This window comes from Ursus arctos, unplaced genomic scaffold, assembly GCF_023065955.2.
Source record: "Ursus arctos isolate Adak ecotype North America unplaced genomic scaffold, UrsArc2.0 scaffold_14, whole genome shotgun sequence".
NCBI lineage: Eukaryota > Metazoa > Chordata > Mammalia > Carnivora > Ursidae > Ursus > Ursus arctos.
Window position 1 is genome coordinate 7,920,891 of NW_026622808.1, and position 282,044 is coordinate 8,202,934.

Below are 282,044 nucleotides of genomic sequence, written 5' to 3' on the forward strand. Positions count from 1 at the left end.
GGGATATAGCCCCTCTTCTCCACCCCCCACCCCGCCCCATTGGCACACTTGAACTTGCTGAATTACATGAGTTCAGCTGATAAACCCTCCTTGCAGAAAGGCTCCCAAGAGAAAGCGCTTGCTGTGAATGCACTCATCAGATTGAGCGAGAAGTTGTGAAGGCACCTTTCCCTGAAATGCGATAATCCCGTTTCCAATTTACTGATTACGCAATAAGAAAACGTCTTCGTTAATTTCATAAGGAAAGCACATTAGCCTACTTACAGATCTCAGGCTTCCCTGTGAAATCATGAATAATATCCATTCCCTTCGATAAATGGAACCCATATGAAAATCAAGAATAATTACTTTGTTTATTAACATTCAGTGATTATCATTTCAAAAGCAATTAAAAAAAATACAGCGCAAATCTGAGATGGGGCCCCAAGGTAGTGATTTGCATGAAGTAAAACAACGCTCATTTGAACCTGGGCAATTTAAATTCCGTGTTTTCTAAGGAGGCTACCTGTCGCCAGTTTATGTACCAGTGAATCAAATCGTAACCGAGAGTCCCAGGTTTTGGTGGATGAATGGATCCAGGGTCACTCCCAAGTATGTCTTCCCCAAAGGCCCAGAGGACGATTGTCCTTTCCCCTGTTTCCCACTTCTCTGGTATATCTTTGGTGAGGGGAAGGTGGGAGCAGAGGGCAAAATCCATCCCACAACAGGGGCTGGTGGCCTCAGGTGTGTGAATTCGACCAGTATGAATCTGACTTCCTAACCTGCTCTGTGCTCTCCAAACTTCCCGTGCCCACCGTGATAGGCTGAATAAATTGTCCCCTTCTCCAAAGACAGCCGCATCCTAATCATCCCTGGGACTTATGAAGATGTTACTTTGTTTGGCCAAAAACAGACAGACAAACAAACAAAAAATTGCAGATGTGGGCCCCTGGGTGGCTCAGTCGGTGAAGCGTCTGCCTTCGGCTCAGGGCATGATCCCAGGGTCCTGGAATCGAGTCCCGCATCGGGCTCCCTGCTCAGCGAGGACTCTGCTTCTCCCTCTCCCTCTCCCCCCTCTCCCCTGCTCATGCTCTGTCTGTCTCTCAAATAAATAAATAGAATCTTTTTAAAAATTGCAGGTGTGATTCAGTTAAGGATTTTGAGATGGCGAGATTACTCTGGAATGATCTGGGTGGCCCCTAAATGCTATCACATGCAGCCTCATAAAAGGGAGGTGGAGGGAGATTTTACTCTACACAGAGGAGGAGGAAGAAGCCACGTGACCAGAGGTGCAAGGATTGGAATGATGTGCCCACGAGCCAAGGGTATACCAACAGCCACCAGAGAGGCAGGAAAAGGCAAGAAACACACTCTCCCCTGTAGCCTTTGAAGGAAGCACGGTCCTGCCAAGACTTGAATTCCAGTCCCGTAAAGCTGATTTTGAACTTCTGGCCTCCACCGCTGTTAAGAGAAAAATGTGCATGGCTGAAAGTGGAGCTTGTCATAATTTGTCAACAGCAGCCATAGGACATTGTCAGAGTCCCCCCCGGTTTGTGACCCTTGCCAGGTCTGCAGACCAATACCGTAACTGTTTGCTGACATTTTTGTTTAAATCAATTCTGAGCTAACCGAGCTATTTACCTTCACCTGTGCCAGCAGCGATATTTGTGAAATCCCAAGTTGGATACCCATCGACACATGCAACTTCGCATCGCTGTTAAATGCTCATGCCTGCGTCCTCTACAATTATCTAATGAACCAACAGACCACCGGCGGGAGTGACCCCCCCTTTGTGAAACACTGACCCAGCTCCGCACAGCTCGGGAGGCATCCAGCGTGCAGCTGGGCTTTCAAAACTGCTTTGTTAAGTTCGAATTTCACTTGAAAACGATCAGGGGGAAAAAAAAAGGAAAGAATCAGCCCCTTTAAAAATAGAAGCCATTTCTCCTGCAAATTTTCACAGAGCCAGATTTTAAAATGCAGAATTTAGCAGAATCTGAAGTCGTTGTGGTGGAGTTACTGACATATAGATAAGGACCCTTAAAGGGGAAGGAGGGAGCCATGGAGTGTGCTAGCAAGAAGCTGGATCTGGTGACGGAATCCAGCTAAGAGCCTGAACCAGGATATTGGTGCTGTCTGCGTTTTGCTCTCTTTCTGCCTCAGGACCGAGGGCCACGTAGGTAAAGCAGGGTTTGCTGGACAAGGGAGGGTGCAAGGATTTTTGAGGCTGAGAGATGGGGAGGGGGTAGAATTGATAAATCCCCCACCTGGAGCAAAATATGCCTCAAGCAGGGGAATGGGCAAAGCAGCAGACTTTTATCTCGAAAGTCGAACCTCGAAAAATGGGCACAGCCCGGGGAGATCTCCAGCTCCCAGAGGAGAGTCAGGCTTGTCCTGCTTAAGCCTGGGAGTAGATAGCGCCAAGCAGAGGGTAACGACGTTAAACTCTGAAAGGGGCCAGTCCTGGATCTGGACTTCTTTACCCATTTGTTTAAACATTGTTTGGTCCCGAGGCGTTGTGCATGGGGGCAGGGCTTCCCACACATCTGATGGGAGAAAACCTCGATAAATGAATAGATTCTCTTTTATTTTTTCTAATATTTTATTTATTTATTTGAGAGAGAGAGCAGAGACAGTGACAGAGAGAAAGAGGGGGGAGGAGAGGGAGAAGCAGGCTCCCCGTGGAGCAGGGAGCCCGATGAGGGACTCAATCCCAGGACCCTGGGATCATGACCTGAGCCAAAGGCAGATGCTTCACTGACTGAGCCATCCAGGCGCCCCTAGATTCTCTCTTTTAATATATATGTTGTTTTTGCTGTTGAGAAAAGTATTCTGAAAACAAAATACCGAAAGGTCTATAGCTTGGATCCCGAGCCTATGGTCGGAGGGTCCACCAGCCAAACCTGGGGAAAACCAAGCCTCTGACCTCACCCAAGTCAGCGGCCACATGGACCCCCTGTACCTCTATACCTCGGCGCTGATCTGTCTGGGCAGTGTCACCCCAAGGCCCCAGGAGGACCTCTCTCCCTGCAGTCAGTGCCGTGCTGGCCTGAGGCTGGTGGAATGCTGTGATTTGAACCTGCCCAGCATCATCCTTCTTTTTCTGGGTCCAGTATCCAAGAACCTCCCTTTGGTAAAATTTACTTGGTATTGTTGCATGGAGCTGAGCCAGCCCCCTTAGTTTCTAGGGGTGGCCATACATCACAGGTTAAGCCAATCAGCATATCCCATCTCGTTGTCCGCGGTAAACATTTGAGGGACGGGTCAGAGAGAGAGAGAAAATCAGGCTCCCAAATTTACTTCAAATGCTGGAAGAAAGGCTATCCATCCTGGTGTTGCTGGGGGCCAGGGTAGTGAGAGAGCTTTATAAGAGTAAATCTGACACAGAGTTACATCAAATCAGAAGATAGCAGAGTTAAAGTAGAGAGATCACAATGTTGTTTGAGACCCTGGATCCAGCCGTGCCTGAAGCTTCATATCGCTGCACCCTTCATTTACATGAATCAATGTCTTATTCTTGTTTCCTTTTTTCTCCCTTTTTTAAAGTTGGATTTTCTGTTACTTCATTTGAAAGTATTCTGATAAATTAAGGCCGAGGCACAAGCCGCACCTTTGGGGGAATATTTCTTCTAGAGAGGTGTATTACAATAAGGTGTGTCTGCCGGCTTTGGCTAGGGCATGGCCAGACTCTCCAAGTTCAGCCTGGATTGTAGTCCCCACTTGCCCCATCTGCTGGGTTTCCTCGAGCAGGGATTCATCTGCATCACCATATGAGGCAGTGGCATGACTCAGAAAGGGTTTTCTCCTCGTCGTAGCCAGCCTCCAACACGGCCTCCCACGATCTTCACCTCCTTCTACTTGCACCCTCGTAAAGGCCTTCGCAGCCCCATGCAGGGCGGACTGTGTAACCAAGATGTTGTGGATAGGAGACGGGTAACTTCCAAAGCTAGGTCATTGTAGATACTGCAGCTCTGCCTTATTGGCTCGTGGACCCCTCTGTCTGGGGGGAACCCAGCTGCCATGTCTGGGGGACACCCAAGAACCCCGTGTTGAAGAACGGAGGCGTCTGCCGACAGCCTCCACAGGCCTCACGAGCCATGTGAAGGAGCCACTTTGGAAGCAGGTCCCCCAGGGAGAGTCAAGCCTTTGGATGAATCAGGTCCGGCAACCTCCGGAGAGACCCCAAGCCAGGAGCATCCCTGCACCTGGTCCTGAATCCTGTTGGTTTAAGCCACTGTGTTTTGCAGCCGTTGGTTTCCACGACAATGGGTCACTAACACACTCTTCTCCATCAGTCTCCTCTCCACCTCCCCCCACCACCCCTTCCCCCTCTCCTTCCATTTCTTCCTCCTGGCTACCTTTCCTGACGTCTTGACCAGGCTACCCACCCTGCTAGCTGCAGCCCTTCATCTCATCCTCTTTCTTCAATTGCTATTTTCTCTCTTGAAGAATCACCCTTTGGTGCAGTCCCCACAATTCCTCTCCTGTCTCCTGGTCCGGGCCCCCCTCCCCCACCTGGAGAAATGGCTTCTTCTCCTTCCTATGTCCCCAACCCCTTTCCTCTCGACAAACATCGCGACAACAATGACAGTTGATCGTCCTCGCTCTAAGGGAGTCGATTTCTTTATGTCTCCCAGTAGATGGGGAAATTGGGGGTTTTGTTTTGAGGCTGTCGTCCTTGCCTTCACCCCATCTCCCCCGAAGCACAGAGGGGGAAAATCTCCCACGTCCCCCTCCTGTGGAGAAGTCCAGGCAGCCTGGGAAGCCCGGGGAATGCTGATTTTTCACAGGGCTCTTGCCATGGCAGAAGGGGGGCTGGGGAGCAGTATGCCACGATCGTCATGGCAACACGCTCCCTGGTGGGTCCTGGGCTGCACTCCCAGGCAGGGAAAGCGGCTCCCAAGTGTGTGTCCCTCATGCAGAGGGCCTCGGAAGGCAAGGCTGCCTGGGAAACAGACAGGGCTGAGGCAGCAGGCCTTGCAGGTGTCCCACCCCCAGAGGCGCACAGCGGGGTGGGCAAAGCCAGCGAGTCTGGACTGGGAATGTGGTGAACTTGACCCCGGACCTACCGAGACCCACCTGCCTGGGCGGCTCTTTGCCCTCCCCTGCACTATTTTTGCTCCCTTTGGAGGTAGTCAGCTTAGGGCTACAGGTGACTCCTGCCTTTGGAAAGGAAGGTGGGCAAACTCTATCATGCGTGGTTCACTGTGTCAGGGGTTCCCAAACTTGGCTGTACCCGGAGATTTTTAAAAGAAGCTTGTCGCCTGGTTCCCACCAGGTATGGACTACAATCTGGCCATCAGGATTTTTATTTTTTTTTTTCATTTCTAGCTGATCGTAATGGGTAGCAGAGGGTGGGAAGCACTATACTCAGCTGGGTTTGTGCATGAGAACTGTCCAGAACTCCTCAGCCCAAATCTTTCCGAGTTGGTCCCAAGCCTCTGACGTTGTCACAAGCTCCCCGTGATCCCGGTGAGCCACTAATTCAGGATAACATGACGCAAGGCGTTTAGACTGGACGGTCGGTAAGGAATGTGGGAGGCTCGGGGTTAAAGCGGAGACATCCATACACCTTGATTTACCTGTGGCAGGTGGGTCTGGATGGGGAGGGTGCTACCTTGAACCTATGGAGTTAAAACTGGTATGTGTAGTGGGGCGCCTGGGTGGCTCAGTCGTTAAGGGTTCTGGGATCGAGCCCCGCATCAGGCTCCCTGCTCCGCTGGGAGCCTGGTTCTTCCTCTCCCACTCCCCCTGTGTTCCCTCTCTCGCTGGCTGTCTCTCTGTCCAATAAATAAATAAAAAATCTTAAAAAAAAAACAACTGGTATGTGCAGAGACTGAAAGCGATCTGGCGTAATCTTTGCATGGCTCAGTCTGATACCAACTCGCTAGGAGACAATTGGCTCTGGACTAAGATACTTTTTACTTTCTGGAGTCTTTTTTCGTGATTCTTCCGGATCTCTCTCTCGCCATTGTCAAGCTGTCGTTTCCTCCTGCTGTCAAGATACCTTGTTCCACATACGGTAAACTGAAAGACTAGATTAGAAAAGCTTGTTTGATGAGAGACTATGGACTATGAGAAACAAACTGAGGGCTACAGAGGGGAGGGGGGTGGGGGAATGGGATAGGCCGGTGATGGGTAGTAAGGAGGGCACGTATTGCATGGTGCACTGGGTGTTATACACAACTAATGAATCATCGAGCCTTACATCGGAAACCGGGGATGTACTGTATGGTGACTAACATAATATAATAAAAAATCATTATAAAAAAAAAAAGAAAAGCTTGTTTGTTAGGATTATTCGAAGACGTGAGTTCGTCTCAGGCTCTACGGAGGTTCTGAAGGACTTTCGTTGAGACTCAGGTGCACTGAGAAGGCGTGGGTGCCGATGCTTCCTGTTTTATTCTGGAAAATGTCAAGCCTATAAAAAGGAGGGAAAATAGAATAATGAACCCGCATTGTCAAAGTAGTCCCACTCGGAGGATTAACAACATCGAGCGCATTTCTTGCCTTGCTTGTTCAAAGTCCCTTTTGCCTAGTCCTCGCTGAATTCTGGATTCCTGGAGGAGCTGGATCTGGGGCTCTGGGAGAGCAGAGAGTGCTACATCATCACCCTCAACCTCGAATAACCACCGATGACCCTTGCCCCCTGCCCTTTTGCTTCCCTGAGGTCACTCAGGGTGTTTGCCGGCAAGGGCAGCTGTGAAGGGCAGTTTGCTGGAAGGTTCTCTCGAGGCGCACGTTCTGCCCAGGCTCCAGGCTGCCCTACGGGTCCGCGCGGAGTTCTTCATGCTTCTCAGGCTCTGACCTTCAGGTGACCATGAGAAGGGCTTGGACAAGCCTCCTTTGCTTGACTGGGAGGTCCTGCTGGGGAAGGCAAGGGGAATGCAAGCCTGCGTTTTTACCAGTCTGGAGTCTAAATAGGCATTCTTTCCATCTCCTTTTGAGACGAGGCCTGGAACTTTCCAGAGACCACTCTCTGGCTTCAGAAGTGGAGTCTCTTCCGGTCTGCACCCAGCCCCGTGCACGTTGGTGGAGCTGGACCCTTGAGCAGGAACATTCCCCAGATGGCCTCCGTGACCGCTCGTTCCCACGGTCTCATGAAACAGGTATCACCACCTCTCCCGTGCAGACGAGAAGATTCTACAGATGGAGTTTTCAAGAGGTGAAGCCACTTGTCCTAGGCGTGTAATTAGTCAGCAAAAATTTGGGACTCGGGCGAGCCTCATAATTGGAGCCTTCATTAATAAACGGAGAGCTAATTATAGTCATCGAAGAGACTGTTCCTTTTCTGTTGTGATTAATGCCGAATTTATTTTTAGTCTTCAGAAGAATAGAGAGGCTCGTGGTGGGGTTTTGTTCTGAGGAAGAAACGTGCGACTCCTGACAGTCTCCCTCGGCCAGGCACTTGTGTGCGTTTTGGAAAGCTGAAGAGTCTCCAGGGACTGGGGTCAACCAGAACGCCTTTGAAGGAACACTCTAGAACTACTTTCGCACCTTGTTAAGAGGGGCACTGCTTATGGATGAAAACCCCAGCTTCAGCCACGCTGTTGGGAAAGTAATTGAGGTCGGGCTTGCCTTTGGGGTAAGAAAAGCAGGGGAGGATACTCTTCAAAAGGCAGTCCAAACTTTAGATATGTTAATGAGGCCATCGAGTTGGAGGTGGGTCCTGGCCCTTCAGGCTTTCAGAGTTTCTCTTCACTGTGGCTTTGCACATCTCTGCAGGGCTCCTTGGTGGGTATTTTGTTGTTACTTACTCCCAAAGGGCAAGCTCTTTTCCACACTTCCCTGCTGCCTCGGGGCGGGGGGGGGGGGGGGGGGGATGGGGCAGAAAGTTCTTTGGCCGCCCACCCGCCAAGACCAGTAAAAAGAAGGACTTCTGTTTCTGAATGTGATTTTGGGTCCCACGCAGTGTCCCTAATTCCTTCTCTCTTTCTCTTTCCTTCCCTCCAGGCTTCTTTTTGCAAACGAAGCCCCCAGCTTTCTGGGGGAAGCACGGGGGAGGGGTTCGCTAGGGGAAAGGTGGGCCTGCTTGTTTTTCCCCTCCTCCTTCTCTCTTCCAGCCCCGTCCCTTTTTCTTACTCCGTGTTCTCTGTCTCTCCTCTTCCCCACAAATTGTTTCCTCTCCGTGTTTATCTATTTACGTGCTCTGCCTCCCACATTCCGCTGGCCCCTGGCCCTGTCCTGCTTCCCTGCCATCCTTTCAAATGGCTGGATAGGACACAACTGTGAACCCTTCTTACTGCTAAACGACGAGGTTCTCTGATGGTACAGGTGACGCCTGGAAATGGATGACCACCTTGATGTTTAAGGGCGGTCTGCCCTAGCACGGTGTTTCTCCGAGTACAGGCGGAGGACTCCAGCAGGATAATCTGAAAGTTTGTTAAAAACCCTGGGTTTCCTGGGTCCCATCCCTGACCCACCGGATCAGAATCTCTGGGAGTGAGGCTCAGGAATAGACATCGTTTTTTGACAATGTCCTTGAGTGATTTTTTTTTTTAAGATTTTATTTATTTATTTGAGAGAAAGTGAGAGAGAGAGAGAGCGAGCACACATGTGGACGTGGGGAGGGGCAGAGGGAGAAGCAGACTCCACAGAGCAGAGACCCCCATGTGGGACTCGATCCCAGGACCCCGGGATCAAGACCTGAGCTGAAGGCAGACGCTTAACCAACTGAGCCACCCAGGCACCCCTGTCCTCGAGTGAGTCTTAGACACTCTGTCAAAAACCAAAGTCTGCATACTGAATACAACAAAATAGAAGACGAGTGTATAGCAGTGCTTTCAACTGCAAACTAGGGAGCTCAGGGCCAGAGGAGCAATGAGCTCAGAGTTGCTCACGGACTAAGGGGTTTTTAAGGGTAAATGTACAAGTTGTTTGGCCTTTTCCAGCCGATTGGTTATCTGGTGGCCTTCTTTCTTGTTTGGCGGAGGGTAGCAGAGTCAGGGGAGCGAGGAAGTCTGGAGATGGCATGAGCAGACTTGGCATTAGGGGATTGGCTGCTGTTCTCGAAAGGCGGTACAATCCTGTAAGGTCAGGTTGAGTTCTCCTTTCCGTGCCTGCACGGACCGTTTCTATTTCGTCCCTGACAGAAGTGACTCCATTTTAGTTTGGTTCAACAACCCTGAAGTTTCCGAATCTCTGGCTGGACCTGTCTCCGATTCCAGATGGAAGAACCCGGGAGGAGACAAACAGATCTTGCTGGCCCAACGCTGGGTTCCTCCCAGACTCCAGGAGGAGAACTGGACCCAGTTATTTTCTCCAAAGTCATGATTCCACAAAAGCTTATTTCCAGTACGCTGAATTTCTTTTCCGGCCCACTGTCTTCTTGAAGCTGACTCTCACGATCCCTGAATCCCAGGACGTACACAGAACATCTACGACGGTACAGGGAGACAATATGTAAAATCCTCCGCTTGTAAATAATATCGATCTTAACGTAACCCTTCTAATATTTGCATTTTGTGTATCATAATACACCTATTTGTTTCGTGGTTCATGTATTTACTTCATAAGTAATAGAAATACACATATTTGGGAGTTTTACTGATGGAGCTCTATACCCAGAGAAGTTTGGAGAGTAGCACTCTAGAATCTAGATTATATGTTCTTTGAGGTCAGGGACTATAATATTTTCTTTTCTTGATTTTTTTAAAGTAACTTTTTAAGTAAATTTTTTTTAAAGTAAATTAAAAAAATTTTTTTCTTTAAAGATTTTATTTATTTATTTGACAGAGAGAGAGACAGCCAGCGAGAGAGGGAACACAGCAGGGGGAGTGGGAGAGGAAGAAGCAGGCTCACAGCAGAGGAGCCTGAGGTGGGGCTCGATCCCATAATGCCAGGATCACGCCCTGAGCCGAAGGCAGACGCTTAACCGCTGTGCCACCCAGGCGCCCCCTTTTTTTTTAATTAAAAAAAAAAAATCTTTTCTTGAATTTTTTTAAATTCAAGCCCAGCGTGGGGCTTGAGTTCAGGACCCCAAGGTCAAGAGTCACATGCTTTACCCGACTGAGCCAGCCAGGCGCCCCATACCCACTCTGCTGTTGATGGACTTTGGGCTGTTTTCAGCTTTGGGCTGTTATGCGTGTTGCTGCTATGAACACGGTACGTGTCTCTCGGTGAACATACGCGCACATCTCAGTTGGGCGTATACCTACAAGGGGTATCGATGAGTCATAGAGGATGCTATGAACCAACTTTGCCGAACATCTCATTTTCCAGGGGGCTCCGGCCAGCAGTGTGGGAGAGCTCGTGCCACGTTGGGTTCTCCTCAGTGCGCGGCATTTCCTCTTTTGGGTTGATGTTTACCATACATCTTGTAAATTTCTATTTTTATTTATAAATACATCCCTACTTGTTCCATTTTCTTTTCTCTTTTTTTTTTTAATTTTCATGGCTGTATATTGCGACCTCCTTAGGATTTTGATTCGTTTTTCTAGATGATTAATGAGGTCGAGCACTTTTGAGGTGCTGTTATTATTGGCCATTTGGGTATCTTTTCGTGAATTGTCTGTTCAAGTCTTTTGCCTTTTTCTCTAAGGAGACACCCATATTTTTCCTTCTGACCTACAGGAATTTGCTATTTGTACGGCTGTGTTTGTCTCGCTAGCCCCAAGCCCAGCACCCCGTCCATATCCTAGTCTGTGCCTAACCGTTCTGTTCTTCAGTTTGCTGTTGATGAAGGAGCACGAAAGGGAGGCGGGGACCCTGGACGAATGAATGAGGCCTTTATAGATTCTTGTCTACGTTTTGGTTTATGTAACAGCTTTATTGAGGTATAATTTACATACCAAAACCTTTTCCGTGTTTCAAGTGTGCAATTCAATGATTTCCTGAGTTGTGCAACCGTTACCACAATTAAATTTTAGAGCATTGTCGTCACCCCAAAAAGAAACCTCGTGACCCTTTACTTATTCCCTATTACCCCCAGCCCCGGGGCAACTACTCACCTGTTTACCGTCTCTTATAGATTTGACTTTTCTGGACTTTTCTTATAAATGCAATGGTAGAGTATGTAGCCTTTTTCTTTTTCTTTTTTTTTTTTTTAGTTTATTTATTTACTTTTGGTAATCTCTATGCCCAACATGGGGCTCGAACTCATGACCCTGAGATCACGCGCTGTATGCTCTTCTGACTGGGCCCGCCGGGTGCCCCACCCTACGTAGCCTTTTGTATCTGGCTTTTTTCACTTTGTGTAGTGTCTTTGTGGTTCCTCCATATTGTAGCTTGTGTCATTATTCCAGTCCTTTCTTGGCTGAGTGAATATTCCACTCATTGGGGCGTCTGGGTGGCTCAGTCGGTGAAGCGTCTGCCTTCGGCTCAGGTCATGATCTCAGGGTCCTGGGATCGAGTCCCGCATCGGGTTCCCTGCTCAGCGGGGAGTCTGCTTCTCCCTCTCCCTCTGCCTGCCGCTCCCCACTCCTCCCCGCTTGGCTTTCTCTCTCTCTGTCAAATAAACAAATACAATCTAAAAAAAAAAAAGGAATATTCCACTGTATGGGTACACCACATCTTGTCGATCCATCCATCAATTGTTGGGTAGTTGTGTGATTTCCGCTTTTTGGCTATTCTAAATAGTGCTGCTATGAACACTGCAAGTTTTTGTGTGGCCGTTTGTTTTCATTTCTCTTAGGTCGATACCTAAGAGAAGGGAATTGCGGGGTCACATGGCAAATTTATGTTTAACTTTTTTAAGAACCCGAAACCCTGATATTTCTCTGCCGTCCATAGGCTAATGATGGAAAGGCATCGAAGACTGTCTGGGGTAGAAAAGAAATCCCCACCAGCTCACGGTTATCATATAAATGCACAGTGTCGAGAGAAAGCGAAGAGAGACTAAAGCCTGCTTTTAGGAGTTTATAGTCTAATCCAGATGTTCTAACACATGTGTTTATGGAGTAACTTGGCAATATGGAAAATCTGAAAATGAGCAGGGGCTCAGACCTGCTCCTATTGCAAAATGAATTCAGGAAGTGCCAAATGCCTACCTTTTTTTTTTTTTTTTTGCAAGACTTAGTGTTAGCCTTTAAAAGGGGAAGATAGAAATTAAAACAAACGTGTTTTCCCTCCCTTGTCTTACCGAGTGAGAGACTACGCAGTAAAATAAGTTAGTTTCAAAGAAGTTAAATAAGTAAAGATTTCAAATAGAATTTTAAGATAGTAATAGAAGATCAGGGGAGGGGCGCCTGGGTGGCTCAGTCGGTGAAGCGTCTGCCTTCAGCTCAGGTCATGATCTCAGGGTCCTGGGATCGAGTCCTGCATCGGGTTCCCTGCTCAGTGGGGAGCCTGCTTCTCCCTCTCCCTCTGCCTGCTGCTCCCCTTGCTTGTGCTCTGTGTGTGTGTGTCAAATAAATAAAATCTTAAAAAAAAAAAAGAAAAAATGAAGATTAGGGGAGGAGGAAGGCAAGGGGGAGATAGATGAGAGAAAAACTCATCTTTCTTTCAAGATCTTGTGAGAAAACCCAGAAACCCAGAGTGTGTTTCTTTAACATTTTTGGCATCCCGAAGATATATTGGCCTTATTATGGCCTTGGAAATCTTAGTTCAAAAAACGTGTTAGATAATAAACCACTAAGACCATTGGACTAGATCGATAAGAATTGCTAATATTTGAGTACTTAATATGACAGGTATTGGCATAGTTTACATTTGTACTTATTTAATCCTCTTAATAACGATGATGTACACACTACTACCATCTTCTAATGATGAGGAAAATGAAGCTCAGAGAGGTTAAGTCAGTAGCCCAAGGGCACACAGCTAGAGAGTGGCAGAACTGAGGTTTGAAGACAGGGAGGCCAGAGTCTACACTGAGCCATTAACTACGTTTAACCATCTCAAGTCCCATGTTCCAGTTACTGGATTCAGACGCCAATCCCAGATGGGGAAATAGACCCGAAGGTATTGGGGTGTTAGGTGCCAGTGACTTCATAAATAAGAAATCAGGGACAGAAGTTCTCCTGACTGCTAGGCCAGTCCATTCTGTCCAGACTGACCCTGGGTATCGACCAGAGAGCCAATATCAATCTTGGTGCTGCAGAATCATCCGGGTTAGGTCACTGGGAGCTGGAGTGTTTGGGATGCGCTGTAAACTGAGATTTCTCAAAGTCAACATTGGATCACAGGTCACTCACAGGCACCATAGAAGTTTCGGAGCCGCAGAAGGCTCTGGACTGGCTGTCCTAAATTAAATTGGGCCTTATTATCAGATATGAAACCTGGGGTCAGTCTGCTAACAGTCGCATACCCCCCCTCCCCCACCAACCCCATTCAAGAAATTTGAGGCCCTTGTAACCGATCAGGTCAGTTACTTTTCGTGACTGTTTCCTACACCAAATTTTGCAGCTCTGCTTTAAGCAACGCCCTGTGGTGACTGCGGCCCAGAGTTTGTTTCCCCGTTCTAGCCAAGCAAGGGTTCGTGCATTTGCAATCGATGGGCTATTATAAGCAATCTGCATTTGTCAGCTTGCCCGTGGCCAGAGGCCAGGCTGAGGCAGTTCAAGGTAAGACGGGCTTGAATGCAGACTATGGCTCAAGGTGGATTTTCCAAAGCTAGGGTGGGCCTAGGCACGAGCATCTAAAAAAGTTACTCAGGTGATTGTAATGTGCAGTCAGGATTGAAAACCACTGAAAGATCTTAAGGCCACAATAGCCCAGCCTGACTGGTGTTGTAAGGGGGTATCCAGGCAAACACAAGAGATGAGGCGAGGGGAGGTATTGTGGATAGTCTGAAGGGCACAGGCTGAGAAGAAGTCTGTACTGAATTTAATAGGCAACAGGAGCCAGGGAAGATTACTGAGCAGGATCTAAGGGAAGGCCATTTGAAGCAGGCAGACAGATTAAAGGGTCCACTTATTTACGGTTTAGGAAACAGACTTTAAGTTTCCCTTTAGAGTAGGCTAGCGAAGACATCCACTTTCTTTTACTTCTAAACCCTCGGTTCAAGGCCCTTTCTTTAGCAGCCAGGTCCTCTGGTCCCTGGAGAGCAGGCACTTGTCCAGATGATCTTCGTAGGTACCTGGCTCATTGCATGGCAGGTGTGGCAGCCTCCCACGGTTTGTTGACTGAGTAAATGAGTGTAGACCTCTAGAGCCCGCATTGCAGGAGGACTGGTACCCTGGGGCCGGCCTCCCCTTTGCATGCAAAGGGGTGGGGGCTGTTCCTCTCACCTTTCCCCCTTCCTCCATTTATCCTCAACGGCCTGCTCCCAATCCCACCAGCTCCCAACTCCGTCGCCAGCCCGCTCCGTTCCTCCAGGGTGACACACTGCCACCCGGCCTCCCGGCTCTGGCGCCAGGCTTCAAACCTGTCCTTCACCCATTGTTCAGTTTCCGGTGAGTCAAGTTCAACCCCAGGTTCAACCCCGACAGTGGCGGCCACAGACACATTCCCTCGCAGGCACCCCGGAGGAGGCGCCCGCCGCCCGCCGGCCGCCACCAGACCTACAAAGGCGGCACAGAAGGGCGTTTCTGTTCCAGAGGCTTTCGGAGGCGGGGGTGTGAGCGCCGAGACCCCTCCCCAGCGACCTGCCCCCTCGGCGAAGGAGCGCCCAGCCCTCGGCGGGCGTGGCCGCCCTGGTCCAGCCCCCGCCCCGCCCACTCGCCTCCGCGCGAGCCCCAGCTCGGCCACCCCGCCGCCAGCCCCTCTCGGCGGACGCCCGGTCGCTCCCTCTCCGCGGAGCCGGGCCCCCGGCGATGCTCCGGATCCCACCTCCCCCAGGAGCTGCGCATTTCCGCGCGCCCGGGCGGCCCCGGCTCCGGCCGGCCCTCGCGGCCGCAGCCCGCGCTCCTCGTCCCCGGGAAGTTGTCTCCGGAGCCCGCGGCGCCTGGGTCTCCTCCCCCTGAGCCCCGCCCCCCCGCCCAGAGCTGGATCTGCGAGCTGCCCGGCCCGGGGGCGTCGCCGCTTGCTCCGCGAAGCCTGCGAGTCTCCGCTGCCCTGCGCGGAGCGCGCGTCCCCCGCTTGGCCGGGGACCTCCCGCGCACCCCCGAGACGGCGCGCGCCCAGAGCGCGGGAGCCCGGAGCGCCGGGCGCCTGGGACCCCGCGGAGCCACTGCCCAGCCCGCGGGGCTCGGCAGGGATGCAGGCTGCGCTGTGAGCCCGGGCGCCAAGGCCATGTCCGGCGCCCGCTGCCGGACCCTGTACCCCTTCTCCGGGGAGCGCCACGGCCAGGGGCTGCGCTTCGCCGCGGGCGAGCTGATCACGCTGCTGCAGGTCCCGGACGGCGGCTGGTGGGAAGGCGAGAAGGAGGACGGGCTCCGCGGCTGGTTCCCGGCAAGCTACGTGCAGTTGCTGGAGGTAAGGGGCGAGGGCCGGGGGCCGGAAGACCCGGGGCTGCGGTGCTCGGCGCGCCCGCGTACCTGTTGCCCGCACCGGGGATGCCGGAGCCGCCCCTGTCCGAGGGGCGCCGCGGGGCTGGCCGGGGGCAGCCGCTGCGCGCCCGATCCTGCGGACGGCGGAGGCAGCGGGCGCCCCTCCGGGCTGGGCAGCGCAGCGAGCGCCCCCGGAGCGCCCCCCGTGCGGGGCCTCCCGAGCACATCGTGGCCGCCCTGAGGAAGGAGAACTTGTTGCCTGTGTGAGTTCGGGAGCGGGCGAGCGGACGGGCGGACGGGCGCGCTCCCGACGGTGGCAGGGGCCGGCGGAGGGCTGCGGAGCCCGGCGGTCTAGGGAAGACGCGCAGCGGATCGGGATCGGAAAAGTGGCATCACTCCGGTCCCGGAGCCTGCCGACCCGTGGACGGTCGTGCTGCCCCGGGTCAGGCTGCCCGGCCGCCTCGGAGCCGCCCACTTGCTGGTCAGCTGAGCCTGGCTGGCCACCAGCCCGAGCCGCCCGCCAGATCCAGGGGTGCCGCAGCGCCCCTCCCCTGGTCCAGCGTCCCCAGGCTAAGGTCCAGAGCCTGAGAGTGGCCTGTTCCTGGGGTTCTGGCCTGCCCCCAGGACTGCACAGGACCTGCTGAGCCAAGTCGGCTGGCTGTTTATTGTCTGGGTGACAGTTGGGAGGCCTCCCTGTCCTCTAATCGCTGAGCTCATGGTCACAGCCGGAGTGGGCTCCGAAGTTTCCAAAGTCCTTTGGTGGGGGCGGGGAGGGGGGAGGGAGGAGTGACCTGGCCTTTCGTAAAAAGCTGCCTAACCCCAGGCTTGTTGTACAGACTTCAGTGGGCAGTGACCCCCAACTGTGTAAGTAAGTATATGTCAAAGGTTCTGCAGAAACACCTCCCCAATCAGGGAGTCTGATTTTATTTATAATTTGACCCCGACCTACTTCACAAAGAACAGAGTAACAAGTTTGGAGAGAAATTGCTGGGTGGGACTCAAAGAAAAAAAAAAAAAGGACAGAAAGAAAGAATGATAGATGGATGGGGCTAAATGATTATGGGTGAGTTTGGTGAGAAATATCCCGTGGAAATATTACCAGAATGAGAGCCTGGCCTCCTGGAGGTACAAAATCCCTCCCCAAATGGGTTGGTAGCATTCGAGCCAAATTTAGGCTGAAAGATTTCCTGGCCTGGCAGAAGAGTAGGTTCCAGAACCCTCGTGGTTCTGTGTTTTGAGAAACCTGTGTGCCTGGGACAGGCTCAGGTGTGCCCCTCAGCTTACCCGGTTCCTTTCCCGGGATTCAGATGGGAAAGAAAGCAAGTGTGTCCCTTCTTGGGAAGACCTGAAGCCTCCTGGTTCCTGGCTCAGAAGCCCTGGGACAGACTCCTGTTTCAGAGTTCCTCTGGTGGCCACACTTTTTCCAGGAAATCCTGATGTGGAAATCTGGCTGTTGGATGTCTGTCCGGTGAGGAGCGTCCCTGGCTGGTTGCAGCCAGCTGTGTTTTGGGTGGGGGCGAGGCTGGGGGTGGGGGTGTTGGTAGGCTGCGCTGGCAAGCAAGGACCGGCTCTGTTTTTTTCTTCGGGAAAGGGAGGGTGAACCAGACCCAGGAGACATGCAGAGTGATCTCCTGGGACAGTCTTGGGTAGATCAGTCCCGGCCCGTGTTGCCTACAAGCTTTGGAAATCTCTGGTGCTTGGTGAGGGGCTTTTAGACCAACCCCCCATGGTGACGTGCCCAGAAGTGCCCGTCTGTGGGAGCACCACTGCTGGGAGGGGCTTCCATTTCTTGAGCACCTACTAGGCGCCGGTCCCCCTGACAGCTGTGTGAAGGGGGAGGCCCCATCCCCATTTCTCAGGCAAGCACGAGAGGTGAAGGCACTTGCCCTGGGGGTGATCTTGCATATTGGCCCAGAGGCTCCGATGGCTGAATTACCCCGTGACTGCGTCTGTTTTAAATAGGGCAGTGTGGGCTCAAGTGCTGAAAAGCAGGAGGGAAGGATCTGGATCCTTGAGGGAAAGGGGAAGGCAGGCCTCCAGGTCAGCGAGCTGGTGACAGCACCCCTAAGGGGAGGCTGCGCACGGGGCTACGGTGAGGGCAGCTGCTCCTTCCCGCCCGGAGCATCCCTCCTGCTAACCCTTAAGTTTGCTGCTGTCACAGGGAGGCTGCTGGCTTTCCCGCAAGTGGAGGCATGGGTGCACCTGAGCCCTGGGACTTTACAGGTCAAGGCAGGTGCAGTTTCCCGAGGAAGGATTGCAGATCAGGCCGTCTGTGTCTGGGAACCTGGTTGCTGAGCAGGCTGGACCCCCAGGCTGAGGGCTTGGAGGCTGGTGGGTAGAGTCCCTTGGGATGAGGTGAGTCCTCGAAGCCAGACTTGGTTAGGCGACAGTGCAGAGCTCCCAAGGGAGTCTCTGTCGGCAGATTGGCCCCTGTATGAAGTCATGAGTCTGGAGAAGCCCTGGCCAGGTGTTCATCAAGGCCGGAAGTTGGTGCCGCAGCTGGGAGGCTGGGCAAGGGGCCCGGAGTTGGACAAGCTCATGGGATGTTGGCCAGCAGGTGCCTGGCCCTGAGCCTGCTGGGGGCGTGGAGATCAGAAGGCCAGGGGAGGGGCGCCTGGGTGGCGCAGTCGTTAAGCGTCTGCCTTTGGCTCAGGGCGTGATCCCGGCGTTCTGGGATCGAGCCCCACATCAGGCTCCTCCGCTAAGAGCCTGCTTCTTCCTCTCCCACTCCCCCTGCTTGTGTTCCCTCTCTCGCTGGCTGTCTCTCTCTGTAAAATAAATAAATAAAATCTTAAAAAAAAAAAAAAAAAAAAAAAAAGGCCAGGGGAGCTGTTGGGGAGACAGGTCCAGGCAGAAGGGATGGCACCAGCCTCCTGGGGGAAGAGTGTGATGCTGGGGACACAGCTGGGCGCGGGGGACCTTTGGCTCTCTGGTGGAAAGAGGGATCCCCATATTGGCGGAAGGGTATTACGGGTCGAGAGCAGCGTATGCAAAATGGGCGCTCCCCGAGGATTTCTTTCTTGTTCCTCCGAAGAAAGGGGAACTGAGAGGCCCTGGCTTTGCAAAAAGTGTACCCCACGGAGGCAGCTGGGAGCTAACTCGAACAGGGCTCAGAGATCTGCCTGGGAGGCCAGCCAGCCCTGGGGGAGGGGCCAGCTCGGGGTCCTGGCTCCCCGGGGGAGTGTCTTGGGTCAGGCCGCCAAGGAAATGGTAGAAGGGTGCAGCATAGCCTTGGCTTCCAGAAAGCGGCCTCCAGGAAACCGTCAGCCCAAGTGGAGAAGGGGGGCGGGTGTGGGGGGACCCTGGTGGGGCCAAGGGCTGGCCGCAAGGATCTGGGCTCCTCAGAGGAGGGAACCCAATGGCTGGGCATGTCCGGTGGGCAGAAGGCCAGGAATTCCCGTGACCTGCTCTTAACCTTGAATGGAGAAAATAAATTCGGGACGTGGAAGATACTGGAAGGCATCTGCAGAAACCCCTCAGAGCTTTTGGGAAATACTAATTCTGGGGCTAAATAAGATGCGAATGCAAACACAGCATAGCTTTCTTCGACTGAGGTGCTGTTCTTAGAAGTCACCATCTGGCTGTGGGGTGTAGACCTCGGAAGCGCTAACAATGGGACCCTGTTTGCCAGCAGAATTAGGTGGCTGCAGGGGGTCACCCTTGAACCCCATCTCCTTCTCTTCACCTTCTGTCCTCCCATTTTGGGTTCACGTGGTATCCAGCCGGAACCTTCAAGGTGTGGGTGTGAGAAAGAGAAATGAGGAGATGCGGTGATGGGGAGCTGGGGAGCTGGGCTGGGTTGTGGGTAATTGAGGAACGATGGTTTATCCATTGCTGTGGAACCCCAAGACTTGGGCCACCCCAAGACTTCGTGTTGCAAAACACCCGTTTACTCTTCCCTCGCACGTCACTCTGAGTCGACGGGGCTCCACTGGGTGGTTCTTCTGCTGGTCTGTCTTGGCGTCTGTCGTGTATTTGCAGTCAGATGGTGGGGGGGTGGGGGGGCTGGGAACTCCAAAATGGCGTCTTCACTCCCATGTCTGGTGCCTTGGTGTTCTTCCAAGGGGGCCTTTCTCTCCGCATGGTGTCTTATCCTCCAGGGCCCTTCCACATGGCCTTTGTCTTTCGCGGGGAGTTGGAGTCTTTCCACGGTGGCTGGCTTCCAAGAATGCAAACTGCAAATTGCCAGGCCTTCTCAGGGCTCGGGCTCACAACAGGCACATCCCTTCTGGACCATGTTATTGGTAAAGTGAGTCACAGGACCAGTTGGGATTCTGTGTGGGAGGGAGGTGCCTACAGGTGTGGATACAGGTGTGGAAGCAGGTGCATTGAGGGCCCTTTTGCACACCGGCAGCTCTGGAAGGGTAAGGAGAACACATCTGGGACAGTGATCCATTAAAGAGGGACAGTGCCAGCCCAGACTGATGAGAGAGAGAGAGAGAGAGAGACAGAGCCCCCAGAAGGAGGTAAAGGGCAGGAGACTTGGCTGTGGTTCTGCTAGAAAATTCTCCATTGCCATCCCCAGAGGAGATTCTCTCTCTCTCTCTTTTTTTTAAAGACGCCAGGGATTTCTTCATAAAGGCCACCTGATACATGTTGCAGCCGCATTGGAAACCAGATTTTCCTGTCCCTAAAGCCTGGGTCTGTCCACTGGGCCATTGGTATGGCGGTCCAGGCTTCTCGGGTGTGGGGGTGCTCTTTGGAGCTGGTGATTAATAGACACAGTGTATCCGAGCTGTCTGATATCTAGTAGCTGCTTGCTATGTTACACAGATTGAGCCTTGGATTCTGGACCGTGAGAATTACAGAAAGGTGGGTGTGACCGTGTCCCTCACTGCAGGATTTTTTCTTAAGGTAGTTTTCAGCTCTGTTCTTAAAGCTGTAATGAGGGCTGGGGCTCCCAGAGGATGTGACCATGACCGAAGAGACCCAACGGGCTTGCTGCTGTCGTCACTCAGTCATCCCGCCCTTTGATTTGGGGGCCGCGCCCCGCATTTGCAGCTCCTGCTGTTTGAAAATCTACCTTCAGCTCACCCCTCTGCCCGCCTCCGCGTGGGAGGGCGTCGCGTCTCTGGTCAAGTGGCCACCCCACAGGACTTCAAAGCAGTGGGCAGGGCTTACGGATTCTGTGGATTCAGGGCATCCTCACAAAAGTTCCCTTAGCAACAAGTCGGCAGGAATCCCTGACATGTGTTCACCACCACGTGAATCTCTGCCCATCGCCACCTAGAAACATGAATGAGATGCTGACCATCTTGGGCTCTCTCAGCCTGGAAAAAAAAAACCCCAGCTTTCATCCGACGGGCTGATTGACCTCATCTGCGAGCACGGGTGCCGGTCCCCACTTGCCCGGAGAAAGGAGAGGTTTGGTAGACCAGGAAGCCCTGTATCTGTGGGAGGCATGGGGGATTTTTGTGCGGCCGCTTCGGGGGACATGGTTCTCGCAGTCGGCTCCCTGATTACTCACAGCGGCAAGGCAGCCCACGGCAGGCTTTCTAACACAATTCCAGGACCGATCCCCCCCCCTTGTGCTTAATTGCAAAATTAGTATATTCCTCTCTCCCTGCAATGGTGAGACTTGTGGGGTGGTGTTTACACCTGGAGAGAAGTGGAAATGGTGGCCGGCGGGGGGTGGGGTGGGGTGGGTGTCTGGCTTGTCCTTTGGTGACATCACGGAGGGGTAAGTGCAACAGGTGTATGGACTTGTGAGGGGTTTTGGGGGGTTCCTGGGGACTCATTGCCTCCTCCCTGCACACTTCGCGTCTCCCCTGTCTACTGTCTGATAAAGATGTGTTTTATTAGGTGACCCTTCCTGGTTGACTGTATTTGCTTTACTTCTTGAGCTGGTAGCTAGACTCAGTCCCCAGGGACTTTTGTCTTTTGTCCAGACTAAGCTCATAATCTCTCTGTCCCCTTGGATGCCTTCTACCCCCACCTGCCAAACCACAGTGAAACCACTATCTCTCTATCCCCCACCTGGCCTGCCACTCTCCCCCTTAACCTTTTCTTCTCTCTCTCTGTCTTTTTTAAAGATTTTATTTATTTATTTGAGAACGAGAGCAGGAGAGAGAGAGAGCATGAGCAGGGTGGAGGGCTGTAGAGGGAGAGGGAGAAGCAGGCTCCCCGCTGAGCAGGGAGCCCGATGCGGGACTCGATCCCAGGACCCTGGGATCATGACCTGAGCCGAAGGCAGATGCTTCACCGACTGAACCCCCAGGCATCCCTGACCTCCTCTTCTCCTGTTCATTGGGTTAGCAAGCCTTGTCTGCTCTCCCTTCGAAACATTTCTCAGAGCCTTCCCTTTCTGCACTTGTGCTGGCATCCTTTATCTGTAAAGGGCTAGGAAACATTTTCGGTTTTGCGGGCCAAGAGGCAAAGTGGAGTTACAGCCGCGTCGCTGGGATTTGCGGAGCGCCAGAGGCGGTGAGAAGCCAGGAAAGTGCCCCATATGGGCTCTGTCACAACTACTCAGCTCTGTCGTCGGAGTGTGAAGCCGCCATAGATGATCTGAGAACCGATGGGTGTGGTTGAGTTCCAATAAAACTTTATTTATAGATACCGAGATCTGACTTCGTTACAGTTTTCCTGGGCCCTTGCGGTGTTCTTCATCTTTGGCTTCGTCTTCAATCGTTTAAAGATGTAAAAGGCATTCTTAGCTATGGGCTGGATGTAGTTTAGAAGTTCAGAAGTCGATCACTCATTCATTCAACAAACCCTGAGTGTCTGGGAGGGGATGTGCGTTCTTTGGTAAGTGCGGGAGGGGAAGTAGTGACAGACACAGCAAAGAAGCTTACACTTCGTTGGGGAGAGGGTACACACACACACAAAAGAGATAATTTTCAAGTACCGTGAGGCCAATAAAACAGGGTACTGTGCTGGAGTGGGGTGTGGGGTGCAGGAGGGGGTTCGATAAGACCCTCGGGGAAGCTTCTCGGAGTCGGTGATACCTGAGCAGAGATCTTATGATACAGAGCCATGTATCTGGGGAGAAGTGATTTGAAGCAGAGGGCATCACGAATGCAAATACCCTGAAGAGCGGTGTTTGTGTGATATATTTGCGAGAACCAGAATGTTTTAGAATGGTTGGAAAGCAGGGAACGGGGCAGGAGAGGTGGGATGGGACAGAGAGAGAGGCAGGATATTTGCATATTTGTTGTTGTGCTTCCCTCACCCCCGACTGTATACATGCATACCTATAACTTGATTTTTCTCTAAGAGTCCCTGTTCTGCCCCGTAGAAGAAATGTACTATGAAATAATTTGGAATTTCTTGCCCTTTCCCCCAGGTTTGCATTTCTGGCGTATTGACACTCCCACCACGGCTTGATTTCAAGCTTCTAAAGACTTTTAAAAATAGAACACATTTGACATATGACATTGTGTAAAGTTAAGGCATTCAGCATGCTAATGGGATTCGTTTCTATATTGCAATAGGATTGCCATCGTAGTGATACGTTGCGGCCCCTTGCATAATTATCCGTTCTTTTTCCTGGTTGGTAGCTAGTTCTCCAAGTGCCGCAGGAACCCTGTGGTCTGATGGCAGGGGAGGGCGCGCTCTGATTTGTCTTGGAAAGCTCATCTGGGCTGTGGTGTGGAGACTGGCCGTGAAGAGGGTGGGAAGGGAAGCTAGGTGGTGGCAGTGGAGTGTATTGTACAGGTCGAGTCAAAAGCACTGGCAGGGGACGCCTGGGTGGCACAGCGGTTAAGCATCTGCCTTCGGCTCAGGGCGTGATCCCGGCGATCTGGGATCGAGCCCCACATCAGGCTCCTCCGCTATGAGCCTGCTTCTTCCTCTCCCACTCCCCCTGCTTGTGTTCCCTCTCTCGCTGTCTGTCTCTATCTCTGTCGAATAAATAAATAAAATCTTAAAAAAAAACAAAAAACAAAAAACAAAACAAAACATAAAACAGAAAAGCACTGGCTGGTGACTTGACTCGGTGGGGGGGGGCGGTGGGCCTCATATCTTGCAGGTTGGTGGTGATACCCTTTTCCTACTGGCTTCTCCTTATCTGTGAATCGTCTGTCCGTTCTGCCACCAGAGACTTCCTTGAAAACATGAGGCAAAGGCAAATACAAATCGGGAAAAAGTTAATATCCTTAATGCAGAAAGTGCTCTTATAAATTATTAAAACAAAAACAAAGGATCACATCCATATGAGAATGGGCAAAGACCTTGGGTGGTCACTTGATAATAAAAGATAGGCAAAGTCATCAGCGTATTCAGTCTCCCTAGTAATCAGAGTGGCAAATTTTTAATTATTATTTAAAAAATTTTTTTGGAAAGTTTTTTTATTTTTTTTAAGCCATGTCCATACCCAACATGGGGCTCGAACTCATGACCCTGAGATCAAGAGTCGCGTGCTCTTCCGACTGAGCCAGCCAGGTGCCCCGAAGAGTGGCACATTTTTAAGAAGATACTTGCTTTAATGCAAACTGTTGAAATTGAAAAAGAATGAGCATTGGCAAGGAATGGTGTGGGAAAATTGTGCTCGGCTCCCTGGGGGGTATTTTTTTTTTTTTAAAGATTTTATTTATTTATTTGTCAGAGAGAAAGAGAGCACAAGCAGGGGAGCGGCGGGCAGAGCAGGCAGAAGCAGAGGGAGAAGCAGGGTCCCCACTGAACAAGGAGCCTGATGTGGGACTGTATCCCAGGACCCGGGATCATGACCTGAGCCAAGAGCAGACGCCCAAACGCCCGAGCCACCCAAGCGTCCCTCCCTGGAGGGTAATTGGGCAATATACTTTAAAAGCCTTCACAATATACATGCCCTCTGATCTAGCAATTCCATTTCTAGAAATTGGGGCTCAGGAAGCATCTGATAGGCAAGGTGTGGGCGTCAGGAATCCCGTGGTAGCACTGTTTCTAATACTTGAGCTTAAATTGGCCACAACCTGTCCAACCAGAATGAACTGGTTAAAATAATGCTCACTTGTGCTGAGCATGAGGTCAGGCGGGCAGGAGGGACTCAATACGTATATTGAGGCTGAATTTAACGGAAGAAAGAATTTGGTCAATGATGCTAAATGTTTTGTGGAGTTAGCATACTTCAGATCTCGCCTTATGACAAGGCAAAAAGAGATGGTGTGTCCAGGAATGAATTGCTTTTTAAAAGCAGGGACTGTGTGTACCATGCCTTCTGTAAGTATCCTTTCGTGGAGAGAACAGGTTGAAGGAGTACTTGCTGGCCCAGGGCCATGTTCTTTTACATATTCTCAGTGACAGCAAATCTTTGTCTTTTGGGGGAGGAGGGGTGGTTTTGATTTCTTTCTTTCTTTTTTCTTTTCTTTTTTTTCTTTTTTTTTTTTTGGTAACAGCCAAAATTCATTTGGAGCCAAGTCTGGTCTATCTGCACGTGTGACTATCTGTCTATCACCTTGGTGCAAAAAGGATTTAGAGCAGTTTACGGAAAGGCTTGCAGCACAATGAGATAAAAGCGTAAATAACACGAGGTAATCTGGAAAGGAGAAGAGGAGGGGATTGTCGGAGTGAAGTCTGAAGAGCGAAGAGGGTCGGTGAATTAAGCAACGCTGTTCGGGGTTTTCGAGAAGTCCTACCCACGGGTCATCATGCGATTGAGCAGTTCTCCATGGGGAGTCGAGGAAGGGTTCTGAGAAAGTGCTGGTTTTGCGGGCGATGTGCTGTATCAGTCAGGACGGCATAGGATGTGCTGCCATAATGAACAACCCCCAGATCTCAGTGAGTGAAACAGCCTAAGTCTGCTTCTTCCTCAGGCTGCACGTCTGTCGCAAGTTGGTTTGGGGCCACGAGACCCTCCAGGGCCCAGGATGAAGGAGTGAGCACCGTCTGGAATCTTGCTGGTCCCTCACGCTTCTGCCCAGAAGTGACATCTGATACTTGTGCTTATATTTAATTGACCAAAGCACGCCTAACGTGGTAGCTGGCCGTCCCACCATGTGCTCACGAGGAGAGGAGCAACCTGCATCGATGTGGACGTGCTCTCACTCGGGGAGGGTGCCCCGGTTCTGCACTGTTTCAGGCTCAGTATTTTCTGCTTCTACCTTCCGCTGTGCTTCCCAGGACGGAATCCCATGCTTCTGGAACAAGGTTCTCAAAATGCATTCCCTGGGTCTTGTTGGTTGCAGACCCTGCCTCTGTAGGCCTGGGAGGGGGCCTGAGGTGCTGCGTGTCTGACAGGCTCCCACGGCTGCAGGGTCTTCATCACATTGCAGACCTTATCAGGTCCCCCTAGCTCCTTAGAGCCAGGATGAGCTCTTAATCGTTCTTGCAAAGCTGCTGTCCCCTTCTCCAAGCTGTCCTGCCGTGTAGCACTCTGCTGGGCACAGGAATAGATACTCTGCATTTTGAACACATGCGACCGTTTCCTGACCCCTGGACTTCCTATGATTTTTTTTTTCTTTCTTTGTGGTCAATACATCTGTCATGATTTCTGGTTCACCAAAACCCAAACATTTATATTTGAGCACCTACTATGTGCCAGCTCTCCACAGGGCTCCGTGAGCTACAGCCAAGAAAGGGAACGGAGGTTAGCGGCTCGTCTTTGGGGAGCCCTTAAGGATGTGCTGTCCCGCGGCGCCTGGGTGGCGTAGTCGTTAAAGCGTCTGCCTTCGGCTCAGGGCGTGATCCCGGCGTGCCGGGATCGAGTCCCACATCGGGCTCCTCCGCTGGGAGCCTGCTTCTTCCTCTCTCACTCGTCTGCTGTGTTCCCTCTCTCGCTGGCTGTCTCTATGTCACATAAATAAAAATAAAATCTTTAAAAAAAAAAAAAAAAAAAAGGATGTGCTGTCCCCTCCAGGGTGACGCTGGCAGGTGACCTCACACTTGTGCTGTTGGAATGAAAACCCTTCCGGGTGTTTTGCATCCGTGGGTCTGTCTCTGATGCCTTAATCCCTCCTCCCTTCTCATTTGCTTGTCAAATGCACAGAGAACTCCAGGATTAGTCAACAACAACAACAACAAAACCTAATTAGGTTGTAAAAACTCTTTAGAGATGATATTTTAAAAATTCTACAGCGAGGAGCCCTTGTCCTAATTTAATCATGACAGAGGATCCTTATTTTAGTAGGGCTCAGGGAGGAGTGTCACCGAGCCCATTTGTTTTTGATTCGTAATGTAATTTAGAAATAGAAAGAGGAAGTTTGAGTCTACTGTTCTCATTTAGCTGCAAGCCTTTGTTGTGCTCGGAGTGAAAAATAAAACTTAAGTTGCATTGTTGATCGACAAGGACCCACTCAACACGGGATCCGCTCATCTGATACTCCAGTCTAATACTTTCACGTATTTATTTATTTTTAGAGATTTTATTTTTTTTCAAGGATTTTATTTATTTATTTGACAGAGATAGACAGCGAGAGAGGGAACACAAGCTGGGGGAGAGGGAGAGGAAGAAGCAGGGTCATAGCAGGGGAGCCTGATGTGGGGCTCGATCCCACAACGCCGGGATCACGCCCTGAGCCGAAGGCAGACGCTTAACCGCTGTGCCACCCAGGCGCCCCGAGATTTTATTTTTTTTTAAGCAGTCTTGACACGCTGCGTGGTGGGGCTCGAAGTCACAGCCCCGAGATCAAGAGTCATGCACGTTCCATTGACCGAGCCGGCCAGGAACCCCTCGTGTTTTCATATTACAAGGGAGGGTCTGAGTACCTGGGGCTTGTCTTCTGCTGTCAGCACACGCTGAGAACCTACCTGTACCGTGTCATTTCTGATCCAGTAGGCCTGGGGTTGGGCCCCAGACTCTAGCATTTTCTAACTAGCTCCCATGTGATGATGCCATTGGTGGTGGTATTGGTGTCGCGGGCGACAATTTGAGTAGCAAAGCGTTTTTTTTGTTAAAGATTTCATTTATTTTATTTGAGAGAGAGAGAGAGAGAGAGAAAGCACAAGTGGGGGTGGGAAGGGCAGAGGGAGAGGGAGAAGTAGGTTCCCCGCTGAGCAGGGAGCCTGACCCGGGGCTCGATCCCAGGACCTGAGCCAAAGGCAGATTCTCAACCACCTGAGCCACCCAGGCGACCCGAGTAACAAAGCATTTGAATCACCTAAGGGGTGTTTACATTTGCCTGTAGGCCACGATGACATCCTGGGATTAGATTGGATTTTTTTACCTTTTTAAAAATTTTCTTATTTTAGTGGATTATAGGAGGCTACCCAGGGTGATAGAGAGAGCACAGGCTTTGGAATGAGACCCCCTCTTTGAATCTGTTTAATCTGAGGACAGAAAGAAGGAGGTGGTAAGCAGGTGGGATGGGGAGGGTGGTGGCCGGCCTTCCTGTTTGCCCGGGGTGTGTGTGGGGCGGTCCCTCCAGCACGCGGTGGTGGTCGCAGTGGCGGTGCTCAGGAACGCTTTGCGGGGGCCTTTGCTGCGACCAGGGCTGGGAGCTGGCTACAGAGAAGGAAAGGCTGGGGAGCACGGCGGTCAGTGACACGAGAGTGGCAGGCCAGGGTCTTGACTGCCGGGTGGGGGGGAGGGGTTGAGAGTCGGCTTGGTCTTGCCAGCTACCAGCAGTGTTAGGAAAAACATCCCGCGGGGGTGTGACCCCCTATCTTGAGGAGTTTATCAGTTCCCAGGGGATGCTGCATGCCTGGTGTGATTTGGTTGGTGGGCTGGAATGTGAGCCCTGCAGCGACCCCCCCGGGTGGACCGCCCAGACCACGTTCAAGGGCCCCTTGAGTGCCAGGCAAGAGCATGGGAGCTCTGGGTTCAAGTCCAGACTCAGCCCTTGCTGCCTGTGAGACCCCGGGCAATCCGCAGGATCTTGTCCAGTCTTAGGGGGGGCTCCCGTGAGGGGCCGGGAGAGCCTGGGGGAAGCCTGGCACCTCGTACACATGCCGTAAATGGAGTTTACACCCCGTGAGCTCTGGGCATCGTTCCTAGTTGAATGCCGCCTGTTAACTGGGGCTTCTACTTGGGCCGTAGTGGGGTGGGAGACACCTTTTCCCATGCGCCCCTCGGAGGTCATCGTGCAAGACTGGTTGCCGTACTGTGGTCAAGGCCTGGGGCCTGTGGGCACACAGCGCCCGCCCTAGCATCTTATTAAATGCACATTCGCTTTCAGAAGGTCTAGGGTGGCCCCTGGGATTCTGCATTCGTCACTGGCTCCCAGGGGACGCTGTGGCTGCTGGCCTCGGGCACACGTGCTTTTTTGGGGGGGTGGGGCTGGGGGGTTTCAGGATACGGGTCCTAGGTAAGCCTGCAGCCGTGGGCCATGGGAGCTGATTTGAAACCCCCTCCTGATGGTTGATGCTGGTGAGGCTGGGCTGATTAGTGGGGATTGCTTCTTACTTGGGTCTGATGGGTCTCTGACCCCGACGCCCCTGGAAGAGGCCGTTCTGGTAATGAGGCGAAGGCGGAATGCAAGACGCAAGACCTTTTGTAGGTTTCTCATTGTCTTTACGATATAATAGGCCTTAGCTTTTGTTTGCAAGGCCATTCAGGACTGGCCTCTGCCTGCCTCCCCAGCGGTGTTTTTAACCTTGTCTTCCCAAGGGGGAATGCTACCACTTAATTCTGGGATGCAACCTTGCTTCCTTTTTGCTGGGTCCTCGTGCGGCCCGGCTCTTCTCCCCGAGGTCACCTTCCTCCCCACCCTCTCTCCTGCTCCGCTCCCCTCTCTTTCTGTTTTATTTTATTTTATTTAGTGTTTTAAAGGTTTTATTTTTAAGTAATCTCCACCCCCAGTGTGGGGCTCGAACTCACGACCCTGAGATTGAGTCACATGATCTTCCGACTGAGCCCACTAGGCACCCCTGTATTTTAACGTCTCTATTGAGTTATAATTCATATACCATTGAAAGTGTATGATTCAGTGACTTTTTTTTTATAATTAATATACCATTGAAAGTGTACAATTCAGTGATTTTTTAAAAAAATATTTATTTGAGAGAGAGGGAGAGAGAGGCAGAGAGAGAGGGACAGGCGGACTCCCCCGCTGAGCAGGGAGCCTGACCTGGGGCTCAATCCAGGGATTCCAAGATCATGACCTGAGCTGAAGGTAGACGCTTAGCCTACTGAGCCACCTAGGCACCCGTTAGGGATATATATATAGGGATATGTATATTTCTTTTTTTTTATAATTTCTTTTTTATAATTTCTTTCTTTTTTTTTTTTTTAGCATATTCATTGCAGGGTACAACCATTACCATGATCAGTTTCAGGTCATTGCATCACTGTCCTTACCCATCAGCAGCCACACCCCATCTCCCCCTAGGCAGTTTACTTAAAGATAAAAATCTTAGGGGTGCCTGGGTGGCTCAGTTGTTAAGCGTCTGCCTTGGGCTCAGGGCATGATCCCAGAGTCCTGGGATCGAGCCCCGCATCAGGCTCCTCCGCTATGAGCCTGCTTCTTCCTCTCCCACTCCCCCTGCTTGTGTTCCCTCTCTTGCTGGCTGTCTCTCTCTCTGTCAAATAAAGAAATAAAATCTTAAAAAAAAAAGATAAAAATCTTAAAATTATAAACGAAGGATCATGGTTCAGTCATTTCCACTAATGTAGACAAGATGCTGGGTTTGCTACCCATGAGATTTAGTTGGCTTCACACGGGGGAAAAATAATAAGAGTTTGGAGAGTGACATTCTTAGGGAATCTCTCTCTTCACCCACGCATCTCACGCCTGTGGAGTGTGGGTAACGACATTGGGGGAGAGCGTGTTCACGACTCAGGCAGCCTCCCCGCTGTGGGAGCAGGAAACTGAGTCCATGAAGTAGGACTGTCACCTTTACTGTTTCCTGCTGGAGAGAGGAAACAGGTGTTGAGGAAATGAACCTCCCTCCAGGCCGATGGGATTCCTGGGGCGCTCCTAGAGTCCCAGACTGGGAGCTCCCCTGAGTTCGTAGTATGTCGGGAGGCAGTCAGGGGTCACGCTGTTCAGGGCTGATCAGATCTGGGTTTGGTTGCATTGATTACCTGACCTTGGACCTCAGTTTCCTTATCTTTGAAATGGGGACACTGAGGCCCGCATCAGAGCATCATTGCAAGTTAGAACTGTCTCCTTTGGGCGTAAATGCTCTGCGGACGGTGTGGTGTCCAGACAAGGTCTGTGTTGGTGGCCGCTGCTGATTCCGGCTTCTCATCCGTCACCCAGAGTGCTGGCTATTAATGTTTGGTTTTTCTTAGTGAAAGAAACCTCTTGGTCGCCCTTTCTGGTGGTGACTGTGTCTTTCTGGCTTTTGGTCACTGTCACCTTAACTCGTTTCATTAAAAAAAACTTCTAAAAAAATTTATTTATTTGAGAGAGGGAGAAGGAGAAGCAGACTCCCCGCTGAGCAGGGATCCCGCCGCGGGGCTTGATCCCAGGACGCTGAGATCGAGCCCCGCTGAGCAGGGATCCCGCCGCGGGGCTCGATCCCAGGACGCTGAGATCATGACCTGAGCAGAAGATAGACGCTTCACCGACCGAGCCCGCGGGTGCCCCTAACTCATTTTATAGTTTAGCCCCTCCAAGTCCCTTTTCGCCAGGCTTCGCATCACGAAGTTGTACTTCCCCGAGGAATCGTGGCCCTTGTAGGGAAGAATCTTTGGCTTTGTCATGATATATTTAGATCGCAGACTTAAACAGAAATTCTCATTTTGAAAGGTCTTCTGAATCTCCTCCCGTGAGGACCCTCCCTGGGTACCATAAACCTTCCTGGGTGTGACCAAGATTGGAATCTTACCTGCAGGTTGGTAATTAAGGGGGATCTTATCCTGGAGCACGTGGCAGATAAACCAGCCTGTAAACGCCGAGGATGCACTAACAGCCCCCCCCCCCCCCCCCCGACTGGGCGGGTTCCTTGCCAGAGTGAGGGTAAATGCCCTGCTTTGGATATTTTAAAGTTGATGTGTTTTGTGACCTGGCGGAGGGGACATGGAGTCCTTCCTTGGCTAGCCAGCTGCAACGTTTGAGCTCCGTTGTGGGTTCTTTGAAGAGGACAGAAGGCCACCGTCATGGGGGAAGCCCAACTGCGCCTCAGTTCCTGTCTCCCCTGCGCCTATAATCTGATCCTTCAAGGTAGCCCTTTGGGGGCTTTCTGCTCGTCCTTGGTCTCGGGAGAACAGAGGAAAAGTCTTCCCTCTGGGCTCACGGCAGCCCAGCCAAGGGAGAAGGCAGAGTCTTCCTGGATCTGACTCCCTGCTTTGAACAGAGGAGACAATCTTTGGTCTTTAGAACCAAAAAAAATAGAGTGGTGTCCGCTTGCCACTCTGGCCTGGTGATGAATGCATGCTGATGGAGAGTTTGGGATCAGGGAGACGGTGAGCTGGGGTTTTGGGTGCTCAGGCGGAGAGGAGGCTGGGAGACCTGGTCTGTGTGTGCCCTCGAGGAACCCAGTGGTGGGGGTAGCGTCAGAGATCCTGATAAAGTTTGGAATTGCAGACGGACCTGCTTAGCCTCGCCCAGGAGAAAGTAGCCAGGATGAAAATAGAGCCAGGCTGCTTCCTCATTCCGCGTGTATTTGGTGGGGGGGAGACCCAGCCCGCGGGGAGATGTCAGATATAGGGCTTAACCAAAGCATTGCCAGGCACTCCGGCGGGCCTGGAGAGGCTGCTGGCCCGAGTCCTTTGCTCTTGACCAGGACCGTGGCCCCACAAGACAGCTATGCTCCAGCATGAATGGGAGGCAGGGGAGCCAGAGCTTGTCTGAAAGTCTGTTTCCCAGACCTGCCGTTCGCTGGTGCTGGCTCTTGGAAGTCTGTATGCCAGGGCTGCTGCCCTCAGTGGCTCCATCACTCCCTTTCCTCTTTGGGCGACTCCTCCAGGAAGCCCCCCGGGGTTCTGTGGGACTCCACTGGAGAAGCCCAGTGTTTTGTGCCACCAAATGCTCACGTTCCTCTCTGCCCAGCCGCGTTGCTCTAGGGGGTGCTAGACTCAAGTGCAGCTCTGGTTTGATTCCCAGGGGCTTACGGGGGGCTAGTTGGGGTGCTTCGTTGCTCAGGGTGGCTGGTCCGCTTTATTCTTAGTCTCGGGGAAATGGTTTCTCTGCGAAGCAGGAGAAGGTGTAAATTATGCTTCACTGCAAATCATCGAGACTATATATATATTCGGCTACAGCTGCAAGTCTTGCAAATGAGGACCGATGTGAGATGCGGGGAAGCTGGAGAGGGTTGCCGTGTGGACGCGCGCCGCGGGTGTGATTGATAATCACAGAGTCACCTGTCTTTGCGTTTCTCCTGGTTTCTGCGGGAGGGAGGAAGGGAAGTCGTTCTGGGAGGTGGGAAGGTCGGGGGGAAGCGGTCTGAGGATGCTGGACCTCCCCCTGGGACTGAGCAAGGTTTCCGAGGACCCGATCCTTAGGAAGGATTTCTGAGCCAGGAAACCCCAGGCGTGGGGCTCGTGTTTGCATGCTCGCACGGCCATCTGTGATGTCCTCGAAAGCGCGAGCGCTGTAGAATCCCCTCCATCAGATCTCCGTTGCCCCGAGCGCCAAGGTGGCCCAGAGACGGCACCTGACCTGCCTCCCCAGCCTCTTCGCTTGCTCTCTGGACACACAGCCCTTTGCACCTGCGCCTTCGCAGAGCTGCCGCCTCTGGCTGGAGTCCCTTCGCTGTCAGGGCTGCCTGGGGCTTGAGGATCTTCATCCAGACGCAGGACAGGTTGGTCATTCTTCCTTTGGCTTCCATGGGCACCCCGCCCCGCCCTTCAATTACCGCATCGGGTCGCAGTGACTTGCCCTCTTTGCACTCTGAGCTCCTCTGGGGCAGGACAGTTGCTGGAGAAATCTCTGTAACCGCTCCAGCCCGGCACAGTGCTTGGCCTAGCCGAGGTCTGGCTCAGTGAGGGTTTGATGGCTGGATGCACGGACAGGTGTACGAAGAGGATAAAGAGAGAGCTTATCTTAGAGAATTGGGTGCGTCTTGCTCTGATTTTGGCTCGTGGCTTAAGCAGTCTCCCGCCAAATAGGTGTGAATGGCCTTGTCACCAGGTGAGGTTTGGGGTGATGGAAGGCCAAGGTTGGGGGGGGAGGGTAGCCAGGTGGGCTCCGAATGCTGAACATCAAAGTAAGGCCTCTGGGTCCTGGCGAACAAGGCATTTTGTTTTGCAAGAGTGAAGGACAGAAGATGAGAGGATGTCCCATGGACTGGTCTTCTCCCTGCCGCCCCGTCCTGCTTCTCAGCTGCGGGGACAGCTGGGTGTAGCCGAGGGGTCCGTGGACAGCCGTCAGGAGTCTAGTTGGAGGACCCCCCCCCACACACACCTCTTGGCCCTTTGACCTTGCACAATTCAACCAAAATCTCTGACCAGCGTCTTCATCGGTCTGAGAGTGGTGACACTCGTCCCGCTGGCTCTTGGGTTGAGGGGCTTTTCAAGGTGACCGTGGACGTGACCGTGGTTTGAAATTCCGGGTAAGCTGATACCGATGCGTGGCCTGCTCAGAGAGTCTGTGCAGGAAATGGGCAGGGGCCTGGTGCCCGTGGACCCCGCTGTCCCCACCCTTCCTGGTGGCCTTGCCCCACCCACTCAGTCCTCTGCTGGGTGGTCTGTCCCCCTCGGGCCCCCTGGAACTTGCTTCTGAGGCTGTCTTCTGAGACCTCCTTGTCCCCTGCTCAGGCAATTAGAAAAGCCGTTGAGGGCCCTGGGGAGGCCGTCGACAGGACTCAGGTCCCTGGGATCGGAGGGCTCTTTGTCCGTGGGGAAGCAGGTGAGTGGCTGGGGGTGGGGGGGGTTGGGGGTTATGTCCGGTGCAGCCAGAGACAGTACAAGGCAGTGGGGGCACTCGGGCCCTGGGATGGGCTGAATTACCCAGGCCCCCACTCTGCCCCCAAATTCATGAGCTGAGGCCTAACCCCCAGCACCCCAGAAGGTAACTATTCGGAGGCAGAGTCCTTAAAGAGGTAGTAATTAGGTTAAAACGAGGTCCTGGAAGAAGAGGAGATCAGGACTCAGACACACACAGAGGGAAGACCAGGTGAAGACACGGGGGGAAGGCGGCCAAGGAGGGAGCCCTCAGGAGAACCCAGCCCTGCCCACATCTGGATTGCCCACTTCTGGACTCAGAACTGGGAGACCATAGATTTCTCTTGCTTGCGCCTCTCGTCCCGTGGCACTTTGTTCTGGCGGCCCGATCCGAGTCCTGCAGGACCTTGAACCTGGATTTGGATAGGAGACTTCTTTTTTTTAAAGATTTTATTTTATTTATTTGAGAGATTGAGAGAGAGAGAGAGAGAACAAGCAGGAGTGGGGGGGGCAGAGGGAGAGGGAGAAGCAGACTCCCCACTGAGCAGGGAGCCTGATGCGGGGCTCGATCCCAGGACCCTGGGATCATGTCAAAGGCAGATGCTTAACCGACGGAGCCACCCAGGCGCCCCTGGGCAGGAGACTTCTTTATATGGTTCTCTGTGGGATCAAAACCTTGCAGTGACCAGGGATGCTGTGCTTGTCCCGTTCTGCTCCTTACACGTGTCCCTAGCGGGCATTCTGTATGTGCTGTGATCACGTGTATCTTCTTCATTAACATGTGAGCCCCACCGGGGTGGAGCTGTGTGTCTGGTTTCTCCACGCAGGGTCCCCACCAGCGAGCACGAGTCAAGGGGTCGTGTCCTCTGGAAGAACCCTGGCAGAAACGGTGGCCTGAAGTTACATTCCATACTCTGGCCCTACATCCAGAATTTTTCATTAAAATAGCTGGTTTTCTGCAGGCGGGTCTCGGCTTAGAGCTCATGCCCCGTGGGGACGAGCTGGTGTTTCTACAGACCGTGTCCCATCTACTCTGTAACCTCTACTCAGCCACCCCATGCGATAAACACACGGGAAAGTCCGAGAAGAAAGCTTCATTTATTAGTTTCCGATTGCTCTCGTGGACTGAGCCTCAGACCACATTCGTCTGCCCACGAGGTCGTACCAGCCGGTGAGTCTGCACGTGGCCAGCGTCCGGAGGGTTAACTCAGAGAGGCCAGGGGTTTGATCTCTGCAGTGACAGGGGCTGGCCCAGACTTGGGGACTCAGTCCTGTCTGGGGAATGAACGATTCCGTCATTACAAAGCGCGGAGAAGTGAATGCAACGATTCCGTTATTACAAAGCGCGGAGAAGTGAATGCAACGATTCCGTCATTACAAAGCGCGCAGAAGTGAATGCTGAGCATTTGCTGGCCCCTGCGTCGCTGTCCTGTCCCTCTGCTTGCTGCTCTGTTGACCTCCCTGGGCTGCTGCCGGTTCTGTCTCTCTCTGCAGCCCCTGCTGAAGGCATCCTGTTAGCGGTTCCCTGTGAGAGGAGGGGCCTCCTTTATCCAGCAGGCCCCCCACTGGCCTGACACGCAGAGGGTCCCCGATTTGGGGAAACTCTTTTCTTGCCTAAGGATCTTTGGCTCCTTCCCATTTCTCTTCCTCTGTATCCAATTTTCTCTTGGGTTTTCTCCCTGTCCCCTCCCTTCTTAAGATTTGTGGTAAAACTCACATAACAGAACTTAGCAGGGTGACACGCTCAAGTACACAACTCGGGAATGTTTAGTACACGCGCGATGTTCTGTGATCTGGTTACAGAGCAGTTTCAACCCCCCCCCCCCCCCGAGAAGGGAACCACAGCCCCAGGAAGCAGTCCCACCCCATTCCACTTTCTCCACCCCGCTCCCCAGCCCCTGCCAGCCACCGATCTGTTCTCTGTGCCTGTGGATTTGACTCCTGGGCATTTCATGTCCACTGGAGTCCCACGGTATGTGGCCTTTCGTGTCTGGTATCTTCCACTCGGCGTGATGTCTTCACACGCCATTCGTGCTGTGGTACGTGTCCGGCCTTTGCGCCTTGTCGGGGCCGAGGCCCCTCGTGTTGGAGGCACACGTCGCGTCTGCGGGTGCCGTCCTCAGCCGGTGGACATCGGGTTGGCACCCCGCCCTTCTCCCTCTTCTCTCGTGCTGCCTCCAAATGCAGACTCGAGTCCGGGGCCGGGCCGCGCGTATTGCCAGCTGTGTTTGGAGACATGAGAAAGCGGGTTCACGGTCTGTTTCTTCCTCCACGTGTGCTTGGTTTCCGTCCAGCCTCTGTTTGCTCATCCACGAAATGGGCATAAAAGGCTCTGCCCTCCTGACTCAGCCCTGCCGGCTGTTCTGGGACACCCCACCCTACTGTGTGAGTGTGAGTCGTTCGCCAGCCGGAAAGGCAGATGTCAGGCCGTGGTTTTCCCCGTTCCTCATTTTTCCTTTGATTTTTCTCACTTTCTCCTCTGCTTCCCTTTTTCCATCTGTTGCTGAGTGGCTGCCTTTGAACCCCCTTTCCCTGGCTTCTGCCGTCCTGTCTCTTTAGCTGGCCTGGGGGATGCCGCGCGAACGGGGTGAGCGAGCGGGCGTCCTTGCGGAGGGTCTGCGTCCACCTGCCTTAGAGACTTTGTTGGCACACAGCTTTGAGGCCTTTTGCAGGCCAGGAAGTAGCCAGATTGGTGGATACCTGGGCAGATAGTAGAATCCAAAGAAACAGACCCAAGGGACACTTGGAGGAAAGTGGCAGAAGGAGGCATGCGCTTTTCTCGGTAGCTTGCCTCGCGAGGGCTAAATCGTCGGTGGTCTGGTGCGTGTTGTCCCAGCTGAAGTTGCAACTTCTCGAAGGCGAGAGAGCAGCGGCTGACTTCTCTGTCTTCCTCTTCGTGCTTGCTCGTGGCGCCCTTGCTAGGGTTCCGGACATAGGAGATCCCAACTCTGCTCGCTTAGTCTGCTAGTGGTTACGGAGAGCTTTTGGGCAAGATGTCCCATTTGTCTTCTCAACAGCCTGGCCAGGTGGGGTCCCGCTTCTCAGATACACAACCTGAAGGCTCAGAGAGGTTAAGCAACTGGCTTAGGTTGCACAGCCAGCCGGCGTTGCGTTGAGCTCTCTGCTTGGAAACCAGCGTTTCCCACCGCCTCCCCCCTCCCTCGCGGGGGGTTCACAGCAGATAAAAACCATGTGGCGGCACTTCTTTGGGGAGATGAGAAATGCATGCTTGTGCGCTTGGACCTGCTTCATTCTGGTGATTTTTGTTTTTCGACATCTTAGAATCGTCAAGTCCAGGTTGTGTCGAAGTTGCAGGTGGCTTTTGCGATGACTCATTTGGTACGGATTCCTCCTTTCACAATCTACTTCAGAGAAGCTGTAAGGGACACCGATTTCCTGCAAAATTGGTGCGTTCCTCATTTGCTACCAGAGGGTCTGACTTAAGGAACTCTTGTCATTTCGTGGTGACAGGCGCGGAGCCAGCTCAGAACGTTGTTGCTGCTTGGGCTCAGGGTCTGGGTTCGCTGCCGCAGCTCCGCGTTGGACGGAGTCACTGAAAAGTCTGGCTCCGACTGGGTCTGGCGGGAGGGGTGGGGGTGTCGGAGGGAGCGAGCCCGGGGAAAGCTTGCCCAGAGGAAATTCGGTCAAGATGTTCAGTTTTAGCACCTCTGGTTTTCTTCCAGATCAGAAGAGGAAAAGATTCTGACTCAAGTCTCAGGGTTTTCCATGAATGGAGCTCAGAGATGGATGGAGCCTGGGCGCTTTGTGGCTCGCGTGGAGCTCCAGAGAGAAAAGCGGGTGCCTGGCTGTCAGGAGGGGCTTTTGCCCTTGGCTGGGCCCTCAGCAAATCGCTGAGCTTCAAAAACCTGGGACACAAGTGGTATTTGCTGGCTCAGCCACAGAAAGTGCCCACTAGCCTTTGAGCTGTTCAGGGACCTGTGGTGGCATTTTGTGTGTATGTGTTGGGGCGGGGGGACGGGGCAGGGAAGTGGTATTTTGAAGCCTAGAGACTTCTCTGAGGTGAGAGAATTGCTGGCTATAAGCTAGAAGGTTAAAAGGGCACCTTCCTCACAGCGCAACCCTTTGGCACGTTAACAAGATGAGGAGTTCATTCACGGAAAGAAAGCTGAGCCCCTACAGCGTGCATCCCGCAAAGCCAGAGATCCCATAGCAGATAGAGTTGACGTTCTACAGTGAGGGCTACAGACAGTAAACAAGACTAAGTAAGCTGGGTGACGATTAAGGAGATTGGTCATTTTAAATGGGATGGGGGGGGAGGATATCTGAGCCAAGCCTGGGAAGATACGAGGGAACAAGTGTGTGTGGATTTCTGGGACAAGAGCATTCCAGCCAGAAGGTAGAAGGCAGAGCAAGTGCAAAGGCCCTGTGGCCTGGGCAGACCTGGAGTCCAGGAACAATAGTGAGGTCAGGGTGGGTGAGGAAGAGGGAGTGTGTGGGGGGTGGGGAATGTTGGGGATGGTGGGAGGGGCCCAGGGCAGGAGGACTTTGGAGACGCTCAAGAGGACCTGACTTTTCCTCCACATGCCAGGAGCGTCATTGGAGGGGCCATTGAACAGAGGATCCGTGTGACCTGACTCAGCATTTACAAGGATCACTCTGCTTTGCTAAGAGGGGATCTGGGTGGGGGCGCCTGGGTGGCTCAGTCGGTTGAGCATCTGACTCTTGGTCTAGCTCGGGTCTTGGTCTCAGGGTTGTGAGTTCAAGCCCCATGGATCTGGGGGATGCAGGAGAGGGGAGCAGGGATCAAAAGAGGATGAGGGATGAGTACAGAGATTGTCACAGTAACATGAATGAGAGGTGATGGTGGCTTGACCAGGGCAGTAGCTGTTGACGTGGTTGGTGCAATTGGGTTTTGGATGCATTTTGAGGGTGAAACCAATGGAATCTGGTGATGCATTGGACGTGTATAGCTTGAGAGATAAACTGAAGATAATTCCAAGGGTTTTGGCTTGAGCAATTGGAAAGAAGGAGCTGATATTAAATGAGAAAGCGAGGGGCGCCTGGGTGTCTCAGTTGATGAAGCGTCTCCCTTTGGCTCAGATCACGATCCTGGGGTCCTGGGATCGAAGCCCGTGTCTGGCTCCCCGCTCAGTGGGGCGTCTGCTTCTCCCTCTCCCTCTCCCCCTTGCCCCAGCTCCTGTTCTCTTGCTCTCAAGCTTGCTCTCTCTCAAATAAATAAAATCTTTAAAACAGTTAAAAACAATAAATGGGAAAGTGAGGATTGGAAGGTGTGGGTTTTGGGAAGGATATCAAGAGTTTGTTTTGGCACGAAAGCTTGAGATTCTTCTATCTATTCAAGTAATGATACTGAGTGGGTATTTGGAAAGGTGAGGCTTGAGTCCAGGGAAGTGGGCTGCAGGTATAACTTTGAACTCGTCATGGCGACTTGGTGTTGGTCTTCAGGCTGCCATATTGGATGAGATCACCTAGGAAGTGGGGTGGACAGAGAAGAGAAGGGGGCCAGGGATGGGGCCCAGAGGCACCCCAAAAGCGGGTGAGGGGAAAACCTGCTACAACAGAGAAGGTTCAGCCACGAGGTGGGAGGGAAACCAGGAGACCAGAACGTTCCACTGGGCTCTGAGAAGGGGGCTCACAGTCACGGGGACATGGGGGCTCTGGAGGCTTAGAAACTAGGCACACCCCCAACAAGATAAGGTTTGCAGCCTCAGACGGATTCGAATTTTCTTCTGCTGTCTGCCTCCTTTCAGTACAGATGTAGACATATGTGCATGTTTACATATGTGCATGTTTACATTACTGCATAACCACCGTGGAGGTCCCCTCCACGGACATTTGGGGCAGGAAATACGGTCTCACTGTCTCATGTGGTGCCGAGGGGGAGAATCTTTTAAATTATTAACTTTTAATCACATTAATAACATATGAATTAAACAACACATCTGCCATGGGGAGAAGCTTGTTCTTGGACAAAATACCCTAGCTCTGACCAGTGATTGCCGGTGGCCCACCAGAGGGTCACGATACGCAAATGGATCAGCGATTTATCTGTGGTATTAAAATTTCATGGTGGTCAGGGAGTGATGAGGGATGATGTGTCTTCAGAGGCTTCTGAGAGAATGTTGTCTTAAGAAAAAGCGTTGAGAAGCCAGAATTAGACTAACCCCCATTGCCCACCTCCCAAGCCCCTTGTGAAAATAGATCCTAATGATTTGTGGGTTTGGTTCTTCATTGAAATAAATAACAAGAATGTGTTATTTTAAAAAGATTTATTTATTTCAGAGAGAGAGAGAGAGAGAGAGAGAGAGTGAGCACGAGCCGGGGGTGGGGCGGAGGGAGAGGGAGAGAGAGAATCTCAAGCAGGTTCCCTGCTAAGTGTGGAGCCCCACGCGGAGCTTGATCTCATGACCCTGAGATCACAACCTGAGCCGAAATCAAGAGTCTGACGCTTCACCAACTGAGCCACCCAGGCGCCCATACAATGTATTTTTTTTTAAAGATTTTTATTTTTAAGTAATCTCTACATGCAACATGGGGCTCGAACCCACAACCCTGAGATCGAGAGTCAGACGCTCTTCTGACTGAGCCAGCCAGGCATCCCCACAAGAATGTATCCTTTCTCCATTTCTTTTTTTTTTTTTCACTCGGTAACATATCTTGAAGATAATTTCTTGTTAGCACATGTCCATCCGTGGCTGTCTGTAAAACCCACGTACTCTTCTGTTCTATGGATTCAACAGTGTGTATTTTGTATTGACCGATTGAGGATTTCTCAGGTTTTCTTTTGCTCCCCTGCCCCCGCCCTTTGTTGCAATTAAAGATGCCATCTTAGTAGTCGTTTTGCGTGTGTGTGTGTGTGTGGGGGGGTGACTGTTTCTCGAGGGTCACGGTGGGAGCAGGCGCTCTGGGTGATGGGGCCAGAGGTCCTCGGAATGGGCTGCAGTCTTAGAAGTGGGAGGTGGGGAGAGGGACGGCTGGGCACCCAGCCTGCTTCAGGCTCTGTGACAGGGCCTTGGGCACCTTGTCTCCTTAATCTTTATGACAGCCACGGAAGACAGGACCGTTTTTCACGCATTATTTTAGCTATGCAAAAGTTGGAGGTTTAGGAGTGGTGGAATGACGCGTGGAAGTCACACTGCAGGTAGTGAAAGAGGGAGGACACGGACCCGGGTCTCTGTCCACGGTGCTCAGGGTGGCAGGTGGGAATAACCGTGGGGGTCTTTCTTGGCCGACCAAGCCCCAGGGCGACTGCCAGACGGAGCTCGTGGTGGGCCAGCTCCTGGCTTTATCCATAGGCTGGTCTTCTTTTATTCAGGGAAGGGTTCCATATTTTCCAGATATGAGAGTGCACGAATTTGCTTTTATGATCCCGTGCTTTCACTCACGAGGCAGAATAGGCAATAATTTCCTTTAAAAAAAAAAAATCAGTTCATTGTGTATTACGTAAAAAAGCAAGCTAGGAAACACGCACAATAAAATTTCGAATTTGTGTAAAAACAGGTGTGTGCACATGCGTGTGCATGGGTGTGCGTGTGCGTGCGTGTGTGCATATAAAGGAAGATGTGGGGGAGCATGCATTGGAATGCGGGTGGTATCTTGCTGAGTGAAGAGACGATGAGTGCGCATGGTTGCTTTTCTGGGCTTTCTGCAGTTAGCCCCTCTCCTCGCTTTCCTTCAGATAATATGTATGAATATTGTAACTGGGGAAACGAAATACATTGTGACAGAGAAGCATCAATATTTATTTCAGTAGTAAAAGGAAACACCCTTGTGTTCATTGCAGAGTTATTCACAGTAGCCAAGATGTGGGAACAACCTGAGTGCTTGCTGGAGGCTAAAGCAGTTGTGATTTATATATGTTATAAATGTATACATTTAGGCATGTATCTAAATATATACATATTTTATATATATAAACATGCAATGGAATACTATTCAACCGTGAGAAAGAAGGAAATCCTGCCATTTGCAACAACATGGATGATCCTTTTTTTTTTTTTTAAGGATTTTATTTATTTATTTGAGAGAGAGCATGAGCTGAGGGAGAAGCAGACTCCACGCTGAGCGGGGAGCCTGATGCTGGACTCGATCCCAGGAGCCTGGGATCATGACCTGAGCCGAAGGCAGACGCCCAACCCGCTGAGCCACCCAGGCACCCCTCCTTCTCTATTGTAGAAGCAAGAGGAAGTCGCTCAGCCTGTCGGAGGGCAGCTTCCTCCCAACAGAGAGAGCCAGGCTTGTGATCCTGGCTGCACCTTGGGACACATAGCTTGACATGGGTGCCCAGCCGCACCCAGGCCGGTGATGGACGTCAGACCAGGTGAAGCTCCCCACGGCTTCCAGGGAGCACCCGAGAGTGAGAAGCTGAGCAATTAAGGGGTGGGGAGGGGCCGATGGGTGGCAGTGCTGCGGCGTTGTTAGTGACCTCTGTTATGTCCCAGAACTTTCTTTGCCCCAGACAAGGGGCTGTGAGAACGCTTTACCCTCATTCTGTAATTTAGCCCATACACGCTGTGAGGTGAGTGCTTTTCATGTGCTCCCTGGGCAGGTGAGGCATGAGTGGAGCATGGTGTCTGCGGGCACCTGGCTGGCAGGCGGGGTCCCAGGTCTGTGCAATTGAACCGGAGCTCGAAGTCTCAGTGTAAAGCAGCAGGGACAAGGGGGAGATGGCGGGGTGGGGAGCGGTTTGCTGAGAGGGTTCTGGGAATGCCGAGGATGTCAGGGGGCCGGGGGCTTGTCCGGGCTCAGAGCACCGCCCTCGTGGCTGATGTGGACTGGACGGATTGAGGTGTGAGACGTGGAATGAAAAGAACAGTAGTTAGCAGGTGCTGACTGAAATGTGTGAGGAAGCTCTTCTTTCTTGCAGCTTCGTGCTAGTCCGTGTCTTCCTCTCTAAAGCATTCTGTTAAAAAGATTTTACTTATTTATTTGAGAGGGAGAGAGCACAAGCAGGGGGGCAGCAGGCAGAGGGAGAGGGAAAAGCGACTCCCCGCTGAGCAAGGAGCCCGATGCAGGACTCGATCCCAGGACGCTGGGACCATGACCTGAGCCGAAGGCAGACGCTTCTCTGACCGAGCCACCCAGGCGTCCCTCTAAAGCATTTTTATATCTAGATACTATTTCTTTACACCTTGTTCGTATATTTTCCTCTCTAAAACGTTTTTACTAGGTGAAAAATATAGGCTCTTTTCTTATAACAAATCAGGGATTCATAGAAAAATACAGACTGATGGGCGTGGCTCTGTTTTCTCTCATGTTAAACCCACCTGCGAAAGCATCGTGACAAATGGTCAGCGATATAAAAAAATTCGAATTAAAAAAAAAATGACCCATGAAGCAAACTGGGCCTTTTATTTTTCTTCTTCTTCTTATTTTCGCTTAAAATATCAGGCGATACGAGTTCCCCCGGAGAGCTTGTCAAGAGTGAGCATGATGGGGACCCCAGGGTGCTCGCAGGATAAATGAAGTTCTTCAAATATATTCAGGAAGTGACAGCCAGGAGTGGTTCACACCATTCATAAAATATGCAGCTCCCTACGAGAGAGAGAGAGAGAGAGAGAGAGAGAGAGGGGATTCATGTGATTTCCCCCCCCCCGAAACAAATCCACCAGCCCTCCGAACACAGGCTGTGTGATTCTAACACTGGGCAGCTCCCACATGCCCAGGCCTGGCTGCCAGAGCAGGGATGGTCGCAAGCCAAGTCACTGCTCTCAGTTGCACCCCCAGAGGGGCCCAGCCTGTGCCTGGGGATGTTCGCGCCTTCAGAGCGAGAGCCCCTGGAAGCATTCCGCGAGGATGCTGGGAAGACGTTTTAGGAGGCAGATTGGCAAATCTGACATTTTGTCTTCCGCGTCTGCGTTTCTCGCTGGATGTTTCTGGCGGGGACTGGAGGGCGCATTTGACTTACGTATGATACTTAATCATGGAGTGGAACGAGGGTGGTCTGTCCAGATTCACTGTTGGCCGGTCAGCTGAAATGTGGGAATGTGAGCCTGTGGGAAGCTCAAGGTCAAAGTCTGTGACCTTCCTTCCCGGTGACGTGGTGGCATTCTGTTGTAATGCAGAAGTTAGGGGACGAGGAAGAAATCTGCTGTGGTAGGTGTCTGTTGTATGTTGTCTCTTATTCTCTTTGTTCGGGTAATAACGCCTCAGTTTTCCTACGGAAGACCGAAGGTGCAGTGGATTCATGGATCGTGAACGGTTGGTTGGACCTGGTGCTACCCCGAACTCGTGCACACATGCCGCAGGCTTGACCTGACTCCCCCCTACCTCGCCCTGGCCATCGTGATGCAGGAACGGGCACATGACTGCTGCTGGTCCCCCTCCCTGGGACCTTTTGCTGTACACTGGGGAAAGACATGCTGCTCTCCCCCTCCGCCCCGACATTGTTAAACTAGCAGGGTTATAAACTTGGAGCTGCCATGACCGCCCATGCTAATGCTTGGGGAGCATCTGAGAATGAAGGTAACATAAAAGAAAGCAGAACTCAGATCACATTGTTTGAGCACCTAGATCCATCAGTACCTGAAGGCACTCCTGTGCTCCCGAGTTATGTAGGCCAGTAAATACTGCCGTTCCTCCATTGTGTGTGTGTGTGTGTGTGTGTGTGTGTGTGTGTGTGTCTAAAACAGTTTGGTTCTGGGGCGCCTGGGTGGCTCAGTCAGTGAAGCATCTGCCTTTGGCTCAGATCATGATCCCGGGGTCCTGGGATGGAACCCACTCTGCAGAGGAGTCTGCTTCTCCCTCTCTCTCTGCTCCTCCCCCTGCTCATTCTCTCTCTCTCTCAAATAAATAAATAAAATCTTAAAAAAAAAAATAAACAATCTGGTTCAGGTTCTGTGGCTTATGACCCTTTGTGTTGGGTCTAAAACAACTACGTCATGCACTTTCCACATCGTAGGGGAGAGTACCATATTGTGAACACTGACGGGCTTTGCCCGGTGGCAAGGATGGAGAGACCGCCAAAGGAGTTGGGGTTCCCAGGTCCTGGGGAGCCTTTGTCCTCACTGGCTGGGTAACTTGGGTGAGTATCTCTTAATCTTTCTGAGCCACAGCTCCCAGCACCTGAAAAATGGGACAGTAAGGGAGTTGTTCTTGGGGGTGTCTTTCAGCTCTATACGATCCTGTAACAGTTTTACTTGATGTCCTTTTTATTTTATTTTATTTTATTTTTTATTTTATTTTATTATTTTATTTTATTTTATTTTATTTTATTTTATTTTATTTTATTTTATTTTATTGAGAGAGCGTGTGCATGAGTGGGGGTGGGGCGCACAGGGAAATAATCTCAAGCAGGCTCGAGGCTCAGTGTGGAGCCTGATGCGGGGCTTGATCTCACGACCCTGAGATGATGACCTGAGCTGAAATCAAGAGCCCAACGCTTAACTGACTGAGCCACCCGGGCGCCCCTCACCCTGTGATTTTAATTTGGTAACTAAGGATGCTGAGTGTCCTCTAAATAGTCTTCTTGGCCCTTTGGGTTTCCTGTCTTTGTAACCTGCCTAAGGACGACTTTTAAAATTTTGCGGTGAGGGTGGGATGAGGGAAGGAGTTGACTGGTGGGAGGGCCCAAGAGTGTATTCCTGTGACAGTATTAATCTGGGGTGCCTGCCATGAACTGGGGACGTGCGCTCACAGCCTGAAAGGGCTTCCCAGCAAGGAAGTGCTGATTTGTCTAAAAACTCATCCCCAAACTGGGTAAAGCAAGGGAGCTTTTGAAGCCTGTGGCTTGCCGCCTTATCTTTTCATCATTCCATCCGTTCTGTGACTTTCTTTGCAATGAGTGTTAGTCTAGCGGGAGGACTCAGAATCATCAGCAGATTTATCGGATCTGGCCAGCCAGCTGACAGAGGAAGTGTGACTCTGAGCTCCCCGTGGTCCCATCAGACCTGTCCTCTTATTGAGGAGTGAGGGGGCCAGAGCAAGGGTGGAGGTTCTCAGGGCGGGTGACAAATGGATCTTTGACACATGATTTCCCTGGTCAGTTACAGGGTTGGCGGGTCTTGAATTCCAGGGCTTTAGGCCCCGTCCTCAGCATCCCCAGCATCCCCAGCCCCGTTGGAGGTCTAGCACTGCGGGGTTGCAAGCAGAGAGGATTTCCTCCTGGTCCTCCTCCCTGGGGCCCTGTCTGTCTCCTCCTATGACCAGGCACGTGTGGCCTTGTCATGAAGAATGGGCTTGAGGGGGGATGGAGGGAGATGGGGGACGAGGTCGCCCATGACTTCGTTGAGTTTTCTGTTTCTTATCAGTTGTCATTTTGGGAGGGAGCTACTGGGTAGGGGGAAGTGGTCCCCACGATGCGATGCCCCCGGGCCTCCCAAAGAGCCTGTGGGCCAGTGGTGGTTGTGTCTGATTTCTGCCATTGGAGGAGGGTCCAGAGGGAAAGAAGCCATTGTGGCGGTAGTGGGGAATTTAAAGAGGGACTGTTGGCACAGGTGGGGAAGGGGGTGGGGGATGGGGAGGCAGGCCTTTGGGGACAAGAGCGGGGAGCAACCACAGGAAACTGGAGAGAGAGATCGGGGGTGGGGTAATGGCAGCCTGGTGGGGACAAGTCACAGCCACGCCACAGCCTGCAGACAGATTCCTGGAGAAATGACCCGGCCTCGTTCCCCTGTCCTCGTCTCCTACCTGCCTGCCCATTGGCTGAGCCGACCTGGAAGCTGGTGGACAAGGGGGTCCTCACACGCAATCCATACAGGTCAGCCTCTCGGTGCACAGAGCGGGCAGGAGAAGGGCCAAGGGTAGATCCCAGATATTCACTCTGGAGGAATATATTTTAAAACTCATTGTCAGTTTGGAAGGGACCTTTGACCTAGGAGCTGAAGTCAAATCAAGTGCATGGGGGGGCGTATGGATCTCAGACATAGAGACCCTTCCTCTGCTGGGCCTAAGTCAGGAAGCTGGGAGGGGGGCACTCCTGGGTCTTGCCACCTGGGGGCTGGGAGCAACAGAAGCCCCTTGGAGGAATCGTGGGGCCGGGAGGTGGGGGAAGCCAGAATGAGCTCCCCAGGATGGGGGTACCCGAGAAGTCTGCTCGTGAGGGAGATGTTATCAGAGATGGAAAGAGAGAGAGGGAGGGAGATGGTGGCAGAGCCAAGAATGAGCTGAACAAGGAGCGTCTGCGCAGAGTTGGAGAAGAAGCCAGCCCACAGAGGCTGGCTCGTGGGGCGAGAAAGTTCCACAGGCACAAGGCTGTGTGTACAGGGGGCTGAGGGTAAGCCAGGTGCCCGAGCCAGGAGACGTTCTGCCCTTGGAACTTGACCTCTGGCGATCGTGTGCTCACCCCTGACTCTGGGACGGAGTGGTTCCAAGTGTAGAGGCTGGAGCCAGAGTGCTGGAGACCTTGGGCAGGTGACTTAACCTCTCTGTGCCTTGGATTTCTCATCTGGAAACAGTACCATAATCGGATCTATCTCGTAGGGCGTTGTATTTAATTCCAATGAATAGACAAACGGAAGCTTTAGAATAACGCTCAGCACAGAGGAACCGGCAACCATTGTTATCTATCAACAGGATTGTTATTTAAAAAATACCCATTGCTGGGGCCCGGGTTAACCCAGCATGCCTTGGAGGCAGGGCGTAGACATTAGCATATTTTTAAAGCTCTGGATGTTTCTGGTGTGTAGTTAAGAGTGGAGAGCCATTGCTTTAGGGCTAACCTCAGGCTCTCTGATACTGGAAAGGGCTTAATGGAATAGTTTCGGGGTGGGAGCGGGAGGGAGAGAAGAGGGTACCACCAGGACAGAGAAAATGGGAGGGAAGCCATGCTCCAAATTGATCCTTGAGATAGCTGTGGGAAACGAGCCAAGGAGGTTGGCTTGAGTTCGCTTCTGGTTGGAGGCTGGCCATTTGTCACAGAGACCGCTGTTTGAAACTTACCATTTACACATTAGTATGAATAAGTTTATTAGGACCTGTGCATTCTCAATAGGGCAGAGCTGGACGAGAGCCTGAGGACATGGGTATCGGGAAGGAAGGGTGTTGGGGGGATCAGGGGAAGAGAGAAGAAGCCTTTTTATTTCAGGTTTTGTTTGTCGTCTGGACAAGTCAGACGCGCAGTAGGACTTTGGGAGTGGACGGTCCCATGAAGCGTCGTGTGGGTTCTAGGTGTCTGTTTGGTGGGCAGCCCGGGTTGAGTTGATGGTGGCTTCACTTTTTACGAGATGTTTCTCCGGGGCGGGTAGGGAGGGTTTTCCTAGAACTCAGTGCACTGAGCACCTCTGTCCAACTGTAACGAAGACGTTTTCTGGCCGGCTCGGAGCATCCCTGAGAGGCCGCATAGTATGGTCCTTAAGAACACAGGGAACCCGACGGGCTCCAACTGTTTTGAATCCCTGCCTGGTCCCTCTCCCCTGCAGCAATCTGCTCACACCTCTCAGTGCATCAGTTGCCTCATCTGTGAAATGGGCACAATAATGGGGCTTACCTCGTAGCATTGTTGGAAGATTCGAAGGAGTTAATACGTGTAAGTAATTTAGAACCGTGGTTCATGGGGTTTCTTTGTCTTCTTTATAAAACATTATGTATTACTTATTTTTAAAAAATTTTTATGTATGTATGTAAATTGTATGTGTGGCGTGGGGCTTGAACGCTCGACCCTGAGATCAAGGGTCCCATGTTGAAGACAGAGATCAAATCTCTCTCTTCTGTGATTCCGGCATAGTCTTTAAGCTGGTCCCGTGTACCCTGTGGAGTGAAGTATGAAGCACCAGGAGATGGGGAATGGACCCCAGTTCAGATCTTGGCTGCGGGCCCTTGAATGAGTCACTCCCGTCTGGGTGGGCCTTATTTCAGCCTGTGTAAAATTAAGCTGGTAATACTGGGAGCAATAAGGGTTAAGAGATAAGTGTCTATGGAATCAATTCTTCACGTGGAAGTGCTGTTCTAGAAACTGGGCACTATTATTAATCCTACCATAGTCCACCAGAATGCTGTAGCCAGTGCCGACCGCATAATAATGAGAGATCATCGCTGCCTTCCAGGAGGGAAGGGAAAAAGGGCCAGGACTTGAAGTTGCAAGTGGCAGAAATCCAGTCCACACGTTTCAGCCAAAAGAAGAGGGGGAGGAGAGGTTAATTTATGAGCTCGTGTTTTAGGGTGGAGTTCAGGGATGACTGGCTCCAGGGGCTCACATAATGTCCACAGGGCACCGTCTCTCACCTCTAATTGGCTCTCCTCTGCGAGTGTATCAACTATGAGACAACTCGTAACTTCCTCCCAGATTGGTAACCTACCTTGGGGGAAATCCCCCCAAAAATGAGAGGGTATCTTACTTAGTAGGCGGATCAAAATAAAAGCTACAGCAATTCACTTTAGAAAGCAGTCAGCTCCCCCCAAAGGAACCCCATACCCATGAATAGTCACCCCCATTCTCCCTCCCTTCCCCCCAGGCACCACGAAGCTTCTGCTGTCCATCTCTGCGGATTTAACTGTTCTGGGCTTTTTATATAAATGGAATCCTGCGCTCTGGGTCCTTTTGTGCTTGGCTGCTTTCTCTTATCTTGGTGTCTCCAAGGTGCATCCTGAGATCGTGACCTGAGCCGAGATCTGGAGTCGGACGCTTCACCGACTGGGCCACTTGGGCTTCCCTAATCCGTAATTCTGAAATGTTATTTATGAAAGCTGCAAAACTATACCTTCGTGTTTTCATCCTTTGGCTGTGGAATTCTAAAATGCTACCAGATGGGATATGGTACCCCCTTAAAAATAGACCCTCTTCTGTCGAACGTCTGGAGCAGGAAGTTGGCTTGAGGGTTCGTCCAGGCGCCTGAGGGATGCGGTGCCCTGAGGGAGACTCCTGCCCCCCTCCACGGTGATGCTTGACCAGCAGTAAAGGGTCATCAGAGGGATAGGGGTGAAGAGCCCAGGGTACCTAAAACCAGCAAAGCCACCCTTACCCCCAGCGCCAAAACGCAATCAAGAAATTAGAAGACACAAAAACCAGATGATTCTGACTCTCTTTCCCAAGCTCCCTGGTCAAAAATGCCTGTTGTAGGTAATAATTGAGGTTTTGTGAGCTCCAGGGCCACGAGTGATGGGCTCTCACAGCACCTCTGTGAGCTTGGACGGGCCCTTTACTCCTTCCACCATCCTGATGTTATGGCCGAGGACACGGGAGCCCTGGGATTTGGGATTTGCCCCAGGTTAAGAAGTGGCCGTTAGCTTAGGACAGATGGAGCGAGCATTCGGATGTCTTAACTCGGAGTTCTGTCCTGTTTTGTTATGAGCTCTTGGCCCTGTTTGTACTCATTTTAAAATCTAGATAAGAGTATCCTGATTTTTTTCTTTTTTTTTCTAAGAATCACATTAGAGAGTTGGAGCTTGGGTTTGGGATGCTTTGATAAAATCACAGTTGGATCTTTGGCAAGAGAGAGAAGAATGGCCGTGTGAACCCCCCTCCCCCACCCCCTCCTGTGTGTACAAGTGCAGTTATCCAATATATTTTCAGAAGTCTCTTCTTCTGTGTTTGTGTAGACCCCGCTCGGCTGGTCTTAGAGTCTCCCTTTGGGCCGTACGAGGAAATACAGGGATGTTCCGGTGACTCTTAAATCGCTAGTGGATTCCAAACTGGTAAATAGTCCAGCTGGGTGACGGAAAACCATTCACAGAAACTTCTGGGATGTTTCCTTCTGTGGGAGTGTTTTTAAAAAGCAACTTATTTGAGGTTCTCTGAGAGTTTCTGCAAGTTCAGGGAAGCAGCTGTGTATTTATATTTCACTAGGATTAGACACCATGGACACCTACATCCCTCCTCCACCAAAAAAAATACACCCAAACCCCAGTACTGTGGCTTTGCCTGAAGTATGAAAACAACGATTTATTCATAAGCCAAAACCCAGACACATCCACCCAGTGCATCTTGGGCAAGTCTGATGAAGTGTCCTGATGAAAACACTGTAAGATGTTTTCAAGTGAATTGGGTAGGTATGGATACAGGTTTTGGCTTCCTCCGTGCTTATGGAAATTCTTGACTTAATAGGTAAATCTCAATTTAGCACACTCAAAGGAGCATGGATTCTGGAAGAGCTGAAGTCCTAAAATAAGGAAATTTTATTATCTCGCTGCAGGAAAACGAGAGCTCTTTTGAGCTGTTGCCCCTCGGCAGTGATGTGTCCGGACTGTTCTATACTGAGATGGTCAGTTTCCCAGCACCTGGAAGGCCTGGGAATCTGCATTTCTGGCAAGTTCCCAGTGATGCTGGTCTGTGGCCCCCTCTCTGAGGGGCAAGGCTCTGGAGAATTCCCTCCCCATCTCTTGAGAGGGTTTTGCTTTGTAAAGAAAGATAGGAAGATCCGTCCCGGTTCTGAAGACGACCCTGAGGTCCCTTCCATGATGAATGCCTGCTGGTTCAAAGGCCCTGGGGCTCATGCTCTGGACCCTTCCCAGGAAGACCCTGGCTTTGGACCAGCAGGGGCAAGTTCTCATCATTGAGGTGTTCTTCTTGCTGTCCCACAGAGATAGAATAATGTGCCTCTTCCCTTCACCGAGCCCTAGGGCTTTGCTCTGGGATTTACACCCCTTTGAAGGCGAGGAGATGGCCCTCGTTTCTGGGGGGTGGGGGGTCTCAGAAGCCATAGTCACACGCTGCCTCTGGCTGCCCGTCCTGACCCAGCCCCTCCATCTGCTCAGCAGAGGTGGGGGTGGTGTCCCTGGCAGGAGCAGAGGACCCACGGTTGCCCCTCTCCCCCAAGCCAGAATCAGGCCACCGATTGGGTTGACATGCCCAGGTAGGAACTCAGAACGTGGTCCTGGGGGTCTCAGCCTCAGTTCTGACAACAACACCAGGCAGGGCGGGCTTCAAGGTCAAGTTCCTCCAAGCCTCTGCCTCCTTCCTTAACTCACTGTATTAGCAAAGGCTCTTGCATGCTGCCTGGGCTCCCCTGGGCACCTTTCACTTAGACTAACCTGAGTATGACTTACTGCAAAGGAGTATGGGGGTTCTCTTGTTCTTCGCACACGTCCTTCCCAGTGCTTCCCGTGCACAGAGATGGTTTCTTTCCATCGGAGCATTCCTTACCACTTCCTGTCCCCGTGCCCCCGGCAGACAGCCCCAGACGGCAGCGTGTGTGGAGCTCTGAGCTGAACAAGGCGCAGTGCCAGCGATGGGCTGTGGGTTTCCTTTTGGTCTTCCACTCTCTGCCTGGGGGAGCCGGCCTTTCTCGCACTGTCTCGGTGGAATGGCCCGACCATATTCCTTTTCAGGAACTGCCATATGTGTTTCTAGTAAACGCCCATGATCTTTGGTACCAAGGGGCTTCTGTTGTGTGCTTCCCCCCCTTCCTCGCCTAGATGGTGGTGTCTGTTGGGGGGTTTGGTTTCTAGAAGGTTCTGGTCAGGAGGCAGGCAGGAGTGATCAATCTGGCCGCTCGTATCTGCCATATAATTTTCTTCTTGCTTCAAGAAAGACTGTATTTTTTCTTAGAAATTTAACATCCATTGCTGTGCGTGAACACATTCATTTCCAGATCCTTTCTTATCTGATATCAGGGGTTCTGCAGAGATGGGCTGGCTGCTTTGGACCCATCTCCCAACTTGGCATGCAAATCACTCTGATAGACCCAGGCTCCCAGATGCCTATCCCGAGGCCTCCTGGTCATGCTGTGATCGGAGTCTGGGGCTGGTTCCCTGGGCCCGGCACTGCCCCTAAGAGGCGGGGTCCGTCTGTCCTCCTGGGCACTTTTCACTGAGCTCCTCGGCCGCTGTGGGCAGGACACACTCCTGGCTCTGTTTTAGAAACAGTGAGGAGTGCAAGTGGGCACAGCGGCAGATTTCTCAGCTTCGAACAGGATGCCGAAACGGGACCAGTCCCCCGCGTCCCCCGTCCCTTGGTGTCATTGGCCCTACGAGAGTCTCCTGTGATCACATTTCAGGAGGGTGCTGGTCTGTTTCCTCCATGCTGCTGTGGTGTGAAGCTTGCTGTCTGGTGGGGGCCCCTGACCCTCCTCAGCCCCGGGCCAAGTCAGGGTTAGGGATGGGGCTGGCTCTGCCTGAGCCCCTGCTCCCTGGGCTGCTTTCCCCTCCAGACTCATCAGCTTGAACTGGGACAGTGTCCTTGGAGCCCAGCAGACAAGAGCCCCTGTCCTTGTTTGTTCTGGCTGCCAGAACAACGTAGCACAGACTGGGCAGGATGAAGGGGGGCTTCCACAAGACCTTTATTTCTTCTCCCTTCTGCAGGTTGGAAGTTCAAGGTCAAAGTGTCGGCAGGGCTGATGTCCTCTGAGGCTTCTCTCCTTGGCCTGTGAGAAGTGGCTGGCCTCTCCCTGTGACTTCCCCTCCGTGCCTGGGGGGCCTAATCTCCTCTTCTCGTGAGGACCCCAGTCCTATTGAATGAGAGCCCACTCTGATGACTTCATTTTGACTTAATCACCTCTTGGCACTTTTTAAATTTATCTATATCTGTTTGAGAGAGAGCAAGAGAGCGGGGTGGGAAGGGGCAGAAGGAAAGGCAGAGAGAGAGAGCTTCTCAAGCAGACTCCATGCTGAGCGCGGAGCCCGATGCGGGGCTCGATCCCATGACCCTGAGATCATGACTTGAGCTGAAATCAAGAGTCAGACGCTTAACCGACTGAGCCACCTGGGCGCCCCGACTTAATCACCTTTTTGAAGGCCTGCCTCCAAATAGGGTCATGTGCCTGAGGCTAGGGGGTTCGGACTTCAACATACACAAACATCGTGGGGTTCACAACTCAGCTCCTATCACACACTCTTTTGTGCTCATCGGCACCCCTGTGAGTTCAGCCTGTGCCGACATCCAGAACCGTAGGGCTTGATCGAGGTTGCCTGGGATTTTAGAAAATAGTAAAATTTATGCACGTTTGGAATGCACAGGGGACCTCCGAAAACCGTTTTCTGTAAGAATTACGATGGCTTCAGTGTTCTTGTTTTATGTTAGGTTTTCTCGTTTAAACCTTTAAAAATACGTAGTTAACTTGCTGTGTACTTACTATATAGTGTGTTTTATTGACTTTATTGTGTGTGTGTGTTTCTTCTGATAATGGGAAAGGTTTACAGCCTGCTTTTAGTTCTAGTAGTTGTCTTGGTGACTAACTGTACGACTTTATAATATCCTCCGTCCCTGGCTCGTTAGGTATACTTACTCACCCACCACTGCGAGCGGTGAGAAAATGATTCCGAAGAGTGATAATCCGAACAGAAATAACGAATGCGTACTATACTTTATTTAAAACAGTTTTTTAAAATTTAACCATCTCTGCAGCCCTGTGTTGGAAGGAATTTATTGTATCCGTTTTAAAGGGGAGGGACTCACAGAGCGCCTGCCCAGGGCCACTTGGGTTAGTACCTTTTTTTTTTGTTTGTTTTTTTAAGATTTTATTTATTTATTTGAGAGTGCATGAGAACAGGAGTTGGGGGGAGGGGCAGAGGGAGAGGGAGAAGCAAACTCCCGGCTGAGCAGGGAGCCCGATGTGGGACTCCATCCCAGGACCCCGGGATCATGACTTGAGCCGAAGGTCTTAATTGACTGAGCCACCCAGGGGTCCCAACTTGGGTTAGTATTTAGCAGAAGTGGGATTTGACCTGGAGTCCGCGTGATTACAAAGTTCTGCCTCTAATTCTGTCTTGTTAGGCCTGCACATTTGGGGTGATGCCCCCCACTGCCCCCCTCACTCCCTTTGATTTCTTTGGAGCTGGGCTCTTTGGAGGAGAGAATTCAGAGCTTAAGGGTGTGGACCCTCCCTCGAGCAGTGCTTCGGCTGTCCCCTGGTTGTGGCCTGTGGGCAGCCTCCCAAATCAGGGAATTCCAAAAGTAGGTCAGGGTCCGTGGGAGACACATAGACGTAGCTGTATGTTGGTACACGCAGACATACACACGTAGACAGACAGACGTATAGACAGACACACATACACACACACAAGTACATACATTTTTAAGGAGGGTTTTTACGGGGAATTGGTCTTAGGCTGTTGTCTCCACAGCTAGAGTTGGAAGCCCACAGGACAGGCAGAGTCAGGAAGGGGGGTCATGAGCGGGAGACCCGTGGGAATGGATTGAAGTTGCCTCTGATCTTGGTGGTACGGAGACCCTACAGAAGCCGGGCCCCTTGGCCTTGGAGTGAGCCCCACGCACTTGGCCCCTGAGTCAGAGAAGCTGAAGGAGGGTCTGGGACATGTCAGCCACAGCCTGCATGAGCTGCGGGGTGGCTGCCATTTGCTTTTTGCCGTCCAGAACTCCCCAGAATCTTCCTATGGTGTGCCCTAACCCAGAACATTCCAGAAAATGAGCTCTGGCAAATGACGTTCAGCGTGGCCAGGCTCACACCTTAGAAGTCCATCACACAGCCAGGTGGTGGGAAGACAGCAGCTTGGGGTATCAGAATGACCTAAATTTAGGGAAACTGATCTATGCCTTTTCCATGGAGGACGGGGATAATGATGCCATTACCTTCTCTGTGGAGCGTTATTCACGGATGTCGAGGGCCCCGCTTTGCTCCTGGATGGAAGGTAAGACATCTGTAGTTCTTGACACTATCCAGGAGCATAACATCTCCCCATAATTAAGTCTCACTTTATCTCCTCAATAAATGGCTTCTTGTGTATTCCCTGCGTCAAGTTCATTCCCAGGAAGTTGATCTGCCTTCTTGTTATTGTGAATAAAACTAAATTGTGTTTTAAAATTGGTTATTGATTATCTGTGTTTCCAGAAGGATGTTAGTAAATAGTCATGTTCCGTCTTTAATGGGAATTCCCCTGGGGTTTCCTCGTAACTCGGATACTGGCTGTTGGTTTTAGATAGCATGCGTATTTCCGATTTAGCATTTTAATCTCCTTTTTATGTGTGTTATTCTGTGTCCTTATGGTGAGTCTAAGACGAAGCTGGTCTTAATACCAAGGAGAGGTATTTTTGAAGCTACAAATAGATGTGGAATTTTATCAAAGGGTGCATGGCCAGCATCTCTCAAGATGATTGTGTACAGTTTTATTTAAAAATAATACGATTACCAATATTCCTAGTTTTCCTAGCAGGACTGAATGTCGACATCAGAGGCAACTCGGTAGAAAGAGCATAGGATTGAGTGTCTGGGAACGTGGATTCTAGTGCTAGCTTGTTTTTGTTTTTTTTTTTTTCTTTTTTTTAAAGATTTTATTTATTTATTTGACAGGGACAGAGACAGCCAGCGAGAGAGGGAACACAAGCAGGGGGAGTGGGAGAGGAAGAAGCAGGCTCCCAGCGGAGGAGCCTGATGTGGGGCTCGATCCCATAACGCCAGGATCACGCCCTGAGCCGAAGGCAGACGCTTAACCGCTGTGCCACCCAGGCGCCCCTAGCTTGGTTTTTTTATTATGAATTTGACCTCGGACAAGGCAGTATGTTTCATTTTCCCCCTGAACAGTGCCCCACACCTGCGTTCTCTGATCTGTAAAATGGGTGTAGTTATGCTTTCCTTTCCTAACATAGAGTTGGAAGGATAAGGACGAATCCATAGTCTCTTCCCCACGTTGATTTCAATGCTTTCCCATCTGCAAAAGAACCTTGAAAAAAGGAAGTCTGGGGGCATCGTGATCCCGTGACCTGGGATCCTGTGATCATTGAGACCGTCAACCAGCAGTTCGTTTTTCATTCACTCATTTGTCCAACAAATATTGATTGAGCAACTGTAGCGTGCTAGGAATTGTTCCAGACGCTGGGAACACAGCAGTAAACAAAGTAGACCAATCCCTGCACCCTGGAGCTTACATCCCAAACAACGAACAGAGAAACACTGGGAAAATCGATAAAGGAGGGTGAGGGGTGGAGTGTGAGGCAGGGTCCAGGCAGGCTTAACTTTTAAGTGGGGTGGTCAGAGAAGACCTCACTGAGGTGACATTTGAGCAGAGGAGGGAATGAGCCGGGTGCAGGTCTGGGGGAAAACTGTTCTGTGCAGAGGGACGGCATGTGCAAAGGCCCTGAGGTACAACAGCAATGCCAATGCAGCTCGAGCTGGGCGAGTGGGCCGGAGGCGAGGGAAAGGGTTTGAGGTCTGAGAGGTCGAGGAGGGTCAGGTCACGCAAGACCTTGCTTCCTGTCCTAAATCAATCACTCTGGCTGCCTGTGGAGAGTGGTTAGAAGCTGGTGGTGGGTGGAGACAGGCAGACCTGAAGAGATGGTGGTCCAGTCCGGGATGACAGCTGCAGATGGGGTGGGAGGTATCGGATTTGGGGTCCAGTTTGAAGAAGGCACTCGCGGGGTGTGCTGGCGAGTTGCACGTTTCCTGTAGGGACAGCTAGTTGGCTCTTCCTGCGAGAAGAAAATGTGTCTGCCACTCTCATTACAGTCTGGGGCGATGGGGCCTGTGTTGTGCTGAGTCGGGGGAAACTGAGGCCCCCCCCAGCACGTCTCCACACCTCTGGTTGGGTTTGGATATCTGCGGGAGAAATTCCGCTCTGGGGCCCGGCCCAGAAGTGCAGGCCGTGGTGTGGCCTGCCCCACAGAGGGGCAGCTCCCCACAAGCCCTGTGTCCCCGAGGGTCATCGAGCCCTACACCACCCCTGTAAGAGTCGGCATTAGTCACGGAATACTTGGCCACGGGTGACACCGTGATTCAGTAATAAAAGACAGACAACATTTGGGAAGCATTTGCCTTAATTTTCATTTCAGGGCGTCTTGTCCTCCCTCAGACAGCCCTTTGTGTTCTTATGAGGCGCGGGACCCACCCACGTGCTCCAGGGGGGGCCAAGTTGCTCATTTATACCCTCGTGCTCTCAACTACCCCAACTCAGAACTGGAAAAAGTCTCTTCTCTCCCCCTGCGGGCTTCAGGTCTTCCCCGCTCTTTCCTGCCACTCTTCTCCCCTTTGGATCAAATGCTGAAAATTTCGTTCCCAGAGCTGCTTTCAGGCTGGAGCTCAGAGCAGTGCAAAACCCCCCACTGGGGCTGGCGGGAGGGGGGGCTTCCCACCCTGCTCCCCCCTTACCCCCCCAGCTCTGAGGCCTGCCTGCTCGCCGGGCACAGAGCTCAGAAGATAGTAGCAGAGCTTATTGGTGCAAAGGAGAGAAAAGGACGAGATAGTTTCCTCCACGCGAAGACAGGAAAGCACACGTTAAAAATAACACCAACAGGCGAAATCGGGAACACAAACAAACGTAAGCCAGCAGGGCGTGATGGGGCGTTCGTAACCGCCGCCTGGCCTGCCTCTAGTAGTTCCGGAGAAATCTCCGGCCAGCGCCGTGTCCCGGGAGCCTTCCTCTGGGGGGCCAGTCTGAGTAATGGGCAGAGGCTTAAAGTCGGAGCCATCTGGAAGGCTAGTTTTGTTTTTTTATGTATTTTTATTTATTTTTTATTTTTTAAGATTTTATTTATTTGAGAGAGAGAGAGAATGAGCATGAGCGGGGGGAGGGGCAGAGGGAGAAGCAGGCTCCCCGTGGAGCAGGGAGCCCGATGGGAACTTGATCCCAGGACCCTGAGATCATGACCTGAGCCGAAGGCAGACGCTTCACTGACCGAGCCCCCCAGGTGTCCCAGGAAGGCTAGTTTGAGGAAGAGAGAAAGGACTCATCTTGAGGATGTATGTGGGAGGGTCTATCTGTCTGTCTTTTGGAGGAGGATGCCTTCAGGGGAGAAAGGCTCAAGCTTTGGGGGTGTGAGAGGAATTGAAACCCTATGGAGAAAGGGAGGAAGGAGTCCTGTTTTGGCCACTGCCTGTGATTTGTATGAAAGAGTGAATAAGACTTTTTTTTTTTTTTAATGATTTTTTATTATATTATGTTAGTCACCATACAGTACATCCCCGGTTTCCGATGTAAGGCTCGATGATTCATTAGTTGTGTATAACACCCAGTGCACCATGCAATACGTGCCCTCCTTACTACCCATCACCGGTCTATCCCATTCCCCCACCCCGCTCCCCTCTGAGGCCCTCAGTTTGTTTCTCAGAGTCCATAGTCTCTCATGTTTCATTCCCCCTTCTGATTACCCCCCCTTTCTTTATCCCTTTCTTCCCCTACCGATCATCCTAGTTCTTATGTTCCATAGATGAGAGAAATCATATGATAACTGTCTTTCTCTGCTTGACTTATTTCACTTAGCAGTATCTCCTCCAGTGCCGTCCATGTTGTAGCAAATGTTGAGAACTCGTTCTTTCTGATAGCTGAGTCATATTCCATCGTATATATGGACCACAACTTCTTAATCCAGTCATCTGTTGAAGGGCATCTCGGCTCCTGAAAGAGTGAATAAGACTTTTAAGTTTTGCTGTGAGTTGGGAGTGAAGTCCTCTCTCCCCCGCGCTGCCACCCCCTTTTAAAGAGACTTTAAAGATCCAGTCCCCTTTGGGACATCTGACTGGCTCCGTTGGCGAGACATGCAACTCTTGATCTCAGGGTTGTGGGTTCGAGCCCCACGTTGGGTCTATGTAGAGATGACTTAAAAATAAAAAAAATCTTGAAAAAAAAAAGACTAAAAAATCAAATTGCTTTTAAATAATTTTTGGTCGCCTGAGTGAGGTTCCTTCGGATGCAATGCTGGGTGGAGACCAGACCACGGCTGCGTGGACGGCCTTTGATGACAGGTGGCCATCTGCGTGTGTCCCTGTACATACGTATCTATGCAGGGTGGGGCGGGGTTGAAGGTCACGGATTCGGTGGCTGGTGGCTGGGTTATATGGTAACTATGGTTAACCTTTCGAGGAACTGCCAGAAGATTTTCCAACGCCGCTGACCGCTTTACGGCCCCACCTGTACGAGGGTCTAATTCCTCCGCATCCTTCCAGCGCTCGCTAATATCTGTCTTCTCCATCAGGGCTCTTCTCGCGGGTGAGACGTGCGTTTTCATTGTGGTTTTGATTTGCATTTTCCCAGAGGCTAGTGGTATTGAACATGTCTTCACGTGCTTACTGGCTTCCTGTGTCTGGGGAGAAAGGTCTTGTCAGAATCTCTGCCCATTTTTCTGTAACCGAGTTAAATTACCGATGTCGTTTTATTTTACTGAGTTGTAAGTGTTCCTGATGTCTTCCAGATAAAAGTCCCTTATCAGATAGACGTTTGGCAGAAATTTCTTTCTGTTCTCTGTGGGTTGTCTTTTCACTTTCTTTTTTTTATTAAAGATTTTATTTATTTATTCGACAGAGAGAGAGACAGCCAGCGAGAGAGGGAACACAAGCAGGGGGAGTGGGAGAGGAAGAAGCAGGCTCATAGCAGAGGAGCCTGACGTGGGGCTCGATCCCACAACGCTGGGATCACGCCCTGAGCCGAGGGCAGACGCTTAACCGCTGTGCCACCCAGGCGCCCCTGTCTTTTCACTTTCTTGATGGTTTCCTTTGAAGCACGAGTTTTTAATTTGGATGATGTCGACTTTATTATTATTATTTTTTCCCTTCTCTTGCGTGTGGCTTTCGTTCTACCTAAGAAACTGTGGCCAAGTTGAGGTCGTGAACATTGACACCTGTTTTCTTCTAGAGTTTTACAGGTTGGGCTCTTATATTGGGGATTTAGATCTGCCTCGAGGTACTGTTTGTAAACGGTGTGAGAAAGGGGTCCGGCTTCATCTTCTGGCTGGCGGCTCTCTTGTCCCAGCACCCCTTAGTTGAAAAGGCCGTCTTCTCTCCGTGTTATGGTCTTGGCCCTTTTGCCCTCAGGGTTTAGCTATGTTATTTGTTTGAAGTCTCTGGGTGGGGAAGCATCTACAGACCCACAGGGAGAAAGCAAGTCAATCAAGGATCCCTTATGTTTGGGGAAAAAAAATGCTTTTGTTTGGAATTCTAGACAAGATTTCGATGGAAACCGTCACTGAAAATGAAAATCACCAGCAAACGATGTGGTTGAATAGATAGATGTGAGGAAACGTGGAGTTCTACGAATCTGGCCCAGTTGGCAGGGGGAGCGGGGGTGAGGGGAGGCGCTTGGCCTCCGCCAGCTCTGGAATTCGATGGGGTGTGGATCGAAAATCAGAGCTGACTGCATCAAGTGTGGGAACCCAGGCTGCGGGGCCGGGAGCACGGGGAGCCCCGTGTCCCACCCCAGCCCACGCTCCCCCAATTGGCTCCTTAGCAGCAGGAGGTCAGCACCGGGACAGCCGGGCACGGGGAGCAGCCGGCTGTGAGACTCTGTGCCAGTTCTTCCTTGGCCTTGATGCAGGAGGGGGATTAGAGAATTATTTCTTCTAGAAGCCTCCGCCGCAGAACGGAATCCTGGATTGCCGAGGCCTCTGCCTCCCATGCGTGGGGGGTTGGGCGGCTCCACCGCCCCAGAACTGTGGGTGTGGGCCGGGAGGATGCAAGCACGGCCTCCTGTGTGACTCAGGGCCCCGGCCCTGGGCAAGGTCATGTGCTGGGGTCCCCAGGCCTGGCCCGGCTCCCGGGGACACTGGACGCGCCCCCCCACACCCGCACTGCTGCTCCCGGGATTCCACCCCAGCTGAACCCCCAAGAGCAAAGGATTAGCTAAGTCCCAGATGTTTAGATCCCTAACTCAGTGTTTGCTTGTGTTCTGTCGCTCCCCGAGGTGGTCCAGGAGCTGGCTCAGATCTTGGTGTGGTTCTCGTGTTGAATCAGCATTTTCCGGGACAGGCTTGGGGGTTCCAGGATTTACTCGGAGCTTTCTGCCCTGGGTTCCCCTCAGCCCCGGTTGGAACCTGCCCAGTCTTGGGGGCTCAGGGCGGTGGAGACGGCGGCCCTCCTCTTGGACGGGAATCCAATCAGGACTTGGGGGAATTCTCTGCCCTGGTTCAGGTGAGTGTTTTTCAAAATCAAGTTCCCCAGTTGTAGCCTCCAGCCCTGAGTCGTTCCCTCTGTGAGTGCACGGTTGAAATGCTTTCAGGGGAGCTGAGTGGGGCTGGTGGTGGTGAGGGTTCTGGAACCCAGGAAAAGAGAGCATTCCCTGCAGTATTGCAGACCCAGGTTTCTTCCAGAGCCTGGAGTCAGCTAGCGAAAGCTCCAGCCCCTGGCTGGCCACCCCCAGCTGGCCTGTCTTCACACTACAGACTGTGCAACAGGGGGAGGGCCATGCGGTGACCTCTGGAACCCAGGAGTCCCCCTGATGGAAGCTGGAGCCTTTCATCAATGTGGTGATGGGTTCAGATGTCAGGGGCCACGTAGGCCACTGAGATCCCAGGATTACATGCCACTGGAAACAGGCAGCGTCAGCCAATCGTAGGGAGCGCAGGCCCAGCTGGAAATCCCAAATCTCCCCATCTTAGAATGTCAGTATTGATTCAGATGGAAAACAACAGCAGACAAGACAGTGAGTTGGCCAAAACCTACCAACAGCCTCTTTGTAACACTTCTCTCTGCATAAGAAATGGGGTGCTAGGGACAGGTGGTGACTCACCAGGTTGCCAGTCCAATAAGCAGCCTGCACTCACACTCTGGTTTCTAGACTCCCAGGCTCTGGAGCAGTGTCCGGTCAACCTTACCAGTACCCTCCAGTCAAGCAAACGGAGACCCCCATGAGGTCAAGGAAGACCATTCAGCTTAGTAAGGGGCTGAGCTGGGATTTGACCCCAGCACTGGCTGGCTCTGTCCGTCCTGCTGTCCCTGGGATGAGCATTGGCGTCTGCTCCATTCGGGAGCATTTTTTCTTCCCACAGTTCCACCCTGGGATTGGTTCCCAATCCTTGAAAAACAGAGCTGTCGCTTGACCAGTGAGTGGCTTCTCCGAATTCTGGGGACTTTTCGGGAGCAGGAGGAGATCCCGAGGGCATGCATGTGTGAGTGTGCACGTGAATTCTGTCCTGCTTCTTCACGCCCATTCATCGTTCCCGGTTTCTCCGAGAGGTCTGCGGATTTCCCCAGAAGGAGTCGCAGCCGGCGCTTTTCCCGGTCTCAGAAGCAACCCCCCTTAGCAAGAAAGACGCACTTAACCCGTGTCCTTCCTGAGCCACCGGCTCGGTCGCCGGTGACATGGGGTCTCCAGGCTCAGCCCCTACGGTGGGTCCCCTGCAGATTTGAGGGGCACCCTGGGAGGGTGAGCCAGGACCACAGACTGGCAGCACCCTCGGCCAGACCCGGGGAGCCCCCCTTGGATGCATGATGGGGAGTCTGGTGGAGGGTCGTGTGTGTGTGTGTGTGTGTGTGTGTGTGTGTGTGTGTGTGTGTGAGGGTTGGGGGCAGGGGCCAGGAAGTGGTCATAAGTAAAGCAGGGCGGAGGGGCTTCTCAGAGATTTACTAGCTAAATATTTTCCGGATGTTTTCATCGTCCTTTAAGGCTGATCCAGAGGCGGACTTAACAGGACTTAGCCTGACTTCTCCAGTGGCTCCCACCCTCCACCACCCCCTGACCCCTCGCACTCTGGCCTCCTTCCCAGCACCACCCGGACGCCGCCCCATTGCCCTCGTACCATTCCCTCCTCGTTTCATCGTACCGTCTCCTCTCCCTGTTTTTAGTCATATTACACGCAGAGTCGTACGACCTGATTTCTTTCTTGATGCTTAACATTTATTGAATATCTTTCTTTGTTAGTATGCGTGTCTAAAGCATTCTTTTTGGTGTCTGCTATTAGTTCATGGTTTGGGTGAACTATTTATTATTTATAATCCCCTAGTGATGGACACTGAGGTTGCTTCCTTTTTTTTTGTTTTTGGCTGTTGAAATCCCTGGCGCTGACCGTCCTCGTGATGACATCTCCTCACACTGTGATTGGTTTGCTCTTCGGAAAGGTTGTACCAATTCACAGCCCTTGGAATGACTAATGCTCCACTCATTGGCCAAGGCTGGGATTGGTGGTCCTGCAGAGAGCTTTTTTTCCCCCTCTCACCCCCCCTTTTTTCTTCTTTGTTTTAAGAGAGAAAAACATAAAAACAGAACTCGTAGTGACAAATGCTACCGGCGCCCTTATGGGTCATGTTCATTCCAGTGCCTCGCTCCTGCCTGTCCGTCCACAGTCCGTGAGCAACGAGCAGGGGGCCGCTGTCATGGAAAGAGTGTGCTGGCTCAAAGGTCCATGTGCCAACCTTGGCTCTGTTATTCAGCAACCTGCGGAAAAGCTCTTGTCTTCTCGGTGCTTCTGTTTTCTAATCTTTACCATGGGAATAATCATACTTGCTCCACATCCTTGGCACGTCGCGGGTGACGAGTCAATATTTATTTTAAGACCTCCCCCAGCGACTCTGGCTTCCGTAGCTTCTCTTCCGTCCCTCTGACGCCCCCAGAATGTCCTGCCACCCCCACTTGTCACTGAACCCACCACAGACGGCTGTCATATTGCAGACTCAAGAGATGCGTGACTTTGGCTCTTTGGGTACCATCGTGGCAATCCAGGCTCTCATACGGGTCCTTCCTCTGCCCTTGGACATCTGGAAGTGTTGGGTGGATGAATATCGGGGTCCTGTGCGCCCCTTGTGGGGAGGTATTCCCAGTGCAGGTGGTACTGGGGTGGGCAGGTGGTGATGGGGGGCTATGTCTCCCGCCAGGCCCCGTGCCCGTGTGTGGGGTGCAGAGCATATCTGGGCTCCTTCCTTCGGGACCGATAAGGAGCCGTGTCATGCAAGCTGCATTTCCTCGAGGACCCTGTCCTGTGGGTCTCCCCTGGGAGCGGGGGTGCAGCCCGCGGTGCGAGAGAGGGCCAGTGTGCATGGGGCGGTCCAGTTCTCGTCTGCTGCCCGCCTGGCCTCTCCCTGTTGGAAGCTGTGCAAGGCCCCGCCACGAGGGGCTGGTCGGAGCCGGGAGCCGTGTGGGGAGCCCTCTTGGGCACAGGGACGGCTCTGTTTCCTCCTCCGCCTCGCCAGGGGCCCCCATTCACGGCAAGGAGAGTCACGCATTCCCCCTTGAGATAAGAATAGAGCCCAACTGTGCCGCGGGACAGAGTCCGGCTTCTTCTGCCGGCCCTGCGAGGCCTGGCAAGGGCTCCCAGATGGTACTGGCATGAGTGGGCCCTGGCGGCCTGCCCCGCCAGCCCCTTGTGCATTGTGCGGCTGGGACACTGGGTGCAGTGTGCATGCGTGCCCGCCCGGCCCCCCCGGAGACCAGTGTCTCCAGGCTCTGCTCAGGATGGAGGGGTTTGGCCTGCGGTCAGCTGCCCCGGGGCTCTGCTGTGCGCCTTCCCTTCCCTGGGGTCCCGGTCTCCACCCTCCCGGCCTCCATACCTCTCTGAGTAGCCACTGCTGTTTATTCCTGGAAGGGAGGCAGAGAGCCCTGGCTGGGAGCGTGGGGAGGAGAGTGGGCTGGGTGTTAAAGGCGGCATCCTGGCGACTCCATGGCCTCCTTCTGCAAGCCTAAGGTGCAGGAGACACGAACAAGCAGGGGCCACTGATGGTGTGTGACGGATGGGGTGCTGGGGCTTCCGTCCTCAGCCCCGCCTGTGTCCGAGGTGGCAGAGGGAACAGCCTCGTGTCACTGCAGCGGCGGGACTGGACCAGGGGCTCTTAACCCGGCGTGGGGCCCGGAGTGTTCCTGGGTTCTCCTGTGACCGGGTTGGGGGGATCCTTAGTGTTGTTTCCAGCCTTCAGATGCGGGGGGCAGGGCTTCTCAAAGTTGGTCCCCGGACCAGCTGCAGGAACAGTGGAGATGCACATTCCCAGGCCCCACCCCGGGCCTGCTCTGGCAGAACCTGGCCACAGGGCCCGGAAATTGTGTTTGACACCCTCCCCAGGGGGGTTCTGATGCACACAGCTGCCCCAGGACCACTGGTCTAATAAGTGAGCTGTTTGCAAACAGGTTTCAGCGCTCTCCCCGGTGGGTCAGGTGACTCAGCTGAGTGCCCAGGGCCACGACTGTGTCCTGCTGGGCACACAGTCCACCGACAGGCGTTCAGATCAAGAGAGCTGAAACTATCTGTTTGAACACGGAGACTCCCATTCAACCTAAAAAAAACCACAAAAACTCAAAAAACTTACAACTTGCGCGTTTTCACACATTCCAGTTGATTCTACAACTGGATGAGGTCGCGTTTTGGGTTTCTGGGTGAAAACACTGAGCCGTGTGTCCGGCAGTGGCTGGTCGGTGCCACGGAGGTGTGACGGGAAGCCAGGGTTTTCCGCCTTGAGCCGGGGGCTTTCCAGTAAGTGTGCAGGCGGCCGTGAGGCCAGTGCGGCGAGGCTGTCCCTTCTGGTGGGGGGCGCCTGGCCTGATCTAAAAAGCGCGTTAACGAGTATTTGAATAGGGCCGCACGCAGGCATGCAAGTGTTTGGGGGAAGGGCTTCAGTATCTGAGTCTCTGTCTCAACCTGTGAGGGTTCCTGAAAGTCGCTGGCTTGGGCACCAGCCGCTCTTGCAGGAAGAAAGTGCTAGAAGGGAAGTCTCCCGGGGCAGGGCAGGATGCACAGACACGCGGCTGGACCGTTTCTGAGGCTTTCGGGGTTTCCGCGGCACGGTCCCCTGGGTGGGCGGGGAGAGCGGTGCCACCTTTGTTTGCAGGCGAGAGAACGCCTCCTCTTGGGGGATTCCGATCACACCTCCCGCCCCCCGCCTTGTGTCAAGGGTCCCCCACCTCCCCGGTCCTCCCCGTGAGACCCAGTCTCAGTGGCTGCCGAGACTTGGTTGGAAGGAACGGGCGGGAGGAGCATAGGGCAGAGGCCGATGACCGAGAGCAGTCTTGGGAGCACCCGATTAGATCTCCAGGATCTAGGTACCCGTGGCCTCTCGGGTGGGTAGAACGTTTCCAGAGGGATCTGCCGATGCAGAAATATGTAGTAATAATAGACAGCATTTATATAGCGTGCACTGTCTTGTAGGCACCGTGCTAAGCAGTGTGCCTGCATTCGTTACCTCAGTTAATAATCACAAGACACACAAGGTGTGACCAGGCCCATTTTACAGATGGGGAAGTTCTAGGATTTGTACCCGAACCATCTCTAGCCGGAGCCTGCGATTGAAGCCGCTGGTTGCTCTGTACTCCTTTTCTGCATCCCTGTCCCGGAGAGGGGAGTGGGGACCCCTCATCGCCTCCACTTACCCCCCCAACATACCTGCACACCCAGTTGAGCAGCTAGGTGTCCCCAGTTTGGGGTCCCAGCAGGCCCTTGCTTTCATGGAGCAGCTGTGAAGGGGAGCAAATGGTGAGGAGGGATGGGAGGGGCGGTGAGGTGGGGTGGGGAGAGGAGGTACCCGGGGATGCCTTTTCTTCACACCTCCTTCCCCGGCCCCCAGCTGCTGACTCGGATCCATGTGCTTTTGGGATCTTCTGCTGGCCATCTGGGGATCGAGTCCTGGTCTAGCTGAACCATTTGGGGGAGACTCAGTCGTGGGACAGGAAGGAAAAGCTGTGATGTTCCAGCTTTTCAAGTCCTCGCAACTCTGCAGGGGGGTGGGGGGGAGAGGCGACCGGAAGAGTTTAGGGCAAGGCGGAGGGAGGCGGACGGCGGCTGGACCAGCTCCTGGTGGCTGTCTCTTCCACTAGAGCCTGGGGCCAGCCCCAGGCCAGCTGGCTTACAGCTGGATGCGTGGTGGGAGGAGACGGGAGGGTCCACAGGCCAAGACGCTGTCAGGGAAGTGTACCCAAAGTCAGCCTTGACTTTCCTCCAAACAGGAAAAGCCTGGGTGCTCCGCTCCCTTGCATTTCCCCGGGGGTTAGCGGTGCTGGTAAGAGTTCCGTGTTGGGGTCAGAGGCGTGAGGACCCTGGGTGTGACCCCCTCTCCTGCCCATCCTTTGCCATCAGGCTGCCATGGGCCCTGGAGTGAGCACAGCCCGGTGAGAGCAGTCACCCCGCCTAGCAGAGATGCTCAGATCAGAGGAGATGGGAGCCTGTAGGGCCCCCTCAGTCCTGGGGTGGGCATTGCCCCTGGAGATGTCGCGAGTGAAACGTGGAGCGGACCAGTTAGCTGAGAAGGCCCTGAAACCAGTGGGTGCTTTGGGCCGGCAGCTGGACCGGCTATAAGGACAGTCCGTGGGTGGCTTCCAGAGTTGTGGTTTCTGGTGCTGAGAAGAGCACAGTTTCAGTGAACCCGGGTCATAGTGGTCGTGGTGGTGATGGCGATGATGGTGGAAGGGGCGGGCAGTGGGAGGAAGGAAGCCGACCAGGGACCTTGACCAAGTACCAGACCCTCTCGGGAGGGTCCCCCGGTGCCGTCCTCCACCCCGCAGGCTTCATGTTCCGTGATGCTGGGCACGCTCGCAGGAATCCCACAAGACGAGTGTCTGCTCCTTTGCACCCTTCTCGAATGAGTTGTCTTTTTTTTTTTTTTTAAAGATTTTATTTATTTATGTGACAGAGAGACAGCCAGCTAGAGAGGGAACACAAGCAGGGGGAGTGGGAGAGGAAGAAGCAGGCTCATAGCGGAGGAGCCTGATGTGGGACTCGATCCCGGAACGCCAGGATCACGCCCTGAGCCGAAGGCAGACGCTTTAACGACTGTGCTACCCAGGCGCCCCCTCGAATGAGTTGTCTTAACGTCTACCCCCTGAATAAAATGTGTGCTTTGTGGGAGCAGCGTGCCTGGGGGCAGGCTTGTGGTGAGCTCCAGGAACTGCTGGGTGAACTCGTGAATGGCAGAAGGAAGGAAGGGGGGCAGAAGAGCTAGAAAGATCTTCCACTGCGGACATCTCGCACTGTTGAAAATTTTCACCCACCCTTCAGTCCACCCCAAACTCCTGGCTCCCCTTACTTTGTTCTGTCTGTCTCCTTGTCACCTTCTCATATTCTTATAGTTTACTTATCTCTGTTTTGATTCTCTGCCCCGCCCCCCATGCCCATGCTGGGAGAACACTAGGTTTTTCCCCTCTGTTTTGTTCACCGATGTGCCCAAGTGTCCAGGAACAGCTCCGGGCAGTCCTCCCTCCGGGCACTCAAATGCTCGCTATGCATTTGTCAGATGAATGAATGGGTGGAAAGGCCCCGGAAAGCACTTGCTAGTGTCCAGTGGGAGGGATAGACCCGCGTGCCCTGGGAGGTGCCCGCACAGTCTGGCCACCTGCCCTCGGCCCTGCTCCATCCTCGTGCTGTGCGGGTTCCTGGAGGAGGACCACGCCGCCAGCTCCGGGATGCGACATCCTTCCTGAATCCCCCTGTGGACGGTCAGAGCCTCAAGGGCTGACCAGGTAGAGAGTGAGCAGAGCTGGGAACTGTTTGCAGCTCAGGATTTTGGAGCCTGTTAGGACCGCATTCCTGAATCCCGCCCGCCCCCTCCCTGCCCTGCTACTCCGTTCCCGCCCTGTGGGCCGTGGGAAGTGGAAAATGCCTGGTTGAGCAATTGAGGGCGAAGGCGAGATCCCTGTTTACTCAGCCTCTGTCATCTGGCCTTGCAGCTAGTGCCCGGCTTACCAGCTTAATCCAGGGTAGTCTCGGCGGCCCCCACACCCTGGGTGCTTCCCATTCCTCTCGGGGTCATGTCCAGACCCAGAATCCCAGCCCAGATCTCCAACAGCGTCCCCTGGCGGGAACCTGCAACCCTGAGGGCAGCAAGCCTGCTTCCAGGCTCTGCTCAGGGGTTTGCTCTCGGCCTCCTGACTCCGCCGCGGCCGCTGTGTCTCCAGACATCACACCTGCTCCTTCCTCCAGGTCCAGGCCCCCTGCAGCCTTCCAGTAAAAAGGCAGGTGTGTCCTTCTAGCTGCTTGGGTCACAGCCCCCACCCTCTTCCCACGTTCAGTTTGCCAGGTAAGCGTGTAGGCTCCTCCTTCCAAATAGATTTTTAGAAAACGCAGCCACTCTGGCCACCCCCACTGCCATCCTCTTGGTGAGCCGAAGCCTCTGTCCTTGGGCCTCTGGAGTCTTGTGGTTACTGCCTGGCTGCTCGGCCAGGGTCCCGTCTGTTCTTAACTAACAAGTTGGATTGTGTCCCACGTCTCCTCGGGACATGGCGGCGGGTCCCTACGATGCGGTGGGAGTAGAGCTGAGCAAGCCCTCACGATGGCTGGCAGGACACCACGTGACCTCTGTGTCTGTCTCCTGCCCCCATCTCACTCCTCCCTCCCCTGCCAACCAGACTCCACGGTGTCCCTGCAAACGTTCCAGGCATGCTTTCTTGCGAGGGCCTTTGCAGCCCACGTGGGTCCCCCAGAGATGTCCGGCCCGGAGCCCAGGTCGGGTAGTCTGGTTTTGCAGGTGCGGTGAAGTTAAGGCTGTCGGGATGAGGAGGGGGTCCTGGGCTATCTGGGGGGGGGCAGCGTGATGTCAGGGGTCCTTTATATAAGAGGCAGGCTGGACAGCTGGGTCAGGAGTAGATGTGACATCAGAAGTGGGAGCTGAGCAATGCTAGGAAGGGGCCACCCGCCAGGACGACGCGGTAGCATCTGGAAGCTCAGCCAGGCAAAGGCGAGGGAGCCGTTCTCTCCCGGGGCCTCTGGAAGGGGCCAGCCCTGCTAATATCTTGGCTTCAGACCTGCGGGACCCCTTCGGGCTTCTGACCTCCAGAACCCTCAGACCATAGATCTGTGCTGGTTTGAGCCCCTTGGTTTGGGGTAATTTGGGACCGTAGTCCCCTCCAGGAAAGGAACCCACCAGTTGCTCTCAGCATCTTCTCACTCTGCCGTGCCCACTTGTGTTTCCTGTTCTCCTTGCTTTTTTCCATCACTTCCCGCCTTCCGGCAGAACCGGGCCTCCTGCCCGTGTGCGACGCTTCTCGTGGCCTGGGCGTCTGCCCTCATGAGGACGCGGGTCCCACTCTGACGTGGATCTTTGTTCTGGGACCAGTGCGTCCATCAGAAAGTTCTTTGTCGGGTGGATGAGTGGATGAGCGTTCCCTGGCCTGGAATGCCCTCTTTTTCTACCCTGTCCTCTAATAAGGCCATTCCCGGGGTCCCTTCTCACGAGGCTTCTCCCCAGTCAGGGCTTTCTGTTGGTTTTTCTTGCTGAACACGCAGTGGCTACAGGTGGCCCGGCCGTTTGCCCTGCTGTCTGTGGGAGACCACGAGGTAGTCAGGCACGGCAAGGCATTGGTTTTATCTGTGTGTTTCTTTTTTTAATTTAAGAGACAGAGAGAGCATGAGTAGGGGTGGGGAGGGGGAGAGGGAGAGGGAGAAGCAGACTCCCCGCGGAGCAGGGAGCCCGAGGCGGGACTCGATCCCAGGACCCTGAGCCGAACGCAGACGCTTCACCGACGGGGCTACCCAGGTGCCCCGTGTCTGGGGAGCGTCGTCAGAGTCTGAGGGCTCCACGGGTCCCTAGCCCTCTCCTCTCCTCTCACCAGAGCAAGATGGAGATGCTTGGTTCTGCTCAAGCCCGAGGTCCAGCTGGGCTCATTTCCAGAGCCTCCTGGGCTCAGACATCCTGCTGCTTCCTTGCCTCTGCTTAGTCGCCTGTCTGGGGGCTCCTGTCTCCACTGCCGCCCCCCAGGACAACCGGTGCCTTGCTCACAGCCGGCATGCGGGACCTGCAGAGTTGGGGCGTGAGGCAAGGTCTTAAGAGAAGTTAGGAGGTTCCCCCCCAGGGACCAACGACCCAGGACCAGGGTCCAGGGAGGGGGGAAGCTGAGGGGTTTGGCTGGTCAACAGCAGCTTGCTTGGAGGCTGGTGTGTTTGGAAGAAGGAAAGGAAGAAAAGATACGAAACAACAGTTAGGAGGGGTAAGCAGGTGGGGCAAGGACTGCGTGCCTACGATGGGCGCTTCAGGCTGGGGGGCCCCCAAAGGGTATAGTGCACGGTTGGGAGGAGCCCCGAAGGACGGGGGGACGCGCGCTCTGGGGCGAGGGTTGCTTCCCCAGGAAGCAGCTGCAGGCCGTAGCGGGGGACCAGTTGGCTGCTCGGGAAGACTCCTTCCCGCTGTCTTCTCTGGGGAAGACACGTTTTTGAAACACTTCCTGCGTTGGGGAGGAAGGTGATATTTTGCCCCCCTCCCCCCAGACTGCTGATGAAGTGTGCGAAGCTAGAAACCCACAGCTGTGTTTTTGCACCGCTCCCCCCGCACCCCCGCCCGCCCTGGACACCCGCCCCGTCCCACGGGGGGCTCCCCTCCCTCCTGCCTCCTCCTTCCCCGGTCCTCCCCCTGCCGGCTGGTGACTCACTCCGCTCTTGTGCAACAGTGGCAAGCTCCTGCTTTCTGAGAAGGGCTGTTTTCCTCCATGCCACGAGCTCCCCTCCTGATTTATGGCTTTGCATTTGGGCTAATGCTTTCCACATTTAGGTCTGAAGAGGAGTGCGTGGCTCGTTCGTGCAACCACCGAAACCCCAGTGCCCAGCTTGGGTCTGGCACCGGAGAGGACAGGCAGCCGGCCAGACGGAGGGACAGGGGGTGGGCAGCGTGGAGCGTCCTGCGTCCAGCCGGCCAGGGCTCCCCCCACCTCCGCCAGCCTCCCTGCCTCCAAGGGGGAGGCAGAGGGAGGAGTGCAGCCTCCGCTCCAGCCTTGCCTGGTCCGCGTTCTCGCGCCTGTGGTTCCCGCGAAGGGCACACATCTGGGGTCGTGTAGAGACATGATCGCTCCGAGCCTGGTGGCTTCACACTAAAGAAGCCACAGCGTTTGGAAGGGAGAGGCCCGAGTCTCAGGGTGTGGAAAAACGTTATCTTTGTGGTTTTAAAAGCCATCGCCCAACACTGTGTGTGTGTGTGTGTGGTTTCTTCTTTTTCTTTGTAGAACAATAATATTACCTTTGTTGCTATGGCGTTGTTGTGGGGGTGGCTCATTGGACTCAGACCCGATGCAGGCTGGTGTCTGGGTGCATAGCGATGATTAGACAGCAGCCGCAGGACTCCTTTTATTTTCTTGCATGGACCGAGGGGGCTGGCCGGGGAGCGTGGAGCGGTGGCTGATGGAGACGGGGGGAGGACACCCTTGGTCATTTCCAAGGCTGGAGCGCAGATCTGCCCAGGGCCCGTAGTTGAGGCAATCGTCCTCGGAGGCCCTGGCCCCTGGGGGAGGGGGTGCCCACGACAGGGAGAGAGGGAATGCAGGTGACCGTGTGGCACCTTGGGCCCACTCCCCTGGCAGGTGCTGTCTGCCCACTGAGATTGTAGCATCAGTGCAGGGGAGGGTGTGTCTGGGGCGCGTTTTAAACTTTCTGTGGCATCTACACTCCAGAAGCCTATCTTCCTCTGTTAATCTGAGGCTTCTCGAATATAGATCGGGTCTGCTCTTTGAAAGGTCCTGAAGAATCTAAAGTCAAAACCTGGCCTCCTTCCCACAGCTGACCTCTCCCTGTCGTTTCTCTTCCCCAGACGCAAACACGTTACCAGTTTCCCGCAGGTCCTTCCAGAAACTGTGCAGGTGTCTACAAACACCGTCCCGTTTCCCTCGCGCAGGTGCCAGCCCCCCCTTGCTCTGCGCCTTGCTGCTGCTGCTGTGGGTTTTAAAACCGAAATCTCTTTCTCTTGGAGTTTAGTCAATAGAAAGGATCCTCATTCTCTCATGCCTTCCCGAACTGGTTTCACTGAGGGGAATATGCATTGCTTTCTAGTCTTTTCCTGTTACCTTTACTGGCTGTAGATGTGTGTCCGTTGTGCTGTGCATGGGTGAGTATCTCTGAAGGATGAATTCCTGAGGTTGAAAGGCTGGAGCAAAGAGGATAAGCATCTATAATTTTTTGGTAAGATTTATTTATTAGAGAGAGAGAGCGAGAGCAGGGGGAGGGGCAGAGGGAGAAGGGAGAGAGAGAATCCTAAGCAGACTCCCTGCAGAGTTTGGAGTCTGATGTGGGGCTCGATCCCACGACCCTGAGATCATGACCTGAGCCGAAATCAAGAGTCGGACGCTTCACTGACTGAGCCACAGAGGCACCCCAGTGTCTGTAATTTTGATGGAAAGTGCCGGATTGCCTCCAAGGGGGCAGCCCTGGCTTACCCCCCTACCAGCAATGTCTAGGAGTACCCACGTCCCACAGCCTTGCCAGCCCAGGTGTTTTCAAATTTTAAAGATTTCTGTGCGGAGGAATTCTGTGTCTTTGCTTTCGGTCGATTTCCTCTCCCCGTCTGTCCCCACACTGCCGCTCTGGGGGGCATGTGAGTGCGTGGGGTTCTCTAGCCCCCCAAGGGGCCCCACAGGGAGCGGACCCTCTGCCCCGCAGAGCCTTCTGAGTGGTGGTCTAGCGCCTCTGCAGGCTGACGGCTTGCTTTACACGGGTCTCGAGGGAGGCCTGCCTTCCACATCTGAATTTTCTGCTCTTGATAGCATCACGAGAATCCGTTTCTGAGCTGCTCCCCTTGTCTTCCCCTGCTTCTTCCTCTCTGATCTCCACCTCCCCCCACCTCCCCCCTGCACGAGGCAGTTGCCTCACCCTGCTACTTCTGCTTCTGACTTTCCAAAGATAGAGTCTTTGCACTGGGCAGGCAGGCCTGGCTGGGCCAGAAATCTGTAGACACCACGTCTGGTGGTACGTCTTAAGACACATGCTCAAGAGGGAATTCCAGGGTAGAATGGGGTGCGCTGGCTGCAGTTTTCTCCCTCTGAGTTTCTCTAGGCAGGGGCCTGGAGGTGGAGCTGGAGCCAGGCATGCTCGGAGAGATAGTCCAAGCCAGCACAGTCCAGTAGAACTTTCTAGAATGACGGAAATGCTCTGTGTTTGTGCCACAAAGGACGGTGGCCACTAACACGTGGCACTTGAGATGAGGCGAGGGTGACTGAGGACCTGGGTCTTCAGTTTTACTTTTAATTAATTCTATTGCAATAGTTCTATGGACAGCTCGCCCCTGTGCTGCGTACTTTTCCGGACGAGAAGGGACGTCTCAGAAGCAGAGCGTGTTTGGTCTGTATTGCCTAAAGGCAAAATAGGTGGGCTTAGGGAGGGTCCCACATTCCCACCTGGAATACTGGCCTTCCTTGAAGAACGTGGATATCCACGGATAATCAGCGGGCACTCAGCGCTGTGGACACAGACGTGAGCAGAGCAGGCCAGTCCTGTCCAAATGGAGCATCTCGTGCTGCTTTCCAATCCACAAGTTAAACACACATGCATGCGTTTAGAAAAATCGTGGGCCTTGGACACTTGGAACTTGACCTTGTGGTGTTCACGAGGACGGGTGTGTTTGTTTCCTATAGCTGCTGTTTTGAATTGCCAAGGATTGAGTAGCTGAAAACTGCACACTTTCTCATAGTTCTGAAGGCCCAAAGCCTGAAATGAGCCTTTTTTTTTTTTTTTTAAGATTTATTTATTTGATAGAGAGGGACGGGGAGGAACGGAGAAGGAGAGAGAGAGAGAATCTCAAGCAGACTCCGTGCTAGCCCGACAAGGGGCTCGATCTCACGATGCTGAGATCGTGACCTGTGCCGAAACCAAGAGTCGGACGCTTAACCGACTGTACCCCCTGGGCGCCCCTGGAAATGAGTCTTTTAAAGCTAAAATTAAGGTGTCAGGCTGGTTCCTTCTGGAGGCTCTGGGGGCAGGTGGTGTCCGTGTCTTTGCTTTGCCGTGTTCTAGAGGCTCTTTCCTTGGCTCACATCATACTGCCTTTTCTCCTTGACTCTGACCTCCCATGGCGTCTTCCCTCTTTGCTCTTCCTGTCTCCCTCTTAGAAAGATCCTTGTGTTTGTGTTTTGGGGCCCACCCAGACAACCCAGCATGACCTCCCCTCCTCCGAATCCTTGACTTCATCACACCCACCAAGTCCCTTTGGTCTCCCAGTAAGTATCCGGCTGCACCTGTGTTTGGGGGATCATCTTCGGTCTGTCACAGGTACTCGCTTTCAAGACTCAAAAGAGCAGTTTGTGTGAGAGGAGGGGTATTCCCTGAGTCGCTCACATCTCAGATGTTCTGAACTGGGGTGAAAGGGCAGGGTTTAAGCAGCCGTGTTGTAGGTCTGAGGTGCTGAAAAGCAGTGGGTCTCAAATTTGGTGGGTCCCCGAGTCACCTAGGACACGTGGGAAAAGGACAGAGGCCCAAACCCTGTCCCACTCCGATCCTCAGCGAGGTCTGGAAAGCATCGCTCTTAGGAGTAATTCCAGGGATTAGCTGTGTGCATGCCGGGGGGAGGTGGAACCTCTCTTGTCTTCTGTAAGCAGCCTGAGCAAGGCTCAAGACCAGAGCAAGGAGACCAGAGGAGGGGCTGCTGACTGAATGAGGAGCTGTTGCCTGTGTCTCACCTGAGAGGCAAGAGAAAGTGTGGCTTCCAGAAGCAGAGATGGTGCTCCGAGTGGAGGGAAGGGCCTTAGGAGCGGTGCAATGGTAGGAACAAGAAGGCCACGTTTGGGGACATGGAGGCCATTTGGGGCCAGAAGGGGCAGGGACGGGGAATTGATTGGACAAGGGGAATTCTCACAAGTTGAGCCTGCTGGCGATCGCGGGGTTGCCGGGAGGGCAGAGGCAGGTCTCTGTCTGTGACGCCGTCAGGGGCGGAGTAGACAAAGGCCTGGCCTGGGTGGTGGCGGGAGAGAGAGACGGGATGATCGCGAGAGGTTTAAGAGGATATGTGAATATGACGTCAGTCTGACAACCCATTTATAATAAGTGAGCAGAGCGTGTCGGGCGCTCTACTCCGTGGGCACAGGGCGAGGGCTGTCACAGGATGGAGAGCAGGCCCCATGAGGGCCTTGGTGTCATACGTCTCCTTTGGGGCGAGGTGGCCTGGTGGGAGTTAGATGGTAAGCAGACAAACACGAATCGGCAAGAGACACAACACCAGTGGGACTGGCTGTGGAGAGTTCAGTCGGTTCCCGTGATCGGGAATCAGTCCCTCCTGGCTTCTTTAGACGGAGTGTTCACGGAGGGCCTCTCTGAGGAGGTGACATTTCAGCCGATGTCTATACCCGCCATGCGAAGAGCTGGGGGGGAAGACGGGGGGAGGGCCAGGGTCACGGCCACAAGGAAGGGCCAAACCCACCCCATCCGAGGAGCTGCTAAGTCAGCACGGTCCGCAGAGCTTTCTGCAGAGAAGGAAATGGAATTGGACATTTTATTTTAGTTTTAGCCGGTTTAAACTTAGCTTTCAGTAGCCACGTGAGGCTGGTGTTCTCTGCGTTGAACAACCCAGAGCTAAAGGTCTGTGTGGCCGATGTCAATCAGGTAAGGTGAGCTAGAGAGAAGGCAGGTGCTCTCGCTTCTCTTTTCTAACACAGTGCAAAGCCTTTGGATGGTTTTACTGAAAGGTTGACATGAGGTGATTAATGTTGTGTAAGTTCACTCTGGCTGCCACGTTGTGGAGTGAATTGGAGGGGGTAAGGGTGGGACAGGAGACCAGGGAGGTCCTTGTAATGAGACCAGGAGCGCTGTGCTGCGGGTGCCTTGGGAACAGGGTGTCTGCCGTGGAGACAGAGCCACGGAGAATTTTGGATGGCCTTTGGAGGTAGATCCGACAGGAGTGGACAGGGAGGGGATGGGGGAGATGGGAGAATTAAAAAAAATTTTTTTTATTTTAAAGATTATTTATTTATTTATCTATTAGAGAGGGAGAGAGAGAGAACGAGCAGGGGGAGAGGGAGACGCAGACTCCCCGCTGAGCAGGGAGCCCCATGCGGGGCTCGATCCCAATGACCTGAGCCGAAGGCAGACGCTTTACCGACTGAGCCACCCAAGTGCCCCAAGATGGGAGAATTTGACGCTCCTAGATTTTGGGGTTAAGGAGCAGGATGGATCGTGCTGCCTTTTGCCAAAAGGAGGCATGGAGAGCAGGTTTTGTTTTGATTTGATTTGTCTTCGGAAGTGAGGAATTGGCTTCTTTTGGAGGGTTTGGTAGAGATTTCTCCTGAAGGTCCCTGTAGAGACGGCAAGTAGCCAGGTGGGCATGGGGAAAAGTCGGGGCGGGAGATGAGAATTTCAGGTCATCAGGGGATGGAGGGTATATAATGCTTTGGGACAGGGTCACGCCGCTAAAGAGAGTGAGTATTTAGGGAAGAGAGGGAAGGGCTGGAGCTTGCTGCCTCATTTAAGATTGAGCATAGGAGGAAGATCCAGAAAGACGACTCGAGATTTGTGAAATGCCATGGAAGCCAAGCCAAGTCATGGTTTCCAGAAGGAGGAAATGATGGGGTAGCTGCTGATTGGCCAAAGACTCGAGAAGAATCCAGGATAAGCAGCATGGCGGTCCTGGGTGGCATTGGGAGAGCAGGCTCAGTGGAGGGGGTCGGAGAGAGGAGGAGCTGAGAAAGCAGAGCTCACGACCATCTGTAACTCTTCTGGTGAAAATATTTGCTGTGACGGGAAGCAGAGGAATGGGTCGGGCTTTGGAGGAGTGCGGTCAAAGGATAGATTTCTCTCTCTCTCTCTCTCTTTTTAAAGTGAGGTAGGAAGCAGGTAGTTTGCCTTTGCCAGGAGGAGGGCCTTTCCGCCACCGTGATGGGAGGGAGGGCTGTGAACGTGGGCAGTGCTGTGGGGAGGGTGGGATTTGGGCCATGAGTTAATGAGCAGTTACTGTCAGATCGCGCCCGTCGTTCTCAGCGACGTGTGAGGCAGGACCCTTACGTGAGTCGTTCTGAAGACGGAAAACAGTCCACGGGGTAACTTGAGCCGAGCTGCTACATGGCTTGAGCTCTGCTTCTCAAAACGTGAGCGTGCGAATGGATCACCCCGGGATTTGTTACCATGCCGATTCGGGTTTCTGATGAGCTCCCAGGTCATGTGGCTGCTGCTGTCCTCGGAGCCCACTTTGAGTAGCAAGACCCCACAGGGCTAATGTGGCCAGAGACGCCTGATTATTAGCCCACGGGACTTACGCTTAGGGCAGAGGGGCAAGCGTTGAATCCCTGGCTGAGATTCGTGGCCATGCATTTAAAGCAGGTCCTCTCAAGGTTAGAATGATCTGGGGAATTTAAGAAAACAAAACCAAACCCCCCAAGACAGGATCTGGGCATTTTGATTTTGGTTGAGCTTCTGAATTAAGTGGTATCGTGTGGATTCCCAGGGCACCTTGTTTTTTAAAAGCTCCCCTGGTGATTCTAGTGTTGATCTCGGCTCGAGCAACACTGATCTAAAATAGGTCAAGGGGATGACCGTGGGAGCAGGTGGCCATGGGGGGTGGAGGCAGGGATGCCTCTAGCATGTGTGGGCTCCTGTCCATATAAACAATTTGAGTCACCCCAAGTCAACACACTAAGGCTATTTGAGCTGTCTGATCTTCCATAGCCCTACAGAAGAATGACCATGTCAGCCAGCAGGAGCAATGGGCTCCCCAGGCTCGCCTTCTGGAATCTTCATGGGATCCTGGGATGCCTCTCAGGGCATCTGGTCTACCTTATGTATGGGCTTCATGGGTTGGGGGACCCATTTGGGCCTGGGGAGGGAGTTTCTCAGATGTTTTTGGCAGTCCCTACTGGTCCTGGGCCCCTCAGATAGTTTCAGCGAAGGCACTCAAGCTGAGGGGCCCCCTTGATCCATGCAGCCCGGTCAAGAGCAAAGCTGGTTGAAAAACTGAGAGCCCAACTTGTACGATGAATCGTCTCATTGCAATGACAAGAATCGCGATAGAAGCCAGGGACCAGAGCATCTCTTCGTGTGGCAAGGAACTAATGCCTCCACAGCCAGCAAGGGCCCGAGGTCTGCCAACAGCCACGTGATCAACCTTGGAAGCGGACTGTCTGCCAGTTGAGCCTTGGGGTGACTATAGTCGCGGTGGGCACCATGATTGTGGCCTCGCGAGAAACCCCGAGTGAGGCTCAGGGTTTGGGCCAACTGGATGGACCCAGATCTGAGCCCCAGAAACCAAGATGATAAATGTTTGTTGTTTGAAGCTGTTTAAGTTTTGGGTGAGTTTGTTACGCAGCTGGAAATAACTAACAGAAGGGGCCAAGGCCGCGTCTCCAGAAGATTCCATCTCTTGGCTTTACTTTCCTCTCTGTTGGCTCCATCTTCCACCTTAGCAGCCCCCTCAGAAGGATTCTACACTCTTGGTGATTCTTAAAAAGAATAGAAATAAGAAAAAAAAAGAAGGAAATTCAGCGGGTGGGCAGCTTTCAAATGGAGCGTGGGATGACATGGTGGGGAGGTCATGTCAACCCCATGCCCACCATGTGGCTGACAAAGGAACGAGTGGGGCCCAGAGGAAAGCCAGAGCCAGTTGCTTTGTCAGGGAAGAGAAGGGAAATCTACCCCAGATGATCACCGGTGGGACATGGAAGTCACGGGGTCCTTGGTGTAAGCCTGGGCGGGATTTGGGAACCTGCCTGCACCTTCGAGGCAGGGAGGGAATCCAAATGGTTAGCATCGTGGACATCAATGGAAAGGCCTCAATGCATGAAGGCCAAGGCTTTGAGGAGACCAGGGGGCATGAGGGCTGCGTAGAGGCCTGTGGGGTGGGGCGTTCCAGGCTTTTCCTGTGTGCGCCCGCATCTGAGCAGAGACGGTAAGGCAGGAACACGCAGGAAGAGGGAGACCATTCTTTTGATCACTCCGGTGGCGAGATTTCGATCGTGTGTGCTCATAGGAGACAGGGTTGCAGGCTGGGCTAGATGGACAATGAAGACCTCGATTCAACTTTCTGCCAAACGTGCATAATTCCAGCGAATCTTTTTTTTTTTTTTAAGATTTTATTTATTTATTTGACAGAGAGACAGCCAGCGAGAGAGGGAACACAAACAGGGGGAATGGGAGAGGAAGAAGCAGGCTCCCAGTGGAGGACCCCGATGTGGGGCTCGATCCCAGAACGCCGGGATCACGCCCTGAGCCGAAGGCTGACGCTTAATGACTGTGCTACCCAGGCGCCCCCAGCGAATCTTTCAACCAGAAATTTCCGTAGCCTCCTTCTGGGTCTTTAGAACTCTCACCAAGGAGGTGAAGAGATGGATCTCAGGCCCCTTCTTTCTTCTCTCCCTTTTCCTTCTTGGTCTCCTATGCAGGTCTCACTGCAGGCGAGCGTGGAAGAGGGGACAAGCGCAAAGGGCAACCCTACCCGCCTGGGGTGGATGGGGCGTTGTGGTTTTTGCGTCCGCTATGGAAGCCCCTCCTGCTTTCCTGGCCAGGGTGAGGGTGGGGGGGGTCCCCGTGCGTCTCTCTCCTCCGGGTCCCTTCTCCTTCCAGCAACTCTGGCTGCCCGGCCCCCCAGAGGAGCTCCCCGGGGAGGAGAGGGGGGCACTGGGAGCATCCTGATACAGGAGATGGGGGACACCCCTGGGTCTCCCAGGCAGAAGGAAGTGGCTTCCAATGCACATCTTTACCCGGCCTTCCTTCCTGACCCGAGTGAGGCCTGACGTTGCCAGATGTGGGCCTGCTGGGTCCACCTGCAGATTCGACCGAAGGCATGGAGCCCGCGTTGAGTTTTTACAGTCCCGAGGTCGCGGGTTTATAAAAACCTGCAAAACAGAGCAGCCTGGAAGGGAGCCCACGGAGCTCGCGGAGGCCACGGCTTGGCATTTGCACCTGTGCCCCTTGAGACCTTCGCACCAGCTTCGCCCACCTTACACGCCCTGCGAGTTCTGGGTGTCCCAGGGAACGCGGCCTGTGGAAGGTCGAGACCCGGCAGAGACCCTTCCGAGTGTGTGAGCACCCTGAGATGGGAGAGTGTCCTCTCTGCTCTGCTCTCTTCCTCCTGTTCTGTGCTAGAAATATTTATTGACCCCCTCCTGAGCAAGATGTAGAGATGGCAGTGGGTGGCCCTCCGCATCAGCTTCCAGTCCTTGGGGTGGGGGATGGGGGGGACAGCTGTAAGCAGTAAAAATATGCAGAATGTCACAGGGGCTCAGAACAGGGCGAGGAGGACCTCCCTGTGAAAGGAGGCACAGGCTTCCCAGAGGCCCGGGAGGGAAGGACAGCTCAGGCTCAGGGACCAGCATAAGCAAAGGCACAGAGGTTCCACAGGGGTGCTCGGGAACGCAACCAGGGAACTTGCTTTAGTACGGTCTGTTGTGTTTTGGTTTAGAAAATGTTTGGTCTGGCCTGGCGGAGGGATGGGAGGTCGGGTCCCCTAGAGTCAGGTGGCCTTTCAGGGCCAGAGGCTGTGGCCAGGGGATGGAGTGTACTAAGTGGCTGGTTCGTGGGCCCTCGTCCCGGGTCTGGGGGTGGGACGTGTTGCCCACCCCTGAGAATGGAGAGGTGTGGCTCCCCACGGGAAAAAGGGGGTGATAGCACCAGAAGAAGGAAACTGGGGCGGGGATATGCAGGCAGAGTCAACACACGTTCACCACTGGCCTCCCTGAATGTTAAAGAGCCTGGAAGGATTTGTGGGTTTTATTCTGTGTGCCATGCAGGGCCTGCCAGAGGTGGTTTTGGGTAGATGGACGCTGTCCCGGCAAACGGAAGAGGGACGGCGGGGGCAGAAAGTTCGGAGAGATTTTAGTGGTGGGATGGACAGGACTTGGGAAGTCCCTTCCTTACCCTTTTCCCAAATGTGATAGTTAACTTCTTCTTTTTACTTCCTCTACTGCCGGCCCTTCACGGTCACCTGGGGGGTGGGAACGGAGTTGGAAACGAATCCACAGGGACTGCTTTTAAGAAGTTCAAAGCGAGGGTTAAAATAAAGAAGGTGTATGAAACTCATGGTCTTTAAAGGCCACTTCAGAAGTGAAGGAGTGTGGGGAATTTTGTCGATGGAAACATTGACGAGGCCTGATTTGGGGTTTGGGCTTCTGGGGGGGCTAGGAATCCATTCATCCATCCATCCATCCATCCATCCATCCATCCATCCATCCATCCTGTGTCTACATAGATGGGAGGGGGTGGTTTGGGAATGGAATTTGGTTTTGGACACGTTGCATTTGAGACATCAGCGGCCTCTGTCGTGGAGGACGAATACAGTTTATCCCGTGAATTGGGGCCTGGGACAGGATTGGGGAGTGAGCCATAAGGACGCAGACGAGGGACTGCCAGAGGCTGATCTCAGAGTCCCTGCGTTAGGCTGGTGCTTAGCTGCCCGTGGAGCAGGTGCCATGTTCTCCTTGGTGTCATGGCTACCGTTGCGGACCGTCTTCTAAACCTGGGAAGAGAGAATGCCAACAAAAAGTGGCCCCGCATTTGCAGGCTGCTGTGATGAGCCCACGTGCCCATCACTTTGCGGGTTAAGGATGTGTTCCCGTTCTCTCAAGCCAGTGGATGCCGTAGCCACTAGGAGATCTGGAAGAGGCAGGGAACGATTCTCCCGTAGGACCTGCAGAGTGAGCGCAGCCCTTTGACTCTGTGATTTCTGATTTCTGGTTTCCGGCTTCCAGAATTGTCAGAGAAAGAGAAAACAGCGTGTGTAGGTGGAAGCCACCGAGACTGTGATCATCTGTTACCGCAGCTGAAGGAGACTAATACGTGAGCGTTTGTCGAGGGCAGCCTGCCCACCCTTGGATGTCGTCATGGCCCTGGGGAAAAGTCCCTGGTCAAATAACGTTGAACCTCGAACACACGGACATTGATTCGTTCTTGCAACACGTTTTTGTTGAGCCTGTGTTGCATGGATATTGATAACAAAGGCCCCGCCCTCACTGCTTCGATTCTCCTGGGGAGGGGCGCCTGGGGGTCTCAGTCGGTGAAGCGTCTGCCTTCAGCTCGGGTCATGATCCTGGCGTCCTGGGATCGAGCCCCACGTCGGCTCCCTGCTCAGCGGGGTGTCTGCTTCTCCCTCTGCCTCTGCCCCTCCCCTCGCTCCTGCTCTCACTCACTCTCTCTCTCTCTCTCTCTTCAAATAAATAAATAAAGTCTTAAAAAAACAGAACAGAACAAGGTTCTCCCAGGGAAAGTAGACAGTAAACTAACTATATATTGTGATATCGGGCTAGTGAGGTACTGTTTCCTTCTTGGGGGTGCTATTTTCGATGGGTTTGGTGAAGAGGGTCTGTGGTCACTAATATTTAACAGACCGGGATAAAATGAAGACACAAGCCTGTGGGTATATCTGAGGAATGAATGTTCCAGGGGGAGGGAACGTCAGTGCGCACGGGCCAAGAAGTGGGCACGTGCTTGGCCCCTCCACTGTGTCTGGAATCGAGGGAGGGAGAGACGTGGAGGCCAGTGTGGACACGGGCTTTTACTCTGCGGAAGAGGGGAATCCACTGGAGAGATTTGAAGGAGGGTGTGATTTTTTTTTTTTCTAATTGAGATGAAATTCACCCAACATCAAATTAGCCATTTTAAAGCATATAATTCACTGGTATTTAGCACATCTGCGATCAACATTTTCATCGCCCCCAACGGAGACCTCCTTGTACCCATGAAACAGCCCCTGCCCACCGCCCGGCGATCGCCAATCTGCTCTCGGTCTCTGCGGATGATCTGTTGTGACATGATTATGGAGAGTTGCTCTGGCTGCTGGGTGGGGAGGGTGGCGGCCGCAGGTGGAGGTGACGGAGAAAGATGGCAAGTAATGTTGGATTCAGGATGCCATCGTTCCATCACAGCATTAAGGCATCCGAGAAGACGTGACTTCATCCCCGTTTGATGGTGGAGCCCCCCCTTTTTAAGGAGTATTCCAGAATACACAACAATGATGGAGCAGGAAGAGTACTGGTTCTAGAATTCTGGAGAACCAAGTTCTGAGGTCCCCACCTCCGACTTCTGACCTTAGTCCAGTCCCTTCACCTCTGGGCATTCCTCATTCTCATCCAGACGCTGGGGATGTCCATTAGCTTCGAGATTCCACGATTCCGTGACCTTGTGCCTGAGGAGAAATCACGGTCACTTGTGGAGATGCTCCTGCATCTGGGGAAAGCGGGCACCCTCTTCATGGCAGCCCACCTGGATTTCTCCTCACCCCCCAGGCTCCGAAAGCCAGGAGGAGGCTGTATACAGGGCTCGCATGATCTCGTTGGGAGGTGGACTTAGCTTTCAGGCAAACTGAATTTCCACACAAGTTAGGTGGCTTGAGAGAGCCGGTATCGGAAGCCTGCATCATTGGCCCCCTCCGAGACTTCCAGCATCTCGGTCGGTCGGGAGGTGTGCTGCCAGAGAGCGGTTCTTAATAATCCGGAAGTTTGCGAGATTAACTTTTCGTGTGTGAAGGGCAGCGAAGTCAAGGTTATCGCCATCCCAACACGCCCCTCCTTGCATTGCACTGTGTGTGTGTCTCCCTTGTTTTTCCATGCTTTAAACTCAGAAGAATTTGTTTTAATCTTAGGCGAAAGCAGTAACACGCACGGGGTTGAAAACGAAATCAAATAGGTACCCAAGGGCTAAGCATGCCGGGCAGCCCTCAGGGGGACAAAACTGATACCCAGTGGTGGCTTCTTAAGGACTTGGTTCAAACCAGGGGTTAAAATGAACGCCCTATGAAAGTCACGGTCTTGGGGGTGCCTGGGTGACTCAGTCGCTGAAGCGTCTGCCTTCAGCTTAGGGCGTGATCTCGGGGTCCTGGGACTGAGCCCCACGTGGGGCTCCCTGCTCAGCGGAGAGTCTGCTTCTCCCTCTCCCCCTGCTTGTGCTCTCTCTCTCAAATAAATAAATAAAATCTAAAAAAAAAAAAAAAAAGTCATGGTCTTTAAAAACTTTTTTTCCCCCCTCTTCTCCTTCCATAAGCCTATGGGAGCACTTTGTCTTGGTCTTTAGGCAGGAACGGCTGTACTTCCCCCGAGCTGGTGGCTTCTTTGGAGGGACACCGAGGACCATTTAGCCAAACGCATCCCCCTCCTCGCACTGGCTGCAAAGTTCTGTGCCAGATTTGGGGCCCACCTCGTGTGCTGGAAGATTGGACTAAAGAAGCCCCTGACTTCTCCCAGACTTACTGTATATATTTTTTAAGATTTATGTCTTTTTTCCCCCTTTCATTGAAGTATAATTGACATGCAATGTGACAACAGTTTCGGTTATACAGCGTAGTGATTCGACAACTCTGTATGTTACGTCGTGCTCACCCCAAGCACGGCTACCCGCCGTCAGTGCTGTTAGAACACATCGACTGTATTCCCCATGCTGTTCCTTTCATCCCCGGGACTTATTCACTCCGTAACTGGAAGGCTGGACCTCCCACTCCCCTTCATCTTTCTTTCTTTTTTTTTTTTTTTTAAGATTTTATTTATTTATTTATTTGACAGAGAGAGACATAGCCAGCGAGAGAGGGAACACAGGCAGGGGGAGTGGGAGAGGAAGAAGCAGGCTCCTAGCGGAGGAGCCTGATGTGGGGCTCGAACCCAGAACGCTGGGATCACGCCCTGAGCCGAAGGCAGACGCTTAACCGCTGTGCCACCCAGGCGCCCCCCCCCCTTCATCTTTCTTTTTCTACCCTGTTTTCACTTAATTTGCCAGCGTGGGTGTCTGATCCGGGAAGATGTAGCTTGGGGACTGTGACTGATTGTCTTCTCCAGTCCTGATGGTGCCAGAGAAGCTTTGTTTGGGGTTCCCCTGCATCCTGCCAGCCTGTCTCTGCTCCGGCATGGGATGTCCCTTTTCTGGGTTTGGTGCCTCCCTGTACCCCCTCCCCCAGCATGGGAAGCAGCCGCTGCACAAGGGGACGATGGCATGGCCGTTTGCCCTGTGTCGTTAAGGATGATTTATTTCTCCGGCGGCGACCGTGGTGCCTGAGGGTTTACCATGAGTCCGTTCAGATTACAGGCTGAACTTGTAAAATGGTGCCCTGCAAATTAGTGCCGCGTGGAGTGTCCCTCTTGCTGGGCACTCGCGTGTCCCAGGAGGCAGCGAAGGGCCGAGGCACCTGCTTCCTTCTTCCTTCCTTCCTAATTCAGCGAAGCTTTGTTGAATTTCTTCAGTGTGCAGAGCGGGTCTGCGGGGGCTGTGGGCAGTGTAGACACCCAGCGTGGATGCTTGGCTCTCTGTGTCCCAGGAGCTTACAAGCTGGCTGCCCAGCTGGGACAGACACAGGCCATGTCCCAGCATCATCCGACGGGGTGGTGGTGATGAGGGCCCCTGAAATAGCATCCTGATCCCCGTCCTCGGGCAGAGGGCAGCCTGCTCAGCAGACATGGGGCCAGTCTGTGTGTGCAACCCTCCCGGGGACACCCGGCTGAGCTCACTCTGCCGCCCGCACGGGTGGGACACCCTGGCACTCTGGACTCCCGTTCTCCAGTGGATTTTTCCTTTTGGGTTTTTCCCACGCACACCCGAACCTCGTGACTGACTCTCGAGAAACTATGTGGGAACCGCGGCTTTTCTGTTTGCTGAGAGGGGAGAAAACTGTTTCATGTAACCACTGGGTTTTATGGACCCTTCGCGGTCCCTGCCAGTGCCCTGAGGAGGGTCTTTGTGGAACTGACAGCATCATCCAGTAGCTTCGGGGCCAGTTACGGTTTTCTAGGATGGTGTGCTGAATCCTGTAGGGTCTAGGCCTGCTCCTAATGCTGGGATCTTTTTGGCAATCTTGTCATGCCCCTTACTGCCCTGTCCCCTTTCCTCTCTTGCGGTCACTCAGCTGGGCCAGGATCCTTCCCTGGAATGAGAGGCTATGCGGTGTCTTCCAAAGGCTGCCTCTCACCCTCTCCGGACATGTGTGTGACGGGACACCGCTCAGCCTGGGAGGATGCTCGGTCCACACCGCAGGCTCTCCTGGGATTATTCCTTCCACGTGCCACCCTTCAGGATTTGTGAACGAGCTCGGGCCTGAAATCAGCAATTCTTGTTGATTTCAACTGCTGACGCAAGGCCAGTGTATCCCCTTTCCACGTCCTGCTTAATTCCCTGCGCTCGGCTTTCACTCCCACTCTGGGACCAGCCCCTCTGTCTGTGGAGAGAGCCCCGGGACGGGCCCAGGTCCCTCTCGATGGTTTGGTTAGCAGGGACCGTGCCAGGTATGACGAATGCTGTGCAGAAGCGAAGCAGACACGCTCGCGGCTCCCAGAGCCTTGGAGGGACCCCCGCAGACCCTGTTGATCTCCCAGATGCAATCAGCGCCAGAGCCCGCGCATTCTAGGCTGATTAGCTAATGACTTTGGACTGGGCGAGTGCAGTGCCGAAAATGTGACTCACCCAGCTGCAGGTATGGACGGCAGTGGGCATGCTCCGTTGCCATGGGAATGCAAGCTCGGCTTCATGTCAAAGCAGAAAGAATTCACGTCCACTCCTCTGGGGTGTGGATGCTTCTGCTCTCCCCCAGACTGTGGTGTGGTCCTCACCGCTGCACCCCGCCCCCTGCCCTCAATCCACTGTCACTCCTTCCTTCCTGGGGGGCGTCCTGGCCCCCGTCGCTGCCCAGTAAATGCAGCCACCGTCCCCGCAGTCATGCCTCTGATGCTTCCTCGCAAGTCCCAGTGACCTAGTTACATGGGAGGAGAAGCAGAAATCTGAATGCTTTCTTGAGGTGCGGCCGTGTGACAAGGTGACAAGAGCCTGGCTTTATAGTTGGACAGATTTGGTTCAATGTCTGCTGTCACTCAGGAGCTCTGTAACCTCGGGAAAATATTTTTCCTCCTCTTCCGTGTCCTCAGAGGTAAATTGGGGCAGGCCCTACCTTGCCGGGCTGCACAGGGACGAGATGAAAGCATGTCACCATGCTTGGCGTATCGCTCTGTGAGCAATCACTCTCCTTTCCTTCCATCTCCCGACAGCCCCAGGGGGCTCAGGATCGATGCTGAAGATCAGGTCAGCTAGGAGGCGGACACTCCCAGGGACGCCCGTCCAGACTGCGATTTCTCCGGGCTGTGGACCCTAGCGTCTACCTTGGCCCAGTTGGGTGTTGTGTCGCAAACACCAGAAACCGATTCTGGTTGATGTCAGCAAAGTGGAATTTACTGCAGAGAAACTGAAGCTCACGGGATGGGCAGGAGGCTGGGGAAACCCGAAAACAGAAACGGAGCTGCTCAGGGGTGTGAGGCGCGGAGGTAGGGCTCACAGGACAGTCTTACGGCAAAGGTGGTGTGGTCAGGTTTGCTTCGTTGCGATGGGCGAAGTCCGTCCATCTCCCAGAGCGTCCGCCGAGAGCATCTGGAGGCGAGCATGGGTCACACACACCTTTGGCCTGTGAGAGACCCCTTTGGATTTGTGGTGGCAGAGCTGGTCTGGGGATGAACGGTCCTGCAGAGAAAGTGGGCGATGGGGGAGAGAGAATTCCCTGAACGCAATGGGGTGCTGTCAAGAGGGATAGAGGACACTGGGTAGCTTTAGGAACACATGTCTGTCACAAGGATCTTGGACAAAACTCACTTTGGGCTTCTTTCCTGAAGATGAGAGATTTGAACTATGTGATCTCAGTGGAACTCCTACCTCCCGTCCTCCGTCTCTTTCCCTTCCTTCCTTCCTTCTTTCTTTCTTTCTTTTCTCTTTTCTTTCTTTTTCTTTCTTTCTTCTTCCTTCCTTCCTTCCTTCCTTCCTTCCTTCCTTCCTTCCTTCCTCTTTTTTAAGATTTATTTATTCTTAGAGAGAAAGAGAGACCACGAGCTGGAAGCAGAGGGAGACAGAATCTCAAACAGACTCCCCTCTGAGCACAGAGTCCGATGCAGGGCTCAACCTCACGACCCCGAGATCATGACCCAAGCTGAAACCAAGAGTCAGATGCTCAATTGTCTGAGCCACGCAGGGCCCCGACCCTGTGGTTTCTCATAGGACTGCTCTGATGACTGTTGGCATCTCTTTCCACAGGGAGGAAATGTGAATGAGCGATAATTAGGCTGCTTAGTCTCCATTCTCCCCGTGAAACCTTCTGCTCCCTTGTGCGTGTAATTAATAACTGATGTTTTCTAAAATCCACTCAATTTTTAATAAAATTTGTCCACAGAAAATTACAGAGATTGTAATAAATGTATCTGCCATGCATATTTTTATTTATTTATTTATTTATTTATTTATTTATTTATTTATTTATTTTTAAGTGGGTTCCTACATGGGTCTTGAACTCATGACCCTGAGATCAGGAGTTGCGTGCTCTACCGACTGAGCCAGCCAGGCGCCCCCATGCATATATTTTTTTTAAAAAAGATGTATTTATTTATTGAAGAGAGACAGAGAACCCGAGTGGGAGGAGGGGCAGAGGGAGAGAGAGAATCCCAAGCAGGCTGGACGGTCAGCGCAGAGCCTGATGTGGGGCTCGATCTCTCGACCCTGAGATCACAAACTGAGCTGAAATCAGGAGTCGGACGCTTAACCGACTGAGCCACCCAGGCACAGCGCCACCCCCCCATCTTTCTAAATCCACTTTCCTGAGCTATAATTTGTTTCATGTGCCGAGGTCCTCAAGTGGTCTGAACTGTTTTCTAAAAGTTTTAAAGTTTTGTGTTTGACGTTCAGATCTTTGCCCCATCTGTAATTTCTTTCTCCTGTTTGCTCGAAGGTAGGGGCACATTTGCACTCAGGACCCTGCAGTCAGGGTCACATACGATACGGACTGAGCCAGCCAGGTGCCCGTAAACTGTTATTTCTCATCTTCTCCCCAATTTACTGTCTGCTCCCCAGTTCCCAATATTACACATTGCCTTTTGAGTTTCTTCTTATAGGAGATTAGACCTGGCCCTTCTACCGCCACTGTACCCCACCCCCTGCCCCCATGTGCACACATAACCTCTTTCCTTACCCCCCCAAAATGGTGATACCATGATGTTTGGTTATATGACAGTCTGCTGTTTTCATTAGTATGCCCGCGGAGATTAATTAGAACTGAACTCCTTCTCGGTATCTGCTTCTTTGATAGGACACTTTTTTTAATTTTCCCTAGTTAATCAAAGAAATTCAAATAAATAAAATAAAAAAACAATTGCTTTTTTATTGGCTTGGTGTTCTCAGTCTCTTGGACCAGTTCTTCCCCCGGACTCTTCACCAGACCGATAAAGTCCCCCTGAATACTGTCAGCACTGTTGGAAGAAATATAGCAGGTCTGCCGTGTCACCAGTGATAGGTGATGAGTCTGTCTGCTCTGGTTTTGGTCTGTTCTTCAGGTCCGTGGTCGCCTGTCATCCTGGACTGTTCCTTCACCAGCATCTGATTACTTCCCTTTGCTTCTCTTCTGCTTTTGGCCATTCCTGGGGTCTCCCGTTTTCCTCTTTCTGGATTTTCTCCCTTGCTCTCCTCCAGTAGCTTGCTGGAAAAAAGTGGGTCTGATCTTCAACCCACAGTATTATCAGTATGGCTTGTCGCCTGGCCTATGGCTGTCCCCGAGTCTAAGAGCTCTGAGCTCGTTTCCCTCGAGAATCTTGACATTTCCTGCCCTGGGCAGTTGGGGGAGTCACTTGGCGGCCAAGCGTGGGGAGGGATTTAGGGGGCTCTCCCTCTACCTCCTTTTACTATTTCCACCTCATCGATACCTCGCGCCTGTGAGTCTTCCTGGGCCTTTCTGAGGTTCTGCCTTATACAGTGGTTTGTTTCTTGTTGCTCCCTCCCTCCCAAGGCAATAAAGTTGTCAGTTTTCTCCTCTAGGCTTGGTCTTGACCATTTATCTGTTTGTGTTCCACTCTCCAAAATGTGTGGCCGTGTCGCCCTGACTGTCAACTCTTATTTCCTTTTTATTTCTCTCGGTGGTTTTGTCCCTTTTCTTTTTTCCCATTTTTAATGGGATTTCAGGAAAGCGTGGGGGATAAACTGCCTGTTTTTGTCTGCCATTTTAACCGTACGTTTTGTATTTTATGTTCGTAGCTAGTGTTTAGGAATACTGTTTGTTTTTATAAGTAGACCTTCAGTGGTCTTATTGGTTCAGATAGTTTTTAGAATTTCCTGGATTTTCGGGGTAGACAATGAGATGGTATGAGGGTGTCAGCAGTTTTTTACTTGGCAACCCTTATATTTTTTTCTGTCTTTTTATTGCCTTAATGTGTTACGGGATCTTCAGTAAAGTGTTGAAAAGAAGCAGTGGGGGGGGGCGCCTGGGTGGCACAGCGGTTAAGCGTCTGCCTTCGGCTCAGGGCGTGATCCCGACGTTATGGGATCGAGCCCCACATCAGGCTCCTCCGCTATGAGCCTGCTTCTTCCTCTCCCACTCCCCCTGCTTGTGTTCCCTCTCTCGCTGGCTGTCTCTATCTCTGTCGAATAAATAAATAAAATCTTAAAAAAGGAAACGAAAAGAAAAGAAAAGAAGCAGTGGGGGTAGGTAGCCTTGTCTGACTCCTGACTTTAAAGGAAAACTCCCAGTGTGTTCCATTAAACATGAGATTTATTCTAATTTTGGATAGTTACAGTTTATCAGACAGAAAATTTCCTTTCCGGTCCTAATTTGTGAGGAGTTTTAATGGTCAGATGCTTTTCTGCATCTAGATTATTGCATTTTTTTTTTCTTATACTCTTCTAATGTGACGAGTTTAACTAGTACGTTTTCTGGTGTTTTACTATCCGTCCTTGCTCAGGATTGAGTCATGTTTCTTTAGGATTTTTACAGTTATGCCCTGTGAGGTGAGGAGGCAGGCTTTTAATTCTTTTAATTCTTACATTGTTTTTCTTTGAAGGTCGGTACGTGGTAGTATAAAAGGAACTGAGTGTTCTTCTCTCTCAGTGTTTTTCTGGAAGAGAGCATATAAGACAAATGTCTTTTCCGGGCGCCTGGGTGGCAGAGCGGTTAAGCGTCTGCCTTCGGCTCAGGGCGTGATCCCGGCGTTGTGGGATCGAGCCCCACATCAGGCTCCTCCACTGGGAGCCTGCTTCTTCCTCTCCCACTCCCCCTGCTTGTGTTCCCTCTCTCGCTGGCTGTCTCTGTCTCTGTCAAATAAATAAATAAAATCTTTAAAAAAAAAAAAGACAAATGTCTTTTCTTTCAAAGGTTGAGAAGCTTCTCGGTAGAACCACATAAACCTGGTGTAGCTTTTGAAGATACATTTTAGACTGCTGGATCAATTCCTTTGAAGGTTATAGATCTACTCAGGGTTTCTATTTCTTCTTGAGTCAATTTGGAATTTGTCATTTTTCTGGAAGACGATCGATGGCAGGAGAAAGCAAATGACCAGCAGCTCCAAGACTTGTGGGAAGATAACATGTTCAGCGAGTCACGCTACCAACACCTGGGAGGGGGGAGGGGGGAGGTCAAAGTGAACGCGTGTCCCAGGGTTTTGTATTATTCAGGAGGAAAAGAGAGCTATTGATCGTCTTTATGCTTGGAGTCGAGAGTACATGTTAAAAATATCAGTGTAACCCCCTGGTCACTTAAGTAGTATAAATAGACTATAAATGCCAAGTTTGCAGGGGCAGGAAGGAGAATAAAGAGAATGCAATTAAGCTGATAGAAAGCAAGACAGGAGGAAGCAGGAAGAGCAAAGAGAAAAGCCTGGTAAAGAGAAAGCATGTCATGGTGATGACCTTTAGGGTTTTTTCCCGTAGTGGTGGACACCCAGGTCACTCTGTGCCTGTCTTCTCTCTCTCTGTCTCTCTTTCTTTGTCTCTCGGGGGCCAGACTTTTCCCAGGACCAGGCTGCGTCACTCATCTGTGTATACTCGGTGCCTGATATACAGTAGGTGTCCAGTAAATGTTTGGATGAGCTTGACCAACAAATACATAGGTGAACACGTGAGCCAATACACCCTTGCAGGTAGAGCTCCTCCAGCAGCTTCTGTGGCCCCAGGGAGACATCTTAATCTGCACTTACCTTGGTTGATGCATTACTTGGGACTGAAGCAGGGGCTGCAGCCTTGGATTTGATGGGGAGAAGAGTCAGTGTGAGTTGTCTAGACTGAAACCACAATAAATTCCTCGGCCGTGGAGCTGTTATGCGCTTGGTCTGGACCAGGGTGGCCTGTAGGCTGCAAACGAGTGCTTCTCAAGCATTACCACGCTCACGATTGGAGGGCGCTTGATGCAGGAGGTCTGGGGAGGGGCCGGGACGCTGCATTTCTGACAAGCTCATGGACCGTGTTTTGGAGCAAGGCTGCAGGCTGGCACCTGTGCCGAGGCTTTCCCTGGATGCCTGGGGACAACACGGTGGCCCTGTGCTTGGAGCGCAGGCTCAGATGGAAACATTCTAACTTCCGGGCCTGTTAGCCATGAACAAGAACGCTCCAAGCCCGTGCTGGCCGGGGAGGGGTACCCTGGGCCTCCACCTGTGCGTGGGGGATGGGGCCCGACTCCAGCTCTGCCCGGGGCCCCGGGGCGGAAGGAGTTTGCCGAGCTCCCTGCTCAGTGAGCACACTCTTCCTCATTTTCCCGTTTCTCAGGCTGAGCCACATGGCTTGTGCAGACACGTCGCATCCTGGGAAGCTCTCGTCTTCGTGATTCACATGTCACTTGTCACCGTTCTCCGGCACTGGCACGTTTTATTTGTGCAATCAAAATCCCATTTCCTTGCCTCGTTCCTGCGAGGCTGCTCCTTGCTGTCACTCTCGTCCCCAGGTAGGGAGGGCCTCCTCTTGGGTTCCTGTTGAGCTGTCTGCCTTGGGCGAGACAGGCAGCCTGGCACCCGACTCTCAGAATCCCCACACGGGCTGGAGACCATGACGTCCCGACACCCACTTTTTTCCTTTTTGGTCTTCCTGTGTTTAGAGAAATGGCACAAAACCAGTGGGCAATGTCCCAAATTGCAGCTAAGCCACTAATGTACTGATCCTGGGGCCAGACAGACCACGGGCGCCAGCCTGAGCTCAGGTCTCTTTCCCTGCTGTCCCCGTCACATCTCGGAAGAGGTGCAGACAAGCTGTCCATTCTCTGCATATCGACTCCCGTGCATTCGAGTCTGGGAGGCTTGTGGACCGAACAATCTTCTGTCAGTAAGTGACGGGACCTGGGGTTTCTATGGGTGTGGTGTGGCTCCAGGGTTTTGTTTTTTTTTAAGATTTTATGTATTTATTTGAGAGAGAGAGCACAAGAAGGGGGAATGGCAGAGGGAGAGGGAGAAGCAGACTCCCCACTGAGCAGGGAGCCCGATGCGGGACTCGATCCCAGGACCCTGAGACCATGACTTGAGCTGAAGGCAGATGCTTCACCAACTGAGCCATCCAGGTGCCCCTGGCTCCAGGGTTTTACAGAAAGAGTATTTTTGAGGGCCTCAGAGGGGAGGGGGGTGGGGGAATGGGATAGACCGGTGATGGGTAGTAAGGAGGGCACGTATTGCATGGTGCACTGGGTGTTATACACAACTAATGAATCATCGAGCCTTACATCGGAAACCGGGGATGTACTGTATGGTGACTAACATAATATAATAAAAAATCATAAAAAAATAAAAATAAAAATAAAAGTCACCTGGCGGGGGGGAAGCCAGGACATTGAGAAAGAAAAAAAAAAAAAAAAGAGTATTTTTAAGCCAGAGGAACCTCTGACATAGCAAGACGGTATGAAACTGGGGTGCCTTCAGGGCTGTCCTGAGCCCGTGGGCAGGGGACACCTGCCCGAGTGCTGCCTTGGACAGCGGCGAGCTTTGTCCTTCTGCTTTTCCTAGGACGGGCAGAGGTGATGCAGTCCAAAGGGATGGGGCTCATCACCCCCGGCCCGGCTGCTGTGACGTGGACTGTGGTTAAAACGGGGCTGCTGGTGGGGGTCTGCATGCCAGCTTTGGCTCACGGGGCCCCAGCCTTCCCTTTTCTCTGCACCTCGGCTGAATAAGCTGTCTGCCCAGGCAGGTCGGTGGGGACACCAGAGCAGCCCTGTTATGTCAGCGCCACGTTGGAATCACCCAGTGAGCTTGGAAGACGGCCATCTCCAGGTCTCTCCCCTCGAGAGCTAAATGTTTAAGGGGTCGGGGCATCAGGGCGATTTGGAAGCTTCCAGAGGATTCTCACAGGCAGCCAGGGTTGAAAGCCACTGTCTCAGAGGATGGCGGAGAAGGCGGCCGCAGTTCTCTCGCTCCTACCAGATGCAACTTCAGTTCATCCTTCTAGATTTTTCGGGGCATGGTTGAAACCTTAATTTTTTCCATGGGAAATTTCTGGGTTTTTATAGGTAGGCTCCTGGTCTCTGACATGTACTCTGATGGGCTGGGCTGCACCTGTCTGTCCCCTGATGGCACACGTGGCCGAGTACGTGTGCTCCTCACACCCCGCGTCTGCTGGTTTTCTGTGCTTGTTCTTGGCCCCGGAGGCAGAGCCCAGCTCTGTTGGAATAACGCTACTGCACGCAGACCCCGGGGGATTCTGTTCTCTGTTCTCCGGTGCCCGCTGGGAACACCGCACTGGTGGCCTCCGACGGGGACCCTCTGATTGATGACTGAGTGACTCTGTGGTTGGGTCGGACCCGAGGGTGGCGAGGTGCTGGGTAGGGATGGGGAAGTGGGAGTCCGGAGTCTAGTCCCCGTGTTAGAGAAATGGCACATCTCGTGTGTTCTCCCATTTCCCAGGTGATGACCTGCCTGTGAGGGAGCCTCTCCCCCTCTCTCCCCAGCAGCCTCTTGATTTTGGAATCAGGCCAGAGGGATGGCCTCTTCGCTGGTATTCTCTCTCTCTCGGGTCAGTCCAGAAGCCTGTGAAAGGCAGAGACTGGGAATGACGAGGGTGCAAGGAGCCAAGCTGGGCGCTGATCCGGGAGTGACTCTTGGGGAGGACGGAGCGGTGCTCTTTATGTCCTAGTTACCTGCTGTTTCCTAACCAACCTTAGTGAACATGCAACTGTTTAAAATCAGCCTCTGAAAACGCCTGAGTCACCTTGTCTACCGCCGTCTTGGGGGCCGCCAGTGTTACGGGGACGTCTGGGCTTTGGGGGAATCCCGTGTCACTGCACTGTTTCGTGATCCAGGTCTGCACACCGCAGCGGAAAGCTTCCGAGTTTGGTTTTGGTCCCCATGTTTCCCCAGAGCTGCCGGCCCTGCGTCCTGCATGTGTCCTGACACAGCATTTCCACGTGGCTGACTCTCGGGTTGCGGTCAGAGCCGGGGGACTGTCTCCCCGCCTCTCCATTCTCATTGGGGTGGCTTAGGGCCGGGTCTCCTTGACACCTTTGACTTGTGGCACAGTCTGACCCCTGCTTCCCTGACCAGACTCCTCTTCTCTGTGTGATAAAATCTCCCTTGGCCTTGCTCTTAGAGGGACCCTTGGGATTGGGGCGCCTGGGTGGCTAAGTCTGTGAAGCGTCTGCCTTCGGCTCAGGTCATGATCCCAGGGTCCTGGGATCCAGTCCCACATCGAGCCCTGCTTTGGGCCCCTAGCTCAGCGGGGAGCCTGCTTCTCCCTCTGCCTGCCTCCCCCCCCGGCTGTGCTCTTGTTCCCTCTCTCTCTCTTTCTCTCTTCCCCTGGCTTAAAAAAAGAAAAAGTACACTTGGGATTGCATTTAGGGGCCACCTGGATAATCCAGGATCACCTTCTCGTTTCAGAATCCTTAACTGCATCTGTGAAGACCCTCGTTTTGCAAATAACAGAATATTCATGTCTGGCTGTGGTTCCTGAGACTGGCAGGACCCCCCCCCTTTGGAGCCCACGTGGTTTCTAGGCCACCGGCTCAGCCATGGCGTGCTTAGAAATGCCAAAGTGTGCCATTGAGGCTCTCCTTGTGCCCTGGCCTCTGGTGCAAGGATCCCAAGTGTGATTGCCCCCCGGGTCACAGAGATGCTGACCCAGGAGGTCCCAGAAGGTGGAGATGGAGTGAGAGGGCTGAGACATCATCGTAGCAGCTGTTACCATCGGCCCCTTGTAGTTGAAAATCCCATTATCTGAGCATCTTTGAACTTCTGCTGGCATTTACATGACTCACTTGAATCTGGTGAAAGCTGTGTTTGAGGAAGTGAGGGTGAGCACCCCCGCGAGAGTGGGGCCCTCTTTGGCACTGTCTTGGGAGGGAGGTGACTCACTGGGGTCTGAGCAGCAAAGGGTCTGCTGTGACTACAGGAGGAAAAAAGCCCTTCCTCCGCCCCCCTGCCTGCCCCTCAGAAGCGGGGGCCCTGGGCTGGGTGTCCCGAAGGGAGCTTGAATCCAACGCGGGGAGCTAGAAATGCACGCACACGGCTGGGGCACGCGGCCGACCATTCGAACCTCGGTTTCCTCCCCTGTGAAATGGGTGTAATTAGCCTGCCTCGCGGGGCGGAGCGAAGAAGGAGTGGATGTGCGTCTGTAAACCGACACGAACGGCCGGGCCCATGCTGGGTGTCACGTAAGTGTTTCCTGCTGTGGTTGCAGTGATCTGAACACAGAGATGGTTGAAGGTGCCTTGTCTCCCTCGTTGGCGTGGGTGTTCCATGATGTAACGCACGTCCGTGCTCAGAGCGGGCCCTTCCCGTGCTCCCCGCGTTGGGTTCAACTCCCTGGGGGCAAGGCCCTCTGTGTCCCCGGTCTCAAGGGGTGTGTAGGCTCACAGTAAATGTGCAGCGAGCGTTGCCGGATGGACAATTGAATCAGTCTGTGGGTGGCCTCTAGACAGAGGTGGTCCCAGGCCCCCAAGTATCTCAGACTTCCTGCGTCCCTGCTTTGGGGCAGACACGTGGCTTTGGCAGAAAATGTTGGATGGTTGCCACAGAGGAGCTAAATAAGGACTTTGCTGTGTCAGACAGAGAGGGTAGACTAGCAGGGGCTCGCCTGGGGGTACAGAGCACAGGGACGCATGTGGGGGTACCCGTAACCACGCCAGATGCCGCCGCCGTGCCTCTGCTCGCCATTTCCATGGGGCTGGATGGGAGTGGGGACTCCTACTGTCAGAACGACACAGAAGTGGCGGAAGGAGGCCCTGCCTACCTGTCCCTGCAGGGGAATCCCCAGGAAACCACCACTGGGGAAACCCAGCCAGCAGATGGGACCTCGGGGTGATGGGGACGTTGCCCTTGATGGGGGACCAACCTCCGGGGAGGGGAGTGGGGAAAACTCCCTGCTATCTTTGGGGCTGGGCAGGGCCTCCTAAGAGGCCCTACCCTTCCTCCCCTTGCGCCCCACTCCCTCCCTTCCTCCCCTTCCTCCCCTTCCCCCCGACCCCCCCTTCCTCCCCTTACCCCCTTTCTCTCCTTCCTCCCTTTCCCCCTTCCTCTCCTTCCTCCCCTTCCCCCATTCACCCCCTTCCTCCCCTCCTCCCCTTCCTCCCCTTCCCTCCTTACCCCCCTTCCTCCCTTCCCCCCCCTTCTCCCAGGGTGCCCGGCTGCTATAGGCCTCACCCCAAGATTGCAGGACTGCCCTGGGTTACCTGTAGGAGCCCAGAACTGAGGTCTGTGGAGTCTTCGGGAATTCTCATCAGCTAGTGGTGGGTCCGTTCCCCCCAGGGGAGGGAAGAGCGGGGATGGGGACCCGAGTGGCCACACTGGCTTGCTAGTTTAGTGATTTCTGAGGCCAGAAAGCAGCCCAACAGCAAAGCAGAATTCGCCATGTTATTCGAAGTTATCCACATAAAGAAATTTATTACTTTTCTTATCGAATGATAAGCGACAGTATTACGTTCGGGCGAACAGCATGGCGCTCCCATATTTTTATACGTTACGAAACGGTCCCCGCTAGGTGCCGTCTGTCCTCACACGAAGTTATCACAGTATTACTGACTATATTCCCTATGCCGTCCTTTCAGCCCCATGACTTATTTATTTTATAACTGGCAGTTTGCGCCTCTTAATCCCCTTCGCATAAAGAATTCGGATGATCTATGTCCACTGCGTTTCTGTGCCTTCTAGAAGCAAGATGCGTGTTTCTAACGTCTTCTGTGTATGTTCTGTGTTTCAAACGAGAAGCATTTGAGGATGATTCTGGGTTAGAGAATCCGCATGCAAGTATTTAACGGGATGGTAAAAAAAATGCCTCCTTCGTTGTGGGTCATAGCTTCCTCCCACAGTTGACCTCTGTGTGCGAAATGGACTTGAGTCGGGGTCATGGGACCAGCTCAGGTCTGGTCGGCATGAGGCTGTGCCGCGGTGTCTCAGCTTTGGCACCACTGACATTTGGGGCCGGGTCATTCTTTGTTGTGGGCGAACGGTCTTCTGCATCATCGGTGTTGAGCGGCGTCCCTGCCCTCTGCGTATCAGACGCTGGGAGCTCCCTGTGGTGGGCGTAATAACGACCACCCCACCCCCCAGCCCCATACACACATATCCAAGATGTCCCCGGCTTAGTCCCTGCCACCGGTGGGTATGTGAGCTTACACGGCTAGAGACTTGGGGTTGCAGATCAGATGACTGTGGGATGGGGAAATTCTCCTGCACTATCCCTGTGGGCCCAGGACAACCAGAAGGGTGCGCGTGGAGAGGACTGGCCAGACCATTGCTGGCTTTGAAGATGGAGGGGGCCAGCCGCCAAGGAGTGCAGGCCGTCTCTAGAATCTGACAAAGACAAGGGAACGGATTCTTCCCTGGAGCCACCACAGGGACACAGCTCTGTCACCACCTTGGTTTTAGCCCAGGGAGACCCACTGCTGAGCCCTAGAACCCTAAGGTTAGTGTTGCCTCAAGCCCCTGAGTTTGGGGCTACTTGTTACAGCAGCAAGAGAGGACAGACACATCGCCCACCACTCCCACGCGCATGGTGGGAGCTGGGAAATGTCTCTGGAATCGTCTCTGGTTCCGAAACACTGGTTCTGTGGAGCGCCATATTGTTTCCCCAGAAGCCATCAGAGGAAAGGGTTTCTGTGTTCTGTGATGAAAATGAGGCCGGGAGTGAGGATGCCCGCCCAGCAGGGTTGGCTCTGGGAGGAACCAGTGGTATAAAAGGGGGTGGGTGCACAGCCGCTCCCCCAACTCCCCCCCCCCGCCCCCCGGCTCCTGGAGCTGTCACTCTGTCATTAACGGCCTAGTGTTCTGTTGGTGCTTGTGCATATTTGGACAGGACTCGAAAAGAAGCTGAGCTATCTTCAACTGCACCATAAAAGAGGATATAAAAACTCCATAAAACACTGAAATGTCAGCCGAAGCAGTATTGCTAGTGGAGGCCTCAGCTAGGAGGGACAGCACGCTGGGCGTCCGTGGGAGTCGTGGGCGGGGAGGAGAGGCTGGGGAGCCCAGCCCACGCTGGGGGCCACCAAGCCCGGGCTCTGGGCCAAACACGCAGCCCCCTGGACCCAGCCCTGATGCTGGGATTCTGTGTATTTTGCTGAATATGACATTCATATGGTTCTGATTTCTTCTCTGCGATCCGTCATCTCTGTGTGCCGTTGGGGCCAGAAACCAGGCGGCTTTGAAGTTGTTGTTCTGGGGTGAGTAGGGAGTCGTGCTTGTCCAGGGTTCACTGGGACAAGCATGAGGTGCCCTTTGATTTGAGAAGCGTTCCAGGAGTGGAGCAGCAAGTGGACTGGCTGGCGAGGTGGGTTCTGGAAAGGAGGGATGGATCTGCTCAGCCGCGGGCCCCTGCCCGGTTCTCAGTTTGTAGACGCCACTCTTCCCCCAATGGGTCGCGGTCGAAACAACAGGTGGGTCCATGTTTTTACCTGCTGCTTGCTTCTTGAGGTCCTCAGACGGAGCTGTGGCCTTGTCCTCGCAGGTGCTTGGGGCAGACAAGAAGCAGAAGTCAGAAGAGAAATTAAAAATTAAGAAAAAAAAAAAGGATGAGTCCAGCAACAAGGAGGAAATGGAGAAAGACATGGTCTGTTTCCCTAGCGTTTTGATATCGAAGGGACACAGGCCAGACCCTTCCGTGATGGGCTGGCCTCGCTGGATCCAGCCCGTAGATGGAGGCTGGTGGTTCCCAAATTTCGGGGTGTGTTAGACTCACGGCCCAGGAGGCCTTGTTAAAACAGACTGTGGGGCCCCAGAGTTTCTGGTTCGGGAGGGCTAGGATGAGACCCAAGGCTTTGTACTTTCAAACAAATGCCCCTGGTCCAAGGTTGAGAGCCGTGGCCTAGGACAAGAAGAGGGTCTTTGCAATGAAAAATGGTACTGATAATGGACAGTTCTCAGAACTCTGCAGTGGATGCATGGGGACCCCGTGTTTGATCTGAACACCACAAGGAGACTGTGCCATCCTCTAATGATTTTACCCCCAAGGTGACAATTTTTTTTTTTTAAGGTTTTATTTATTAGAGACAGAGAGAGAGTGCACCCGAGCAGGGGTGGGAAGGGAGGGGTAGAGGAAGAGGGAGAAGCAGACTCCCCACTGAGCAGGGAGCCTGATGCAGGGCTGGATCCCAGGACCTTGAGATCATGACCTGAGCCGAAGGCAGATGCTTAATGGACTGAGCCACCCAGGCGCCCCCCAAAATTGTTTTTTCAATGGTCATGCAGTGAAACAGACTTTTTTGGGTGAACGGTTGTACATATATATAGATTCATGTAACCACACCCTCGACCAGGATATAGAATAATCCCGTCACCCCAAGAACCTCCCTCGTGTTCCCCGTCTGCTCTCACACCCTCCCCCGCCCCCCACGAGCCATCCATCCCTGTAGCTTTGTCTTTCTGAGCACATCACGTAAATGGGATCGTACGGTACGTAACCGTACGAGCCTGGCTTCTCAGCGGACACCTGTGAGACGCTCCAGGTCACTACACGTATCCATAGTCAACTCCTTTGTGTCGGGAGCCGTGACCCGCCGTGTGGATGTACCATGCCTTGCTCTCCATTCCCTGTTGATGGTCTTTGGGTTGCTTCCCAGTGTGGGGTTATTGTGAATAAAGCTGCTATGCACCTTTGTGCCTAAGACTTCGTGTTGGACCTGTGTTTCCCTTCTCTTGGGTACATACCCGGGAGAGGGATGGTTGGCTCGTATGGTGAGTACGTACGTTCACGTTCTAGAAAACCGCCACCTGCTCTCCAGAGGGGCTGTGCCATTCTGCATTCCCGCAGCAGCGTATGGGGGTTCCAGCTGCTCTGCGCCCTCACTGGCCCTGGGGGTTGGCATTCTTCTTAATTTTCGTCCTTCTAGATCAGGGGCTGATTTTTAAAATGTGTGAATGACTCGCAGAAAGGCTCAGAGTTGCCCAAGGCCCCCAGCCTCTTGGTGGCTCCTTGATCCAAACCTTTCGCCTTGGTGGCTGGGAATGTTCTGGGTGGTGGCTGTGTTGATCAGGAGCTAAGAAGCTGGAGCTGGAGGCTCTGAGTGTGACTGGAGCTCCAACAACGTTCAGGGCCCGTGTGGCCGAGTAAGGTGTATGCCCAGGGACTGGGGAAGCAAGAAGAAAGTCGAACAAAGAGATGACCCAGTAGGAAAGACACACATCCTAGCATCACAGAGGCGGCAGGCACTAGGGTGCTTCTCCATCCCTTGCCCCCCCCCCGCCCCCCCACTCCTTGATTTTTAGGCTGAGGCTCAGGCAAAGTAGCCCACCGAAAGTACTCACTGTGTCTCTTGATTCTGTGCCCGTGGCCTGCCGTGGCCTTGTTTCTAGAAGCATCCTTGATAGCCTCAGGGCCACAAGCTACTTCCCCTTGGTGCTTGAGGAGTAGAGATTTTGCAAGTTGAGGTACCTGGTCAAGGTCATCATAGCTCCTTCGTGCCTTGGCCTCAGGTCCGCTCCAGGCTGAAGTTGGCTTTAGGAAGGGGCTTAGTGTGGGGAGCTGTGGTCATAGCTGAAACCAGAACGGGTGACTTAATGGGAAGCAGGGAGGTTCAACGAGGGGAAGGTCCTTTCTCCAGAGGCTGTCCCACCCACCCTCGAGGGGACCGGGCAAGCTGCCCTGGAAGGCTGTTGGACATGCTTTCCCGATTGCAGAATACTTCTCTTTCATTTTGAATATCATTTGTTTGGTTGCCACGGCAACGCCAAGTCTCTATTTTAATGCTAACCTGCGTGGCTGCAACTTTCTATATATAAATGCTGCTTTGCACAGTGAATTAGCTGATGCCACGGGGAGCAGCGGATGTGGAGACGGTGGCAGAAAATGACCAGCGTGTCAGCTTTGCAAGAGGAGGGACTGCGGAGTTGAGGTGAGTTGGAGCCCCGGGAAAGTGCTCGAAGTTCCTCGGAGCCCAGAGAGAGCCAGGTGGCTGGCCATGCCCCGGGGGAGGGAAGCCCGCCCTGGAGAGTCTCTGCGGGCAGGTGCTTGGCTCTGCGATGGAGGGACGCAGGCTGATGCTTCTGTTTGCCCACCTGTCTGCCCTGAGTGTGGGTTGCATGGGGACCCCAGGGCTTGGGAAAGGACAAACCACTTGGGCAGCGGGGCTATCTGAGGGGGTGAGCTCGATGGGAAGTGAGTAGTTCTTGTTGCCTTCAACTTACCTTGGCTCTCTCTTCTGGATCTTCCCTTCTGTCTTGCTTGTTCCTTAATTCCTGAGTGTGGCCGGGCCTTCTCAGGGCCACACCATTCCAAATGTGCAGGTAGAGTCCTCAGGAGAAGCCTGGAAGGGGCTTTCGGGAATCAGCAGGGTCAGCTCCCCTCGGGTTCTAGATGAGGAAGAAGCCCAGAGAGGTGCTGTGTTCTGCCAGATGTCACACAGCCGGTCAGGGACAGAGTGGGACAGCAACCAGGTCCACGGGGATCTTCTGACTGGGACACCTGTGTCTTGTGGGGACGCGTAAGAGCTACGGGGGCTGAAGAGAGGGAGGCCTAAGTTGGGGGGTAGGTCACAAACAGAGGATTACATAAGAGCATCTGAAGTCACTTGAGGCTTCTGGAAAGTGCGTGCAGCTGAGAGTCTGGGGAACTCGGATTCGTGTGGATTCAGCCACTTCCCATGTGACAGTTGTGTTAGCTTTTCTCGGTTTCCCCACCTGAGCACCGGGTATGCAAAATCTCTTTCTTCGCCAGCTCTGTTAGGGACTGTGTTCAGGTCCTGAGCGGGGAGCGATGCGTCCATGCACTGAGCAGTTTGGAAACCACACAGCTCCGTCTCCCCGCCGGGGCAGGGAAGGGGGTGCTGCCGGGAGCAGAGGGGTTCTCCAAAGATTGGGCTTTGTGCTGTGAAGCAAAATGCCGTGTAATTTTATCATAATTAGGAGGTCTCACTCAGGCTTCCTCTTTTTGGAGATCAAGCATTGGATGGAGATTTTAAGTGGACTGGATCAGAGACTTGGACCCTGTTCTCGAAAAGAGAAGACCCAAGGACGCTAAGTGCCCGTGAGTGGTACACAGTCCTCTGAAGCTGGGAGAACCGGGAGCATTTCTCTCTGCTTGTTTGGGGGGAGGTCCAGAGAAGTACCGCAAAGGAAACCTTTATAGGCATTTCGGATGGGGAGGAAGGTGGAGGAGGGGAACCTCATGAAAGGAGGTCGGGGCGAGGTAAAGCAGTGGTCCTGGAACCATGGCTCACACAGTGTATATGACCAGTGTTCAGCATAAAAAGTCGAACGGCAAAATCTCAGCATATATTGCATGCCGTAGGGTACGCACTGCGACACAAAGTTTGTGCTTTCTGTGTGTATGTTGGGCCGTGAGGTCAAATAGGCTTTTCACTGGGGGTCAGACTTCGAAAAACAGAGTTGGGGAACTGCTGGCTTTGGGTGGTTGCCTGAATGAGCCCGAATTTTCTCCTGCAGGGAGACGGCTGTGGCTCTCCTTTCCAGGGAAGAGCCGGAAGGAGAAGGGAAGGCTTCTCGGGGGGAGCCCCGTGCAAGCATCACTTTCGAGACACTCAGGTGGTGCCCTGTGCAGCCTGGATGGGGCGGCAGGACAGTTGGGAAGTGTGAGGTCTGGGGACAGGGAGGGGACAGCCCTTCTCTCAGGGTCTGAGGTCAGGAGGAAAGCCCCCTGTGGCCGGATTGAGAAGGACACTGTGATTCTTGCTGCGACTGCCCCCATCACCCCGCATCCGTCCCAGAGGTCCCGAATACACGTTCCCAGGCTCCAGAGCCCTGCGGGTTTGGGTCCTGCAGTCCTCCCATGAGCACGGGTCCAGCCTTCCTTCCCACTCGCTGTGGTGCAAGGGTGCAAGGGTGCTAGCTTCCAGCGGCTTGGTCTTGCTGCCCCAAGAGAATCTCTCTGCTTATGGGGGCAACTGTGTCACCTTGCCTTCAGACGCATGGATGCGCGTCTGTCCTTCCCAAGGCTGCTGTGCCTGGCTCACTCACTTGGTTCCCCAATCTCTGATCTTCATTCAGATTGCTCAGTGCGCAGCTCTGACCACCATCTCTGCCCCACTCCCCAGCTGGTGGCGTGTGCCTCAGTCCTTAGGTTGTTTTGCTTCCTCACGCACCTCTCTTGTCCTGTGCTTCCCTTCCAAGGAAGGCTAGACCCAGGCTGGGGCGCCTAGCTCTGGGGAGAGGGGACATTGGCTACACATTTGCAGCCTTTAGAATCCCTGGATGCTGGCGTCCAGCTGCACCCAGCAGGTGTTGGCGGTAAGAGGTCTCTGAGAAGGGATGGTTAGCGTAGCGTGGCAGCAACTAATTCATACTCTTTACAAACCAGGGAGGCCTTTCTTGAAACAACTGCTTATTCAGATACCCAGCAATTCACGACGAACGGCACATTGGTGACCAGCGGGCACAATCGAGTTCAGGACTGGGGGAGGTTCTCTTGTCGTTTTGTTTTGTTTTCGCCCATGGTTTCATTTTCAAATTGTTGAGTCGGTTTGCCAACATCTACAAATCATCAGATTTCACATTAGATATTAAGATACCCGGCGTCTCTTGCAAAAAAAAAAAAAAAAAAGAGAAGCTTTGGTGACGCCAAGCCGAGGGGTAGGTTTTCCAGTTTGCCGTAGTCCCCACCCATCTCTGCTGTTCACCAGCACTGAGACCAATAACGGAACAGTGGCCATCATTCTTTTTTTACATTGGGGTAAAATTGGTATATGACAGTCGTAAGTGCCAGGTGTACAGTGTTCTGCTTGGACATCTGTCTATGCTATAAAGTGGTCACCCCCAAAAGTCCAGTTAACATCCATCACCGAACAAATGACCCCTCTACCCATTTTGCCCCTCCCCCCAAAGCCCCCTTCCGCTCTGGTCAACATCAGTGGGTTTTCTGTGTCTGTGATTGCACATATGAGTGAAATCATGTGGTTTTTTTTTTTTCCTTCTGCCTTATCTTAATTAGCATGATACCCCTCTAGATCTCTCCATTAGTTCTGCTCTTTTCTTTATTATTTCTTTTCTTCTAACTTCAGGCTTCATTTGTTCTTTTTCTAGTTCCTTTAAGTGTAATGTTAGATTGTTTGAGATTTTTCTTGTTTATCGGGTGGGCCTGGATCGCTATGAACTTGCCTGTTAGAACTGCTTTTGCTGCATCCCGTGGATTTTCTGGGTTTTTTTGTTGTTGTTTGTTATTGTTGTTGTTTTTTTGGTTTTTTTTTGTTTTTTGGGGGGCATTATTTGATTTCTTCTTTATTTTCCGATGAAGAGCCATGTTATTTCATCTCCCCACATTTTTGTGGTTTTTCCAGTTTTCTCCTTGTAATTGATTTTTCGTTTCGTACCATTGTGGTCGGACAGGGTGCTTGATAGGATTTCCATCTTCTTGAATTTTTTGAGACTTGTTCTGTGGCCTAACATTTGATCTCTCCTGGAATATGTTCCATCTGCACTTGAGAAGAATGTGTGCTCTGTTGCCTTTGGATGGAATGTTCTGCGTATCTGTGGCTCGGAGCGTGGATAGAGTGTCTACACCTGTTACTGTCATGTTCCATCCTTCGAAGACCAAGAGTGGGAGGAAAGGCGGGGATCCCCCCTGGCTGAAGAAAAGGAGTTGAGGGTTTTGCCCCACACCACTCCTGGCAGAGTCCCATGCCTGCTTTGAGGGCTGGAGGAGTATTTCTGTTTGTGGGATCCCAGCAAATCCTAATAATCCCTTTTGATCCAGCCATCGGCTATTCAGCACTTCTGTCTGTGGGTCTTGTTGGTGCAACAGTGGTGAGCAAACCCCAGTGCTTTTGACTGTCCTAGAGATAAAGGTAGTCCCTGGGCTGTCTTCCTATGGGAGAAGAGGAGTGTGACCCTAGCAGACAAGGCCAGCGATTGAATGATGTCGAGAGAGATCAGGTTGGCTGCTCAAGCGTATCTGAGGTAACCACACATTCATGCACTGGGAGTCCTTGGGTGAGAATAATATACTAGTTCTTTAAAAAGTATGGGTCAGAGCCAACCACATATGTACATTTCACATCAAGCATTGGTCCCTCAGACTGCTTTCGTCATAGATGGTCACCTCTGGCCTCTGCCCACTTTCTCTCTGGCTGAAAAACTTTAATTACGCTTGTAGACCATTGAGGCAACTTGAGAGAGTGAGTCTTTCCTGAATGTATTTACTTGGAGAGCCCTAGGCCCATGAGAGGCTTGTTTCAGAGACCCAGCCAAGCTACTGATGATCCTTCCCCAAGCCTGTCCGGTTCATTTGTGATTTGGGGGCCCCTGACAGGATTCAGTGTAGAAGTAAGTTCCACGCCCTTCATGGAGCCCAGTGCAGAGCTTGAATTCATGACCCTGAGATCAAGACCTGAGCTAAGATCAAGAGTCAGACACTTAACTGACTGAGCCACCCAGGCACCCCTGCTCTTCCTGTACCCCTCACATGGGTGGCCAGGTGACCCCAGGAAGATACGGCACCCACTTTCTAGGGGGACTGACAAATCCTACTCAGAGACTTGGGGGGATCTCCATCAATACCACGTATGTTCATTGGGTGTGTTTTCTGTATCTGGGGACACATTTGAGTAGGACAGTGTTCTAGATCTTGGGGAGTGAGGACCGCTCATCGTAGGCCATGCAAACAAGAGCAACCATGGAGGTAGGAGTGGACTGGCTCGCATGGGAGGGAAGGTGGGGCTGGGGGCAGGGGCTGGATCTCCTAAGGGACAGAATGAAGGGACGCACCAGGCCCACCAGACAAAGCAGGGCGGGTCCACATCCTCCTGGAGCTTTGAACCCAGGCCGATCTGCCATGCTGCCTCTGCTGCTTCGTGTGGATGGGCGGGGGCTGCCATCCTGCATGGAAGCCGCTCACAGTGACTCAGTTTGTGGTGCTCAGTCAATATCTCTCTTGGGTGTGGTTCATGCCAGCTGCCCATTAGGGCTCTTTTCTGTGGAGATGTTTATCTTGGTACTTCCCTTCCCTCCTCCAGCACCTCTCCCTCCAGTTAGCACATGAGGCCTCCCACGGGCAATCAGCCACCAACTTCTGCCACGGAAGTTGGTAGTTAGGGGCTTGGCCGGTCTTGGCCTCACTCACTGTAACTTCTCCCTGGAGTATTTGCCCTTGGAGAGAGGATTCTTGACAGTCTGTCGGCGGTAGCCTGCAGTGAGGAGGGAATGGCATTGTTCTTGGAGCCGGGACACTGGGTTCAAACTGGTTCTGTGGTCTTCTGAGTCGTGAGACCTTGGGGAAGACCTCCATTTACTCGATTGTAGAAGGAAAATAAGAATACTTCTCTCCAGCGTTCTCGTAAGGGTCAACTAGGCTGTGAGATGTGTAAGTGGCCAGCTTTCCAGAGATGCCGACGGACATGGCGTGGGCTGGGCTCCCTGGATTTTACTGTTCCCTTCTGATGGTCCTCTAAACCCTAATCTTGGCCGCTGAGCATAGGGATTCCATTTCATGTGCAATTCCTCTCGCTCCTTTGATGAGCTTGGTCTGTGTCAGGGATGTTAGAAAGTTCCCATCTGCACAGCTGAGCCCAGGCTGTTGGGAAAACCCAGTGGGTGCCATAGGAGTGACAGTGCTGTGACCTCAGTTGTTGACAGCTTTCCCCAAGGGTTACTCAGTGACTTAACGGGGATGGGAAGGTATGGGGCAAAGCTGACATTTATGCAGTTGCTACTGTGTTTTTGGCCCTCTGGTCTTTGCAAGAATTCTGTGAAGGAGATGGTGGTATTTCCATTTTTACATGCAGGAAAGAGAAAAGATGATTTCAAAGAGGTGAAGTGACTTGCCTGAGGTTACACGGCTGGAAAGCCATGGAAGGTATACTTGAACTTCCTCTGTGCCTGGCTAAAGGTTAGAAGCTGGGGTTGGGGACAAGCCAATGGATGCCTGTGGCTGGTTTCTGGGGGTTGTCTCTGCTGTTTATCCTCGCCCACACCCCCAAAACATGCATGCTCACCTTGTTTTGGAAATCCCTGTTGCAGAGTGGGGGTTGTGGTTTCTAGAAGTTTCTGGAATCTTCCGGACCTCCTCATTGGAATGGGGCTTTGCATTTCAATGAGTGGAAAAAGAGGCCAAAGAGGATTTGCCAAAGGGAAAATCAAGTGCGTTTATTCACTCCCCTTCAGTCCCCTTGTGTACACAGATGTTTCCTCTCTGGGCCCCCTCCCTACACGGGGGCTCACTGGCCACAGACGGATGGGAAGTGGCTCGTGGTTGAGCAGAGAGCTGGACTCATTGGAGGTTGGCTTGCACAGAGCAGTGTTGGGACCGACTTGGGGGCCGTCCTAGGTGGGGCTTTGGCTCTTGCTGAGTTCTGTGTCTAAAACTAGTCCTCTAACCGTGCCAGCAACATCAGCACCAAATTTAGGGTGGCCGGAGAGCAAGAAGGTGGGGGCTCTGCGCTGGGCTGGGGGACACTTGGCATCCAGTTTCCATCTGTCTCTGGGCTCAGTTTCCCAATCTGTGAAATGGCAGCATGGGATCAAATGATCTCTGGGGTCCCTTCCATCTAATTTTTGTGTCCGCCTTGCATTGGACCAGAAAGTTCTTTACTGTTGCCCATTTTGTCTTAATTCATTTTCTTAAAAATAACCCTCCCAAGTCTCCTTATCATTTGAAACATAGTATAACGAACTCATTTTACGGGATGGCAACTGAGAAGGGAGCTATCAAGGGGGATTTTATTAGCAAATATTGTCTAAATATTTGAAATAGGGCTGTATTTGTACATTAGTTCATAATGGAATAAAGTAAAAGATTAAAAAAACGCATTAAAATTGGGGTACCTGGGTGTCTCAGTCATTTAAGCATCTGACTCTTGATTTCAGCTCAGGTCATGATACCAGGGTTGTGAGCTTGAGCCCCGCATTGGGCTCTGTGCTGTGGGGAGCTGGCTTAAGTTTCTCTCTCTCCCTCTCCCTCTGCCCCTTCTCCCCTCAAAAAAAAGCATTAAAATTAATATGCTCATTACAGAAAATGGAAAAATAAAGAAAAACAGGAATAAGAAAGAATATTTTGCATTCTTTTCATTCCCCCCCCCTTTTTTGGGCTGTATATATTTGTCTACATAATTGGGATCATATGGTATATTTTAGAATTGGATATGCTGATTTGGGTGGAAGGCAGTGTTTTCCTGACTGTAAAAATAATTTTATAAACACGTTTAAAAAAAAAAAAAGAAAAATGTTGACTTGCACGGTTAAAAGTAAATAAACCTTTTAAATGTGATAAAATGAAAACAAGTAAAACAGTTGGAGAAATCCCAGACTACAGCGATGACCTGCGTTCACATTTTCCTGTGTTCCCTCCGTGTTTCATTGGCGGGGGTGGGGGATGGGGTGTGGGGCACATCATTTCCCACCTTTGACATCGTGCAGCGTGCTTGGGTTCTTAAAGCGGGAATAGCTCTTAGAAGGTGATACGAAAGGGGGTTTTGGTGACCGAGAGCATTTTCCGTTGGGTGGCTGATTGGTCTTTCCTGATCTGGGGAGGAGGGATGGCTTGGTTCATTCAGTGGGAGTTTTAATTATGCCAAAGGTCATTCTTCTAGTTCCTGAGCAAACAGAGCAAACATTCTTCGAGTTCCTCTACACAGCACGGCATCTCTGGGGTGCTTGTCCCCAAAGGTCCAGTGGCTACCACAGTGTCAGTGCATGCTTGGGCAGAAAATACAGGATTGGGGAACGGTGCTCCCCACACATGGCTGGAGGCTTCCTCTGTCTTGGCCTTGAAGGATGTTGCAGGAGACCTGGGTAGCCTGATGGCAGGAGGAGGACAGCTGAGGGAGACATCGGTCACTGGGCTTCACCCCACTGGCTGGGTTTCTGAGCTGGGGGTCTACACCGAGTAAGAAATGCCTCACGGATGCATTTCTATGGCGATTCCCCGGGGCCCTCACACTTACGTTGATCTCTCTCTCAGTGCCTGGAGAGTACGTGGGTGGTTTGTTCACCTGCGTGCTTCGAGAATGCTTTCTGTCTCTTTCATGTGAAATATTGCTACAGCTTGGCTGGATGTATATGTCTTGAATCTCCGATGTTCGGAACAAAAACTCATGTTTGCAGCTCAGTTTGGTCCACCCTTCGGCAAAGGCTTATTGAACTCCCACAGTGATGAACGAGACAATGACCACGCCCCATGAAGCTTTGACTTGGGTGGGAATATGCCTTCTTGCACTTTCTAGCACTTTCAGAGGGCTGATGCCAGCCCCTTGGCCAGTCCCTGCCTTATGGAGCTTTGATTCCCATGGGAAGTGCCCATAGTAGCAGCAGAAGAAAAGTCTGAGGAACCACGGATTTCCCAGGCAACCTTTCTCTTTGCCTCTTGGCGGCCATGATTTTTAAAATTCTCTGTTATGGGGCGCCTGGGTGGCACAGCGGTTAAGCGTCTGCCTTCGGCTCAGGGCGTGATCCTGACGTTCTGGGATCGAGCCCCACATGAGGCTCCTCCGCTATGAGCCTGCTTCTTCCTCTCCCACTCCCCCTGCTTGTGTTCCCTCTCTCGCTGGCTGTCTCTGTCTCTGTCGAATAAATAAATAAAATCTTTAAAAATAAAATAAAATTCTCTGTTATTTTTGCAGTTCATTATTGATTTTCGTCTATGTGGTCCGGTCTTTTCTAATGGAACACTTCCTAAACGTGCATTACTTTTTCATTTCCTTTTTTTTTTTTTTTTTTAAACCTTTGCAGTTTGGGGAGATCCTTTGAAGGCCTGCATTTTATTGATTTAACTTTTTAAAAATCTTCATTTACCCACAACCCCTAATGTGGATTTAAGTGAGCGATTTTGGTACAGTCCTGATCTCATCTGTTTTTGTTTTTGTGTCATCCTTCTTATTTTGGCCATCTTTTTCCGTAACAATTTTCTGTTCCTCTTTCAAAGAGGATTTCTTGCTTTCTTGCAGTTTCCTGACGTTGTCTTCTGAATTGCCTTCGGAGAGGTGCTCTTCCCTTGAGCCTTTAGGGTGGTGCTTTCTCACCCTTTCCCCGTGTTCCCGTGCTCCTCTCTTCCTTCTCCAGCAAGGTGGTGTCTGTGTAGACGTTGCATGTACCGTCGGACGCCATGTACATTGTGTATCGTTGGCCTTGGCACTGTGCATGCAGGGAAGGTTGAATCCCCTTCAGAGGTGCTTACCTGTAGGGTCGGTGGTGCGCACACCTCAAAGCCAGGGCTGTCACGTGGCCCTCACTGTGGGAAGTCCTCCGTTTCTCCCTGGACTGCCCTCTTAGGCCTCCCAGCGGTGACTCGGGCACACACTGGCGACCTCGCCCCTGCAGTTGTGGGTATGTGGTCAGTGGAGAATTCGAGCCTGGTTTTCTAGGTTTCAAAAAAGAACCTCCGTAGACCGTGTCACGGCTGCTCTGTGGTCATTTTACACATAGCCTGGAACTGTTTCTTTAAGTGGGCCGAGGTTACCACTAAGGATATCGTAAGATCCTTGTAGACCGTGTTGTGATGACAGTTTTTAAGGCACGTTTATTTACGTGTGTAATAGGGAAGGTAACCAACCTCATCACCTCCGTATTCCGTAGCTGTTACTGCTTAGGGTCAGGCTAAATTCAAGCTCGTTATAAGACAGATAAAAAAAAATCCTGGGTAAATAATAGGGCAGCTTGAGGCATAGTGATGGCAGAGTTGAGACAGGGGAACATGAATGGCCGGAGTTTGGTGGGGGATGATGACCTGAGGTATCCCTTGGGTCCGGACCCAAGCCTGTTAGAGTGGGTGCCATTTCTGATGTGTCCACTTGATCTTGGGACTCTTTTGTGGAGTGGAACACATGGGAACCTCAGGAGGGGCCTCGGACCCACCCTCGCTGAGGGCAAGAAGCAAGCTGCCAGGCCCCTCATAGGAGCCATCCATGGGCCCAGTGGGCCCGGGCCACCCACTGCCTCCTCACAGCCCTGTCCTCTCTCTCCTCCCTCTTCTATAATGGCATCTGTCTCAATGTCTTACCTCCCGTCCCCGCATGTCCTCAGGCTCCCCAGCTCCTCATATGCTTGGGACTAGATTTCCACACCCACCTCACTCGCCTGCTCCTCTTTCTAGAATTGGCAGGGGGAGCATCCCTCCATCATCGGTGAGCGTCTTCTTCCGTCTCTCTCGTGGACACCACTACCTGTTCTTGTGACCCCGTCCTCATGTGCTTTCTAGAACTCATTCCCAGAACTCGCGTCCAATTCTTGCCCATCATGGAGCCAGCCCCCGAGTGGGAGGGTCAAGGCCGCATTGGAGAGGAGAAGCACGGAGACCTGGTTCTTGCCTTTGAGGGTCTCGGAGAGGGGCCCAGGGCGTGCTGTCTGTACTTATGGGGGGGCACGCGGCGGGGGGGGATTGGGCCCAAGGAGGGTCAGGGGGAAGTCATTCTGCTGCTAAGTGAGAGCACTTCTCGGGGCTCAGCTCTCCATTCTTGCTTCATAAACTGAGTCCGCATGCGCGATACCCCAGTCCCATGTGTCAAGGGCCACACACAGCCCAGCTGCACCCTGATCAAGCACTCGGAGCTTGAGTATGGAGGCCTTTGTAAATGCTACTGTATATCCCCAATCTGGCTTCTACCATCGCCGGATCTCCCTGAGTTCTGGGTCCAGCTTCTCTTGTCCCCTTCAGGGTAGCCTTTTACTTCCTCCCACTCCCCCCACATCTGCTCAGTCACTGAGGCCTATTCTTCTTCTCACTTACTGCCCCTCCATTCCGGTCAAGCCCTTCCTTTTCATCTGTGCTGTCAGGCCAAGGCTGTATCTTCTGAGAAGCCTTCTCCGACCGCCCCAGCCGAGCACGATCTCGTCCTTCTCTGGATTCTGAAAGCTCTTATTGTCTGCCGACTTTATCGCTTGGCCCTTACGACGGACTCCCTTGTGTAGTTATTTCTGCTTTTCCCCTTGTGTCTGTCTGTGCCTTATCTTCCAACTTGTAGAAGCCAAGTCCCTCTTGTATTACACTTGCCCGCGTCTTCCACAGCATTTGGGAAGAGGTTGCTGGTAACCACCAGTTGCTTGATTGATCTATAGCCAAGGGGCTGCCTATGACGGGGTTGGGAGTGTCTTCGAGACCCCCCCCCCAAGATTGCATGGTCTGGTGAATAATTTTTCCCTTCACGACCTCATGAAGCCTTTAGAAAATGTGAGTCATCGCCCTACCCCGTCTTTCTTATTAATTATTGTGATAAGACAACACGACTCGTGGTACTGAGGACAAGGGTTTTCAGCTCACTTGAGACAACGAATAATAGCAACGGGGTTGGCTGCATCGGACTCCATGAAACTTGGGGAAAATGGAGCTCCGTGGAAGTGATTGTCGGTCTTCCCTTTTTTGGATCACGAGTTTCCCTCTGTCCCTCGTTTGTCCACGTGACCCCTGATGTAGGAACCTACCTATTTGCAGAGACCACAAGGAGAACAATTTGCGCTTTTCTGAAGCCAACTCAAATGATAGAAGATTATCTATAAAGCAAAACTCAAGGGACCTCTGGTTTGAGATGCTGGGATCACCCCAAACCATAAACCCCTGAGAATGTCTTTATGAGTTTTATACACCCCGAGATACTCGTGTTGGTGAATCCTAAAGGATAAAACATTTGTGGGCCTCTGGTTTGTTCTGCTTAGCTCAGGTCAGAGCAGATTAGCCTCCCGGTTCATAAAGATCCAGAAAGATCTCTCGCCATTGGCTGGAGGCCGTCCTGGGAACCGTGATGACAATCTCTGTGTGTTGCCTATAGCGGTGCGTTATTGTCTGTGCTTGTATCTATTCATGCGTGTGATGCAGTGTCAAAGCTGAATAGCCTTAAAACTGTCCCCTCTTTGCTGTTATAAAACCAAAAAGTTATGGTCTGTGAGAGCTTCCATGGGTATTTTAATTCCACGAAACCCGAAGGACCCAAGGCGAAGGACTTGGCTGTCTGGGTGTGGATGCAATTTTGCTTTTACCTTCTTGTGGGTGGGAGCCCTTTTCCAGGAGCAGAGACGAACCATACTTCTGTCCGGGCCTTCCGCTGGCAGGGCTGCCCTCCAAGGTCACGGTGTGGTGACCACCAGGTCCCCCTTCCCACACCAAGGGAGGAAGAGGACAGTAACTCAGCCCTTGGAGGACTCCTCACCTCTCACTTTATAAATGTAGATTTAAGCCTCGAATTTCTCTTGTGTTTAGGAAGAGAGAAAGGAGGCGATGGATCCCATAACTGGTTTTCTCCCCTACATTTTTCTTTTTATACCCTGGTGTCGGGATGATTTCTCCAAAGCACAACATTGGTGGTGTTTCCTCCCGTGCTACAAACCCGTCAGTGTTTTCCGGCTTACAGATAGGAGTCTGATTTCTTAGCCTTGGTGCTCTCGTGGTCTCTCACAACTGGACTCCATCCGTAACTACTCCTTCTGTCACCTTCTATGCCCTTGAATCCTGATGGAAGTGACCCTCACGTCTGCCCACACTGCTTCCCCTCCGGGCCTTTGCTCCTGTGGCCACGTGGCCTGGAGTATCATTCCCTTAGTTCATTCCTCCTACCCATCCATCCCGACCCATCCCGAGAGCCTCTGTTTACTCCTCTGTTAAATGGGGACGATACTAGAAACCTCCTTGTTGGCTTGTTGGACGAATTACAGGACCCAAGGCACAGAGTGAGAGCTCGCTCGTTGTCACCCCTGCAGCGGATCGGAGCCTGACAAGCAGAGCGGGGAAGTAGAGCCCGCCGAGCAGCCCACCCCAGGCTTTGAGAAGGAAGAGATGAGCTCTGCCTCTAGGGGTGGAAAGAAAAGACCAGAAAGGAGGAAGTCCATGTGTCCAGGGGGAGGCATGTTGCCACTGGCCCTCTAAGTGTGCCCCCCCAGCAGACAAGCCTGTGGTTGACATTAGGATGCTGGCTTTGCTGCCTCAGTTTCCCCAAGACTGAACACTGAAGCTGACAGAGGCCCCGGCCTTGTCTTCTCATCAGCTTCACCAGCAGCCTGGGGAGGCTTCTCTCTGGGTGCATACTTTGCCTCTCCGGAGGTTGTGTCCCCAGGTATCTCATGATGTGGCTTATGTCACACTGGCCGGGGGCCCTTGATCTAAACTCTCTCTGTGGGTCCCGGACGTGTGTGTGTGTGTGTGTGTGTGTGTGTGTGTGTGTGTTAAAACAGACATGACATAAAATCTACCCTTTTAACCATTTTTTTTAAAGATTTTATTTTATTTATTTGACAGAGAGAGACAGCCAGCGAGAGAGGGAACACAAGCAGGGGGAGTGGGAGAGGAAGAAGCAGGCTCCCAGCGGAGGAGCCTGATGCGGGGCTCGATCCCAGGACCCGGGGATCACGCCCTGAGCCGAAGGCAGGCACTCAACGACTGTGCCACCCAGGCGCCCCAACCCTTTTAATCATTTTTAAGCATAGAGTTCTGTGGCATCAAGCGCCTTCACAATGTCATGCACCCGTCACCATCCGCCTCCAGACTCTGTCATCTTGCTAACGGACACTCTCTCTCCATTAAACACTAATGCCCCATCCCCAGCCCCTTGCCCCTTTCTCTCGTCTCCCCCTGGCCCTTGGCAATCGCCACTCTATTTTTTTGGTCTCTATGAATTTATTCTATTCTAAGCCCCTCCTAAAGTTGGATCCCACAGTATCTGCCTATTCGTGACTGGGCTCTCCTGCTTCACCTAATGTCTCTAGGCTCACCTGCACCGGAGCCTGGGTCGGGATTTCCTTTCTACGGTTGAACACCATGCCACTGTGTAGATACACGCCACGTTTTGTTTATCCGTTCATCCATGAGCAGACACACTTGGGTTGTGTGCATTCTCTTGGGTGAATACGTGGAAGTGGAATTGCTGGAGCCAATGGTAATTCTGTGTGTCCCTTTTTCAGGAGCCGCCATATTGTTTTCCATGGTGTCTGCTCCATTTTACATTCCCACCAGCAAGGTTCCACTTTGCCCACCTCCTCGCCTGGGCCTCCTCTTCTCTGACCTTTCTGGTTTTATTCATTTGTTTGTTGGTAGTGGCTGTCCTCGTGGGTGGGAGGCGATTCCTCATTTGGGTTTTCATGTGCATTTCCCTAGTGAGGAGTAATACTGAGCACCTTTCCGTATGCCCATTGGCCATTTGTATGCCTTCTTGGGAAAACTGCCCTTTGCCCATGTTTTTGTGTGTGACCGGGGAAACTTCAGCTCCTACTCTTTCAGCCACTGTTGATCGTAACAAAAACAACTGGCTTTATTGGATACTTTGGTCCACTTTGCTCTGTGCTCAGTGTTTATGTGGATTTCCCCCCTTAATCCTCCCAACAACCTTTTGAGACAGGCACTGCCAGTCATCTCCTTTTTACAGTCAAAGAAATCCGAAGCTTCGAGGCCCTACCCGAGGTATCACAGCTGGTAGGTAGTGACTACAAGAGCTCAAGAGTCCTCAGACTCTGTCCCTAGGTGATCGTTCTGATTTCCTAGCCCCGACCCGAGGAGCTGGCACGGAACCCTCTTCATAAATACACAGTTCCCCCATACATTTGAGAGAATGCTATTTATAGGAAACCATCCAGACCTCACAACTTCGCGATCCCTCGGGAAAACCATATTTACTTCGATAGCAAGGCTCATTTCCTGAAATCACAAAGGTTTACATTGAAAGCATAGAAATGTGTGGATTTGAAGTGCTACCCTTCAGCTGCTCGAAAAGCTGTCTGAGTGGAGTGATTTGATATATTCACGCAGGATCCAAGTCTCTTGCTTGAACTCATTCAGTTGGTGACGCCATATTGAGCTCAGGGTCCAGTCCTTCCTCCACTTGCAGCCAACAGCTTTGTGACCCTAAAGCCCTTTTCCTCTGAGACGCATGTCATCGCCCCTCTGGTCACCCACTGTGTCCAGGTTTGGAGATGGCGAGGGAAAAAGAGCGAAGGCGGGAGACCCTCGTCTTGCCCCTCTGGGGGCACCAGCTTTTCAGCCCGGATGGGTCTAACACAGAGTTTCTTTGGGGGAGCATTCCTCATTCTTCGTAGGTTGGTTTTTATCTGGCCTTGGGTTCACACAGCTGGGGCTGGGGCCGAGGCCAGAGCCGTGACTTAGGGTTGGGAAGAAGTTGGCGGAACATTCCCCAGCAGGGCTTGGGCAGGCCCAGGGAGTCCCGCCTAAAATATAGTGGACAAAGGAGCTCTTGTCCCCAGGCCTGGGGGTGGGAGGCATCTGGTCAGTGACACAAGCTTGGCCATTGTATGTCGTGACCTCGGCCAACTTTTTTTTAGCTGAGAAAGGGGAAAAAGAGAGAGAGTGAAAAAAAATTAAAGAAAAAAAAGCCTCCAGAAACTTCGCAACTGGAAAGTCCAGAATGCGTCGTTGATTTCCTCACAGGACCTGGAGCAGATTTGGAAGGAACTGTGCAATGTAGCCTGTTCTTTGTGAAAGAACGGCAGCGCTGAAAGCCACAGGAACGCCCTCTGGGGTGTCCCCGGCACTGACCCTTGGCACGGTGGCTTGCATCAGCCCCATTTCCCGCAGAGGGTGCCATGGAGAGGAAGCTGGCAGGGGCCTGGCCCTGGGTCTGGGGACTCCACGCGGGACCCAGGACTCTGCTCTGAGTTAGCAGCCCTGCAGGGAAGAAGATTAGCTCTTCTCTGATGGTAAGAATCGATCCGAAAGGCTCAGCTTTTTCTGCGTGTTTCTGAACTAACTTGGGTATTTTCGGACCTCTGAGAAGGGGAGCTTAGAAGCCCTCAGGGGGCCCAGTGCTCCTGTAAGGCATGAGCTGGGAGAAGAAGACTTGTGTGAGATCGGGAAGGGGGAGGAACAAGATGTGATGTCAAAAGCAGTTGTTGGTGGAGGGAGAGGGAGGCAGCTGCCCAGTTACCTGGGCCGTGGTTCCGTGGAGATGTGTGACCATGTGGTGGCGTGGCTTGTGGGGACTGACGGCCGCATCTCACCTCCCTCACTTCTCCCAGATCTGAAGCTTGGCTTCTACTGGTCTGCCCACCTGCTGTCTACACGGCCTGGTTCCAGCCGGGACTGTCTGAAGGGAAAGCTTGTTGGGGGTACCCCCTGGGTAGTCGAGTTGTCTGCCCAGAGAGCCTGGTGTCTATATTGTGGTTCTGGGCTGTGCTGGGTGCTTCTGTCTGGTTTGGTGGTGGCAGGGGTGGGCCATGGTAACGGGCATGCATGGATGCTGTCCTGAGACTTAAGAATGGCATAGCCTTATTTTGCCCATCTTCCTGCCTCTGGAAGTTAGACACCCCCCTTTCTTGGAAAGAGGGACCTCCCATCAGCCAAGACTCTGGTGACCACTCTCTGAAGGCTCTGGACAGCCAAGGGGGGTCCGATTCGAATGGGAAGCCTCATCTGTGTCTGCAACCAGCCTTCTTCCAGAATGTTGTCTCCTGCCCACTGGGTCAGACAGCACCTCTCATTTTGGTGTGGCTTCTGATGAAGGCCTGAAACTGTGCCAGGAAGAGGGAGATAGTGCTCGTCATTCGAGGGCACCTGGAAAGTTCACAGCAGGGCTTCTCGGAGATTAAAGCGCGTCTGAATCGCCCAGGGACCTTTAACATACAGAGCCTGGTGCTCGGGGGGAGCCTGGGACTCTGCATTCGTAGCCAGTTCCCAGAGGACAGCCCTGAGGCTGGTACAGGGTCCACGCTTGGGGAAGGACGGTCTGTAAAGAAACCAGACCCATCAGTCATGTTCTGATGGGAGTACTGGGAGCACTGGTGGGTTCTCATGGGTCTGGCCTTGGCTGTGGGCCGTGGCAGGGAAGTTCACGGAGAAGAAGGCATCAGCCAAGAAGATGTACCCAGAGGGGCGTTCAGGGAGCGGGGTGAGAGCCCAGGGAAGCCTCTTGGCAGAGACGGGGGCATGCTGTGCCCGAGCTGACGTGGTGGGTATGTTCAGGTCCTGGTGTGGTGCGTGGTGAACAGCTTGTCTGCTGGTAGCCTCAGAACAGGCCTGTGTCGCGGGGGGCGCCTGGGTGGTTCAGTCGGTTAAGGTCATGATCTCAGGGTCCTGGGATTGAGCCCCGCGTCAGGCTCCCTGCTCAGTGGGGAGTCTCCTTTCTCCCTCTGCACTTCCCCCTGCTTGTGCTCTCTCTCTCTCTCAAATAAATAAATAAAATCCTCAAACAAACAACTAAAAAGAACAAGCCTGTGTGGGGTGTGGGGCGAGTTCCAGCTTCAGACACAGGGGAGCCCAGGATGCCGGGGCAGGAATCTGGTCGCTGGGCAGATAGAGCTCAGCCTTGAGTGTGGCTCTCGGAATGACAGGCAAGGGGCTGACATAGGTCCATCAGACTAGAAGAACTCCCCGAAACTCGCCGCGGTGAGACGAAGAGCCACAGTCTGAGGGTCTGAGGCAGAATCCCAGTGTTCGGGGCCCAGTCTGCTGCCGTGAACCCGTGTCTACCCTTGCACGAGACTTTCCCCTCTTACAAAACAGCACGTCCTTACAAAGCAGGTGTACTAAGACCGACATCAGAATCCTTGCGTCTTAGAAAAGAGAGAAAGAGAAACCAAAGGAAGCCCTAGGAGACCATCTGGTCCAACTTCTGTATTTTCGAGATAAGGAAATCGAGGCCTCCCCGCAGAGGTGAAGTGTTTGCTCAAGATCTCACAGCAAGACAGCAGCAGCCCCCGCCGGGCACGCCGGCCTCCCCGCTCACATCCCGTGTGTTCTCTGCACGGGGCCCCCAGAGCAGTGGTGGGTCCCCGCTCTCAGCAGTGGTGTCCCCGGCTGTCACCGTCTGTCTGGTTTTCTGTGCACCAGACGTGGATCTTCAAACACGTCCGCTGCCCTGGGTTGGTTGGAACTGTACCCCTTGCTGACTGTGCAAGCAGTTCCAGCCTCGATTAGCCTTAATCTCCCTCCAGTGCCCGGAGCTCAGAAGCAATTAGGACGCCCTGGGAACCAGCTCTCAGAGCCCGGAGTCTTTGATGGGAGTCACTGGGAGCTCGGGCCGCCAGCACAGGCACTGAGATGAGACTCCTTGGTGAGAACCCTGGCTGCCCCTGGGTTTTAGTGCCCGTGGACCCGCTTCTAGCGGCCACCAAGCTGGGCCAGCCGGATGGCAGCCACAGGCGGGCCTTAGACGCCCACCTTTGTGCCCTAGTGAGCCCCAGTCCTCCATTCTTTAGAGGGGTGCTGACTCCCCGAGGACACCAGCTTGGGCCCCCGAGCATCTGTGGGCCGCAGCCGCGTCACCTGCCCTTGGAGCCCCTTTCTGGCAGGCAGGCTGCTTGGCGGAAAGTTCCAAGCACGTGACCACCTAAGCTAGCGACTTTCAGTTCCGTTCCTCTCCTCTGAACTTGGAGTCTGTTCTGAATGGAACAGAATGCTTGGTAAATTGGGGGGGGGGGTTCTTCAGGGGCTTGAGAAGGTGCTAGAAACCCTGGCGTGAGGCATTCTGGGATTTTGTACCTTCATACGAAAGGGGGCTTCATTAGGATTCTCCCCACTCCCTCCACCCCCCCGCCCCCAACCCCCAACACCAAGTGTTGGCAAAATTGTCTTGTTCCCCAGCTCGCTCCTCTGCAAAGGGAATTTTGACCAGGAGTCGTGTGGAGGGATCTCACCCTACCGGGAGCTGCCTAGGGAGCACGTGCTGGTGAATAATACTCTACTTGTCTTTCCAAAAGCATCTCCTAGGGCAGGGTAATCGATTTCATTACCGAAATACACTAGTGTAGAAAATCGGGGTGCAGTTTTTTTTTAAGATTTAAAAAAATCCTTATTTTATTTATTTATCAAAGAGAGAGAGAGTGAGCGAGCCCAAGCAGGGGGAGTGGGAGAGGGAGAAGCAGGCTTCCCGCTGAGCTGGGAGGCCGATGCGGGACTTGAACCCAGGACCCTGGGATCATGACCTGAGCCGAAGGCAGATGCTTCACCGACTGAGCCACCCAGGTGCTCCTCCAGGGTGCATTTTGAGATCCTTCAGGACAAAGGGAAGTGCTACCCCCCCCCCCCCGCCCACCTCCTTCTGACAGATAGGGGCATTGGAGCCCTAACGAGGCCAGGACAGTGACTCGTGGCAAAGGGGAAGAGAAGTCCGTGTTCAGCCTCCCCGTACGGGTTTGCGGTAAAGCTCACAGCTTAGTGAACCCTGGTTTGGGCATGCATTTTAATGACTTTCAAGTTTCATAAATCGCTTTGCTTCATGGGTGTCTCAGCATATCTTTCCCATCAGTTCCAAGTCGGGTTTGGCTGAGGAAATTTTCACTCTCTGGACCAAAAAGGTTTGGGGGACACGTATGGGGGGAGGAAGGTAACGTGACATGAACATTCATGTTCTTGCTCGGAGGGCTCTGTCCTCTCGAGTTTATGGGGCAGCTGCTTTTTCAAGTCTGTGCTGGTCACGTCAGTGCCTTGAAATGTCCCTTGTGGTGGTTTTGGGTCCTGTTATGTAACACGTTCCTCAGGTCGTAGAACCCCGGTGTTGGAGGGCTGGCAGCCCCTGGTTCTACAGACGAAGAGACAGAGGCCCAGGGAGGCCCAGGGAACTGCGTAAGTTACAGCTTGCTGTCGGGGAACACGGTCTCCTTACGCCTGGGCTTGTGTGCTTTCTGCCGATGCTTCTGGGGTCCCGAGGTTGGAGGCAGGATATCAGAATGGCCCACGCTATTTTTATCTGCCGGAGACGGGGTAGGAGGAAAGCAGCCAACATTCCTCGAAGTTTAGAGTTTGAATAAAATGTCTCAGTAAATCATGCGCTGGTGAACAGACTCATTCAGGTTTTCCTGCTCAGAAGCCAAAAGCCCCAACAGGAGGCTGGGGGCTCACCGCCTCGCCCTTTATAACTTTGAAACATCAGGGCCAGACAGAGCTCAGAAATGGGACCAAAGTTACGGGCTTTCTTTGGGGCTCCCCAAGCCCCCCTAGGCTCTAAGATGGGGTGGCAGGTGCAACTTCCCATCTTATTCCTAGAGCTGTTCTCCGTGTTTCTGGAGCGCCTGTGGGAACCGCCTTCCCACACGGGAGCCTGAACGTGGCCATGAGGCCATCGGGCACCTGTTCTAAACCTCGGGACGGAGCAGGACTGACACGTCATGGTGTTCGGTCAAAGCGGAGATTCTCCCAAGAGATGCCAGAGGGTGGGCATGTCCCAGTTCCCTGTCTTGTTGTACGGGGTTGCTGGACAGATACCAGCAGCAGAAGCACGAGCCATCTCGGATAGGGGATGTCTGCTGCCATCCAGATTTCCGCATTTTGTGCCCTGTCTCCTTTGGAACCCTATTCGTCGGCCCCTCTGTCTTCTCTCTGGACGGCAGGTGCACCGGTCTTTCTCCGGTGTCCGTGAAATAAGGGCTCTCACAGGAATGTCACTTCCTACAGGAAGGATTCCTGCCTGCCCTCTGCTGCTTGACCTGTAGACACTTCAGGGCTGTGAATGGCTTCTGACACGGTGGGGGTGATGGGGGGGGTCCAACTCATCCTTGCTCTTGCAAGGATGTTTGTTCGCAAAATTGTTTGTCGGCCCTCGCCCCACTGGAGACCCCGTGTTTTCCAGCCTAGCAAAGCTTCCCTGTGAGGGTTGACTTCCTGTACCCTCGAGGGGACTACACTGTAATTGTGTTCATCAAAATTCCTGGTTAACCAGATCACTCCATTCCTTTTTCGGATCAGAAAAGAGAGTTTATTGTTCTCTGTCCTCTCCCCGCCCCGTCCTGAAAAACAGGCCCCGTGAGTTGATTGGCCCCCACGAGGCACTGGGGGCTTACAGATGGCTCTGCAGAGAGGACGGAACCCTCGCCGAGTCCTTTAGGAGCTAGACACGTGTGGGGTGCGTGCATGGATTGGCACGGCTGGCAGCTCTATGGGTGCTGGGGGAAGGCTCCCCCGGCATTGGTGCCCGCCTCTCGGAGTGGTGCCAGTGACTGCCAGGTGTAAAGCCTCCTCTAGCAGTTTCGTGGATGGAGGTCAGTGATGGGTGGGATGGGGTAGGTAGCTGATGCCGGCAAGCGTGAGTGTGGCAGGCGTTCCACGGGGGCTGGAGCTGGGGACCTTGAGTGAGTCACCCTTTGGACACTTGTCACTACGATCCACAAGGACGTGTCATGGGGGCCGAGGTCTGGCATGAGTGAGTGATGGATGCCGGTCACTGGCATGTGGGTTATTGTTGCAAGCATGACCCCTTCCAGCCATTCACCCTGAGCGGGAGGCCCGAGGACACGTGGGTTGTGTTGGGTTTGCAAGAGTCCTGGGGACGTTTGCACTGAAGTGATGAAAGCCCGCTTTGGAAAGTTCCTTTAAGGGACTCACAGAAGCCATGCCACAGGTGATTTTGACTAAGAGTGGTTTGAATATGCACGGGAAGAGTTCTGGCAAAACCTCCAAGAGTCGGTCCCATTCACCGAGAAATCTTGCACTTGGAGGAGCGGAAGAAGAAAGGCATCCTTCCTGGCTCTCTTTGGCTTCTTGTTGGTAAAAGCTGGAGGTGAGCCTTACGTGCTTGACCCCCTCTTCATGCAGGGGTCCAACCAGAGTGGCCCAAGGTGATGCAGAGAGGTCAGGTCAGGACTCCCTGTGGAAGCCGATTGCCCATGGGGCCAACAAAAGGAGGTCAGACTCACAGCACCCGAATCCAAGAAAGGTCTGCGGTCCCCAAGGACCCTTCCCTTCTGTCACGGTCCCGCTGGCTTTCCCCAGGAAGGTGATGAGAGCAGATCTTCGATGCCAGAGCTTGGGAGCAAATTGGCGAGGCCATCGGGACCAAGAGGAAGAAGGGAAGGCCTCTTGTTGGGGTAGGAAGAGAGGCGTTCTGATTTCATTTCCCTAGGTGCCCTCGTTTTACTTTGTCTTACCCTCTTGATCTTTTCTAGTAGTTTCTGGAATTTGTGATCCAAGCTTTTGCCTTGGTTTATACCGTATATGGAGAATAGCGACGGGTACGCAGAGCCCTGTAATTAGATTGACGATGATGGTTTGCACATTCTTAAAGCTGCTTTCGGTGGTCAGCCCGGGACCTTTTTACCTTAATTCTTCACCTTTGTCGTCATCTCTCCGGCAGCTGTGGGGCGTCTTCTAAGCACTTCTGAGGAGGACACACAAGTCCCCAGTCCCATTGTCTGCGGACCTATATTCCCTGAACCACTGTCCGTGGAGAAACATCTTTCTTTCCCCCTCCTCTCCTCTCCCCTCCCCTTTCCTTCCTTTGCTTCTTTCTTTTTCTTTCTTTCTTTTCTTTCTTTCTTTCTTTCTTTCTTTCTTTCTTTCTTTCTTTCTTTCTCATTCTATCCATTTATTTGAGAGAGAGAGCATGAGCAGGGGGAGGGGCAGAAGGAGAGGGAGAAGCAGACTCCCGCCGAGCAGGGAGCCCCATGCAGGACTTGATCTCAGGACCCCCTGGGACCACCACCCGAGCCAAAGGCAGACACTTAGCTGACGGACCTACCTAGGTGCCCCAAGGAACGTAGTTCCATGGAAGACCGCTCGGCCACATAGCAGGGTCTCCGCATTTCCCACGTGGCAATCCAGATGTATCTTTTGAAATGAAGTTACAGAGAAACCAGAAACCAGCTTTATTTATTTATTTATTTTTTACTCGTTTACTGGGGACGCCCTTCTCCTATGCAAACCATTATGGGACTTTCTCCTTATCTTTGCCGTGTAAATACATCGTTCACGGTGTGCCTGCCACGGGCTTATAAAATCCGTTCTCCGTGCAGCAGTGTGAGACCTGCCACGCTGCATGTACGTGTCTTCTTTTAGCTGAGGAAAGGTTTTTTCCCCTCCTGTCAACCATGGTTTATTGTTTCTTTTCTCTTCTTCGGGCGGACCTAGCATCTGTATCTTGCCTTGTTCTTCTGGTCCTCTGTTCTTTTTTTTTTTTTTTTTTTTGGTGCATTTCCTTTGCATTCCAGGAAAAATTCGTACTTTGGCTTTCTACATAACTAATGCTTTCCTTTTTTCCCCCTCTTTGCAAGACAAATTCCACATTCTGTTGCAACCTCCGTGGATGTTCCTTTGTGGCGACCTCGTAAATTTCCCTACAATTTTGTTAATTTCCTGTCCCCTTTTTATAGCATTCGTTTCCTTTTTCCAGTCCGCTTGCCTTGTTTGCGTTAGTTTGTCCGATCCTCATGATTTTTTTGCTCTTGTATCGTGGATGCTCTCTATCTTCCTGCTTTCTATCGAGGTTGCTAAACACTTTCCTGGAATTTTCCGTCTGGATACCATATGAGGTCATGGTTAGAAGTTTGTGTCTCCCCGGAGGCTTCTGGATACTGTTCCTCGATTTATTTTCTGCAGTGAAAGAAACTATGTTATCTTGTCTTCCCCCACCTCCCTGTATTCAACTTGAATAGGCCATTCATCGGGATCCATTAAGAGCTGGGATTTGTTACAGGTGGGGCACGTGGCGCTTGGACTGTCATTCTGCCCACTTGTTTGGTGAAAGCCTCAGGTCTGTTTGGAGCCAGTTTCTACTACGATTCCAAGTTTCCATTGGTCCCTCCATCCCTCCAGCCAGTGTTCTGGGCGCTGTGCCGGGACTAATGCTAGGGACAGCATGGACCTGGCCACGTCTTCCCGAACCTTACAGCCTGTTTCTCTGTTGTGTGGTCTCCCCTTCTCCTCCTCCCACTGGCCAGGTCTCCAAATCTCTCCCCCTTAGAAGAACATGACAACGTTGCATGGGTCCATCCTCTCCCCGCCAGCCTAGGAAACTACTCGTGAGGACTTCACTTCCCAGGATGCACTGAGCCCTCGCCGGGGACCCTTACTTCCTCCCCAGCTCTCCTCTGTGAGTCGCTCTCACACTGGATAGAAAGGCTTCCCGAGCTGGAGAGAACGGTACTTTCTCCCCAGTGAGACAGAGCACAGGCGCCCCATACCCTTAAAGGCGCAGATCCTGAGGCAGGCGGCATCACCGTGGGAGCTGGGGCCCTGCCTCCTGCTTTGTGTCTTAACCCATGGCCAGGGGAGATGACCTTTCTTTCGGTGGCCGTCCCCAGCTTTGCGTCAGGGTCTCTCCACCCCGAACAGGTGTCTGGCAGCAAGATGTGGAGCGGACGTGACTCTCCAGTCCCCGGCCCAGCTGGGGCTTGGTCGTCTTGGTGGCTCGCTTGCAGCCCCTGTCACTACTGCTCATTGGCTGAACCCCCCACTTGAGGGACAGTGAGGCCAGCCCTGGCCCCTGGGTCCTGGACTGCTCAGGGTGCTCCTGTACCACAGTGGTTTCGGGGACTGATGCCTCCCAGCACACCTGGCCAAGGCCCGGCTGCTTCCGGGTGTCCTGGCTGGCTGTGCGTTTGGGAAGAGAGAACTTGCTGGAGAGTTCTTTGTGGAGGAGCCTTCAAGCAGTGCCAATCACAGCACCCGGCTCATTAGCAGTCATTGCCATGGCAACGGGTCTGCCAGAAAGTGGCTCGTTAGGCTGACAACTTCAGAGATGTTATATATAGATCTGGGTGTGGGGGGGAGTGGGGGTGTGGGGCCCCGTGGATATGCCTTTCTCTAGAGCTCCTATTGCTTCTGGGCTTGGGGTGTGAGAAGACGCAGAATGGGGGGACCTTAAAACCGTCTGATCTGGCTGCTAAAGCATTTGACGACTGCCCGTGACTATCTCAAGTAGCATTTGCTCACATCTGTAGAAGGTAAGAGTCAGGTGTTCCCAGAAGCCTCCTGAGGGGGAAGGAGTCCTGGGCTGAACTTGACGCGGAGTGGAGGCCGTGGGGGGCTGAGTGGGGGGGTTAGTACCGCCTGGAGACTACAGAGACCGATTGAATCCCTCTTAAAAGAAGTCTCGTTTGAAGGGCTTGGGGATGGCAGCCTTTTCCTTAATAAGTAGCCATGCAGCTAAGCACTGTCTTTCTATAAACTGTGCTCATTAAAATTTTATGTCCCCAGTTTTGATTTCAGAAGCACGCTTTCTCTCAAGTGCTTTCTCTAAAGCTGCACACCAGCCCGTTCTGAGTTCAGGGGGCATGAGGCCCCCCGAGGATGCATGTTTCGAAAGACAGCTTCCCAGGTTCCAGGTCAACCTGGCGTTTGGAGCAGAGCCGAGGAATCTGCATTTTTAACGCACATCCCAGGGGACCGACTGGGGGTTCCAGGGACCACCCTTTGAGAAACACTGCTGTAAGCAGCAGTGGGGGTGTAGATTTTATTTTCAGTCTCTGGGTGACTTTCCTTTGCTTGCCTGCTCTTTTTTCTTCCCCGAGGAGGACCAGTAGCCATCATCAAGAGGAAAATTTCTTCGGTGCTGCTGTTTTAAATAAGGAGACAAGGAAGTTAGCCTGCAGCTGGGAACGTGACTGCTCGGGTGTGGGTGGTGGGTGGGTGGGTGTGCTCATCTCCTGGGAAGGCATATGCTCATTTGGAGACTGTGAGACAGGCAGGAGAAGCAGGCCTGGGTTGTGACCCTCCTTGGTGGGAGCTGGGGTATCAGGTGGTCGAGGGAAGAAGTAGAGCCACCCCTGGCTAGCTGGGGAGAGGTGGACAGAGGGAACCTGGGTGTAGGGAACTGGACAGAAGTCTCTGGGGCAAGGCTAGTATCTCAAAGTTTGGGCTCATCATTTGTTTAGCTGGCCGCGTTGGACAAGTTATTACATTCTCTGAGTCTTCGATTCCTCATTTTAAAATGGGAACGTGGCGGGTTTAAATTGCCAAAACTAGAGATAACGTGTGTAAAGCATCTGGCCCAGTCCTTGGAGCACTTTCGACATTTGGGGCATGATAAAAGTCATTATCGATGGACGCAAATGGGATCTGAGCTCGTATGTTTCTTGATTACTGGCTAGATTAGGGCTTTGAGTCGTCTAGAAGCCCCCTGATGCTCTATAGGAAATAGGGTGAGGGCGTGCATGCACACATGACTCCATTTTGGGGGGCAGGAGATCCATAGTTATCTTCAGATTCTCAGAGGATGGGTCTCCATAAACAGTTGAGCAGGTTGTTGACTGAACAAGGGGATCCAGGGGAGGCTGAAATCCAGCCTTGTGCTCAGGGCGATGGCCCATTTGGAGGAAGATGCAGCATTTTATGATTCCCACAAAGCCATGATATGCATCAGGTTAAGAATTTCTGAGTTGGAGGAAACTGCCTTCACCCTCCCCCCTCACTCCCACTCTCTCGGATCTTGTTCATTGTAGGTAGGCCCCGCGTGTCTGGGCCTGTGTCACCTCTGCTTCTAATCCCGATTCCCATGGCAAGGAGCTGCCAGAATGGAAGGAGAGAGGCCACGGGACTAGGGAAGGGAAGGGAAGGATTTAACTTGAAGGAAGCTAGTTGGAAGAATAAGTTAGACAGAGACTGTAATTATTGGGTCATTTATGCTGCATTGTCTTGGTGGCTGGGAGGCAGCTCTCCCAGGAGGCCCATCCCTCCAAGGCCATGAGCGATGAGGGAATGTGGGTGCTTTGGGCCTTTTCAGTGAGAGCCTGCAGGTGGGGAGTCCAACTTCTGTCTGCTCTGCAGCTTAAAAGTGATTTTTTTTTAAATTGTAAAGTACACCTGACATAAAATTTATCATGAGTGATGTCTATACATTCATAGTATGGTGCAACATTCATACCACCCCAAAGAGGAAACCCTGTACCCATCCTCCCCCCCCCCCCCCGCCAAGTCCCTGGTGACCCCACTCATTTGCTTTCTGTTTTTCTGGATTTCCCTCTTCTGGGGATTTCGTATAAATGGAATCGTATGCATGGCTTCAAGGCTCATCCATGTGGTAGCGTGCAGCAGAGACTCCTTCCTTCCGACGGCTGGCTGTCTCTGGATGTGCTGGGTTTTGTTGACCCGCTCCTCAGTTGATGGACCCTTAGGTCCTGTCTGCCTCTTGGCCGTTGCGGGTAACGCTGCTGTGAATGTGGAATTACAAGTGTTTGAGTGCCGTTTTCAGTTCTCTTGGTACATACCCAGGTGTCTCTGCGTCTTTTGACTCCTGACGTGTTTCAGGCCGCCAACGGGGGGAGCTTCTTTCTGGGAGACATCAAAGGCAAGGGGACTGTGGCGGCCGCGGGGGGATGGGGGCAGAGCACAGTCAGGTGGCAGACAGAGCAGGAGAGCTGAGGTCATGCTGGAGGGGGATGTGGGGACGGCCTTTGCTGCGTTGGCCAAATCAGGAAGTAGGCTGAGCTGGCCCTGGGGCCTTCCTCGCTCCTCCCCTTCTCTTCCAGCTCCTCTTGGCCCTTCCTGGCTTGGTAGCAGAGATGCCTCCCTCTGCAGACAACTTCTGTAGGGTTAGGGCACGGAGGGTCCAGCATTTCCTAGATGGGCGAGACCTCATGGTACCTCCTTGGTCATCAGTGTCCTCCAGGGGAAGCCAGGGCTTGTTCTGAGCCCACAGAGGTGGATGAATCCCCTAGAGTCATTCTCAAGAGAAAAGCACCGTGCAGACGGGACAGGTGTCCTTGTTTGCTGTCCCCCGGGTGGGGCACGGAGGGTCGGGAGTTTGCTCCGCTCACTCCACCAGCCCCGCTGAGGAGCAGTCTCCTTGCCACCCACGCAGCCTTCTCAGCAGATCCAGCTGGTCAACCTCCGAACGTGTTCCCTCCCCAGCAGGTGTGTGCTTGCCTCCCTGAGCTGCAGAGTCTTGGAAACAGAGGTCTGGGCAGACGTGACTGTTACTGGTGACATTTCAGGCGTGGTGGGGCAGGCTGGTGTGGGCCCCGACCTTCACCTGTCAGGGAGCAGAGGCTGTGTGAAGCTGGTGTCGCTGGGCACTTAAACACACTCCCTCCCGCTGGGACCCCGCGCTCCCTCCTAGGTGTCTTCACAGCAGGGCTCCTGTCCTCCTCCTCTGTTGTGTAGACATGTAGATAGATGTAGTCGGCTGAATCACTTTCCTATGGTGCGGCTGCCCAGGGGCTGAGTCAGGAAGGAGGCCCAGGCCTGAGGGCTGTTTGCACAGTGCTTCTTGGTCCCTCTCCCCTCTGTACCCTATTTCGGGCCATGTCTGTCTCTGGCCCTTGCTTAATACCCTTTAACAATTTCCCATTTCCTCCCAGGCGGCTGGGAGAAGCACCAGCATGGCCTTCCCATCTTGGACGCTCGAAGACATCAGACTGCAGCAGAAGCAGCCTGGCGTCGTACCCTCTGGTTCTAGAATATTTTGCTCTGAAGTTAAGCCTCCTAAACCTCCCTATTCCTCAGCCGAGATGCACGTCTCTTGTGTGTGGGGATATTTTATACACGTGCGCGTGCACACGTGAGACCCTGTGTGCATGTATTTGGACCACCTTGCAATCCAGGAGAGGCCAGAGCACGCGTCTGGAGGCCCAGGTAAACATGCTCAGATGTGAGTTTGGACCCAGTGGATGTGCTCTGTTGATGTCTGGCACCTGGTAGTTTAAAGACCTCCTTCCATACTGAATCAGAGGCATGTCGGGTTAACAGCTGTCGTTACCGAGGGTCCCAGGAGCATCCAGGATGGACCCGATCCCTGCTGAGGGCATGCAGGGCACACAGGAAGCAGAAGTAGCTGGTTGTGCAGCCTTCAGACAGCAGGAGAGCAGGGCGGGCAGGGAGCTGCGTGTCCATACTGCTTGCTTGGAACCTCTTTGCTAGTTTTCCTAAGTAGCCGTCGTTAGTGACCAAAGCTTTCTCTGTGGGCGTGGCGGAGAGCGGCCGAGGACATTTAGGAGCGGATTCATTTTAATACATCTGAACAGAGTCCAGCTTTGCTGAGAAATTCCCGGTCCCTCTCCTTGTATGGTTGGATCCGCTTAGCCATCTTCAGAAGGCACAGCCACTGTGTGGGCTAATTTGGACCCTCTTTCCTTATTTTTATATGTTCTTTAGCTCGCTGATTATTTTTGTTGTTTGAGGGACATTTGGATGCAAGAGAGAAGTGAAAAGGAGAGAAGAAAATGTCCCCCTCATGCCAACGTCGGAAGTCACCACTCTTGTAGCCTCTGTGGGTACACCTGCTTTCTCTTTCTTATATATATATATATTTTTTTTTTATTTCCCTCTGATTTGTATTTTTAAGAAGAGTACTCCTCTCTGAGCAAAAGATTAAACCAGGGCACGTGGGTGGCTCAGTCGGTGAAGCGTCTGCCTTCGGCTCAGGTCATGATCTCAGGGTCCTGGGATCGAGTCCTGCATAGGGTTCCCTGCTCAACGGGGAGTCTGCTTCTCCCTCTTCCTCTGCCCATCCCCCCTGCTCATGCGCTCACTCTCTCTCTCTCAAATAAATAAATAAAAATCTTTAAGGAAAAAGATTAAACCACGCATAAGTGCACATGATGGAAAGGGAGCTGTGGTTTGGGCCGTGGGTCCCAGTTTTCTCCAGGTTCCCCAGAGAGATTTGGACACTGGACCAGGAAAGCCCCCCTTGCCCTTCATCCATTCTTGGCGTCTAAAGAAGGCTTTCGATCTCGCTCTGCTGAGACTTCTGTGAATTAACTTCTGGTAGGTTTGCACAGCAGGTGGTGGTCCTGGGGGTCCAGGCTTTGGATTCCACAGTGGGCACGCGTGAGGACCGGGCCCCTGCAGCCAGCACAGCCCACCTGGCGAGCGCTCTCCAGGGGGGCTGTCGGGGAGAAGGTCCAGCTCTGCTCTCCGTCCTCTGTGGGAAGCTGTTCCTTCCTCAGTGGCTCTGAAGCAGCAAGCAGTCCTCACATCTCATGCTCGGGCAAGCCCCCAGTCACATGTGTGTGGCCTGTGACCTTCTCCCTGGCTCCTCCCCGCAGGGAGGCCAGTGGGCCACCTCCCGTCCCCCCCACCAGCATCACTCTTCCAAAGTGACTTCTGCTGCCTCTGACTTCCTGGCCCAGAACCGGTTGAAACCCAGTCGCCAAAGGGCCCGGCACGTGTGACCTTTTCTCTCCTCTTCCACAGAAGCCTGGAATGGTCCCCCCTCCGCCCGGAGAGGAAAGCCACATTGTCGTCCTTCCACCTGGCTGGCAGAGCTACTTGTCTCCCCAGGGCCGGCGTTACTATGTCAACACGGCCACCAATGGTGAGTCCCGTGCCGGGGAGCGTGCTGCACCGGCCCCCGCCTTTCCATCTCCCTCTCACTTCTCCCGGTGGCTAGGCTTTTGCCTCGGAAACTGGCTCAGAGGCTGCGGTGGGTTCTCGCTTTTCCCCACGGTGCTGGGTGGTGGGGGTCTGCACCAGATCGGGAATCCCACCGGGGTTCGGGGGGTCCTCCCTGGAAACTCACAACCGCCCCGGGCGTCTCTGTTGAGCCCAACCTCACGGTCTAGGGCTGTTTTCCGAACCCGGATCTCGAAAGATTTCTCTGGTCAACCGCTGGCTTGAGTCACGTTAACCAGGTTTAGCTACTGCGTGATTATCGTGGAACGTGGAATGTCCTGATGAGACAGACGTTCCCAAGAGAGGGCCGCAAGCGAGGGGTTTCCCTAAGTTCACCATGGATCGCTTATTCTTCCCGAAGTACCTCACTGGCTGGCATTTCTTGGAATGTTCTTTGGGGAAATGCTGGGGCTACTTGGGAATTATTTATTCTAATAGATAACACAAGTCCTGTGTGCATTTCTAAGTTGCGTTAGGACCACACCTCTGTGTCCCCAGTGATTGTGGGCTTCCTGGGCCTTCACGGGGACTCCAGGACCCCAGCAGGTGGGCTCTCGAGTAGGCTGCAAGAGGGCTGGAGAAGGTTTATAGAGGGAGGCACAGCAGGTTCCCTAGCAAGGCCGTCTTGCGCAGGGCAGAACCAGTGTAGCCAGTGAGGCCAAGAGCTCTGTCTCTTGACCTTCATGCCTCCCCGGAGGATGGAAACACAGAAGGTGAAATGTGGGGGGCATCACAGATCTGTGTGCCAAGACAGCTTGCAAAATATAATCCATATCCATGTGTTGGCTCAGACTTGGCCCCTCACTTCCTTGTCTGCACGCACCTGACGTAATGGTCACCTCTGCCTACAGTGGGACCCTGAGTACGGGGCATGGTGACAGCCCTGCACTCAGGTGTCCCGGTAACTGGAAAGAAAGCTTCTCTTTAGAGGGAGCAGCTCCCCTCCGGGGTGGCTGGTCCTTTCACATCCCCTGGCAACTGGCCTTCCTCTAGGAGCGAGTTCCAGCTAAAGAGGTAACTGGGGTTTCTAGGAAAAGGGAAGTGGAACTATTTCTGGTCATTCTAATCTTAAGCTTCCTCAAAACAAACACATGAGTAGCTTTGCGCTGTTACCGGGCTTTGAAGTTTCAGAGGAAAGTGTATATAGACACAGCTCCCATCTGTGAAATGCAGAAACTGGACCATATGATCCTGAGATCAGCAAGGCTTTGGGCCCGTTCTCATCCAGAATTAGCCTCGCCGTTTCGAAGGGGCTGGAGGTGGGGGAGTGGTAGAAGAGGCTTTCTAAAACTCTGCATTTTTGTCTTTTTTTTTTTTTTTTTTTTTTTAATTAGAGAGTGGTATATTCTTGGTTAAAAAAAAAATCTCAATGGGTACTAAAAAAAAAAAAAAGAAGTAAAAATCCCTGGTTCCATTCCCTAAAGCTATTGATCATGCATTTAACTGTCCAGATATCCGTATATTCTCTCACTGCCTAAGCGTATGCACGCTTATTCTTTTTAATACATTGGAAAAACGATCCATGTTCTAGAAATTGCTCAGAGAGCGTATTGTGGCCATCTTTCTAGCTACATATTTTCTAGCATACATACTAGTCCAGTTCATTTTGTAACATGCTGTGGGATAGCCTGTTGCAAGGGTATGCTACTGTTAACTCTCCCCTCTTCATTCAGAGGATATTAAAGTCCCGTGTTACAGTAACTGACGGGATCTAGCAGGTTTTTTTCTGAGGCCAAGACTTCAGCACATGCCCAGGGACGGGGTCTGGGGATATAGCGTCCCCAAGACGTTCCAGGTCAAGGGCTGGCAAACTTTTTTCTGTAACTGGCCAGGTAGTATGTTTTTTTTGTCCTTGAGGTGCCTGTGGTCTCTGTCACCGCGCCTCAGCTCTGTCCTTGTCGTGCAAAAGCAGCCGTGGTCCTGTGGAAACCCACACGTGAAGCCGTGTTCCAGTAAAACTTTATTTACGGACACTAGAACATGAATTTCAAGTAACTTTTGCATGTTATGAAACATTTTCCTTTTGATTCTTTTTCAAGCACTTTTTTAAAAAGCTTTTATTTATTTGAGAGAGAGGGTGAGTGACAGAGAGAGAGCCCAAGTGCGGGGGTGGGGTGGGGTGGGGTAGGGTGGGGGAGAGGCAGAGAGAGGAGCAGACTCCCCGCTGATCAGGGACTCTGGCTGCAGGGGTCGATCCCAGGATCCTGGGACCATGACCTGAGCCGAAAACAGATGCTTAACCAACTGAGCCACCTGGGCAACCCCCCCCCCCCCCTTTTCAAGCACGTAAGATGATCTTAGTGCAGTTCACGGACTATATGGTAAAGGGGGGTGGGCCCTCGAGCTACTGACTCCTGCTGTAGGCTCTCCATTATCTCTGGCAGAACTGGCCCCCCTTCCCCTTCCCCACCTTCCCATGCTCTCAGTCATCCTGGCTCCTTGGTCTTGCATTCTAGAAACATGCCACTTTTATTCACTATTTAATTCATCCTTATCTGTTGGATTGATTCATTCATTCAACAAACACTTACTGGGACTCACCCAAGTCCCAGGCAGGCCGTTGGATGCTGGGGATATAAAAATAATAATAAAGAAGCGTCCCTCCCCTCAAAGAGCTTAGCTTCTTAACACTGGAAGCAGATTTGGAATGAATACGTACTTGGTTACCCTCGTGAGCAGGGCTGTGAAGGAGAAGTCCAAGGTGTTGTGAGAGTGTGTTCCGGAGAGACCCTGGGAGATCAAGAGAGGCTTCTTGGAGGAGGAGACGCCCTGCAGCTAAGATGGGAGGGCTGAAGAAGGGGGGTTGGGGGTGGGAAATGCCTTTCTGAAGGCAAAGCCATAGTCAATGCTGGGAGGGATCGTGCAGACCCTTGAAAAGCCTATTAAGGATTTTGTTCCTTAGCCTAAGGGAACAGGAAGCCAAGCTGTCTTTCTGATTCTCCTCTGGACCGCTGGCTTTCTTAGACCAGCTTTGTCTGGCTGCCGGGCTGCTGCTGACATTTTTGGATCTGACCCCCTTTCTGCAGGAAGTACCTATCAGAGCAGCTGCTCGCTGTCCTCGCGCTGCGTCTCTGTGACCTCCTGACTCCTGGGGGCATTTGAGTCTGTGTCTCTTCCCGGCCGGGCCAGCCACATCCACATTTCTGCTCCAGCTCTGGGCCTCCCCTGCCCTGCGCGACTCAGGCCAAGGCCGTGCACCCTGCTCCGGCTGCCGCGCACCATTCCTCTCGTCTTCTACCCGTCTCCCTCTCTTCCAGATAATTCTCGTGTCCCTTAATCCCCAGTCCCTTCGCAGAGCGCGCTTGGGTGCCATAGATGTTCTGTTCCCGTTTCTGCACCACATACAAATGTAGCTGGTTTAAAGCCCCGTTTACAGTTGGAGCCTTTGCTCTGGCTAGTCTGCTTATTTTCAGATCCACTTAGGATTTTAGGGACGGGGATTGTCTTGGTGCCGGCCGCTGTGGGGGTCTGTAAGGAAGCAAAGTCAAACGGAAGGCCGTCTCCGTCTCTAACACCGCAGTCCTCGAGGAGTCAGAGAAACCCAGATGCTGACGAGCGTTGTGGGTGTTAGTGTGGACATCTGGGGGCTCGAAGAAGAGGGTCCGCAGCTTTACTGGGTACCAGATATGTCTCGGAAGAGGGGCCCCTGACTCAGGGATTCCACATAGAGGTTGCCATGCAGCGAAGGCCAGACAGCCAGGGAACGCCGATGTGTTCGGCGTGAGCAGAGAGCCAAACGGTGAGAGGGAGTCAGAGGTCTGACCCACCATTGACCCCAGGAGGCACTCTAAGGAGCTGGGACTTTGCCCTCTGGGCAACGGAAAGCTCTGGAAGGAATCAAAGCAGCGGCCTGACATGATCAGAATACTGTGGCAAGATTGCTTTTGCAGCAGAGTGAAGGATTTAGGGGCGGTCAGCATGGATCGGGCAGATGAAATGAGAAGAGAAGTAATGAGGTCAGCACTGTATCTGCAGCTGTGGCTCGGGAGGGGGAGGTGGGGTCCGGCAGACAGGATGTGGCAGGGAAAGAGAACGCTCGGGTTCTTCTGAGCTTCCTGCTTTGTGTGATGGAGCCATGCGCTGAGGGCCAGGGACCCGAGGGAGGAAGAGTTTGGAGGAGGCAAGATGGATCCCTGTTGCATGCGTGGTTCCTTGGGGAATATTCAGGGAAAGGTGGCCAGCCACATGGGTCTGTGACTCAGGGGATACCTGGGCTAGAGATGAGAATCTGGGGAGCCATGTGGTGGTGCCTGGCTTGGCACACAGCAGAATGGATTTGACCCCTAACTTGCCCCCCTTGGCCTGGCACCATTGTGCAGTGACCAACCTATACAACCACACTTGGCAGTCCAGAATTTTCATTTCATCAGCCAAGAAACAAGGCCGTGAAATGCAGGAGATCACTCAGGGCGAGCATCTAGGAGAGAGCCCTGCAGAAAAACATTCAAGGGAGGGGCGAAGGAGACTGAAATAATTGTCAGTGATAAGAAGAAGCCAGGAGAAATAAGGTAATATCACGAAAGGCAGAGGAGAAAAGATTAAGAAGGGACATTTGGAGACAGACTGAAATATAGATCAGACTTATGGTAGAGGTTATATTTTAAATCACTGGGGGGAATCACAGATTATTTAATAAATACCATTGGGCCAGATGGCTAACAGGAAGTTCCAGTGGGTACGTTAATGCGGTAATGCTGTTGTTTTCATAAAAACTCAGCGAGGCCATCAAAGTGTGCTTTAAGAGACTCTGAGAAGTCCCCAACTCCCCTTATCTCTCCAGGGTGTTTTGTCATGCAAGGGGGCCCTGAGCTCTGGCCCCAGGACCCTCAGGGGTTCTAGTATCAAGACAGGCTTGTGCTATATTCCCACCAAAACTTGAGTATTGCCAAAAAATGGGGTTGTGTTTAGTTTCTGGATATTGAGTTATTGCTAATAGCCTATCCTTTTCAGGGACCTGAGTTAGTGTTAAGGGGGACCTCTTATTTGCGCAATCGGTAATTGCATTTCAAGAGATGGAGCGTAATGTTGTTTTGTTCCTTTAATAACTGGAAGGCCTGATATGCTCATGTGATCACTTAGCAGCGATGTGGTCATAGGTGTTCAGGTCCTCTTTTCGGAGAGATGCTGACTTTTTAGATACCGTTTAGGATCTATTTTACCGTTTGGACGTTGAAGGGGTATTTCAAGCCAGTAATGAAGGCCAAGATTAGTTTTGTGTAATGTAGGAGTCAAAATAAAGGAAGAAGATCACTCCAGGGGGATGTCTTAGCTCTGTTTCTCTAGAAAGCAGAGCCTGAGGCAAGGATTAAGTGTAAACACTTTATTTAGGCTGTATAAGCCCAGGGCAGTGAGAGTGGGTGAGAGAGGGAAGATGTCACGTGATGCTGGCTAGCGTTGACAGTGAACCGCAGAGAGATCCAACAGGTCTGTTCAGGTCGTACCCAACAGGTGTGTTCACTTCTTTGGGAGGGTTACAGAGAAGAGCCGTGCCTTTGAAGTCCATGGGAGAGCAGAGGTGTCTGATCTGCTCACCTCCCTCTCATCTCCTATTTCCCGTGGGCCAAGCATCTTCCCCTTGGAGAGCTATTTCCCCCACACTTTTGGGTTGTATCATCTGGCCCCCAGAAAGCCTGACTCCAGCCCCACAGAGTGATGCTTCATCCAAGCCCTGGGTGGATGGTCAGTGCAGCATGGGGAGAGGTATCAACCAAAATAGAAGGAGGTAATTGATGGAAACATGAGAAGGAGCCCGAGGTCTGTGTCCCAGGGCGGGGATTCCTAAAGCACTAGCAGCTGTGGTGTATGTCTAACTCTTGTGTCAGATTTTGATGACTCGAGTGTTCATGGAGTTTCATTGGCCAATAACTTCTGCTCCATAGTCACCCTAGGGAGGACCTTCCAGGTCATCTCACATAGGGGTCGGCAAACTAGGGCCCTTGGGTCAAATTCAGCTTGCAGCCTATTTTTGTCAGTAAAGTTTTATTGAACACGGCCATGCTCTTTTGTTTGCCTGTTGTCTGAGGCTGCTTTCACACTATGATGGCGGAGTAGAGACGAGACACAGTGTGGTCACAAAGCCAGAAATATTTACTGTCTGGCCCTTGAAAGAAAAAGTTGGGTGATCCCTGGTCTAGCAAATAGAGCCCATCGATGGTACACATGAGTGAGTGGAGACCCCCATGTGGTACAGGGACTTGAGCCAAGTTACCTGGCCATTCATAGGCCAGGCTATGCCTGGATCCCATCTTTCCATCCTTCCTCCCTCCCCCATTGCCTCAGTATTCAGGAGAAGGGGCATAGGGGGTGATGACTTAATTTGCAAAAAGGATAACTGAACTCATGAATTAGCAGGAAAAAAAATCTAAAATGATTTTTATTTTTTAAGGGAAGCCCAAGTATCTTCTTAGAGCATCAGCTGAAACCCAGGGGAGCTGGGAGTTGTGTTTTGTTTTTTTGTTTTTTGTTTTTTTTTAATTTATTCGACAGAGATAGAGACAGCCAACGAGAGAGGGAACACAAGCAGGGGGAGTGGGAGAGGAAGAAGCAGGCTCATAGCGGAGGAGCCTGATGTGGGGCTCGATCCCAGAACGCCAGGATCACGCCCCGAGCCGAAGGCAGATGCTTAACCGCTGTGCCACCCAGGCGCCCCTGGGAGTTGTTTTTTAAGCTCTTTTTGATAAAGCACCCATATGTGTAAATGTTGTATTATGTTTCTGAGTGAAGCTTGGAGAAGTATACTAGGATTTGAGCTTTTGGAGTCATGTGCCAAATAGCCAGTACTTTCCTTGATTTCTTGTTTTAATTTTTCTTTAAATGAGTAGATTCCCATTTAACTTTATTACACCAGGAGCTAATGGGAGTTTCTGGGTAAGTCTTCCAGAAGAACACTTTCCAAAGCATTCTTTGAGCTTTTCTTTGTTACAAATAATTGGATACTTTTCTAGCTCCCCGGATAGAACAGCCCTAATAATTCCCTGTGAATAAAGGTTGCCCTGAGAAACTTCTATATTCAGAAGCATCTATCTGTTTTCTTCTGTCCATCTGCGTTGAACAAATGTGAGACGAGAAAGATGCTTTTGTTTGGCACATTCAGTAGATTGAGTAGCTCGGTGTGTGTGTGTGTGTGTGTGTGTGTGTGTGTATGTGTGTGTGTGTATGTGTGTGTTCATACGTGCTGCTTATTTTGGCTTTATTATTTTTATTTAACGGACTCTAGTGCAAAGCTGTTAGACCTTAAAATTTAGTATTAATCTGCTTCTGTGTGGGTTTTGTTTTTTTCTTGCAGAGAATCCATTTTAATTTTTTTTTTTTAAAGATTTTATTTATTTGACAGAGAAACAGCCAGCAAGAGAGGGAACACAAGCAGGGGGAGTGGGAGAGGAAGAAGCAGGCTCCCAGCGGAGGAGCCTGATGTGGGGCTCGATCCCAGGACTCTGGGATCACGCCCTGAGCCGAAGGCAGACGCCTAACGACTGAGCCACCCAGGCGCCCCCCATTTTAATTTGTAACATCAAGGTACCACTTTCGTGCACAACACATTCCTCCTATCTCAGCTGTTCTCAAGACCCGTCCTCTCTTGGAATTTTGGCAAATGCCAAGTGGGTGAGGGAGTCACGCACACTTCTAGTACGTAGAAGACCCCTAAAAATCAAAAGACAAAGGAGACAAAAGGAATGTATTGTTTGTTGTATTCTAGGAAGTGGAGTGACTCTGAAAACCTGCTTATCGGTCAGCAGTGTAAGAACGGTCCTCATTGGCTGTTTGGTGGGGTCGCCGATGGGCAGCAAATCGTTCAGATACGGAAGTGAAACAAAAAGGGAAGGTGTGGGTTATGGCCCAGCAATTCCACTCCTAGATACGTACCCAAGAGAATTTAAAACGTGCGCACGAAAACCTATACGTGAGCGTTCATAGCGCCAGTCTTCGTAGTGGCCAGAAACACCCCAGATATCTATCACATGATGAGTAGATAAACGAAATCTGCTGTGTCCCTAGTGGGAGATTATTGAGGCATCAAGTACTGGTAAACACCTGCCACAACATGGAGGAACCCTGAAAACATCACGCTAAGTACAAGAAACCAGACACAAAAGGCCATGAACTGTATGATTCCATTTACACGAGACACCCAGAATAGGCCAAAAACCATAGACCCAGAAAGTAGATTCGTGGTTTCCAGGAACGGGGAGAGGGGAGAATGGGAGTGAGTCCTGATGGGTACAGGGTTTCATTCTGAGCTGATGAAAGTATTCTAAAATTAGATAGTTGGTAATATTTGCGCAAGTCTGTGACTGTACTCAAAACCGTTCCTATTATGTGCTTTTAGAGAGAACAATTTATGGTCTGTAAATTACATCACAGCAAAGACAGTCATGTGATGTCTTGGTTAGGGCTTCCTTCTGCCTGATTCCCAAACTTTGGTGGGGGCTAGAAGCCCCTAGGGAGTTCGTTAAAAAATACCATTAACCTACTGGATCCGAATCTATTATTCGGAAAGAGTAAGAAAGTCTGTTTTCTATTTTTACGTGTTTTCTAATGGCTACCACCTATTTTTGACTTGCAAGGAGACAATAAGATTGATGAAGGCATCGTCAGTGGATCAGATTATTATGAAGTTGAGGAGCAAATTTAAATCCAATTTTCTTTTCCCGAGATAAAGTGAAAGAATACAGTTTTCTTCAAACAGGTCAACCCATGTTATAGTCTCAAGGTTAGAGGCTGTATTACCGTAAGATACTCTAGTTAAGGTTGATTCTCGTGGAGGAACTCCTTAAAGACAGATCCGTCATTTTTACGCTGGCAAGATAGAGATTGAGCATAAAACTACGGAGGAAGACCCTTCAACCTGGCTGACGTTCATACTTTTCACTGTTGTCAAGGTAACTGACTCGTGGATATTTTCTCGCCTTTCTTCCGATCCCGAAACAATGTCATGGCAGTTCTTTTAATTTCAAAGCTCAAGTCAAAAGCTCAGTTTTTTTGAAATCTCAGCATTTTTGCCTCTTTATTTAAGATTTTATTTATTTATTTGACAGAAAGAGAGCAAAGAGCTGGGGAAAGGTGCGGAGGGAGAGGAAGAAGCAGACTCCCCACTGAGCAGGGAGAGCCCAGTGCGGGGCTCGATCCCAGGACCCCGGGATCTTGACCTGAGCCACAGGCAGACGCTTAACCTGACTGAGCCACCCAGGCGCCCCAACATTTTTGCCATTTAAAAAAGCCCTGTGGACTCTCGTTTCAACTTTGCTCCTAGGTACCATTGAGTCAGAGAATTTGGGGCTTGTATTCTTTTTGTTTTCCCATTCTGTCGAGCACTCGGATGTCCAGACCGAGCAAACGCCATCCTTGTCTTCGGGGAACTTGAAGAGTCTAGTGAAATAGTTCGGGCCTTCGATAGGGTGAGAAGTCATAAGCTGTCTACTTTTCGTATTGTTCTACTCTGGAGGTTGGTAGGCTGGGGCTTCCAAACTTGCTTCCGCTTTGGCTAGGAAGTGAGTGCCAGTGTAGAGTTCCTGTCCCCTCCCCACGCCCCGTGACCTAGCAGGGTTCGGTGGCTAATCCATCCAAACCAGGTCAACCCAACCATATTGGTGGTTGGGATCTCTACCCGTCATTCCCTTGACCAGTATTCTTTCATTAAAGGCCAAAAAAAAGAGGACAAGATGAGTGTGAGTTGTGTCCCCATAGGCGTGATGTTTGCTTGGCTTGGACTCTTTAAAATACAGCGCTGACCCACGATGACTGAATTTCGAGGGCAATGGCGTGATCATGCCTTTGTGTGTGCTGGTAGGAGATGTGATGGCCAGGGCAGGGTCAGAACCTTCCAGATCTTGCTGAGCTGTCCTAAAGCAATGCAGGCATAGGGGAGGTCACCTGCTGGATGGTCTCGAGGCCAGAGGCCTTCCACAGAAGCACTTTATTCTGTGCACGCAGTGCCTTAAAATGTTCAACGAGTTGCCAATATTGACAAATCCGAAAGCCTTCTGTGACCGTCTGGTGACTTGTCTTCTCTCGAAGAATCAGGAGCAGTGGCCGCGTCAGACCCACCTCCCTGCCTGAACACAGCCGGGTGGGGCTGAGAAGGTTGCCACTGCCCCCGACTTTTCTTACACTCCGTTTGGTTCACGTGTGCATTTTCCACGTCCGGTTTCTGTGGGTGCTGGGAGTTTTGACCTGTGTTCAGACAGCCTCGTGGTTTTGCACCAAGCACCACAGAGAGAGATGGCGTGAGGCACCGAATTGGGAAGATAGGTTATAAACGCTCCGGGGAATCAGAGATTAAGAAAGGGGACGAGGGGGGCGCCTGGGTGGCTCAGTCGTTAAGCGTCTGCCTTAGGCTCAGGGCGTGATCCTGGCGTTATGGGATCGAGCCCCACGTCAGGTTTCTCCGCTGGGAGCCTGCTTCTTCCTCTCCCACTCCCCCTGCTTGTGTTCCCTTTCTTGCTGGCTGTCTCTCTCTCTGTCAAATAAATAAAGTCTTAAAAAAAAAGAAAAAGAAAAAAAAAAGAGAGGGGACGAGGGAAGAGAATCAGGAACCCAAGAAGAAATGCCCAGCTGAGTGCCTTTTTCAGCGAGGACCTACCAGCTCGTCTCACACTCGGCCTTATTCCTGGAGGTCTTCTGTGCACCTGACTATCGGTGCAGGAAGCATTGTCTTTCTGGGACTGCTGTGAGGCCGGTGTGTGTGTGTCGGGGGCCGTGGGAGCCCGTGGCTGCAGCAGGAAGGTGGGGTCTGGACAGGGCAACCAGGTAGCTGTTTAAAGGGTGAGGGCCCATGGAGCTCGTCGGTGGAACTCTTTGCAAAAATGGGAAGTATCTGCAGGATGCATTCTGATCAGTGAGTGGGCAAGGACGGAGTGAATTGATTATCAAGCAACAAGTGTTTGTTAAATGCCTTGTCTGTGCTCAGCTCCCAATTATCCACTTGGACGGCTTCTTGCAGGGGCGGTGTGGGCGAATACAATGCAAATGGCTACATGTTTGCAAAGACCGAATGCTTCCTGAAGTGGAGAGGAGATTGTTAAAGGGGACTTTCCTTGTGGGTTGGAGTCAATTTTCTTTCCTGCTCGAATAGACCTCTCGGAAGGTCCCTTCCAGCTCTGAGAGTCCATGAAACGAGGAGTCGCGACACCAAATGCTCATCACCCACTGTTTGGGAACGCGCCTCCGTATGTAAAGCTGGCGTGGTTTCCTGATGATCAGATCTGTATTATCGGAGGGAAATCTTGGAGTGGGGTAACAGCTTTTTTGTTATTTCAGTCCGAGTCGGATTCCAGAGTAGGCAATGCTCATGCAAGAGGCGTGGGAGAACAGGGTGAGAAGTTAGTCATGCAAAACACATGTGTTTAATGCATGCCGCTCCTTGGGAGCAGCGTGCTGGGCTATGCACGGGGGCACGGAGACCCCGCACTGGAAGGATCTTGTCCTCCCACGTGGCAGCCCCCCCTGATCACTGCTGTTGAATGAAGCTCCTGCCATCTTGCCAGCTCTAGTTAGTGCCTGTCTGCATGGCCAAGGAGACCCTCAGCCCGAAAAGAACTAGCTCCGATAATGGGGGAGAGTGGAAATGATCTTGTGGTCTGGAATAGGGATGGGCTCTGGAACAATATGCTAGAGGGGGTCCTGCCCCCCCCCAGGCATTTACCTTTTAGTGGCCATTGCGGGGACCTAGTGTAGGGGTTTCTGGTGACTAGGGGCGCTTGGGTTGGGGAGGTCGGAGCAGAAGTGGGTTTTTTGGACACAGAGACAAACGCACAAGGGAAGACGATGTGAAGACCCAAGGAGGGTACCATCTGTGAGCCCCAGGCATGACTGAGGTGATGAACTGTGGAATAGACTCTCCCTCACGGCCCTCAGAAGGAACCCACCCTGCCAACCCCGGGATCTCGGACTTCTGGCCCCCGCCAGAACTGGGACACAACACAATTCTGTTGTTTAAGCCCCCTAGCTGGAGGTGTTTTTGGTTGGGGCAGCCCCAGAAAACCAACACACTTCCCAGGTCCCAGCATAACAGGCCACCAGGTGGTGTCGTGTCCTCCATGAGGCCATGGAGAGGTGCCATCTGTTCCCTCTGTTCCTGACACCTGCCTGGCCTGAAGGTAAAGTAGCCCCAGCAGCGGAAAGGTAGCCTGCTTTTCCTGTTGCATTGCCAGCCCCTTGGTGAACGCAGGGCGTGGGCTCCGGCTTAAAATAGCTCCCTGGGTCCCAGAATTCTGGCGGCTCCGAGAGAAGGAGGTACAGAAGAGCTTTTATGTAAGCTGCAGGAAAGAGACCCGTAAAGCAGTTGATTTACAGATACTGTAGATTCTTCTCGCCTCTGTGCTTGAGTATACCAGAGAGGACTGGGCTGGCGGTCACATCCACAGCTCTGTCCCTTTCTGGTCCGGTCAGTCCTTGGCGTATCCCCAGCATCCTCAAGTCTGGATTCCCCATCCCTGCAAGAGCGGGTTAGGCTGGTTTTGAAAGCCCTTTCAAGCTCTGTATGTCCCCCCACCGAGGGACAGACCCCGCTGGCCAGGCAGGTGGTCCCGCTCCCTGCCACCACCCCTCTTCGGTCCCTGATGCCTGCTGGTTGGGGTGCCCCCTCGCTCCCATGGCACAGCTTTGCCTCCAGGTGCGGGGAGAGGTGTCGGTCCACGGTGGTTCTTTCCCAGTGATGGATCAGGGAGGACTCTGTTGCCTCTTTTGACTTTTCCGTGTTCTCCAACCTTTTCTCCTGGGACCTAGATTACTTTTGTAAGTAGGATAAAAATAATTCCTCTGAGATGGAGGAGAGGACGGGAGCTGCTCATTCCCCAGATCTCAGCCTGTCCTCCTGGGTTCCTCCCCTTCTGCTTTCTCAGACGCCCGTTTCCCCTTGTCCTCTCTCTTCTCCTGCGGGAGTCCTCTCGTGGGATCTTGGAGCACTGCTAAGCTTTGGGGTCCCTTTCAGGGCCAAGGTGCACAAATCAGAGCCCTGGTCTCATTTACATGGGGGTGAGGAGCACCCAGGGTGCTGGGCCGTGTGCTGTCTGCCAGGAAGGGAGGAGGGTGCCAGGCTGGGAGTTAAGAAGGAACTCCTCCCTCCTTCTCTTCGCCCCGCCCCCCCCATCCTCCCGGTCCCGAGATGAAGACTTCAGTTGCTTTGTGCTGCTGGTATAGAAACGTGATATGTGTTGATGGAGGGGGGCGGCTGGTTACAGGAAGGGGTGCTCAGCGGACAGCAGGGGTAGAGCCTTGGGAAGCGGAACAGAACGGAGCAGGGAGCACACAGCGCTTTGGACACCAGGTCCCCGCCCTACAAAGAGTGCATGCCCGTGAACTCCCACTCCCGTGACCAGATATGCAAATGCCAAATCTTCCTGGCTGGCGGACTTTAGAGGCAGAGAGGAGGCCTGAATACGGGTGGTCCTGGTGGTCCTGGGGGATTTCTTTTTTGCTCTCGGAGCATCGGCTGATGCTGGGGGTCACTTTTCTTTTTCTGGATCTCTTGGGCTACATCGACTATAGGCTGCAGTTTTTAACAGCGACACCTGTTTGGTGCCCAGTGGGTGCTTTCAAGTCAGGAGGAATCTGAGGTTGTTTTGATGGTTGCATCTCTAAAAAGAAATTTATTTTTATTTTTCCTTTTTTTTTTTTTTTTAATGGCCTTCCCTCCAACACCTGGGGATGGGAGGAGGCGCTGTTGCAGAGAGACTGCTGCCCTTCCTCGGCAACCCCGAGGCTTGTGCATCTCACAGTGGAGTTCCTGGACCAGCAGCATCCACACCATCTGGGAACTTCCTAGAAATGCAGTTTCTCGGGCCCCACCCCAGACCTTCTGATTCAAAAACTCTGGGAGTGGGGTCCTGTGGTCTGAGCTTTCGCCAGCCCTCCAGGTGATGGAGAAGCATTACCATACTTCCAGCCCACCTCAAAGGCTGGCCCTTGTTGGTAGCATTCTAGAATTTTCCATAGTGGGTAAGACTGGCAGGCCTCTTGGCAGAGAGGTTTTTTCCCACCCTGCTCGTGCTGGTTCTCAAAGACTCTTATTTTTCATCAACCCTAGAATGCTACCTATTTCTTCCCCCATTTCATGTGCTCCTCTCTGTCCTGAATGCCCTTCTTGATGTTGGAGAAGAGCTTATTTTGCCTAGAATTTCCGTCCGTGTTTTGCAGTGTTGGTTCCTGATAAGGACCTCCCCGCAGAGGGGGCCCTTTATGATTCGGGGGCTGGATGGTCTTCCCTGGGAATCTTGCACGGCTTGGAAGGTGCCTTGGTGGCCGCACCTCAGAGAGAGGGTGGCTTATTTCTATTCCCCAAAATAACTGTGGCTTTCTGACGGCTTCCTCTGTCTTGTGAAAAACAACACTCTCCACGATTTCAAGCATTATTTATAAACGTACAGTCACACCTTTTACTGGAAAGACTTCTAAATTGGGAGTAGCGATGCAGCATGGCTGAAGTTCACAAATGCCAAGTTTCTCAGAAAACAGATCCCAAAGGTGGTGTGCGAATGGAAGGTAGCACGTAGCGGGAAGAGAAGCTTCTGGACAGTTGAGCGGTGTGATTTTTCCATGGAGCGATTATGGGAGTCCTCCTTGGGTTATGTTAAGAAGCTGCCATGCAGCCTGGTCACAGAAGAATATTCTAGAATGTTTCAGAAGAATATTCTGGAATATTCCAGAAGAACATTCCAGGATCTAAGGGCCGTAGGGCTGGCGTTGGCTGTTTACAGGGCAATGCAGTTTGGTGGTTATCTGTGGGCAGGGAGTACTTCTTATAGGAACAGAAGCTTGTGGGGGAAAAAGGGGGCATTTATTAGAAGGGTATAGGACATCTCTTAGAAGCCTCTGCTAAAGGACTGGAAATCAGCTGTTGGTCCAGTTTCTGGGACCTTGGGATGCCTTAGGCCCACTTGTTTCTCTGGGTTTAGTTCATACCTCTTTTTCTCTTTTTTTCTTTAGTAGCCGTTTAGCAGAAACTGGCTGCTAACGGCTGAAGACATCCTCCCAAGTCCTGCTCTGTGCCTCCTCGCTGGTGCAAACAGTAGGGGCCAAGTAGGCACGCCCCAGGTGTGGGTCTGCAAGAAAGACCTCTGGCGTTTGGAGCCTTCTTAGAGAAAGGTCTCGATTAGGTGTAACAAGTAGTTCTGTTTTTTAAAGTGATGTTTTAGGATTCTGATGGGGATTTTTTTATAGAGGGTCCGGTCAGCCTTTAGCTTTTTGGATTCTTCCCTTTTGAGGTCACACTTAAAAAGGCCTTTGCCAGCGAGAAGAGGGGAACATATGCTTCTGGTACTCTCGTGGACTGTTTTATCCCCCCTTAAAATTTTCAAGCCAGAAAAAACTTCATTTCAGAAAATGTGTGAGAAATGGATCGACCTTAATATTTTTTTCAGATTGTTGGCCTCATGTTCTCCCAGCATTTGTTGATGGATTCAGCCTTCTCTGTTGCCCTGAAAAGCCCCGCTTGACCATATGCTAACCTAGTCTGCTTGGGTTATTTCTTGTTTTTCTTTTCTCCTGTCTTTGAATTTATTCCTGCACCAACACGACCCGGTGTTGTCTGTCTTTCGTGGGAAATTATCATGTACTTGGTAAAACATTCAAAGGGGCTGTGCTGTGAAAATACAGTTGTTGTACTTTGTTTTTTTTTTGTTTTTTTTTGTTTTTTTTTAATTCTAGAGAGAGTGAGTGAGCTCGAGCTGGGAGAGGGGCAGAGGGAGAGAGAGAATCTCGAACAGACTCCTGCTGAGAGCAGAGCTCGATGCGGGGCTTGATCCCGTGACCCATGAGATCATGACTTGAGCCAAAACCAGGAGTCAGACGCGTCACCGACTGAGCCCCCCGGGCTCCCCACTTTGCTTTGATTTTTAAGAATTAGCCAGCATCGAATACTTCTTGTGTATTCTTCGAGCGATGTTCTGTGCACATACTTTTGATTTAATTTGCTTTCTTTTTTTTTTTAAAGATTTTATTTATTTATTCGACAGGATAGAGACAGCCAGCGAGAGAGGGAACACAAGCAGGGGGAGTGGGAGAGGAAGAAGCCGGCTCATAGCGGAGGAGCCTGACGTGGGGCTCGATCCCACAACGCCGGGATCACGCCCTGAGCCGAAGGCAGACGCTTAACCACTGTGCCACCCAGGCGCCCCTAATTTGCTTTCTAAAATGCATCCGAGAACCTTCTGTGCACGGGTCACTTAGCAGTGTGCGTTGGACAGGCCGTCCACGTCAGCACTCCCAGGTCCCGCGTGCAATGCCATCCTGCCAACACAGCGTGGTGCCCCCGGGCATTTACAGCGTTTCTCTGGAGAGTTCCCCCCTCTCGCAAAAGGTGTCCCCAAGCACCTCTTTATACTTACATCGTTGCACACCCGAAACTGTTGTTAGGTCGAAGGGTCTGTGTGTTTGCGATTTTGATCCCTATCTCCGAGCTGCTTTTCCAAGACATTCCCCAACCTGTTTTTCCGGATCCTTGCTAACGAGGGGTTATCAGTCTGATGCTATATGTCCAGTGAGTAAGAAAACAGCGTCTTGTCATCTTAGGTTGGGTTCCTCCAACTTTGGGGGAGGGCGAACATCTTTTCCTCTTGGGTATTTGCCATTGTATTTTTTTAAACTGCCCGTGTATGTTGCCTTTTAGATTGGACTGCTTGCGTAATTTGTAATTCATGCTACGTGAAGGGGCTTGGTGCTGTGTCTGTTCTCCCTAGTCTTTGGGTTTCCGTCTGTTTGTTTTTCTTTTTATCTACACACACACACACACACACACACACACACACACACACACTCATTTTTAAAAAAGCAGCCATTGGCCATATAACCGAACTCCGTTCTCACGGTCTCACTTTGACCTGAGTCAGCATTCATTCATCAAACAGCAACTGCTTACTATACGCGGTACCCGAGAGATGGATCCATTGAATTAACAGAGCCCCAGAGTTTTCGGGAAGCAGCTCTGGGAATCTGTATTTTTACCAAGTGGTCCCAATGATCCCGATGAGTAACCAAGTCTGGGAAACAAGGTTGGAGCTTTGCCGGGTGCCTGTGCTTGGGTCCCGGGTCCCAAGGGTCTAGGCTTTGGTTTTGTATAAAGTCTCTTTCTTGGGACCCCCCCCCCCCACATTTTCTCCACCATAAGATGGGTGGGTCATAATATCCGCAAGGTGGCAGGTGGCTACCACTGCCTGTTGGCTCCTACAAGACACTTGTTCCTATGTTGCGATCAATGCTTGTTACCCATCAACGCAAGTTCAGGGACTCATGGTGTGTTGGCCCAGATCTGTACTCTGTAAGGAGCTCGGTGCCCCAGGGATCGTAAAGGGTTTGAAGGACAGGCTCAGAGAGTTCCAGGCACCCTACTGCCTGTGTCCCCACTAGAATTCCTCTGGCCTCTGCTGGTCCTGCCTCTGGCCACCTTGTTATCCCATTGGTATCACCAGCCTCTGAACTGGCCTTAACAGCCCGTGCCGCGCCTGGATCCCAGGCTTGCTGAAAGGACCCTTGGAGCTGCTGGTAGACCACCGCTAGTGATGTTTCTCCAGTTAACCGAGGGACAGATACCCCTACGGCTCAGAAATGCTAAAGAAGGCATTCGAGGACCCTCTTTCCCCCAGCGCCAGAGAGGGGCCCTTCCCTCCCTCTCCCTTTGGGGGATGTGTTCTAAGGGGTGGACTTGGGATCTCAATGTCTGTCTATGACACCAGTGCCTGAGCTCCTAGGCACATAAGGGCAGCTCCGAGCTGAGGGGTGTTTTAAGCACCAGGGGCAGGTGTACAATCCATTTCTTTCCCTTTCCAGAAGAGCAGAGTCCTGGTGTCACCCCTTCCTCGAGCAGGAGGACTCTCAGTGCTCAGGGGGGCCGCTGAACTGTGTGTGCTGCCTAAGACTCTTAGACCCTGGGAATTGGGGGCCGTTAGCTAGCACCTCCCTGCTTCTGCTCCCACGCCCCCAGGCTTGACTCCCTCCATGCAGTTCTGGCTGGTGCTCAGGATGCAGACTCTGGGGTCCAGTGGCCACAGTGAAGTCTTCCCATGCTGCCTGAAAGTAGAGGTGAGGCTCAGTAGCCCTCCTGCTGGTAGATCAGACCTAGGTGAGCCCGCAGAATGTAGTTCTTCTGCTGACAGCCCACAGATGGCTGTTTGCAAAAAGCCTGTGTCTCTGTTTGCTGAGAGGCTGCCTGCTGTGTCCCTGCTGCTGGGGATCTGAGCTGTGTGAACAGGGCTGGGGGTGGTGATGGAAGCCTCATGGAAGGTGGATCCGCGCAAAGCTTCCCAAGTGAGAAGCTGTCCATCCTGGGTGTCACTCCATGGTTCGGGAATTGTCTCTCTGCCCACGGGATCTGAAACCAACACGGAGGGGTCTGGTTCTAGAGCTGAGGGCAGGGGGCCGGGGTCATTGCCTGAGCACTCCCTTCCCTGACCTTTCCTGAGAGAGACATTCCTGGATCCCAGTGGTGTCCTAGCTCTCGGTGGTGGTGGTGGTGGTGGTGGTGCCATCTTTACCTGGACGGACCCTGCCACACTCATGCCACGCTCCCCAGCTCCTGCTGCTCCTTCTGGAGGGGGTTCTGGAAGGGCCCAAGCTTGTCCCCATCTCTGGAGGACTGACAGGGTGGACGGGGAGAGAAGCATTCACAGGTGATGCATCTAGGGCCCCAGATGTGCTGAGGGGACATGTGGTGGCTGAGTCCAGGAAGCCTGTTCAGATGCAGGGCCTGGCACAGCGGCCACCACTGGATCTTGCCACGTCTCTGCTTCAAGCCCTGCAGTGGCTGCCCCCACATCGCTGGGCCGCACCCCCAGAGTGGCTGATTCCGGAGCTCTACGCTGCGACCCGAGGCTTTGCATTTCTAGTGATGTTAATGCTGCTGGTCCAGGACCCCGCTGTGAGAGATCCCTCCCACGTTCTATCAGCACTGGGCTGTGTGATCTGATAGTTGTGACAGAGAGTCACTCCTAAGGCTGGGTGCTAAAAGGCATCGTGGGTTCTCCCTGCTCTCTAGGCACACACATTTTGGGGGGGAAGTCAGTCCCATGGCGTGAGCAGCCCTGTGCAAGGAACTTTGGCCCCTGCCCTCATCCATGTGAGTGAGACATCTTGCAAGTGGCTCCTCCAGCCCCACTCAAGCCTTAAGATTGAGACACAGCCCCAGCTAAGACTCTGACTGTGAACTCACAGGAGAGCCTGAGCCGGACCCACCCCACTGAGCGCTCCTGGATTCCTGACCCTCTGGAACTGGGTGACATAAATGCTTGTTGATTCAAGCTGCTGGGTTTGGGGTGATTTCTGAGGCAGCAAGAGATACTTAGTACTTTCTGAACTTGACTCAAATGTGCCTTGCTCCGGGAGGCCTTCCTTGGCCACCCTTTCTAAAATTACATCCCTTTTGAATACTATTTTTTATTCCCCTTCCCTACTTTATTCTTTGGCAGGTACCTCCAGCTAACCTGATCTGTTTTAATTCCTTATTTACCTTCCTTCTGGCGTGACTCCCTTCACTGCCATCAGACGTTTTTAAATTTTCACTCATGGAAAATTTTATGTGTTGGTATTTCCAAACTAGACAGGAGAGCATCGTGAGTACTAGAACGAAAGCCGAGGGAGGAGGATGTTTGATCCGTTCTGTTTCCTGCAGTGTCCGCAGGGCACAGAATACTGCCGGACGCAGAGTAGGCCTTCGAGTACAGTGCTGTTATATTCAGTAATAGAATTTATTATGTTATATCAAATATTGACCATGTCGCAAATGTTTCTGATATTTATGTGAAATTAATGTAACAGTACTTTTGATTTTGAGGATGATTCTCACGCAGAGAGTGGTGTGCAGACTAAACCAGCAGTGTTTTGCCACAGCTCCCGGAGCCCCAGCACAGAGCTCGGGGTGTTGGTGTCACTGGCCCATGGGGGCGGGGGGGGGGGTCCCTGCTGGCAGATTGAGTCACAGGTCTGCTGCTTCTCACCAAGGCCTCAGCTGCTTCCTTTAGAAAATGGAAATGGGGGATGCCTGGGGGGCTCAGTTGGTGAAGCGTCTGCCTTCGGCTCAGGTCATGATCCCAGGGTCCCGGGATCAAGCCCCGCGTTGGGCTCCCTGCTCATTGGGGAGTCTGCTTTTCCCTCTCCCCCTCCCCATGGCTCGTGTTCTCTTTCTCAAATAAATAAATAAAATCTTAAAAGAAAATGGAAATGATAGCACCCATTACGTAGTGATTTTGGGACCACTGAAGGAGATGCCCAGTGCGGGGCGGCTTGAGGTAGACCAGGCGTGAATGCATGTTCAGAGAGCAGTGGTTCGTTTCCTGCAGAGAGCCTGTGGTCAGAGGTCAGGTTTCATTTAATTATAAGACAGGGCTGGGAATGTCCTGTCGCCAGAGACCCCTCATTGCTGTGACTGCAAAGCCAGGAGCAGAGGAGACACTGGGACATGGGAGGGAATCAGAGCGTCTGTTGCCGAGTTCCCCAAGGGAGAGATGAGCGCGACCCTCCGGGCGCCAGCCTGGGCTCTGTGGGGTGCTGCAGCTACCCTTGGTGGAGGCCGGCCTCATTGTAGAGTCTGCGTCTGCTGGCCTACGCTGAACCAAGGCGCGGGGATGGGGATGTCCCCTGATTCTTCTGGGACCCGCCTTCCTGGTTGGGGTGCAGGATGTGGCCAAGGTCTCCTCCAGAGACCATTTCCATTTTCTTTTAAGATTTTATTTATTTATTTGAGAAAGAGAGCACGAGCCATGGGGAGGGGCAGAGGGAGAGGGAGAAGCAGATTGCCCGCTGAGCAGGCGGGTGGGTGGGGGGGACTAGCTTCCAGGGCAGGAGGGGCAGGGGCTGGAGAAGGGAGCAGCAGGGCTGCTATCGGGCTAGGGAAAACGGAGCACAGCCCAGCAGACCCTCCTGGTGAGGAAAATGGGAAGAGAAGCCATGGTTGGGGCCACCCCCAAAGAAGAGAAGGGAAGAGACAGGAAGTAGTGGAGAGGAGAGAGATGAAGAAGCACAATTAGAAAGATTAAGAAGGAAGAATTTTTTTTTTTAGAAGGAAAGGAGAAGGGGACTGCAGGAATCTCAGAGCCCAACCGGGACCCAAAGGGGCCCAATTCTCTTCTAGCCAGTACCTCTGGTAATTTCACCTGGTAGCCACCGGGGGCAGCAGAGAGCCACCACACAGCAAAGGATGGGGACCAATCAAGAATGGGAGTGCGTGGGGGGGCAGTACAGGGAGGAGGGGGTGGTGGGTGGGTGGGTGGGACGGCGAGGGGCAGGGCTAACACATTGCCCAAGGCAAATCACCAGGACCTGTGGCTGAGATCCAGGGGGTCCTTGTGGCTTTCCCACTGGAATGGATGCGGCTATTTCTAAGGCAAGGAGGATGTAGTCTTAACAGGGGCAGTGAAGCCCAGAAGTAACCGTGTGAAGTTAGTAACTGCTGCCTCACTTCCTGTTGTATTATTAGCATTATTATTGTGGTCATTATTATTTAAAGGAGGGGCCCTCTGGGCTTTGAAGCCCAGGCTTTCATCTCCGTCTGTCTTTCCACTATACTTTCTCCAAGAGTTTTATTCTCCAAGGCAGTCATTGCTGTCCACTGATGGGGAAATTACAAATCTCTGGCCCAGAGCGTCGATGGCTAGGAGAGCAACCTCCCTGGGCCGGTTCGATCCACGGGCCGGTTGATCTGTGTGGCTCTTCTCGTTTCAGTGGCGGAGGTCTGGACGAGTTAGGGTTGCCATTGGGGAAAAACATGTTTTCATGGAGTGAGCTGGATACACAGTGTCTCCAAGAACACGTCTCACTTCTTCCACTCTGACCTTGCCGCGCCCCCCTCAGCCTTTGGGGGCGTGCCTGGCAACGCCTCTCATCCTGGGAGCCTGGGTGTTTCTGGAACCACCTGAAACCCCAGGGGTAGAACCCACGGTCCATCAGGCCCCGAGCTGCTGTTTCAGCTTTGTTCTGTCGAGGAGCCTGGCGTGCTGGAAACAGATTAGGGAACCTTTTATTGGAAAAGGCCTAGAAATGGCTTCCTCCCTGTGGGTGGTGTGGTCATCTGGGGTGATGTTTCCTGCTGCTGGTGAGGTCACTCAGCCAGCGTCCCCGTGGCTCGCTCCAGACGTCCGCCCGGCCTGGCCTGGCTGCCTTCCAGCCTCAGGCTGGCCATGGCTCTGTGTTTTGGGTTAGCCAGAGGTGGCCTGGATGAGGAGGTGGGCTGGGCTGGATCCTTCAGGCTGTTCTCTTGCGCTCATCAGTTCGACCTGAGAGTTGTGGTTCTTGTGGGAAGGAGGGGCTCCAGCTTCTGGGGGACCTGTGAGTGACCCCGGCCAGCCAGTGCGGCGGAAGGGGCCTTCTTGACGACAAGCCTGCATCTTCCTGTGCCCCCTGGGCACACGATGCCGCCCTGGCTCCTCTACTCTGTCGTTAGGATTCGCAGTGGGGAGATGAAGGGGACCCACGGGGCAGCTGAACCACACCACTGTCCCCCCACCCCGTGGTGCGAGTCACCTCTCCCCGCAGCCCTCTGGTGTTACTCCATCTGCCCCCGGGAGTCACTGTGGTGTGCTTTTCTTTGGACCCATGAGTGCAGCTCCTGTCCACATAGAATTCGATTTCATCTTGACCGAAGAGAGCTGGCGCACCCTCATCGACCCTGCGTATCGGCAGCCCAGCTGACCTAGGAGCGTTTGCCGTCCTGCTCCCAGCCGACTTTCCCAGGCTCCCATGGGTCCGAAGGGGCTGCCGGGTCTTCTCTGAAATCAGGGCGGTGACATCAGCCAGCAAAGGGGTGGAGGCAGCAGCACAGAGTGGACATTTCCGTGGGGACCTTTTCCGAGAGTTGACCGTTGGGCAAGGCAGCTCCCTTTGGCCACAGGCAGTGCCCCGAGAGGGACTCAGCTGGGAGCCTCTGCCGCCGGAGACACATGGGTGGTACACTAGGGCACTGACTCTAGAAAGTTTGGGCATTTGGCAGCAGGGGAGAAATGCAGTCTGGGAAGGCTGCATGGTGGAAGAGGCATTTTAGTTGAGACGTGACTAAGGAATAAGATTCTGCCCTGCAGGGATGGGGTGGGGGTGAGGGAACGACTCATGTTCCAGCAAATGTGCTGGAGTTAAGTGAGTGGGAAGTTAATCTGGACAGACAGACAGGGACAGGGGCTGTGAGATTTGGATGGTTATTCTGTGTGCTGGGTGGGGGAGGAGTCAGCCAAGAATTGTCCTTGTGTGTGTGTGTGACCTGTAGCTGGGGGGGGGGGTGAGCCCCCCCCCCGCCCCTCCTCCCACAGGAAGCCACTCAGCCTGTTCTTCTGGTCACTCCTAGACCTGAAGGGACTATAATCCCCTCCCCCACCCCGGGAGCCATAAGCTCCTTAAACCCAAACAATGGGTTTAAGGTTTTAAGACCCCTGATGAAAGCTGGAGGGCAGGAGTGTTAGGGCCAAAAAGACCAGTTTGAGCCCAACCCTTTCGTTTTGGATGAAGAATCAGAGGACCAGAGAGGTGGTGTGACTCGCTCAGGGCTGCACAGCAGCTGACAGGCAGAGGTGAGGCAGGAACCCAATTCTCTTGAATGCTGATTGAGAGAAGCCACTGAAAAGCTGTGCTTGGTTTTGTCTTGAGTATCTGAGACCATCGCGATTTTAGTAATAGAGTTTTTGATTAAATAATGGGATGTCCACGTAATGGACCAACTAAAAATAACTTTATATGGGCATTTGGCACGAATACAGTGATTGCCTTGAGTGGATGCCGTTATCGATCTCCTTTTACAGAGGAGGAAACCAAGGAGCCAGGAAGACAGATAGCTTGGCCCAGGTTCCGCAGGTCACCGCTGTTAAGACCAGTTAACCGCTGTGCGCTCCAGCCGCTTACAGGGTTTGGAAAGATACAAGAGTTGATACATGGAAAGGAAATCCAGTAGGTTTTTTTTTTTTTATTTTAAAGATGTATATGTGCCTCCAAAATATATCGCTGAAGATACCAAAGTGTTGATAGTAAAGATTTCTGAGCCATGGGACTATGGATGCTTCTTCTTTTTCTTTTCCTTTCTTTTCTTTTTTCCTTTCTTTTCTTTTTTCTTTTCTTTTCTTTTCTTTTCTTTTCTTTTCTTTTCTTCTTTCTTTTCCTTTCCCTTCCTTTCCCTCCCTTTCCTTTTCTTTCTTTCTTTCTTTCTTTCTTTCTTTCTTTCTTTCTTTCTTTCTTTCCTTCCTCATTCATTCATTCATTCATTTTTAAGATTTTATGTATTTGAGAGAGTGAGTGAGCACGGGCAGGAGCAGAGGGAGAGGCAGACTCCCTGCTGAGCAGGGAGCCCGAAGTGGGACTCGATCCCAGGACCCTGAGATCATGACCTGAGCCGAAGGCAGACGCTTCACTGAGCCCCCCAGGCGCCCCATGTGCAGCTCCTTTCTCTGTGTTTTTCTACACTGTCTAATTGTATAGAGTAAGGAAGGATTGTTTTTATCACCGGATAACTTTGTAAGAAGTCTCTGCTCGCAGGGGTGACATGGCTAACACCGTGTTCGGGGGGCGAGCCCACAGCTCCCGTCTTAGCTGTACTCCTGGCTGGCCGGTGTAGGTGGGTATCTGGGGAGGGAGACGAGGCCAGTCTAACGCAGCCATTGTAGGCCTGTAGAGCTGGGTAGGACTTGGGAAATCACCCCTATTTGACAGAGAACCCCACCCACCCCCCTTGTCTCTGTATAGACCCCAGACCAGGGCTCCTTCCTCTGGCTTGGGGGTTTCAGGTGGCAGTGGGCATGTGGGAGAAATGCCCAGGTGGCAGCTGGGGTTCACGGGCACGAGGCAGACGTGGAGGGTGTGAGTTGTCAGCCTTGGGGGATTGGAGGGGCAGTGGGGGATGTTTCCAAGGATCCCAGCCAGAAGGCCACCTCCGGCTCGCAGCTGTGTGGAGAAGGGTCTCCAGTAAAGAGAAACTGTGTTGTCATGGGAGGCGTGGGAGGGGGATGATGTGGGAGCAGAAAGCCAGCTCCTGCTTCCTGGGGGTTGGGCAGGGAGGTGGCCGGCTGGGTCTCTCTGTTCTCCAGCTCTGTTCTGTGACCCTCTGAGGTTGTGCCCTATGAGCGTCTCAAAGTGACTGTGTTTCTTTCTTTGACCAGAGACCACCTGGGAACGTCCCAGCAGTTCTTCTGGGATTCCAGCCAGCCCTGGCCCTCACAGGAGCTCTCTGCCTCCAACAGGTACTGTGCACTCACTACTTCGGGGCAACTGGGGGGGACCATACACCTACCTTCCTTGGAAAGGCCAAGACTCTGGGGTCTGGGTTCTGGAACCTGGCTGGGGATCTTACTGACCAAACCCAGGCAGGGAGCAGTTTAGAGGGTTAGGAGGGTGGGCTCTCCCTGGCAATGTTGGCAGCAACCTGATGGCTCACCCCTCACTCCCTCTCGGGTCCTTAGGGAGGGAGGACGGCTGGGTGAGGTGAGTCATCAGGGCTGTGCCCTGTCTGCTGGTGTGGGTACCCAAAGTGGGGGCAGAACTGCTCTGCATATTCTGGAGCGCATCAAAAAGTAAAAGTTAAAGGAGGCAGATTTTTATGGGGCAGCTTTCGAATAGAATGTTCTAGAAGGCACTTGGGATTTGTTGTCAGGGTGTGAGTTCTTCATCTGCCAAGGCAATCAAGCGGAAGTGGTTGAGGTCGACATTCCTATTGTAGTTGGGGGTTTTGTTCTGAGACGCCAGGAGGCAGGATGATTTAGAGCCCTTTACCCATCGGTCCGGATCCCAGCCCTCAGAACCCCGCCCCCCAGTCGGTTGTGGCTCTCCCACACTAGACTGTGCCCTCCCCAAGGGCGTACACTCTGTCTCCCCTTGTCTTCTCTGGAATCCTCCATCCACAGACATGGGCTGGCTTGTGTTGAGGGAACTCACCAATGTCTCCGCAATCGCGGGGGGCATGAACCCCATTTGTTGGTTTTTGGACTTTACTCATCAACCAGACGGCAAAGCCCAGACGTCGTGGTTCTAGTGTCGGCCTGGAATTTAAATGTTGGCCCCTTCGAAAATGTGGCAGCCTGGTGTAGCCGGACTGAGATGGGAGGCACGCGGGAGGGGAGAGGCGAGCAGGGGAGGGGAGAAGCAGCAGCTTACCTGGAGGGCGGTGAGGGCCTGCACAACCTTCACGGGGCCCCAGGTCATCGGAGGTCTACAGACCTTACCTCGCCCATCACAGGTGACCAAGGGAAGAGCTGACATAATGACCGAATGAGGGGTTCGTGAATGCGTGAGCGCACGTGTGCAGACAGGCGTCGGAAGGGCGAGCGAGACTTTTAACCCTTCGATCCAAGGAAGGGTCTCGAGTGCAAAGAGTCTTTAGACGTTCTCTACCACTGATACATTGGGAACTTAAAGTATATGATACATCTCATGTAAAGCTGTATGATCAAAGTATATCATCTCGGGACATGAGAATTGCCGGAGCAGAATTCAGAAAGCAACATGGTAGGAAAATAGAGCTCTGGAGAATTAGCTGAGGCATGGGAGAGGGGGCGAGCAGGTGTTCTAGGCTTTTTAAATTTTTTTTTTTTTTTAAAGATTTTATTTATTTATTCGACAGGATAGAGACAGCCAGCGAGAGAGGGAACACAAGCAGGGGGAGTGGGAGAGGAAGAAGCAGGCTCATAGCGGAGGAGCCTGATGTGGGGCTCGATCCCACACCGCCGGGATCGCGCCCTGAGCCGAAGGCAGACGCTTAACTGCTGTGCCACCCAGGCGCCCCCGTTTTTGTTTTTTTTTAACAATAGAGATGCCCGCGTGAATAAAGGGAGGTGTGGCCCTCTATCCCAGCCAGGCTCGGGGCCAGCCAGACGCCAGAAAGAAAACAACCCAGCTGTCGCTTCGGGGCCGGAGTGGTTGGTGTGCGGGGCAGGGCAGGACAGGACAGCAGCGCAGGCTGGGGGAGGCCTGGGCGTGGGCAGGTGTCAGGTGTGAGCTGCCCCGGCCTGTCGTGGCCTGTGCCACATTGACGGGCTGGTGGGGCTGGTGGAGCTGGGTGAGGAACTTGCCCTTTGCGTCAGTGGGGTCACCTCGCCAAAGCCTGCTCTCCCCGGCGCAGTCCCCCTCAGCAGCCTGTCCTCCCTGTGCTGTGTGGGGGCCGTCCCCCAGAATGGGGACTGGGAGGAGCTGGATCGGGCCCAGTGAGACAGTTTCCTGCCTTCCCCTGACCGGCACAACCGGACGCCTGTCCACCGACCACTGAGCTGGGTGCTGGGGCTCTGAGGGGGGCCGAGAAGGGTGGGGAGATGGGCAAAGAGGGTCAGACCCACTGATGAGAATTGTCAAGAGGGCCACGGCGGTAGACGTAGCGTGTGGTCGCCGACGTGCCCTCCCCTGCCCCCAGCCGCAGGGGGCTGGGACCCCTGTTCTGAGCGTGCGGGGATCCAGGGCTGGCAGGTTCTCTGCCAGAAAGGGCTTTGGAGCCACGCACAGCTGGAAGTTCCGCCTCATCTTGGGCCCTTGGGAGACGCGGCGGGGTGTCAGCGCTGTGATGAAGACCGTGTTTCATTCGGTGCTTCCTCCCTCCCTTGTGTTTGTCCGCAGCATCTGTACCCGCTAGTTAGGTTTTCCTGCCCCTGGTACAGTGGTTCTCACCCCGGGGGTGATTTGGCCAGGGATGCATGGCCCAGGGCAGCACTGCACCCCCCCCCCCCGAAGGGTTATCCAGCCCCACGTGTCGGGAGTGCCGGGGTTGAGGAGCTCTGTCCCCGGGTGACTCAGAATGTTCAGCTCCTTTCAAGGGACGGGTGACAGACGGTGGCCCATCGAAATGAGAAGCAGCAGCACAATCTGCAGAAGCCTCGTTCACTGGCTCAGAGATCCACCTTTCGTGGATTCCGTGGAAGTCAGATGCACCCCGCAGTCAGCGTGTACCCCTCGTTCAAGGAGAGGCCCCTTTGTTTTCTTCCCTCGTGGTACTGAACGTCAGGGTGCCTCTCCCAGTCGTGGTGTATTAGATTGAGATTTAGAAATGATGGCTGGTCAGACTGGGGCCTCGGGCACCCCGGCACCCCGCGTCTCCTCGCCGGGCCTCGATGGACCCATTGACACAGCGCGAGGGCCTGGAGGGAGGCTGGGCCCAGGTCCTGTCCAGCCCTGCGTGGATCACGATTCCTGATTCTCTCCACCCTGGGACACATGTCCCCTCTGTGTCCACGCTCAGGGAGGGAAGGGAAGAGACCTACCGGTGAGGCTGTAGGAGCCTCCGTGATGTTTTGACATCTTCTTTTCTAGCTTTTGAACAAAACCTCTTTGCTAAAGAATGAAATAGGAGCCACGTGGGCCCCTATGTCTACGGGGTACGCTAGGTTTTTTTCTGGATACTCTCATTCAGTTTTACAGGCAGCTTTCAGGAGATGGAAGACTCTCCGGGGACGTGAGGTTGCTGGAGCTTAACCATCCCCCATCCTCCACGCTCCTGGGGTTGTCGACTCCCCTCCTGGGGACCACTCCGAGCCCCCCGATCTCAGCCCCTCTTGTTGTGTTCATGCTTCTGCAAATGCAGCAGTGGTGGGGATTGCAAACCTTTCCTTCAGAGACTGTGCCGATGCTGTTCTCAGTGCCGGGGATCGTGCCACAGACAAGCCACACTTGTGTGGTCCCTGCTCCCAGGAACCCACATTCCAGCGGGGGGCTTGGGCAAACATGTAAACGTGAAATATGTCAGATTGCCCTTGCGTGTTTAATGCCCAAGGCATTAAAGTAGGACAGTGGGACAGAGTGGGACTAGGGAGTCAGGGACGGCCCCAGGGAGAAGATGGGTATGTGTGTGGGGCAGTGGTGAAGTATTCTGGGCCGGGAACAGCAAGTGCAAAGGCCCTGGGACAGGAGGGACGTTGGCATGTTGGAGAACACAAAGCCAGGCCAGTGGGGCTGGAGGGTGGGGGACAAGGGGGAGAGTGGTAGGTGATGAGGGGAGAGCAGTCCGCAGGGACAGAAACTCCTGGGTCCCCCAGGCTACAGGAAGGTGGTGGGATTTCATCCTGAGCAGGGTGGTTGGAAGTGAGGGTTAGAGCGACAAGCAGTGGAGGTGTCTGGTCTTCATGAGACACCGACTTCTCAAAGCAGCCAGCCCGTCCTTGGCTGTGTCAGGATTGCTCTTGGTTAACAGTGATGGGCGTTGCACTGGGGGATGCGGCGGGGTAGGGGGTGAGAGTAGCGTGGAAAACTCAGTCACATCCATCAACCACAGATATCCTGTGTGGTCGTTTCTGAAAAAGAACATGGAAAAGCAGGTCAGGAAGAATATCCGCAGAAACCCCAAACGAACCCAGCCAAGGCCAGCCCAGTCAGCCTCCCCTTCGTGGAGGCAGAGGGGTGAAGAGGTCCGTGGGGCTCTTTAACTCTTGAGTTGTGGCTGTGTGAGCCTGCGGAGAGGGCTTGAACAGCCACCTGTGGACTGTGGCTGCTTTTTCTTCTTAGTGCAGGTCAGTCAAACGCTGGAAACAAAGCCCAGCCCGGTGACCAGCTGGGGAGTGAGATCTGGGAGCACGCCCAGTGCCCCCCACCAAGGGGATTCTGCTCTTTGAATGTCGGGTGCCGCTTAGAGGCTTAGTGCTGGGCTGGGGACTTTTCCTCCACCTCCTCCTTTAAGACCACCGGCGTCGGGAGCCGGGTTTATCCCACGGCTTTACTGGAGGCGTTTCACGCCAGGTTTTCTGGGTGAGGTCTGCGTGAGTAGTAAAGTTTAAACCCAAACAGAATAGCAAAGGCTCTATTCAGTAACTGCTGCGAATATTAAATGTGATCCTTGGGCTGGTTTAACATGCAGTGTGGACGCAGTGATTTATGGGCAGAGTGAGAAACAAGGTTCTGGGAGTTTCGAGGATGCGTCACTGGGGAAAATGAAGGATGCTGCCAAGCAGCGTGGTCCAGTCGAACTTTCTGGGGTAACAGAAATGGTGCCATATCTACGCTGTCCACGGCGGGTAGCGTCAGGCACGTGGCTAGTGGACACGTGAAATGTGTCCAGTGCAGCTGAGGAACTGAATTCTTAATTTTACTTTCCTTAATATATGTTTTTTAAATTTTGGAGTAATTTTAGGTTTACAGAAGAATTACAAAGCCAGTCCAGAGAGTTCCTATACACCCTGGCCTCAGTTTCCCCGACGGTTAATATCCTATGTAACTGGGGTGTGCTTGTCGAAAGAAAGAAATGAATGTCGTATGTCACCGTTAACTAAATTTTATGTGGACGTCCCCAGTGTTTCCACTACTGTCCTCTTTCTGTTCTGGGATCCAATCCTGGATACCAGATGGCATTTATATTTTATCTAAATTTAATTGGTTAGAGGGGCTCCTGGGTGACTCAGTTGGTGAAGCGTCTGCCTTTGGCTCAGGTCATGATCTCGGGGTCGTGGGTTCGAGCCCCGCATCGGGCTCTCTGCTCAGTGGGAGTCTGCTTCTCCCTCCCACTCTCTCTCTGTGCTCTCTGTCTCGCTCAATTATATAAATAAATAAAATCTTTAAAAAAATAATTAAATTGGTTAGAATTTACATAGCTGCCTATGGCTCGTGGCCTATCTCATCAGCCGGGTCAGGTGTGGAGAGGGAATTCCTTTCTGAGCTTCTGGGCCTGGGAAGTGCATTGAGCTTTGGTCTGTGCCTTTTGTAAAGGCTGGAGGAAATCCCGTCTCTTACTTACGGAGTCGCCCTGCTGGTGAGGGGGTGGGAGTTGTCAGGAAACCTGGGTTTGCATTCTGGCTTTGCCCGGCCTGCGGGCTTGAGCCCCCTGAGGGATCATCCTTAGGTGAAGGGCCTGTCTCCAGATGACAGGGGAGTGAGCAAGGGATCTCCCTTGCAGATCGGGGAGGGTCTGCCAGCCAGTTAGGACGAGTGCGTGTCAACAGACAGCTCTGCTTCCCCTGAGCAGAGGCCCCTGGGCAGGGGGCTCACCCACACCCACACCCTCTCCAGATCAGAAAACCCTAAAGCGGACCTCCCCGGGTCCTGCAGAGTTAGCAAGTGACCAGGCCCGGAGCTGTTTCCGTGGCCCTCAGCTGGACCTCACCACTGACGTCAGGGAAGGCCGGGGGCCAGGACACCTCCCATGGGAAGGGGGCTCGCGCGTTCCTTACCGCGTTCTTGTCAGCTCAGGCCCCAGAGGACCTCACCGAAACCTGTTTAACCATCGACGCCCTGGACAGTAGCCACAGGCTTTCAATCGTGCACAGCAGATGTATGGTGGGTTCTATTTTGGGGAATACGGTTTACATTTTAGACAATCAGGGAAGACCATAAAGACCAGGTGGCCAGACAGATGTTTCAAGACCGGAAGATTATAATGTAACGCTGGTCCCCCAAACAGAGCGAGCGGGTAGACGCAACTTTCCTCGACCACCCGGGGTGTGGTGAGGGCGTGAGACAGGGATTGTGCCCACGGTCCCATCAGAGGTGCTGAGCACAACGCTGGCCCCGGTGTGTGGTTCACTCGACTTCAAAACCCGCCTCCTTACAGCCACAGCTGTTCCCAAAGTGGGTTCCGTGGCATTCTTGCGTTTCTTCCCCAAATGGGTTCTGCATGCATGTAAATGTGGGAATACCACACACGGTGTTGCCTTGTTTGAGGCTCACCGAGCACATCGGCATATGGGAATACTTATTTTATAGGGCTTCGCAGATGTTGGGTTGGTTTTCTGCAGATGGAAGGTTTGTGGTAACCCCGCAATGAGCAAGAATGTCAGTGCCATGTTTTCTAGCAGCGTTTGCTCGCTTCACGTCTCTGTGTCATGTTTGGGTCATGCTCTTCGATGTTTCAGGCTTTTTCATTCTGATTATATTTATGATGCTGACCTGCTCCGTGATCCGTGATCTTTGATGTTACCACTGTAATGGTGTGGGGACAACCACAAGCCGTGTACCTACAGGACAATGAACTTCACTGATAAATGTTGTATGTGTTGTGACTGCTCCGCCGACCAGCTATTCCCCCATCTCTCCCTCTCCTTGGCCTCCCTGTTCCCTCATATTGAAATGAGGCCAGTTAATAATAACCCTACAGTGGCCGCTAAGTGTTCAAGGGAAAGGAAGAGTCACGTGTCTCTCACTTTAACTCAAAAGCTAGAAATGGTGATGCTTAGTGAGGAAGGCGTGTTGAAAGCCGAGATTGGCCGAAAGCTTGGCCTCTTGCACCAAAGTGAGCCAAGCTGTGAACGCAGAGGAAAAGTTCTGGAAGGAAATTAAATGGCTACTCCGGTGAACACACGAATGATAGTAAAGAGAACCAGGCTTCTTGCTGATGTGGAGAGAATCTCCGTGGTCTGGGTAGAAGATCAGACCAGCCCCAACGTTCCGTTGAGCCAACAGCCTAACCCAGAGCAAGGCCCTAATGCTCAGCAGTTCTGTGAAGGCCGAGAGAGGTGAGGAAGCCACAGAAGGAAAGTCTGAAGCTAGCAAAGGTGGGTTCCGGAGGTTTAGGGAAAGAAGCCGTCCCCATGGCATAAATGTTCAAGGTCAAGCAGCGAGTGCTGACGTAGAGCCTGCAGCAAGTTCTCCAGAAGATCGAGCTAAGATCACTAGTGAAGGTGGCTACACTCAGCAACAGATCTTCCGCGGAGAGGAAACAGCCTTCTGTTGGAAGAAGACGCCACCTGGAACTTCCATAGCTGGAGAGGAGAAGTCAACGCCCGGCTTCAAAACTTCAAAGAACAGGCAGACTCTCTTGCTAGGGGCTCACGCAACCGTGACTTTAAGTTGAAGCCAGTGCTCGTTGGCCATTCTGAGAATCCCAGGCCCTTCAGAATGCTGCGAAGTCTGCTCTGCCTGTGCTCTGTCCGTGGAACCACAAAGCCTGCGCGACAGCACGTCCCTCTATGACACAGTTTACTGAAGAAGCCCACTGTAGAGACCCCCTGCTCAGAAACAAGGATTCTTGTCAAAATATGGCTGCCTGTTGACCATGCACCTGGTCTCCGCAGAGCTCTGGTGGAGATGGGCAGTGACATGCATGTTGTTCGCAGGCCTGACAACGCGGCGATCATCTGCCCCCCGTGGGTCAAGGACTCATTTGACCTTCGAGTTTTATTATTTAAGAAATCTGCTTTGTGAGGCTCTAGCTGCCACAGAGAGTGACTCTTCTGATGGATCTGGGCAAGGTACATTGGAACCTTCTGGAAAGGATTCACCATTCTAGATGCCTTTCAGGACATTGGTGATTCAAGGGAAGAAGTGAAAATATCCACACGAGCAGGAGTTTGGAGGAAGTCGATGCCAGTGCTCAAGGATGACTCTGAGGGATCAAGACTCGAGTGGAGGAGGTCCGTGCAGATGCAGCAGAAAGAGCGAGACCTAGAATCAGAAGAGGAGCCAGGAGGTGGGACTGAATGTCTGCAAACTCACAATCAAACTTGGAGAGATGAGGAGTTGTTTCTTATGGATGAGCAAAGAACATGGTTTCTTGAGATGGAATGTTCTCCTGGTGAAGATGCTTTGAAGATCGTTGAAACGACAACAAGGGATTGAGAATATTCCCTGAGCTTAGTCGGTAAAGCCACAGCACGTTTTGAGAAGACGGGCTCCGATTCTGAAAGAAGTTCTCCTGTGGGTCAAATGCTATCAAACAGCGTCGCGGGCTACAGAGAAATCACTCATGAAAGGAAGAGTCCATTGATGCAGCAAATTTCACTGTTGTCGTATTTTAAGAAATTGCCACTGTCACCCCAGCCTTCAGCAGCCATCAACACTGAGGCAAGACCCTCCACCAGCAAAAAGAGGAGGACCGGCTGAAAGCTCAGATGACGGCTAATGGTTTGTTTTGTTTTGTTTTTAGCCATCAAGCATTTTTAAATTAAGTATGTACATTGGTTTTTTTTTTAGACATAATGTTATTGCAGACTTTAGTGTAAACATAACTTTTATGTGCGCTGAGAAATTAAAACACTCATTCGACTCTCCTTGTTGAGATGTTCGCTTTATTGCATTGGTCCGGAACCCAACCAGTCTCTGAAGTGTGCCTGTATAAAAAGGCCTCCTGTAATAAAGAAGTTTATATCTGAATAAAGGGGGCACTTGTCCCAAAGTCTTTGGATCATAAGACTCTACCCTTTACCTTCAGTGCTTCACGCTTAGAACAAGCATCCTGCCGGTTTGGTATCTTGTATCGCACGCCTGGGAAACTCTGTGTTCCGCCATGTTGAATGTATGAATTGGAGGAGGGGGTGGGTCTTAGGAACAAGGCCTTGGGGCCCCTGGGTTTCTTCTTGAGCTTGAGAAAAGAAGCTACATGTTTATTCCAGAAAGAAGGGAGATTGGGGCCAGACCTAAAGGCGGCAGAAAGGGGGCTGTCTCCAGGGCTGATTTTCTTGTTTGAAAGAGTAAGTCTACTCTTTGGGGTCTTTCAAGGAAAGAAACGTGGACAGTGGGGCGTGGAGGTTGGAGCTTTCTCTACTGGGGGCCTGGAGGGGAAGCAGAGCTCCTGGGAGTGTGAATTCTGGATAGCAGACGATGCTGGCTCTTCTCTGTTGCTTGGCCTCTCTCGACAACTCTTGCTACGCCCCTATTCTGTTTTTATTATCCTCTCCCTCTGCTTCCTGAAGGCCTCCTTTCCCTTTCTACCCAAATACCTGCACCCTCCTCTCATGACTCATCTCACAAGCCCTCTCCCCGTTTAACTGCCCACAAAGAGGAATGAAATGTGTGCATGTGTGTTTATATTTGTGTTTGAAATTATGAAAGTTACTACGTAAGAGCTTTCTGTTCCCTTTTTCTTATCTTAAAAACAGCTGAATTTGGCATTTTACTTTTTTTTTTTTTGTATTCCCAGACTGAATTATGTTCCTTATGGTTATGATCAGCCCTTGACCAGTTTTATTATAATCCCCCCCCACCCCCTGGAGGTTTCAGAAGCACCCACTTCTGGCCTTCCTTGTTTTTCATCTAACCCCTGGTAAGCTGAGAGCCCAGAGAACTGGAAATAATCAGGGACGCTTATGGGTGAGCCATAACTGTTCAGATCTCCACCGATCACTTTTCTGAGTGTGCCTGGGACTGGTAGAGTGAAACACAGCAAGACAAGGGCGGGGAGAGCTGCTGGACGGGGAGATATGGTTGGATGGGAAATTATCTTTTCTTTCCCAGTAATTGTTTTGACATGGAAAGTAATTAGCCAGCAGCTGACAGCTCAGAACTGAAGTGAGAACAAGAGAACGGATTAGGGGCACAATGCCCCTGCATTGGCAGTTCCTGGCTGCCCATTCGTGTGGTGGGCAGGGCGCCTGGGGGATGCTGGAAGCAAAGACAGATAGCGGTGTACTGAGGGTGAGCTTTGACATGCTGTGAGGGGAGGAGGTGGGTGTCCGAAGGAGCTGGGGACAGCCATGGTGTGTACAGGGACTCAGTGTCATCAAAGGTAGTGACTGCTTCCAAGCTAAGACCTGCTCTGGTAAGAATTGACCTATTTCATGGAACTGTGGTTCGGTTCTTCTGTTGTCTTTGGTAGATATTCAGAATCAGGTAATGCTGACTTTTGGATAATCAACTGGGAAATTTACCACGTTTCCAAACTCTTGGTGTAATTTGGGTTTAGGTATTTCTTTGTTGAGCGTTTGAACGAATTTGCCCATAAAACCGTCTGGGTCCAGTGCCTTTTGGAGGGAGATCATTTTTCAAAGGTTTTACTCCTTTTGGTGTTTCTAGTGTCCTTTGAAACCGTGTTTGATCATTTGATTCTTATGGAAGGTTATGTATTTATTAGCATGTAGTTATAAATCCTATGCCCTTGCATTTAAAAAAGAAATCTCTTGCGAGATCTGCATCTGTTTTCTTTCTAACTCCACGTTCTGAGCATTCATGTGCTCTCTCAGGCTCAGATTAGATGGGCTGACCTGCTTTTTTATTGTTGTGATTCCCCCCCCATAGCCACCCCCACACAGAGAACTCGCCTGAGTTGCAAATGGCATCCTGTTTCCATTCATTTCTAGTGCCATGTTTATACCCCCGTCTCCGTTTTCCTTTGGTTTACTTTATTGGCTTTCAAATGTCTTTCTGACTTCTTAATTTGCATGGTTAGTCCATTTATTTGTATTTGCTTGGTTTCAGTAATGGAATAATGAAGGCTATGGATTTCCCCCCAAATGTAATTCAAGCCTTATGCCATCTGTTTTGATATGTTCTTGCTGATTATTTGCTAAATATTGTGTAATTGTGGTTTTAAATTCTTCTTTGACCTGACACTCAGAGGGCATTTTCTTAAATTTCCAAGTGTTTGGGAATTGGAGGGATGGGGACCTTGTGTATTTGTTCGTTCATTATTAATACCTGCTTTTATTGCTCTCTGGTCAAAGAGTGTGGCCTTCTTTTTTTTATGCCTTTTGCAATTTATCAATACCTTATTCGTGGCTTCAGCTTGCCCAGGCTTTTTAAAATGTTCCGTGGCTTGTTGGCAAAAGATGTTATCTTGGGCGTCTGGGTGGCTCAGTCGATTAAGCGTCTGCCTTCAGCTCGGGTCATGATCCCGGAGTCCTGGCATCGAGCCCCAGGTCAGGTTCCCTGCTCAGCGGGGAGTCTGCTTCTTCCTCTGCCCCTCCCCCCCGCTCATCTCTTTCTCTCTCAAATAAATAAATAAATAAAATCTTAAAAAAAAAAAAAGATGTTATCTTTGTTTGTAGTCCCTGATGTTTCATATCTAGTTCATTCAGCCTCTAAATGAAATTACTAAGATGTTCGTATCCTCACTTTTGTCTACTGCTCGGTCTCGACTGAAAGCAGCAGACTAAGGTTTTCTCCTGTTGGCTTTAGAGTCTCTGTGTTTCATGCATTTCAGTGCTATGCCGTTTGATAAATGACAGTGACGCCTTCATTGTGGGTTGTATCTGTCACCCGTCTAGTGCCCTTCCTGGCATAGCTTATGCCGACATGAGTAGCTTCTCCTCGATCCCCTTCACGTTCTCTGATGCTCTTGGGATCCCACCCCCAGCTCCCCTTAGCCAGCGGGCTCATGCGTAGTAGCAGCATTTAACCGGCTGCCAGGGGGCCCGAGTGCAGAGCAGGGCTATGACTGGCCATGCAGGTTCATTTCTTGGTGGTTGTTGCTTCCCCAAGCCACTGCACTGGGGGCCAGCCGTGTGCCCTGTGTCTGTGCCTGTCCCTCTTCCCGAGTATCAGGCCAGCCCTGCAGACCTTGAAGAAGCCCAGCTGCCCAGAGGGGTCTGAGGAGGGGGTCTGTGTTTCTGCTCGCAGGGGGCGCTGGATTTTTCACGACAAATGGCGGAAAATGGGGGACATCCCCCGCATGAAAACGGTCCTGTGTGGGGGTGTCTTCATCACCCCATTGCTTGCATCCGGCAAATCAGTAGATGTCAGTGACTTTCGGCCAACCTCTCCCCTTGCTTCCTGCCGTACCTTAGGGCGTGCCCAATGAGAACCATGGGTTGGACCTCAGCTTGTCTATCTTCTCCAGTTCGACCCGCATAGTCTATATGTTGCAATTCCTCCCAGCCTGGGGCATGCGCAAAGTATGCTTGCCTGGTGTCTAGAGACCACACAGGCTTGGGGCTCGAGGCCGGTGGAGAAGCAGAAGCAGTGGCCGTCCCTCCCTCCGTCTACCCCTCTCCCCTTTTCACGAATTACTTCATGACTCAGAGCCCCCTTTCACAAGTACTGCCCCCGTTTGATTTTCATACCAACAGAGTAGGTTTGGAGACTGGGTAGAATTCTCCCCATTTCCCAGATCTGGAAGCTGAGGCTCACGGAGGAGGAACTGCTCCCTGAGCTCACGCAACCCTGTCTGCGAGAGAGCAGCATCCCTTCTGGGAACTGAGATCGCACGGGTCCCCGGGTGTACTTGTGTCATCAGGAACATGCGAGACTGTTGCTGGAAGCTTCGAATCAGCATTGATGGAAATATGCCGTGGAAACTGGCAGATGCTACAAGCCAGCCCCACCCCCACCCCCTTAAGAGAGCAGGTTGATCAGAACGCCTTGGGAGCATGAGTGAGTGTTGTAGGGGTAGAATTTTACAGCCTTGATTTTTTTTTTTTTTTAACTTTTGGAAAACTGAGACTCAAAACGGATGGCCTGTCATCCCCCCTGGCTATTAATCGGCAAAACCAAATTTCATAGAAACTGGTAAACCCAGTGCTTTTTGCATTCTATACTGGCATGACAGTGCTGTGAGGGCCAGGGTGGAGGTGTTCCTCCGGGGAGCTGCCGGCAGGTGGCGGAGGGCCGTCTGACTCCGTGGAAAGAGCCCGGACGGACCCTGGACCCGCAGCAGTGGCCACAACTGATGTGGCATTTTCAGTGACAGCTGTTGGACTGCAGTGACCCCACATCCTGTTATGAAGCGTGTCTGCATCTGGTTCAGAAAGAAACGTGGTCCCCCAAGAGTTCCGCATTTGGGAACTGGGGATTAGAGAGATGCTTGCGGCCCATTTCCAGCTCCGTGAACCCCGGTCAGATCCCGAGAGAGATGGTCCTGGCCGTGCGAGACGTCTCAAAGGCTGGCAGGCAGTGACATAGGAGAAGGGACCACGGTTGCAGGCAGCTGGCGTTGCCCGTGATGTGGCCGGCGTGGTATCTGAGCAGTGTTTCTCTCCCACAGTGAATGGATACCACGTGGCAGGGACCCCAGCGCACCCTCCCGAGACTGCCCACATGAGTGTCCGAAAATCCACCGGTGATTCCCAGGTAAGGGGTCGTGTTACGGGAGGTAGGTAGGGGTCGCCCGCTTGGCAGGCCCAGGGAGGTGTCGTGAAGACGACACCGAATGGGGGTCCAGGTGACCACAACCCGGGGCTGCCCCAGGTAGAAAGTGACTGGGATATGTGGGTCATTCCCGTGTCCCATGATTGGGGAGAATGGGCGATTGTGGTTTGTTGGTTTTCTCTAGAAGTTGGGGTGGTTGCCGTGGGGTGACAGTGGTGGGTGGTAACCATCGTTAGGGCAGGGGAGTCCATCCTGCCGTCTGGATTCCTGATACATACCGTCTCGGGTTCTGTCACTTTAAGAAAATGGATGGGGCAGGCCGCTTCCTTTTTCTACACACCCCCTTTCCCCAACGTCACACTTCACCCAGAAGGGAAGTTTGTAAAATGTTTTCTCACCTTTAATCGTCTAGCACGGAGACCTCAATGGGATGGGAGGAAACGGGGGAATGGTTTAAGATTCAGTCCCATCCTGTTTTCTCATTCATCCGATCCGTTGACACCTGTACAGACACCTGTCTGTACCTTTCCCATCTTCCAGGCGAGGCCACTGTCTCAGGCCGCTAATTAAGCGACTCGTACAGGTGACTCGAGTACTGAGTGGTCAGTCCGGACCTCGATGCCAAGCCCCGCTGTGTTCCAAGTTGCGCTAAGCTGCGTCTAAGGAATTGAGGACTGGCTTATGTACTCTCTCCGTCAGTTGCATCCAGGAGCTGTTCTTAATGCGGACTCCAGACTCCGCCAGCCCTTTCCAGGCCCCAGGGGAGAGGGTGGCGATGGGGACACTGCTGTGGTGTCCAGGATGACAACAGCTGTTTGTTACGCCCAGCAGCGGGTCCCATGCGCCAGCCGTTGCAAGGAAGGCCTCGTGATCTGTTGCTGCAGCTGGCTACAATGTGGCACTTCGCTTTACTGCAGCCAAGAGCGTTCCTTTCTGGAAACTTCATGACGTTGTCTCAGGAGGCTGAGCATGGGCTCAGCTTCGGTTCAGCTAGCACCCTAGAAAAGAATGTGGACGTCCTTGTGGGCCGCAGCTTCTTACATTCTGCGGGACTCGCTCGTCCCCCAGCCTCTTGTTAAAATGTAGATTCTGATCCAGGAGGTCTAGGAAGGATCCTGAGCTTCTGTTTCCAGCCAGGCCCCGGATGATGCTTGGTGATGCTGGTGATGCTGGTGATGGTGATGATTGTGATGATGCTGGTGACTCTGGTGATATTGGTGATGCTGGTGATGGTGATGACGGTGATGATGCTGGTGATGCTGGTGACGGTGATGATGCTGGTGACGCTGGTGATGCTGGTGATGCTGATGCTGGTGATGGTGATGATGCTGGTGATGCTTGTTGATGCTGGTGATGCTTGTTGATGCTGGTGATGCTGGTGATGCTGATGCTGGTGATGGCTGGTGACGGTGGTGATGCTGGTGATGCTGGTGACAGTGATGATGCTGGTGATGCTGGTGATGGTGGTGATGCTGATGCTGGTGATGCTGGTGATGGTGGTGATGCTGATGCTGGTGATGCTGGTGATCCTGATGATGCTGGTGACGCTGGTGATGCTGATGCTGGTGATGGTGGTGATGCTGATGCTGGTGATGGTGGTGATGCTGATGCTGGTGATGGTGATGCTGGTGATGCTGATGATGCTGGTGATGCTGATGATGCTGATGCTGGTGATGGTGATGCTGGTGATGCTGATGATGCTGGTGATGCTGATGATGCTGGTGATGCTGATGATGCTGATGACGGTGGTGATGCTGGTGACGGTGATGATGCTGGTGATGCTGGTCAGAGGACCGTGCCATGAGCAAGGACGATCTGGGCGTGGTCGATAGTACACAGTGTGTGTGTGTGTGTGTATCCCCTCCACTCCCCTGCTCGGGGCACACATCATGCACATCCCTGACATTGTGTGTCTTCTGCCAAGCCCCCCCCTCCCCCCCCCCCCCCCGCTGTTCCCACACAGCCTCTATCAGTCATTTGGCATGAAGCTGATTGACTGCCTGGCTGCGGACTGTTTTCTGAAGACATCGGCTGAAGTTCTGTTACCACACACCTGAACGAGCCACTGCTCCCCCACCCCCAAAATACTGTGGAATTGTTACCAAAACTTTTTGTTTTTGACGTTTATTGCTATAACCTTCTGAGAAGCTGCTTGGACCCAGGAATATCCCCGTCCAGCACCTGTTCTTGGGATACGTCCAGGGGTTCTGATTGGTGTGGAATGTTCGCTCAAGCATTATTTACGGGCCTGCTGCCGTGCACCCAGCCGAACTGTCCGGCCCCAGGGATCAGCGTGGCCGAGTTCGGCACTGCATAGCCAGCCCGCTCTGTTGGGCAGACACGAGAAAGCGCATTTCTGAAGAAAATGTCCTGAATTTAGGGAAAGGCTGAGAACCTAATAATATTGAGCGGGAAAAGCAGCACGCACACTCCACACATGGCCAGTCTTATTGGGAAGAGGAAATCCACGTGTTCGCAAAGACCAATGACTGGAAGAAAAAGAAACCAGATGGTGACGTTGGCTCTGTCTGCGTCTAAGAGTGATTCTCTGTCGGGGACATTTGTTTGGAGACGTTTCGGTTGTCACAGCTGGGGAAGGGGTGCTGCTGGCTAGCAGCTAGCGAGGAGGGTTCTAGAGTATGACCAGTCATCCCACAATGCACAGGACAGCGCCCCGCAACAAAGAGTTGCCCAGTTCGAAAATGCAGTGGTGTTGAGGTTGAGAAACCTTGGTCTAAAGGACTTTTTATTTTTATACGTTGCAGTATCTTTCACGTTCCCTACAATGAACCATTTTACTTGAATAGAAGGCACGTACGATGCGGCGTACCGGTACTTGGGGGTGTGGGGCTGCCCAGCCGTGGAGACCCAGGAGGGGGCAGGGAGAGACTGCCTTAAGGGGCCGGTGGAGTGTATTCTTTCTGGATGATAACGCGGAGAGTGGATTATCATCAAAGTATCGTAAATAACGCAGCGCGTGGAGAGAGCAAATCTGCAGTTGCGCACCGGTTCCAGAACCGGAAGGTAGCGTGTTATTTTTTTAGGTCGTGGAAGGTTCTCCACAAAGGTGCTTGGGGCCAATCATGGAAATAGGATGAGAAGTTTTCGTGTTTACGGACAGAGCTGACAACAAATGATCTCCAAGTATATGTGCTGCTTTTAAGCGTGTAGTGTTTACTCACGCGGTCCCAGGCTGCCGATTATAATAGGTAATGATTACGGCGGAGTAATACCTGAAGAATGAATGAATGAGCAGATGAACGCAGAGCCATTTGAGATACAGGCTTGGGGGTCGGCCCAGCAGCTTGCCCAGGGTTTGCTCAAAGCCCTGTGTGTGCTTTTTTCCGTGAGCTGTTCCCCCTTAAACAAGCTCGTCAGGGAAATTAGAATGTCGGGGGGTGTACGGGCGGGGAGCACATACCTGATCTTCCCGGCAACCAGGAACGTGTCCCCAATGTGCCCTGTCATGGGCAGGACTGCCAATGGGGTGCCCTGCAGCCAGTGGGGTGCCTGCCGGCTCCGCCCCTAGTCCTGGGAGACCAGATGGCTGGGCACAGGTGGTGGTGATCTGGCGCCACCCAGTGGAGGTCTCCAGCCTGCCACCCTGCGGTGGGCTGCCAGGTACTGGATAAATGGGGCCCACCTGCCTGGGTGGGCGCAGAGGCTGAGTTTTGCTGGCCTTTGCAGAAGCACGTCCTGGCCTGTCCCCTGCCTGCCCGCCTGTGATGGGATCCCTCGGATCCCTGTGCAGCTGGGGTGGGTAAGGGACCTGCCCACCAGAGCCCATGCCCTTTTGTGACCAACCTTTCTGTTGTTCTGGCTTCCTATACGGGAGAAGAGAACAGGGGTGGGACCGAGGGCTTGGAAACTTAAGGGTCCCATCGGAGAAGGGAGCTTGAGGTGGAGGTAAGATGCTGAGACTCACCCATCTGACGGGGACCCCCTCAGTCCAGCAACACATGTTCCTTTGAGCGTCTCCTTCGTGGCCAGGCACTGAGTCGCGGGCAAACAGAGCCCCTGCCTTGGTGAAGGCTTGTAGCTGGTGCCGGAGAAGACAGGAGATATGTGATCATTTTCGTGTCGGCCTTGAGAAGTGCTGGAGGAAGTGTGTGCTCTGGGCACCTGCTTGGGTGGCCGGGGGATGCTAGAAATGTCAGTGATGGGCTCTAGAGGGAGAGATAGTAAGCTAAGACTGGACAGATGAGTGAGGGATTAGCTTGGCTCAGGGTGGTGGTGGGGAATAGCCTTCCAGGTGGAGGAAACAGCACGTGTGGATGCCTAGAGGAGGGGAAGGAGAGCAATGGTTTTCAACGAACCCGCAGAGGCTGGGTGGGGCTGTGATTTACTGAATCAGCATGTGCAGGGAGGGTGGAAGGGGGGTGGGGGGCAGGGGGGAGGGCTAGAGGGGTCTGTACAGGCTCTTTTGAGGACCTTGGGTTTATTCCAGCAGCAGTACCGGGAAGTCATCGAGAGGTTTCACTCTGGATCCTGCCTGCCGGGGAGGTGGGATCCAGGCTATTCACGGGGCCTGGAGCCAGGGTCAGAAGACACGCCCAGCCCGGGCTGGTGGGTCAGTTGTGAACGGCTCGCTGCAGGCCACCCAGCACTGTTCTGTAGGTCACCACCACCGTGGGCCCTCACCTCACAGAAACAGCAGAGTGGCCCAGGTGAGAGGGGGAGAACAGACTGGGGAGCAACTTTTAAAAAGGGAAGGAGAAAAACTTTCTAGAATCATAGGCAAAGGACATTAAAAAAAACAAAACAAAAACCCTTTTATTATGCACATTGGCAATCATTTAGAAAAGTAGAAGTCATGCTCTGATAAAGTCCCAGGGACTAGTCATTTAACTGCAATGATTATTGGGCCAGTCTTGTTTCATTCATATCCCCATTCCCTCCCCCTTCCTGTGCCCCCCAGATTATTTTAAAGCAAAGCCCTGACATATTGTTTTATTTTATTATTTTATTTTTTTATTTTTATGTTTATTTTTTTTAAAGATTTTATTTATTTGACAGAGACAGCCAGCGAGAGAGGGAACACAAGCAGGGGGAGTGGGGGAGGAAGAAGCAGGCTTCCAGCAGAGGAGCCTGTTGTGGGGCTCGATCCCATAACACCAGGATCACGCCCTGAGCTGAAGGCAGACGCTTAACGACTGCGCTACCCAGGCGCCCCTATTTTATTATTTTAAAGATTTTATTTATTTGACAGAGAGCGAGTGAGAGAGCACAAGCAGGGGGGGCCCCAGAGAGAAAGGGAGAAGCAGGCTCTCCGCTGAGCATGGAACCCACTGCGGGGCTCGATCCCAGGACCCTGGAATCAGAATCTGAGCCAAAGGCAGACGCTTAGGCCGCTGAGCCACCCAGGAACCCCCTGACATACTGTTTTAACTGGGAACATTTCAGAGCATATCTGCGTAGGGGAAGACATGGCCGCACCATCCTTAGCCCACATAAAGAGACGTTACTGTGGTATTATCATCTAATATTTATAATTCATATTCAGACTCCCCATTTGTCCTCAACATGTCTTTTATAGCTGCCTGTTATTTCTCCCCAGTCCAGGGTCCATTCCAGTTCTGCACGTGGATACATTGTTGGCTGGATTCTCTTTTGTTTCATCTCATTTATAGCTTTTAGCTTCTTTTTATCTAGACTGTATTTTTTTTAAGATTTTATTTATTTATTTGACAGAGATAGAGACAGCCAGCGAGAGAGGGAACACAAGCAGGGGGAGTGGGAGAGGAAGAAGCAGGCTCATAGTGGAGGAGCCTGATGTGGGGCTCGATCCCCGAACGCCGGGATCACGCCCTGAGCCGAAGGCAGACGCTTAACCGCTGTGCCACCCAGGCGCTCCTATCTAGACTGTATTTGCCGCACATTTGATCTTTCGTCTTACCCCACAGTGACTCTATGTGGCAAGAGTGCAGGTCAGTTTAGAATGACCACATGCTTAGTCTAATTGTTTTCTTAGGCTTAGACTTGGGGCTAACAGCTCTGGCAAGAATATCTACCACCTGGGGCCTCCCAGGTTAGCCCCCTACCAGTCATGCTAACCCGGAGTTTGAGCTCCCAGTTAATGCGATGACTGCTTTGTGGGGGTACATTTTCCCTTTCTAATTAGCCCAGTAATCTAGGGCGTGATAGGGTGAGACCATGGGCATATCCTGTTCCTTCACAGGCTTTCCACTCAATGCTTTAAGCATCCGTGGTGACCGTGGCCTGAATCCATTTTGACTTTGGGGTTTGCAAGTGGTGATTTTGTGATGCTTTATCCATTTTTATGGGCATTCTTCCTTAAAGAAATACTGCCCCCTTTCTCTCTCACTGCCTTTTGAAGTTACTCATTTGTAGTCATTATTCATAATCATGCTTAAATTGTCCCAAATTTGGCTTTTTGGAACTTCTCTCTGCTGGCGCCTGGGTCGTTTTGCGAGATCACTTCGTTCTTTGCACAGTCTCTAATCTCCCAGAATAATAAGATGTTCCAGATCGACCTGGAATCTAGAATGAGCCATTTCTCCAAGGAGCCTGGTTCCTCTTAGTACAGAGTAATATTTAGAAACCAACTTCTAGCTAGTAGGTAGTCTCCCTGTGATGGAGGAGTTATTCCTTTGGGGCCCTTTTGTAAAGTGCTACCGTGATATGTGTGTGTGTGTGTGTGGACATATACACGTATGTATATATAGTGCATGTATGTGTCACGTGTTTATGTGGATGACGTTGAAAACATAGGCACGGACCATTGGCAGCAGGCACAGAGCCCAAGGTGCTTGGAAGAGCCTGGGGACACCCTGCTCAGCCCTGGCTGAGACCACAGCTCCGGGAGGGCAGAGGGTGGGAAGGTGCCAACGCCCCCCGACAATGCCATTACTTGCGCTCCTGTCCTGGCCCGAGTTACGCCAACCTCTGTGTCCGGCTTCATACCATAGAGCCTCAGACACAGTGGTCCCCAAATCCAGGTTTGTGAATGATGGAGCTCTTTCCCCACCCCTGCAGAGACACTTGGAAAACAAGAGGGTATCCCCAGCCTCGAAGTGGGGAGCTGGGAATTTAGAGAAGAGAGATATTCAGCTCGGGGCTCTAATTTCCTCCACTGACCACAACAGAGGCTCCCCTCCCACATCCCCCTCCCAGGCCTTGTTGTACCTGCAAGAGAGCCCTGCACCTGTCACAGGATAGCGGCACTTGAGCCCCTGCCTCGCAGCCTCCATCCTCCTCCCAGGTGGCCCAGGTGGCAGACGCCCTGGGGGACCCCTGATAGCTCAGGAGGGTCCAGGGTAGGCGAGCTGGATGTGTTGATGCTTTGAAAATGTTTATCGAAGCTGTAATTGGTCACAAGCTTGAGGTCGCCCCAGAGCCTGCTGGGACTGCTAAAGTGGCTGTCAGAAGCAGGGGAGCTTTGATGAATGACAGAATGTAGATCAGTGTCTCCCCAAGGGCGGCCCCCAGATTCTCCTTCAAAGGCGCTACCTCCCCCACAAAGAGCTGCTGGGTCAGCTCTGGGAGGTGCGGCTGGGACCCGATTTGGGGCCAATTCCTGTGCATTCTGATGCCCTCCAAAGCTTGTGGACCGCTGATAGCAACCAGTGAAAGTGAGAGAAGGCACATGGCTTGGCAGGCGACAAGGCTAGTGAGTTTATTCTCTTGTCTGTGACGCGGGTGATCTGTAGAGCCCCTTTTAGCTAGACAGTCTGAGGGTAACGGCTCCCGTGACCTGACTTTCTTACCAGCCCAGGTAGGTCTGGACGGGAGTAAGGGGATGGGCAGACCATGAGCAGAGGGCTCTGCCAAGCTCCCTGTTCTGTGTGGCGAGCAGAGGGGGTCCTGAGACAGAGCTGACCCCATACCCAGACGCTCATTCTGCTGGTGGTCTGGGGCTGTGCCCACCCGGGATGGCGTGGGGGGCTGCTGGTTCCCTGAGGCTGGCCGGAGAAGCCTCTCTGACGTCCGTGTCCTGAGGTTCCACCAGAGAAAGAAGGCTGTGGGTCCCAGGACACGGATATAATGACCCCCCGACAGTGCCCTGGGGTGAGCCTGCTTACCCGCTCATGGAGCGACTCAGGACAGGAGTGGCCATCACATGCCCTGCTCGGAGAGCCTCTCGAGTCCCTAATGTAACTGCTAATAATGGGACAACGAAGACCCAGAACTGACCCTCCCCCCTTGAGGCCCACAGGCTGCTAGGACCAATGTGGTGTTTTCAGCTGGTAATCCTTAACGTTCTGTACCAGAACCATCCTGGGACTGGGGCGAGCTGCTTAGGGCTCATGGGCTCGGACACATTTGGGATTAGTGGTGTCTTTGCTGGCGGCAGGAAGACCTAAAAAAGGCAATCCAAAGGCTGAATGAATGCAAGTGGAAAGACAGGCGGCTGTGCTGAGAAATCCCTCCCTCCTCTCGGGGTCCGGAGAGCTGCACGTCCCCGAGATGGCCAAGTGCCCCCTGTGCACGTTGCATGGATTGAGAGTTGGCTGCGTTGGTCCCCGGGGGATTCCTGTTCTGAGTCCCCGGTGCCAGGAGGTGGTGGCCTGCTTTAACTCTCTGCTCCCCCCGGGGCAGCTTTTGCACGTTGAGGCGGCAGGCAGCACGCTTACCAGCAGAGGGCAGGTGACGGGTTAACTCCCCAAATCAGGGACCAGGAGAAGAGGAGGGAGACCTGGTTTGGAGCAGCTCCCTCAGAGCCTGTGCTGGAGGCTTCCTCCCATTCGCCTGCAAGCCCGGCCGCCCCCTGCCGTGGGAGCAGCATGGGGTCAGGGGCACTCCCGCCTGCCCTCTTCCAGAATATGGTGACTTAAGGGTTAATGGGATCGCGAGCGTCCCCGGACTTCCCCCAACACGGGGCTTTCAGGGAGCCTGAATAGAAGAACTGAAATGTCCAGTATGGAGAACAGCTTCGATGATGTCTCTTGCCTCTCTCCCCAGAACCTGGGATCCTCATCACCAGGCAAAAAGCAGAGCAAGGAAAACACCATCACGGTAAGTGACGACCGCCGGGTGCCCACAGGTTGGGGCGAGCTGGGGCTTTTCTGCCATGCTGGGTGGTTGCCATGGCAATGTGGACCGCTGAGTGCAAGCCCAGCCTAGCATCTGGGAAGTTCCAAAGCTTGGATGGCACCCGAAATTGCCCCTGCCTCCCTCCCCCCACCCCCACTCCTACCCCCACCCCCTCCCCGGGCTTTCTGTTGATGTCACCTTTCACTTTTTTCTCTCCGGGTGACCAAGTGCAGGCAGGGTGGGAATGATGCAGAAGCCATTTTTGCAGGGCGGGTGGGGGGGGGGGTTTACACAAGCCCAGGCGGGTTGGAGGGGGTGGACCGTGCTCCGTGCCAGCGATGTGACATGTAAATTACAGCCACAGCACGGTTGCTTTCGTGCGGGGTGACTTGTGGAAGATGTCAAAGTTAAAAACAAGAGAAAGCACCCTAAGAATAGAGTTCCGGACAGGAGCAGGCAGCTCGTGCCTGGGGTGGCCAGACTGCCTCCTGGGGCTCTTCAAGAAGCCTGCCATGCCCCCACGGGCAAGCTGAGGGGGGCCCCCCCAACACACACACACACACACACACACACACACACACACACACACCCCAGCCCCGTGTTGGGGAAAGTGGGCAAACGCCTTGTCTAGCTGCTCGGGCTGCAAGAACTTGGAGACATGAGAAGTGTGGTCCTGGGTGTGCTGCTTTGTTGCGAGTGCAGGGGAGTGGGGAATGGGGGACCTGCTCCCCCAGGCTCTAGCACAGGCAGTTCTGAGCCATTCTGACCACCCCCACGGAGATGAGACCGAGAGTGGGTACGCTTCCCTGGCTTGTGCAGGTGGAAATCCTGCTCTGGAAGAAAAGAGAGGGTTGGGTACACAGTGGCATCAACCACAATGTTTGTGGCCGCTTCGTGTGCATTTAGTATGCACCGGTAGTGTTCTGAGCAGCTCGTTGAGCTGTCCACTCGCTGTGTGAAGTGGAGGTGACAGGACCAGCCTCGTATGGTGCTTGTGAATGAGAGCTCTGGAGTCAGAGGGTCTGTTAAAGCACCTACTGGCTGCACAGCGGCCCGGGGCGAGTTTCTCTGCCCCGTTGTGCCTCAGTGTCCATGTCTGTACAATGGGGCCATGGTGGGTGTGTGTGCCCTGGGGATGGGGTGAGGACTAAATGAGTCTGTATGCAGAAAGCACTTAGAACAGAGCCTGGCACATAGTAAGTGCTTAGTGCACACTCGTCTTCTCAACCCTGTTTACAGATGGCAAAACTGAGGCAGGCAGCCATGCCTCGCCTGGCTGGGAAGCATCAGGATTGAAGACCTGTGCTCTCCCCTGCCTGTGGAGGAGAGTGGGGCCTGGGGCAGGGCGTGAGCCGACCCCAGGGGCACACCTCCTGAGGGCATCATCCTTATCTTCGAAGTGTCACTAAATGCCCCAGAGCAAAGCAGGAGCCCCCTAAAGTTCCCTGAAACAGCGGGGGAAGAGGGAGAAGAAGGGGGGGTGGTATATGAGCATTGTAGAAGAAAAGTAAAAGGACCGATGCAAAGTGTAAAGCACTTAGCTGATGGGGATGGTCCTGGGGCCCCTAGGTGGGGCCCGAGTCACCTGCTGTGCCCTGGCTTTGACCCTGAGCGTGGGGCTGGGTCCCAGTCTGCTCTTCAGCACACCGTGTTCCTTGTCTGTCCCTGCCTCGCGTCTTCCCTCCTCCTTCCCACTGACCTAGATCAGAGCTTCTCAGAGCTAGCCTGCAAAGTAGAGCCGGCAGCCGAAGCCTCTGGGACACTTGTTTAAAATGCAAGTTCCTCGACGGGTTCCTAGACACTTAGTTTGATCTGGGGCCCAGCAGGGACGTTGGCGTTGTAACCAACATCCCCAGGGGTTTTAAATAAACACTTAAGCCTCCGGGAATTTTTGCCGGAGAAACTGAGGACAGGAGGGACTGGCCAGAGGGCACAGAGCAGGCAACGTGCAGAGACCCAGACTTGAGCCGGGTCTGCCTGCTGCCTGCCCAGCCCCCCCCCCCCCCCCCCCGCACATGTCTGGGCCGAGATGGGTGAAGGCCTTGTGCTGCCTTTCTTTCCTGTCCCCATAACACTCGCTCTCCCTGCCCTGCTCCCAGCCCTCCTTCTGGCCTCTGCTCCTCCAGAACTCAGTTTCCCAGGGAGGAGACCCTGCAGGGCCACTGGACAGGGTGGGGGAAAGGAGGGGCCCAGCTCCCGGGGCACAGGCTAACCTCTGGGGTGAGCAATCGCCCACGTTGTCAGATCCCGCCGAGCGGCCGTTTGCAGGCGTTCGCTCAGATGCCCACTGGGCAGCCAAGGGCCGTGCATCAGGTCCTGGGCTGCGTCCTGTGGGGCTGAGGAGCCAGCGTTGAGCTGGAGTCTGACATCCCAGCTTCCCCTCCCACTGGTGGCCCGCAGCAAGCTTTGGGCAGGGCCAGCTGCAGAGTGGGTTCCTTGATGAAGAGTGACAGGCAAGAATGGCAGCTCACAGCCCTCGGCACAGACATGTGTGTCAGAAATCTAGAGGATTCCAGAGGAGACGACAGCAAAGCCACCCAGCCACAGTCCTCTCCTGGAAAGAGGAATCTGGGGGGCTCCTGTGGTCTTCAGCCTCTGCTTTCTGATGCGGCCCATCGGACGCCCTGGATCCCTGGAGGGGAGCTGGTGGGCTGGATGAGAGCCCTTGGGGTCCCTTCTTTTCTGCTTCCACAGACCCTGACTGAGTTCTCCTCTTCCACACCCTCCCAGATCAGGCTCCCTCCAGAAGCAAATCAGAGCCAGCTGCCAGATAGGTGGGTGGGGGACCGCGGCCTGTGGCCTGCGGTGAGCCTCTGTGCTGGGCCGGGACTGGGGGCCGCGGGGGATGCGCTCAGGCCTCCCCACGTCAGGCCCCTGGGGTGGGTTGCACTGTGTTCAGCAGCTGTCATGCTGTGGCCAGGGGCCTTAAGTGGCAGCTGCAGCCCCCTTAGAGCGCCCCAAAGAGTTCCCGGCTGCCCCTGGCTGAGCCCCAGCTGCACAGAGAGCCCCTGGCCGTCAGAGAGGGAAGGGGGTTACGCTGTGTATCCGAGGGTTGGAGAAAACAGTTGGTGTCAGCATGAAGATACTACTGGTCGGGGAGGTGATCTCAGGAGGAGCGAGGGTGGGGGTGGCTCCCGGAACTTCTCCCTAACAGTAGTCATCGGGAGGCAAACCCCCTCTCCTGCTCCATGTTGAGCACCCTTTCCTACGCAAGCCCCTGCCTTGGGTGGGGTGTGGAGGGTAGCATGACAAGAGTTAAAAACAGCCGGAATTGCCTGACTTCAGACACGGACTCTACCAGCTGTGTGATCTTGCAGAACTTACTTAACCTCTCTGTGCCTTAGTTTGCTCCTCTGTAGAACTGCCTGGCGGGTAAAGCAGTTCGGGCAATGGCTGGCACTGTTCTTCTCAGAGCAGAAGGCGGTTCCTTAGCATGTCCCCTGTGTTTGCGGGGAGGGGGATGCCATCGAGGCTCTTGCCGTGCCCAGGAGGCCTTGGGGGGAGGGCAGGCTTTGTCCCGGAAAGAAAATGTCCCCCGGGGGGCGGCACGGGAAACCACACCTGGAGGTTTCCATGGGGAAAGGCTTCTCTACTTGCCCTTCTTTTGGGTTAGATCCTTTCATTCTGGGGGACTGTCCTGCACATCACGGGACGCTTACCAGCATCCCTGGCCTCTACCCCCTAGGAGCAGCACCCCCTCCCCCCCCATTTTGTAACAACCACAAATGTCTCCACATTTTGTAACAACCACAATGTCTCCATTGGTCTTGCCACATGGCCCCGGGTGGGGGTGGGGTGGTGAGAGAGCAAAATCAGCCCTGGTCGACAGTCCCTGAGTTCACTTCTCGGTGGTGGGAGGTCTCCCTGCAATATCTCTCCTGTTCTGCTTGTCCTCTGTGCTGCACTGCTCGGAGCCAGCATCACTCGTTCCCCCACTGTGGGTGCATCCTCAGACCCCGGCCCGTCTCCTCTCTGCGGCCTTCTGTACCTCCCACCCCCTGTCTGCCTCACCCTAACCCTCTTATTACCTAAAACTCGCTCGGATTCCTTCCCCCAAGCCCCAGGCCTTCCTGCCGCCCCAGCACCCATGCTTACCCCAGTGGTAGATTTATCCCAGTCGTGCAGTCACTTAGGTAATTGTTTGCCTTCCTGGCGAAACTATAAAACCATCGAGGACAGAGACCATTCCATCCGTCTCTGGTCTGCGGTCATTGCACCGAGAAACACTTCTGAGCACCCCCCGGGGGGGCCTGTGCTTGCCAGGGATTAGGGAAACAGCAGGGAAAAGGGTCTCCCTCCCCTTGTGGAGCATACGGTCTGGCCGATTAAACAGTCGTGAGAAGTGTAATTACAAATGTATGTGTGCAAACTGCTGGAAAGATCTAGCATCGCGCGGGGCACGCTAGAAACATTCGCATGTGTTCAGCGGATGAGCGGGCGTTGCACTGAATAAGCAGTGTGGTTGACGGCTTGAGCTCCGCGTGCAGCCCAGCCCAGGTTCAGATTCTTAGCTTCCGTGATCTTCTGTCCCCTCCTGTAAAAAGAAGCCCATGGTACCCAACTCGTGGGGTTGCTGGGATGATGACGTGGGAATGCGTGCAAGGCTCCTGGCGGGGTGGTGGAGGAAGGGCTCCCCAGGAATTCCCAGGGGGCTGGCGGGGTGCAGTTCTTGAGCTTCCCACCAGGGGGTGCAGGGCTTGGAGGAGCATTGGGGAACTCCGTGTGGGCCGGCTGGGAGCAGACATCCCCAAACCAGAGTTGGTAGAGGTGGGGGCAGGCACCCTGGGGCCCTGGCCAGTCCATCCAAGGACCGGTGTCCCCACAAAGTGGTAGAGGCAATGCCAGGGAAGAGTCTTTATCTTCCCCCTCCCCCTCCCCCAGCCCAGCCAGCTCCCCTTCAGTGGTTGTTACTGGGCCATATGTGGGACCCCTCGCCCCTAGCCCCCAACAGGGTGTTCTAGAAACTAGACATTTGTGTCCACTTCCGAGTACCTCCGTTCCCTCTGGTTCCGTGACCTTAATGCCCAGTCTCATGTCACTGTTGATTTGTCATTAGATTTGGTTGACATTTTTACAGACCCCATTATTAAGCAAAATAAGGATGTCCTGTGATCGCCATTTTTTGTCCAAACAAGAACAGCCAGCACGTGAAATAAGGAATATGCAGAACTTTGGAATCCAACCCTTGTTTTCCATGATTCCCCAGGAGACCCACGCAGCAGTGGCTTGTCAAAGCCCCAGTGGGAAACTCCCCCCTGGACACCCCTAGAGTGTGTCAGCCTGAAAAGAGGGTGTGGGGAGACCGTTGCCTGTTGCTAGGCGTCCCTGAGGGGCTGGCCTCCCCCACCGCCCACGGCAGGCTCCTGCAGGGACCAGGAGGAAATTCCCCACCCCGGGGGGTCCCTCGGGCCTCCACCTTGACCTTGCTGAAATTCAGTGCTCCCCATCTCCAGCATTCTCTGGGTCCTCCCTGCCCCGGTCTTTCCTACGTGCCGTGCTTCCCTCCAGAGTGGACATCTCGGCCTTTCCTTCGACCAGATGTGCGCATCCCGGGGGAGGGGGCTCCTGTCCTTGGCCGGAACTGCAAGAGAGACCCGGGCCCCTGGCAGCCGGGGCAGGATGGGGGGTGATGCACGTGCTCTATAGCTGCCTATGAGCCCCTGAACCCCAAGGTCATGGCTGGGGGCCCGTGGGCCTGAGTTGCTTTGCCACACACAGTGCTGCTGTCGACGCTGTCCTCACTGTTATTCCCATTCACTTTGAATCACGGGCCAACATTTAAACATGGAGATGCTTCCCACAGTCATCCCGATTTTCAGCCCCTCTTGGGTCATGTCACCTGACAGATGACCCACTGGACTCCTCCTGCCGGCTTGCCAACAGTTAGCAGGAGCGAAGGGGAATCTGCTCGTTAGATCTCCGCAGACCTCACTCCTTCCCAAAGTGGAGGCCGGTCACCCCCACCCAAACTGCAGTTTCTAGGCCGGCAGCCCCTCGCCCGTTTGCACGGCTGCCTCGCACTGGAGTTCGTGGCCTCTGTCCAGAACCCCAGGGTTTTGTGCACAGTTCCTGCCTCGAACATCAGGTGGCTCCCACTTCTGCAGGTGCGGGCTCCGCGGTGAGGCTTACAGACTACAGGGCTCCGGCCTCGCCTCCCCGAGGTGCTCCCACAAAGAACTCCAATGAACAGGCTCCCCAGGAGGGGATCCCAGGCTTGAAGCGACGCCAGCAAGAGCAGTGGCAAAACCATTTCCACCTGGCAGGGAAAGCCGGGACACCGCGGACATGCTTGGGCAGGACAGTCTGAGACAGGCCGTAGGAATGTCTTCACTGCCCTCTCCTGGGCAAGGGCCAGCCTCAAGCACGCAGCCTGCGAGATCGCTTTCAACTCTCTTTGTCCGTGGAATACATCTGGTCATTAAAACGCACACAATACCTCTGGCCGCGTAGTTCCTTTCTCTGGAAGCAGGTGATGTTGTCAGCTTCCAGAAGTATTCTATACATAAATAACCAAATGCATGCGTATTTTCTCCCCTTCTCTCTCTCTCTGCGCAAATGGTAGCATACTCTAAATACTATTCCACGTCTTGTTTTTTTTCTCCCCCATTTAATAGTAGGACCTGGCACACCTTCCGTATCAACACCTAAGAACTTTCTCCCAGTGTCTTCTGCTGCCCATGCAAATCCCAGAGATGCCCCCCTGTCCCGTGCTCTGTTGAACTGCTCCCCTGCTCCTGGACAGTGGGGTTGTGTTTTTGCTGCAACAGATTGGTCTGAAAGACCGTGCGCATGCGTGACTGCATGCATACGCGGATACCTCTGTAGGGCGTGCTCTTTGAAGGGCAGTCACTGGTTTGGGGCTCAGGTCATGTGCGGTTTTGATAGATCCTGTTACACTGCCCTTCAGAGTGCTGGGACCGGTTCCAGTCCCTCTGGGGTGGGCACGAGCGCTCTTGCCCCTCATTTGAAACGCGGGCCCTTAGAGCATCCAACCGGAGACCTCGGTGATGCCATGCTCCAGGGGCAGAGCCTTCCCAGCTGCTCCCGGCCCTGCAGGCAAGGCATTTTCTTTCTTGTTCTGTGCCCTGCAGATAAACTGCGTGACGTTCCCTCACCCAGACACGATGCCGGAGCAGCAGCTGCTGAAGCCGACCGAGTGGAGCTATTGTGACTATTTCTGGGTAAGTGTGCCTCAGTTTCCCCCACCGTGGGACCCCACCCGCCCCGCGGATCAAGAGTAGACACCCAGAAGGGGCATGTGAAGGCTCTGGAGCTCAAAGGAGAGGGTCCTCTCCTGTTGAAACCTGGTGGTAGATTTAACATCCGAGGCAGGAATTTTAAGACCGTTTTTGAGTCCAGATCATTCCATAAATCTCGGAGAATCAATAGGCTTTTCATTCAGGGCAACACGGAAGCCCCGGACAGAGCACAGATAAGCGCCGGACTCTTGATCTCCACCCAGGTCTCGCTCTCAGGCTTGTGAGTTCAAGCCCCGCGCTGGGCTCTAGCCTGGGGGCGGAGTCTACTTTAAAGAAAAAGGCTAAGACGGTACATTTTATCTTATGTGTATTTTCCCAGAATTAAGTAAGTCTCTTTGGACAAATGCACAGCCCACCTGCTCAGAAACTCTAGCAGTGGCCCTTGGCGGGTGCATTTAAAGTCAGCAATGACTGTCAAAGTGGGATCGCCTCATTCTGGATTCGCATAGCACTGATGGTGGCTCAGCCTTGTGAACATGTGAAAAACCACCGCCTTTAGGAGGCAAAAACCCAACTTTTTCAGGAACAAAATAAAACAAACAGAATAAGAGCTCTTTGTTAAACCACCGTGCGGAATGGGTTGCTACCGTGTTTCGATTTGCTAGCCAAGCCCCAGACAGAAGTGCTCTGTTCTGTTGACAAGTCACTTGTGCTCTCGAAGATACGCAGTGATTCCTGTTGGCCCCGCTGTGTTTCTTCCAAGTCTTGGGGTGGGGGGGGGGGTCTGTGCAGGGGCAGCAGGCATCGTGAGGAAGGTTCCGTGGGGCAGCAGAGGCCAGAGTGTATGAGACTCTGCAGGTCCTATGAGCACGCTGGGTTCCGTTCTGTCTGCCGCAGGAAGATGCTGGAATAGGATGTGATGTGGTTTAGAAGCAGTGTGCAGGGAGGGCTGGGAGCGGGCCGGGGTGGACGTCCAGGTGCAGGAGCCCAGGAAGGATGGTGGCAGCCACGGAGATGAGGAGAGGTGGCTGAGTTTACAGACGTCATCCCTAAAGAGGGGTGCAGGACGCAGAGCATTCAGGGGAAACTAGCTGGAGCCCTGGGAGTGCGCACCCCGGGAGCTGGATGTCAGCATGCGTGGGGTTTCACGCAGGGGCACTGGGGAGCCTTGGGGCCCTGCCGCTGCCGGCATCCGAGAGAGCCATGTTTGTGCATTCCCGTCCTCATTCGGGCTCTGCCGGGATCTGCTGCTTACTCTGGGTTTTATTTTCCCGACCACCACCTTTTGCTCTAATGGACATCTCCCTGCTGACACGGTCATTCGAGCCCACCGTTTCTGGCTGGTTTTCCCGAGTGTGGACACATCGCTCAGCACATCTGTCCCAAGTGGGAGGCAGGTTGAGGCTCGGTATTTTGGGGGATCTTTCTTTTGCTTTTATCAAAGTGTACCATTTACACGATGACGTGTACAAATCTCAAACATACTTAGAGAAGCTTTTAATTGGCTGGAGGCGTGTGCCGTGACATGGTGTATGGTGGTGATCTCTCTGTCACAAGAGGCACTAGCAGTGTGGCCCAGCGGGCTTTGCGTCAGGACAGCCGAGGAAAGGGGATCCCACATTGGGGGGGAGTTGGCGAGGGGCTGTCCATAAACTTTTCAAATGCTTGATGATAGACAGTGGGGTTCTCTCCACACATCACCCACCCCTTTCTGAAATTCCCTTTCCCTAAAACATCTGCTCTGGAAGGGGTCTTGGAGATGCAACCCGGTCCTGTTGTAAAGTGGGGTGCTGGGGGGGGGGGCACAGCCTAGGATTGGAAGGGCCGGACTGTGTCACCCGGGGCTGAGCTGAGACAAGGACTAGGTCTTTTGGACCTTGGGACAGGGTCCTCACTTATGCACCTGTCTGATATCAAAGGATGCATTTGTAACCCCTTGCATTGAGTACCAAAGCATCGGACTCTGGATTCCTAGTGGGGAAGGACGTGGCTGTAGGTGGGCTACCGGCCTGGGGCTGAGAAGTCTCTGAGAGCCGTGTGGGCAGACATCAAGATGAATGTCCTGCAGGGAACGCTGAGCCTAGGGGCTGCCGGGAGGGAGGCAGGCAGGAAGGAGGTATTCAGGTGTCCTTGAGGACGTGTAGGCAAAACAAAAGAAAACATTTAATTTTGGAATTTTGAGAGTGATTGCTTGCAAAATGGATCCAGTACTGAGCTCCCATTTCATTGACTTGGCCATCTTCCCCGGGTCCTGACTTACGTAAAAGTTGACTCGTATTAGGTACCATTTACCGAGCTTTTAGTATCTGGCGAGCACTGTGCTAAGCCGTTTCCAGAAGTCGCTTATCCTGAAATGACCACAGGAGGTGGGCGCCAGTATTGCCCAGTTTCACAGATGAAGCAGGTCAGGCTGGACCGAGCAGAGAGTTTGCCCGAAGCTTCCCAGCTGATGGATGTCAACCTTGGCACCCTGCCGTTTTCCACAACTCTGGCCTCCCTGGAATCCGGTCCCTCCCAGAAGCCCCTGTGATCTTGTATGAATGTGTGTGGGAGGGCGCCACTGCCTGGCAGGTGCAGGGGACCGACAGGAGACGGGAGGGCTTACGGTTAGGGTCACCTGCCCCCAGGGCTGTCCCAGCGCAGTGTCAGGCCACCAAGACTCCCCAGAGCCTCCAGCCAGCCTCAGCGGCTACACGGTTGGAAGCCTTAGGTGTGCTCCTGGCCATGTGCCCTTCTTCCTCTTCTTTCCCAGGTTGGGAGAATTGAGGGCCATGGGCGTGGGGGGCGGGGGGCTGCAGCTACAGGGGCTCAAGCATCAGCAATGCACGTGAAAGCAGGGGACAGCGGGAGAGATGGGAGCTGGGACAGTGGCCACAGCCTCCTTCTTGGGCTGAGGTCCACTCGCCAGCAGCACCCGGGTCCCTTCGGGGACTGCCTTCCCCATGCTCCATTCCCTGCGGCTCTGGGCACCCCTGTCTCCTAACCTCTCGTGCTTCTGTGTCCCTTCTAGGCTGACAAGAAGGACCCCCAAGGCAATGGCACCGTGGCCGGGTTTGAGCTCCTGCTTCAGAAGCAGCTGAAGGGCAAGCAGATGCAGAAGGAAATGTCAGAGTTCATCCGGGAGAGGTGAGGCCCCGGGCCCCTCCCAGCTCCCGGGTGCAGACAGCGCCCCCTTGGCCCTGAGCCTGGGGTCGGTGAGTGGCCTGGAGGAGCACTGGCCGCCTGGCACTGGGCCTGGTTGGCACCATGGGGAGCATGAGACCAGGGGACACCAGCTGTGGCTCTTGGGACAGCTCTAACCTGCAGTTGTGTCTCTTTGACCTCTGTGATAGATTTAAGGTTTGGACCAACATTTCTTTTTAATTGGTAGATTTTATATTAAAAGCAGCCTCTCTGGCTTGTCTTGAGAAGGCCGAAATTCTGGCAAGAATGGGTCACACAACAATGGGCCGGAGCCAAATGGCAGCACCCCGTAGAGGGAGCATGAGGTCTGGTTTGTCACAGTCTCCACCGCTCCCTACTGTCTCCCCACATAGACTGCTTACTCCCTCACTTCCCTGCGTGGCCCTCATTGGAAGCACTGTCCCCATGATAACAAAAAGGGAGAATGTTGCCTTGTAATTCATCTTTGAACCCAAACCGTGTCCCAGAGCGGGACATATAGAATGCACTCCCGCATCCTTGCCTTTGGGGAACTCAGGTGAGGTCACTGTGACAGGTGCAGGGGTTCTGATGGTGGTTTTGCCGAAGGATGGTTTGTCTGAACATAAATGAGGAAACAATAAATTCAGCCCGATGGAAACAGGAAAAAGTAAGGAGGAGAAGTTCCTTCTCCACCTCCCACCTTTCAGTCCCTCCAAGTTCTGAGATGTTATAAGTCACATGCTTACCTGCACACACGTGTGCATCCACCCCCCCATGTGTGCACACGCACGTACACACAACTTTCCATCCGGAGTTTCCAGGGCACGCTGGAAATATTTACAGTAAATGGCAATATATTAAAAAAAAATTTTTAATGATAATGTAGTTGTAATTCTTTGGCATTTTAAAGCACCTCTTTTCCTTAGGAGGCCTATTTTCTATTTGTGTAATCAAATCTCTATTTTATGAGCCATTATGCTGGTAGGGAATGGAGAGGACGCGTGGCTCACGTGCGAGCAAACAGTAGCATAAAGCAGGTGGATAGGAAAGTGGCCATAAAACCAGAGTCTGAACGCACGTACCGTGTTGTCCTTTCATAAAAATGTCGTGTTAGCAGATAAACGGAATCTGCCATTTGAGAGCACTCTGGCCTTCCGTGAGGAATGCAGGCTTTTCTCAGGAGGCCTTCCCGACCCGGGAGAGGCGAGAGGGGAGGTGGCTGTGCTGGGGCCAGGGTTGCCGTGGCCCCGGCATAGGGCAGCTGGGCAGGGCTGGGAGGGGATGCCAGTGCTGGCTCCGGCGACAGGCTGCGTGCCTGGCGTGTGCGGTTGGCGTTGAGGAACTTTGGACGTGTGAAGCGAGGCGTGGTTGGACCTGCTTTCAAGAGAGAGGTGTTGGCCGCAGGCTGGAGGCTGCACACTGGCTGCACATGTCACCCTGGGGAGGGCAGAGCGATGGCAACGGAGTGACAGACCAGAAGAGAGACTCCAGTGGGACCCAGAGCCTGGCCAGAGGAGGCAGTGAGGGCAGAGCCATGAGAGAGGGAACGTGGCTGTGGGTCTCTCAGGGCAAAGCAGAAAATCAGCTTACTCAGAATGTTGCCAGGGGACTCGGTCGGGCCCCCCGGTCCACATCACTGCACCCATGGGCCATCAGCTTCCAAGCTGCCGAAAGCAGGTGCTGCGGCCCCCGGAGTGTCTCTGCGGCCTTCCCGTTTGCCAGCTGATGGGCCTGGGGCTTCGGAGTGGTGGCCCCGGGTGCCCCAGCACGGTCCAGAGGACCACTCAGGTGGTGAGCGTTGCCTTTGACAACACTCTAACACGATGTGCCAGATAACACAGAACACTCCGCAGAGGGCCGCCTGGAAAGTGTGTCAAGGGCCCGCCTGCTGGAAGCGAAATCCAATGCAACTTCCGTCTCTAGGGAAATGGAATCAGCCCCAGCTCGGGGCAGTGCCTGGTTTCCATGGTAATACTTGTGCCCTGCAGGCTTGACAGTTGGAGGCAGGGGGGAGGGGAGGGGGGCTGGGAGGCTGCAGGGGGAGGTGCTGTTCCTGCTTCCCAGGGGCCGTGACCACCTTGGAGGGTCTAGGCCCGGAGTGCTGGGGCCGGAAGGGAAGCAGCACCAGGCGTCCCTGGGGTCCATCATAAGTTAACGTCATGGATCTAAGGGCCTCCCGTGTGTCCAGCCCTGGGCTGGGAGCCGTGTGAATGAGAGCGTTTTTTCACGGCCCGGGAGACAGGTGGAAATATCCTGCGTACAGAGAGGGGACGGAGATTCACACAAGTTCGTCCAGCCAACAGAGATTTGTAAGCACGTGCTGTGGTTGGGTGGAGAGACAAGGGCCTCGACCTCTCAGAGCGTGTGGTCTAGTGGGTTCCTTTCCTTGGTCAGTAAGTGCTAGGGCTGCAGCCCCACAGTCTGGTGCTAGACAGCTGACGTGTTGGGTTTTCTCCCTTGCAGGATAAAGATTGAAGAAGAGTACGCGAAAAACCTAGCTAAGCTCTCTCAGAACTCCTTGGCTGCGCAGGAGGAAGGGTGAGTGGGGAGGACAGTGATGGGAATGGGGAGGAACCACAAATGGCAAAGGGGGATTCCTCCTCACCGATCGCTGATCACTGCGCGGTCCCACTGAAATGGGGGAGTCTACGTAGGCCTGGCTCCCAGTGGGCAAATTCTACATTATCTTCTCTCTTGTGACCAAGGGCCTCCCGCCAGATCCTGGCGTTTGTCAGTACCCCCTCTGCCCTGTGCCCTGGTAGCTGGACACCAGCCCCCAGACACTCACCCCAGTGCCCCACTCTCTGAGATCAGACTGGTGAGACACTGGGGGGGGAGAAGATTCTGGACCCAGGCCCTTGTTTAGAATTCTCTCCCATGGGCCCGAGGCCCAGGATCCCCTCCATCTCCAGCTGCAGCGGTCCAGACCTCCTTGGGTAAGACCTGGGCTGGGGGAGGCTCAGCCCCACCCTCCCAGCCACAGAGGGGTCCCTGGCGGTGGAAGACTTAAGGCTTCTCTGCTCATCTCTTGACAAAGTCTTGCAGCCTGCCATGGGAATGTAAAACGGTGTAGCCACCATGGAAAACAATTTGGCCGTGCCTCGGAGCACTGACCAGGTTTACCGTACAACCCGGCAATTCCGCTCGTAGGTTTAGACCCGGAAGAATTGAGAACACATACTCAAATACATGTACCCGCGTGTTTGTAACAGCACAATCCGATAGCCAAAACGTGCAAACGACCCAAATGTCCGTCCAGGGACAGATGGATGACAACTGTGTCCATCCGCACTGGGTTTATGGATAGGTGATGGGATATTATTTTGCCATAAGAAGGGATCCAGTCCTGATCCAGGCCCCCATGGAGATGAACCCCAGAAACATTATCCTGAGTGGAAGAAGTGGGACGAGAAGATTGCATGTCATAGGATTCCTTTTACGTGAAATGTGCACAATAGGCAAAGCCAGAGGCAGAATGACGCAGGTGGTGGCCGGGGGATCGGGAAATGGAGGGTAACAGCTTCCTGGGTTCGGAGTTTCCTTTCTGGGGTGTATATCCGTCTGCTGGGGCTGCTATCATGGAATCGCACAGACCGGGTAGCTTCCACCACACAAATGTGATTTATCCTGGTTCTGGACGTCCAGGATCACGGTGCCGGCAGGGTTGGTGCCTGGCGAGGACTGCCTTCTCCCTACGGTCTTCCTCCGCGTGGAGAGAGAACAGGCTCTCTGGAGTCTCTTCTTATAAGGACGTGAATCCTGTTGAATCAGGGGTTTACCCCTTTGACCACATTTGACCTTAATTACTTCCTTAGAGGCCCCATCTCCAAATAACAGCCACACTGGGGTGGGGGTCTTAGGGCTTCAACATATGAATTTGGGGTGGGGGGTCTTAGGGCTTCAACATATGAATTTGGGGTGGGGGAGCTTAGGGCTTCAACATATGAATTTGGGGTGGGGGAGCTTAGGGCTTCAACATATGAATTTGGGGTGGGGGAGCTTAGGGCTTCAACATATGAATTTGGGAAGGCCACACTGGGGTGCGGGGCTTAGGGCTTCAGCATATGAATTTGGGGGGTCCAAAACAGGGGGATACAAATGTTTTGGACCAGGAGAGAGGTGGTGGTTCACAATATGGTGAATGTACTGAATGCGGTGGGCTCGTTCTCTTTAAAACAGCTGATTTCACCTAACGTGAATTTTGCCTCTGTCATAAAAACGATCAGACTCGGGAGGGGAGAGTTGGACGGTCCCCTGAGGTCTCCTCCCCAGTGCCTCCCTCCCTCCCGGGGCAGGCTGTGTTGGAACCCCTCCTGCCAGGGGAAGTGAGCCCCGAGGACGGAGGAGGGACCTCCTGTCGTGGGTGGTTGTGGTCGTCAGAGGGCCGCGATGTGCAGTCCAGATCTGCCCGCGCAGCTTGAAGCCTTCAGGGGACCGGCGTGCCAGTCCAATGTGGCTTTCATTCAGGCATCTCTGCGTGGGCTCGCCGTGCGGCCAAAAGGCCGCCTCTCTGTGGTTTGCCACTGACCCGGTGGGCCACGGGGCGGCCCCTGCAGGGCCAGGGGCTCTTCCGCAGAAGTGAGCTCACCCTCGGTGGCCCCCTTCTGCCCTGCGCACTGGGCTGCAAGACAGGAGCGGGAAGTGGGGGGGGGGGGGGGGAGTCGCCCCTGCGCCCTGGCACGGAGGCTTTCCTGGATATCCCCCTGCCCTGCAAACGCAGTGCTGCTCTCCAGTTTTCCGGCTTCCACCTCCTCGGCCTGGGCTGCTGCCAGGGACACTGCATCCTGCCAACAGGCTCAGCATATGCTCCCAGCTGCACGAGCCAGGACTGCGCCACCATGCCGTGTGCACACATGCGCTTAAAACACCAGCAGCCCAGCACACGCCCGCTCGCATGCATCCACGCCGTGGCCCTGCAACACGGTCGGGAACGCGCACCCTGTCGCGGCTGCACGCAGACGCTCCTCCCAGTGGGCTCCGTCGGGGTGTGTGTGCGTGGGGGTGAACAGGGGGCCCCTCCCCCGCAACGTGCAGCAGTGCTGCTTTGCATTTACACCCAGCTTTGGGCATTAGCAGGGTGCACATTGCAGGTTTCAAAGCGCAGTGCTAGAGCCCAGCACTTCGGGGCAGCCTGGGAAGGTGCTGGTGGGGGAGGCGGGGGTGTGGCGGGGGGCGGGGCATTGAGCGCCGCGCCCACATTCCATTCCGAGTCTATGTGCGCTGGTGGTATATTCCTTCTTTCGTTTTTCTCGCCTGCGTGGAAAGGAAATGGGATTGGGGGCTTTCCTCGTTGGTAATGGTCACGGTAGCGTGCATTCCGCTTTGGCGTGACTCAGACTGTGTGTTGCGATGGAAATGTATCTCCGGTTTTATTTCTTTCATTAACCTCTCACCGGATGAAAAAAAAATCTGTCTTCAAGTGAGAGGATTTCTCAATTGCTTTTTCCCCCTAAATTGTGAAGTGGCTCCAGGGGGCCTGGAGTTCTGGGGTTGGGGGAGCGGGGGCGGAGGGAGGAATGTGCTCGCTCAGACAGGCCCATCTGAGTGTTTGCAGAGACGCCCCCTCCCCCCGACCTGTGAATGCCCAGCCTGCGGGGGCGGGCAGAGGACCTTGTCCTGAGCAGGACACTGGGCTTTTCCTCCTTCCCCACAGCCACACCCAGGTGACATTCTCAGACCACTAAAGCCATCAGGAGGCCAGTTACTGACCATGTGCCCTGCTGACCTTAGGCTCAGACTGGGCCCCAGCCAGGGCCTTTTTGGCTTCTAGGCTCCTGTGTAGCTCGGCTGCAGGGCCAGACCGTCTCTGTCGGCCTTTTTTCGAGGTCCCACTCCTCCCAGGCCTGCGTTTGCGTGGTACCAGCTCTCCCTCCAAATCTGTGACCCATCTTGAGATAATCCCCGTGTATGGGGTCAGGGCAGGGACAAGAGTTCTTTTTTTCCCCCTGTGGGTATACAGTTGCCTCTGACCATTTGTTGAGAAGACCGTCCTCGGTCCCTCACGGAGATGCTTGGCAGCAGGCAGGGCTGTGTGGTACCTTCTGTTTGCGAAGGGCTTCTCCCTGAAAAGGTGGCCGGCCGTCTTCCTTGATCGACCAGCAAGCCTTTGCACTGCCCATCTGTGAACAGGGATGGGTGCCGGGAAGGCACGGGGACAGTGACATGCAGGTGTCAGGGCCCGTCCTACAGCTGCACACCACCTTCCTCTCGCATGTCCCCTGGTTCTCTGAGTTTCCAGATGTCTCTCCAGCCTCTGCCACCCCCTGCCCACTCAGCTCCTGAGATCGTCACTCGGTTGGGGTTGGCTCACGTGGAGACCCGCCGTCTCCCTGGGAAGGGGCCGAGATCTCTGATCGGAGGCCAGTGCGACTGTGTGGGTCTGACGTTCTCTCTCGTGTTGCAGTTCCCTGGGAGAGGCGTGGGCCCAGGTGAAGAAGAGCCTCGCGGATGAAGCAGAAGTCCATCTCAAGTTCTCCGCCAAGGTAAGCCAGCCCCGCGGCCTCTCTGTGTTGGTCGTGCGCAGCCGTGTGCCGCTGAGTGGCTCGCGGTGGTCTCTCTGGTGTGTCCTGTCGGCTCCTTTCCGTGGTCCGTGGTGTAGATAGATTGCCAGTGCGGGGAAGAGAGGGACAAAAGGAACCACTGGCCAGGTGCCCACCGTCTCCCCGTGCGGTAGCATCAGGAGGCATAAATGTCCCGTCAGCAGCTCGGAGAATCGTAGAAGGTTCATAAGTGCTAATAGTCATAAGTACTTACTACCTTTGTGTTTAATATAATTTGCTAAGTTTATTTATTTTTTATTTTTTTATTTTTTTAAGATTTTATTTATTTATTTGACAGAGAGAGAGACAGCCAGCGAGAGAGGGAACACAAGCAGGGGAAGTGGGAGAGGAAGAAGCAGGCTCATAGTGGAGGAGCCTGATGTGGGGCTCGATCCCACAACGCCGGGATCACGCCCTGAGCCGAAGGCAGACGCCTAACCGCTGTGCCACCCAGGCGCCCCTAATTTGCTAAGTTTAGATCATTGCATTTTTAACACCGGCCATCTTTAACACCCAGCTCACAAAATTCCTATAAATTTAGCATTTGGCTCTTCCGAGCCGCCCCAGCACACCTCAGTCCCTTGGGGACCCCCACTCTCCTTCTCAGGCTTTCGGAGGAATATTCGGGCACGTTCTATTTCCTCATGCTCTCGGAAGGGGCTAGACTGTACCACAGGGAGAATCTTTTGGTTTGGTTCGGTTTGTTAGTGTCACACAGTGTCACACTGGGTAACTGACCCTTCTTTCATTTGGTCCTAGAGGCTCTAGCATCATGACCTTGAGGATAGCACGGTTTCTGTCCTGTTCACTCTGCCCTCCGAACCCAGGGCGATGTCTGGGGCACAGCAGATGCTCGATAAATGTTCTCCGAAGTGATGAATGAACAGGACAACTGACTAGCTCCTCCCGACACCCCTGTCTTTTTAAGCCTACTTTTTCTCAGGATTTCTCTGTGTTTCCAAATGTTCCTCTCTTCCCCACTCCCCGGCTCATATCTCCAAATTCCATCTCAGGCTCTTACCTACTCTACAGGGGAAAAAATAAACCTAGTGTCTAAATGAAATAATTCATACTAAAGTGTACATGACTGATGGGGCTACCCACTAGCATGGTTACCTTTTAAAGGAAGAGGGACCCCTTGAGAGTAGCACCATTCTCAGTGACCTTTGTCTCCTGGGATCCACACTCTTCCCACTGTCCCCGGTCAGACACAGCGCCTGATAGGGCACTCAGGCAAAACATTTAAACTCTGAGCCGCCTTTTGGGAAGGTAGCATCTCCCAAAAGCGGCTGCTTCTCCCTGACTCCCACACTCTGTGCTCATGGTTCCATCTGTTTTCCAGAGCTTTCCTCATAAGAATCGCCATTCTGGGCTTTGGGGTCCCCCTAAGATGTGCACTGTTGGGGGACAGGAATCCAGCTTTGTACACGTCCAGCCCCACCCTGTGATGGTCCCCGCTGCACATAGGGCAGAATGAAGGGGTCAAATGATTGGGCCCCACGGAGGGGCTCTATAAAGATCTGGGGTGGGAGGAAGAAACTGTTAGAAGCCCCCCGCTTCTGAAGGATGTTAGCACCCCGAGATTGGGTTGACTCGTGACTCAGCCATGAGTGAGACTTTCTGGGCTCACAGCGAGCACCCCTAACCCAGCCACCGAGCACTTTGCGGGACATTCGCCAGTCGAGCATGGGGAGGGGGCTCCACGAGGCATCTTTTTTCCTGTCTTGCACAAAGCAGTGAGTTATTTTCAAGCTCCTGACCGGGGAGTGTTCCCTTCAGGCCTCCCTTCTCATGTCCCGACCCCAGGGGCTCCTTCCTCTGCGGGGGCAGAAGTCTTTACTGATGAGGGGGAGGGACGAGGGGGGCTGCCCCGTGTGCAGTAGAGCTGAATTGACACCCTCTGAAAGGTCACCTGCTGGGTCCCCAGGAACCCTGGTGGTCCTTCCTGCTTATCATCAGAACCTTCCGGTTTGACTGTTCCCGGAGCGCTCAGCAGTGACGAAACACTCCAGCCCAGATCCCACCGGTGACGGGCTCCGTCCCACGGGATGTCCGTGGCAGGTCGTGGATTCCGAGGTCACCCACACTTCTGTCTGACGTAGCTGCAAATCAGGAGTTCCCACGGCACCCTCCTCATGTTTGATGACTTGCCGAATGGCTCACAGAACTTACAGAAACACGCACTTAGGTTTACCGGTTTATTCCATACTAAAGGACATCATGAAGGATACAGGCGAACAGCAGGGTGAAGGGGTGCATAGGGCGAGGTCCAGAAGAGTCCTGAGCGCAGGAACGTCTGTCCCCATGGAGCTGGAGTGCTCACCAACCCAAAAGCTCTCTAAACCCTCTGATTTGTAGATTTTTGTAGAATTTTTATCATGTAGGCACGATTGCTTATTAATGCACTTGCTGGGTCCCCTTCCCTCCCCAGGGGATGGAGGAGAAGCTGAAAGTCTCAAGCTTCTAGTCATGGCTTAGGCTTTCTGATGACCCAGCCCTCCTCCTGAAGCTCTCCAGGAGACCCCCAAGGTCACCTCATTAGAACAGAAGATGCTCCTGTCATCTAAGAAATGGCAAGGGGTTTAGGAGTTCTGTGTCAGGGACCAGGGTCAGAGACCAAATATTAGCACGAAAGACGCTCCTAGCCCCCTGTGCTACTTTGGAGATGACAACGCTTTCAGGAGTTCTAGCGGGCAGGTGGGGACAAAGACCAAAATACATATTTGTTGTATCCGGGTATTCCAGTGGGTAAGCATTCTAGAAGCTTCTGTGCAGGGAGTAACTCCTTTCCGTTGGTTTTATCAACCACCATACCAGTCAGCGTCTGCATTTCCCAAATGAGGGGGCTCAGAAAGGCTCCATCACTGCTCGTGGTCACACAGCCTCAGGCTCTGTTCTGGAGGAAGGTGAGGGCAAGACTCAGTCAATTGGCGACTTGCCCCCCAGACCTTCTTTCTGGGCAGACCAGTGGCATTTAAAGTACAAAGGACTTCACCATGCAGCTGATGGGGGGGAGCTTGTGATGAATGTTCACGAAAACCAGATGTTCGATGAGCACTTTGCTGCCTCCAGCCTGTCCGTCCGTGTTGGTGGCCTTAGGAAACCCGAGTAGCAGCCCCGTGGGGGGACGGTGATTCCTCGAAGGCAAAGGGGCTCCGAGGATTTATTCATCTGCGTGGAATCACATGGCTCTGTATGCCCGAAACTCATTTTAGCATCTGCTTCCAGGGGGCTCATTGAAATTCCACTCTGAATGTTCCGGGTCGGGGGTAAGAGCTCTTTAAGGAATGCAGTTTCGTTAGGGCAATCTTTCAGGCTTTGCTCGTCTCCTGGTTCCAGCCGCCGTTCGTGGCAACAGGCTGTGAAAGAAATAAGATTGCTGTATGCAAAGGAGGTGATAGCTGGCTTCAGCTGAGGAAGGGAAAACAGAAAAATTCTTACTGATGGAAGGGAAGTCTAATCATGCAGGAGAGGCCGTGCATGCAGACGGGAGATTTGGGTTGGGGGGGTGGGCAGTGGGAGTCAAGCGATGTGAGTTTTATGTCCGTGCTTTCCCTAACAAGCTGTGACCTGGGACGAGTCTTCGCATCTCTAGGCTTCCTTCTTTTTTTTTTTTTTTTTTTTTTTTTTCATGGGTGGAATGAAGAGTTTGGATCAGATCAGTGACTTGAAGCTTCTTTGGCTGGGACCCCCAGTCACACATTTTCCATGGGCAGCCAGAACACGCAGGCGTCCGCACCCAGATAGCCATGTACAGATACTCACACACGTGCATCGCCAAGACACACATTTCCCAAAGCTGCCCTTGTCCTTCTACCTAAAATGCACCCTGGGGGGCGCCTGGGTGGCACAGCGGTTAAAGCGTCTGCCTTCGGCTCAGGGCGTGATCCCGGCGTTATGGGATCGAGCCCCACATCAGGCTCCTCCGCTATGAGCCTGCTTCTTCCTCTCCCACTCCCCCGCTTGTGTTCCCTCTCTCGCTGGCTGTCTCTCTCTCTGTCAAATAAATAAATAAATAAATCTTTTAAAAAATAAAAATAAAATAAAATGCACCCTGGTGCTCTCTGTTTCTCATCCGAAAGCTGGTCCCGACCCTGCGCTGATGCTAAGCTAATTTCACAAGTCTCCGGCCAGTTCAGGAGGTCACGAGGACAAGCGTCCAGGAAGGCCTTCTGTCCCTGGGCAAAGATACTCAGCCCTTAAGAACAAATAGAAAAGGACACCCGGCCAGTGTTCTTAAAGAAACAACTAGTCTTTTAAAAGCACTTAAGCTACAGGAGAATCCAGGGTTCACTGTCTATGGGATTGCATGCCTGGGGCAGCAAGTAGCATTTTGTTTCCAGAAAGTCATTTGGAATCTGGGGGACACATGTTGGGGTATTGGCAGGTTCTTGGGCCCTTCCCCAGACCACAGAACCTCGCGCTGGGACCCAGGAATCCTGACTGTTGAAAAGACCCTCTGGGTAGCTCCGGGGCACATGGAAGTCTGGAAGTCAACTCACTTCCTAGGCTCTCGGAAAGCGACCCCCGAGTTACCGAGTCAACAGCCTAAGTTCACCCTCATCGCCTGCCCCCCCATCCCCCGATCAGGAACAGGTTCCCACATCAGCTAAGTGATGCCACTCCTCCGCCAACACCTGATCTATATGGAAAAGGGACCTGCATGTTCTGGGCAGCTCCCAATTGTGTAGCATCCTGCACGCTGCCACCAGGTGGGAGTATTTTCCTATGCAAGGCAACTTCTTGGGCTCAGAGAAATAGGAGGCATTTACAACTCACATTAGGGGGAGGGGGGTGTTTGAATGACTTGCCCCCTATTAGCCTTTGAAGGTCATCCAACGACAAAGGCGTCCACCTCTCTCCCAGGCATTGGGCACTGAAGATTTTGTCATTCTTCCACATAGTCGAAGGGGCACCCACCCCACGTCTGCTCTGACCAGAGGCTGTGGACACAGTGGGGCAAAGCCAGCAGGGCTTCTGCCCTCTCGGAGCTCATAATCACTTGTATTTGGTGGTTTAGAACTACAAACACTGAGGTCTTGGGGTCTCCAGAGAAAAACGTAATGTAGCAAGAGCCTGGTGAGGAGGAAGAGAGAGAAGTCCTAGAACCCGTGTTGGGAGGTCCCATATTCAGGAAGGTTCAGCTGTGCTTCCCAAAGGTTCTCTGGGAGCAGGTGCAGGCCGAGGGACCCTGGAAGGCTGTCGGGGGGGGCCACAGGAGGCCGAGCCGGGGGGGCCTCTGGGAGGTCGAGCCAGGGGGGCTCTGGAGGCTGAGCCGGGGGGTTCCAGGAGGCTGAGTCTGAGAGCCCAGGCCAGCTGGGCTCTGGGCTGCTCACCCGGCTCAGACCGCATTAGGCCCACACTGATCTGTAAAAGCTCTCCTTCCAAAGGGAGTGGAGTAGGGAAAAGAGAAAGCATAAAAGAGCAGGAAAGAGCTTGAAAAACCAGCGCCGCTCTGGGCCTCGGGAGTACGAGGCCAGCTCCCTCCGGTCAGGGGGAGACGTACCTGCCTCCACGCAGGCTGGAGAGGTGAGCTTCTCCTGGCCTCGGGCAGTTCCAACCATGGCTTCCTCCAACTTTGAACCGTGTCCAGACCGTCCTTGTAGCCTCGGGCCCCTGGCCCATAGCAGTTGTTCAGCAAATAGAACTGACCTGAGCTCATCTCATTAAATGGCACGCATGTGGCAGTCACAGTGCCCAGTGCTTGGGACATGGAGACGGTGGCTTGGCTTCTGCCCCCAGAACAATCCCAGTTTGGAAAGTAAGCGGCGTCAGCTCAGGACCTGAGCAAAGTCCTATGAGCAGCAGTGGGCGCCTGGAGGAGGCAGGAGGCAGCCGACAAAGGGCTCGGAAAGGCTTGGACACTAAGCCCTCAGTCCGTTGGTGTGAATCCTGGGGTCTAGCCAGCTCAGGTGACCCCCCAACCCGAAACCTGACGCGTGGCCCCTTGTGTCTTCCCTCCTGTCGGGGGGGCCAGGCCTCTGCTCCCGGCCCCACCCTCACCTGTGGAGTGAGGAAGAGTGCCCCCCCCACCCCCCCGCCGCTGACATCCTGGGTCCTGAGCGTGTCCCCCCCACTCTCCTTCACAGCTGCACAGCGAGGTGGAGAAACCCCTGATGAACTTCCGAGAGAACTTCAAGAAGGACATGAAGAAGTGTGACCACCACATCGCCGATCTCCGCAAGCAGCTGGCCAGCCGCTACGCCGCGGTGGAGAAGGTGGGGGGCCCGGGAGGCCGGGGGGGCCGGGCCTGCTGGCGGGGGGCGGGCTGGGCCCCAGCAGGGCTCCGCGTGCCAAGGCAGAGGCCTCCATCCCCGGGGGGCGGGATTGGGGTGGGGATGGGGGGCGTGCCAGCCTCCAGCCCACACCGGAGGACCCCCCACCCCCAGCCCACCCCAGCTGAAGGGCAGGTAGGAGCTGCTTCTCCGGGGCACTCGGGTCACCGCCAGAGGGCCGGGAGGGGATAGAGTGGGGCTCCCTCAGGCGTGGGAGGTGAGGTACCCCATCCTTCTGGTCCACACGTGGCCCTTTTTCTGGGCCTCACTGGGCAGAATCCATCCTGACTGAGTCACTCCCCTGCCAGAGGCCTGGGAGGTCTGACCTGGCTGGGAGCTGCTGCTGACCCCAGTGCCTTGGGCAAGGGTGCGGGACAGGGGGCGCATACTGTGGCAGGCACCCCACACCCTGCCCGCTGCCACCATCAAAGCGCCCCTCTGGCCCCAGAACGGGGTGGCTGCTGGGAAAAGAGGTCCACGAACACGGGGAGAGGAGAGGACTCCTACCCAGCAAAGGGGAGGCCGGGCCACGTACCCCGCGGGGCCGTCCTGGCTCAGGGCCCCGTGAGCAGCTTCCCTGTGTCGTTGGACCCCAGGCCCGGAAGGCCCTCACGGAGCGGCAGAGGGACCTGGAGGTGAAGACCCAGCAGCTGGAGATCAAGCTGAGCAATAAGACGGAGGAGGACATCAAGAAGGCGCGGAGGAAGTCCACGCAGGCTGGTGAGCGGGGCCGCAGGCGCCCTGCCTCTCCGCTCCCCACCCGGGCCCTGGGGGCGCAGAAGGCGGAGGCCTGGGAGGTGGGGTCCCCACGAAGGTGCAGCCCGCGGACCAGGCTGCGGTGGGGGGCCGTGGTGCTGTGTCCAGGTGCTGCCGGGGGGCGGGGGGCTGCCCCGGACCTCGGGCCCGGGGGGGGGGGGGGGCACAAACTCGTCCACGCGCCCAGAGCTCAGGGCTCCTGTCCCTGCGTCCCCAGCGAGCGATGCTCCCGGGGCTGGCCTCTGGCGATGGGGGGGGGGGGCGCCCCTCCCCCAAGGAGTCTGACATTTTGTTCCGCGAAAGAACCAGAGTTCAGATTCTCTTGCAAAGATTTTTCCCCCAGTGAGTCGGTTTCTGCCTCCACCTTGTGGTAAAAATTAGCCGGTGCACAAGGAGGAGGAGGAAGGCCTGTTAGAACCAGTAAAAAAAAAAAAACAAAAAAAAAACCATAGTCCCTATTTCTTCAGAAAGTCCCAAGTTGAAGGGCACGCAAGGACAATGCTGTTTATCGCTTTCTGGGACTAAAGCGTGTGCTGTCATTAGGGTCTGGAGCCGATGGTCTCCGAGTCCTTCTCACCTGAATTTCTGGTGAACCGGGCACAGTTAACTCATTATAGAACGATGCAGCCACTGTCTGGACGTGACGACACGGTGGTGGAGAAATCGTCACAAAGCAGTGTGACATAAACACGACACTTGATTGAAAAATCTTACAATGCACGGCGATAACCGGATCCAGAAATAGAAGGCGTAATATTTTTTTTTAAGATTTTTATTTATTTATTCGACAGAGATAGAGACAGCCAGCGAGAGAGGGAACACGAGCAGGGGGAGTGGGAGAGGAAGAAGCAGGCTCATAGCAGAGGAGCCTGACGTGGGGCTCGATCCCATAACGCCGGGATCACGCCCTGAGCTGAAGGCAGACGCCTAACGACTGAGCCACCCAGGCGCCCCTAGTGTTTGAATTCTTAACAATGTTTCTTAACATTTAAATGTATACACATTAGATCGTCGTCTTTTCTATGTTCTTCCTGAACTTATATTTTTATCGATATTCCTTCGCGATAGCTCTGTTCCGTCACCTATTTGCCCATCCATTCCCGTCCGTAAGACTTTCTAAATGGGTGAATGGCGTCCACATGAGCTGCGACTGGACCCGAATTTATTTCGTGATTCTCCTGATTGACTTTCGTAGGACTTTGAGATGCTGGTGGGTGTTCGGCGATGTTGTCAGTGTAACGGCGTGTATGTGAGACTCAGTCCGCGGGGGAGAGAACGTAGATGTGAGTTTCTGGGTCAGAGTGTTGTGTTTGGATGGCTGGTTCCGGAGTGTTGTCCAGAAAGGGGTCTCCATCAGGGGCACGTGAAGATGCCCGTTCCCTAAACTCTGGTCAGCACTGCGTGAGATCAGACTTTGACATCCTAGCTGTCTGGTGAGAAACACTATTTTGTTGGCAATTTACGTTTCGTTTTGAGTGAATTTGAGCTTTTTTTTTTTAAGATTTTATTTATTTATTGGACAGAGAGAGACAGCCAGCGAGAGAGGGAACACAGGCAGGGGGAGTGGGAGAGGGAAGAGCAGGCTTCCTGCTGATCGGGGTGCCCGATGCGGGGCTCGATCCCAGGACCTTGGGATCATACCCTGAGCCGAAGGCAGATGCTTAATGACTGAGCCACCCAGGTTCCCCTGAATTTAAGCTTTTTAAAAATAGACTTCTCTATGTCATCTGTGACTTTTTTCTGGGAACTGATGAACTCCTATCTTCTCCTCTGTTTCTCTTATTCTGACAGATTGATTGGTGAAGATTAATTACATGTGAGGAAAATTAACGTTCTGTGGTTTGAATTGCAAATATTTTTCCCAGGTTGCCATTTATCATTTAATTTTTTTTTCTGTATAGTTCCTTCTCCTCCCTCTCTCTCTGGCTTATTTTCTTCCTGAATTTTTTTGTAGAACGGTCTTTGCCCCTAAGTTCTGGGTTTTGTGACTGACTTAGAAAGATTTTCCTTTCTCAATGTATTTTATATCTTTTTTTTTTTTTTTAAGATTTTACTTATTTATTCGACAGAGATAGAGACAGCCAGCGAGAGAGGGAACACAAGCAGGGGGCGTGGGAGAGGAAGAAGCAGGCTCATAGCGGAGGAGCCTGATGTGGGGCTCGATCCCATAACACCGGGATCACGCCCTGAGCCGAAGGCAGACGCTTAACCGCTGTGCCACCCAGGCGCCCCTCTCAATGTATTTTGATTACTTTTCTTCTTTGGCCTCGGGTTTAAGAAATAAATACGTACCTACGTGACCCACCAAGTGTTTATTTGAACTCACACCACCGCTTTTTGCCGTGTTCCTCAAGGTCTGATTTTTGTGTGTGTGTTCGTTTCTTCCGTATCCTAGATATTTTGCTGTCCTCTCGTATTCTAGTTAATTGGTTCTTTGTTTTCATTTCTCCCGTGTTCTAGTTATTTTGCTATTTCGTTTCTCTCTCATTCTAGATAGTCTTGCTATTCGTGGTTTCTAATCAATTTCAGCCAAATTCAGAAAACATGACATTTTCACGACCTAGGGCTTTGCCCCCTTTGGTTTCTGGTCTTCCCGTTTGTGTCTCGGTGCGTTGCGTGGCCATCAGAAAACACAGTCTCTTATCCCTACCGTTGGAATTAGGTTGTGATGGAAGTGACTCGTCCTTGTCCTTGGATCTAACCGTGAAAAGTTCTACCTTTCCGAAACGCTTTCTGTGTGCCGAGCGCCCAGCCCCATGCCTCCGAGCATCCACGTCCAAGCCCCTGGTCCTACCAGCCCCTGCAGGGAGGTATTTCTGTACCCTTCATGGGTGAGGAGGCGGATGGATGACAGACGGTGACAGACAGGTGACAGATAGTCACAGAGCGCTGGGACCCAGAATCCCACCGTCTTCTTCCAAAGACACTGCTTGTCCCCGTGTTGCTGGACGGCCCGTAACGCAGAAGATGCCGGCTCTTTTTCCCTCCCTGTCCCTCCGTTCCCTTCCCTCCCTCATCTGTCCCAAAGCCACTGGAAGGGAGCGCGTCTGGACCCTCAAGGGGCTTGATCACATTTTGTCATCATTACTGTCACCCTAGCTTGTGTTACTGTTGAACCAACTCTACCAAGCACTAGACTGGTATCGACCTACTTTATCTTCGCCATGACTCCGTGAAGATACTGTTGCTCTCCCATTTTATAGGCGATAAGCCTGAGGCACAGGCAGGTTAACTGTCCACGATTGATCGCACAGCTCCTAGACAGTGGAGCTGGTAGGACCGCCCAGATAGTCTGGGTCCAGAACCCGAGTCCTTAATTCGTTCTGTTCAGAAGGGTCCCCTCGGGCTGGCTTCGTGGAGAGAAGACCCCGTCTCCTACAGCTACCCGATTTCCAGAGCACTTTCTCGAGATCGGGATCAGCAAAGAGGACTGTGGGAGTTTGAGTATCCGTACGTTTGTAGGGTGACGAGCGGACCCCCGCCTCGTTGGTCAGGCACGGGCTCCTGGTGGGAATGTATTTGCACGTACTTTCTTCTCTCCAGGTCAGTCCTTTCTTAGGATCAGGGACCCTTTCCCTGGCGGTGGATCAAGTGCCCTTGGTTGGGTTCTGTTTCTCGGGCTCCTCTCCGGGCTAGCGATGTAGTCCAGTGGAGGGGGTACTGAGCTGGGCCCTCGGTCATGGGGACGCGAGTCTCCCCGATTTCTTTCACTTCTGTTTCAGAATACACACGAGCCGAGGGATGTGGTTAGAGGAATAGCTTTGAATCTGCCGGCATGACTAGAATGAGAGTGAATCGGTTAGCTTGGGGTTGGCTTATGCGTCTTTCCCTTCGCGAACACAGACCATGATTCTGCTGATCCGAAAACCAGGGCTCCTGGTGCTGGTACACTTTAGTGATGTGTGCAAATGCCGTACGGTTGGTTTCCTTTCTAATTGCGAAATGTTTCAAATGTCCCTGCCGTTCCGGGGAATAACCTACCAGCCGTCACGATTGGAGAGTTAGGTTTATTTCACATCTCTCTGTTTTATGAAATCAAACGCCGTGGGAAGGGCTCCTTCCCTCCCACCCACCCTCTCTGTTTCCCCAAGTGGCCACTGTCCCGGGATTGGGGTGTAATGTGCCAGTGCGTGTGAGTGACCACAGACCACCAGACACGTTATTTGGTGTTTCGGAATTATATTCCAGCATGTGTATGCACACACGTGTGCCCGCACACTTGGGACTTCCAGACTTTTCTTCTTGAACTCTTAGCTACTTCTAGGTTGCTTATGACACGTGTTTTAACCGAGGAGGACTCTCCAGTGTCACGTGACACTGCTCTCTCTAGAGAGGGGAGCATTTCTTGGGCTCATGGTAGGATTGGGGGGCTCCTAAGAGCACCCCCATATACACACTGAGAAACCCTCATCCTGAATTCTTGGTATCTGGGGTCAAAGCTCAGATGGACAGTCCTGATGCGGGGTTGCCCCCTTTTCCTTCACGCTGCTCCCCCCCCCCCATTTCCCAGCGGCCTCCACGACCCAGGGAGAAGAGAGGCCATGGGGCGCAGGGGGGCAGGGCAGCCGTGGGGAGCAGGGGACAGAGTGCGATGGTGGCTGGTGGTCTTTTCCAGGAGATGACCTCATGCGCTGTGTGGACCTGTACAACCAAGCCCAGTCCAAGTGGTTCGAAGAGATGGTGACCACCACACTGGTGAGGGGACAGAGACGTGTGAGCTTGTCAACGCAGGGGCTGGCGGGATGCTGGCGGGCATGCGGGGGATGGGGTGGAGGTGGCCACAGAGCCGGTCACTAGATCATCTCTACCGCTGAGGTCGAAACCTTGACTCTGGGCCAGCCTGTGTGGATTCAGATCCGGCTTTGGCCCTTCGAGCTGTGTGAACACTGGCAAGGGCTGGGTCTTACTGTATCCTCTTTGACTGTCCCCTTCAGGGGTCAGGGTCAACCAGAGATGCCCTCAAGCAAATGTGCATTGGGGCCTTTAGGACAAATAGCCAAGTCACAGGAAGCGTGACCCTCCCACCCCCAGAAGGGTTGCCCGTCCTCGATAGAGGACACATACGGAGTGAGGTTGGGGTAGCTGTTCAGGAGAAATGGGAGTAGAGGCCTCTGACCAAGGGGTGCAGGGAATAGGCATCAGACCCCCGTTTTTGTCTTCCTATTTTTTAAAAAATTTTCTTATTTGAGAGAGAGAGTGCAGTGGGTAGGGACAGAGGGAGAGAGAGAGAATCGCAAGTGGACTCCATGCTGAGCGCGAAGCCGGACGTGGGGCTCAATCCCACGACCCTGAGATCCAGACCTGAGCCGAAACCAAGAGTCGGAACCGATGGGGCCCCCCAGGCGCCTCCTGAGTATTTCTCATGAAGGGACAGTGTCTCCTCCTCAGTGAGCACCTGTTGGGTTGGCCAGTGAGGTGTGCTTGGCACTGGGGCCATTGGGTTGGACGAGAAAGGAGGCCTGGCACCAGGTCCTGACTGCATTGTCCCACTGCCCAAAGCTACCCTCGTCCATCCGGCACAGGACAGACGAACTCTCTGCGTGCCCAGGTGTCAGCCCACCAGAGCAGATTAGAGCTCTCCCCCAGGGACAGTGACCTAGTCTTCCTCCTGCTTAAGCTCCTGATTAAACCCCCCGCTTTACCCTTCTTCCCAGTTAATCACCTGGGCTGTGACCTAGTTGTGCACAGAAGAGCAGTCTGATCCCCTAAATTCCAAAGATGCAGAACCGTCTAGAAACCAAAGGACAAACCCTTTCTCTTCCACTTGACCATGGCCATCTGACTCCTACCACCCCCCCTCACCCCCGCTTCCCCTGGCCGAGTCTCTAGTCTGCACTTTAGAATTAGATGGAGAGAGGAAAGGAGGCTGCTTGGCAGAGGCCCAGGGACAAAGCCCCAAGAGTCCGAGGCACAGAATCTCTACATGTGACCCCTGTGTGCACCCCATTGGGGAACTGGGGCCGGGGCTGCCCTGGGGCAGAATCCGGACTCTGGTTCGAACCCCACTTCTCCCATAATGCTTTGGGCAAGTGATGTTACAGATAAGAACCTTTCTCTAAATGACCGAGAACAACTAAGTAACGCGTGGGAAGCTGTTTGCTCCCACCGCGCCCAGCAGAGCTGGATTCAGGAAACAGCGGCTGCTGGGTCACCACCTCCCCCTCCCCGCGAGACGCTGGGCGAGTTCAGCCCCCGAGGGTCCGCTGGGACCCGCTGGGAGCAGGCAGTGCCTTGCGTTTTGCAGACAGCGTGGGCCGGGCCCCACGAGGTGGGAGGGTCCCCGCATGCAGGGCGCGGGCTCAGGGCTGTCTGGTCTCCGCCTGGGCAGGAGCTGGAGCGGCTGGAGGTGGAGAGGGTGGAGATGATCCGGCAGCACCTGTGTCAGTACACGCAGCTGCGGCACGAGACGGACATGTTCAACCAAAGCGTGAGTCGCCTGCCCTGGGCCCAGGCCGGTAGGACCCCCAGGGGGTGGGGGTGGGGGAGCCGGGGCCAGAGGAGAGCCACCTGACGCTGGGGAGCGGTGGGCTGAGTAGCCCGTCTGAATGAATCTGTCCCAAAGGGGGCAGGTGCTTGGGCCCGTGGGCCCCCCCTTGGGATAGGCTTACAGACATCCTGGACATCGCGTGAATCCATCCCAAGCACGTGCGACAGAGACGCGCGTGAGCTCTCAGCCCGAGGAGAAAGAAGGTCCTGACAGTTAAAATAGCTGAGCCCTTATTGCCTCCCCTGGCGAATTTCTTACCAAAAAATAAATAATCCAGAAACATCCAGAGTCCCTAAAGCTAACGTTCTGTTGGCCCTGTTCTGGGACGGTCAGGGTGGGGACAGACGGAGGAGGCGGCCCCAGGCTGGGGACGGAGTGCCCTGAGCAGAGTGGGGCTGAGAGCCCGGGGCTCCCCGCTCTTGCAGCCCTGCGCACGGCTGTCCCTCACAGGGGCCTCCGTTGTCCCTGGCGCAGCCGCCAGCTCTGACTGTGTCCCCTTCTCCGTCCCTTGCAGACAGTCGAGCCTGTGGACCAACTGCTTCGAAAAGTGGACCCAGCCAAAGACAGGGAGCTGTGGGTCAGAGAGCACAAGACGGGCAACATCCGTCCCGTGGACATGGAGATTTAGACGGGCACGCACGGCCCCGGGGGTCCTGCCGAGGAGAGGGGCGGGGGGTCCCATGGAAAGGAGGTGGCCGCACCCGCCACGGGGCCTGCTGCCAAGTGCAGCTGCCCTCCCACCCACTGTCCTGGTCCTGGTCCTCTGAGCTGGCCATTCCAGAAGGGCGGCCCTGCTGGGAGCTGCCAGTGTGCCTGGGCCGAGAAGACGGACCCACAGCCCTGCCCTTGTCTCTGAGGCTGGAGCCCCCTGACTCCTGTGCTGTGCTCGCTGCTCCAAGGACAAACAGGCTGGAGCTTTGTGGTCCCTGCCGAGCACGGGAGGGGTCACCTCCCCACCCAGAGCCAGCTGTATCACACACTTGTGCCCCTGGAAGCCCCAAGGCCCTTTGTCTAACTGGCCCCCTGTGTCCCGGGCTTTGGAGGGTCATGGCAGAAAGGTCCCTGTCTCCAACCAGGTATCAGGATCAGAATCGTGGATGGAAGGCACGGTTCAGCTCAACAGCCCACACCCAGAGTTCTTTGCAGCCCACCCTCTTTCTTGTTTTCCCGTTGCATTCTGGGAGCCTGCATCCTGGCTCTTTGCCACTTTTCCATCGTCTGGGGTCTTGGGAGTAAGGCCTGGCTCGTCTCTCTGCCCAGCCCGACCCTGCCTGGAGAGGTCAGGATGGAACTACCTCATTCAGCACATCAGCCCCGAGCCAGAGTGTTGTGTCTCCTGCTAGGTCAGGCATCTTCTGTAAAGTCTCCGGGCTGGAAACCCCAGTCCATCCAACCCTCAGCCGCTTCCTCACGAAGCTCCCTCCTGCCCCCCCACCCGCCTCCCAGGCTCTTCGCAGGGCGGGCTCAGTCCCCTGTGGGAGACGGATTGGGAGGGGTCTTCATCACCCCCCCCTCCCCGAGGGCTCCACCTGCTTGTGCATGGCGGGGGTGGGACCCCGTGTGGCTTTCTCTCCCTGGTGGGCACTGCACGGGCATGGCAGACTCTCATGGTCACAGCGGGGTGTCCCCTTCTAGGCAGTGTCCTGCCACCCTGGCCTCAGCTCGTCCTGCACGTTCCAGAGCCCTGCACGGAGCCCCGCTTGGTGCTGGTACCACCTTCCCCTTTCCCCACCTCCCGATTCCTGGGAAAGCCGGGTCTGAGCATGACGTGGGAAGCATTCAGCACTCCGCGCGTCAGTCCCCGCCTTTACAGAAACACAGCAAACACGTTCTCCACCATGTCAAACCCTGAGAATCCACACCAGGGGACCGGAAGAAGAAATGACACCCACCCACCCCGGAAAGGTGGTCACGCGGCCAGCAGGGGGCAGATCCTAGCCCAGAACCCACGCCCTGAGAACCCATCCCTCGTAGCTCATCTTTTCCTTTGATTACTTTGGACGTGCAGGACCCATACGCCCCCTACAAGGGCAGGGTCCTAAGAGCACAACCCCCGGGTCCCTCGGGCTTCATGCCAGGAATTGATGACTTGAGTCTTTCGGCCCATCTTTCGCGGAGTCAGAATGATGCGCTCACGGTTTAGAGTAGAAAGATGCCCAATGTCCTAGAGTAAGCCACACTTTGTCACTTGTCCTATTGAACCAGCCCAACCAAAAAAGTCAGCGTGGAGGATGGATCTGTCCCTGGCAGGGAGGACTGCTCCTTCCGGATTGGGGGTGGGGCCAGGACACCAGCGACCGATTTTAGGATGTCTTGGTTTCTCTATGAAAAATGGGTGCTGGTAGTAATTGCCTTGTGGCTTTAGTGGACTGATTTGTGGGTGATTTTCCAATGTTCAGAGCCAATAGCCTTGTTACTAACACAGATATTTTGAGTGTGATATGGCTCGTTGGTTTTTGTTTTCTCCCTCCCTTCCGAGGATTCCTGAGTCTTCTGGTCCTCCCTGGGACCTCTTCTTGCCTCTTCAGGGGAGCCTGAGTTGGCCCAGTGTGGGCCGGGCTGTTTTCTGAAGTCATTCTTTCCCCCCCACCCAACCCCCACCTCCACTCCTCAGCTCACTCTCATTAACTTCCACATTTTTTTTTTTTTCTGTGCTCCTTCATTCATATCAAAGAGCTTAGTCAAGGCTGAGCAATGTGCTAAGTTCTGGGGACAAGACAGGGCAGGGGAAAGCCCACGATCTCTTCTTTTGTGTAGACTTATTTTTTCCTCCGAGGGTATTGGCAGGTCGGTAGCCTGGGCCTTCACGTACAAGCGCTCTTTGCAGAGTTGTGGTTTCCAGAAATACTCCGTGTCATGCTGGTAGATCTGCATTCACTCATTCACTCATTCATTTGTTCATTGAGCAGACACAGGACGAGCCGGGCATCATGCAAGGCTCCAGACATGCAGCTGCATGCAAGACACACGCTCTTTCCCCGTCTCCTCTGTTCTCCATGTGGACAAGGGGCTCTTTAGACCTCTCTGGAGAATGAGAACAGAGCACTCCTTCCCCATTTAACTCACTCAGAGCCTGTCCTCCTAACACAAACCACCACCAAGCGGTGCTTCCCCGCTGGGTGGAAGGTGGACCGCAACAAGGGTTTAATCACCTGGTCATCAGAGCGTGCAACCCGGATCCAACTTGAATTTCAGAGATTTCTCTCGTTTCTTTTAAATAACTCTCCTCGCTTGGCAGAGAGGAAGAACAAAGCCCAGGGGGGTGACCAGTGAGCCCAGGGAGTGAGGAGTGGGGTCTGTTGAGGCTGAAGTCTAGAACACCCCAAAGTGCGCTCCGGAGTAACGCTATCCGGTTGTTGCTGTTTTATTTCATTCTTGTAAATTTCGGTGTTCAGGTCATGAGAGCATATGGCCGGGCTTATTCAGAGACACTCGGGGATGGTCCTGGCCACATCCGTTGTTCTCTAAGAACAAGTGAGCCCCTTCTACCTGCCTCCTACAAGACATGGATGCACTTAGTTCTGTCTGTGAAAACCTGATTTTGGGGGGGATCTCTAAGATAAATGATGTTCACAGTGAGTTGGTTGCCACAGCAACCTCCAGGAAAAGTCACTTCTCCCTTGTTCTGTTGCTTTTGATCAGTATTGCAAAGCCCTGGCCAACCAGACCACAGGGCCAGCTGCCCTTGGGACCACCTTGGGACTTCTTTTCTACCCCCCACCCAGTGCCCGTCGGGCCAGGAGGATTTCTGCACCAGAAGGCGCGTCCCACTGGGGCTGGTTCATGACCGAAGCGAACAGAAACTGTCCACACTCATGAACAGGGCGGGGGGGGGGGGGTTCTCTTCCCTTTGTGAAAACCAATCAATCACTAGGTTAGTGCACGGGTACATAAGAGTCTTGGCAGAGCCAAAGTCCCTTCTTGGAAATACAAGCCATAAACCTCAAAGGACGTCAAAGACTTTGGCTTGTTGAAGTGATTTTACTTTCAGCCGTGAGTGGCCTTGACAGGGAGAGTTTAAACAGGATTCTGCAGACCACTGGTGGTTATATAGGTAGGGAAAGCACTTTAGGCGTGTTAAGTGGGGTACAGATCAGCATATCCCCTGAATCCTCCCACCCCTCCCAGACCTACTGTCTTGTTTTTTTTCAGATTTATTGAGATATTTGACATACTTACTGGAGTTTATTGACATACAGTGAAATGCACCCTTTTGAAGGATAGGGTTCTGTGATTTTCGACAAACCTACAGTCTTAACGACCACCACCAAAATCATCATCCTATTTCTATCGCTCCTGAAAATTCCCTCCAGCTCCTTTAGAGTCCATCATCCACACCTGCTCCCCTTCCCGCCCCCTGGCGACGGCCCATGGATTACCTGACTCTACGGCGTGGCCTTTTCTAGAATGTCCTATAAAAGGAGTCACCGATGTAGCCGTCGAGTCCGGCCGCTTTCCCTCGGCTCCATGCTTTGGGTCACCCCACGTCACTAGCTCGCCCCCGTGTCTCGCCGAATCGTGCTCTGTTGCGCGGATGCACCGCGCGCTTCCTCGCTTGTGAAATGCGTTGTCCGCCCCAGACGCTCCTGGCCCGGGGTCCTCCGCTTGGCTGCATGGCTGCTTCCTGTGCCTCCCGAGCCGCCTCCAAACGCCAGCCGTGCCCACGGTGGTTCTTGGGGTTCCCACTCACCTGCCCTTATGGTTCATTTCAGGTGTTTGTGCAGAAAGGGGCCGGGGGCTTGGGGGAGGGGTGCCTCCCACTTCCGCCGCTCCCCGAAGCTTGCAGCCCGGCTGGTAGACCCACGCACTCCTGGGGGGCCCTCTCGCTTCCGCTCACACAGCCTTCGGCTTCTACTGAGCATGAGGGGGCGTGGAAGGCGAACGGGCCAATCACGGGTGAAAACGCAGGGGTGGCCTTGACCTTTCCCTGGATCTCTGTTGCTCCGTCTGCAGGCCGCAGGTGTGCGTTCTGGTCTCCCCAGGCTCCTCCAGCTACTGTACTCCCTCCTCCCCTTCTCGTTTTTCCAGGTCTGTCCCCGACACCGTCATGCTTGACCTGGGCCCCATGGGCGCGGGTTGTGCGTGGTGGTGTCTGAAATCCTCCCGAGAGGGGTACCCTGGCACTTCTCTTGTTGAGACACATTTGGAGCTAAAATTAAGAGTTTCCCGAGCTGTTGAGAATGAGGTAGTTCCTCCTAGGGCCCTGAAGGGAGCACTTGGCCGTCATTACCTTCGGGGTCTCACCCCCTGGTCTTTGATCTCGTGTCCTGAGGTCTGTTTGCAAGGAGCCAGGACAGGCTTGAAGACAGCCTCGGCCCGTGAGCTGCTCGGCTCTGCTTGGAGGCTCACTCAGCCGGTGGTCACACCGAGCCAAGCCTGTGCCTGCAGCCCGCCGGGGGGGGGGGGGGGGGGGGAGATGGTGGCAGAGATGGGACCAAGCCCAGCCCACGCCGGGCAGGCTACGGGCATGACCCCCAAGGTGACGACTTGGCCAAGCCGTGTCTCGATGGTGCTCTGCTCGGTGAGAGGTGAGCCCTTGGAGGCAACCAGGCAGCCCTCCGAGCAAACGGAAGATGTTCCGGGGCCAGGCCATGGGAGGGCGTGGGCCGTGGAGCCCACCCTGCAGGATCCCAGTCTTCTTGGGCACTTCTGGGTTGAGTTTTGCCAGGGAGGACTCTTGGCAACCCCCACCCCCCATGGGAGTAGTACTTCTGTCTGGCCTTTTCCCGAAGGTGAAGGTCCCTTCAGGTCCGGGTGAGAGTAAGACAGGTGACAGGAACTGAAGTTTTGTTTTCCCTTACCCTTTCGATGGCCGGGGCGTGGAAAGGAGCCTTTGTTGGGACATGCCTCTGAGGGAGCTGGGTTTCGATGACCTTTGGGTCTCTTTCTGTGGGCTGTTCAGGGGACGCTGACCCCTTGCGTTGGAGGGACATTCCTAATAGGATTGCAGTGGGGCAATCGCAAAGGGTCTGGGCACACGGGTGCCATCATGGGGATGGCGAGGGAAAGCATTCGGTGCCAGGGCAAGAGCATTAGACTGGCCCCGCTCCACCGCCTTGTGTGTCCTGTACCCCGAAGTGAAGTCACGTTCCCTCCCAGGACCTCCGTACTCCCTCGTCTGTCAAGCAAGCAGAGACGCACCCTTTCCAGCATCACACGCAGCAGACCGGCTCTTGGGAGCCGTGGCCTCCAGGCAGCCATGTGGACCCAGGAACAGACATTCAAAGGGACACCAGCCATCCTTGGTGACAGGGGTCCCAAATTTGCATCTCTTCCCTTCCCTGAGGAAGGAGATGATGGTGGGGGGGGGCTGGGGGGGTGGGGGGGCAGCCCTTTCACAGACGAGCACATCAGCAAACCCTATGACAGTGGGATTTTCTAACAAAATAAACTTGCTTATTCGGTCTGTTTTCTGTAACTTTTGCTAAATACTTTATACATTTTTAATGTTAAAAAAGCTGTGTCTCCTGCCAGCATTCCTCATCCCGGTATGAATGTGTTTACTCCACATTGTATACCCTTCCACCCTCTGGCTGCCTAAATCAGTAAATACAATTGATGTACTATAATTTATAAGTAACACTGTTGAAACTCCGATCCCTATGGAGGGCTGTAACCTGCCGCCCCGCCCCCCCCCCGCACCCTCCCCCCGTAATAGCATTTGTGTGTATTAATGCTAAAAAATTAAATGTTTAAAGGGTTTAAATTTTGAAGGCGTTCGCTATCTATAATTGTTCTGCGTTATTATAAAGCGTTTTCAGGAAGTGAAATGCGCTCTCATTTGTCCCCCCCACTTGGGCTCTGCGTGTACACTTGAGATGCTTAGATTCACCCCATGTAAAATAAACTGTCCAGAGACACTGGGTCCTCCTGGGTGACCCTCTTTCCTGGAGGGGCTGTCACCCTCTCCTTTGTATAAATGGTCTCAGCAGTCCTTCCAGGCTCCTAGGGTTGGCGATAATTTTGTGCCTGATGTCTTAGCAGAGGGCAGCTGGGCGTGGACCCCCCTCACCCCCAGATGGGTACCGAGCTGCCGGACCCACACACCTGGCCCCTCGTGACCCCCTTCCCTAGTGACTTCTGTCCCTGTGGACAGAAGGAGTTCCTGGCTTGTTTCTTTCCCCATCCATCCATCCATCCATGCATCCATTTATCCATTTTTTCATTCAGTAATTATTGAACACCTACTATATACCAAACACCCCTTTAGGTAGTGGGAACACGTCAGTGGAACAGGTGAAGAGCCCCTCTCTCCTGGAGCTGGCTTTCTCACAGGGAGAGAGACAACAACAGTCCGCAGAATAACTAATCCCGCATGGGTGCAGAAGGTGTTAAGTGTTAGGGAGAAAGAAGGACCCGGCAGGGTGTGAGGATGGGGCGTTTCAGGGACGACCCTGGGTAAATTGCAGTATTAAATAGGGCAGTTGAGGGCATCCTCATTGGGAAGGTGACATTGATCAAAAGCAAGGGGAGTGGGGGGAGCCCGGGAGGTAGCTGGGGGAAGAACATTCCAGGCAGAAGATGGCCTGGTTATGGGCGGTGCGGGTGGGGGAGGGACGCCTACTGGGTTGGGGCCAGCATGGCTGGAGCAGAGGGATGGTGGGCGGGGGAAGTGGGCCCTTGAAGGACTTTCACGCTGGGGGGTCCCAGCCAAGGAGCGTGTGGCATGACTTCACGGCTGTAGGGCTGGCTGCAGACTGAGGGGGACAAGGGCGCAAGCGGGGAGGCAAAGAAGCTGGACCGGGAGGGGACGATGGTGGCTGCAGGATGTGATCACGATTTTGGTGGAAGTGGGGGGGGGGGAGGTGTCAGGATCTAGATGAGCTCTGGACGTGGCACCAACACGATTCTCGACAGATTGGGGTGGGGTGTGACAGTGGGACATTGAGAGTGACTCCAAGGACTTCAGTCCAAGCCACCAAAAGGATGGACTGCCATTTCCTGCAATGGGACGGCTGTGGGAGGAGTGTGCCCTCCCATTCTCCGCCGCCCACCCACCCTCTCTATAACCCCTTTCCCGGCTCAGTGCAGACAGGGGGTGCAGACTTCGGTTCCAGGCCACGGGAGGAAGGGCCATCTTGTCCTTCAGCCCAGAGCAGGAGAAGGTCGTGGAGTGGGGGTGAGTGCTGGGGGCCAGGCCCCGGCGAGCAGCCAAGACAGAGCTCCCGGCCAGCCTCTGAGAAGAGACCACTTCTTTCCGTGGAGGCCAGGCCGGGAGGGGGAGTCACAAACTGAGGCCCTCTGGCTGGAGGGCGGGCCTTCTTCCCAGCAGTCTTTGGGGTTTGAGGAGAGTTTATGGCCCCAGCTCAGACTTAACAAATCCGTTCACAATACATCATCTCCAGCAACTTGTTTGGCTAAGGAGCATAAGCATAAACTCTCCCTCTGATAGAAGATGTTTATGCAGGTTTTCAAACAAACCCCCAGGTCCTGACCCCTCTCCCAGCAGCATCAACACAGCTGCCTGTGGTCCCACCCCGCGGCCGGGCCCCTCCTGGGCACAGCAGCCTGACGAATGCGGCCTGGAAGTACCAGGCTGCTTCCACCTGGCTCTGGCTCCTTCTTCCTTGCCCTCGGCCAGGGCAGAAGGGCCCGGGGGTCTCTGGCTGCCTCCTGCATTAACCCAGAGCCTCCCCATCTCCTTGCCCACCAGCTCGTCCAAGGTCATGGGGACCCCAGCTCCTCACCGACAGCCCCGTTGCCCAGGCCTCCTTGACAAAGGAGATGTAATGAGAAGACCCCGAACAGGGAGCCTGGTCGACCAGAGCTTTCCTTCTGGCTTTGCTGTTCAGCAGCCGTGTGACCCCGGCAGGCTGCCTGCCTTTTGGGGCTCCATGCCTGTAACATTGACCTCCCCGGTGAGGACAGGCCTGGCACCAAGATTATTTATTTATTTATTTATTTAGTGCCCGCAGTGGGGGAGGAGCACAGGGAGAGACTCTCCAGCAGACTCCACACTGTGAACAGAGCCCGATGCAGGGCTTGATCCCACGTCCCTGAGATAATAACCTGAGCTGAAACCAAGAATTCAATGCTTAACTGACGGAGCCATCCAGGCGCCCCGCTAGGAAGCACTTCTAATCACCTCCCACACCCGGTTCGGAGACAAGGGCTGAAGCCTTGGCCTCTCTTTCGTGGGCTGGGGTGGGTGGGTTGGTGGGCTGGTTGGTTGGTTGATTTCTGAGTGTGGTGACTGTCCTATTTCCAACTGCTCTTGAGAACAAACGCCTTGCTTGCTCCAGGATAGTGAAAGTCTAGGGAAAAAAGAAAGGTCTTCTATTAAGAAATAATATGCTCTCACAAACTGATGGGGAAAAATAGTAAGTACACACACAGACACACAGAAACACACACACACCCCTAGCACTAAGGCCTCCTGAGAAATACTCTGGAACCACAGGGATCAGGACTGAAAAATCTAGAAACATTGGACCATAATTCCGAATAACCACATTCAAATGGCATTGAACATGGGCAGCCCCTTCCGTGGCTGGCATGGGCCTCAGAACTCCCCGTTGTCTCTGACTCACCTGCTTCGCTCACTCGCTCCACCTGCTGGCCCCTGTGGGCAGTTTAGGTTCTGATTTCTGTCCTAGATGAGTAATACCAAAAACTAACACGTATTTAGCACTGACTGTGTGCCTGGCTCTGTTCTAAGTGCGTTGCACATATTAACTCATTTTAGCCTCAAAATAACAATGAGCTAGACACTGTTCTTATGCCCATTCACTCAAGGAATATTCACTGAGGGCCCCAACCTACCGGGCACCATGCTGGCAAAGGAGATGCGGTTGGGAACAAAACAGACAGCATCCCAGCCTTCTCGGCGCTTTTGGTCTGATGTGGACACACACAGCACACGGGGTAATTCAAAGTGAGTCAGAAGGTGTACGTACGAGGGAGAGAAATAAAGCAAGGTTTGGGGCGTGCAAATGGTTGGGGGCAGGGTGTGCTGTTGTAAATAGAGTGGTCAGGGCAGGCCTTGCCGAGAAGGTGACATTAGAGGAAGGTGAAGGATTAGAAGAGCGTTCTAGGCAGAGAGAGGTTAAGAAACACGTCTAGGGTCACACAGCCAGTAGCTGCAAAGCTGGGATTTGAACCTGGGCTGGCTCGGGAGCCTGGCTCTTAAGGACTACAGTTTAGAGCTCAATGCGAGATGCCACTCCTTCCCCGCGGGACCCTCAGTGTTTGGGGTGAAGACAGGCCGTGATCGATGTGGTGGTTCCCTGAGAGCTGGAGTAAGGGAGGAGGAGGGACGGACAAGGGGCAGCAGGGAAGGCCAAGGCTTTGGCTCTGAAGCGTCTGACCTTCTGTCCCGTACTCCCAGAAGGCCACCTGCTGTCAGCTCTTTCTTTTAATCTGGGGGGGGGGGGGGTGGTTCTTGGAGCCTGCCCCCCATCCCGGCCCCTCCTCCCTCCAAGTACTGGGGTGAACCGGCCACAAATCCTCTAATCCGCCAGCACCTTCGCGTCGGTCTCCAGCAGCGCCTGGCCCTCGACGGCCGGGAGATCACGTCGCTCCCACCCGCCCGCCCAGCCACCGCTGGCCGGCCGGGCCCACACGGCCTCACCCATGGGGAACAGCAAGAGCGGGGCCCTGTCCAAGGAGATCCTGGAGGAGCTTCAGCTGAACACCAAGTTCACGGAGGAGGAGCTGTGCTCCTGGTACCAGTCCTTCCTGAAGGAGTGCCCCAGCGGCCGCATCACCCGCCAGGAGTTCCAGAGCATCTACGCCAAGTTCTTCCCCGAGGCCGACCCCAAGGCCTACGCCCAGCATGTGTTCCGCAGCTTCGACGCCAACAGCGACGGCACCCTGGACTTCAAGGAGTACGTCATCGCCCTGCACATGACCTCGGCGGGCAAGACCAACCAGAAGCTGGAGTGGGCCTTCTCCCTCTACGACGTGGATGGCAACGGGGCCATCAGCAAGAGCGAAGTGCTGGAGATCGTCATGGTCAGTCTCGGCCTCCCCGTGGCGGGCCCGGGCTCATCCGGGGTCGGGGTCTTGCTGCTGCCGCCGCCGTATTCAGGGGGACACAGCGGGGGTGGGGCTGGCCGGTCAAAGCGAGGGGGATCCAGGCGCTGGGGCTCAGGGGCTCCGAGAGCATGGGAAGAGGGGTCCCTAGGACACTGACGTTAATAGAGGCGGGCCGCTTCCCCACAGCTTCGTCCTCCTCCTAAGAAGAATCTGGGTATTTCCTGTTAATTGCATATGGTGTTTCCTCCTTTCCCTTCCTTGCCTTCTTCCTTCCTTCTCTCCTTCCTTCCTCTCCTCCCTCCCTCTCTCCCTTCCCTTCCCTTCCCTTCCCTTACCCTTCCTTCCCTTCTTCTTGCCTTCTCCCCTCCCTTCCTTCCTTCCCTTCCCTCTCTTCATTCCTTCCCTCCCCTCCCTTCCTTCTCTCCTTCTTCCCCTCCTTCCCTTCCTTCCCTTCCTTCCCTTCCCATACCCTTCCCTTTCCTTCCCTCCCTCCCTCCCTCCTTCCTTCCTATCTTCATTAAACTGTCCTCCCAAACCTTCAAGGGCATTATTCGGATTCTTCCACAGTTAGTTTTAAGTATATAACATGTTTCCAATACAGAGGAGGAAGAGGCCAACTTTGGGGGACGTGAAATGTGGGTTCCAGTCCTCATGGTCTTCACCGCCTGGGGCAGGCCACTTCACCCAGGGGCTCGGCTTTCTCACCCGCCCCGTGCTCCGCGCCGATCCCCGGGCTCCTTGCTGGCCAGACTTCCAAACCACGCTGTCCTCCCTGCCCACACTGGCCCCACATCAGATCATTTGGTGTGAAGATTTTAGGTGTCTTGGGAATAGTTTTATTTAATAGGTAAGTCATTTGTGAAACGCGGGAGCATACGCAGGTGACGGTTGAAATCACCTTAAACTCCATCATCCGGAGGCAGCTGCTGTCACCTTATTGGTGTGTACCTTCCCGGGCTTTATCTGTATATATATTTAAAAATAATTTTGGAACTATGACATGCCAGACCTTTGATCAGTTACGATTATGTTATGCTTTCCCTATCAAGGTGTCTTCTTCAAACCCATTTTGAACAGCTCCTTAGAATCCCGTCTTACGGAAAGGCCATAACATTATTTAACCAGCCCTATATTTTTGGACAATTGGGGTGTTTCTATTTTTTTTTCTTCTGATGTCATTGGTATTGCCCTTCACTTGACATCTTTTCCTGGCATCTCTGAATCCCCCACCGTGTCCTTGTTTTATTCCCCTGATTCTGTTCCTGGTAAGAGGGAGAATGTCTTTTGTATTTTTTCCTCCTCTTTTGGTGCGTTTGTAATTCTGCTTGCGTTTGCACGGTTCTCCCTCCCCCCCGCCCCCAATTAGGAGAGACCATGAACCAAGGGGCCGAGCGGGCAGCCTGTGCGCAGCGGACTTGGCTTGGGGCTCCGGTTAAGGGCGGAGTGTCACTGACATCCGGGCACGCTCCCCTGGATTGGCAGGTGGCCTGGGACAGGGAGCAGGACCTCAGAACCACGTACAGGATGCCAGGCCCAGCAGTGGCCTACAAGTTGGTGCTCCTTGAGGAAAGGCAAGAGGAAGGGGAAGGAGAGCAGGAGGGAGAGAAGGAAGGGTGGGGAAGAGGGAGAGGGAGGGGTAGGAGCCATGGTGTCTCTGGCTGAGGCAGGGCAAGGCGAGGCCGAGGCTCTGCAATTCACCAGATCACATGGTCACTGCCCCTGGAGTCCGAAGCTAGAGGTTCTAATCCCAGCCCTGCCACCAACTAGCTACACGGCCTTGGAAAAACCTCTGGGGCCCGGGTAAGAACGGAGGGCTCCTCTCCGAGGCCCTGACAGTCTGTCCTTGGAGTTAGAAGCCGGGCAGGGCAGGCAGGCACTCCCAGGGTTTAGCCCTCGGGCCCACACATGGTTCCCCTGGCTCGGGACCGAGAGACACGTTAAGGGAGCCACCCCCCTGCACTTTGGTTCCTGGGCACCCCCGGGCTCTGAGCACTGCCGGCCGAGCCTGTGCCCGGAGCTGCTGGGTTTGCTTCTCTTATAATGGCATTGGGGGGGGGGGGGAGTTTCACAGGCATTACTGCCCCTGCCTGAGTGTCTGCAAGGCGCCCCCAGCTCCCACCCAGCACGCCTGCCTGCACCCCGAGCTTGCCCCATCGTGACCGCACAGGCTGGCACAGGCTCGGGACCACCATCTGGGTGTCCACTCTGGCCTGGCCAGGCCTGGGGTTCCTGAGCTGCTGGGATCCTTGGAACCTGGAGCTGGGAGGGCACATGGAGACCCCACCTTGTCCCTCTCCCTTCCCCAGCCCCTAGGATGCCCTCCAAACGGTGTAGTGCGAGGATGAAGGTTCTAGAAGCAAGCTGCCTGGGTTAGCATCTCTGCTGCTCTGCTTCTAGCCCGGGAGACTTCTAGCAAGCTGGTGTGTCTCAGTTTCTTCATCTGTAAAATGGGGCCAATAATGCCCACATCCTAAGGTTGCTGGGGACGTTACATGTCCAAATGCCTAGAAGGGTGGTGTGTGTTAAGCGTTCAACAAAGGTTAGCCGTTATTACCGTAAGCCGACCCAGCTGGACAACCAAGGTACCGCATGGACCCCAAAGAAGCTGTCTGATAATCTACGACTTCCGGGGGGTAGGGTTCAAGGTAGCGGTTCCCAGACTGCCACCTTGGGGGGCTGCTGTGGGATTATCGCCAGAAAGCTTTTGGTTTCTTATTCTCATTTTTTTAATAAAATGAAAGTAATGTGTCTACATGCTCAGGAAATTCAAAAGGTAGAAAGAGGGACAAAATGCCTGAAAGCCGCCTTCATCCCTCCGCCACGTTCCCTGTCCCTCCTGAGGGTCTCAAAAATACAGATGCCCCGACCCCACTCCCCCGAACTTTGGTTCAGCAGGAAAGGCTGGGGCCTGGGAAACTGCATTTTAACCTGTGCCCCGGGGGATGCCTGGGCCCTGGGGGTCGTCAGGCTCCACTTCTCCTTCTGATGAGACCTTCCTCTTTATTTGCTGCAGGCAATTTTCAAAATGATCAGTCCCGAGGACGTGAAGCACCTTCCAGAAGATGAAAACACGCCCGAGAAGCGAGCAGAGAAGATCTGGGGGTTCTTTGGAAAGAAAGATGATGGTGAATTCCTTCCCCTTTCATAGCCTTTGGTTTTCTAGTCATGGGCTGTTTCCTGGAGACCCCGACGGGACTGGTCCTCTGAGGCCGAGGCTGGTGCCCAGGCAGGACCGGGACACTTCATCCCAGCATGCACTGTGGGGCTGTCTGAGGGCCTGGGGTGCAGGGTGGAGGGGGGAGGAGGAGGGGGCGGTAAGCAGACTGGTCAGCAGGGCCCAGCTCTGCTGCTGATGGGCCATGATGCCACAGCCCCTTTGCTCCTCCAACTGCATCACCGCCTGAGCAATCTGGGGCAGAGGGAAAGGCAACTTAGAGCAGCGTTAGCGCCCCGGGAAGGAAATGGTTACAAGTCAGGCCAGCAGCTCCTTGGCCCCCTGCATACCTGCGTGCACACTGGCACTCAAGGGATTAGAGGCTTGGCAAACCACTCTCTGTGCTCATCTGTCTTAGACGCTGGGGAACTCTTTCCTTGGTTTCGAGAATGCTTTCTGCACGCTTGGGACAGGGCAAACTTCAGCTCAGTCTGCGTCTGAATCAGCACCGAGTCCCAAGGAAGTGGGATCTCAGTTTACCTGCTTGTACTGCAGGGAGTTAGTTTGGGTCCCCCGGAGAAGCAGCGCCAGACAGAATTGGATTTAGATTAGGCTGGAAGAGATTTATTGAAGAAGGGCCTGGGAGGGAAAACGGGGAGGGAGCTGGAGGAGGCTGGGGACAACGGGGACTGCAGAGCAGGTGGGACCCCTGTGCACTGAGAGGCAAGGGCAGAAGAGGAGTTGAGGCCATAATACCATTGCGGGAAAGCTTTGGCAAAGCCCCCCCATGGAGCCTCCTCGAGCCCCCTTCTTCCAGGGGCCGGCCTGTCTCGGTCTGCTGCCCTGCTCTGTCTTGGGCTGGAAGCAGCCCGTGGGGAGCTGGCCTCTCACTGAAAGCAGTGATGGATTCCAGAACAGGGCAGCCAGTCTGCTGGGGCATGATGCTGGTGGCCAAGGCAGGGAGGATACGGGAGAGGGAGGTGGTGTCGGGTGGTGGTGGGGGGGTGCAAGCTCATGTGGCCAAGGGGGCCCAGAGGGTGAAGAGAGAGAAGAGGACAGAAGCTCTATGACTGGCAGGGACTGGCGAGTGAACATGTGGTCTGGTGGACAGCTGGTTGCTGTCGCGTGGGGGATACGCAGCCCACTGGGGCCTCATCACCTGATTCTCTAACAGAGGGGCCGGACATCCGAAGTGTCTCGCTTGAGGACTCCACTATTGGCTCCTTTTGTGATCTCGGGGACAGGCCTGAGCAGGACGTTACATAAGGGCAGGTGCAGATGGCCCTGGTTTCACTAATCTGCAGTCCAGGAAGAAGGCTGAGAAGCAAGGAGGTCACTGCTGCTGGGGCCAGAACCAGGGGGAGGCCAGCGAGGTCTGGGCACGATATTTAAGGAGGCAATATTCTCAGCTGCTAACCCCGTGCTCGCGCCACCCTGAAAGTGAGCGCCTCCTTAAACTTTGCTGGGTAGGTGATGTCAGCCCTGATGTCACCTCCCCCCTCCTCCCTTACACTGTGGCACCTCCCCCACTGGCTCTTGAACCCCGGGTCTGGCAGGTGCCCAGTTCCCTGTTCTACTTGCTAACCTGAAAATCGGCTCAGGTGAAGGTCACAGTCACCGGAGGTAGTGGGGTCGGCCGTTTTCAGATGTCCCCTCTGGAGGCCATGCCTCACTCCACAACTGGGCTCTGCCTGAGGGAGGTTCAAGCTCCGTGTGAGGCTGATAGGGCAGCTGGGACTTTAAAACCCCAATTTCAGTACCCAGACCTGTGTTGAGAGCCCACCGTGCATCCTAACCTGGTGGCAGGGCGGGGGGACCCAGGCGCGGGTTCAGGACGTCCGAAAGGCAGGCGCAGAGCCCAGGCCAGTGGAAATCCAGTTCGGTTCAGCCAAGCTTGGTTGAGCCCCTACTATGCGCAGGCACTGTGCGCATCGCCATAAGCAGAAAGGAGCACTTGTCTCTTTCCTGAGTTATTTAGAAGTGCGACTGTCCTCCCGACCAGACCAACAGCTTCCTGGGGCAGGGGCTTTATCTCACTCCTTCTTGGACCGCCCCCTGCGGTGGCCTCAGCCCCCAGAGCAGTGGCTTGGTACAGAGGACCTGTCAGCCCACGCGCTGGCAGGGAGGCAGAGAGACCTCTCCACGAGCCAGGCTCTCCCGGGCACCACGCTGGGCCCCTCACTTTTCATCCGTTCCCCGGGTGGATGCTGTTCCCCGCTTCTCTGTCCCCCAGAAATTCCCGCAGAACTCCAAACTTGGGCGCTAGGGTAATAGTCAAAATATTTAAGAACCTGCGGGAAGGGGCACCGACCAATCAGAAGATGTCCTCACAGCGCCCCTCATTAACCCTCTCGCTGCTGGCTGCTGGTTCGCGGGGAGGTCCAGGGGTCCGGGGAGGAGCTGAGTATGGGGGCGGTGGACCACCGGGCACCGAGACTCAGTGTTTTCGTAACAGATACCTCCGCATGGCACGTTGGCCAACGTCAGCCTCCCCGCAGCTTGAAACAGCCCATCCTGACTGCGGCCTTTCCTCCCCCCCCCCCCCCCACTCATAGATAAACTTACAGAGGAAGAGTTCATCGAAGGGACCCTGGCCAATAAGGAAATTCTGCGACTGATTCAATTTGAGCCTCGAAAAGTGAAGGAAAAATTGAAGGAAAAGAAACCTTGATGTCCACTGCTCGGCCCTGCCCCCTCCCCTCCCCAGGCACAGAACCCCACTGTGAGCATGCGCAGACGCCCCAGGGGCCAAGGGGGTTGCCTTGGCGTTAGCGTCCCTCCCTGTTCTACCCTTCCACCGCCTCTCCCCTGCCCTCGGCCTCCTCTCCCCTGCCCTCGGCCCATGCCTCCGTGATAATCCCAGGATTAGGTCACAGGAGTCCTGATGTCACCCCTGGGTAAGCTCCTTTGTGGGTTGCTGGGTAAGCAGGTTCCAATAAATGCCAGAGGAGCTGGGCACCCACCTGGCGGGTCTTTCTTGAACTGGAAAAGAAAATGATTTCTGTGGGCTCTGCCTCGGAGACAAGGACGAATTGCCCCTGCAGTCATGGGCGGGGGTCCTGGGACTGTGGTGGAGATCGGAGGCAGGCGCAGCCCTTCTCTGCCAGAGCGCAGGCTGCTCGGGGTGGGGGGTGGGGGGGGCACTGTAGACCTAGAAGAAACCATTCCAGGCAGTGAGGTGACCCTGGAGACGTGCCAAGCGCTGCGGGAGGGGCTGCTCCGCCAGAGGGTCCGGGAAGGTGTTCCCAGATTGAGAGACATTGAAATTAAGGCCCAGTGGACTGCGGGGGAGGCAGTGGGGGGAGGATGGCGAGGCGGAAAGCACAGTGTCACAGAGGGCAGCCCACACAGAGACCCTGAAGTGGGAATGAGCATGCCAGGTTCAAGGGCAGGAGAAGACCAGTGTAGCCAGAGAGCTGAGGGAGGAGCAGAGGGAGGAGGGGGAGCCAGTTGTGAGTTACACCTGAAAGGTAGGCAGGGACTAGACCACGCCAGGCTTTTCTGCAGCCCATGGAAAGATGGGGGTTCGCTGTGGGGGTAGTGGGTACCATTATGGGGTTTGAAGTAAGAGGGACTTATGTTTGTGGTGGAAATAAGTCAGAGGGGCAAGCCTGGGGGCAGGGAGCCTGGAGATTACACTTTTATAGTCACCCCAGGGGTTCTCAGCGGGGTGGGGGGGCAGATGGGAGAGAGTGGGACCGCTCTGGAGACACTCAGGAGGTAACATCCTCCTGAATGACTGCGGGGGGAGGACGGAGGAGCAGGGATGGCAGCCAGATGTGTGGCCTGGGTGCTGGGTGAATAGCGATGCCATCTACTGAGATGGGAAACTCAGGGACAGTCCCTGGTTTCAGGGGATAATGACAAGTTCAGGTGTGATATAGTGAGAGAGGTGGGGGGCCCTCATTTTAGAGAGAGGAAAAGGAAGCACAGAGACAGCAAGCAGCTTACCCAGGGTCAACCAGCTAATGAGCAAAGGCTGGCCAGGGCTGCCCATGGCCTATATACCACCTTGTCAGAGCTCCAGGGCCTGGAACACCTTGGAACTCCACCAGCGGGCTCTGAATATCCTTGTACTCCTTGTTGTGAAGGCCCGTCTACTCTCCGGCCTTAAGTTCCAAAATGAGGTCGGAAAAATATACGGGGGTCCCAGACACTTGACTGAGCTGTGTGCAACCCTGCAAGGCAGGGGAGTCTCCATTTGTGAGCATTGGGGGGTGATCCCCCTCCCTCCTCCCCGCTGGCTTGAGTTTAAAGCAGAGACGCTACGTGATGACCTTGTTGGTCTACGGTTCAATGAGAGGCAAAAAGGGGCCGCTGGACTTGAGCCAGGGGAGAGCTCAGCTATGCTCACATAACTAGCACGTCTTCTGTTAGCTTGGGGTGACAGGGCCACTAGGGCTGGGTCCCGTGCAGCTCTAGGGTACTCTGTGGGAAGATGCTGAGAGAATCCAGAAGTGTTGCAAAATCCCAGTAGACCAAAGAGAAGAGAAGGAGGGGGAGGTGGTGTTGAGCCATGTCATCAAGACTTTTCCGGATCCAAGGGACAGAAGACCCAACACAGATTGCTGTGGCACAGATAGGATAATTTATGGACTCATGCCACTGAAATCCCAGGAGTAGCACTAGCTTTAGGTCTGGCTGCATCCAGGGGCTCCAACAACGTCTCAGGGCTTCTCCCCACCTCCTGGTCCTGCTCTCTGCCGTGGTGGCTCCATTCTCAGGCAGGCTTTTCTGCTTCTGGCAAGATGGCCACCAGCAGGTGCAGGCTTACTTCTTCATGGTTCCAATATCAGCAAAAAAGAAAAAAAAAAAGGCTTTCTGTTGAGAGTCTCAGCCCAAGTCCCAGAACCGTCATCTCTCATTGGCTCTTGTTGGTGATACGCCCACCCCTGACCCAGTATCTGGTGCCAGGGGGAGGTCCTGCTCGGATTGGCTGAGCAGATTTTTGTGCCCAACCTTGGGGCTGGGGGTGGAGTTGAGACAGCTCAAACGTCCTGAACTGGGACTGCCGAGATATGTGGTGCCCAAGAGGAAAGTTTGGGTCCTATTAGTATAAGAGGAATAGATTGAAAAAACAGATGTCCCCTCTAGGGGCCTTGGGAGACGTCACTTCCCGTTTGAATTTCTGCTTCCTCACAAATGTGTAAGCTCAAGGGCAGAAATGGGTCTCTTCAAGAGCAGTAATCCCAACTGCTCTCACAGGCTCCAGCCTCTTGTGCAGTGCCCCTCGGGCATGTCTTAGCATCCCTAGGAGGTGTGTCCAACTAAGATTCACCAGGAAGTCCGTCAATGCCAGGTGCCATTGCTACACCACACACCACATTCTCACCACAACCGAGGCTACGGTACTCCTGATGTGCTGAGCTATGCGCTGGGCTGCTGGTGAGCTGTCTGGGTTAAAATATATGGTTTGGGCCACGGGGAGTGGCACGTGTCACGGAAACGGCTCGTCACCGTCTCCTGGCAACAGCTCTTTTAGACGTCCTCTGTGGCCTCCTTTTGCTCACCTTGAAACCTTGTCTGATGTCTTCAACCTTGGTCACATATTAAAACCAGGCTATGGCCCCCAAACACAGGCAACAGAAGAAAATAAATGGATAAACTGGACCTCATCGTGACCGAAAGCTCTTGTCTATCAAGGGACACCATCAAGAGAGTGAGGAGACGACTTATGCAATGGAAGGAAGTATTTGCCAATTATATATCCGATAAGGGATTAAAATCCAGAATAAACAAAGAAATTCAACAATTCAACAATTCAAACCCGCACAGCCTGATTTTAAAAAATAAGGGCTTGAATACACATTTTTCCAGAGAAGATAGGCCAATGGTCAATAGTCACATGAAAAGGTCTCGATATCTCTAGTTACCAAAGAGATGCAAATCAAAACTACCCTAGCTACCACGTCATACCCATTAGGATGGCGATTATCAAAAAAGTAGAAAGTAAGTGTTGGCAAGGACGTGGATGAATTGGAACCCTTGTGCCTTGTTGGTAGGAATACAAAATGGCGCAGCTGCTGTGGGGAACAGCTGGGTGGTCCCTCACAATGTTAAACAAAAGGACCGTATGACTCAGCCGTTCTCCTCCTAGACGTCTACCCATAGAACTGAAAACAGGGACTCAAACAGAATCCTTTGCACACCCATGTTCACAGTGGCATTATTCACAGTAGCTAAAATAGGGAAGCAACCCAAGTGTCCATCAACTGATGAATGGACTGAAAATGTTATCCGTACAATGGAATATTATTCTGCCGTAGAAAGGAAGAAAATTCTAGTACGTGCTACAACATGGATGAATCTTGAGAGGGTTGTGCTGAGGGAGATAAGCCAGTCACAAAAAGACAAATACGGGGTGATTCCTCTTATGTAAGGTACCTGGAGTGGTCACATGCCGAGACAGGAAGTACAATGGTGGCGGCCGGGGGGCTGGGGTGGGGACATGGCGGGTTCGTGTTTAATGGGGACAGAGTTTTAGTTTGGGAAGGTGAGAAAGTTCCGGAGACGGTTGGACAACAGTGTGAACACACTCGATGCCACTGAACTGTACATTTCAAAGTGGTTAAAATGGAAATTTTGTGTTATATATACTTAACCACAGTAAGAAAAAAAAAAAAAAAGAACAAAACCATTCAAGAATTTCTAAAAATACCTATGCCCAGGCTCATTCAGACCAAGTCCACCAGAATCTCTGGCTCAGGACTCGCCATCAGTGTTTCTAGAAAGTTCCTCAGGTGATTGTTGTGCCAGGATTGAGACCCACGAGGCCAGATCTTCAAAGCAACAAGCAGAGTGAATGATGTAGGGGGTGGTTGGGATGAGAGACACTTGCCTCCTGCCCTTTTGACCTCTGGCCTCTGTCCCCTACCCCTCTGCCCACTCTCGGTCCCCAAGGAGGCTCGATGCCACAGCCCTTTCTTCCAATCCTGTCCAGGAACAGGGCACCCGATTCTCCAGGGCACTAGACACTTTTAGCTCCAGTGCGAAACACATGTCGAAGAATCAACCCGATACAAACCAAATCAAATAAACTTGTTATTTTAATCTTTAGCAAGACAAGAACAAGCGTGTGTGTGTGTGTGTGTGTGTGTGTATGTGTGTGTGTGTGTGTGTATGCCACCCCATTTATGGAGTGACAAGTGGGCAGGATATGTTGACAGATGCTTTGGGGGGGGAATTCCCTCCCCTATTCGAGGCCGGGGTCCTGGGTAACGGACCCCAGAAAACATCTGATGCACCCAATGACATCTCAGTCCTGTGTCGTCGTGGTGTGTGTGCCGAGCACCTGCTCTGACCCCGCTTTGCTGGGTGCAGACTGGGAACACAGCAAGACCCTAGATCTCCAGCAGCTAACGGACCTGACCAGCAAAGGCAGGGACATTGGCAGCAAGGAGAAATGAGAAGGATGCGTGCTTTAATGATTGAACTGTGGACGATCCGGACACCAAGAAATGAACCTTTGTTACGCACCTGCCTCGTGCCTCCGCTCCAGTTCTCCTTTTGGAAAGCGGAGCCGGGACTCCGGGTGGGGAGAGGGCCAAAACACGCCATCACCAAGATAAATAATATTTTGGTGCAATCGTTGAAAAATAGAAATTCGTGCCCAGAAGTCCATGATGGGAGGACTATCAGCGTTTTCAAGGAAGTCGGGATCAGTCTGCATTTGCACGAGCTGACCTCTCTTGTCTAACCCTCATCCTGGCCCTGTTCTGGTAAGTTATCTTTAGAAAGGACCTACCTGGAGCTTGTGGATTTTAGTTTTTAAAATGTGTTGAAATATTACTTATCTTGACAGTGGGTTTTTTTTTTTTTCTGGTGCTGTCTTAAATCTTGTATCCAAACTGTATTCCTCACCTGCCTCACTCTCGCCCCCGCCCCCCCGGAAGTGGAGTGTCTTTGACAATGGAGTTGCCAGGTGAAGTTCTCTGGACCGAGTGTGCAATTTAATTTGAATTACGGATGGTGTCTACCCCACGGGAAATACTTACACGATGAGATTATTCACGAATCTGCAATGCAAATCTGAGCATTATGTATTTTAACTGCTAAATCTGGCAACCCGACTTGACGAGTCCCCCCCCTCCCCCCCCCCCCCGTCCCTCCCGCTAATGTAAGGCAGTGTCTAGTCCCATGGCAACGTACCCGCCCGCGTACACATGCATTTTGGACACTCTAAAAGCGACACTCCTGGGCGTTAAGGCGTGCGTCCCTGGAATGTTCCTTCTGTGGTTTTCCTTCGGCCCCCCGCTGTATTGTTTCAGTCACGGAGCCTGATCCGAATCCCCCAGGGCCCTGCTCGGCCTCCAGAGCACCGTCCACGCAGGGTCTGGAGCATGAGAGACGTGGGCGTGAACTTCGTGCCAAGGTGGGGGTGGTGCGTGGGGAGACCGGTGACTCTTCGCCGTCCCCGGGGGGAGCAGAGCCAGGCCGGTGGGCCTCCAGCCTAGATCTCGCTCTCTTCGAGAATCTCCTCCATGGTGTGGGTCAGGGTGAAGTCCCCCTCGCTGCTCTCGGACACGATGCTGCCCCTGCCCCGGGGCCAGGCTGCGTGTCCCCGCGGGGGCCGGGCGCCCCGCCCCCCGAGGCCGTGCTCTGACAGGTGCAGGAGGGGCGCATCGCCGCCGGCCACGGGCTGCAGCTTCTGCAGCGTCCCCGCGCCGTCTGCCTGGGACAGCTTCTTGGGGCATTTCCCCAGGAATCGGAAGTTCTTCTCCAGGACCCAGGCCCTGCAGCCCGAGTGGCGGGCGAGCAGGAAGCGAACCCAGTGCTTCCGTAGCTCCGCCTTCACCTGCGGAGGGAGAAGAGGGCGGGTTATTGGGCTGGAGTCACGTGGCCCTGCGTGTGTCCCCTGGACAATCACTTGCTGCGTGGCTCCTGGGCGCGGCCAGCGGGAAACGTACCGTCTAACTGGGGGAGACGAGCAGAGAGAAGCGAGCAAGCCTACGTGCGTGGCCACTGAGCAGGACAGTGGGGCAAGGAGACAAAATGTGGAGATACCATCTTCTAGAAAGGACTACAGTGTGGAGGGGCCATACGACACCTGCCTGGTGGACAAGCCCCCCCGCACCCCCAAGGGAAGACAGAGGCAGCAGCAGTGAGCAGGAGGGAAGAGGGCTTTGCTGTCCAGAAACTTACATTCTGGTGGGTCGAAAGGGGGCTGGAGGAAGCCACCTGCCCTCTCCCTTTCAAGCCTCTTTCCAGGGGAGCAGAGAACTGGTAGTAGTAGCAGTAATAATAATAAAATAATAATAATAATAATAATAATAATAATAATAATAATAATAATAATGGAAGTCACCATAGTTAGCAGGTATCGGGCCTTTACCAGGAGCCCAGCAAGGCCAGGGCCACACTATACGGCAGCGAGGGCTATTATTGCCATTTTACAGATAAGGAAATCGAGGCCCAAAGAGCTACAGTAACCCGATGGACTCAGACCTGCTAAGTGGGTGAGGCCCGGCCAGAATCCAGAGTTTTGGACTCCAAAGTTCAAGCAGGTTCCCTCCGTCACACTTAATGCTCCCCGGGGACAGGGTTGGGTTCGGAGGCTCTTTCACACGTCCTGACAGCTTCTCTGGGCCGTCTGGGCTGCCTCCTGCTCTCCCTACAGGGTGCTCCCAGTGCATGCTGCTCGCCGCACCCTTCCCCCCATCACAGAACCAGAAACCTCCGGGGGCAGCTGGATGCCAGCCCCAGCCTCACCGGGACCCGGATGGCAGCTCCGGAGACGTACCTCTCCGTTGGCAAAGCAATACTGCAAGGCCATGAGTAATCCCTGCAAGAAAAGGAGGAGGTGGCGTGAGGTGTGACTCAGGACAAGATGTGTCTGGGAGTGGCCTGGAAAGGGCAAAGGCCCGCCCCGTCCTAGCAGCCCCCAAGGGAGACAGACAACTACATTGCTGGGGCCAACTAGAGTCCGTCCTACCAGTTACGTTAACTTGGATTTCACTGGGCTCTCTTCTGACTTTGACCCCCACCACCCATATGTGCCCAAGTGTTTGCTTAGATGTTTGTAGGTTCATGCTGATTAAATCCCAAAGACCCTATATTCTTCATTCAATTATCCAAATATTGTACAAGACCACAGTCCCATTTCTACTTGTCCGTAGTGAGCACTGGCTAGATTTTTGCCTGAATTGCATCCTTTCCTTTTGGGAACGGACCCTGCCCTACCCCCTGGGCTATTAGCAGGGCTGTCAGTCATGGTCCCCATGTTCTAGGATGGCCATCAGCACCATAACCAGCCCAGCTGGGCACAGGACCCCAGCAGGGCCAATGTGAGTTCTTTTCCCTGGGAATGGAGGAAGGGTTGCGCTCTCTTCTCTGGGTTTGCCAGCTTTGTAATCGAAGTAAGCCTGGAGATACACACGGGCGTCTTCCCAGCTGCAGGGAGAGAGCCTGTCTGAGGACAAAGCCAACAGAGAGAAAAGAGGAGGCTGGAGACAGTAAGAGACAGATTTCCAACCTTGTTTGGGTACCTGGATCCAGCCACACCTGATCGTGAAATTTTCATTTATGCTAGATAATAAATAACCCCTTCTCTCGTCAGAGCACTTCTTTTGAAGATAGAGCATTTCATGCCCGTGGCTCTTCACCATACGTAGATTAAAGTAAAAATCCCCCAACCACAGAAGGCACTAGGGGGACCTGGGCTCTGTGTCTGCCTTGCTGACTTCATCCTGTGCCCTGCCTGCCCTCAGCCACTCTATTCCAGCCCCACCGGCCTTCTGGCTTCCGCCAGCATCTCGAGCTGATGTGCTAGTTACCTGCTGCTGTATAAACTCAGTGGATCGAAACAGTCAAGATTTGCCATCTCTCACACTTTCTCGGGGCCACGAATCCAACGGTGGCTTAGCTGGGTATGTTGGCTCCGAGTCATCTGCAGGTTGTGGACAAGATGTTGGCTGGAACGTCAGTGTTCTGAGGGCCTGACTTGCTTCCAAGATGGCTCACATGCCTGCCATGTTGGTGCTGGTTGGTGGTAGGAGGCCTCAGTCTCCCCCACAGAGCTGCGTGAGCATCCTGGTGACTCGGGAGCTGGCTTCCCCGGAGTGGGTAGACCCAAGGGAGCCCGGGGGAAGCTACAACCCCTTGATGACCTGGCCTCAAAAGCCACACACCTTCACGTCCACAAGACCTTAGCGGTCACACAGGTCAACCCTATTCCGTGTCAGCTGGGACTCCGCGGGGCCACGAATGCCAGGAGGCGAAGATCCTTGGGGGCCAAATTGGAGACTAACTAGCCCAACTCATTGCTTACTGAGGTCCCTTCTCGCTTTCTGTCTTCTGGACCATTCTTCCCTCGAATCTCTGCCTAATTTGGCTTCTCAAAATTCAGGTCTTAGGTCAGATATCCCCTAGAAGAGAGGGCTTTCCCGACCACTCAATTTTTGGAAGCCTCTCCAGTCACTGTGAGCTGTGAGCTCTCTGATTATATTCTTTGCTGCCCCAGAATTACATCATTGTTATCGGTCAACTTGAGTTCTTAGCTGTCCCTCCCCACCTCTGCCCCAGCAAGGCTGGTGTCTTTATCCATTTCCATTTACAAAGCACCTGTGTTGGGGAAGTTTCAGTAGAGGGATACTCTTCTTGACGTGGGAAGATGTTTCTGGATGCTCTGTTTAACTGCCGGGAGTCTGGAATCAAAGCTGTTCTAGCCAATGTTGGTCTTCCAGCGTTTCTTGACTCCTACGCTTCTTGATGTGATACCCAGCTGCGCTAACCTGCATGCCACGGCCTCCCCCGTACGTGGGTATCTGTGGCACCGGGGCTATGTGTCTGAGGTCCTGGAGCTCCACACATGTGCAGGACCCAAGTACTTGAGTGTCTATGGGAAGAACCTCGTAAAATGCCAGGATTCACAAGGAATGGACACATTTCCAGCTGAAGAGTCAAGGTCACAGTGCCGGCTGACTCTCCCATCTCTCTTGATCATGTTTCTCTCACCCTCTGTGGCTAATAAGGGAGGTTTGGTACCGGGAAAGGAGCTGAAATTGTGAAGGAGTTGTAGCATGTTGCCCTGGGGGGAAATTCCTGTGCTCTTCCTAATGGAAGCTAGGGATCTTGCAAGCTGGCTATCCCAACATCGGTCCCACGTTCGGACTCCGTCCACCAGTGTGGGATTTTCTTTCTCTTGTGCATCCTTTATTCCATGGTGATAGCTCCTGAACAGGGGCACGGCGGTACCAGTTTATCACTGTCACGCACACAGTCTCATTGGAGGGTCCCAGCCGCCCTGTACGGTTGGCAGGGTGGGTTATATTTGCCTCCGGGCATATATTAGAAGGGGTTGCTTTCACGTGTCCGATCCCTCACGCATGAGTTGGCTAAAATAGGATTCCACATCACAAACGTGTCATTCAATTCTTTGGATTCTTGATTCACTGTTTTAGGAGCCTGCTGGAGTCCGGTTAACTCTGATTCTAGATGAAGCACGTGTGAAGGGAGGGTCCCACAGAACAGACGGCTCTCACTTCCTATGTCACTACCACTTGGCAGTCTGTCCAAGGATCCCCTGATGGTGAAATTCTCTAAGACATAAGCACTTGGAAGAGTGAAGGAGCGTCCCGGCAGCAAGGAGGCAGCTGCTGGGTCTGCGCCAATCCGGGCTGATGCACAAAGATATGACTCACCGGATGTGCTCCCACATATCCGCCCACGCACGCTCTCACCTCTGCCTGGTGGGATGAAGGGGAGCAGGGCAGGGGTACTCAGAAGGTGGGAGGCCTCTGTCCATGCACAGGCTCTGGCAGTGTATTTCCTGGCTCAGTCTGCAGAGCAAACCCTGGTCCTCACGTTCCTCGGTGGTGCATGGTGGTGGGCAGAGCTCTAGCTGCAGGTCCAAAGGATCCAGCGTGGTGAGTCTCCAGAGGGGACCCCAAGGGTCTCTCCCCTCCCTGTAGGCATATGCTACTCCTCATGTGAAACGGTGGACCTTGTTTTCCCTCCCCTTGAATCCACAATGACCATGTGACTCCTCCTACCAGAATAACATGGTGGAAGTGACATTCTGGAACTTCCGAGCCTATGCCTTAAGAGCGTGGGAAGATTCTAGCTCTTAGAACATTTGTTCTGGGGATGCTCTGAGAGTCCAGCTGCCAGGCTATGAGATGCCCAAGGTAGATGGAGAGGCCATGTGGAGGAGAACCGAGACTCAGTGATTGAGAGCCTCAGCCGAGCCCCAGCCAACAGCTTGGGTCAATGTCCAGTCATGTGAATGGGTCCTTTGGGATGTTCCAGCCCAACCGAGCTTTCGGATGTTTGCAGCCCCATTCGAACACTGCATGTATCAAAAGGATCGCCCTGCTGAGACCAGGTGGCCCAGCTTATAGAATCATTAAAGATAACAACATGGTTCCTGCTTTGGGGGTAAGTTGTCACATAGCAATCAGTGGAAAGACCGAAATAAGCTCCCTTGCCAAAGGAAGCCTGATGGGCTGATTCTTTTTCTTTTCTTTTTTAAAAAGATTTTATTTATTTATTAGAGAGAGAGAGAGAGAGCACAAGCAGGGGGAGGAGGCAAAGGGAGAGGGAGAAGCAGGATCCCTGCTGAGCAGGACCCTGAGGTCATGACCCGAGCCAAAGGCTCGGTGCTTAACTGACCGAGCCACCCAGGCGCCCTGATAGGACGATTCTTCCTCAAAATCTGTCCCATTGCTCTCCATGAGCATCTGGTCCTCAGAGGGCCTTGGGTGTGTGAGATCAGCTGACCAAGGCTCACATGACCAATCAAGCCCTCAGAGGAAGAAAGGCCATCAAATCCTGCTGACATAATAGCTATCAGTTCTTGTTTCATTCTTGGTATTTCTAATTTGGGATTACCTTTTAAAGAAGACAAACACCAAACAACACAGGAAACCCCAACTATTAAAGCTTCGCCACTGAAATTCCCCCAAATATTGAAATACATTAGACATGGTTTCATAATGGGGAAAAAAAAGGCCAGCAATGGGCCCTGTGTCTCAGCTCAGAGCCACGCACAACTGAGCTCCAACAGAAGGGAAAAGGAGCCATCGTGCACGTGCCCAAACCGCGTGACCCGGGCTCTGTCTCTGGCCTTTGGGGAGTGTGTGTGTGGGGGGGGCAGGCACATTCTCTCCAGTCTGTCCCTACGCTGTCAGAGCCTGGCTCTGCCTGGTGACAGTAGCTTTAAGAGTCTAATATGGAGACAGTGGCGTCTCCTGGTTGGAGAAGCCCTGAGGCTTCCCAGCAGGGGCTTAGCCTCCATGAAGAAACCTCATCTCTGATAACTACTGGCACCGGCAAGGCACTAAAGTGGTAGGATAATTTCTCCCTTACAGTGACAATGTGAGGGTTCTAAGAGATCAAAAGCATTTGGGGGTAAACAGATGTTTTCTAGTGTTTCATTTTAATGCCTCTGCTGGTATTCGGACGACTGTTTTTTGTTTTGGGGGGTTTTTATAGTTATTTTCTTAGTGTGTTTTCCAGAGATAATAGCATGTATCTTAACGTATCATATTAATACTAATATAATTCTGGCAAAATATAGAAGCCTTGTTTCACTGTAGCCTCATTCCCTCCTTCCTGTCATTACCGTAATATATTAGATCTTTATAATATAGTTTATGGCAAGAATATAGCTTATAATAATTATTTGGTACAATCTAAGGTCTTTAAAGACAGTTAAAAGAAGAGAAGAGAAAATAATGTATATTTATAGTCTTTCGCATTCACCGGTGTTTTTATATTTTCTAATGCATTTCATTTCCTCCTGTGGATTTGAGCTACTGACTGGTGACGTTTTCGTCTAGCCTGAAGGACTTCTTTTGATATTTCTCATAAGGAGGGTTTGCTATTAACAAATTCAGTCTTTGTTTATCTGAGTATTTTTAAAAATTTTACCTTCATCTTGAAACATAGTTTTGCCGAATATAGAATCCTTGGTTGAATTGTTTTTCTTTCCACATTTTGATTATGTCGTATCACTACGTTGGGACCTCTGCTGTTTCTGGTTACAGTCAGGTGCCACTTGTGTCGTTGGTCCCGGTGTGTAATGAGTCATTTTTCTCCTGTTCCTTTCAAGAGTTTTCTCTTTGCGTTTGGCTTCCTACAGTTTGACTATAACATTTTTAGGTAGGAATCTCCTGGTTTTATCTTCTTTGGGATTCACCGAACTTTCTGGATTCACAGATCAAGGTTTTTCATCACCTTTAGGAAGTTCACAACCATTATTTCTCCAAATGACTTTTCTGCCCCTTTTTTTCTCTCTTGTCCTTCTGGGGCTCCCTTGTGTATGCTGGTATGTTCAACGGTGCTCCACGGGTCTCTGAAACTTTTTTATTTTCTTTATCCCTTTTTTTCCCTATTTCTCAAATTGGATCATTTCAACCCACCTATCTTCAAGTGAATTGACTTTTTCTTTTGCCACCTGATTCTGATATCAAGCTTCTTAAGTGAAATCTTCATTTCTTTTTTAAAATATTTTATGTTATTTATTTGAGAGAGAGAGAGAGCGTGCACACAAGCAGGGGGAATGGCAGCAGAGACAGAGGGAGACGCAAACTCCATGCTGAGCAGGGAGTCCAATGTGGGGCTCAATCCCAGGACCCTGGGATCATGACCTGAGCCAAAGACAGATGCTTAAATGACTGAGCCACCCAGGCACTCTTCATTTCCATTATTGTACTATACAAATCCAGAATGTTTCCAGATTCGTTCTTATTTTATCATTTCTCTCTCTGCTTTGAGATTTCCTAATTGATGAATTTTTGTCATCATACCGATCTCTAATTCCTAAAACGTGGTTTCCTTCCATCTTCTGACCATATATTTTTAAGGATTTTATTTTTAAGTAATCTCTACACCCAACGTGGGGCTTGATTTCACAACCCTGAGATCGGGAGTCGCACGCTCCACGGACCGAGCCAGCCAGGCACTCTGGAACACATTTGTAATAGCTTCTTTGAAATTCTTTGTCTGCCAAGAGACCTCTCAGAGAGTTTCTAGTGACTGCTTTTCTTTTTCCTGAGTTTGGGTCACAGTTTTCTGTTTCTTTGCATGTCTCATAAACTTTTTTGTTCAAAACTGGAAGTTTCAGGATCTGATTCCCTACTCCCCACTCCCTGGGTGGTTGCTGGTGTTTGTTTAGTAATTTGCCTGGGCCACTAGTTCTGTGAAATTTTTCTCCCCTGTAGTGCACAGCCACTGATGTCTGTGCTCATTTCAAAAATTTTGGTTTTGTGTGTAAGTCTCACTTCCTGCCCTGTTTATAATAGCTTAACGATTAGTCAATGACTGGTCAGAAGTTGTGCTCAACCACCTTAAACCAGTAAGACTTCCACACTCTGACAATGGATCTGTGTGTGGCCTGGGGGACTCATTCCAAGTTTAGCCAGGTTATCAGTCTCCTGTGGCTTTTTACTTTCCACCTCCTGTGTCTCCTGGGTGTGTGTGCAACCTTGCACGTGTCCACAAGGCTCCAGCCCCCCAGAGAGATAGGCAGGAGCTGATCAAGGCCCATGACAGGTGTCTCCTTCCTCAAAGCCCCCTGTTAAATTTCTGGCTAGCTCGCCAGGCTGTTTCTCATCCCAGCTACGATCACCGTCTCAGGCCGTGACATGTTCATTTCTGATCCTTTGCCACTGAGATCACTACTGTATCTGACGGAGGCCGGGGGTGTGGGCTTTTCCTGCTCTTTGATCTACATCGAGTCAGCCCCTTTCTGCAGTGAAGCTGCTCGTTTTCACTACAATTTCCTCACTGATGGAGAAGAGGTTGGAAGACAGGTGCACTCCAGGCTGAACCAACAGACCCCGCTGTTCTTACTCAGATTTAATAATTTTTCTTCAATAAACTCTTCTCAACCTTTTGTATGCTTTTGGCTGGTTTCCAGGGCCCTCAAGTGGTTGCTGTTGACAATTTTGTGCAATTTTACTGCTGCTTTTGGGGGAGGGGATTTGCCAAGTGGCTGTCTCCTCCATTCCATAAGCCCTACTTTATACTTGCATTTTAAGGTGCTCGGCCCCAAGGTTGCCACTGTACGGGGGGCCTCTGCGGCTGGCACTGTGTGCGGTGGTCTCTTGCCTTTGTGGCCTTTGCTACTGAGCCATGCTTTTCAGTATTGATGCCCTTGTATGGTCTCCTCCCCTTCAGTCCAGGCTGGGTCTGAGATTTGCTTTAATTTTTTTTGGGGGGGGGAGTGCATGTGAGTCGGGGGGCAGAGAGAGGGAGACAGAATCTCAAGCAGGCTCCACACTCAGCACGGAGCCCGACCTGGGGCTCCATCTCACAACCCTGAGAGCATGACCTGAGCTGAAATCGAGAGTCAGATGCTTAACCACCTGAGCCACCCAGGCGCCCCTGGGATTTGCTTTAAATTGTAGACTGCAACAGAAGTGTCACTGTGTGAGTTTCAGGCCTAGGCATTTCGAAGGCCCAGACGCTCCTGCTTTTGTGCTCTTGGGAGCTCTGAACTGCCATGTGAGAAGTTCAACTGCCCTGCTAGACAGAGGAAGAGCCTGCAGGGAGGGAGAAGCCCTAAGACTGTGTGGAGCTGAGGGATATAGCAGGCAGTGAGAAGTGAAGCCCCAGAAATCTGACCCAAATAAATCCACTCCAGCCAGCCCCGGCCATGTGAGCCTTCACAGCTCAGGCACCAGACATGAGAGCGGCGAAGCATCTTGGAAGTTCCAGCCCCAGCGGGCGTTGCGTGGAGCAGAGGTGAGCCATCCTTACTACGCCCACCTGGATTTCTGGTGCCCAGAATAATGAGAAATAATACAAATTACTGTCGTCGTAAGCTACTAGGTCATGGAAAACAGTTTAAGGGATGGATAACCAGAATACCCAGGTAAAAGAACCACGGCTCCCTCTGACACATCTTAACACAACCGGCAAGCTTCGAGAGCCTCCTGGCCTCGACTCACTAGTTCCTCCCGACTTGTATTGTGCTCTGAGTATGTCCCCTGAAGCACAGACAATGTTCATTGTGCACGATGCCCTGCAGAGAACGTGGCAAAAATAGGCACATAATAAAAGGCTTCGTGTTGACACTCACGGTTAATACGATTGTGAGTCACACCAGCTATTACAGCCCAGGAAACAGAGCACTTTCCCCTTCTCAGTCACTCTGTCATGCTGGCAGGATCAAGGCAACACTTTTGGTCTACACGCCCTCTTCATGCCAAAGACCCTCATGCTGTAGAGCCCGCTGACACGACAACTTTGTTTCCATCTGAGGGCTTTCTCGATTCTCAGCCTGTCTGGGTCAAGGGCGTTTGGTTTTCTTCAAAGCCAAGGAATCCTGGTTCAGATGCTTACTTACGTGGAAGGAGCTCAGAGTCAACTGAATGAAGAGTCGTATGAGTTTTGAAAATCCTTCCACTTGGTCATCAGTGATGAAAGAGAAGACAATCTCGTGAACACCCAACAGAGGAATGAGGACCAGGGTTGACTTTGCCAACCTGCAAATGACAACCGAAAAACTCATGAGGGTCACGTTGGGAATGGGCCATGTTTCCCGCTCTTCTGTGCGTGACTTTATCGTAGCTCTTATCATCCTGATAAATAGTCCATCTTCCAGTTTGTCTCCTTGGCTACACATCGGATGCCTTAATGGCCAACGTGGTCTTGCTTACAGGTGCACCCTTACACCTGACTCATGGCAGATGCTTGGAAAACATGAAGTGAGTGAATGAATGAATGAGTAAATGAACGAATGGATGGATGAATTCTCCTATGTAGATTATGAAACGCCTCTAGATCTTAATGTTTTGACTGATGGCTTGATTTCCCCATGGACGGCTGTCACCCTGGGACACTACACCCCAACCAGGTTTGACAGATTTCCTATTACGTGGCTGGCAGGTGCCTCTACCTCCTTCTCTATTCAGGACTTCCAATGTCAGTGCTTTACTGAACCTGAGAAGGGAAAGCGAATGACGTGTCCGGGGTCACACAGTCACTGAGTGACAAATCCAGGTCTGGAAGGGAGGCTTGCGACTTCACACTCACACCCTGCAGACTCCACGCAGAGCTTGACCGTCAGCTCCCAGGCCACCCCTGAGCCCCAAGACGGCAAGGGCCACAGGAAATGAGAAACTGATCCTCCTTGTAGCAAGTGCTGTGTGGAAGCTCGCTGTTGTGTACACTCGACATCGAAAAGACAAACATTCCTTTGTACCACCCACATGCAAAGTGCACAGCTGGGGCCCAAACATTCCATATCGCATACCAGTGGTTCCCAAACATGGTTTACCATTGGAATTCCTTAAGGAACTTAAACAGATGGATAGATGATAGACAGATAGATAAATAGATACATAGATGGAGAGATGGAAAGATAGATGGAGAGATGGATGGATGGATGGATGGATGGAGAGATGATAGATGGATGGATGGATGGATGGATACAGGGAGAGACAGATGAAGAAATGGATAAATGGGGGTGCCTGGGTGGCACAGCGGTTAAGCGTCTGCCTTCGGCTCAGGGCGTGATCCCGGCGTTGTGGGATCGAGCCCCACATCAGGCTCTTCTGCTGTGAGCCTGCTTCTTCCTCTCCCACTCCCCCTACTTCTGTTCCCTCTCTCGCTGGCTGTCTCTATCTCTGTCAAATAAACAAATAAAATCTTTAAAAAAAAAAAAGAAATGGATAAATGGTTGGGTGGATGGAGGGATAGATGTATGTATGTATGGATGGAGAGATAGAGGATAGATAGCTGGTTAAATGGATAAATGGATGGATGGATGGATGATGGATGGATGGATGGGTAGATGGAGAAATAGATGGATAAATGGGTAAATGGATGGGTGGATGGGTAGATGGAGAGATAGATGGATAAATGGGTAAATGGATGGGTGGATGGAGGGACAGATGGATGGATGGATGGATGGATGGATGGATGGGTAGATGGAGAGATAGATGGATAAATGGGTAAATGGATGGGTGGATGGAGGGACAGATGGATGGATGGATGGAGAGATGATAGATGGATGGATGGATGGATGGATACAGGGAGAGACAGATGAAGAAATGGATAAATGGTTGGGTGGATGGAGGGATAGATGTATGTATGTATGGCTGGAGAGATAGAGGATAGATAGCTGGTTAAATGGATGGATGGATGGATGATGGATGGATGGATGGGTAGATGGAGAGATAGATGGATAAATGGGCAAATGGATGGGTGGATGGAGGGACAGATGGATGGATGGGTAGATGATAGACAGAAGGATAGATGAATAGATGGATAGATAGATAAAAGATGATAGAAAGATAATAAATAGATATAGGTAGCAAGCTTCCTTGGCCCCAGTGTTAACTTCCTGAGTCAAAACCTCTGGCCACTGGGTCCTGGGAATGTGAATTTTTAAGGAATTCCCCCATGGGATTCTGATAAGCAGCCACATTTGGGAACGACTGCGGTTTTACTATTGAGCTGGTTCTTAATTTAAAACTACCTACATTAGCAAAAGTGACTCATATCCAGGGCACAAACAAAGCTACTGTCTTGTATATACACATTGGGGAAAAAAAAGAGTTTAATCCCTAATGACTTTTCAGCCCGAGTCACTTGTCTTAAAGGGCCAGACTTGGAGAAGTCTCTCCCCGCACCGAACCCCATGGAATTAAAGAGGTAGGAACGTCAGCGGCTCATGGGCGGTGTCCTCACGGAGGTTTAACCGTGTGCAAGAGAAAGCGTTTCGTATGGATCGTGCATCGGTGAGAGCCATTCAAGTGTAATGTTATCAAGGAAACAAAGAGCCCTCACCTTGCGTTCCTTGCTTGGCCCCTGCGAGTAGCCGAGTTTGCAACCCTTGCTCTGGTTTATGTGGGTTTCAGTGACACGTACGTACTTACACGCAGAGCCACATCTTACCATCGACTTATTCTTGGGGCCATGCTATGACATGATGTGTTTTGAACAAGCTCTTTATTTGGGGAAATTTTTAGATCTGTAGAAACGTAGCAAAGAGAGTACAGAGAGTTTCCTCCGTTTCCCTTAATGTTGAATCTTGGATAACCACGGTACGCTTGTCAAGCCTAAGAAGCCGACGTGGGCACGTGACAAATGACTCTACTCAATTCCACTCACATTTCACCGATTTTCCCACTAATGTCCTTTTCATGCGCCAGAATCCCACACGTAGTATGGGATGATTTTTTGAAGAATGACCCTCTTTTTAAGAAGCTTTGGGCCGTTTTCGAAACGGCCAGCTCCCCGGATGGCTGTGAAGGGATTCCCCACTCCTGATCTCATTCTAACTTCTCCTTAGACACCGCACCATGCGTGTCCCTATTCAGATGGAAAATCCATAAATATCTATGGCCGTTTACTCTTCTGAACTCTATTTATGCTTATTTTCATCTATGGTCATTTGTTTATTTAAATTGTTTGGTTTATTGCAGTCATCCAGCGATGCAACAAATATTTACGGAGCAAGAGCCAGGCGCAGTGGGAGGGAAGGCGCTGCGGTCAAAGGCAGCAGAATGCAGGGACAGTGTCTGGGCCTGGGTTCAAATCCCAGCGCCACCAGCTACTCGCCGTGGGGCTCTGGGCAACTTATTTAACCTCTCGTCTGTAGAAATGAGGATTATACTGTTACTAATATGCTACGAGATGTTGAAACAATAAAAAAATTATTAATAATAACAATACAACGGACAGTGTCGTTTTAAAGATTACATCACAGGTGGTAAAGGCTGAGATAAGGGAATCTGATACTTGATGAATGATCAATAGTATTTAGCCATCACTACTTTTTAAAAAGCCCATCTTTGCTCTCAGGCTGCTTAACACCTCAAGGACTTTGCTCCATTTTACTGCCTTTTGTGACATCTTTTGTTTTTGGTTGCCCACCAGAAAGGCTTTTCGGAAAGGGCTCTGGGGCTCAGCGGGTTAAGAAATGATTCTCCTTTGTAAATTTTCAGCAAGAGCTCGGCCCCACACACCACATGGAACGTTAAGACCGGTCCTCCAGGGGGACAGCCACCTCTTCTCTGATGGAACAGAAGCCCAGGGACAAGCCTAGGGCTACAGAAGGTTCTCCAGCCCCTAGCAACTTGCCTTTTTGGCAAGACCTAGATATATTTAAGTTAAACTTTCCTAAAATATACTCCTGGAAGGGGGCCAAATCTTGAGAGCTACATTCTGAACGTTCTCAAAATCTGGGCGAGGTGCAGGCAGGCCTATTTCTACCAGAGTTTGGACAAAATGCACCGGCCCCCGTCGCCCCTTCCTCCTCACTCTGGCAGGGGGTGACAAAGGAAAACAGACCTGGAGGGGGACAGGGAGGTGGAAGAGGGCCGTGGGAGCTGGGGGGTGGGGGTGACCCACGGGGGTGACGGAACATAGAAATGAGGACGTTAGCACTGCTCGCAGAGAAAAAATGGGCCAATGCACTCATCGACGCTGTAGGATTCGCCAGCCCAGGCAATAAAATAAGGTGGCCTGGTGTGTCCTGAGAGACAGGGCCCTCCTTTTTTGCTCCTTAATGAGCATAAGCTAATCAATTGTACTGTATTCTGCACAGAGAAAGGGTAAGTAAACAGAAAGCAGATGGCCCACCAAAATGGTGGGGAAAATCACAAAGAAGCAGCCCTCTTCGTGGGGACCCTGGGGGATGAAGCCTGCTTTTACCAGGCAGGTGGCACCGCAGGCCAGTGGTGGTTTTTCACGGCCAGTGATTCTTTGAACCGACCGCTCTGCATTGAGGACGTGATCACCAGCAACATTCTGGAAACTGCTTTGAGTTTCTGGATTATTTGTTGTCAAGTGTGCTAGGAGTGCAGGCACCAGAAGGAAACCTCACCCCACCCCCGCCTTTCCCAGCCTCTAAGAATGGACAATTGTATAGTCTGGTTTATACATCAGTCTCTTGTGAGTTCAGCTGGCATTAGTCAGCCCTCCAAAGTCTCAGCCACTCGGGAACACTGATAGGTCCCCAGCTCAGCCCCCAGGTGGTGGCAAACTCGCTGAGGTAAGGTGTCTTACCCTGGGAGGCCTCAAGGTGGGCCATGCACCCAGGTTCCTCTTTTCAAGCTTTATCCTAGAACAAGGGTGGGGGAAGGGAAAAAAACTTTCCAGACAGGTTGTATATATCAGAAAGTTATTCCTTCTCCCCCCAAAACAGCTGTCCTGAATCACTGCTTAGCCACGAGGGTCTCCCCAGTATCTTGATTTATGCTTCCCTAGATGACTGGCTCCTAGTCGGGTATGCACAGTTCGGGGCTATGCAAAACAATCCATTTAGCGTTAGAAGAAAACATAATAAGGAAAGATAATCGAAGCCCTATGTGTTAATTTTTAATCTATCCCTTATAATCTTCTATTCTTTGTTGTATTTTGTACTATAGCTCTGTCAGTTCAACAGACCACGTGTCTATATGGTAAGGGGCGTGCTCAGAATTTCTTTATGGAGGGGCGCCTGGGTGGCGTAGTCGTTAAGTGTCTGCCTTCGGCTCGGGGCGTGATCCCGGCGTTCTGGGATCGAGCCCCACATCAGGCTCCTCCACTATGAGCCTGCTTCTTCCTCTCCCACTCCCCCTGCTTGTGTTCCCTCTCTCGCTGGCTGTCTCTATCTCTGTCGAATAAATAAATAAAATCTTTTAAAAAAAAAAAAAAGAATTTCTTTATGGAAAAAGATGCATGATCAGAAAAGTTTGGAAACCACAATCTTGGATAACTCCAAAGGAGATCTTGCAAAAGGGGATACTGACGCTGCTTAGACACACAGCTGCCATGGCCCAACCAGAAAATTCCATGCGTTAATTCACGAAAGCATCTGACCCAGTGGTCCTGCCCTCTGACCGTGTATCAGAATCTCTTGGGGGGAAATCTGGAAGCCCATGTGGTGGGGCTCATTTCCATACCTACTGAGTCTGAATACCAGGGGAGGGTCTCAGGAGTCCGGGCTTTGGGCCGGCTGTCACGTGACGCTTACAAGCCGCCAGAATGGGACGCTCTATAGGGGGCGCTGTGGGTCTGGAGCATGAGGAAAGCCCCGGTGAGACATGGTGGGCTTTGGGAGCAGAAAACAGCAGGGTGCAGGCCCTCAGTCTGCATGGAAAGTGGTGTGTTAGGATTTGTCTGCTCCCTGTTTCTGTCTCCTGGGAGTGCCGTCCTCTGTGAGGTTTCCCAGATGCCCCAGTGTCCCCTGAACGGACCCACGATGGGAGCAGCATTGACCATGGTTTTGGACCTCCACTCTCAGAGAGTAGTTAGAGCCTGAGCCTTGGGAGAAGGGCCAGAGAAGCTTTGAGCCACTTAGACTCTCCACCAGAGGCACCAAGAAAGTCGGCGTGGTTCTGTGCTGTCCAAGCCAGCCCAAGTGCCTTGGGGATACGGGTGTTTGCAAAATATTTGGGCCAATTATAGCATATATTTGCCAGTGCTGAACCATGCGTGTTTATCCTTTGGGACCTCCTGGAAGAAGGGTTTGGGGTAGATGGGATTTGGGGTCTGGATCCTGGGCAAAGACCACGTGCCACATTCGATTAGACTGAGAACCCACATCTACGAACTTCTTTGGTCTTCCTAACAAGCAAGAGATGGGTCTCCTGTGCCACTCCCATTTTACACACCCAGAAATCAGGCCTAAGAGGCCAAGTGACTGGCCCAAGGTCACTCAGAGGATCTGGGGCCGTGGCCAGCATCAGCCCTCCGGACATGCACCCACACCAAAAATACTAGTTTTGGGGAGTTGGGCTGTGTGCTCCTTGCAGACAGGGTCCACATAGTATCTTCCTTTTGTTCCAAGCACAGTGCCAGGCGCATGGTAGTTGTTCATGAAATGTTTGTTAGATAAAGGGAAAAACTACCTTTCCAGGACACCTGAGTCAGGCCCGGTTTTAGTGTCAGTGAGAGAGAAACAGAGCTCCACCCACCCTCCCTCACATCTCTGCCTTTGGCCTGCGATGTGGACTAAAATCCTTAGGTTCAGAACCACTCCTCTGGCTCAACCAAGTGGCTCAACCATCCATTTTTAGGGGCATTTTAAGTTTCCTGCTCTGGGGCGATTTAAGTTTCCTGACTGCCCCCTTCATTTCCATGGGGCCAGAAGGTCCTCACCAGTGACAAAAGCCCCACATGACCCCAGGACAACTTTTTCAGAGATTTCCTTCTCAGTACTCCTGTCTTAGGAGACAGACATACTGATGCAGCTCATTAACCAGAAGAGCCCGAAGGGGTCAAAAACAATCTTGGCCCGTGGGATGCCGACCGCAGACCACTCACCTGAACTTATAATCTCTGAAGCACATTTGATGGGCTTTGAGCTTAGAAATGAGAAGCTTGACAATTTTCAGGAAGATGAAGAAATTGACCTTGGAAAAAAACAGATGTGGGTAAGTAAGTGATGGACGCCACACGGTTACGAATAGCAAGGTCACCCTGCGGCTGGTCATTGGGTCCTTGTCCATGTGACCCAGGGGAAATGTGTCAGTTGGCCATTCAGGTAGTCCAAGGTCATGGTCGTCCCCCGTCTTCCCGAGGCCATCTCAGTACATCCACACGCTGTTTTATTTAATCCTACACTAATGCTCTGAAGAAGCTACACTATTTTTATGTCATGGCATAACGAGAAAATAGGGGCACGGAAGAGCCAAGTACAGTTTCCAAGGGTGCGCAGCCAGTAAGTGACTGAGCGGGTATTAAATACAGCTTTACCTGAAAATAACCTGTTCTGCACTTAAACAGTCTCCCTTCTGTCTCTTCTGAACTCCAGCCCTGTTGGTGTCTAACTTGAGTCCTGTAGCTGCCATGGAATTTATTGGAAAGTGCATGTTGTCTTCTCCCTAGACTGTATTCCACACCTGTCATGGGCTGGGACAGTTCCACCCTTCGTGCTCAGCCTTGATGGAAACATTTAAATATGTCTGCAAATTCTTCAACACTGTTCCCTTCGAAAAGCAGAGTCTAACTTCTCCCTTCCCTCTGGGATGTGCGCTAGGCTTAGCTATGTGCATCTAATGAAAAGAATATGGCAGCCATGAGGCTATGTGACTTCTGAAGTTAGGTCCCCAAACGATGGCATCCACCTGGTTCTCTGTCTCTCTCTCTTCAGGGAAAGCTAGCAGCCATATTGTGAGGACACTCAAGCAGCCTGTGGAGAGACCCACCGGGGGGAACTGAGTCCTCCTACCAACAACCAACACCACTTGCCAGCCGGGTGTATGAGCCACCTGGGAAGCTGACTGTCCAGCCCCAGTCAAGCTATCGGATGGCCGCAGCCCTGACCGACTCCTTGATAGCAACCACACGAGACGTCATGAGGCTCTTGGAGAGGTAGAAGGGTGAGTGGTGGAGTGTGGCTAGGGCTTGGAGAATGAGAACAAGATCTGTGAAGAGTAAGACTGGAGTGGATTGGGAGTGGGGTGCCGAACAGCAGCTCCTGCAGAGCCTTTCATGGTCACGTGGAGGAGTTTGGGTCTCCTTCCGAAAGCAATGGAGAGCCAGTGACGAATCTTAGGCAGGTGAGTTACCCGATCAGATCTGCATTTCAGAAAGATCATTTTAATGGCCATGGGGGCTATGGATTGGAAGAGTAGGGGAGACTGGCTGAGAGCAGTTCACAGTTCCCAGGGAAGAATGATGGAGAGGTGATGTGAAGCCACAGTGGTGATACAGCAGCGATGGGGAGTACGAGATGGACTGGAAATTTCTAAGGAGTTGGAGTCAACTGGCCTTTGTTAGTGGCTGGATGTGAGGTCAAAGATGACCCGGAGTTTCTCAGCAGATCTCAAATGTGCGGTAGTGTCATTCACTGACAGTAGATGGGAGGAGGAAGAGCAGTGCAGAGGGAAGAGGGAGAAGTCTAGTTATTTTGGATGCAAGAGATGTCCCAAGGCAGTGAGATATTTATGTCTGGATCTCGGTGGAGAGGTCCCAGCTGGAACATGAAGCCAGCGCTGGAAGAGGTGAGATTGCCCAGAAAGGCTAGGTAGACTGGGAGAAAAAAAAGGGTTAGGAACTCAGCTGGTAATGAAGAGAAAGGTGGCGGAAGTGGAGGCAACAAAAGAGACTGAGAAAGAGTAGCCAGGGCAGTAGGAGCAAACGAAGTGGTGACCTGGGAGCTCATGGCTGTTGGAATGTAAGGAGGTAAACGCTACATGCAATTTAAGCAAACTAAGACTGCATTTAGCAACGAGGAGCTGAGAAAAGGAGCAGTTCACAGGTGGGAAGCTTTGCTTTGTGAGCTGAACATGAAGAGGGAGACAGCCAGTGTAGACCACATTGAAGAGGCTTGGCGGTGCAGGGAAGCAGAATGATAGAACAGAAATTGACAAGGGATGCAGAATGGGGATAATGTCTCCCCTCTTTTATGTGCACAGGTGGAAGACGTTTGGGGTTACAGTTGTTTTTAAAATGGAAAAGACTTAAGAATGCCCCTATGCAATGAGGAAAGAGCCAGTAGAGACGGTGATTGGGGGACAATTAATGGAGTAAAGTGTCTACAAATACTGAGCCGACCCAGTACTAATGCCCCCCGCCTGGAAACACAACCCTAGAACCACATACTGAAACACAAGCGGCAGAATCCAACATGTACCTCCTGTGACTTGCCTTCTTGGCCCCAGGGGAATCAGTGCTCAAAACGAACAGTCTGCAGTTTCAGGCAAGACTCTATTTATCCAATCCACCAGCCAACAGGAATGATGGAGCTTCCCAGCCAAAGAATATTTAGTAACAGAACACTTAAATACAAACTAAACGCAACCAAGTCATTTATTTCTTTAATGGGATATCTGCTTTTCATCACGAAGAGAAAACGTCGTGTCCTTGGCTTAGTGATTTGTTGAACTTGGGCATTTTTCTCACAAAGTAAGTTTAAGCGGGGAAAGGAACATAGTTCAGCAAATTGATTTCAATCGGGACTGCATCCTAGGAAATGAAGGGTTGTGATGAGGGGCGGGGGGAGGGGGGGTTTGCTGTTCTTTGTGTCTTCCAGGGACTAGACATGAGAAAATGGGCATCAACCAATGGGCCATATGGAGGAAGCCCTTCTTCAGTGCCGCGGAAGGAAACACCAGCCCGGACGAGCCTGTGTTCCTCTAGGTGTCCAACAAGATAAGAGTCAGCAAGCACATTCAAGAACCCAGCCAACTCCTCTTAGATTCTGTGATCAGAATGGGGGTGCTTGGGACCCCAAATATGTAAGGCTCCCTTTCAGGTCCTAGAAGGTACAGAGTGCATTAGCACATAGAACATTCTCTCTTGGTGATGCTGCTTTGGCATCCCAGCTCCTGCGCTGAGAGCTGGGTCTACGGGCTGGCAGAGGTATTTGCTAACATGGGAGGGGGCTCAGAAGTCGGCTTCATCTATCCCTACCCCCTGCCAACCCTCGTCCCCTCCTCATCTGGCCTGCTGTGTGGCTAAAATGCCTACCATTAGAGCTCCTTTGGGTTAAAATACTTCATCTTCAGAATCCTGCTGAAGTGCACCCATCACATAGCAGGTAAGGAACACCTAGGAATGGGGGGCCTTTCTCCATCTATTATTCATTCATTTTCTCATTTGTATAACAATGAATGATTTAGTCACTACTTATGATCTGACCTACTTTCACCATGGGAAGCAGAAGATGGGCTGCGGCAAAGGTGAGTTTTAATGGGTTGGGAAAACACAGGGTATGGAGAGATTCCACTGTAGCTCTTAGAGGAGGGCAATGTGGAAATGAGTTGTTTTGGGGACACAGAAAGCCCCTTGGGCTCCTGGTGAGACAGAAGTCCTATAAAGGGACAAGACCAGTAAGGACTAATTTTACTGATTTCTCAACTTGCCCAAGTCCTGAGGTTATCAGAGAAGATTCAATAGGAACACATGAAACCATTAAGTCAACACATGGTTCCTTCAACTCATTGGCTCAAAAAAGCTGTTCAACTGTGTGTTCGATTAGGTTGATCTGTTACCACCAGGAATTACGGTGTGGATAGAACAATCTTGCAGTGCACGTACTTTGTAAGGCTGTCCGTGAAGGGCTGGACTAATCAAAGCCTTATGGATATTCTACTGGGAGCAGAGACTAGGATACAAGACTATTATATTATTCCAGGATGGTTCTATTCTCAATGTACACTCAAAGGTAACGGGTTAATTTAAGTAGTGGAGTCTTGCACCCTGAAGAAGATGGGAATTCTCCAATGTCTATGTCCCATGAAAGACGTCTGGACTCTGGGCTGTCACATGACGGTGATTTCTGAAACCCAGAGACTCAGGAAGGCAGCAGCTCAAGTCAGCCGGGCTGTCTGGAAACCCAACATGGCGCTCATTTACATCAGCCCGTGCTGAGCCACAGATGCAGACCCAGCCTGGGCGGTGGGAGAAGCCCAGCTATGGTAACAAGGATGCTCACTGGGGAGCCTGGGTCTGGGGACAGGAGACTCTCCTTAGTCCCATAGCTCGGTTCACGATGCACATTTGGCTTTTCCCAGAAGCCTCTGGCACCATGCTCCAGAAAATAGGAACCAGCCTCAAATCTGGACAAGATGAAAGAAGTGCTCTGAAATGCCAAATGCTATGAGCGACTTCTTGGTTATTATGCTATTTTTAGCAGCTGGCAAATACGTGGGGTTAGGAAACCCCTTTTTTTGCCCCTAACGCAATAAAGGTTTGGTTTTTTGCTTATGCAATACTCTTATCACATTGAGGGGGAGCTCTGCTCCATGCTCCATGCCATTCAGGGACCCAGGCTCCACATCCAGTGTGTGTTTCCAGGAATCCTATTTTGGGTTTGGGGTTCTATCCACTCAGGTTAGTGGAAAACTGTAACATGTGGTCTTTTAATCAAACGTGGAGGCAATTGTTGGCTCAGTCATGGTCTGATGAATCTCAGAACCATCACTATTAGACTTTGAACTGCCTGAGGGCAGAAACGATAGGACATTCATCTCTTTTTTCCCCCTGAAAGAAATTAGCACCAAGCCAAGCACACAGCAGGTGCTCCATAAATGTTAAATGCAGGTGCAAGAGAGCGAATGCCTGTGATTCGAGTGCTAAGGAAGCCCACCATGACAGTTCTGTTTGCATCACTCTAGGGCAGAGTCCAGGCTCTTCTGGTTTTATCCCTTAACCTTCTGAGCTGTTCTGTGCAGTCACTGTCTAGCCCAGGGTCCCTCAACCTCAGCGTGGTTGGCATTGGGTGGGACAATTCTTTGCCGTGGGGGCTGTTCTGTGGACTGTAGGGTGTGGAACGGCAGCCCTGGGCTCTATGCTTAGCTGCCAGTAGGACCCCCACCCCAGTTGTGACGATTAAAAATGTCTCCAGACGTGGCCGAATGTCCCCAAGGGGGGGCAGAATCACCGTCACTTAAGAACCACTGGTCCAACCCAACTGTGATTTTACAGAAGAAACAGAAGCCCACAGAGGTCAACCGCTTGGCTCAAGGGCATACCACAGGTCGGCCACGAAGCCCACGCTCTGTGTAGGGTACGTGAAACCCACTACCCTGGGCGTGAAGAGAATGGGATCCTAGAGCTTGCGCGGCGCTGGGGGTGGGGTGGGTGGCAGGAAGACATCAGGTTCGGCAACCCGTTCCTCAGGACAGAGTCTCTTCTCTAGGAAACTGATAGAGATGAACAACCCAAAGCCTTTCTCTGTGGTCCGCGTCAAGGTTTTACCAGTTTAGATTCTGATGTCCTTCCTGTGACCAAAAGGAACTTTCCTCATTTCTCTTCAAACCCATTCCTCTTGTCCAAGCCCCGGTACTCAGACAACCATAGCTCAGCAAGGTCCTCTGGAAGACCTTCACAGACCCGAAGACGATTATGAAAGTGTCCCTTCCAGGCGTGACTGTTGACTTCCCTGAATTTGAGAGGTGAATTAGTAAAGAGCTTAGTCTCCAAGGAAGAAGAGAGTCCACCAGACGTGGGGCCATCAGATGGGTTTGCAGAAGGGAAGGGCAGTGTTTGCAAAAGGCATGGGAGGAGTGAAGCACCAGGATGGATGCGGGGAACGGTGAGTTTCCACGTAGAAATTGAGCGCGGGGTGCTTGCGGCCGGGTGGGTAGACAGGGAATGGCAACACTTACCCACTCAGCACAGTAAGGAGTTTGGAAGCACGCCTGAGAGCAAGAGTGCGCCATGAAAAATCACACAGAGAAGACAGACGTCATCAAACTGAGCTCTCGGAAGTCCGCTCCGGCCACGAGACAGAGGCTGGATTGCCAGGGGCAAGAGGGAAGGAGGGAGAGCACGCAGCTGTGCACAGGAAATCCCAAAAGGCTGAAGAACGGCAGAGACCGTGGGCAGGGGTGAGCGGGAGGAGCAGAAGGTGTGGACGGGACAGAGAGGAGCCAGTGCGAGCCAAGGTGACCCTGACCGTTCCGGTGTAGCTGGTAACAGCTTGGGGTGGTAGAAGCAAGGGCACCTAAAGGTCGTTTTACCCAAGATGAGAGGGTACGGCATGTTGTCTTGTCCTGGTGAGAGAGGGTGGGGCTACGGGAACTCAGAAGCAGCGGGAGGGACCAGCACGCAGGTCAGCCGGCCACGGACAGCCAAGCGGCAAGGCCCAGAGCAGTGGCCCCAGCCGCGGCTGTGCGTTCGAATTCCTCGGAAGGCAGCTGCGCTCCCTGCTGTACCACCAACGCTGCACCATTCCAATCACTTGGGAGCTTTTAAAACTACAACTGTCCGGGCCCCACCTCGAGAATTTCTGCTGTAATCCTCTCGGGTATGAGCCTTGTTTCTAACGCACACCCAGGCTTGAGAACCACCGGTGTGAGGGCAAAGAGGTCCACAGACTCCCATGGGAGCCCCAAACCCCGGGGATCTTGTTGCCGTGCGAATTCTGATTCGGGAGGTCTGGGGCGGGGCCTGAGAACCTGAATTTACAACAAGAGCTCAGGGGACCACCCTTTGAGCTGTGAGGATGCTCTCCAGTCCGGGCTGCACATTGGAATCCCCAGGTCACACCTGAGATCAATGGAACACAGGTCTCTGGGTGTGAGGCCCAAGCAAAACAAGTTTTGGAAGACAGCCCGGTGCTTCTAAGAGCAGCCAAGACGGAGAACCATCGATATGGCTTCTAGAAGGCAGCAGGGTAAACACTAGGGTTCCAGCTGCACCGAGCGTGACCTCCATCCCACGGAGGGCCTGCTGGTCTCCATCCTGCCTTCTTCTGCCTGGTTAGCGAGAACCTTCCAGTGCTGGGGAGTGTGGGTCACAGGTGTTCACTGAATAAGTTCATGCAGGGCTGCCATCTGCTTGGGCCGGCTGCCAGGAGGACTAGAACATGGGGCTGACAGTGGCCGCAGACAGGTTTTGGACAGATACGTGTAATGAAGGATTGCTGGGGCCGTAGCAGAAGTGTGTACGGGATCTGGGAAGGACACGAAGGAAGGTGTGATGATTCTATTTCCTGCGGGGACTGTCTGGGGACCGCAGCCAGGGGGATCAGATGGCAGAGGGAGGGGGCGCCCAGCGCAGGAGGGTCCAAGATGAGGTACTAATGTGTGGCAGGCCTGCATCACGCATGTGGGCAGGAGGTGATAAAGATCTGGGGGGCAGCAGCACAGGGCTGTGCTTACAAGTCCTGGTGCCCCCAGTCAGACCCTTTGGGCTGAGATCCAGCGCCCCCACTTCCTGGGACTTGAGGCAAGTCTCTTCCCATATTCTCGGTGTCCTCGTAAGTCAAAGAGACATAATAATAGCCCCTGCCCGTGAATGGGTTCACGTGTACCGGGTGCTTAGATGGCGTGGCATAGAGGAGGCTCTCAATACAGGTCACGGGCGGTGTGCGGGGTACCCGTCAGGAGGGGTGCTGGGGCCACAATGGGCAGTGTGGCTGGAGAGGACGGGAACCTGGAGAAGTGACGTGGGGGAGGGGCAGGGCTGAGCTCACAACTCCGCTCTCGCTCGGGATGCGTGTGGCCAGACTCCACTGTGTGCAGAGTGACCGGAGGGGACGCAGCCAGCAGCGCGCATGCTCAGCCTAGACGTGACACCGGCCTTGGACTCATCAAGAGCACCCCCACACTCCCGATGTCCCCCTCAATTTCGATGGCTGCTTTCCCCTCCCCATCCCGGCCTCTTTGGTAGACTGCGTCCCACAGTATCCTCCAAAAGAGCTTCATGACTCCGGGTCAAGCAGTCCCTCCCCAGCTGTCAAATTCTGGGGCCACTAGGAATAAGGGCCCTTCCTCCTCAGGGTCTCCGAGGAGCATTATCTCTTGACTAATCCCCACCCCAGCTTTGGGTAACATTGACTACGCTTTTCTCTTCTAAAGCAGCTTCCTTTCACCCCCCTCCCTCCTGCTAATGGTGTCAGAATCCGAGCCCATAGCTTTGCCATCCCTGGGCTTGTTGGTAACTGAGGGCGGCTGCGTCCCTAAGGGCCACCAATACGGGGTCACTGAGCTGGTTACAGGTTTCTAGGCATAGTCTGAGGACCCAGGGAGAGGGAGGCGTGTAGTTCAACCCTGCATTTGAGTCCTGACCCACAACGAGGAGACGCCCCTAACTTGTTCCTTCTCGCTCAGCACGTCCTACTCACAACTCAGCCACTCCTGCTCAAGGGAACCGGCCCCGGCTCCCGCCGAGCCACAGAGTTTGGGAAAGGTGCCCGGGGAAGGGGAGCGGGGTCCCCCACAGCTGCCGAGCTCAGAGAGGAAGAAGCGGGAGCGGGAGAGTCCTTACCATTACGCAAAGCAGCATGGGCCCGCGGATGATCCACCAGATTTTCTTATTCCTGTTGATCCCCCAGCACCTACAGCAGAGTGGGGTGAAGACGTAAGACAGAGACAAGGCTGAACGAACGGGCTCGTGCCCGCTGGAGGAAGGGTGCTCACACTCAAGACGTGCCCCCCACCCCCAGCCCCTGTGAACGATGACACAATAACCAATTTGTCCCCATAGCTTTACACACTGAGGGCCCCTGTTAACCAAGGCAGTGACTTCTCGCGTTAACTGCAGCTAATTTTGTGCTGATTTGCGTGTGTAACTAAGCTAACAAACTCATTACTACAAGGCAGATCTGTGATTATTTTATCTACATTTCTAAGTATATTGTAGATGGCCAAAATGGAAGGGAGTGGATGTTCTCTTGGGGAAAATGGCATAAACCCTTGTATTTGGGCATATCTGGGAAGTGCGAGAGCAGGTGAATTTCCTACCCCGTGTTCTCCAGCTGCACACGGGCGATACTCCAGGGTGCAACAAACAGCAGCGGGAAGGCTGGGGGAAGAAACGGGGAGACGCAGTTAGGAGCCGAGGGGCGAAACCTGCCTGCCTCCCACCCCAGCCTGATGGGCCGAAAGCATCTGGCAAAAATGTATAAAAGCCCACATATCACCGAATTGCAGGCTGAGAGCTGGAGAGACCTAGGGTGGGACAGAGCCCATCTGTTGTTTTACTGTCAGACAAACCGGGACGCAGAGAGGAGAAAACGTTTGTCATGTGTTGCAAAGCAGCTCAGAGTAAATCCAAGACATTAACCCAAATCTCCCAAAATGTAGGCCAACCGTATTTCTTCTGAATCCTGTAGCCTCACGTTCTCCAAGAGTCTGTGGCAACAGGGGTTCCAGACCCCATCTTGAAGACTCAGTTGGCGTTATAGACTGAATGTGTTCCCCCACTCTCCATCCCATGTTGAAGCCCTAGCCCCCAGTGTGGTGATAATGGGGGCAGGATCTTTGAAAGTAACTAGGTTTGGAAGGGGAGGTGGTGGTCATCATGGTGGGACTAGTGCCCCTATAGGAAGAGACCAGAAGAGACTAGAGAGCCTGCTTTCTCTCTCTCTCTCTCTCTCTCTCTCTCTCTCTCTCTCTCTCTCTCTCCCACATGAGCCTACAGTCAGAAGGCAGCTATCTGCAAGCCAGGAAGACCCCTCCCTAGAACTCGACCATGCTGGCTCTCTGATCTCAAACTTCCCAGCCTCCATAACTTCGAGAAGTAAATGTCTGTTGGGTGAGCCATGCTGTCTATGGCATTTTGTGATGGCAACCTGAGCAGATCACTGCTGGGGACAGGGTAGGAGGGAGGGCCTCTGATTCTATCAAAAACCCCGTCGGCTTTTGAACGTTGGCATTGGGTCTACAGTGTTTGTGAGTTTCTGCACGTGCGCACACACAGCCCTTTCTTCAGCATCTTGCTGCTGGAGAGTTCTCTGTCCCAGACGCTCCCTCCGATTGGGAAACCAAAGGCTCCATCAGGCTCCTATGTTCTGATGGGCCCCTAGGAGAAGAGGTCACTCACCCCAACCCACCAGCATGTATCTGGGCCACAGCCGCCTCTCAGAGAGCACTGTGGGCTCCAGCAGCGTGTGGAGGTAAAGGCCTTCGACCAGCAGCCATGAGTAATTGGCACCCACGAAGTAGTGAAGCAGGACCTGGGCGGAGCGGCAGGAGGCAGATATCTGCGGAGGACAGAGCACCCGAGGGTGAGGCCAGGCATTCTCATGTGGACCCAAGAGGGTGGAGAAGGGCCTCCCCATGCACAGCCCTCCCTCTTCCCCACCTTGACCCTGTGAATCCACTGACCATCTCGGAGAGGCTGGCAACACTAACAAAATGGGAGGGAGGGCTTCCTGTAGCTTCCAAAGCCCAGCCTCTCCCTTGACATTTTGTACATTGGTAGACGGACAAAAACAGAGAGACCTCGTTAGCAGAAAGTTCCCTAAAGGAAGCACTAGAAGGTATGCTCTTTTTTTTTTTTTTTTTTTTTTTTTAAGATTTTATTTATTTATTTGACAGAGATAGAGACAGCCAGCGAGAGAGGGAACACAAGCAGGGGGAGTGGGAGAGGAAGAAGCAGGCTCCTAGCGGAGGAGCCTGATGTGGGGCTCAATCCCAGAACACCGGGATCACGCCCTGAGCCAAAGGCAGACGCCCAACCGCTGCGCCACCCAGGCGCCCCTAGAAGGTATGCTCTTTGATCTTAATTCAACTCAGCAAGAAACCAAGGACTAAAAAAAAAAAATCTTCATATGATTGGAAAGGAGGAAATATGTTTCTAGATAACCCGTGAATCAAAAAGGAAATAATGGTAAAAATTAGAACTTATTTCTGAACCGAATGAAAGGAAAATCCTGAATACCAAAATGTGTGGTATGCGGCTAATACCACATCGAGAGTACAACCTGTAACCTTAAATGACTTCGGTTAAAAAAGAAAAAGGTGGAAAATCAACTATCCTGACTACCATGTCAGAAAAAGCAAACTTAACCTCAAGAAAGGACATGGCAGGAAAGCATAAAGATAAAAGCAGAGATTAACGAAAGAGACAACATAAAATAAGGAGAATCAACAATGTCAAAATTTCTTTCTACGGGAAGTCTAGTAAAGCCATAAAACATCTGGCCAGGATGGTCAAAAGGGGAGAAAAGAGAGTGAAAGTATCATGGGATCCAAAAAAGCAATACCTTCATAGCTCCAACAGACCTCAAAAAGATTTTAAGAAACTATGAACAATATTATGGCAAGAAATCTGAGAAGTTAGACGAGGCGCACAAATTCCTAGAAAAACACAAGCTACTAAAGCTGACGCAAGAAGAAATAGAGAATCTGAATAGGAGTCGAAACTAGTCCATAATTAAACGCCTTCCAAGAAAGAAAAATCTGAGCCCAAATGGCTTCACTGGAGTGATCTCTCAAACGTTTAAGAAAGAAAAATACCCATCTTAAATAAATCCTTCCAGAGAATAGAGAAAGAGGTGACAAGTCTGATTTGTTTAAAGAGGTCAGCATAAATTTTATCTTCTTTATCGCAAGAGAAGAAACTTACTCACAGGTGCAGATGAGGGAGTGCTAAACAAAACACAGGATCAGCTAACGAATCCAGCAATACAGGAAAAAGAGTAATATATCATATAGAACCGAGTTGGGTTTATTCCAGAGGGTGAATTCAACAGGTTACTACAATCATTATTAACAAGACAAAGGAAAAAACATCCCAACAGAAGCAGATTTCAATGTGCAAAAGCTTTGCTGCTTTAAAAAAATAGTAATAATAATAATTAATAATAATAATGGTAATAAAGGCTGATCAGGTTTGGTTGTTTTGCTCACAGATGAAGAAATTTCCCATCCAAGAACACACAGCACCCTGCGGCAGACTCTTCCATGAGGATTTCCTTGACCTGCCCCCGTCTCGGGAGGTTTGGGGGTTTTTTTGGTTTGGTTTTGGGGGTTTGTTTTTAAGTCAGATGATGTCTCTCTAGCCAGAAGGACTTGGACACCCCTTTATCTCCCTCTTCCCGTTCCCAGCTCCGCCTTCCTGTCCCACGATTCCCAGGACTGCTCACCGGGTGGGAGGCTATGATAGGGAGGGACATACCTCTGACACGTAGGACATCCACTCTTTGTCACTCTTGGGCCTCCTGGAGTAAGAGTTGTAGAAGATGGCATCCTTCACCAGCACCGCCAGGGCTCTCAGGATGAAAGAAGCAAACAGGTTCATGTGGATGTAGTTGCGTGTGCAGTGGAGTTTTCTGTGCAGGGAGAAAAGCAGGTGTCTTCCCTCAGGAAAGAGTGGTTCAGACCAACAGGTGTGTGCCTGAAACACCTGGGCACCTATCACTAGAGGGCAGATGTCCACAGCGTAGACTCCAGAGCGGCACGGCTGGGTTATGTGCTTTTCTCTGTGCCTCATTTCCCTCATCTGGAAAATGGGGATAACATTTACACATTGAGTAAAAATTGAGCGATTGAGGCCGAAGGGTTAAATCAGCTGTCCAAAGTCCTAGACAAGTAAGTGGTGGGGCTGAGATTCAGACCCAGAAACTCTGAGGCCAAGGCACCACTCTCTAAGGCTCTACTACCTGCGAGGACGAGAGTGCTTACCTCAAGGATTGTAGGAGCACCAGTGCGTTAATGGGTGCAAAGTACTCACACAGTGCCTACCATCGTAAGTATCCAGAAAATGTCAGCCCTCGTTACCTCCTCCTCACCCACCTGAAGCCTCCTGCAGGCTTTTTTTTTTTTTTTTTTTGGTACTGGCTGGTGTAAAACTGTGTCCTCAGTCTCTCTAGCCAAAAGGACCCTTTTCCATCACTGTGTCCTCACAGCCCTGCCTGTGTTTCCAATGCAGCACAAATCTGCCTGGTTTTAGAGCTAGTATTACTTTTTCTAAACAGTATTTGAGGCAGGTCTTGTGTTTTATTAGTTATGCATCTTTCTCCCTAATTAGATTGGGTGCCACTCAAAGGCAAGGACTAGATCTTGCTCTGCCAGCACATGAGGCAAAATGGACATCTGGTCAACCCCCAGGCTGAGCTAAAGTAATTTTCCCCAGGGCTGGGCAGCTACTTTCTCTGCGCTTGCTTCTGGGACTTTGAGAAGGTGAGTTGAGGAGGTCATGGATGGCAGAGGGTACAGGCTATGGAATTCTCCCACTGCTCAAAAATTGCTCTCTGGATGGGGGATATGGTCATGACTCTGCTCCAGGAGCCATAGAATATCCTGGGATTGAGGGGCCAGACCTGGGGCTACAGGAGCCCAGCTGGGGAGCTGTTACGGTGCTAACATCCAGGTCTCCAGAAGGTCCATCCAGGTCTCCTGCATTGTTATCAAATGCTCATTCTGCCACATTATACTCAGTTATGTTGCTGAATGAAGGCCGAGAGGCAGCCTTGGAGGGCTCCCTCAGGGGTCCATGAATATCTCACTTGGATGATTTTTAAAAACATGAATTAGTAAAATGCACTCAGGCTTTGGATTCTGAGAAACAATATAAGGGAATGAAATGCTCAGGCTCTGACCTGCCTGGTTGTGAACCTGTCCCCATCACTCACCAGATGCATGGCACTGGGCAAGCTCCTTGATCTCTCCATATTTCAGTCAACTCATTTATAAAATGGAGCTAACGATAATGCTAATCTCCTAGGATTAGAATTGGCCTTAATTCTGTTTACGAAGAAATTTAAATAATTTAATGCATGTAACGTGCTTAGAAATGTGCCTGGCACCGAGGAAGCCTGGGGGCCCAGCTCTGCCACTCACTAATTTTGGGTAAGTTTCTTAATCTCTTCTGTAAAAACCATGCCTTTGGTGGAGCGGGGTAGACAGGAGGTTATCCGATCCCAAGGAGGCTAAGCAGAATTAAGACTCCCAGATTCCAGTTCCAGCTGTACTCTGTGACCCCAGTGACCCAGTGCCTCTCACTGGGCCTTGGATATCCCTCTCCCCTCCACCTGCAAAATGGAGTTGATCAGCCAGAGACATTCTCAGATCCCTTCCAGCTGTGATGGGCCATGACATGAGCCAGCCCAGTCTTCTGTCTTCTAGAGGGAGCCAATGATCAAATTCCGGGGTGGACACCTGAAGATGTGCAGGCAGAAGTTCCACTCACCGAAGAAACAAGAGGAGGGTGAGTGCCAGGAGGAGGGAGATGATGGAGAGAGAGTACCCCACGGTGTATAACAGCTGCAAGGTCGACAGCAAGGCACGGTGTTCCGCCTGAGCAGAGACAAAAGAGCAGATCTGACCACCAAGCCAGGCAGCTATGCTCTCCACCCCCCAGATCTGTGCCCTGGATGACCAAGGGTCTAGGCATACACTGTAGCCTTGTTGACACCCAGCTAGGGTAGCTTAGACTGCTCTCTGGCCCATCGCAGAGGCCAAAGAGCCTTGATGTACTGAAATACCCACTGGGGGTCTCACCTCCCGGGCTGATCCTATAGCCCAACGTTGATACAGCAAGATTCACAGTATCAAGGAAGAAATGAGCCCAGAACAAGAGGGTGCCTTAGAAATGAGGACAGGTTTTTTTTTTGTCCCTGGGTGTGCTGTCCCTAGAGTGTAGGAGACCCTCTCTCTGGAAGATGGGGCCAGGTTTTCATCTGGATGTTCCCTCCTAAAATAACTTTTCATGCCTGACCACTTAGGTGAAGACCCCATAAAATAGTGGAATATTTTCTCTGAGTCCCAGGGCAGCCTGATTGTGAACAGAGGATAATTTATTGGAAACTCTGTGTTGTCATTTTCCAATGGAATTTCACCTTCTCACTCAATCCGTCATGCTTCTCGCCATCAAGATGATGTTTCTCACTAAATTTTTTGTACAAGAACCCACAGCAAATATGTATTACGTGCTAAACCATGGCTTAAGCTTCTCTACATTACAATTTTATCAACTTTATTGAAATATACCTGGTGTACCACTAACTGTGCATATTTAAAGAATAAACCTTGATGAATTTAGACATGAATATATCTGTGATTTCATCACCACATTCAAGATAATGAACATTTCCATAACCTCCCCGAAGTTTCCTTGTGACCCTTTATAGTACATCTCCTCTCATTTCCTCGCACCATCTAATGCCCAAGTAAACACTGTTTTCTGTTATTAGAGATTTTCACTTTACAAAATTTTACATAAATGGAATCCTATGATATGTACTTTCCCTTTCTCTTCCTTCCTTTCTCTTTTCTTTCTTTCTTTCCTTTTTCTCTCTCTTCCTTCCTCCCTTCCTCCTTCCCTCCTCCCTCTCCCTTCCCTCATCCCTCCCCTCCCTTCCTCCCTTCCTTCTTCTTTCTTTTCTTTCCAAATCAAGCTTATTTACCTCGGAATAATTATTTTAAGATTCATCCATGTCATAGCATGTATCAATTGTCTACTTTTTATTGCTGAGTAATATTCCATTGAGAATATACCACAATTTATTTATCCACTCACCTATTGATGGACATTTGAGTTGTTTTCAGAGTTTGGCTTTCACAAATAAAGCTGCTATGAAAATTTCTGTATGAGTCTTTATGACGATGTAGGGTTTTATTTCTCTCAAATAAATATCTAGAAATAGAATGGTGGAGTAGTATGGTGTATGTTTTAACTTATTAAGAAACTGCCAAACTGTTTTCTGAATAAGTTGTATCAATTTATGTTTCCACCGACAGTGGAGTAGGAGTTCCAGCTTCTCTAGATTCTAACACTTCATATAATCAGTCTTTTAAATTTTAGCCATTCTAATGGGTATGTAGTACTAGCTTACTATGGTTTTAATTTGCATTTCTCTCATGATTAACAATGTTGAGAATCATTTAATGTGCTTATTTGCCATCTGTGTATCTTATTTGGTGATGTATGTATTCAAATATTTGGCCATCTTTCAAATTGGATTGTTTGTCTTAATTTTGAATTGTAATGTTCTTTATATATAATAGATATAAATCTCCTGTCAGATAAGTGTTTTGCAAGCATTTTCTCCCATTCTGTGGCTTGCCTTTTCATTTTTTAACAGTGTCTTTAGAAGAGCAGAGTTTTTTTGTTGTGATAAAGTTCAATTTGTCAGATTTGTCTTACATAGTTGTGCTTTTTGTGTCTTATTTTAGAAATCTTTACCTGACCAAGGGCCTTCATATTTTCAGCTGCTTTTATCCTAGAAGTTTAATAGAATGAGCTCTTAAATTTAGGTCTACGATCCATTAGTTAGTTTTTATTCATGGTGTGAGGCAAGGGTTGAAGTTCAGTTTTTTTGTTTTTGTTTTTGCAGCCAATTGCTCTGGCGCTATTTTTGGTAAGATTATTCTTTCCCCCACTGAATCGCTTGGCATTTTTGTCAAAAATCAATTGCCTGGGTCTTGTAGACAGAATATAGTTGGATTTTATTTTATCTTCTTAATGCAACCTGATAATCTCTTTTAATTAAGGTGTTTAGATCATTTATATTTAATGTGATTATTTATTTGGTTGAGCTTAAATCTCTTGGTTTTCTCTTTGTCCCATCTTTTCTTTGTTTTCTTTCCTTATTTTGGTTTGAGTGTATTTTTTATTCCATTTTTTTCTTCCATGACCTACTAGCTGTACCTCTGTTTTGCTTTTTAGTGGTTGCTTTCATGTTTATAGTATGCAACTTTAACTTATCATACTTCCATGTCCCTCATCCTGGCCTTTGTGCTATTGTCCCACATTTTACTCGTGCCTACATCAGACCCATAATACGTTGTTACTATCTTTAATTAATCACATCTCTTAAAAGATTTTAAAAATAAGATAAAAAATGTTTACCCTCACAGTTCCTATTTCTGGTGCTCTACATTCCTTTATGTTGATTAAAAATTCCATAGAACATGCATGTCTTTCTGTGTTAAAGGACTTTCTTCAACATTTCTTGTAATGGTGGTCTGGATACAGAAATCTCAGTATTGCCTTTGACTCTTTCCAAATCAAGCCCAACCATATTTCTATCTAGAATTATTTTCTATGGACCCCCGTCAAGAGCTCTACAATCCTGTCATGTCTCTAACTGCTCTTGTTGGTATCTCTTCAACTCGAAACTAAATCTATCCTTCTAAAACCAGCACCAACCTACCTCTTACAAGAAGTCCTCCATGAATGCCTCTCTGTGTACTGTCAACTCTGAACTCCCAAAGCACTTGTGGTCTGTTTCACAAATTGGGGCATCGGTTATATTACTCACTAATGTGTTGTTTGTTTGCATTTGTTGTGTATTTCCAGATAGGCTATAAATATCTTGAAAGCAGAGAAATGTTTAGTGTTTCTACACACAGAGTGGCATGAGTTCTTTAAATTGATGATTCAGGTGGCATATCGAGACCTTCCTAAGTCATCTGAGCCTCGTTTATATTGTATGGATGTATGAGGATATATGAAGTTAACACATTTAATTAAGTAACCTAATAATCTGTCTCTGAATTATTATATTTTAAAACATGTCTGTGTTTTATGCTTTTTTGAAACAAATTAGGGGAATTGCTTGATTTTTATTCGTCTGTGTTTTAGTTTGAGTCCCCACAGAAGTAGCTCCTGAGACAAGGATTGGAATGCAAGGACTTTACGTGCAAAGTGAACAAATCATCCGTAGGGGAAGGAAGAAGCTAGGGAAAACAAACGGTGCATTATCAAGGCAGTTACCATGGTGGGCAGTTGGAGCTTACTCCCTCTGGGGAAGTTCTGGAAGCTTCAGAATTAGCTACTCTAAGACTGAGGGAGCTGGGACATTTACATACTAACTCCTGCCAGTCATTGGTTAAGGGCTATTCTGTGGTGGGGAAGGGGGAGGGCATTAGTTCCTTGGTGCCTCTGGCCTGCCTTTCAGTGGACTAAGTGGGCTCTGAGAACCAGAGAACCAGCAAAGACATGCATATGCTAGCGATAAGACGTTAGATAATTGTGTACCAAACTGGTTAGGGCAAGGGGATAAAGATGGGCACCAACAGCACCTAGTATGGTTGGTTTCATTACACTCCTACAGAGGAGTTCCTTAAACTGTCTTCTATGTTCAGAGCTCCAATAAAATCTGCCTACTTCCCTAGTGACCCAGAACACCCAGTTTCCAGCTTACTCTCAGTACCAACAGGTGCGCCTTAAGTCACTTAGACCTCTTTATGAAATGCTTCATAATCAGCGTGCACTATGCATGCACGGAGGGGACAGGCATTCTCATACACTGCTGAAGGGAGGGCGAAATGGCACAACGCCTATGCAGGGGAATCTGACACTATTTAACGAAATTACATAAGCATCTGCCTTTTATTTTTTGTTTTTTAAAGATTTTATACTTATTTGAGAGAGAGAGTAGAGAGAGCATGAGCAGGGGCAGAGGGAGAGGGAGAAGCAGGCTCCCTGTTGAGCAGGGAGCCCGATGCAGGACTCAATCCCAGGACCCTGAGATCATAACCTGAGCTGAAGGCGGACGCTTAACCGACTGAGCCACCCAGGTGCCCCTGCATCTACCTTTTAATCTAGCAATCTCATTTCTGGGATTCTTCCAAAATATATACCACAGCAAATATGAGCCAACGTATGTATACAAGGTTATTTGAGGTGGCATCGGTAAGATTGGAAATAACCCCAATGGTCAGAGGAGAGTCACTGAATAAACTGCAGTCGATACACATACACATACGTAGAGTACTTTGCAGATGTGAAAGAAAAAAAAGAGAGAAATGTTTCTAGGCACTGACATAGAGTAATTTCTAGGACATGCTGCTAAGTGAAAGAGGCAAGATGCAGGATAAGGTATCTGGTATACCTCCTTCAATGTAAGAAAAATGGTAAAACAACATATTTGCTTAGTTTTGCAAAAAGAAGCATAAGATGTATATTACAATTTGATAAAAAGGAAAGAAAAAGAAAAAAGGAAGGAAAAAGTCAGAAAATAATAAAAATGTTTATCTATAGGGGTAGGCAGAAATAGGGTAGACACAGTGACTGGAACGTGGTTTCTCTGACTATACTTTTTTATATAATCTTGGCTTTCAAACCCCATCAGTATTTTGTTTATTAAAAACAAAATTAAAGGAGCACCAGGGAGGCTCAGTCGGTTAAGTGTCTGCCTTTGGCTCAGGTCATGATCCCTGGGTCCTGGGATCGAGTCCCACATTGGGCTCCCTGTTCAGTGGGGAGTCTGCTTCTCCCTCTGTCCCTCCCCTCCCCCTTCATTGTGCTCTCTTTCTCTCTCTCTCAAACAAATAAATAACACCTTCTAAAAAAATAAAATTAAAGACAGAAGAAAGCAAAGAGAGAAGAGAAAGGCCAATCATTAACGCTAATAGAAACAATGGAATAAAACTGTATATCCAATCAGTACCATGACCACATAGAGAAAATAGTTATTTCAAATAATTATGAACACAGTACTCTGCACATGGGATACAGTCTAAGGACAAAATGTGCTGCAAATGTGGGGTTTTTTTCCCCTTAAATCTATATACTACAAAGGTCTTAGGACCTAGGAGTAGTGGCAGTGAACACACCTAGCACTCAGATCCTGGTTTCTTCCTTTTTTTTTAATTTTAAAGATTATGTATTATCTATCTATCTATCTATCTATCTGAGAGAGCGCAAGCAGGGGGAGCAGGCAGAGGCAGAGAGAGAATCAGGTTCCCTGCTGAGCAAGGAGCCCGATGTGGGACTTGATCCTAGGATCCTGAGATCATGACCTGGGCCAAAGGAAGATGCTTAACCGACTGAGCCATCCAGGTGTCCTGGGATCTTGGTTTCTTTTCTCTCTTTTTTTAAAAGGTTTTATTTATATATTTTGACAGAGAGAGAGAGAGAGAGACAGCCAGCGAGAGAGGGAACACAAGCAGGGGGAGTGGGAGAGGAAGAAGCAGGCTCCCAGTGGAGCAGGGAGCCCGATGCGGGGCTCGATCCCCGGACCGTGGGATCACGCCCTGAGCCGAAGGCAGATGCTTAAAGACTGAGCCACCCAGGCGCCCCGGGATCTTGGTTTCTAATAACATTCGCCCACTTAGAGAATCCAGAACTCTGAAGAAATAGCTGATTTGGGCCCGGAACAGGGAAATCACGAGATGAGCTTGAACCATCTTCTTGTGCCAGAAAAGAAGGAAGTGGTCCAAGGCCAATGAGATTATCACAGAAGGACACAAGAGCCAGTCTGGAGGGATTTCACTCGCTAAATTTAGAAAAACATTGAGCATCAAAATAGTAAGGGAATAAAGCAATTTGTAAGCTCAGAGCGATACTCAAAACCAGTGGGGGGAAGGGGAAGGAGTCTTCTTTTCAGAAGAACGCCAGCTAGTAAATGTAGAAGAAATGACAGAGCTTGAATCAGCTCAAGCCAGCATCGTCAATGAAGGCCGCGACACTGATGAAGGGAACAAGACACACACACGATTCCAAAGTATCGTTCCACCAATTACTGGCCAGACAGGAAAGGAGACAGCACCTATACCATGGAGAGAGCTGGCTGTCACTACCGAGACCAAGCGACCACACGGAACATCACTGTAGTGTGACACCTGACGTTTTGGTCTCCTGGCCTGATGTTATACCGTGTACCCAGCACCTATGAGGCTGAACTTGAGTCTTATCGAGCCTCTAAAGCCGACTTCCAGCTTAAGGAAATACAGAAGAGGAGGGAACGCATCTAATAACAACAAAGTTCTTTGGGGGAGGGGGGTCTTCAAAAAGCCGGTGTCGTGGGCCGTCGTGGGCCGGGGTGGGGGAGAGTCTGGATCAAAAGATGTTAAACTGATATGAAATGAACTCCAACGTATGAACCTGGGCTAGACTCTGGTCCAGGGAAGAAAAGCTATAAACATGGGAAGGGAAAACGGGGGACATTGGAATAGGGATAAAACATTAGCTGATATGATGTTAATTGGAATAACGGTATTGCAGTTACGTGGAATAGTGTCTCTGCTTAGGAAAGACCTGACGAATATTTAAGGGTGAACGCTCACGACGCCTGCAAATTATTGTCAAATATTTCACAAAGAGCGAGACAAAGCAAAAGCAAATGGGGGGGGATGTGAATTTAGATAGTGGGTCTGTAAGTGTTTATTATTCTTTTAACTTTTCTATGTGTTTGGGTATTTCAAAATAAAATGTTAAAAAGATAAATATATGTCAATTGATATATCTCATGTAGCACGGAAAACTACATTTTATCATTAAAGTATATATATTAAAAATTATATACACACATGCACACACAACCACGGTCTCCTGAAAGAGTACCATTTATCGTGCGTAAGGACCCCCAACTGCTGAGACGGAAGAAAATCACCTATTTTGTTTGCCAGCACTCTGAAGAGCAAGGACCTACTATCACTAGCCTTTTTTGGGCAAAATGTCAACCCATTATTAGAAACACAGGCAAACATGGCTAGAAGTTGGTTTTTCTATGTTTTGGGGATTTGGGTTTTTTTTTTTTTTTTTTTAAGTATTGGAATTCTTGGAAATATGGCCATTTGCAGAGGGGAGGAGGCAATGCCCCAGTCCTCACCTCTCTAAAGAGAGAAATCTTTATTTCCGGTCTTGGGAAGTGCAGTTTTCAGCTCTGGTTTTGCTGTCCCTGCCTGCCGCCTTGGGCCCCTGCGGGCAAGGCCCTCGCGAGGACCCGAGTCTCAGCCTCAGCTGCTCGTTGGCACCACCTGGGCAACTAGGGACCAGTCTGATGCCCAGACCCCACCACAGACCCGCTGACTTGGAATCTGTGAAACCATTCACTGAGCATTTATTAAGCACCCACTGTATACATGCTTTTGTGCAGCCCAGGACTAGGCCAGGGGCGAGAAACCGAGCGGCCTCAGGGGTCTGCCCATCACCCTCGGTGGCTGCCAGAGCTTGCTGTTATGAGACTGTGGACCCTCCCCACGGGAGTTTGGGCCAGACTAGCTGTGGGGGATGGCTCTCTGTGTGGCCCCCAAAGCCAAGTTGGGGGATGCCTGGTGGGGGGTGATTGGGGCCCTGGGGAGCATCATGCCCGGCCAAGCAGACTCACGTTGTGTCCGGAGCTGTGGTTCTTGGAGCATTCGGAGTCATCCTGCCAAATATCCGTGGAGTTTTCCAGCGTCCGCCAAGTGCCCCGAGCCAAGCAGTATCTGTAGGCCCTTCCTGAGTTTTCTGAAAGTAAACACAGCTCTAGGGGAAAGGTCAGAGCACGCAGCCCATTCCTGAGCACGTGGTGAGGCCCTCGTCCTCACCGCAAAGCCGTGGAAAATCCCAGGGAAAAGGGATTTTCACTTCCCTTGGGGGTGGGGGGGCTCATTAGCATTCCTGCTGTTTATTTGGGGTGGAAAGAAAAACACGGAAGCCTCCACGTTTCGTAACAAACCACGGTCCACTGATGTCTACTGTGTTTACCCAAAGTCTCCGGAGCTAGAACAGTCCCTGGTGACTCAGGGACGTGAGAGCCCTCAAAGGTGCAGCCCAGCTGGGGACGCGGACCTGGGGCTTCAGGCGTGTGGTCAGAGGGGGGCGTCATGACCCCACGCTCCAGAGGCGGTGCCATGAAGAAGAGGAAGGGGTGGAGAGAGCGTGCTCGGCCACCTACAAGCTTGGTGGCCTTGAGCCCGTGGCCCTCTCACTCTCTGAGACTTCTGGTGTCTTCATTAAGAGCAGAGGACCATCTGGGTAATGGGACCGGCCCTCCCCAGTGTGGGGGAGGATTAGAGAGAGAGAGAGAGAGAGTGTGTGTGTGTGTGTGTGTGTGTGTGCGCATGCGTGCAAGTGACAGGCCGGCTCTGTGTCCACGATGATGGGTTGTGACCCAGTCCCATCCATTCCCACAGCCCTCCCCCAAAGGGATTGCCCTCCCCCCTGGAAGACCAGGGACCAGACTCCCAAATGAGCAACGGAAATTGTCCGAACTTCCCACCCCTGACCCTGCACGGCGTGGACCAGTGGTGACTACTGGCTGAGTGTAATGGATGGACACCCACGGGGTGCTTCTGCCTGCCCACCTGAAGTCTCCGTGAGGGCGTCTGGCTGCACTCTCGAACGCCATTCCCCAGAGCCAGCCCTTCGTCTTCTCCTCAAACCTCTGTTGGTGGCCAACCCATCGTCCCGGTGCTCAGGCCCCAAACGTTGGAGTCAACCTTGCTTTCTCTCTGTCTCCCCTGCCCTTCATCCGGCCCATCGGCCAATCCTGTCGCCTGGACCTTTTAACCGACCCAGAATCTGAGCACCGCCTTTTGGCTTGCACCCCCTGCTCCCCGCTCCCGGGAGCCACCGCTCTCTCTCGAGCGCCCGGATTATTGCAAATGCCTCCGATGCTCTTGCCCCACACAGTCTGCGGTTAACACAGCAGTCATGCCATGCCATGCCTCGCTCCAAATCTTCCAAAGACTGTCTGGAAACAAGTCAGAGCCCTTCCCGGGGCCTCCCACAAAGCCCTGTGAGGTCTGGCCCCCAGTACTCTCTGACCTAACCTCCTACTGGCTCTTTCCCCTTCAGGGCAGCCCCCCCCTTACTCCTTGTGGCACACGCCAGATGTGAGCAGTGGGGGCCCTGAGCCACCCCCCAGATGGTGGTGAGCATGGGGGGGGCCAGGCGGGGTGTGAGCTCATTTCCTCCCCTCCACCTGCCAGCCCTCTCCATCCCTCACCTCACCAAGACAAGTCTTGACGGTTCCTCTTGCCTCTGCCTGCATCTCCACCCTCATGGTCCCTTTCTCTGGATCCTGGGAGTCGCTTCCAACGTCAGCTCCCTGCCCCCCACCCCATTCTTCCACCCAGCGAGCCATCAACATCATATCCCCAAACCACAAATCGTATGCAGTCCTTCTCATGCCTCAGTGCCTTTGCGGCTCCATGGGATGTCGCCCTTCAGACGAAGGCTGAAACCCTCGGTGTCAGACACAGTTTCTAGGCAATCAAGCCCCAGACTCATGTATAGTCAGACACCGTCCCACCTCCTGCCCTCCCACTGTAGTGTTCCTCTGGTCTTAACCCGCCAGGCTTTTTCTCCTTCTTTCTGCTCTAAACCCTTCCACGGCCTCCATGATTTCTTTTCACTGTATGGAACCCTTTGGATTCTAAGATTTAACACATAGGGTGTTGAGTGGAAGAGTGACCTCCCACCTTCTGCGAACCACACTCCCTTTGGGACACTCGAGACGTTCAGAACCCCTTAAAAAAAAAAAAAAGCCTTTAACTCAACTCCTTTGTAAGTTTAGATTTTTGACCACTTTTTCCCTTCAGGTGGAATGGACCTCCGTTTTTAGCTCTGGGAAGAACAGGTAGGCAGAGCCGGGCAGTGGTGGTCTGTTCCATGTGCCCTTGAGACCCACGGACATTCGGGTCTTGAAGACCTTCGGGAATCCGAGGGCTTGACCTTGGTCTCAGCCTCGGTTCCGTCTACAGGGCATGTCTCTGCAGCTGACCTGGTAGCCTTCTCCTCATTCATTCTTCAACGTGGCCTCAAGAGTAGCTGCTGTTCACCTAACTTTATAGACAAGAAAACAGCTCAGAGGGCTCTGGACACGTGCCCAAAGTCACAGAGCGTAAGAGAGACAGACAGGCTCTAGACTCCACGTGCAGTGCTCTCTCCACTTTACTGAGCTGGCTCCCGCAGGGCTGCTTCCCTCCATTATCCAGACTCTCCAGTCCAGCAAACTCTGGTATCTTCCCTTAAATGTCACTCCCGGGTCGCTTCCAACTGGGTGTCACCAGAGGATAGTTGCACAGAATATATCGCTAGCCCTCCCATCCAGAAATGCATCTCTCCTCCTTGGAAACTCTCTCTTTGCACCAGAGGCCTCAGAAAAGCAAAACCAGATTTTAACTGATGATTTACTGAGCTGAAATTGAATACACAATATCCCCATCTCGCCTGCTCAGTAACCCAGCCCCACTTGGTTTTGCCTGAACTTTGTAATCGCTTATGTTTAAGAATAATTTTTTCTTATTCTTTGATGGCTTTCAGTCCAAGGCAAAAGAGTTCTAACTAGTAATTGTTTCTCTCCCCCTTCCAGAATAAACCAACCAAGAGGCTGGGCTGCTGGGGCAGGTGGGGGCAGGATATCCTCCTGGGGTCCTACGGAATAGCCACTTCATTCAAGCAAGATGGGGGCAAGCTGAGTGGTGAAAGACTCCATCCAAGGCCCACAGGGCTTAAAAGCACCATCCGGTAGGGCCACCTTCCAACGCTATCACGAGGGTAGTTTTGACGCCCTTCTCCATCCAGCAGGCCCAAAGTTGTGGATGTGAGCAACCCCATCTCACCCCACCTCTTTCTCCTCTCCAGGACAACCCTCACTGCAGCAAATTCGGTGGTAGCCGGGCCTAGACTCTCCAATCTTCAAAGAAAAGAGGACTCTTGTATTAATGGGGCACCTAGGCGCAGAAGAACTTCAGGAAGGCAAGAGGAGGTGCCCAGAGAAGAAGGAAGGTGTGTTCCTGACAGCTCAGGAGACCTTCTGTGGGGAAAGAGGCCTTGAGACAAGCACTTGGTTGGAGTGTGCTCTCTCTAACTGCTCCCTGGCGGGCCTACCCAGGCGGGAGCAGCCTTTAAGGGAACTGCCAGAAAATGGCAAAATAAGACTTACTACCTTCACGCCACCAAGGTAAGTACGAAGGGCAGGGAACAGAGACATTTCCTGGAGAGGAATGAGGCCAGCACACGTATCGATCAAAGGTCCCGTTACAAAAGGTCCCTGTGGGGAGAGAAAAGGTCCCAAATGAGGGCAGTGTTGGAGGACCAGGGCCACCGATGGAGGCAGAGCCCTCTCCCTGGCACGGGAAGCTGGTGTACCCCAGGCAGAAACTAGCACGGGTGTCCCACTGTCCAGCTAGGTCAAGGACGAGGAACAGCGTGGGGAGGAAGGAACGCTCCATGCACCCCAAACACTGTGGCTTTGTCCACCCAACCTGACCTCTGGCAGCAGTCCTGTCGGTGATGTCAGTGTGCACGTCACGCTGGTGATGGTTTATTTTACATGTACTGAACTATCACACAAACTCGGGGTCAGGAGGACACTTGGAGGTTCAGCCAGTGCCTTCTGTTCCACAATTAACTAAGGAGCTGTCAAACCCTCATCAGTTAGATGCTGGAACACCCTTACTGTAAAATGGGCAAAAAGACCCGTGGGTATAGAAGGATCTGGAGAATTGAGGCTCTTGGTTGCCTGTATCCAACACAACCTCTGTCTGGTGATAGTTCCCCATTTGACGACCAATCCAACAAGCATTATGAGGCATTTGCACCATCTCAAATTCAGGAGATGATTTATACCCTGGCACGGGGCGATGAGACGCTAAAAACATCTGACCCAGCTTTATGGACCTCCTGGAATGAAATGAAGGGGTTTCAGGCTGGGTCCCAAATGCCCATAGTGCAAACTCCTCCCTCCTGGGAACCATTCATCATTCCTGTCTGCTCCCTATGGGGGCGAGCATGTGGGGGCCGCTTGGGTCGAACAGTCACATTACCGGCATCAGGACCCCAAAGATGCAGATCTGCCAGGTTACGAGCTGGCTCAGGGTATCCTGCGGACCTGGCTGCCAAGCGTCAGCACATGGTCCCTGGGAAGCAGCGCTCACCGGGCCGAGCTGCTCACGGCATGACTCCAAATAAAGAGGACGTGCCCTACTTTGATTTCAGAAAGCAGGATTCCCTAAAGAGAGGGAGGTTCTTTTAACAGGTACCAAACTCTGATGGCCACCAGCCTGGGCTGAAGAAATATTCAGAGGGAGAGGGGTATGGCTGGAAGGCTGGGACTCTTTGGGTCAGGAGAAGGAAGAGAGAGTTTATGGTGTCCTGTCCTCCTCTGGACCCAGGAGGATAAGGAGAGGCCAGATCTCATCATTTAAAAAAAAAAAAAAAAGAATCTGGGGTGCCTGGGTGGCTCAGTCGTTAAGCGTCTGCCTTCGGCTCACGGCGTGATCCCGGCGTTCTGGGATCGAGCCCCACATCAGGCTCCTCCGCTGGGAGCCTGCTTCTCCCTCTCCCACTCCCCCTGCTTGTGTTCCCTCTCTCGCTGGCTGTCTCTCTCTCAAATGAATAAATAAAATCTTAAAAATAAATATTTTTTTAAAAATTTAAAAAAATTTAAAAAAATTAAAAAAAAGAAAAGAATCTGGATGCACCCAAAGGGTCAGCATGAGGGCAGGAGAGGCCTTGGACTGATCAAACCATTAACATATTTGCTAGAACACTCTAACCCTAGTGTAGACCTGGATAGGAGAAATGTTATGACTCAGATGCAGACACCACCCCGGGGGGATGAGGACCTCCTCCCACCCACCCACCCAAATGAGTCCCAGGTTAATTTACGACCGTTGCTCTTGTCATGCGATTTGGCGGTGCGTGTGCTGGGACACATGACTTTGAATGAATCGTCACATCTATGTATACCCTGTCTCACATGCTCTTTTATAATGAGAGGTGGGGGTCTCTCCTCCCTTCCCTTGAACCTGGGTAGGCCTTGGTAACCACCAGACCCAACCGAACGTGGGAGAAATAGCGCCCGAGGCTGGGTCATAAAAGCCAACACGGCTTCTGGTCATGCTTGCTCTGGAAGCTTCACATGGTGTGAGGAGCCCAGGCTGCATGGACAGGCCACGTGAAAGTGTTCTGGCCAAGGGACTCTCAGCTGGGAGCCACTACCAGCCATCAGCTGTAAATGCGAACAAGCATTCAGATGATCCCAGCCCCCAGCCACTGAGCCTTCCAGCTCAAGTCCAGACATTTAGAGCAAAAGCAAGTCATCCCCACTGTGTCTGGTCTGAATTCCTCACCCACGGAAACTATGAGATTATAGATGATGATGATGATGATGGTGGTGATTGCTTTAAGCCTGAGTGGAGCTATTTGTTACACACCCATACAGAACTCATACACCTGCTTACCAGAAGGTTCCTTGAGCAAGTCTCTCAGACACTTCTCTTTGTATTGAGCCCACTTGCGAGTTGTTTCCTCAAGGAGGGATCCTGTAACCTGGGCAGAAAAAAAACCGTGGTCACTCCCAGTTCACGACAGAGGCGGCCTTGTGATCATTTCACCATGAATCTCAAAACTTCCCACTGAAGTGGCCGTAATGGCCCATGACATTGGTATCTTAAGTTCTATCTTAAATGCACATACAGATTTGACCTTCACTCCATAACCTAATCATATTGGTTTTAATATAGATACAAAAGACTTTTTTCCTCCCCAAAATCTTCAAGGAAGGCTGACATTTTAAGAGGAGGCTGTAGGCTTATCCTGAATGTCACGCCCTACCAGACGAATAGCTGCATGTCCCTAAGCTTATGCGGACCTCAAGAAGAGAAGCATCACACTAAGAAGGGCCCAATAAGGCATCAGGGGAAGGCTGGAAGAATTGCAGGGACCTACACCATCCTACCTGGCTACCTGTGGGTTGAGAGTCAAAGACTGGGTGGAAAGATACTCTGCTACTCTAAGGAGGCCTTGGGATTTTTTCCTTTCTGACATTAACTATCCTTTCCCATAGAACCTTAAAAATACAGCACACACGTCTGGGCTTCCCAGAGTTGTCTAACAACATGTAATCGCACATCTGTACCACTTTTTTTTTTTTTTAACACAACAGGGGGTTTCAAGGGGTTTTCTTGTCCTCAGTTTACTCATCTTTATTGAACACCTGTTGTGTGCCAGGCTTTGCATTAGGGAGGAACTGAAGGGGGTGCGGTGATGGACAAAACACAGCTTCTGCCCTAAAGGACTTAGAATGTGCTAAAGAGAAGACAACTGTATAACTGGCTGGCAATCAAAGCCAAGTGATGTTCATACCCTGTCGTTCTCGGGTTCCAAAGAGGCTCACCCCTAGTGGCCCTGTATTGGCACCATCGGTCGCAAACCAGAAACCAGGAGTTGTCCTCGACTTCTCCTTCCTCCTCCCTCCATGTCATCCGACCAGGCACCAGATTCTGTCCTACGCCTCTCTCCTGTCTAACCCTGCCTCCCATTTCCTCCACCTCTGGCCTGGTCCACACTGCTCCAGAGAGACAGGTTCACAGGGCTGTCCTGCCTAAAGTCTTCCCCTCATGGCCTGTCCACTTGACATCACATCTCGGCCACCCCCGGGGCCAAGTCTCTTGACTCCAGTTACGTTCCTCTTTGAATCTGCATCTTTGCATTTCCCACAGGCCCTCCCTTCCACGCTCATCTTCATCAGGCCCACTCCCTGCTCACCCCCCCCCAAGGCTCAACTCAACCGTAACGACCCCAGTCATACTTGACCACCTCTGTCACTGAAGTCTTGAGCTAAGAACCCTTCTCCCCAGAGCCCTGCAACCGCACACACGACTAAGTCCTGCGTCCCATCATGTGGTACTATCATTGTGGTTCATTTGTCCATCCGCTTCACTACACCATATGTTCCTTGAGGGCCAAGACGTGTCTTTCATCTCTGAATACAAGCCCCTAGCCCAGGCCAGGAGTCACTGTCCTCATTTTCCAGCTAAAGAAACAGAGGCAAAGGTGTGGGGTGGAGTTGGAGGGGGGGATGAACACGGGAGGGGTGAGATATGTGATCTGGGATCAGATCATCCAGTTCAGTTGGCTTTGAGGCTTTGTGTCCTCTCACAAGGGGTAACAAACTCAAATGCTTTCTTGGGCCAGGCAGACAGCCTGAAAGAATGAGGTAAGACAGGCGTAGCAACAGGGAGTGGAGAAGCCCAGTGTGAACTGGGGAGATGGTCCACCAAAAGGCACTCAAACACACACACACACACACACACACACACACTACACTCACCCACAACTCCCACCAAAACCCCCAACCCCTTATGAGCCCAGTGGGTGGCACGCTTCCGCCTTCTGAGTCATCAGTCCAGTCTACCCTCTCCCTCCTCTGCCCAGCATGGCCCAGCCCCCCATACTATGGAATGCGTGATGGAGTCTCGGAATAGCACCTCTGCATCCTTTCCAGAGAATTCCACGGCCAACTTTTTGAAGAGGAGCTGGTAGAGTCATGGTTAGACCGGAGGCTGCCGAACTTTCTCAATTCATGGCTCCCTCGGTGACTCTGTCATTTGTCCCCGGAACCCCTAAGCCAAAAGAAATCCCTAAGGTCCCATTTTTTCAAGTAGGTAGGGTCCAACAACTAAGTATTTGCCTCCTAACAAGTGCCTACTGCAGGCTGCACAACTGCCCAAACGTGGGACTCAGACTCGGCACCGTCATGTTCCACATTGATGTTTGGGGGGTACTTGGTTTTTTATCACAGCAGCTGCAAAAAAAAACCCGAAGAAAACAAAAAAAAAAAAACCCAAATACTACCAAAACCCCAGCTTTGCAGAGATACGACATCATCAAAGGGAATGGAGTGACCTAATGCTGAAACCATGAACTTCCTCGAGCTAGTAATTTGCAGGGTCTGGCAGATGTCATGCATCGCTTTGCTTCCCTTGAAAAATTAAGATAACTTACAGCAGCACTGAGAGCTCCTGGTGGTGCCTTGGGGCAACTCAGCAAACAATTTGGAAACCATGGGATTAGCCAATACGTAATAATGATGATGGCAATCATGGGGAAATAATCGGCATTTATCCTCAGGCTTCAGTTTCCAATAAACTTTCAATCTCCCATAGTACATTCTGTCTCTGAGTTATGGCACGAGAGTCAAGATGAAGTTTATTAACACGCTGTTTAAGAAAACAGACATCCTAATGGGACTATAACTGGATCTGTATGATTTTTCACAAGTTCAGCAAAGAAGTGGATAACCAAATCATCAGCTTCCAGAATCCTCCAAGCCACCGAAGTAAGACCCTTTCAGGGACAAGTGCTGTTTATATCCTCAGGGACCTCACTGGAACTGGCCAAGGAAGAGATAATAAAATTAGCCATGCAGGTGAGCTGTGTCCCTGGACTAACTTCACCCTCTCTCCCTGCCCTTTGCCATGACTGATGGCCATGGGCAGAAGGAGGAGGAGGAAGAATGAAGGGAGAAAGAGAAGAAGGAACCCTACAAAGCACCAAATTTGGTCAATCTGGGGGAGCTGGACAGAGTGTCTTCCCAGGTACTTATCCTAAAGACACGCAAAACACAAGAGGCGAATCCAAGTTCAGACCCAAGCAAGGTAAGGAGGAAAGGACATAGTATGAATGGGTGTTTTGTAACTGGAAAAATCGACTGGATCTTGATTCCTCTGTCGCTTGCACGGGCAGCCACCATCTACGACTACCTTGACGGAGGAGGGGTTGAGGAAAAGGGGAAAAAAGGACCTTCTATGCATTGCTGTCAATATATTTTATTGTATTCTCTGTTCGAGAAGACATACGTCTCTCTGTAAATCAAGCCAAAAATGGCAGGAAAGCCCCCAAAAGGGGAGAAGGTGGAATCATAATCTTAGTATCAGAAATTACCATCTCCTTCCAGACTCTTCTCTCTGTGCACAAACTTCCGTTTACTTTTTTCTTTTTCTTTCCCTTTTTATTTGAACCAAAAAAGGAAATCATCTTATTTTGTGTTTTCACCAGAAGATGCGCTGTGGGGGCACCTGGGTGGCACAGCGGTTAAGCGTCTGCCTTCGGCTCAGGGCGTGATCCTGGCGTTATGGGATCGAGCCCCACATCAGGCTCCTCCGCTAGGAGCCTGCTTCTTCCTCTCCCACTCCCCCTGCTTGTGTTCCCTCTCTCGCTGGCTGTCTCTATCTCTGTCAAATAAATAAATAAAATCTTAAAAAAAAAAAAAAAAAAAGGAAGATGCGTTGTTGAATATAGATCCATTTCAAGAGCCGTGCTTCTAAAGCACTGTTTTAACAGAGACGTGATATTTTGTGTATGAATGTGATACGATTTAGTTTTCAAATCCTCCAGCATCGAACACTTCCATTGGCCGAGACCTT

General features: G+C 52.6%; 3 protein-coding genes across 7 annotated transcripts in view; 2 read left to right on the top strand and 1 right to left on the bottom strand.

Annotated features, from left to right (window-relative positions):
* The first annotated feature begins 14,837 nt into the window (after positions 1 to 14,837).
* On the top strand, positions 14,838 to 217,696 carry GAS7 (growth arrest specific 7). Of its 5 annotated transcripts, none has more exons than XM_026520996.4 (14): positions 14,838 to 15,273; positions 132,803 to 132,923; positions 158,056 to 158,136; positions 171,489 to 171,574; positions 180,515 to 180,568; positions 187,678 to 187,767; positions 190,796 to 190,911; positions 193,393 to 193,467; positions 197,333 to 197,411; positions 203,558 to 203,686; positions 204,340 to 204,463; positions 209,115 to 209,194; positions 210,828 to 210,926; positions 211,501 to 217,696. In XM_026520996.4, exons 1-14 carry the CDS (start codon positions 15,091 to 15,093, stop codon positions 211,612 to 211,614), a joined length of 1,431 nt encoding a protein of 476 aa, XP_026376781.1. In that variant the 5' UTR covers positions 14,838 to 15,090; the 3' UTR covers positions 211,615 to 217,696. The 5 variants fall into 5 exon arrangements, with proteins under 5 accessions (XP_026376781.1, XP_057167302.1, XP_044247767.1 ...); XM_057311319.1 differs by lacking the exon at positions 14,838 to 15,273 and adding an exon at positions 61,326 to 61,547; XM_044391833.3 differs by lacking the exon at positions 14,838 to 15,273 and adding an exon at positions 102,899 to 102,986.
* Positions 217,697 to 221,558: 3,862 nt separating this feature from the next.
* Positions 221,559 to 228,052, top strand: RCVRN (recoverin). The gene is made up of 3 exons (XM_026521227.4): positions 221,559 to 221,939; positions 224,977 to 225,088; positions 227,673 to 228,052. The coding sequence occupies exons 1-3, from the start codon at positions 221,559 to 221,561 to the stop codon at positions 227,786 to 227,788; spliced, it is 609 nt and encodes a 202-aa protein (XP_026377012.1). The 3' UTR covers positions 227,789 to 228,052.
* Positions 228,053 to 233,243: 5,191 nt separating this feature from the next.
* Positions 233,244 to 282,044, bottom strand: part of GLP2R (glucagon like peptide 2 receptor) — a 52,532-nt gene continuing 3,731 nt past the window's right edge. The window contains exons 3-14 of the mRNA XM_044391703.3: positions 278,079 to 278,166; positions 275,780 to 275,884; positions 272,231 to 272,352; positions 264,364 to 264,470; positions 262,351 to 262,504; positions 260,272 to 260,431; positions 259,191 to 259,251; positions 258,715 to 258,784; positions 250,318 to 250,406; positions 243,407 to 243,545; positions 234,857 to 234,898; positions 233,244 to 233,911 (exon numbers count right to left, since the gene is read on the bottom strand). Coding sequence (XP_044247638.2) covers positions 233,567 to 233,911; positions 234,857 to 234,898; positions 243,407 to 243,545; positions 250,318 to 250,406; positions 258,715 to 258,784; positions 259,191 to 259,251; positions 260,272 to 260,431; positions 262,351 to 262,504; positions 264,364 to 264,470; positions 272,231 to 272,352; positions 275,780 to 275,884; positions 278,079 to 278,166 — 1,482 coding nt within the window. The 3' untranslated portion in view covers positions 233,244 to 233,566. The remainder of the gene's footprint in view (positions 233,912 to 234,856; positions 234,899 to 243,406; positions 243,546 to 250,317; positions 250,407 to 258,714; positions 258,785 to 259,190; positions 259,252 to 260,271; positions 260,432 to 262,350; positions 262,505 to 264,363; positions 264,471 to 272,230; positions 272,353 to 275,779; positions 275,885 to 278,078; positions 278,167 to 282,044) is intronic.

What these genes read in the sequence shown, in the direction of transcription:
- RCVRN (XM_026521227.4), top strand. Translation starts at nt 221,559, where the DNA reads ATGGGGAACAGCAAGAGCGGGGCCCTGTCCAAGGAGATCCTGGAGGAG. An exon ending in AAGTGCTGGAGATCGTCATG is followed by an intron (nt 221,940 to 224,976) that starts GTCAGTCTCGGC and finishes TATTTGCTGCAG; the next exon opens with GCAATTTTCAAAATGATCAG. An exon ending in CTTTGGAAAGAAAGATGATG is followed by an intron (nt 225,089 to 227,672) that starts GTGAATTCCTTC and finishes CCCCACTCATAG; the next exon opens with ATAAACTTACAGAGGAAGAG.
- GAS7 (XM_026520996.4), top strand. Translation starts at nt 15,091, where the DNA reads ATGTCCGGCGCCCGCTGCCGGACCCTGTACCCCTTCTCCGGGGAGCGC. An exon ending in GCAAGGAAAACACCATCACG is followed by an intron (nt 180,569 to 187,677) that starts GTAAGTGACGAC and finishes TGTGCCCTGCAG; the next exon opens with ATAAACTGCGTGACGTTCCC. An exon ending in GCTATTGTGACTATTTCTGG is followed by an intron (nt 187,768 to 190,795) that starts GTAAGTGTGCCT and finishes TGTCCCTTCTAG; the next exon opens with GCTGACAAGAAGGACCCCCA.